We start from the raw sequence: 288,358 nt of genomic DNA, 5'->3' as shown, positions 1-288,358 counted from the left end.
TAGTCCACACTTTAAGCCTTTGCTTGTGTTAAATAGCTGGTGCAGCTTTAAAGGAATAAAAATGTTTACATTTTGAAAGCTTCTGTTTCTGCGTCTCTATATGTGTGTGTGTGTGAGAGAGAGGCAAAGAGCGTGGTTATGTAGGCTTCCCAAGCTGAGTCCCTGCTGAGCCTGAAGAGGCCCACTGTTCTTTAGGCCAAGCCCTGCAGTCCCATTCTCCTCTGCTGTCTGTTAGCCCTCTCTGAGGGCACTTGTATAAACACGGACACATAAAAAGGAAGTATATAAAGAATGTGTTTAACACTGATTATAAAGATTCACCTTTGGAAGTGTATACAGTCACAGTCAAGATATGTTTTTCCTGTCTGCTCACTCACACCCCCACCACCACAGACCCGCCCACCCCTAACCTTCAACCCTCAAGACCCTGCATTCCCAGCATAGTCGACACTGGTGCTTACGGGGCATGTCAAATATTGAATAAAGCTACATGGAGGACCCCATGCAGCCCACTAGTCTATCTGCCTTCAGAACATATATTGTCTGAAAACAGACCTTGACTTTGACCTTCGCCGTGCACCCTCTCCATGTGTCTGTGCAGACCAAACAGTCCAAGAACCCCACAATTTTATGTTTGTAATAATAAGAATAAAATATAATAATATTGTATGCTTATTATACATTATATAATATACCACCAAGCCTTCTAACAGGTTGCAGGACAGTTGTGCAATAGGAGTTGCTCTGCCAAAAGTCAAAAATCACTAAAGAGTTTGTTGGATGTGACAGAGAACATCACTGGCAGAAGCTTTCCTGCCATTAAGAACATCTACTTCCAGGAGTGCTTGCGTGAGCAATAAGGGGCCAAGGATGGCACCCTGAGGAACGCCAGTTTTAACCATCGGTATTTCTCCCTTAGCAGTTTGGATTTTACTTCAAATGTTAAAAATTTAATTTTATCTTGTTTTATTTTGAGAAACGACAGTCCATCATTACTTTAAGAACTGAAGCTCAATTGGTCTGGAAAATTCAAAATCAAAACTTTGAATCTGTCCCCAAGTGCAGTCGCAAAAACCATCAAGTGCTACGATGAAACTGGTTCAAATGAGAACCGCCCCCAGAAAGGAAGACCAAGAGTCACGTCTGCTGCTAAGGATAAATTCATCCAAGCCAGCAGCCTTAGAAATCGCAAGTTAAGGGCTATTTGACGAAGGAGAGTGATGGAGTGCTGCGCCAGATGGCCTGGCCTCCACAGTCACCTGACCTAAACCCAAACAAGATGGTTTGGGATGAGATGGATCGCAGAGTGAAGGCAAAAGGGCCAACAAGTGCTCAGCATCTCTGGGAAGCTCATCGAGAGAATGCCAACAGTGTGCGAAGCAGTAATAAAAGCAAAGGGTGGCTATACTGAAAAATCTAAAATATATTTCCCACTTTTTTGTTTACTACATAATTCCATGTGTTCGTTCATAGTTTTGATGCCTTCAGTGAGAATCCACACTGTTAACAGTCATGAAAATAAAGAAAAACCATTAAATGAGGTGTGTCTAAACGTTTGACTGGTAGTGTACCTGCAAATAACATCACCTTCTGCCTTTATTTGTAAAAATGCTCTGAGGGGTTCTGCACCACGTCGATCCACAGATGCTTTTGCCCACGATTGAAGTCAGAGGATCTGGTGGGGCTGGTTTAAAAACAATGAAGGTGTTATGACTGTTCATACTAAGCTTATTATGAGTGTCTCATTCCATAACAAAGGAGAACGACACGTCCAGCCACAGCAGGGACCTAAGCCGATTTTTCAGTCTAGACACACAGCATGTCAATGAGAGACATGTAGGAATACACACACAGATAATGTATGCAGTACATCTCACTAAAAATGCCTCGTCTCTCTTTGTAAATTGGCTTGCATTTTCTGAAGACACACACATACACACACACACACGCATGCTTAACTTCTGGAACACAATTCTGTGTATATTATGCAATATTTGTGCTCTGCAGATTTGCTGTCTCTGAACATCTGGTCACCACATGAACACCGCTGTATTCATTTCGCTGAAAAGGTTAAGGATTTCACACATACAAGTATCAGGACTTAGGTGATGTTTATGTTCTTTAAAACCAAAAAGGAACATAACAAAATGTGTTGTCAGCTAAGTCCATACCAGAACGATGCACAACACTGGCTTGTTGTGCAAATGTTAAAGTAGAATGAACTTAACCACAGCTGGATGGCGTAGCAGCACTGAGCGATTAGCGCGATATCTCATTTTATCACATCTTGAAATACATGTCTAAAGTACACTCAACGGTCACTTTATGTACCCCTTAAACTACTTCTTAACACTAACATCTAATCAGCCAATCAGATGGCAGCAACTCAGTACTTTTAGGTAAGTAGACATGGTCAAGATGACCTGTTGGCCTGCTGACCTGCTGGCCTTCACACTGAGTATCAGAACACAACTATTTCTTGGCTTTAAAGAGATTGGTCTGAAAAAGAGAAGAAAATCCAGTGAGCAGCAGTTCTCATGTCAGAAGTCAGAGAATGGCCACACAGCTTCAAGCTGATGAGGCCATATTAACTCAAATAATCACTTCTTACAGCCAAGGTATGCAGAAGAGCATGTCTGAATGCACAACACCTTGAAGTTTGAAGCCGATGGGCTACAGCAGCAGAAAGCCACACCTTGATGCCACCCCTGTCAGCTAAGAACAGGAAACGGAGGTTAAAACTCACACAGACTCAACAAACAAGGAAAAAAGATGGGAAAAAATGTCACCTTGTCCAACAATCATTCAGATGGCAGGGTCACAATTTAATATCAACAGCATGAAAGCATGGACCCATCCTGCCTTGTTTCAACAGCTCAGGCTGGTGATGGTGCTGCGATGGTGCTGCAATGGTGCGAGGGTTATTTTCCTGGCAAATTTTCGGCCCCTTAGTATCAATTATGCATTGTTTAAATACCACAGCCTACCTGAATATTATTGCTGACCACGTCCATCCTTTTATGAAAAGTCTATCCATCTTCTGATGGCTGCTTCCAGCAGGATAACAAGCAAGGTCACAAAAATCATATCATGAATCTTGAGTGTGGCAATAAGTTGCCTGCACTCAAAGGGCTTCCACAGTCACCAGATCACAATCCAACAGAGCACCTTTGGAATGTGGTAGAACGGGGAGATCGACATCATAGATGCTACCATGTCAATATGGCCCAACATTTTGGAGGAATGTTTTCAGCAACTGAATCTCTGCCACGAAAAACAAAGGCAGCTCTGAATTGGATCAACCCTCTACTGGCAAAGTGTACCTAATGAAGTGGCCAGAGCATATGCATATAATTGTAACAGCAGCATTTAAAATGTAAATGTCAAGCAACTCCTTGATTCCTGACTGGCTGATTGATGTATGCAAGCTATGAGCAATGTGATGACACTATGAGAATCATCTTATCAAATGTACCTTGGTAAGAGTTTAATTTACTTCCCTGTGGTTTTATTATACTTAGATTTGGGTTTGTATAGCTAACAACCTACAAATGGAAAAATATTCTGATGTTTATTAGAATCAACGTTTAGGCTGTAATACAAACAGTATCTCTATGACTGCAGTGAACTCAAAGAAATTTAGAAAAATCTGTAGATTATCACACTAGTCCTTCTACATGTGGCTCTTCTTGTATTTTCTCATGTGTGCCCTCTTCTGGTTGTCACCTGAAACACATTTCATTTCAGTTAAACTTGCAACACAACACATGTAAAAGGAAAAGAGTTCAGTGTAGATATTCAAACAATTAGTCAGATGGAGATATGCCATGCTTTATCAAAGAACATACAGGTCATCAGAAACAACAAACAAAAAAAAATTAAACAGTGCCCAAGATTAATTCTACAAGTACACAGGACGTACTGTATATAAAAATATCAGACTCTGAATGCATAGGTTAAGTCAAACTGCTTTTTCTAGAACAATAAGCAACCCAACAAATACAACGTTAGTCATCCGCTTCCCACAGAATCAAAGACGACTCCATAAAAACCGACTGCAAACATGCTGCTCTCATTCACCGGGGCGCAAACCGTCCCCACTTTCTCAACTGAGCTCCTGCCTGACACACGTGGCACAACTTCACTTAATAAAGCATTTTAAAATAGTTTGGAACATAAACTAAGCACTCCGTCTACCTCCTTTCACCTTCAAGAAAACCTCTGAAACACCTTCCTCCTCCCCACACATTGCACTTAGCTTCAGCATCACAGCACTCCACCCGCCACTTTGTTGAACTCCTCCGAGACATTAGACTTTTTTTTTGACACGTAAACAACAGGCCTAGCTGGTTTAAAACATACATACAAATTAATTAAAAAATATAAAACATATAAATACAGTAAGAGCTTCAGGTAATACAGTTGAACAGTAAACAGTTACCACTGGGTAAGAAACTGATTGCAGGGCATGAGCGGCGTCCGCCAGCACTGCTTAAAAGAAACGAGCCCCAGCATCGTGAATTAAAGGATTATGTGTCGATGAAAGCAGCATAAACATTACCATCTAACACGACGTGGCTGTGCCTCTTCACCAGTTTAACAATTAGCTTTCCTATTAGTGTTAATCGTCAACTAACATTACTTTGATTTTTTTGTTGTGTATTTAAATTTTTAAAAGGACTTACTAGCACTAGACTGGCCTTGCTGGTAGAACTAAAGCCATACATTTATACTCCTCCTGTCTTTACTAAAAAAAAAAAAATCTAGTCACCATATACGAGTTTAGGTTTGAATTGAAGTGACAGTGCTGTTTGTAATATTATTTTCGCAACAAGGAAGCGCTGAATCATAAAAAACAAACACCGTCAGGTCCTTAGCAATCTCTTGTTTCATTCCTTCCTGGAGTTGAATATCGGTCGAGGATGCCTTCTTTTATGTGGTTAGCATCTTTGCTGGCTAGATTCGTTTTTGGTTTCAATCCTAACACATTTAAACATATGGACAACAACTGAATACATTCGAACTCATGGAAAAACGAAACGGAGAGTCATAAGCAACCTCTGCTGGGACTCGAGCCTCATCAGCCTAAAGCGTTATTCATGGTCTTGCTTTATTAGTATTAGTGTAATTGTAAATTAAATATGAACCCTTCACAGTTGACGATAAGTTTTATAGTGACGAAACATATTAACATACCCTGCAAAGCAAAAGTGATATTTGTTTAAAAAGAAAAAGGAAAAAAAAGGGGGGGTCAGTTTCAAGTGGCTGCAGTTTTATCTCCAACATTTAAGTCTTACGTGAATAAACAAACATAACTAGATCTTCCTTTACCACAGTGTACAACTGAATGGTTTCACTATGCAGGGAAACGAGTACTCCTGCTCAAACGTGTCCATCCTTGTGGGAAAGAGATTAAAGCGTCATCTCTGCTATCGTCTAATACAAGTAAAATTAGTCCAGCGATACTTCAAATGTCACCTGTTGTGAGATTAAATCCACCTTGAGAATTAGGCCAAGAGCAGATACACTGCAGGAAAAAAAAAAAAAACCACACAGTTTTTTGCCTACAGCATATATGAAAGTGTGTACTAGAGCCAGTACGTGTGATATCACTCAACAGGTCACGTCCACTGTGCTGCGCCTGGTCCTGTTCTGTTGACTTGATTATCTTATCAGTTAGAGTTATGCAAATCCTTCCTGTTGCCCTCTGCTCGCTGTCTTCTCAGACCACAGCCTGAACCAGTATAGAAACGTGTCCATATAAGGCTATTGCAGAATCCCGTTCAAGTCCAGCCCATAAGGAAGACAAGCCAGTGTCCTCCTCTGTTGTCCAACTGGAGCCTTGGCACAAAGTGCAGTGGGAGGAGAGAAAAGAGCTAAAGAGATGAGAGAGGTGCCCGAATACTTCTGCACGTCATTCAGGGCACCATGCATCAGTAATCGCTTAGAACTGGTTTGGGTACACAAAAGCAGCGTGAGGGTCAGAGGAGGACAGGAGGCAAACAATAAGCTACAGTCTGGGGGGAAAAAAAAGATTCCCAGTTAGTTAAACTGGCAAAACACCAAAGCTGAACAAAACTGTAACGAGGGACCTGGGCAGGCAACTAGTTATGGTTGCTTGAGGGTAGCTACAGAAGCCCATTGTAAGCAGGGGGACTTCCAGCTTTTTGGGAGCTCTAGTAGGTGAGTCGGGAGGCCTTCATGTTGTAGCAGGGTCTGTCTGTTAGGCCCCCAGACCCAGAGAAGAGGGACAGGCCTTCTGCTTTCTCCAACACGACCTCCAGCTCCTGAAAGTCCTGCAACCGAGCCACATCCTTGTCCTGGTCAGGAGACAGATAGTCGCATTTGAAATCGTCAACAAACACTACAGTTTCAACAAGTTCAAGTTAAACCTTTTTTTCATGGACATCCATAAAGTAGAGAGGACGTGGATATGACCAAAGAAAATGGAATCACTGAATGATTTCACTCTAAACTAACACAGCAGCACAGAACTGTGTGTGTTGTTACTGAGAGCATACGTCCTTACTGAAATCTACCACCCACTGCACGTACCCCCCCCCTCAATTATTTAAAAATATGAAGGTTTAACCAATCAAGAGACACAGACCTGAAATAGCTTACTTATGCCTTCAATAATTTTACGTAACTGATGTTTAGCTGCCTCGTGTAAAGCCCAAAGCTTCTTGTCTTTTTATGTCAGTGGAGTTCAGTTTGGGTCACCCTGGGGTTGGACTACAATACAGAGCCACTTTCAGCTACTTTGAGTTTTCACAGACTAAACAATGAATGGAAAGAGAAAACAAAATGAACCACTTGTTGCAGCGCTAGATGCTGCAGCTTTGTCTTTTGATATTCATTCTAATTTGATCAGGCAGTCATCATTTGGACATAAGAGAACATACAACAGTGTACCGAGGGGGGTGGGAAGGTTTCAATGGAAAGTTCAAGTGGCTCACAAACTACAGATTAAGAGATTTAGAGAGTGTCACATGCATGAGTCAGACAGAGGAAAGCAGTGAGACTGAAAAGCTGAATTGTTTTGAATATATTCCTAACCTAACAGGACAGGTTGCATTGCTGCGCTAGGCAGATACTAAGCATGCATTATATACGACACGTCAGCCTGAGAGTGGCTTTGGTGCATTTTCATTAGGTGTGTATTTAGCACGAAATTACACAGTAGCAGAAGATGTCACACAGTCCTTGTAACAAAGGATATGGCAACCTATAATATTCACAACAACCTTTTGTTTAAAAGGTTTAAAGTTTCATAGAGTGAGGCCAATTTCTAACCACACAGACAGCAGACTAAATATACTCCACTTTGTCCCCTCCACTGAATTTGTTTGTAATACTATCCGTCTCATGCCCTCCTTTAAATGAGACCAAGAAATAATAATAATGAAGAGGAAAAAAAGCCTTTAAATGGCTGAAATGGTCTTTCCACATCTAAGATAGTATGACAGAGAAAATCGGTCGCTTGTTCTCCATTGTGTGGACATGACACTGTACAATAACATCATCAGCCTACACAGAGTAAGCAGGCTTTTGTGTCCGTACCTTTCTCAGCATGGTGTTGGGCAGCTTGCGGATCTTCTCCACGTGCTCGGCGCTGATATCCAACTCACGGCAACAGACTCGTAGAAGGGAACGATAGGTGAGCTCCTGGCGGTCCAGCTCCACCTCAATGAAGTCGTTCTCCCGTGCATTGGGGTTCTGGATACGCACCTTCAGTACCAACTCTAGAGAGCGAGAACAACAGCAATACATCTTTACATTAACCACCAAAGTGTCACACAGGCACCAGGTGCATCTTGTCATTTTGGCTGTAAAATCATAAAATAATTATTTTCTTTCAGGAACCATTTGAACTTTCTCTACAGCTCAAAGTGGTTGAGAAGTTTTGGTAATCTCAAGCACACATGGTAACATGTAACCTGTGGAAACGCAAATATATGATTTTTCTGTCTGTGCTCAGACAGCAGCACCTTATGAATGCTTTGTACTACTATGAGAGACTGAATATTCTTTCTGAACAGTTCATTTACTGATCATTTAAAAAGTGAAAAGAAAGGGTCTGTTTAGTTTTTATGAAAGCACATTTATAAAGAAAGCATGCTGGTTATATTTTGTCATAAAGACCAGTTTCTGGTTTGACAGGTTGACGACATCATGCAGACAATTTAAGTTGTTATATCTGTGATATTATTAGTAACTCAGCTGCAAATATCCATATTGCCATGCCACATGAAAGTTTTACTGTCAAAACATTCACCGACAAAGTGTCAAAGAGCCTGGTTCTTTCTTACCCCTGCTACGCCTGACACCAGAAGGTGTTTAGCAGTGTGCAGTAATTTAATGGGGCTCTGCTAGCTGCCAGGAAAACTCAAGGCAAAGGAGGAAGTTACTACTCTCAGCTAAGAAATCCTTACAGCATGCAGTTTCTAGAAAATAATCCATGCTGTTGGTTTTATATTTCTATTTGCATAAACATTAATCAAACAAGATGTATAAAAAGTAAACCGCACGTCATGTTTATTAGAAAAATGTGCTGATACTTGTGGTGCTGTACCTCGAAGCTTCAGAGTAAACCAGGGGAGCTGTTTCTTCCCACTTAATGTGTTTGAAATTGAGATAAACATTTCCTGTTATTTTAATCTTTAATTCTCAGTAAACCCACCTTGTACATTGACAGGGAAGGTGCTGGTGAAAAAGAAAGGCTGGAAGGCTGGCATGGCACCACCAGCCTGGCCGTAACTCAGCTGCTGCGGGATGGACTGCTGTCTGCTCACAGTTGGGTTTGTGCTTGCCACTGGGGCTTGGACCTGGCTCCCACCGTTGCTAGCCAAGCTGGGACTGGGTGAGGCCAGTGGAGGCGAACACACGGTGCCGTTGTGCACCACTGTGTGCGGGTAATCGGCGTGGTTGACGAGGTGAGGCTCGACTGATAGGTCCATGGGCACCGTGCAGTTAACGACAGCGTGACTGTGGGAAGCAGCCGTGCTGGGTGAGACACCGTTCTGCTCGTTCACAGGGATGAACTCCCCAGTCTGGGCTTGGCTGTGGTTGATGGTGGGATTTGAGGAAGGAGCGGAGGCATCAAAGACGAGGCTCTGTGATTTCCGAGGAGGCTCGTGCGTTGGCGAAAGAGATGCCGAATCACTCTGCGTGTCTTCAGCGTGCTCTCCAGAACCGTTTTGTGTAAGGTGAATCACCTCTGACTTCTTGTCCATCTTGGAATACATAAAGGGCGGGTTAGACAGGTAGTTGGGGACGATTGGCAACTCGGGCTCCTTCACTTCAGGCACTTCCTCCACCTCAACTGTTGCAATAATGATCACAAAAGAGGGGGCATTATTTCCTGGAAACAGACTCGAAAAAATAGCAAAGATTGCCGCAGATGTGTCAACACAAATGCCCAGTGTTATAACTGATTATAGATACACACTTCACTCACTCAATCGCACTTACACATTCATGCAGTACTTTTATCTATGCCTAAGCACTTCCTAACATTCATACACTGATGGATGCCCAAGGAAGCTTCAGCATGCAGATCAGAGGAGCCGGTATCGATCCACTGATGCTACAACTGGTGGACAACCCGCTCTACGGCCTGAGCCGTAACCAGCCCAGTTACACCGATGTGACACAGGGAGCAGCAGAGTGAGAAATGCTGACTTTACCTCCTAACAGTCTTTTGATCTCCGGCTTGGATGTCAGTTGTGACGCTAACTCATCCTTTGCTGTGAGGATGTCTTTGTCTGCTCCGCAACTGAGTAAGTAGGACACTATGTGCTTGTGATTCCTCTTGCATGCCCAGTGTAAGCACGTCCTGCAGGGATTATTGGAGAAACAAGACAATTTAGTGTTGTACAAAAAGAAAAGGAAAAATAATAACAGAAATATACTGTATCACTCAAGTGGTACCACCTCTCATTAAGCTGACTATAGTGTGTGGCACTGGCATACAAAATGGAAACATATAAATAATGTATATATTACTTTAAAACTTAACCAAAATCTCGATATGACTCTATTTGGTTCTTTATGGGTGCAAAGTAACTGATGATGGGCGCATGCGTGAAAATGTAATAATCAAAGGTGGGTTTGTGTTTCCGAACTCAATAACCAGGCTACAGCAAAGAGAAAAAGCTTGTGGTTGAAGCAGCCACTTTACTCAATACTTTGCTTGTTTGCTGGTTTTAAAGTAAAGCTAAAAGTGGCAGCGCTGGCTGATTAACAAGCCCTGCTTGGCGTAATAGGATAACGCTGAGCAGTGTTTTTAATCCCTGTAGCTCTGCTCTACAATGACTGCACTCAACTCCTGGCCGGCTGCAGTCGCGACCGAACAAATACTACTATAAATCGGTGAAAACACTTACCATCCGTTGATTTCGTTTTGTGAGTTGACATTAACCCCACTCTCCACTAACGCCCGCACTTCATCGATATCCCCGATGGCAGACGCCTCTCTCAGCTGCTCCTGTAGCTCTTTATCCAGCGAATTTGTGGACATTTTTGGTTCACACGGCTAGCGACGTGCGCTCATAGGACACGCAAAGGCCACGCGAATTATGTTGCCAATACTAATTAGCTAAATATACTGGTAACCGCTAGCATTAGCTACCAGGCTAACCTTACCTACTGGCTAGCTCGACGAGGTGCTAGCTTATGGCAGCAAATCGCTTTGGTTATTTCAACTACGTGTTGACCGTCTCTGGCGTTCACACGTCAAGTCGTGTCCCCGCCGCGTGTTTCTGCTGTTAGTTCGCGTTACAGTGGCACCACATGCACTCGCTATAAACTCATTCAATCAAGCAGTAGTGTCAGAGCTCCGTCAATGCACTGCCAAAAACACCGCCGCCTCGTCGGGGGGGCATCTTTAGATGTGACAACAGTGAGCACAAATGTTAGTTCCCCTCCGAGGAATCGCGTAGCCCGTGCGATTCCCCACGTAAATTGTGTGATACTGCCGTTGGCTGTCATGAATAAGGAAATAACTGGGAGATAAAAGTTCAAAGTACTTCAACTGTTTTTTACTCACACGTGTTGCAGGCAAGCTGGAATAAACCTCCCTACACTTATAATCGCTACTCCAGAAAAACCTAAACAGCTGTTGATTATTTGTCCCAAGCACACCTGTTACTTTTGTTTTTATATCCATTTTAATAAAGTTATAAATACTGGTTTTAAACTTGAAGTACATTTTTAAGCTGAATTTCCTCAGTATGCCACTAGAGGGGAGCAAACACCCACGATACTACACTAACTTGAACTTTGGTGTAAGATACACCAGGGATACTACAGCTGCAAGGCAGCAATTTTAAAGAATCACAGTTTCAGACTTTATGAGTGGCGAGGGGAATTGCAAGAAGACGAGAGGAACGAAGATAAGGAGTCTTAGTGGTAAAGTGAGGGAGTACAACTAAGTATTCAAAGGAAGAGGTTAACAAAGAAAAAGTAGACAAGAGTACTGGGAGGCTGGGTGTACAGCAAAGAGAAGTGGCAAAGGCTAATAGTGGATTGTATGTAAGGCTCTGGACACTAAGAACAGAGAACAGGAGTTGTATAAACTGGTTATGGTAAGAGATCAATGTGGAAAAGATGCATAGCAGTTTAGGGTGATTAAGGTTAGAGGTGGAAATGCACAAATGAGTGAAAAAAGTACGTTGAGAAGAGCGGAGGGCCGATCAAGAGGATTTCAGAATATTATTTAGTTTTCAGTGATATTAACTTTCTTAGCAGAAAACTAATATATGATATTTGAAATTATATTTGACAACAGCATAATAAAACTGTGAATTCTGTTTTGGCTCTGCCAGCCCAATAGTTTTAGTGGCCCCCATATGACTACCGTATAAAACATTTTTGGGAGGCACCACTGGATGTAAGAAGATGCAATGCTTGCTCTGAGTGTTGCTGTAAAGGTGCATAGAAACTCAGAGGGAGTTGAAATGAGTTACTAGATGGTAGTAAAACCTGTTATGATGTATGGCTAAATGAAAGGAGAGGAGACAAAGTTACAGTTCATAGATGGTGGACTGAAAGAGGACATGCAGAGGGTTGGTGTGACAGAGGAAAACTAAAACACATTGGGGACAATAACAGGAAATCTATGTGGACTTGCTTTAATAAATATTTGGTCAGCACTGAAGTCACAAAAGTATACATTTATTAATCATTTCTGGCAGTAATCGGATCTGGCAAAATCTGCATCACTGAGATAGATTTTGATGATGCCATAGCACTGCATCTGTGAAATATGCAGTCAGAAAGCTTCACGTGTGTTTGTTGTTATCAACATTCACTGAGTTTGAAGTTTTTAGTGTGACCGATGGGAACTGAGTAAAAGCAACAAGTAAACATTATATATTACAGTATCAAATAAAGAGCCAATGCCAGTGGAAAATAACATTAGTTCATCTCTGAATGTCCTTGTGTGATATCCTCTGATGAGCCTTTTCATACACCACCACAATCTGGCTATTCAATGCAGCATTTGTCTTCAAGAACCTTAAAGAAGTCCAAACGCTTTTCTTTCCAAGCTCATCAGACTAATCTGAACTTGCTTCCGTTGTAAACTTTCAAAATAAAACAAAGCACAAACATACGCAGTGCCGCAACATCTATTTCTGATCAAAATACAAATAGAAATTGCATATTTTGTCCGTTTTTGATCAATGGTAAAAGTTTGCAGCACTATACGGAGAACTGAATCCTGGACACGATGGTCAGACTAGTACTTCCGGTTCAGAGGCCGCGGGAGCAGCTCCTGGGCTGGTTGTACTCGGACTGCGAGCGGGCGTTGTTGTTACAAGGTCTGCCATTTTGATTAGAAGCACTTCGCGCAGCAGATGGTGTGAGTTAGGCCTTCTGGATATTATTGTAGTACTTTAAATTAAGGCTACATTCCCGCAGAAAAATGCTTTCTGCCGCCCAGTTACTCGACGAGTTGATGGGTCGAGATAGAAACTTGGCCCCTGACGAGAAGCGATCCAACGTACGGTGGGACGACGAGAGCGTAAGTTAGCATTCTAGCTACCATTAGCTTAGCTAGTTTTAAAACCTATTAACCGTGAGGTGTCCAAAATACGCGTGCATGGCGTGCGCGGTGAGTATCGGCTAGTTTAAGCAGTATGGCCTCCAAATTAAAATTTCTCGATTCACGCACAGAATCGATGGCGAAAAGCGGGCGGTTTGAGTCAGTGGTGCTTGAACACGCGTGTTAGCGAGATTAGCATCACGATTTGGTCATTCTTAAAAGGTTTCATAGGGCTCACTTCAGTTTTAGCAACTTGTTTTCTGGGTATAGTTGGGCTAATAGTTTAACTGTGTTAATACAAATGATTTCGATGTGCTAATGTGTGAAAGGACCTGCACATTACGTTCTCTAAAGGTTATGCTCTGCTTTATTGCATAAACTGGCATTGCGATGTCTGAAGACTTAATACGGTTACATACATGCTGCTTTGTATGTAATTCGGCATTAATATTTAATATTAATAATAAATACTGTTTTCCATGCTGTTGTGTTTTTGTTTCACTTGCAGTGTTGTGGGTATTTTTTGTGTTCTTAGTTCAAGCAGAAATTGATTAGGTAAATTTGTACGACTACCACATTCATTTGCTTATAGTTGGTCTAACTAACATGCTGTCACTTAATCCAATGTGATCTACTATGGAGGCACAATTTACATAAAACTGTTTGATATGTTTTCTTTTATTCAGGTCTGTCGGTACTATTTGTGTGGCTTCTGCCCTGCTGAGTTATTCACAAACACTCGCTCTGACTTGGGTAAGTTGGGAACTTTGTATTCCCAAAATGTATTATAAACTGGACAAAGCCCTTGAGATTTGACAATAATATGTTTATTGTTTTGGGTTCCCAGGTCCATGTGAGAAAATCCATGATGAAAATCTTCGAAAAATGTAAGTTCTTATTGTGGCTTTTTTTCTTTTTCTTTCCTTTTTTTTTGGCTTGATATTTTACACATAATTAACCAATTCTGTGTCGTTATATCCAGGTATGAGAAAAGCTCTCGCTTCATGAAGGAGGGTTATGAGCGAGATTTCTTGCGCTATCTGCAGTCACTACTGGCGGAAGTGGAGCGGCGGATCCGCAGAGGGCATGCCCGGCTTGCACTTTCCCAGGCTCAGCAGAATGCAGGGGTTCGTGCTTTTATTTGAGAACATCATTCTCAAACTCCTCTGTGCATCTTCATGTTTTCTCGGACCACAGTGCAAGATATGAATCTAAAAGAAAATAACATTACCTGTATGTTTCTGCTTAGGATGTATTGAACTTAGTTGTACTCATGTATTCATTCTGCAGGGCCCTGGTCCATCAGGAAAGAATGAGGAGAAAGTCCAGGTTCTAACAGAGAAGATCGAAGACCTGGTTGTGCAGGTTTGCCCGAAATCTTTAAATTAGTAGTGTTTGAGGAAAAACTGAAAGATTTGAACGCGGGTTCTTGCATCAGGATATCTGATGGTCTCCTACAAGTTCTTCTTCTAATGCCTTGCCACAGTGGAACACCTGCCTTCCTCTGACCTTATTACTAGCATCCTCCCCTGTCACGCTAACTCTCTGCATGTCCTCCTCCTTTACATCCATAAGTCTTCCTTCCTGGTTTCTCCCAATGAATATTTCAATATCTTTAACTCTGCCTCCTTGAGCTCTAAACTGAGTTTAACTCATACATCATAGCAGGTGCGACTACCATCTGATAATCCTACCCCTTCACTGTAGCTGCTATCATTCTGTTACAAATCACCCCTGACACTCATTCCTACCCACACCTCTCTGTCCACACTCATGTCTTCACCTCTCTTGTGCGGTCTGCATTACTTCGGCTGGTTGATCACATATATTTAAACTCCTCTACTTTAACTACCTCTGCTACTCTGCAGCTTCACTGTTCCACCAAAATTTGTGAATTTAGAAGGTATGTGGACTGCATGGCTAACTGTACATGCATTTGAAAAGACTACATTGGAGTCTGATAAAGGCTGTCCTGTCAAGAGGTTCACTGCAACCCACACTTGTGCAGTTTCTCCTTAAAATAATTGAATAACAAACAAATGTAATTTGTGAAAGGAGATTTTGAACCCTTTGGGAAAATAAGGAAAGGTGTTGCTCTTCACACTGATCTAAGTGTAAGCTGACTTCAGACTTGAAATCATTCAAATAGGATCAGCTACCTGTTGTGACCACAGCTGTTTTTGTGCATGTACTCTAGACTGTATGACACTTCAGATGCTTTTTCCTGACTGTATTACAGATCACACTATTTAAAATAAAACCACCTAAATTCTTATATGCACTCCATAAATCAAGTCGTGACATTGTAACATGGCTTTTTTCTTTTTGTCAGATTGAGGAACTGGGCTCTGAGGGCCGAGTGGAGGAGGCCCAGGGAATGATGAAACTGGTGGAGCAGCTGAAGGAGGAGAGGGAACTACTCAGCTCCACCCCCTCGGTGAGTCAGTTTACCCTGGGCTAATCAGCCTACAAACACAGCTTAAGATAGCATAACATGCACATCACCTACTATTAGACAGGAAACATAAGTTTAATTCCATTTCAAATACAAAAAATGAGTTTAAACTTAGCTGGTGAGCTAAAAGTTATTTTTTACTGTAGCTGTATTTCTTATTAATACTCTCAAAGTAAAATCTGTGCGAGCTGGGCAGGCAGCTATGATGGAAATCAGAAATGTGTTCCTTATTCTTTGACTTGATGTCTAATCACAAATTTATGCCCTTTCAATCCAGACCATCGAGAGCTTTGCCGCCCAGGAGAAACAGATGGAAGTGTGTGAGGTGTGTGGGGCCTTCCTCATTGTGGGCGATGCACAGTCCCGAGTGGACGACCACTTGATGGGGAAGCAGCACATGGGCTACGCCAAGATCAAATCCACTGTAGAGGAGCTCAAGGTGACAGGATTGTGTCATTCTTGTATCTTGAACTTTTTACAAACTTGAGCTGCTTGAGAGAGTGTTTCAATTAGACCATGCTTGGTGTTACTGTTTAAAAATGTCTGCAAGTGTTAGAAATTATATAATGTGTAATGTTTTTGTATTCTCAGGAAAAACTGCGCCGTCGCTCTGAAGACCCTCAGGGTGAAAACCCAGCACTCAAAAGAGAACGAGAAGAGCGGGAACGGGAGAGGGAGGAAAGGGAGAAAAAGCGCAAAGAGGGGGAAGAGAAGGAGAAGGAGCGCGAAAAAGAGCGAGAGAAGGAGAGGGAACGAGAGAGAGAGCGAGAGCGTGAAAGGGAGAGAGACAGAGAAAGAGAGAGGGAGAGAGAACGGGACAGAGAAAGAGACAGAGAGAGGGACAGGGAGAGAGACAGAGAGAGGGATAGGAGGGCACGTCGAAGCCACTCCGGCAGCCGCCATTCCAGTCGGGCATCGGACAGGAAACGGAGTAGATCCCGCGATCGCCGGAGGTCCAGGAGCAGAGACAAGGACAGGGACAGGGAACGCAAACGCAGCAGGTACGACTGACCAGACTGAGCGTTGCTCTTGGACTTACAGTCATGGAAATGTCACACACAAAGCAGAATCCAATGAAATGTTACAATTTAAAACATGCGAGAAGACATATTTGTAATTCTGAATGATTATTTTCTCAAACGTCATTTTAACCACAGCACTTTTTCTCCCCTTTTCTGTAGGAGCCGGGACAGAGAGAGGAGACGCAGCCGTGAACGCTCCGACAGGAAACGCCGCTCCCGAAGTCGTGACAGGAGGAGATCGCGTAGCTCAGAGCGCAAATCTCACCGCCACCGCAGCCGTAGCCGCAGCAAGGACCGGGACAGGGATCGGGAAAAGGAGAGAGACAGAGAGCGGTCATCAAAAGACAAAGGTACGGTCTGATTATTTTTGTGTTTGTTGCTTCCTCATCGTCCGCTGTCCTTCCAAACAATATATATTGAATACCATCCCTCCATTTATCTGTGCACTTCTACTTATCTAGTTCAGGGTTAAAATGGGGGGCTGGAGCCTGTTTCATACGGTGAAAGGCAGGGCCCACTATGGACAGGTCTATATCAGGAATGCCTTGAGGGAATTTCTTCAACACTGGCAAAAGCATTTTTTTATGTATCCAGGTAAAAGTCTCATTGAGATGGAGAAAAAAATCCTAGTGAGACTTTTGGCTGCTCTCAATGAGTCACAATGAGTAGCTCCACATATTTGATTTGGCAGATTTTTATGTTAGTTGTCTTACACCCGAAAGAAGTTTGTGTGTCCTCCAGGGATCAAACCCCAGATTTTCTCCTTGTTAGGTGAATGTGTAAACCACTACACAACTTATTTAAAAAATGTATCAATATGAATTAAAAAGAAAACTATTGTAGTTTGAAATTATGTTACATAAAGCACTTCACACAAAACACATGTTATTTATCTTTTAGACTACATGAGCAGTAATTCTACAGTCTCCCTCTTTTGTCTGTTTAGGACAGTATTCCATAAATGAGAAGTAGGATTACTAATATAATCAGGCACAGATAATTTTGTTAATACCAATAAAGGGCAGTTTGTTTGGTGCTTACCCAGACAACCTGCTCACACAATCAAACTGTTCCCATAAGAAGTTCTGCAGCAGTGTGTGCCCATAACAAATGAAAGAGGTGAACCAGAGCTCGACACAATCCCACTGAACATTTGTGCATCAACAAACAACTGTTGAACTCTTTAATAAGACAGTTTTTACTGAGCTTGCTCATATATTTCTTGTTAATATGTGCAATGTTTTCTTTTGTTTTTTTCCCCTTCAGACCGTAAGGGTACAGAGGAGAGGAGCAGCTCTAAGAAAGACAAGCACTCTGACGGAGATGCAGCCGCCATCAAGGCTTCTTCAGAACCGGAACCGATGCAGACGGAGGCGGCTGCCTTCTCCCCTCTGCTAAACGGCCAGCAAGAGCTCCTCCATTCTGAAGGTGACACTCAGTCCAATTAAAACTGATCTGATAGGACCTCAGATCAGGCTCAGGTAAGTGCGTCCTCCTCCTCACACCTCCCCTGGCTCTCAACCCAACCCCCTCCACCCTCCCCTCTCACGTCCCCTCCCCTACCCACCTCTCCCATCTCCCTTTACCCACCCTCTCACCCCTGCTCTCCCACCCTGTTTATGTTCAGTTCAATGCCTATGATTTTGTCTTATGTACTATATGCAAATATCTTTATCCTGTTTTTGAATAGTGCATCATAAGTATGCACTGAAGATGAAGGACTAGGCCCGATGAATGAGAAGAAGGTAGAAATCATTCACACAAAGCCAAGAGGGAAAGGCCAGTGTAGTCCTGAGCAAACATGCCCAGAGGTACCCCTCGTTTTGTATCGGTTTTTGATCCTTATAGATGTATATTTGTCTTTGTGGACAAAATGGCAGAAAAAGTTAACCCATCCAGTCAAGATTTCCTGCCTGTATTTACTTGTTTCTTTTATTTATTTACTTTTATATTTATCTTTTTTTATTTTTAACTTTGAAGTAGCAAAATGTAATAATTGCTATTTGTTGCTGTAATAATCCATATAGGGAGGAAAACCAGTCACTGTGTGTGTACATGTTTCCATTTAAAAACCTTGGAGTTTTCTCCTGCTCATATGTAAACGCACAGGTGAACAAACAGCCTTCGTCAGAGTTTTTTTTTTTTTTTGTCACAAAGAAGCTATTTATTTTGCCATATTTATAACTCAATTGCCATGGATTTGTTGTCCAGCGTACTGTGCCTGATGATGCCATGCCAGTGTGTGTTTGGGGGGTGTTAAAGCACCGGGGGCCTAACGTAACCTAACTAACTGGAGGGTAGGGTTTATCGAATGAATTGCAGCTGACTTCCATACCTCACACAGCGTTGGTGTTGTGAGCGAGACCACATGAGAAAAGGGCAAATTAAAAATCATGGATACTCTCTGACTCTCAAACTGTGCAGGTACTCACCCCAGGTACTCCTTTCTCTACCCACATCCATTTCTGAATGCTGTTGCCTGTCAGAAAAAAAAAAAAAAAAAAAAGCAAATTGTGTACTTCTCCAGAACACGAACTTGAAAGCTTGATTGTGTCACATATATTTTTAATTGTGCCTTCTTTGTTTTCCTATTTGTTAACTTTCAAACATGTTTGGGGAGAATGTGCGATAGGATTGTCAGAGACACACAGATGCACAGACAGCCTGCCTCATATTCCTTTGCCAAATTGGAAACCATTGCTGATGTGTGCTTTTCTACGGTGCTTTGGCTGTTTTAAAAATTTAATTTGCTCAGGTGTTTGTAATTTTACACTTAAAAAAGAACATATCAAGTGCATTTTCTCTTTGGCAAAGCAGATATTGTAGTTTTGACACTAAGTTCAGGTTTAGACTTGAGGCAGCTCTTGAAGAGCTTCTTTAAATTGCAAACTTGTGCAACATGTACAGAAAACAAAGTAATCTCAGGGAATTTTGGCCAAATGCAGTCAAGACTTCAAGTGTCTGTTGTGCTAGTAAATGGATAGCTTTGTGCATTATTAGCAGTGTCTCTTGAGGGAAATTTGACTAGTAAATGATTTTGTAAATTGTTGTTTGAGTGGCAGCAGTCGTTGCTACAAGCGGATGTTGTGGGACCCTGGCTAACATTGCATTTTGTGGACGTTTCTTTATGCTCAACAGGGGAAGCTGGAATATCTGGTTGAGGAAGAAGTTGAAGAGTGCACCCATCCCTACCCTGAACCTGATACTTCGCTGCTTAAAAACAAGGTGAACCACAAATGTGTAATGGCTTATTTAAAGAAAAATGAAAATAAATTAAAACACGTAAAATTGAGGAGAGAGGACAGAATGCATCGATTTTTCTTGTTCCATCACCTGTCCATCTTTTGGCTGGATAAGGATAGTTGTGGTTCATCTGTTTATCTGATTTTACTGGTCAAGATGTCAGCCAGACATCACTTAACAAACCAAACTTAGAGAAACTCTTTATGGATTTTTGTTTTTTATTTTGAAACTCTTTCCACATCCTCCGTGTTTCTTGGCATTTAGTGAAAATAAAATAAAATGAACAGTGCTTGTGGTTTGTATTGATTTGTCAGGTTCTACTTCACTTCCTGACCTTTTTTTTTTTTTTTTAAAGTCAATTGAAGCGTATGTACAGTGTTAGACCTTTTGAGACGAGCAGTGTCTTTTTTTCTCCTCTACTTTAGAGCTCATTTTGATCGCTCTTGTCCCAAAACTGTAAAATACTCTGATTTAATTTTGATCAATTTTGGAGATTTAAGATTTGTTTCTTTTTTTGCCCTGCTTTTATTGTCCATGTTGTACCATGATGAATAAAAAGTAAAATCTTGTCAAGATTGTTTTGGGTGTTTTGTTTTTTGTCACCTTCCCCACCCCGGTCATTGAGACTGTCTTGTCTGTAAGAGGTAGAGGCTCATCTCTAGTGGCACCTTGTTGGGTGTGTGGGGGAAAAAAAACATGAATTTGGACATGGAAATAATGAAGTGATGATTTTATTTTCTTTGCTTTAATTCTTTGTTCTGTTATGAAAATATGTAGCATTAAAAAAAACTTATTTTCTTGCCTAAAAATACGGATTTTGGTTTATCTGGCAACTTACCTTCGTAATCTCAACAGTGGGCGCCAATGTGGAGATATATATACACAAAAACTAGTCCCGATTTACTGGCAGAGGTAAAAACAGACAAATGAACGGTATGCGAGCAGATGTGCTTTCACCACCAGTGCTGCAGTCCCATTAGCATGTTTGATCTGCAGAAATTCCTAAATATTTCTTCTCTGACAGTTTTCCTAGTGAATTGTACCATCTGTCAGATACAGTCAATGTGAATATTTGATCAACATCCAATGTGTGATTTAAGGCTTCCCTTAATTACTTTGATCAGTTTGTGTGAATTCAATAGGCTGGTAAATGTTTTATTATCAAAGTAAATAACTTTTAATTTGATTAATTTGCATAAGCATTAAAATCAGCTGTTTTCCAGTTTGCATGGGTTTAGATGGTCCATAGAAAACGGAGTGGGCTGCATATGGTTATACCTACTGGGTTTCAGAGCTGAGCTTAATATTTGTTATATTTTTAATATGCTTCATAACCAGGGGTGCACATAAGTGGTCCGCAGGTGCGCATGCGCTGTCAAAATAAAAGACGCGCACCAGATAAGAAGTTGCAACGCGCGTTTGCGTACGTATAAAAGGCACTGTTTTAGTCCGCTAGAGTGGGATTTTCACGGCATATTCTGCACCACATCTCTGCGTTCATCATTTGTTTGAAGCCAGCTCACCTGCAACCACTTTTCCGAGAATACGCGCTTCTTTTGCGGTTCGGACTCCTGACATTTCTTTGGAGGTGGAGGAACACCAAAGTAATTGCTTAAAGGAGCTTCTTCGACATCTTTAAGAGTTCTAAACAAATGTCTGTCCTCCTCCAGAAAATCTTACGTACGCAAACGCACGTTGCAACTTCTTATCTGGTGCGCGTCTTTTATTTTGACAACGTATGCGCACCTGCGGACCACTTACGTGCACCCCTGTTCATAACTTAAAAAAGCAACTAAAGTCCTGTAATGCAAAGTTAAAGTACCAAATAATCAAACCCTGCAGACTATGCATGTGTTAATTATAAACCTAAAATATTTTTTCTTTGTGTATATTTTTTATTCTTTTTAAAAAAAATCGTTTATAGTTCCTTTGACAGTGAAATTTGTCCTGCTCTGATCTACAAGAGAACAAAACTTTTACAACTTTGTTTAGGCAAGTACACTATGTTGCCAAAATTGCGAAATTCATTCACTCACCTATCCAAAACATTGAATTCGGCTGTTCCAATCACCTCAATGGCCACACGTAGGCATGAAGGTGCTGCAAATATTCCTGAGAATGTGTCCAAAAGAACGCCTTGGTAATGAATTGGAGACTTAGAACCAGGACGTCTCATCCAACATCAGTGGCTGACCTCACAAATGTGCTTCTGGAAGAATGGTCAAAAATTCCCATAAACACCCTCGTGAAAAACCTTCCCAAAAGAGTTGAGGCTGTTGTAGCTGTAAGGGGTGGGCCGACATCATATTAAACCCTGTGGATTAAGACTGGGATGTCACTCAAGTTCATAAGCTTGTGAAGGCAGAACTCTCAGAAAATGAGTAGCTTTATTTCAAAATAACGATAAAATATTAATAAACAATTGAATGTGATTTTGTTGGTTGTTTAAGCGGCACTAGCCACTTTTTAAATGCTTCCTTGAGAAAACCGATTCCTGCAGATTCCTGTCTGTGTAAAATCAAACCTGTAAAATGTATTCTGTGCATTTCTAAGAATCATCTTTGTATCATATTTTCACCTTGCTCAGCAGTAAACTGCATATGTTGTGCAAGGTCCAGTAAGTCTATCTATACACGCATTAAAATCAAAAATTGTCCCTCCAGATAGCTTTGAGTTCATCATCTTTTCTAATCAATAGTGAACAGACAGCAGAGACATTCTGATACTGCCAACTCAGCAAGCAACGCAGATGCTGGCCAGAAGCCACCTGCCTGGAACGACCAAAGTGAAAAAAATGTTGATTTATTAGCAACTGCAAAAGCCTCTTGCTCACTTTTGCATGTCACAGAGATCTGTGATTTGCCCCCTTCTCAATAATGCACATAGCCATATATTAGTTGCTAGGACACCAACACAAATCTATGCACATTGTATTTACCGGAGCTCATGATGTCATGCAGAAAAAAAGATTTCACTCATTCCCCCATGCACGTCCATGTCGCTCACAGTGTCCACAGATCAGGCGTGTTTTGCATGGAACTGACCTTTCCAAACCAGGTGCCTGTAGAGAGAGTGGCAGGGGTTTGTCACAGTTCATTTGAGTCTAATTCCTGTCTACGGGTCACCTAAGTCGCCGAACAGCCGGGGGGGTTGTATTACCCATACCCTGCAGATTCACCACAGTCTGGACTCGAAATGGATTAAAATGGTTGTTATCCCATCTGCTGTTACAAAAGCACAACATGCTACTGATTAGCAACATATCAAAACAAAGACAATGGTCTTAAGCAAGCTTACCCTCGTATTAGAAGTGATGGTAATGAGGCTTGATGAAAAAATTTTCCTGTGATTGATTAAATGCCTAAAACTCAGTTCATCAAAATTACATATTTGGATTTTTTTTGCCCCCTCCAAAATGAAAATTATTCATTCAAATGGCTTAGATGTAACCCTACATCACTGCCTCATTTAGTATGTGCAGGACTATCAATATGCAAATTAGTCGCAGCCTTTCCTTCCCTTTCCTTGCAGCCTGACCCCTCTCTGACTGTCTTTTTGAGTACCAATGTCTCATATGTTCTCGTGCTACACTGAGAGAGAGGAAAACCCAGTTCTTGCTTTGCATATTAGGAGAGAGTTAGTGCAGGGGAGCGAAAAAAGTTACAGGACAGAAAGTAGTAGTAGTTAAACAAGTTCATGCAATTAGTTCCAGAGGTTTTTATGTATTAAAACCCTGGCCGTCTGGATCATAGTTCATGAGCGCATAATTGGTACGCACTGCTGTTTTAGCTCAAAAACACACACAAAACTTATGGAGATGCTAACAAAGGTAAACACTTGATTTTGTAGACGCATAGGTGGTCTTTGGCTACAGGTTGCAGATGTGAACTTTATCTGTCATAAAGTGACCAGTTTAAATTAGCAAGAGAGCGATCAATAAGCGGATCCGTATTTATTTAACCTGATTATTTCTGTTGTTTGAGGGTTTCAAATGGCCTCTATTAGAGTTCAATATGTGTTTGAAAGGTCATAAGCAAATTATAAGTCAATTACACATGACCATGCTTGATTGTTCACCTGAACCGGCTCCAGCTGTGACCTCTGATTCTGTCGGTCTCGTGTGACTGCTCAGCTTCACTGCATGTTGCTGCCTGAGCCTTCTGGCCCTGGAATGACTCACCTGTCCCTGAACACCAACAAGGCAGGTGGGCTTCATGTGGTCTGTTGACTTCTGGGACTAATACTGGAATATAAAACAATGACCCGTGAATGGGAGGACATACTTAGGAGAAGCACAGAGCTTCACATAAGGGAGCGACCAATAAGCATTGTTTATTTTTCTGTACATGCAACTTTGAAAGTTATTTTATAGATTATTATAGTGAAGCAATAGGCCTTTGCCACGCTGAACAGCAGGAGGCAGTATTTAGCTTTTTTTCTGAATGGCTTAAACTGCAAAATGTGTGAGGAAGTTGCCTCACAGCATTGCAGATACAGTATTATATATCAGACATGTTGTGTCTATTATTGCATCCCAGTTCATGCAGGAGCGGGGAGGAACACCGAGAACAGTAACTTCTTTGAAACAGTGTCACACTGAGACAACGCTGCCGTCCCACACTCTGCAACACAATCTGCACGTCATTAGCAAAGCAGTATTTCCCCAGGGTAAGAGTTAGAGCAAAAAACAGGCGAGGGAAGCAACAACAGGAAGATAGTGAGCTGAAGAGACAGGGGAAATGGAAAAAGTGATAGAGCAGGAAACAAGGAGCGAGTCAGCCTGGTGTGATGTTAAATAACCTGGTTTAAAAAAAGAATAATGGAGATAGATTGTCTTCCCTTTTCCCTACTTTTACTCTCTTTCACATAGACAGCCGGTCGATCCGAAGTGAAGGTCGAGGGGGAAAGCAGCACATAGATTATGCAGCAGAGCAGGCAATTCATCAGCGCTGTTGGCATGCTGTCTGATTAATAATCGAAACTGCAACACGCGCTCGCAGCTTATGTCAGCTGTCAGTCATGTCCTTAAGGCATCTGTCATTTGTGCTGAACTAATGCTAACTGCATACTTCTTGCACAACTGTGGCACCACTAATCCAAGAGGAGTTCAGCAACACTCTGAAGGTATACAGATATTTTTTTTACACGTGCCAAGTTTAGATTTGTCTTGCACAGCAGCTTTTAACAGAACAACAACCCCGTGTGGTTTTTCATACCCAGATCAACAATCAGTATTTCCTTGCTATTAAACCCAGTGTCCAGTTGCTGTGTGTCCTCTGTAGCAGTGTCAGACAGAGGTGGGCGGAACGATCCCAGTATTGATAATATTGATACCAATGCTGATATTGCTATCAGATCAATACTAGCACGATAAGTTCAGTATTTAGCCCATTGAATTGTGTGAAAAAAATATACCTCAAGCACACACTATAAAAAATGTCTGAACCTTTTTGTGTTTACTGTCATGTGTAGTTTATTTATGCTACAGTGCATTTAAACAACACAAGCTGACCCAAAGTCCTTCAGTGACAGGCATGTTTGCATTCTCAGGACTCCTAACAACCCACTTTCAAAATAAGTAAAGTAAAATTTAGTGGTCATTAAAATACTTCCAGATTCATCTCATTAATCACGACACACTGCTTTCCCCTACATACACATTTATATCAGTCCTGTATTTGTTCAGTATCGGATCACTACCAAAATTTGCAATATTGCACAGAACTAGTGTGACATTTCTCAGCTGCCTGGTTCTCCTTAAGACGGAGAATACTATACATATACGCCACATGCTTGTATGAAGATGGCTTTTGAATGTGATGCACAGGAAAGATGTAGTTTTTCGGAAAAACTGCCTTGCCTTAAAACAAAAAAACATCTCCAGGAGCTCAACCTTGGCTCCTGCCTCAAGCAGTCTTGTCTTAAACAAGGAAGACTTTTCTTTAACAAGAAGCATAATTGTTATGCCAGCATGGATCCACACGGTCTGTCTTCTGGTTTGCACTCTGCACGGTAAAGGTTAGGTAAGCCTGAAAACTGCTGCAGATTTGAGTGCTTGCTTCTCTAACACAGTGTTATCAGTATCACAGATTACACTGCCGTTCTTTTTTAATTGTATGGGAACTTGTTTTTCTGTGTTTGTTTCAAATGTCTGTGTAAGAATCCTGTGGGGGATTTTTTTCTGCACAGTGTAAAATGTGAAATTTCATTAACAGCAATGGAATTGGAGTGGATCATGGATTAGTTTTTGCACTGCACTCCATCTCTCTCGTCTTCTTCCCTCAGCAGATGGCTCCACCACAGGAATGGGCTCAGAATCGACAAGTAAGAGCCCAGCAGCTTTCTTTTTGTCTTTCTTTCTATCTCTTCCCTCGTGCTCTCTCTATCTTTTTTTTTTTTTTCCTTTTTAGTCCTGCAGTGTTTGCATTTCTAGCCATAGATGAGCCAGAGCCAGGGTGGAAGCCAGAGAGAGTTTTCAGTCCTTCCACCAGAGCATCAAAGTCCTTCTGAAGACAAGCCTGTCACCTTTCCTCTTTCCTCATCTGAAAGCTGTACAGGTAATGATACAAAGAAAAGGGAATAAGTAGGAAGAAATGTTCCTGCTAAGCATAACAAAAACAGAAACAAATTGCTAATATATTACAGAGGAACTTTAAAGTCAGAAAGAGAAAAAGCGAAACTGTCAGGATGTGCAAAAGCAACAAAAGCTTTACTTTCAGATTTGGTTTAAAGGTAAATTGCTGCATCTGATATGCTGGTAGGATCACCGCGTTCTCATGAAGAACACATTCACTGACACATGTGGAAATTCAGGGCAAGATCAAATCATCCCCTGGTGTAACCTTGTCTCCATGGCAACGGCTCAAGTGACCTTGCCTAATTTGTACCATAACAACCGACAGTTGCAGAAATATGCACCAGGTGAAATGAAGATAACTCTGCACACGGAGCTACCTGCCTCAGTGTCTCCTCGCACGGCTAGAGGGGCAGATAAACCCGGAGGAGAGCTGAAGCCGAACAAATAACAATTACCAGCAAAGTCTGTCTGACTAATGCAAAACAATGAAAAGGGCAGCGCTGGAAGAAATTGTTATTTTCATTCATGTGAAGCCACAGATGACAAAGGTGAACAAACAAATGCATGTTTGTTTCTGCGTACTCGAGACGGGTGACTTTTTTAGCACTTTGATGAGCTGCAGCATCATTAGAAGACCATTAGCGTCCCCTGTGTTTAGTTATTGATCTCAGGCTGTGGTACCCAAAGCTTTCTCATTACATGCTGAATCCATGATGCTCTTATTCTAATCTTTGTCAGTCACTAGTGATCATTGTACTCAAGGTTTATTGGCTTTTACCCACTCATTACTAGTTGATTGCCATTCATTGTGTTTTCATCAGTACGGATGCAGCATTGATCCAAGTCTTATGTGTCACATACCTCAATAGGATTTGGGTGCTTTTATTGTTTAAAAAAAGGTAATTATTGGAGACATTTATAACCTGTTGTCTTGCTTCAAGACTTCTTGTCCACCCCCTCTCAATCACATCACGCTTTACTCAATAACTCTTGAGCTATCTCTTCCTAATCTGGGTGGTGTCATGTGGAAAAGAGTTTTCACAGTACTTTGAACATTAACAAACGCTTGAACGAACGCTTGTAGAACCACCTGTAGTAGCACTAACTTGAAGCAATTATTTTCTGTGTGACTTTATCAGACTCTTATATCATCATGGAGGAATTTTTTCCAACTCTTCTTTACCAAATTGTATCAGTTCATCGAGGTTTTGGGAATATGTTTAACCACACCTGTCAAAAGGTCCAACCACTGCATTTCACTCAGATTGTCTCTGCCATTGCAACAGCTTGATTCTTTTCTCTTTCAGCCATTCTGAAAAAGGAAAGGGATCAGTTGGGAATCATTGTCCTGTTGCATGACCCAATTTTGGCCAAGCTTTAGCTCTCAGGCATAGGTATACAGAGCTGTTCGTAGCTGAATCAGGTGTCCAGGACCTGTTACTGCAAAACAACCCAAAATCATTACCTTTCCCTTAGTTGGTGTGAGGTGTTTGTGCTGCTTTGGTTTTCACCAAATATGGTGCTGTGTATTATGGCCAAACATCCTTGGTTTCATCTTTCCAAAGGTTTGCTGTGGAAGTCTTGTAGTTTGTTCAGGTTCAGCTTTGCAAACATAAGACTTGCTGTAATGTTCTTGTTAGAGAGACAAAGCTTTCTTCTGGCAATACTTCCAAATGACTCATACTTGTTCAGTCTAATTGTGCTGTCATGAACTTTAACATTTAACTCGCTAACTGAGCACTGTAGAGTCTGTGATGTAGCGCTTGGGTTTCTGTGAGCAATGCATGGTCTGACCTTGAGGTGAATTTGTGGAGATGTCCACTCCAGGGACAATTCTGGCATTGTGTCACATTTATAGAGATGCTCACACTTGCTCATGATCAATTATTGAGTTAATTAGATGCAACTGGCTGCTACTTACTCTCTTAATTGCTATGGAAGCAGTAAGGGTGTACTTCGTGTTTCACAGGGCTAAGTGCATTCCTGGGAAAAGTTTTTTTTTTTTTTACATAACTGGAGACTTAAGTAGGGTCTTGGCAAATATTTTGGTAAGAGAACTGTAACGTGTATAATAAAGCACAGCATTTAGTGCCAACTGTGTATCTCAATCCATCCATCCATGCCCGTAACACCTCACCCAGGGGGCACCCAGGAGGCATCCTTATCAGATGCCTGAACCAATGCGGAGGAGCAGCGGCTCTACTCTGAGCCCTCCCGAATGGCCGAACTTCTCACCCTATCTCTAACGGTGCGTTCACACCGAACGCGATAGACGCGACCAAAAAGCGCCAGATGCCCCTAGCTGGTCGCGTCCACATTTGCACCTCGACGCGCGTCCAATGCAAACTGGTCGAACTTTAAAATATGCAATTTTCACACGTGCGAAACGGAAATGTGGAAGGAAGTAGTGCCAGACGGTATGTTTGCAAGATGGCAGCTGTCGATCTAGCATTTGAAGAGAGAGTCTCCCTTCTCTATTTACTGTGGAGAGCAGAGCAGGCTTCCTCGTCAACGTCCTCACCGTACCTGGGTCCATCAGCTCCTCCAGAAGCGTGAGCAATTTGGTGAGTTTCACCACTTGCTCCATCAGCTCCTCCAGAATGACGGCCGCTTTCAGCGGTACCACCGTCTTTCCCTCGCCCAGTTTGAGGAGCTGCTGTCCCGCGTCAGTCCAAGCATCGCCCGCCTAGACACCAACTACAGGCGCTCAATCCCACTTGCAGAGCGCCTGTCCGTCTGCCTGCGGTTGGTAAAAGTGTTTAATACGGTAGTCCTTTATTGATACCTGTGCTAATATATGCTCATTTGAAGTCCCAGTGACTTCCCCACAACAGCTCTTTTAAGAGCCACCCACAAACCTCTAAAGAGCGTTCCTGCCTTTTTAAAATTTTCTCAATAAATAGAGCTTGCCTCCAAAATAAACTAACCTCCCTTTATTCTCTTAAATAATTGGTCTTCACTATGTTCCTATATAGTAGTATGTTTTTTCATTAGTATAATATGAAATAAATTCTACATGTGTCAAGTTGTGTCCCAATATTTGCTGTGTAGTAGAACTGACATTAGTGATTACAAAAATCCATCCATCCATCCATCTTCATCCGCTTTATCCAAGGCCGGGTCGCGGGGGCAGCAGCCTAAGCAGAGAAGCCCAGACCTCCCTCTCCCCAGCCACCTCCTCCAGCTTATCCGGGGGAATACCAAGGCGTTCCTAGGCCAGCCGAGAGATATAATCTCTCCAGCGTGTCCTGGGTCTGCCCCGCGGCCTCCTCCCGGTGGGACATGCCCGGAACACCTCACCCAGGAGGCATCCTTGTCAGATGCCCGAACCACCTCAACTGGCTCCTTTCGATGTGGAGGAGCAGCGGCTCTACTCTGAGCCCCTCCCGGATGGCCGAACTTCTCACCCTATCTCTAAGGGAGAGGCCAGCCACCCTTCGGAGGAAGCTCATTTCTGCCTCTTGTATCCGCGATCTCGTTCTTTCGGTCACTACCCACAGCTCGTGGCCATAGGTGAGGGTCGGGACGTAGATCGACCGGTAAATTGAGAGCTTCGCTTTTACACTCAGCTCCCTCTTCACCACGACGGACCGGTGCAGCGTCCGCATCACTGCAGCCGCAGCACCAATCCGTCTGTCGATCTCCGGCTCCCTTCTCCCATCACTCGCGAACAAGACCCCGAGATACTTGAACTCCTCCACTTGGGACAGGAACTCATCCTGACCCGGAGTGGGCACTCCACCCTTTTCCGGCTGAGAACCATGGCCTCAGATTTGGAGGTGCTGATCCTCATTCCTGCTGCTTCACACTCGGCTGCGAACTGCTCCAGTGCGAGTTGGAGGCCTTCACCTGATGAAGCCAACAGAACCACATCATCCGCAAAAAGCAGAGATGAGATTCTGAGGCCACCGAAGTGAAAGCCCTCCGCCACTTGGCTGCGCCTAGAAATCCTGTCCATAAAAATTATGAACAGAACCGGTGACAAAGGGCAGCCCTGGCGGAGCCCATCACCCACCGGAAACGAGTCCGACTTATTGCCGGCAATGCGAACCAAATTCTTGCAACGGTTGTATAGGGATCGAATGGTCCGTAGCAATGGGCCAGACACCCCATACTCCTGCAACACCTCCCACAGGACACCCCGAGGGACACGGTCGAATGCCTTCTCCAAGTCCACAAAACACATGTAGACTGGTTGGGCAAACTCCCATGCACCCTCAAGTATCCTTGAGAGGATAAAGAGCTGGTCCAGTGTTCCGCGACCAGGACGAAAACCGCATTGTTCCTCCTGTATCCGAGGTTCGACTAACGGACGAACTCTCCTTTCCAGCACCCTGGCATAGACTTTCCCAGGGAGGCTGAGGAGTGTGATCCCCCTGTAGTTGGAACACACCCTCCGGTCTCCCTTCTTAAAGATGGGGACCACCACCCCGGTCTGCCAGTCCAGGGGTACTGCCCCTGATCTCCACGCAACATTGTAGAGGCGTGTCAACCAGGACAGCCCTACAACATCCAGAGCCTTCAGGAACTCGGGGCGGACCTCATCAACACCAGGGGCTCTGCCACCAAGGAGTTGTTTAACTGCCTCAGTGACCTCGCCCCCGGAAATTGGCGGGTCATTCCCCTCATCCCCAGACTCTGCTTCCTCCTCGGAAGACGTGTCAGTGGGATTAAGGAGGTCCTCGAAGTATTCCTTCCACCGCCTGACAATTTTCTCAGTCGACGTCAGTAGCGCTCCGCCAGCACTATACACAGTGCAGGTAGAGCACCGCTTTCCCCTCCTGAGACGCCTGACGGTTTGCCAGAATCTCTTCGAGGCAGTCCGAAAGTCTTTTTCTATGGCCTCTCCGAACTCCTCCCACACCCGAGTTTTTGCTTCAGCCACTGCCCGAGCCGCATTCCGCTTGGCCCGCTTGGTGGATTACAAAAATTTATTTGAAATAATATTAAAATTCTCGGTAGAGAAAGCAGCTGGTGTCGTACAGCTCCAGGTGGTTGGCTACAGCGTTGATGAGCCTTTCCTAATTATTGAATGAAGAATGAATGGCTTTTGCTGGACCTGCCCCTTTGAACTAGGTCAGAGCATCACGTCACCAGGCTCCTGATTGGTTGTGGCGGGGCGACTTGAAGGTGGAGTTCAGATTTTTCAAACTTGAGCGGTAGATGCGATACGCGCGAATGCACAAAATGCACCACACAAACTGTCGCGCGTATTTTTATTTGCGCTTCAAACGCGTCAGTCGCGCTACGTGCTTGCATGACTGACACGTTTTCACGACACAAATCTGCTTCTGAATTTTCGCTGGACCCCCAGTCGCGCTTCATCGAACTCCTCCATTGACTTTACATGTAAACCTGACGCTCTGGTCGCGTCTATCGCGTTCGGTATGTACGCACCGTAAGGGAGAGGCCAGCCACCCTTCGGAGGAAGCTGGTTTTTGCCGCTTATATCTGTGATCTCGTTCTTTCGGTTGCTACCCAAAGCTCGTGACCATAGGTGTGGGTAGGGACGTAGATCGACCGGTAAATTGAGAGCTTCTCTTTTACACAGTCCGTCACCACGACGGACTGGTACAGCGTCTGCATCACTGCAGCCTCAGCACCAATCTATCTGTCAATCTCCCGCGCCCTCCTCCTGTCGCTCGTGAACAAGACCCCGAAATACTTATACTCCTCCACTTATCAGTATTAGCTGGTAATCTCACACTGCAAATGTGTGAGGTTACCAGCTAATACTGTCTTGTACAAATATCGTCAGTTTAGGGCGCAAAATAAAACAATATGGTCACATATAATTGAAGTGCATCATTATATACAGTCTGTTATTCAGCATCATTAAGAGAGAATTGTTCTTGCAGTTACTATAAGGTTTATAGATTTTAGGTTGGTGATGTTGTGACTGATCAGAGGACTGTATATAAAAATACACATAAAGGCAAGAAAACAGGAAGTGTAGCTGAGTTTGCATTTTCAGAGTGACAAATACTAGTTTTAGAATTAACAGCACTAAACACACAATAATAGGATGTATTTTAATTTGTGTTCATATAAGGCTAAACTCCTGAGAGGTCATTTCATTTTATTATTGCAACACGTGCTTTGGCCATAACTGCGTTTTTGTTGTCCTGTTGATTAAGCACAGACTCTAGTGTGGTCTCTTCCATTTTCTCCTCTCCGGGAAACTGCTGATGGTACAGTTTTCTAACCCATCTTCTCTCCTTCACAGCACACTTTTCCGTCCCATGAATTATGCATCTGATTAATTAGGCTCGTCATTACAGTATATGGTCAACTGGAAACTCCCCTTTGTTCTAGTTCAAACATGAAATGGACATTTTTTTTTCTTCCCGTATTTCCTACCATCATTGTCGGCCGTGTCTGTGTTATGGATGAGAGGGAGGGCCCTGGGTATTTGTTGTATCCCCCGGGATGCTGCATGGCATTGCGCAGGGGGAATACAATAAAATAGCAAGATAACAAGATAAAAGCCTCATGTTGGACTTCAAAGCGGAACAGCTGCTTGAATAGAAGCAGACTGAAAAACTGTCTGCGCCTTGGTGATTTCAAAGAACAAGTCCACACTGATGGAAGGCTTGAAGAGGACACACGGGATGCTGTGTACAAACACACAGGTGTACACGTGACGGTGTGAATATTTAATCACTGCGCCGCACCTCAGAATGCTCCTCAAATCGCACTGTACTCGATTTGAAGCAACCAGCCTTTCTTTGCTGCTGTCTTTTGGACTCTCCTGCTTATGCTCACTGGAACGATCAAGTTAAGCCACATTAATCCAAGCTTCATCGAACTCCACTTCTTTATGACATACAATGTCACATGAATGTTTAGCTCTAAGTAACCAGAAGGCATAAACCTCCCTCCAAACAACAACAAATAAAAAGATTCTTGCTAGATGCCAAATTCCTCAGCTCAAGGTGCCTCATCATTTATTGATCGGTGCTGTGCTCGTGAAGGTGGGCTCTCCCGGCTCCTTGGAGACAGTTAAACAGACACATGAATCCTTTTGCTCATGACAGGAGGGAGGGGATATTCAGGCACTTTTCTGTGCAAAAGCTTGCATTTTCTCAAATATATGCACACGCTCACACATTTTACAAGCTTTTAATGCAGTGGGCTTGCACCATGAAGTAATAGGAGGTGTTAGTGGGTGGTTCTGCATTGTGAATCCTGTGGCCTTTCATCGATCCAGGACTTCAATAGCTGTGTATTGATTGTCCCTCTATTCCTTGTACAAAAATCAGTCATATACAGTACCCGTTCACTGATGCGCTGTGGTCAGCATTGCCCAGCCGTGAGATTATACTGACGAGTCGGGGATGGGCAAAAATTAAAAAGCTGCAGTTCTAACTGCATCTCATGACAGTAGCTTTTGCAAGGTTTTAAGATTTAAGTGTCAAAATGAAGCGGCAAGGTGTGTGTATGTGCCTGGGTCTGTTATCAGCCTTACTACTGCTCTGCTACAAATACTGTCAGATGGCATTACTCTGATGTACAGTATTTGTGTGCACCTGTGCGTCTCAGCATGGGTGTTTACGCCTGCATTTATGTGTGTGTGAGTGTGCCTCCGACCATTTTCCTGTAATCATCTTGTGTGCTTTTGCGATGAGTAATGAAGCGCTGGCTGTCTGGCGGATGCTGTTTAATCATGCAAATCAGCACCACGCTCATTCCCTGCAAGGATCTTTCAGCCAGTGCTGGACAGTGAGCAAGGCCGACCTCCTCCTTGCTGATTTACTCTGCCTTCTTTCCGCTGCCCCTGTGAATGACACCATAGCACTAATGGAAAGGTTGACGGGGAAGGAGGGAGCTGTAAAGAAGGACAAGGAAGGTGTGGGGACGAGGGTGAAGGATAGAAAGAATGGAACAGAGTAAAAAAAAATAGCAGCAGGGGGAAGGAAGAAAGAAATCTGTGCTTACTCTGAGTCCAAGACACAGTCTGGTTTTCAGCTGAAATTCTCATCCTTGTTATCCTTGCATTTCTTCTAGCATACCACACACTCAGCTGCTGGCAAACTTGTTGTCTTACTCTTCCATTTATTCCGTTCACGAATGCACGGATTAGCATGATGCATGACCACACATTAAAAAGGAAATTTTGTGATTTGTGATGTTAAAGGACACTAACATGAAAATGCAAACAGGAGAATGATGTTTATCCAGCGCTGTTAAGGCGTGGCTGATGAGAACTGGATGACTTCTGTCTTTGTCTGTGCATATATGTGGGTAAGTCACTTGTTTCCAAATATGTGGTTGTGGTGCGTTTTGGGAGATGACGTCAATGAGTACTGACATTTGCACTGATGTGCACTGAAATGGAAAATTCAGTGCGGACTGACAAACACCTGACTCTCACCTCAAAACGTTGAGCAGGTCCACTATAATTCTACACAGGAGCATATACCAGCATTTGTATTTGTAATGGCAGATATATATATAGGCTAGGTCTCATAGTTCAGTAGCTTCCTCTGGATGTGTTCGACAACACAAATTAAGAGTTAAAGTAAAAGATTTTGACGTTTAAGGACTCTTTGGGCAACTGAACCATTATCAACCAGAAATAAGTACAAATTCATTTTTAATGATATGCTACATGTAGACCTATTACATGGCTTTGAGATGTTGTGAGTCATGATATTCTGCTTGGTGATTGGTTAACGTTTTTCTTTTAGGTTCAGTTGCTTCTCACTGGTTACATCTCAGACCTGAAGCCAATTGTAAAAACTGAGCACATAAAACGTAGTCTGACTCAAAGGCTCAAATTCAGTCCATTTCTGTACTTAATGTTTAGACATGGACACTTTCTAATTGACTTTTCCCACTTAGTCAAATTGGACTTCCATAGGATTATCACAACAGTTCTGTTCCTGCTAAGAACATAAGAAGCTGTGAGTGTGTTAAAAGCAAATCAACAGCCTCCAAAGCTAAACGTTCAAGCCACTGCAGAAGTGCCAAGAACTTGATGGTGCCTCTAAAAGCGAGTTAATCATCACAGATTTCCAGCTTTACAGCAGAAATAAACACAATTTTATAAAAACAAAAAACTTTAGTAACTTCAGTGGTGATTCTAGAGTCTCGTGGGGCTCTAGACAAAAACTCACAGGGGGGCCTCCCTACTGTTCAACACCATTCTGCTATAAATACTCTGACAGCACCAACAGCAGTCCTATAACAGGTAAAACATTAATTTTGGCAGAGATTGTGTTTATTTCAATAACAATGCCTGACAACAAATTGTCTGGTTATAAACTACTAGCCTCTGTGATCTTTCAGCCTGGTGGCTTTGCTAACAAGTCTACTGCTGGTGTATCAACTCTGGGATAACTTGTCTGGCCCCCCCAAGCTTTTGTCTGCCTTTCCTTGGGTGGCAAGTGGCAGCTCTGTGTAACTGTAGCTAATTTTCCCCTTCATTTCAATAAGGAGGGATCATTTAGAAGAAGTGAACATGATTTATTGAGATGCAGAATTCAATTAATGAGCTATTTACCAATTAGACTCTGATGAACCATCATAGCAGAAGCAAGTCCAAGCAATGATAGGAATTAGGACAGGACTGCTGGTGGAGGAGGTGAAGATGGGGGTCTGACTGACCAGGGTGAGATAGAGATGGGGAGGAGGTGGGTGTCTGAAAGGCAGAATGACAAAGGAGCGCTGAGATTTAAAGCAGCCAGAAGTAAGGCTGATTGGTTCGGAGAGGGCAAGCAAGAAAGTGATTGGATTAGAGTTATGATGTCAGGACTGATTTTGACAGCGTGGGAAAGTGAACACAATTAAAAGAATAGACTAACAACCTCAGCAAAGAATAGAAATGACTTACTGCATTTTTCCTATTTTATACTTACACATAAGCATCTTGTCAGTGTACCCACTTAAATGTGATCAAGGATTAAAGATGTGGCTTTTTTAAACATTATGTGTGCCACCAACATTGGCAGCTACATTGGGTTTCTGCCAGACCTTACATCAGCAAATTTGTAGCTGAGCTCAGGAGGTAGAGCAGGTCATCTACTAATCAGCTACTAATCGGAAGGTTGGCGGTTTGATCCCTGGCTGCCCCTTGGTCAAGTTGCTCTCTGATGTGTTTCATTGATCTGATTCATATGGAGTGTGAATGTTACACAGCAAGCACTTAGTAGTTTAATCTGTGTAAATGGAAAATCCTCAAGTGACTATGACAGCCACAGTTCAGCCAGCAAAAAAACAAACTCTATGACAGGTTTTATGCTTCACCTAGAGTACACTATATCCCCTCTGTTACTACAACACACAGCTTTGTGAAAATAATGAGATCACACGTCCCAGGTGAGTGCTGGACTGCTGGAAAGCCTGTGTGGGCTTGGGAAGCGGGAGATCATTATTAAGCTGTTTGTTGCTGTCAGGAATCAAAAAAGGGTCATACTCGGTAGCAAACACAATTCAAGGTGATGCAGCCATTACAAAGGTATGGATACAAGCATGTTTGCTTCTTGTTCTGGTCTAGAAGAAGTGCATACTTTATCAAAACATTTATTGCTGTGTAAATGGATCCATGCATTTGCACAACAGGAAATGTGTGGTGACACATAATGAATCGCAACGCAGCACTTCCCGTTTGTTTACATGATGCATTAAACTTTCTAGGCAACGGCACCTAATAATCTCAGCTTTATGCATGCCAGAATTACCCCTCCAGCATACAGCGGCAAAGAGAGTGGACATCCGCTTTACTGTTTTTTAGCTGGCTGAATACCATATGTGCAGGAGAGTGAACATCTGCCACGAAACAGGAAGGATACATACAGATGAACAACAGATCTGCAAGTGGATGCATCCCCCTGAGAGAGCAGAGCAGGGTCATTGCTGCACAATTCCAGTTCCAGCAAAGAAACCAAAGAAAATAGCTCATAGTGCCACTTGAGACTGTGGAAGTAATGAAATACCAAATTATTTTACCCAATGTGGCATGCCGGAACAAGAGTGAGCCCATCTGGAAGTCCAAATTAGATTTTAGTTGGATTGTAATAAATTTAAATCAAAGTAAAGCAGGTTTAACTTTTCTTTTCATGACAACAACAAATTTGTGACTGCAGTATTTGTCAGAAAGAGGAAAAAAATACAAGTTTTTCTTATCAAGTCCTTGAAAAATCACCTCCTTTATATTTAGATTATATTTAGAGCACCAACTCAAGAAAGAAGGGCACAAGTCCAGATGAACTGGAAACACTGTACTCAAGGGATTCTGGCCCCTTTCCTTTTGTTTTCCCCACCGTATGCTCTCCATTGACTTTTTAATCCCATTCATCAATCTATGTGGTATTTCCTTTGGTTTTTTTTCAGGTGTCTAACACAATACTACTGTTTGTCTTCTGAACAGAGTCGTGTATATGAACACTGTGATGAACAAGAAAGCCAATCCAACAGTGTGACCATTAAAGGAAAAGACAGAAAGCTCCCCCCGGGTTCATGTTCCATCACTGATCTTAGTGTCCCCATATCAGTCATTTAATAAATTCATCTCCTTGAAGCATGCCTGCATCACATCCTTCCTCTTATCTGCCCATTAGTATCTGCCCTCACCTCATCTCCCTTTCCGCCACATTACCATCAAAGGGACAGACATCAAAAGTGCCACATAGCGACCCATTTGAATGCACTTGCTGCTTTGCTCATGCTCGTAAGACTAAATACCTCGGCATGCATGTGCACATCTTTTAATGACTTGTAGCCTGTAGTAGATAAAGCTGATAAAATGTGGCTGAGTGGACTTTAAAGATGAAGATGGAAAAATTAAAAACATTTAGGTAAAAGGTGAAAGTTTCAAACTGATTTTTCATGTAAAAGAGCTGTTTAACCAATGAAAACATTTGTCCCGTCTCCAACTGTTTCACATTTGATTTCAGGTCCACTCTGTAATTGCTGGTAAGGTAGCAGAGCAGTGTCGCACTCAGTTGTTGTTAGAGGCTGCGTCTAAAGACTTGAAGCTAAGCCACAGTTTTTGGACCATTTAGTAGAGTTAATGTTTAACAAGTGAGGTCACCAGCCACTAAGCTAAAAGCGATTATGTGCTAACTTTATTGACACGTGCTAAAGCTGTTAACTAGCTCAAAGTGCCAATGGCACACTGGTACAATACAAAGCTGCTTAAAAAAGTTCAGTTTTCAGTTTCAGGGAAAATTATTGCCTACTTGTATTGTAGCTCCTTGTAATTATGATTAACATTTTATATGAGGGTAGATGACCATGGATGAATTCTTCTACCTTAAGTGTGCTGTAAGGATGAGTGTTCTAGGACTAACTAATATAGTTTCATGATGCTTAAAGATAAGATTATAATTTAGTGAATGTTTGCATTTCATGGTTATACAGATAATTTTATAATTGGAACCTAACTAACTGCCCTAAATCTGTGTAATATTTATGGCTAACCTTTAGCAAAATAGTCGGCAACAATAATAGAAGCATTCTCAACACATATCAGGACCAAAAGAAAGTGGTACTTGATTATTTATTTAAAATGTTAAAATTATAATTTACTGACAAGACACAGACTGATATGTTGGGATGGTTGGTGAGTAGCCTGCTAATGTTACAGTTACATTATATTTGCACTAGCATTTAATGTTAGCTGATGCAAACATTTTAGCCTGTGGAATCAAGTTGATTTCAGAATGGCAGGGCTAGCTCTCTTAAAATGTTAACATGTATTTTAGGATTTCAACTGACACAGCAAATAATTTGGATGTTGCTACTGTGAAGTGAAACATACTCAACTTGAATTCTTCAAGCTGATCTGGACGTCGATCTTTTAAGTCCTTCGTTTAATTACTAATCTTCTGCGTGTAGTTTTTGGTGCCCCATTCATAGTTTCTCCTGTGCTTGTGGGTTTCCTTCATCATCCTCTCTCCCTTCAGCATGTAAGGATAGACTAGAACCCTGTTTTAGTTCCAGAAGAATGACCGCCTTAACACCAAGACTCACTGAACATGTTGTAAAAAAAAAGACGAAACAACACTTGTTGTGTCACTTAACCTCCTAAGACCCGAACTCTTTCATGGCATGCATTTTTAATTTCTCTTTGCCATTTGGGCTGATTGGGACTTGATGAATGTAAAAACAAAGAATTACCAGATTTTTTTTTTTTACTTAAGTTTTGTTTCTGAGAAAAATGAGATCCATATAAGTGGACACTCGTTTTAAATTTCGATAGAACATGGTTCTATAGAATTTCATGGTTTGATCCAGGAGTTGAGGCTGTGTCATGACCACTTTTGTACATGTTTCAGGATGTCAGCAGGGCAGTTTGAGCTCTTGCTGGCAGAGTTGGAAACACATCTGAGGAGGCAGGGAAATAATTTCAGGGCATTGTCTAGCTGTGTATCTGAGGATGAATAGCATTACTTTACTATTTATATATCCAGTACTGGTGTGGGTTTTGAGCTACAAGCACACTTGTAGCTGCCTGATTGGTCAGTTTATTCAGATCCGAAAAATCGAGCTGCAAATTTGTTGAGTGAAATTATGTTGTCGATGTGAACAGCTGCATTCAAAATGGGGGAGCCTGAGAAATATGTTTAACAAAGAACTGTGTGTAAAGGCCTTCAGTACATATGCTGCCCACCGTACCACGGAAATCCTTACTGGAAACCCGTAGCAGATAGATGGGAAGCCGTAGCCTGTGTGAAGCCTGAGTGTGTCAAGTGTAGGACAACCACTAAACACCTGCCTCAGATCATCCATTTGGTCTGAACCAAAGTGATGCTTTATTCTCACTCTGTGCTTTGCATCATAGTGTGTAATGCATTGTGGCTAGATTAAATCTATTGGTTTATAAGCACCAGAGCAGATTTTCTGTGCTGTAGTCATTGCTCCTGCTCATACTCCTCTAGAAAATCATTTCCCAATCAGCTTCCAGTGAAAGACAAATGAAAAACTCTCCAGCACTTGTTCTAGGTTCATGTGAAGCTGGTGTGAGCCTTTTAGAGTCCAATCATATAGATGTCATCAAGAGGTACTCTATTGTTTAGATAAAACTCCCTCTGTTGTTGAGTTGGCTGGATGGTAACACAAAAACAGGGTTTTCTGACTAAACAGACTGTTACTTTCACAAATATCCACTGATTTGTCTCACTCATATTAGCCACAGATAAACATTGAAATATATTCTTCTTGCAAAGAACTAGATTTGGATTTTGTTTTCCATCACTTACATTGGAAGCACACTAGGAACAGATTTCAGCCAATCTGGACAGAAGGATTGATTACAGCAAGCAATAGCTGTTCAGCATTCACATGGCACCTAATTTTTTATTTTATTTTATTTATTTATTTAATTTTTCCTAGATATTGAAAATGTGATATTTATTGGGTGCAAAACAAAACTTTTGATGGCAATCGCCAGAAAAACAGAGATGCCATTTATTAGATACAAGGTTTAAAGTATACATGTCTGAAGTCAATGACAGGGACATGTCAAGTATAATGAATAGATTGATTATTATGGCACAGCCATATTATATATATGTATAGCATGTTTTCTTTGATCCTATTAGTCTTTTTTTCTCACTATTTCTTGCTCTTTGTCACCTCCCTGCTCGTTACTCTTGTGTCTGTTTCACATTTTATGTTTTTTCCTCCACAACCTTCCTCCCTCTCCCTGCCTCTTCTATACCCCCTTTCTTTGCCCTCTTTCCCTGCTTTAGTGAATGCAGACATGGCAGATGCAATTCCAATACGGATACATCCTGTGCATGAAGTGTTGGCTTCAGTTTCACTTCCTGAGCTCCTGTGGATATACAACATATGTTCAAAAGCTAAATCTGGCCGTTTTTTAAAAAGTCACCAGTCAAGTGGCTGTATAGCAGTGTGACACACTCAGTTTTACTTTGCCACACGGATGCTTTTCTGAATGTTTTTGGCACGTTGTCGTCAGTGCTTTCTTTATTTTGCTTCGACCTCGTTCATCTTTTCACCTGGCTTTGTCTGCAGCGCAGTCTTTCAGTCTCCATCTGTCTCTTTCGCTCCTTCCTTGCCTCTTACTCACCCACCAAACTAGCTCTGTCTGTCAGTGATATTGTCCTTGTGTAGATTCAGTCACAGCCAGGACAAAAGGCAGCATTTGCTACAAAAAAGGCCAAGGTGGCTTCTTGATCTGGCCTTCAACAAAATGCAGGACCATTTGACAATCAACATGTTTGCAGCAAAGATGATGAAGCGTCTCTTTCTTACCCACATGTGCACTCGCACACATCAGCCTCTTAGGTAAACAGGACAGACAGGCTCTCCAGTGGAGAAGAAGTGCTTTTCCCAGTGTGGGCCTACATGCTTAGCAGAGTGAATAATTGCAGTGATAAAAATGAGGAGATGGAGAAGGGAGATAAAAAAAAAAACTCGTAGGATTCAACCTGGCGAGGCAAAATTCATAGAGATTAAAGAAGTAAAAGGTATGGGCAGAAATTTGTGCCATCAGAAACTGAATTTGAATAAGTTAAATTTGAATTTGAATTACTCGGATTGAATCTGAATTGTAACTTGAATGAAAGCTTTTGAAAACTGAATTTGAATTAGTTTAATTTGAAATTGAATTTATGGTTTGAAAATGAATTGATTTGCTTTGAAACTGCATTTTATCCTTTAAAAATTTAGCTCTCGAATAATTTCAGATTCACTTCTCACCATTCAGTTTCAGTTGTACAATTCAATTTCAGTTCCAAAATTCAGTTTTTTGGGACTTACATCCGGTTCCGGTTCAAGCGCAGATTAATAGAACTACAGACTGATAGCGTTACTGACGGAATCTACAGCGTCTTGAGCTGAATTAAGACTTCAGAAGTCATTCGTCATGTCGAATGACCAGCGGATAAACTCTCAGGTTGGTAATAAATGTATTACATGTATAAGAACAAGCGTCATGTTAACAAATGATAGCCGTACAGTAACCTTTATGCTTATTGTAGCTGCTAGCTAAAAACGCTAATTTAGCCTAGTTTGCCCTGGATTCAGCTTTGACAAACAAATATGATCGACTGTTTCTAGTAGAATTCCAAAGTTGTCATCTTGTACCCTGTCAGAGCCCTGTATGCTTGCAGAGACCCCTAGAGTAAGGAAACATGCAAAACGCTGTCCAAACCTTTGTATTTTAGCTTTATTTATGTCTTACACAGCATCCCAACTCTTTAGCTAACTTAATAACTTTAGCTAAAGTGAATAGTTAGTCTTATTCATTAGTGGAGCGTTACTGGATCACCTCTTTGAAGTAATATAATATGATATACAACTATCACTGAAACAGCAAACTTTGTAAATAAACAACACTTCTCATTCTCTAAACGTTTGGCCACAGCTGTAGATTACACTATCAGTGCTTGTTCACTCTTGACAATAATTACATTTCTAAATTCTCTTTGTGCATTTACAGGTAAACAATATCTAATATTTTATCTAAATGACTGCTTTGTCTTTGAAAAGGTGAAGAGCCTGAGGCCGGTGACACTCCAGTTCTACTCTAAGTACATCCTTACGGTGGCTCACAGGACAAGGCGACATTCCTGTCCTGCCAGAAGAGAAGAGAAACTTCAGAGTCTTCATGAAGTTCAACCAAAACCTGTCATATTCCATATGACAGGGGTCTCAAACTCCATTCCTCGAAGGCCGGTGTCATGCAACTTTTCCATGCCCTCGAGGACTGGAGTTTGAGACCCCTGCCGTATGGTGTTCATGCAGTTTTCTACCCCACAGTTACAGCATGTCTGACTGCCTGTTCAGCATATGCAAAAATATATGAGTTTAAGCATGTGATGACTAAGGCCTTCCATTATGGTGTTTGTCATCACATGTCACAGACATCTGGATGATCATTTGGAATAAACAAAAAAACTAAAAACTTGTTACTTCATCTTTTATCTTTATTATTATTTTTCTTATTTTACATTTTTCATTGTTAGGCATTGGGTTTATTTGTAGTAGTCCTTTCCAGCTTCTTTCCCTCTTCCATGTTACTGTGTCAGCTTGTCAGCATCTATTTGGGGTTGGGAGTGGAACAGGAAGTAAGGAACAGAAAGTGCCATTTAAACCAGGAGAGGTTCTTATATTTCAGAAGAAGGGATTAATTCAAAAGAAATGACCTCAATGCCATATTTTATTTAGGAACCCTAGAGAGCACTTTGCAAAATAACACATTATTATAATTTCACCCTCAGATGAGCCAAGCTACGACTGTCAGGGAAGGTGATGTAGGTACAGAGCATGTGAGAGTGGTTAAGTTAATGTCTCTTGTCTAGATGAAGGCACAGGAGGGATCAATGGCACGGCGTAGAGATTCAGTATCTTCAGTCTTCAGTGGACACTCCATTTCTGGCACAAAACACCTGTAAAAGATGGTCGATTTAGGAGGTGACCCGACAACTTCAGCCTGTCAAACATAGCAATGGAGCAGTATGTTTAAAAAAAAAAAATTAATTAAGCATGCACTCAGTACCCTAAGAATTATTATGATAGTTAAACACAGTGATAGTTGTATATCATATTATATTACTTCAAACAGAGGTGATCCAGTAAAGCTGCACTAATGAATAAGACTAACTATTCACTTTAGCTAAAGTTATTAAGTTCGCTAAAGAGTTGGGATGCTGTGTAAGACATAAATAAAGCTCAAATACAAAGGTTTGGACAGCGTTTTGCATGTTTCCCTACTGTAGGGGTCTCTGCAAGCATACAGGGCTCTGACAGGGTACAAGATGACAACTTTGGAATTCTACTAGAAACAGTCGATCATATTTGTTTGTCAAAGCTGAATCCAGGGCAAACTAGGCTAAATTAGCGTTTTTAGCTAGCAGCTACAATAAGCATAAAGGTTACTGTACGGCTATCATTTGTTAACATGACGCTTGTTCTTATACATGTAATACATTTATTACCAACCTGAGAGTTTATCCGCTGGTCATTCGACATGACGAATGACTTCTGAAGTCTTAATTCAGCTCAAGACGCTGTAGATTCCGTCAGTAACGCTATCAGTCTGTAGTTCTATTAATCTGCGCTTGAACCGGAACCGGATGTAAGTCCCAAAAAACTGAATTTTGGAACTGAAATTGAATTGTACAACTGAAACTGAATGGTGAGAAGTGAATCTGAAATTATTCGAGAGCTAAATTTTTAAAGGATAAAATGCAGTTTCAAAGCAAATCAATTCATTTTCAAACCATAAATTCAATTTCAAATTAAACTAATTCAAATTCAGTTTTCAAAAGCTTTCATTCAAGTTACAATTCAGATTCAATCCGAGTAATTCAAATTCAAATTTAACTTATTCAAATTCAGTTTCTGATGGCACAGATTTCTGCCCATAAAAAGGCAGTAAACGAGATAAAACACCACTTCCAAGCACAACCACGACGCATGACAACGTGATATTGCTTCTAAACAGCGCGCTGATTCTGGCGTGTTAGTTTTAACGTGTCTGTGCATTTCCAGATTTTCCAGAAGTTTTACACATTACATGATACGAAAAATAATTGAAATCCAGCCTTGAGAGGTTTTATGGGTATAATAGGAAAAGGTATCATAATTGAGAAACATTTGAAAAGGAAGCACTGAGTAGCATAGAGCAGATGAACTGTAAAAGCGAAGCAAAAGACCAAAAGAAAGAAGGAACATTTCTACATTAATAGTAATTCCTTCACTAGGCTTTATCCTTTCAGAAATGAGAATTTAACATGGACACCTGGTCCAGTCTTATTATATATGAGGGCAACAATAAGTTCACATTTCTGAACTGCAGTTCTGATTGTAATTAAATGAATACGCATGATGAAGACTATATTGCATTCCGCATAAATGCATCCAAACTTAAGGTGTTTGAAATTCATGAGCGTCTTCATAGTTTGCCCTTCACTGCAACCTTGTGTCACGCGTTATGCAAATTCACGTGTGTCTGAGTTCAAGCTGATGTTCTGCCCCGTACTTTCACTCTCAGTGGGCTCATAGCGCTGCATGCATGAGAGCGTACAGCTGAAAGCTCTTAACACCAAGGCCCAGGTGTAAAAAAAAAAAATAATGAAGCTTTTCAAAATGCAACAGCCATCGAACTGAAACGTCATTAAATGCACCTCTGGCATGTTTCAGTAATACTGGCTCAGTATTGCTTCACTTTAACTTGAGACAGAAGGTGGGCTCATGCATATTGATTTAAGTATATTCAGTGCATAAAAACACAGTTCAGTCGTACATGTTTACAGCACCAGAGGATGCTGAGATAAGTAAAATGTCAACAAAGCTAAAACCAAGAGGTCCCAGTTTGTAGCCCGACTTTGAAACAACTTTCATGTGCGATTGCTTTGAAGTGCATAATGATTACCAAGGTTGCCATAATTAAAGGTTCAACTAAATATGAAATAAATACAATGCATGAATAAAAAATAAAACAAAAAAAACGATTGCTGCCTTTGCTGCTCAGGATGCTGTCTGATGTGGAGGACTTCGACTTTTTTTATTCACCAGTTATTAATTTAATTAATCTTTTAATCAATCTTTATATGTTTTTCTGTATATTTTTCTTCTGATGCTTTAGCTTTGTTAACAACCATAAAGACTAAAGGTAATGTTTTCGCTTGCATACAGTCATCTGTAGAGTAGGTAAGCAGTGTCAGTGAAAAGATATAGGACATTTTAGAAATGTAAAAGATGAAGGTCACACTTCCAAAGTATTTTCAATCATTTTCACACTACAGCAAAAGAACTTGGCTTATTTTTTTTCCATGAAAAACTTGATTTGGACAAATGAATTACAGGTTTTGGGCAAGTTAAAATCATTTACAGATTATCTAATGTTTTTCTGAATGTTTTGGGAAATGCATCTTCAGAACTGAGAAATGTGCCAAAGCAACTGAGAAAAACAACGACTGCACTTTATTGCAAATTTAAGCTTTAATGAGCGTTCTTAAGAAAGAAAGAATAAGACTGCACTCAGACATCCTGTGAAACAAAGTCTCCGAAAGGTCACGGTGATTTCAGCTTTTCCATTTACTCATGAAACCACTACCCAGAAATGTTCATCTAAAATTATAGCTTGTATTTCCAATCTTTTGGCCCGTCCAAAAGAAATCTCCTTTTGGATGCTGTTTAAAGGCAATATGTGAATGGCTCAAAACTGATATCATGAGCTTTGCTACAGGTGAAAGTAAAGAGATGGAAAATAGTCTGTGTTTATCGAAAATTAATCTCATTTGCTGTCATAAGAAAGACACCAAATCACTTCTAATGCATAAAATTGTGGAAACAAATGGCAAAGGCAATAACATATTCTTAGACATAAAAAATTATATTTAAATTTTGTTGATCTACAGAAAAGAGAAACAAAATTGAATAACAAGCTCTATATGAAGAAGGCCTATGAATAAATACATTTGCCCATTTTATAATCATCTTAGTCTTTGAAGAGCTGGATTTGTTTATAGCTCAAAAACCTTTAAGGAAGGCTGTGAGAATTAATAATTTACCCTTGACTTTTGCAAACACTTGGAGCTTTCATTTTGCTCTCAAATCAAACTGATATTTGTAAAAGAGTGAGGGCATATCATGAAACCGTTCCTGCAAGCGGCATCACACGGTGGATAACCTCCAAAAAGAGCCCAAGACTGTTTTTGTCTCAGCAAACATTTTGATGCCGTCAGGGGACAAGTCCTTGTGTGGTTGCGTACAAGCAAGACAGTCAATATGCAGCTTAGCCACGCTGTCAATATATCAGTGCACTCTGTAAGTGTGAGTTTCGATGGTAACGACTGCAAATGAACAAGGCTGCCTGGTGCATTTTGAGTCAAATGACAAAGTTACCCGTGTGTGGGAGATTGATTGCAAGAGATTGGATAAGATTCACATATGCCTTTCCTGCTTTTGCTGTAATTTGTCAACAGACGCTGTCACTGCGTTACCGAAGAGACTATTTTGCAGCACTGTGAAGCACAAAGAAAAGTAATGCAACACAGCTGACACATGCAAAAGCTACATTAGATACAGTCTTTTAATGTTGCCTTGCAAGCGAAAGAAATTGGTGACCCATCAAACTACGCTGCAAATCACAGTACAGCTCAGCTTGCAAAATTATTCCTGGGAGTGGCACATTTTACATTTTAAATGTTTTATTTTCTTGCACATTTTTTTGTCATTCTAAACTGCTTTCTCATGTCTCTATGCACTTTAACCAGCACTATGTAGAACCACTGATGGAACCCAGTCTGCTTTCTTTAGAGGTAGACCTATACAAAATCGCACATCTCCGGTTTTCACATTTAAATACGGCTGTGTTGCCCCACGCTGTGTGTGCCATTTGATGCCGCAGCTACAGACATTCTGAGAGCAGTGGGAAGAAACCAGAAGAGCAAAAAGTCGTCCAACCACTCGACTCAACAATGAGCTGAAACTTACTACATAATTCTGAGTGGGTTTACAGAAGTGGAGACAGATCATCTGGGGCAAATGGAGCAAAGTAAAAGCAGCTGGCTTCAGAAAAAAATAATGCTCTTAGAAATCCCAATTAATATGTGAGAAAAGAAAATAATACTTTACAGCAGTGTTAGTGCTGTGCAGTGTGCCTTCTTGTGTGCAACCCCACACTCAGATTTCCACCTGAATTAGGAAAATGGGAAAGGCATTAGGCCAATGATCAGATATGCAATGCAGTGAAATCAGTCTGTATGCAGAGCATATGCACACAAGGAAGAGCATCAGTTATTCTGGATCAGCTGTAAGCGAATGGTTTTCAGTTTTTCTTGTTTTGCAGGTGAAATAAAGGTCAGCATCATTTGTTTACCTTCCTGAAGCTCTGTATCACTTAGCATTATATGCACCAGGAAAAAAACGTTTTCTCAGAAAACCACGGTTTTCCCACTATCTTCAATAAGTTTAATATAAAGGGAAACAGAGTTCTATATTATGACAAAGCAGAGATGTGATAGTTGGGGTTTTAAATCTGGCTGTTGCAAACAGAGCTACAATATGAGAGAACTGTCGGCATGTCGAATAAATCTTTCAAAGCTGTCACTGAGCATTGTTACAGTATTATTTTTCACTATTATCTTACAAAACACCAGGCCAGGTGTTGAGGAAACCAGTCAATCATCCATCACAATGAAAGCAAAGCAAGGCTAAAACTAGCAATGTCAGCGCTGCTCCCAATCTCCTAGTTTCAGCTGTCACAGCTTCTCTTTCTCGGCTAATGGCTTTAAGTTGCAGAGAAAAAGTGAAAGAAACAGGGAGAAAAGAGTGAGCGGGGAGAATTGGTGTCTGTGAAGGGATAAGATTCAGGCATTAGCAGTGACAAGTCAGCTACCTTGCAGGCTCCTGTTGGGTGGAACCATAGGCTGCATTTAAACATAGCTGCTGGGATGTCACCCACTGGTTTGTGAAGCCCAATTTGAAGGCTCTGTCATTGGATTTTGGAGCCAGAAATGACCTTGCTAATATAAGGTTTGAAAAACCGTGCTAATTAGTGCTAAATAAAAATAAAAATAGAACACTAGATTTTCTTACACTTAACTGCACAGAAAACCATATCAGGTAAAATCAAAATCCATATTACATTTTCCAAATTATCCAAAAGACACCACAAGCATGGCTGACGAGCCCCTTTTACTGGTTCAAATTAGCAGACGTAAAGCCTCATGAACAGCTCCTAGAGATTTCTCACGCGATGTCATGGGCACATTAAAAGTTCTCTACCATATTGGACATGATGCAACCACAAGGGAAGAACCGGCCAAATTTAACCAGCTAGCTGATCAGTGATTTCTGGAGGGGGCGGGTTGATTTGGACGCTAGCAGTTTGTCGTGGCCACCTGTTGTTTCTGCACAAGACAGCCGACATGTCTGCAAAAACTTTCCAACTACTTGCTGAGCTGTAGTAAAAATGGTGAGGCAAGCATAGACCTTCAAAGTAAAAGCGGTGCTGTATCCAGCACATTTCAAATAGCACAACTTTTACTTCAAAGGTGAGTGGTCTCTGTTTCCAGTTTCTCTAGTGCTCGGAGAGTAGTTTCCAGGTCTCTGTAGACAAGTCAGCATGTTCCATGTAATCGTCGAATAGCAGCAGTAATCTGTTTGTAAGTAAAGCAACTGAAGGACAATTTTTAAAAACTGGTTGGGGAATACACATTTTCCCCTAGCAACCATTGGTTGCCAAGAGGAGTCTGGCCAGTCTCTGGGCCTTGACTTTAATAATCAACCTCCAGCAACCAGTTGCCAACAAGTTGGGGAATCCATATTTTTGCCTCCCAGCCAGTGGTTGCCAGATGGTTGCAGACTCTCTAGGCCCATGTGACTGAGGTCTTATTAACTTCAAATGGCAGATGAGTTGACATAGCCTGGTTAGCAGTCACATATCTGTAAAACCTCAACAGGCTACAATGCTTTTAGTCCCAGTGGGCAAACTCCAAACTTTAAAAAATGTATAAAAGGGGTAAATTAGCTATAGAAATCAAACCATTTTTGTAAACACATTAAATTCAGCTGTAAATGTGGGCATTTACAGCCCCTTTAAGCAAGCCTTCAGTTTTTGGCAAAACCCTCCAGTTACTAAGGGTGTGGAGAAAATGGAAAGGCCTGACACACGCAAGCACTGATGCAAATTATGTAAAAGTTCATAAAGGCCAGAGAGCTGCCTATTTGAATTAGAGCAGATAGGGAAAAGCGTGGCTACTGTGCCTGTTTAATTCATCCTCTGAAGTCACAGAGAGACGAGCTGGGAAAGAGAAGACAGAGAAAAGAGTGGGCACAAACAACAAAGAGACACTCAAATGAGACAAAGGAAACCTAAGAACCAGTTTAGATTTCTGAAAGTTTAAATATTGTCTGGAGATTGATAGCTTTTTTCTTCTGATCTTACACATTCAGCTCATTTTACTGCCACTTTATTCATCGTTTTATTGTGCCACCTTCACAACCTGCCTTTATCTGACTTTCTCCCTCGAGCCTGTGATGCAATCAATGGGTTTGGACAACTCCCATGGGCAGTTAGCCTTGACAGCTGACAGGGGCTGGTTTCAATGCCTGCCCCTGATGTGTGTGCGCACACGCCTGCATGTGCGTGTGTCAGGAAAGACTCAGGTGTGGACTGAGAGTAAAGGATTCAGTGGCTGATGTGATTAGAGAGATGAAAAAAGAGAGAAGTAAGGGAAGTGGACTTCATTTTTACAGTAATAATCCCATACAGCTGCATCAGGAAATGGAATGGCATTCATTTATCATCATTTGTGGAACCTTCAAACGGAAGAAAAATTTCTCTGCAACATTTTCTGTCTTTTTTTTTTCAGGTAGAAATGCCCACACTGCTCTCTAACCCATCAGCTTGACTTCTCTCACGACAGCAGCTTGTGGTCTATGTTAGTCCCCTAAAAACAGGCAGTTAGGTCATCTCCTCGCACATCAAAAACATTCTGCTGGCTTACGTGACTCATTAAGTGACAGAGCATTAAAAACACATCCTAATTGACTTGCTTTCTTTTTTGGAATGAAAGGCTTCACACTTCCCTCCTAGGGTAAAAGCAAAAAAAAATAAATCTGCAGTTTGAAAACAAGTTGGATGTTGTCAGAAGTCTGTTGTTCCTCCCTTTCTTCCTCCCTCCTGCCCAGAGAAAAACTCAGTAATGAGACACATCTTTGTGGATCTTGTTTATCACTTTGACAAAACTTGGGGGTAAAGATTCCTTTGACGACACACCGTTTCTCTCGATTTTTCTGACTACCTTCTGACCGAACGTCTTTGGCAGACAAATTATAGAAAGATGAGAAAAGATTTTTTTCCCCTCTTTTTTGAAAAGAGCCCCTCACAACCCACTTTAATACATTTCATCCAAGACACTGAAAACAGCTCGATTGAGGTGTTTGGAGCATTTTTTTTCTCATCAGACATACTGTAAATAAAACAAGAGCGAGCTTTGACAGTCTGAAAATCTCCCTTCCCCACAGTGTTCTCATGCTGCACAGAAGCACAGTGAAGTAAAGCAGCAGGTTTCTAGGCGAGGTGAACATTTTGTCTTTCATTTTTGTTTTTTTTAACCAAACGAGGCCTGATGTGTCAGGGGACTTGTGCGCTGCCATGGGAAATAATCAATCAAATAAGCACACAAGTCCCCCAAAGGCATGGATATTGACCTTTGGAGTTAATGTTGCAAGAGGCTACTTGCACTCATCGGGCGTTGGAAGGAAGCCAGACAAAAAGCTACAAAAATTCCAGATGACAGGACCTGGAGATAACCGAAGCAATGACACTACCACTTGCACACTTACACTTGCATCCACACATAGTCTTGGAGACTCGTGCACTTTTGCCACTCGCCACACAAACACACACACACCTCCACTCTCCTGCGGTGACATTTGAAGGACAGGGGCCTGGAGGGAGAACAGGTTTTGAGAGGTTAGATGAGGTGGAGGGGCTGGCTGGTTGAGGGTGTGAGGTAAACAACACCTCTGAGTTCAGCGTGCATGCTTAATGTGCTCTCTCGCGCTGACGGCTCCGCTGGGCAAGACTGCCGATGACAAGCTGTCTGGAGAAGTCTCCTACTCCTGCACCATCTCACTACCTCGGTCTCTCGCGCTGTCTGTTAGCTTTACTCTGTCCAGCTGTCCATGTCGGGTGCGGACAGCTTTTGGTGCAGTCTCGTTGGCTTTGTCTTCCCTGCCTGACACAATCCAACCTCTTTCCTCCTGGCTGTCATACCACAAGCTTAATAATTTAAATGTGGAAAAAAACAAAACAAAACACAGGCATAAAAATGAAGACTGGATGTGTGTGATTTTTTACATAAAATGTAATATTTTATCATTTTATAGTTTGTGTTGGAGGAGAAACATTTTTTTTTTGTGACTGATTCTCCAGTGGTCTCATAGCAGCAGTCATAAACATCCGGGGCATTCCCTTCACCTTTGTACAGTTTTATGAAATGCATACTAACGATATATTCATGGTCACTGGCAGCAATGCACACATGCAGATCAAAATACAAAGATATGTACAAACGTGAAGTGTACACTCTTAAGGTGTGTTCAGACTGAAGGTGAAGCAAATTTTTAAGAGACGGACACGACTGCATACAATAGAGAGTGTACAGGTGGACGCGGGCTTGATCAAGGCAGCGTGGACTGGAGCAAAATACACGTTAGGAAAGATGTGTGCTTTTGCTGAACCTTTGTACTCATAAATATAAAAGGAGACAAGGGGGGGTCTTGAACATCAGTCTAAGTGAGAGCTGTAGCACACACACAGTGCATGAAGGCACACTCTGCTGACGCACAAATTTGGCGCACTGTTCTGCTTGTTGTATCTAACGTCCGACGCCTGTAGTGTGTGAGCGCACAGTGCACAAAACACTCAAGCCGTCAAACTTGTGCGAATAAAGCAAGGCGAGAATTTGCTTCGCTTTCTGTCTGAGCACAGCTTTACAGCTATCTTTAAAATTTAAACTAGTGGTTTTTACCCCCCGACCTGAGTTCGTTAACCTCATTTACTCTTGTTATCCAATTGGAGCCCATCTCTCTAGCAACTGGTTTTGGAGAGGGCAGAGGTGCTATCCGACCAGTTGGAAGTTTAGACGTGCAGAAGCAAAAACAGACAAAAATGAGCACTGTTGTAATCCGAGGAGATAAAAATCACATTGACATCATTTACTCAGGGCATACACATAGAACATTTATTGCTGTGTAGTCAGGCTTTAACCTTTGATGCCATATTCACTGACACAAGGATTTGTCTCAGAAAGATAAGAGGATATATCTTTGATGCTAAAACAGCCCTTGGTTGCTTTGTGTTTTTTCCCTCTTCGACCTTTAACCCCGCCAGGTATCCTCACTGACAAACAGGACATTTCAGGAAAAAGGCAAACACTTTACCTGAAGTCACAAACGCACATGCACACACAGTCCCTCACACAGACACACGCGCACACGCAAATGCCTCACTCGTTAATACCCAACACCATGTGCTAAAACATAGTCATCAAAGTGATTTTGCATGATAAAAAAGGTCAAACCCTCAGATTTTCTCACATCACCTCATTCCTCTTGAGAAATGGAAAAATAAAAAGGTAATGATCGAAACGCCAGGGATAAAACAGTCTACCTCTTAGAAATCAGGCTTAAAGATGAGCGTCTCCTTTTTGGATGGAGCAGTTAATCGAGTGGTGGAAGCCAAAAAGATGCCAAGTCTCGTTCCGCTGTTACAGTTTCAGCTCTTCGCGTCAAACCACCGTGCGTGAAAAGGTTGCTACAACATACTGTATGTGTGAAAAGATGGGAGGGTGAGTGCATCACGGTGTCGTTTCAAGAATAAGCATACTGTATTGCAATCCCAGAATCATGCTTAAGGAACACTAATGTGCCCGTAATCGATATGTTATGGTGTAACGCTCAAATTAAAGCTTTCATAGAGATGGTGTATGCTGTTTGTGTGTGTTTTTTTTGTTTTTTTAGCATAGGAGACTAAAAGCAAACAAATTTCCCTTTTGTGCAGGGAATGTCCGTGAGCTAGACAGTCCCCATGTGGTGAGTGAGTATGGCTGTTCCCACCTCTGGTTGTCCTCTGAGACTCCAACATCTAGAAAAATCAAATCGCGAGGAACCAGCGTTCCCAAAGAGAAATGTGCTGGAGGGAACAATCACTTCAGCGCACAGAGTTTGTTTGAAATTTTTTGCTTCGTTGTTTTATACACTGTCCACACCTTAGAAAAATGTTAGAAAACTTGGAAGCCACTGGCAGACCAAAAAAAGTCCTAGACAACAAAGTCAAAGACACTGCATGGGTTAAATTAAATCGGGACAAATTAACGGCAACACTTGCACGTGCCTATTCTCTTTTCTACAAAAATAGTGGAATAGAAATCACATGGTTATCACCCAACATTGACATCTCAATACACTTCTGTATATAGTTAAAAATCTTGGTTAAATGCAATCCCATCATGCAGTCAAGGACCCTTGCAACACTTTTGTGTGTGTGGTTCTTTTTTTTTTTGTCCATTCGCTTTAAATCCTTAAAGATAGTGAGAGGAAGTGGGGTCAAAAAAGGTGTGTGCTTGAAGTCTCACTTGAGCGAGGGAGCTGCAAACCACATTTTCCAGTGCGGGCGTAGCTGGCCCGCTCACACGACGCCGTTTCTCCTGGCCGCGTCTGTGAAGCTCCATCCAACCTAGCTCTCCGTTTTATACTATATTTCTTCATGTTCACGAGTGAGAGATGCTGGCAAGAGAAAGGAAAATAACCAATTTCACGAATCACTCCATGCACAGTTATACCTCCACAGTCTGTTAATTTATTTCCATTTCCCGGTGCCACTGAAGACCAAGCTGACAGACGTGCGAAACTTTTCCTCAGTTGATACCTCTCCCCCTGGTTTCAAAAACACAGAGGTGCGGTGCAGCGGTGAGAATGATTTAATTCATTGCCTTAGATACCTGAGGCGGTGCTCCCTCACACACACTCACACACACACAAACGTGAGCACACATTCCTGAACTTTCCTCCACCCTTCATATTTTACTCTGATCTCAGCAGAAGCTCCTGTGCCAGAGTGAGTAAGACCTGTTGTTTCCGTCTGCCAGAACAGATGGACGTTAGATCCGCTTTCTGCTTTTCCAGCCAAACAAATGACCTGCCTTCTCCTTGCCCCAGTCTTCCTTCCGCCTTCATATATTCCGCCATCACAAAGCCTCCGCCCGCGTACTTGCCACACTGCCTAGGAGACATAGGCGAATCAAAACACCCTCTGTTGACATGGATCGCTATTTCTTGTTTGGTTACTTCTGTTTTTGCATTTTTAATCTCAGTGAACCCGAGCCATCGTGGAGATAGGAAATTACAGTCGAGCAACATCAAGACTCTTTGTTGTATCTTTGAGTTCAAACCCTTTTGTATCTCCTTCTGGGTTTGCTGTGTGATCAGAAGCTTCCATGGCCTCCCATACTGGTGCAGCCTCCAAGTTGGTAGAAGCTCTTGGACCTTGAAAAGGCCACTTCCACACCAACAGACCATAACCAAAACCACTCCCATAGACAGCACAAAATAGGACATGGGCTTGTCACGAATGTATAGAAATGGGTTAAGGGGGCAAGATGAGGGTTTGGTTTTGAAATCGTGTGTCATCAGACCTTTCTCTCACTGATGAGGCAGAGAGAGCGAGAGGGATAGCAATGGGTTCAGATCCAAGGAATGGAGAGACAAACAAAAAGGAAACATCGGGTTTCATCTGTTTTTTCGACAAGGCCCTACTGTTGTTTGGCTTGAGCTCTTCCCCTTTAGTCCTTGATCTCCATCTCCTATTTCCCCTCTTCCTTCTCCTCTTCTTGTATCAACCCCCGTCCAGGGGTTGGCCAAGAAGCCTTGGGGGTCCATAAGCTCCAGACCCATAATCTCCCTACGACCCTCCCTGCTCCGGGAAGACAGCAGCATCCCCCCTTGGTCCAGGCTGCCTGTGCTGTTGCACTTCTTTACTGCTCCTCCTGGGTACACCAGGGAGCTGGGTGATAGCAGTGATGTCAGCGACAAGCTGCTAAGTGCCTCTGACAAGTGTTCACTGTTGCCTGCTTGGCTGGAGCCACAACCGCCAATAGATGATCCAATCCCTATGCCCAGGTCCTCATCTGAAGGGTCGATCGAGTCATCGCGGGTGTACCCAGGGCTGGTGCTGCCACGCCCGCTGCTCTGGCTCCGCTGGTGACCCCTGGTGGCCAGAAGGGTTAAACCCGACGATGGGCTCGGTCTTGGTCTCAGGGTCTGGACTGGGGAAGATATGGAGGTGGTGTCCTCAGGCAGAGGGAGAGGACACATAAGCGGCAATGGAGCTGATGACAGTGGAAAGTCTAAGTTCTGAGGTGGGGACACACTGAAGCTCAGTCCTTCTTCCAAGGTGGTCTGAAGGCTGCCTTCAGAGCTGCCTGTAGCGAGGGACGAATCACTGTGGGAGGGGTACTGAAGGAGATAAGAGACAGAGTGGAGAGAGATAATGAGCTCATCAATCCAACTCTCTTTTTCATTAAGACTTGTAACAGTACTGATTACAAGGCTGCCTTTATCATATTTACTTGATCATCATTTGTTAGTTAGCAATTACTGAAATACATTTCAACAGAACCTCGCAACTGTCTTTTTATGTTTCTACGTCAAACATCATCTAACTTACCGTAATCTATCTATTTGGTCCCTCGTCCCCTCTTACCTGTGTGCAGAGCTTCTTTCTATGAGCTCCAGGGGAGCGGAACGAAGCCCACGAGGCTCTGGAGGCTCGGGAGGCCAGCCTAAGGCCTCTTGACAAACGTAGGCTTCTACTGCGGGGAGGTACTGGGATGGCTGCTTAAGAGACCAGCAGAGGACATTACTAGTCAGTTCTTCCAACCAGATTTTATTTTAGGGTTAAGGATGTATTAAAAAGACAGATTTTATATATAGAAGATGGTGACGTATTAATCTGTAGTCTGGGCCTGAATACACCCAATATGATGCCATCTGATGTAAAAACTAACTGTACATGTGCATGTATAGAGCTAATCCTACTGCAGAGGTCAGTTTCTTCTTTAGACTCCCCCCTCGTCACCTCTTATAGGCACATTTTGAGACTTACTGTACGTGGACTTCTGTTGTTTAACCAAAGATTACAGCATTTCATTTACACATATACACACACAGAGCAACAAGCAATTCACACTATTGTGCTTATGTGTTTGGTGTGCTGTGGATTTACTCACCTGGGCTGCACTGAGGTGAACACACACGCGGTTCGTGTGTTTGCATTTCCATCTCCTGCAGTACGATCTCCATCTCAATGCCCGTGCTGAGGGCTCTGCATGGCTGGCTCTGCACCACAGTCTGAATCTGGTGACCTCCTCCTTCGACCTCCTCAGAGCTGGGTGAGTCACTGCTGCACTTTACCTATGAGACAGAAGATTTACAAATATCCAGAACAGTGGATGCATTTTCCTACATATATAAATTAGACATATGGGCTCATTTTGTGATGCAAACTACTGTGACCTGTTTTGGAAAAGCTTATATGATTAAGATGATTAGATGATCATTAAGTTAGCATAAAATTTGCTTTAAACTCTCATTTCATCTCCAAGGCAATAATTAATCCAGAATTCATGTGATGTATTTTAAATTGATGGTTCCTGGTTGAGGCCAAGCATGACTGGAAATAATAAAAAAAAAACCCAGCCCCTAAGGTGCTGGGGAGATATTAAACATGGCCTCTGAGTCACATCATTCTCTTTGGCTTTTCATTGCAGTGCAATTCAAAGTGTGAGCATGAGCTCTTAATTGTTATGTTAATCCTATATTTCGTGACTTTAAATGTTTAGGTTTAAAAATCCCGAGCGTCCGCAAAAAGGCCGCGATGGCTTGAAGTAAGAAGCAGGAGGCGGATGAAGGTGAGAGTTCAAAAATAAGCTGGTACACGCGTGAGAGTGGGCGTGCAGGAATGCTTTTGTGCTTTCATTAGTGTACTGTACCTCTGAGTCATTCAACCCGAGCCCCTGAACAGCCCCATTTCAGGTGATACAAATCTCAAATAGCCTTATCAAGCAATCGCTTCTACCCCTGCACACACATCTCTTCAGATACCACCACCATAATTACTACTAGCCCTAACCCTAATGTTAAACAAGCTTTTAAGTAAAAATGGTGTGCTTTATATTGTAAGGGCTTGCTTTGGGTGCTCCGGCAGAGAGGCGACTTCCCTCAGTGTGACTGTGTAAAACGGATTTATTTATTTATTTGACACCAGATTTCTTTTAATCAAACAGCGCTGGGCAAATTAAAACCCTAACCTTACGTCCTTTGTCACCTTCTCTCTTTCCCTCTTCCACTTTCTTTTCTCATCTCCTTCCCTCTCCTCTAATGAGCACTGGTTCACAGCCATGCTTGGTGATGGCAGGCTTATCTAGCTCTCCAGAACCAAGGAGCATTACCCCATTACAGAGGAGGATATCTAGGATGGACGGATGATAAGGGATGGAGATAGTGAGGCTAGAGGGAGGTACAGAGCAGGTGTGCAATTACCAGAGGGGGAGCACTGTGAAAGGAGAAGCATAAAAGATAAAGTCTAAAGCAAGCGGTGGGTGGGTTCAAGAAAGGCAGGCATAGAGAGCCACCACGAATTGTGATTGAGGAGAGTTTGGTGGAAAGATTTATTCACGAGAAGGACTGTAGAGGATAGAGACTGTCGAATCTCCAAAGACAAGATAGTTACCCTGATACATGAAAAGAAAGTGATAAAGGCATCTTTGGAACCTAAAGGTTTATATCTGCAAATCGCAAGAGAGCCTAAAGCGCAGCCATGAAAATGATTTTATGAGGGTCATTTGTTTTGTGCTTCCTGGAAGTAATAATAAAGAAATCTGCTGCGGGGTTGGAACAAAGTGCTGGTAAACTGCGGTATTTGCGTCAAATATAGAGCAATTGGTGGAACGTATGGGCTCTTATCCAATGACCTAGCCTCTGGGGACAATGACTGTTGATTTTGGGGCTTCTGATGCCTGCGTATAACAAATACCAGGTCCATGACGTCCTGCTCCATGTGTTGGTGATTGCTTACCACCCAACTATCAGTGGAGAGAAATATAAAAACACATAATAAAAAGCTAACTTGTCAATCATCTTTTGTCAGCCTGCTTTGTCAGCCAAAGTCTGATTGGTCGATACTAGCCTGACACAGTTTTCCTGTACTAAGTGTTGCATCTTGTTGAATTTGTGGTGCAGTCTGTACAGTAACCATCCTCTCTTTCTATTCGTCTTACTCACATGAAACTGACTTAAAATTCTGTCTAGAGATGACAACCAAGTGTGCAGCACGGCAAAATGATAATAGTACTAATATCCTCCTAGTGACATTTAAGCAGGCGCTTACTCTGTGCACCTTTGCAACTCAGAGCTGTGTAAAGATGGCTCAATGTTGTAAATCAGAGCTAGTGTACAAAACCTTAGTGCCCCTAAAATGACAGGATTACTAGAGCTACCTATCATTAAAAAAACCCTAAACGTTCATACGCTGACTTTTAGATTGGCCTAGCTGAAAATGAGCCTTCTTATGGACACACTGTAAAGCTGTAAAATCCCCATTTAGAGTGAAAATCTTAATGCTGTCTTCCCCGTTCACTCTGCTTATACCCACCTCGCCCTCTTGCGCCAGCAGGTGGTAGGCAGTATGCTCATCTAGGCTGAGGTCATCCGGCAGGGCAGGGGATGAGGACTTGTCCGAGAGTTGCTCTGACTTCAGGGAAGCCTGTTCAATCTCTGCCATTCTGATCTGCTGGAAAGAATGTACTTCATATATCCATGCTTTTAAAGGCATAGGGAATAGGACCAGCAACTGTTTCAGACTTTCTACTTCATAAAACATGGTCTCATCAGTGCTCAGTAAAATTTTACGTGTTTAGATCAAGGTTCATAGCAACCAGCCACGACTTCAGTGGCTTACATTTTGGCGGATATAGAAATGAAACTTTTAAAGGTTTAGTTTATTTTGATATCTATCTATATTATTTATATCTTGCATGATTTTTTGTTTTATTTGTTGTTAAAAGGCCAACATGAGCTACACAGACGAGTTCGATAAAACCTCCACCAAGCTGGTTCACCAGATGCTGACAATTCAAAGTTGCCAAAATGCCGTGGCGCCTGTCTGTAAAGAGAGGCAGGATGAGAGATTTCAAGAGAGCAGTGACATTACTTCATCATCATCAAGTGAACAATTGTTTTTCAGTGGCATGAATATATACGCAAATAAAGAGGCTGGATGGGAAGCTGGATGAGGCGGGTGTCCATGCAACGTTTTCGTGTACGTGTCTGCGCCATCTTCATGTATATGCAAAAGAGAGTGAAGATGTTTATTTTTCCTATCAAGCGTGGTGATGTTAACAAAAAAGAAAACATTACCAAGCACACTGTTGTCACTCAGATGTGACAACAGTGTTACTTTCTCTTTTCTCTGCTCCAACACTGGCTCCAGCTAGGTTCATTTCATCACAGCTGCGGGTAACGCGGCCCATATAGCTGCTGAATTGCTTTTAAATTATCAGCCTCACGTGAGCTTCGAGCCTCCCTGCTGGCACTTTTCTCTGCTCTTGTAGTACTTTTCTTTTTGTGCACCGGTTTCAGAGCACAGTGCAAACCGTGAGCTGGAGTGGAACCTCAGTGCTGTGGAGATGCAGTGCTCGGGCAGCGTTTCTTTAAGGAAACAGAACAATAAATAGCCAGAGCAGGGGGAATTAAAAGGGGTGCTTAAAAAGGGCCAAGTGGAATCCAATGAAGTGAGAGTTTCATAGAGGAACGAAAGATTCATGGCTAATATGAGGCAGTAAATTACCATTGCCCATGCCCCTGAGGAGAGAGTGAGCAAGAAAGTGAGAGAGAGAGATAAAGAGATGGGATGAGGCAAAGGCGAGGAATCAAGACAGAAGCACAGCAACTCATTAATTTGAAAGAACACTTTCTGTTTTGCCTCCATATATTACTCCTCACTTATGTGAGAGCACCACATCTGTGACTTTCTGTGCGCCTTAGAGGTGGGCTGTAAATAGCTTCGGAAAAAAGGTCCCTGTGAGTCAACTGGTTTATTTATCGACAGGTAAAGGAAACAGGAGCTTTTCTTTTGCTGTATTCTTGGCTGGGCCTCCAGAGATAACGAAAAAGCACAATAGGTACAGGAAGAGTTGCTACACCGCTGCTTCCAAGGTAACTGCAAAAATGTCGAAGGCTTCACTAAAGAGATAGGGGACTCGGGCAAGGACCAATTGGAAGTGTCCACTGCAGCCTTAGAGCAGTGAAGGAAGGTATTGTTCTATTCAGCACTGCCATGAGAGACGATTGCTGACTGCAGAGGAAATAAGCACAATTAATATCTGCATGAGTCTTAACAGTCAGAATATCATATCATAAGAGCACCAGCAGGTGCTCGTGCTCTTTTATCTTGCTGAACTATGACAACAAATGATCATTTACCAGAGTCTATGAACTTTATCATCATGATACAGTGATCACTTACAGTGGCTTGCAAAAGTATTCGGCCCCCTTGAACTTTTCCACATTTTGTCACATTACAGCCACAAACCTGAATCAATTTTATTGGAATTCCACGTGAAAGACCAATACAAAGTGGTGTACACGTGAGAAGTGGAACGAAAATCATACATGATTCCAAACGTTTTTTACAAATAAATAACAGCAAAGTGGGGTGTGCGTAATTATTCAGCCCCCTGAGTCAATACTTTGTAGAACCACCTTTTGCTGAAATTACAGCTGCCAGTCTTTTAGGGTATGTCTCTACCAGCTTTGCACATCTAGAGACTGAAATCCTTGCCCATTCTTCTCTGCAAAACAGCTCCAGCTCAGTCAGATTAGATGAACAGCGTTTGTGAACAGCAGTTTTCAGATCTTGCCACAGATTCTCGATTGGATTTAGATCTGGACTTTGACTGGGCCATTCTAACACAAACCATTCCATTGTTGCCCTGGCTTTATGTTTAGGGTGGTTGTCCTACTGGAAGGTGAACCTCCGCCCCAGTCTCAAGTCTTTTGCAGACTCCAAGAGGTTTTCTTCCAAGATTGCCCTGTATTTGGCTCCATCCATCTTCCCATCAACTCTGACCAGCTTCCCTGTCCCTGCTGAAGAGAAGCACCCCCAGAGCATGATGCTGCCACCATCATATTTGACAGTGGGGATGGTGTGTTCAGAGTGATGTGCAGTGTTAGTTTTCCGCCACACATAGCGTTTTGCATTTTGGCCAAAAAGTTCCATTTTGGTCTCATCTGACCAGAGCACCTTCTTCCACATGTTTGCTGTGTCCCCCACATGGCTTGTGGCAAACTGCAAATGGGACTTCTTATGGTTTTCTGTTAACAATGGCTTTCTTCTTGCCACTCTTCCATAAAGGCTAACTTTGTGCAGTGCACAACTAATAGTTGTCCTATGGACAGATTCCCCCACCTGAGCTGTAGATCTCTGCAGCTCGTCCAGAGTCACCATGGGCCTCTTGGCTGCATTTCTGATCAGCGCTCTCCTTGTTCGGCCTGTGAGTTTAGGTGGACGGCCTTGTCTTGGTAGGTTTACAGTTGTGCCATACTCCTTCCATTTCTGAATGATGGCTTGAACAGTGCTCCGTGGGATGTTCAAGACTTGGGAAATCTTTTTGTAGCCTAAGCCTGCTTTAAATTTCTCAATAACTTTATCCCTGACCTGTCTGGTGTGTTCTTTGGATTTCATGGTGTTGTTGCTCCCAATATTCTCTTAGACAACCTCTGAGGCCGTCACAGAGCAGCTGTATTTGTACTGACATTAGATTACACACAGGTGCACTCTATTTAGTCATTAGCACTCATCAGGCAAAGTCTATGGGCAACTGACTGCACTCAGACCAAAGGGGGCTGAATAATTACGCACATCCCACTTTGCTGTTATTTATTTGTAAAAAATGTTTGGAATCATGTATGATTTTCGTTCCACTTCTCACGTGTACACCGCTTTGTATTGGTCTTTCACGTGGAATTCCAATAAAATTGATTCATTTTTGTGGCTGTAATGTGAGAAAATGTGGAAAAATTCAAGGGGGCCGAATACTTTTGCAAGCCACTGTAACTTCACGCAAACTGCAGCAAGCAGAAAGAAAGGCTTTTCCATTAATTCTCCTTTTGTCACCACTGTCACCTGTTTCAACAGACTATGCCCATGATGCTGAGATCAGAGCTCTATGGCAGCCATGGCATCAGGTGCCAAACTCCTCTTCTTCCTAAATTATACTCCCTACATATATAGTCTTATAACTAATTACTGAAGGACTGTCTCATACTGAAAAATGAGTTTGTGGTATTATACATGGTACTGCATAATGATTAAGAATCTATGCATATATAAGGTGCGATCAGAAGTTTTAGTGACTGCCCCTGATAAGCAAAACCTCAACATGGTCTCCGTGTGCACCTCTGGACAACTAACGGATCTTCTGCTATTTTGAACTGCTCCTTGGAAGTTCTGCTCTCTTGCATTTAATCCTCCTCAGTCCTCTTTAGTTCTGGGTAATCATGCAGGACGAATTAGCTGATTTTGTTGGAGCAAGTTAGATTTTTGCATTTTAATAAACTGATCTGACCAATTAGACAACTGCATTTGGCAATAAATGCACTCATAGTAAAATAGTAAATAGTAAAATAATACTGTTTCACCTCAGGCACACACCCAGATGCCACTCTGGGTCAATTTAAGCACTGTGGATCAATCGGCTCTCCGAAATTATTTCTCTACCTCCTCAGATGTGATGATGCAGATATGCAAGCACAAGTGGTCACAGTACGTATACGGTACTGTAAAAAAGAAAATGAGTGTACCAGAGGTCCACTGAGTCTTTCAGAAGCCCATAAGGTTTCTGCTTTTGATGGGTAAGGTCACAAAATCTTTTAATTGCACCTTGAAATGTTTATGATAAGTTTTCCACAAAACTGTACACCATTGTTCCTTAATGGTCATTTCTGACCATAGGAACAGCTGATATCTTAAAATCAGTATCGCTATTATCCTTTCACTTTATAAACAGAGTGTTTTGCTTATTTAAATGAGATGCATTTAATATTACCATTAAGAGTAGTTTAGTTTCAACTTTAAATTGCCTGTTAGAGCAACATTTTCCAGTGGTTTGATTAGTTGCAAAAGTAAATTCAGTGAAAATTATGTTGAGGAGCTTTCATATAGTCTTGAGCAGTGGCCTCTTATACTTGCAGCCAAATTAATAGCGAAGGCCTCCTCTGCTCCACTGAACTGTTCCCTGCAAACCAAAACTGCAGTCACTCTCATGCTGTGGATCGTCCCTCGTGTTTATTAGTTCCTTGATGAATATTTCCAATGTCACACACACTGCACCCAGGTGTCCCGCTGTGTCTTACTGTCTGCTCAAACACAGTAAATCTGCACAGAACTCTCAGCAGCAAAAGACTCATCTGTGTACTCACCCATACTAGCTCTCTCTCTGTCACGCACACGCACGCACACGAAAACACCCAATTTGCAAGTCTGATGTTTAAAGAATGTGGCAAATTAAAGGAGATCAGCACCGGATCAGAGAGAGTAAATCTGAGCTAGACAAAGGGATTGCCAGAGGAGAGCAGGTACCGAAGGAAAAAGGGGAAGCGTATAACGGAGCGAGGAAAGATTGATGGTTTGACAGCATCTGCAGACAGGCAGAAAGCAGGGCTGACAGATGAGGAGGTGTAGAGCCCAGTTATTGCTTCTTCCGAGATGACCTGCTGCACTTTGTCATTGTGATAGACAACACCGACACAGGACAGTATGTTGTGGGGGTGTGTGGTTTATGCAGGATCTCCTGTTTACAAAACGCCCCTAAAATATAAAAACAGGTAAAACAGGCTGTTGGTGCGTGCCTGCATGCATACATCAACAAGAATGGCTGCCTGCGTGCCATGCATTCAGTGGGCCTCATTGAGTCACATTACTGCACATATGGAAAGTCGCTTTAATCTTATACTCCTGGGCTTTTTTAGAGGCTTTAACTCTCTGTTATACTGTAACATAACAGCACATAGAGCAGTTGACACACTTTATGAAGCTTGGACTCAGACAGCACTTTCCATTCAGACTGCTTGGTGTGATTAATGGACCCCTGTGTGTATCCACGAAAGTACGTGCAACCTCCCTACATCCCTGCAACTTAGCCAAGACGCCAGTGTTGTGTGTGCGTGTGAATGTGTGAGTATTCAGGGAATCCTGTGTTTTACAAAGTAATTGTATGATTTACCAACTTTTTGTTTTTGATCCAGCCTAAAATTAGATTTACTAGAGTACACAATCCCACACGTGCACCAGTCAGTGAAACCACAAACTGAAGGTTAGCAAATGTTGTTAGCTTTATATTTATACACATTTGCACAGCTACAAAGAAAAGTAGATGTTTTCAGGAATTAAATTTCTACCTCTACATTTATTTGGCGCTAGGGTGCCAATTTTTGTTTCTCCCTTCCAACACCTGGAGGCATTTTTATAAAGCATCTGGAAGCTAGGATTACATGTCTCAGGATGATGTTTGGTTTTCCCTTCAGAGTGCTGGTGTAAAAGTGTTTTATTTGTGGACGGGCTTTTCTCTAACAGGAATGAGAATAGCTATAATCTGGCATGCCCAGCGTACAAGTTTTTTCCACTCTGTGGAAATCAGCATTTTAAAATGTGAAATCAAGAAACTGCACCTTTAACAGCATTATCTCTCATTCCTTCGATTGCATTTTTACACTGTCAGAGCTGGTCTGCTGAACACAATAACGAAAGAAGACTTGGTTAGCCTGGTTTTGCTAAAACAAAGTAGAAGGCTTCATATAACTCTGGATATTTCCCTGTTGATTTATATTTCACTCTGTGCTTTCTCACAGAATGCAGCTGCCGACCCAGAGAACTGCAGAAACCGTGAACGAGGAGATTCGCCCGCGACTATCTTGAAGGGAAAGTAAAATGTTTTCCCAGAAAGTCAGTAGATTTGTTGTTGGGTTCACTGTGAAATAGCATTGCTAATGGGGTCATTAAAGTGTCCAAACCTTGCTAAATTGGCAACGCAGGGGTAGCTTATTTACAGCCTTAATGTGATGTGGAACTTTTTTCAATACTAGTGAATTATTCAGAGTGATTAATAGGAGAGATCCTCGGATGTTTGTCCTGTAAGCCTGAGCCTATCACAAACAATTGTGTTGACTGAATTCCGAAACACGTTACGCCAAATAAATATTTGACTGAAAAATTAATACATATGTTAAATTCTGCTTGCAAATGTGACCACATCAGAGATTATTTCACCCTCCCCTGGGTCCCGTGTGTGTGCTGTGGACATGCTTGTATTCATGTGTGTTTAGGGTGGTACCTCTTGCGGGTGGCCCTTGCAGTCTTTGCAGATGAGCTGAGGAGAGGAGTAGTGGTGGAAGACAGAACCGGAGAGGTTGTCGATCATCAGCATCTCCCCCTCTAAGGTATCCTTGATCAGGAGAGATACACTGTCCAACCACTGGCTCTCCTGGAACACATACGCACACGCGCACGCGCACACACACAACACGCACGCACACATACACGGACACATACGCAGGGGACGCGGGGGGGCGGCAGACCAGAATGCACGCAGGCGCAAACATGTGCACATGCGGACATGCGAGGACAAAGAAACACGCAGGGAAATGCATACACCATCGAAAGGGTTATAAAAGTGCCCATGTGCACACGCTGGTATGCTTTTGCAGTTTTCTCATACTCTGTGCTCACACGCAAACACACACTCATGTCATTCATGTGCATATTCACCCCCAAGACAGTACATTTCACACTCCATACGCCATCTTTCTGACATTCCTGGACTGAAATAAGAAATAAATAAATCTCTCATACACTGTCAGATATTATGTACAACTAAATGAGATTTTGTTGGCCTTTAGGGCTAAACACTTGTTCTTTTTTGGGAAGGAAAAAACCAAACAACAACAAAAAAAAGCTCCTCAATAATATAACTCCAAACCCTCATTAGCCAAGTAACACATAATTTTACTATCAAAGCCTTGAGCAGTGAGAGCGGTGCAATTACATTTGATATATCACCTCAATTAGGCTGTTCAATACCTTGTTGAAACAATTTAAGATTTAAGCATTTGCTTTGTGAGTTGGATATTATTAGGTTTAAAGCAATTTAGACTGAATCACTCAGGGCTTTTTTTTTTTCCCTGTGACTTAAATGATCCCTCCTTGCTTGAATCTCATCTGCCAGATTGGTTTCTGGGAAAACCAATCTGGCAGAAACAGGAAACTACTGACAAAAAAAAAAAAAAAGGGTGGAGGGGGGACTACTTTAAAAATGATGTCTGTGACTCGCAGCGGTGCTCTGTATTTCACAATGAATTGGATGCGTTGTGCCCGTAGCACATTCTTAACAGCCAAAATAACCGTATTACATCAGCAGATCTATCCGAAAAGATGCTGTGAAACAGGGTCACTCCTCTTCAATCCCCACGCAAGCCTACTTTCATAACACGTTTCTACAACGCCGCACATGCCTATACTTAGGCCTCTTATGCAAACACACATTTCTGACTCATGTGGTTATATTACAATCACTCATGGTTCATGTTTTGAAAGTGAGTGGGCTCGCGATTCAAAAGACAGGTTACTGTACTCCCAGCGATATAAATACACCTTAATCATGCTGGGTTTTGAAACAGAGCTGCAGTGCCGCATTTTGGCACAAAGACAAACTGACTACATCCAGCTCGGTGTATGCACGTATAAAAAAAACCATACTCTTCTCTGTCTCTCTCAGAGAGGCCCTGAGATAGTCCATTCTGTGTAGGTTGAGAGCTTAATATAAAAATAATGTTTGATTGACTGTGGTGGCCTAGGTGGTGGCCTCCATTAATAACTGTATTAGTGGACAACAATAGGGCTCGTCTGCAGGGAATGGAAGTTGAGAGAGGGGGAGAGGAGAGAGCTGAAATTAATTACTGCCTCTATCTGACTGTCACTGGCTCGGCTATTATCTGTCCTCTCTTATGCCCGTACTCTCTCTCTCTCTCTCACCGTGCATGTGTCAACTTCCTCTAGTGGCTCCTTTAGTCCCTGTGCAATGCATTACTGGTGTTTCACTATTCTCTAAAAAAAGCACTTTCTTAGTGTTTAATATAGCACATTATAGATTGCATTAGTTGCACCAAGAATCTCCAAGTTCAACCGAGCTGTCTGCTCTGTATAGGACGTAAATATCAGTTTGTAGATGAATACAAAAGATGAACGCCGTAGCTCTAATTCTAAAAATACCAGACTGTGCAAAAATCTTGAGCCATCCTTCATCTGTTTATATTTCACCTCTATTCTTTAACACAGAGTGGACTCATTTGTTTAGGTAGTCTTCAGAAATAGTTCTCCAGGCTTCTTGAAAGACATTCAGAGCTCTTCTTTGGATGTGACTGCCTATTGTTCTGGTTTCTGTCAAGATGATCCCACATCTGGAATCTGGAGAGGCCAATCCAGGCCTAATAGTGTTCCACTGTGTGTTTTTCCTCTATGTTTTTCTGTGTGTTTGGGATCATTGTCATGTGCTCAATCAGATGCTTTCCAGGTGGTATTACATGCTGGATCAAATCCAATGGTAGTTTTTGTGTTCATAATTGAAAATTTCAACACCACTGGATGAAATATAGCAGCAAACTATGACAGAGCCTCCTCCGTACTTTACAGAACATGTATCTGGCTGCAGATGTTCACTGTTGTACCCCACTCTTTGGATCTGACAATTAAAAAATCAAATTTGGATTCTTAATCCACAAGTCATTAGTTCTGATGTAACTGGAATACCTCAGCCTTTTCTCCCTGTTTCCCTTCCTTAAGAATAGCTTTTTGAAAGCCATTACTGATGAGACTTCAGTAAACAGCAGATGGATCAGCTAAAATACGAGATGTATATCTTAGGTCCTGTATCAGGTATTTGCTGGATTTTCCCCCCTATTTCTTAAGGGCAGGACTTTCAGATACTGATCATCTGCTGCTGTAGAAGTTTTTCTTTTTTTACTCAAGCCAGTTCTTCTTTATTCTTCACTTGTCTGGTTTGCACACCATGTTGAAATAGTCCATTTACTATTTACTATGTTAATTACTTTGTTGGTGCAAAAATACTATTTTATGACTGTTAAACTGTGTTATCTTTGGCAACTAAAGAAATGGGAAAAAATTATGTGAGAAAAATTTAAAATGAGCTCTTTGTCTGTTGTATGTAGACACAACACTGCTTCATCTGCTTGAGTTAGGTGTCTTTTTTATGTTTGAATGATTCACATGTACATACAAAAAAGAAACAAAAAAGAAAAACATACCTCTGAAAATGGTGAGGTACAAAGACTCGACTTGGCATGTCTCAAGATTTTTGATTAGTACTGTAGCAGTATTACTAGCAGTAATATTACAGCAATTTATGTGACAATGTTTGCACATACACACACACTCATCCTGGTACGAACAATCACACGCTCAAACCCCAGGACCCGTGCTCTGAAGATATTACATCGCACTGCCAGATCCCTCACTGCATCGCTTGTGAGAAAGAGAAGCAGAGAGAAAAAGACAGAGAGAGACAGGATGCTGCCAGTTTATTCTCCCTGGTCTGCATTAAGTTCCTTCGTCAGCCAACGCTGAACTAAAAATGGCTCCGTGCAGCCAAGTTTAGCTCTACAAAGGTGAAATTCCTCATGGCAGCCGGTGAGTCATCTTTATGTGTGTGTTTCTGCGTGGAAATCTCAGACTATCATTAGCGATTTCATAATGAAAGCGTGTGTCTCTGCTGACTGCGAGGAGAAATGAGGGACCCCTCCACTCGTTCTCACACAAACACACACACACACATTAGATGTAGGCAGTGAAATTATGATTTCCAAAGCGTAACCTGTGCACATATGTATGCAAGCTCACATAGTCTCAAATGAGCATTGAAAGGTTAATAAAGCTTAAATGAAAAAAAGCTTCAGTGAATAAGTGATTAACATTTTTCACCTCTCCTCGCTGACTGCATTGGCTACAGAGAAGAAGGCGAAAAACCTTCATACACAAAATCTACATGATATCACTTTAGTTGTTTAGCTTGATTTTGGAAAATGCCTTTAATTTCTCCCTAATGGTTTAACACTTGTATTACTCAGCTTATTCAAACAATTGGCTTTGTGCAACACTGCCGCTAAGTCATCGCTTAGCGTCTCTTTCTTCTTCTCCTTTTATCTGTTTGTGTAAATGTTTAACCTTCCAGGCCCTCGCTTCCTTCTCTCAAAATCTCTTAAAGAAAAAGAACAAAAGTTCTAACAACTTATACAAAGAGATCGACTGATTGAGTGCACTCAAGCAATGCGGACTGTCAGTAAATTTTTACTAAAAAAGAAATCAAGCAATGATTCTCTCCTCTCTCTCTGACATCAGAACCATTTAAACAGAAATTACTGACATTGTTTATCACTTTTGTATTCTTGCAGCTTGCTCGTCAAATATGTAATTTTCCCTGCATGAACTAATCCATTGACACCGTGTAAAGAGAAGCAAACTGACAGACAGCCAGAGAGACAGAAATATCGCAGTAATAATACATAATAAGTCCGTTCATGTGCACTGTCTGCTTGTAGTCTGAGCTGTACCTGTGTATTTTTATTTACCTGCGTAATTCCCACATACTCAGCCATGAGGAAGCCTCCATCAAAAAATGATAGCAGCTCTTACAGTGGAATATATAAAGCGTGCATACAATAACAACTCTGTTTCTAAAAAGAAACATTTAAGACTTTTGTGCAATCGAAAATGGCACAAAGAAAACAAAAAACATGTTGAAACTGAGATTTTTTTTCAAAGGCGCTCATTTTAAATTTAATGTAAGCAACATGTTGCATTTTCATGTCTTCCTTCATATAGGATTTCACCAGTTTACAACCTCTTTGTCATATTCTTTGTTTCATAATAAGAATTTTTCAATGGCCTGTTTACCATTAATGCTGCCTTCACATATTTTTAGTTACCTGTGTGTTACGCCCCTCTGCAGCCCCTAATCTCTTTGCAGTGGAAGTGCAAGAGTGTTCAGCTGTTGCTAATTGACCACACCTAGTCAGGTGTGGATAAAGGAGGCAGAATCATGTTTACATGCTTTTTCTTTGCATGGGGTTTTAACTACAGTTTTACAGTGAGAAACTAGGTTTACCAGCAGTGCCTTTCAGCATTTCTTTGGGCCAAAATGTTTTGTTGTTGAGCTGACAGGGTGGTGATAGCAACTCAGATAATCAACAGGCTACAAAGCTGACAAATTGGCACCAACTGTGTCATTATGGACTAAAATCTCTGAGGAAATTTTCCAACACCTTATTGAATTGATGTCACGAAGAATTAAGGCAGTTCTGAAGGCAAAAAGGAGAGTCTGATCAGGTACTAGTAAAGTGTAACTACTAACCAGGCCAGTGAAAGTAGGTTGTCTTTTTTACCCAGTTTCACCATTTGATATATTTTCTTTGTACCAGATTCAATTAAATTCAAGTTTTAAAAGATTTACAAACTATTAAATGTGTTTATTATTTTCCTTTTACACAGCATCTAAAAAGAAGGTTGTACTTCATCTGTGTCAGACTTTCTGACGTTTGTATGTATTCCATGACAGAGTGGTCACTGCAGAAAGGAGCAAATATTTGGGCATCTTCTCTTTATCGCTATGAGAGATGTAGAACTATCAGAGTACTGCTGCAGATTGACAACATCAGCAAGTCTCCTTATGAGGCTCGACACTGATGCTAAAAAAACTAATGGTCATAGATATCTCATCCTTACTTTCAGGCACAAACACACATGCATGCTTATTCAATCAAACACACAAAAATGCCTTTCACACTCCCACCAAACAAAAAGATCTACTTTCTTTGCTCTCTCTTTCCCTCTCTCTCTCTCTCTCTCTCTCTCTCTCTCTCTCTCTCTCACACACACACACACACACACACACACACACACACACACACACACGCAGACAGACTCACTTGTGCTGGTGAGTACATAGTCTGGCTGGAGTCACTGGAGTTATATGGTCCCTGGTGCGCAGCAGTGACTGCATGTCGCAGCTTTCTCACTCCGTCTCCTCTCTCTCCTCGGGCACGTCCTCTGTCTCTTGCCCCCGCTGTGCCTCCAGGCCCCGATCCAGCAATGACTAGTCCTTTATCCACCCCCCACCCCCGCAACCGGGGGCGCCCATGCAACAGAGGGTGCCCTGGGCCAGCTCCAGCTCAATTTCTGCATCCATCTCCGCCTCCTCTTGGGCCTCCTTGTTGGAGTCGTCCAGGTGCTTCATCAGCACGGCCACCACCACATTGATGAGCACGAACTGGGCGGTGAGCACGAAGGAGACAAAATACATGGGCGAGATAAACTGAAGGCTTGGATTGCAGGCATAGTCCACATCAGTGCCGTGGTCTGGTGGGCACTCCCGCAATGTATCCTGGTCAGACAGAGGATGAGGAGAGAGGTCGGTCAAGGGTAGTTTTGGGTGAAAGGGAGCAAAACAGATAAGATATCACTAATGTCACTCTTTGGGCGGTGGGTAAGAGCTTCTTCTTGAATATCTGGAAAGTGGCGGAGATGATGAGAAGTCTCGAGTCAAAATTTCATGTATTGATGCGAGCTCAGCCCTGAAGCAACTTAATCATTCACAACAAAAAGTAATTTTTGGTAGAATTATCTTTCTCATGCTAACAAGGCTCTTTGTATTCATGCCTGCTTGTATTATCTTCATACACTTACTTCTATGCAAAATAACAAGGGGACGATATTTTTTCTTTTGTCTTTTGAAAAGTTATTAGTGGTTTTCCAGTCTGGTTAACACGCGCACAGCGGAGTTCAGGCAGAGAAGAACCAAAGTGACAAGTGTTTTCTGGAGGAAGTACACATATCTCACCCAGGCTGTGACCACACATAACAATTTTAGCCCTCTGAGCTGAAGCTGGTCTTTTCTGTCTAATTTGCTTTGACATTTACAGACCCTGTGCCCCTTCACAAAGCTCCCATCATTTCTGCATCCTTTTCCATCTTCTTTGCTTAAATATTTCCATTTTCTCGTCATCCGAGCCTCCGTTTTCAAACGCACTCTCTCCCTGTTTTGCATTTTTGCTGTAATCCCACACCCACAGCCCCTCACCCCCTAGAGAGGAGAAAGCATAATAACTGGTCAGTTCTCTTAACCCCTTTCCTTTCCTCTCATCTTCCCTCTTATTACAGTCGGCTAGTGCCTCCTTTTTCTCCCCGCTGCACTCTCCCTCATTATTTCCTCTTCTCTATCGTCACTGCATGACTAATTACCGCTTTCCTTTCCACTAAAGCAGAGCAGGTCTAACCTCTCTCACAGCCCAGGTAGCAAGTTGATGGATAAAATGACTAAGATTTACTCTGAGGGGCACCATCTGTGGCCCGCTGTCCTGCTTCATGGCCCGCTACCATCCATACTGCCTGCATCAAGTGTGTGCCTAATGGTCCACACCCGACACGCGCCAGCATAATCTCTGATTCCCGCGCAGCCTCGGCGCATGGAGGAGATGTGATTATTCCTGGTGGAAGTGGATGTGATTTCAGAGGAAATTGGTGGGTTTTTTTTACATGTGCACGAGGCAGTCATCCCCCTCCATCAGTAGGGAAATGTGTGCTTCCTGTGCTGAGCTAACACATTTCCTTTTCATTGCTATCATTAGAGAGAAGGCCAGGATGGTGACAGTTTACTATTAAAGAGTCTATTTTTTTAATAGTGTTTTCTCTTAATTACACTTAAAAACATACTTGCATGTTACCCTGTGTAGCATCAGACTGAAGCCTTCACATGCACTCAATCTAGTTAATAAGACTGACTCAAATATGTCTTGATACTATTGGTTCGTACCTTCATGATGCCATTCCAGTTGTCACCCGTTGAGACTTGAAACAATGTAAGAAAGGCCATGCCAAAGTTTTCAAAGGTAGCGTGACGACTCATACCCTCACATGGGTAATCTTCATTGCAAACTGAGAATAAGAGCGAGAAGGGTGAAGAGAAGAAGTTAAAAAAGGGGTGAGAGGAAAATGGATTCCAAAGGGGACTGTTATTTCAACAACCAACACTGTACGTCCTAAAAACTACAGCATGCAAACAAAATCTCTCCAAGTAAGTCCATCCTGAATAGATACTGTCTGTTATTGAATCGATAGCAGTGTGACCAAACACTATCTGATTCTGAGAGCACAAAATATTTAGCTGATATCTCAAGGCGGTCTTTAGGATGCTATATGAACTCACCTAGTTCTCCAAAAAGCTCTACTCCTAAGGCGGCGTAGATGAAAAACAGCAGCATGAAGAGCAGGCCCAGGTTACCCACCTACAACGGGCACACACAGAAGGAAAAACGTAATATTGTGCGTTTGTGATAAATTCATAAAGAGTATTTGAATATCTGCAGGAATGAAGCACTTTGTAGATGGCATTATGGTCGGGTCAGTGTCTAATGCACAAGTTACAGTCCTTTTAGTGAAAAACAAAAGCGATTTCTAAACACTAATATATGCGCATATTCAATAACTAAATGCCTTCACCAGACACTTTATGAAGTACAATTGTTTAACTGACTGTTATTGCAAATATCTAATCAGCCAATAACATGCAGATTTTGAATGTGGCATGATTGGCCTGACAGACTGAGTATTTTGAAAAACTGCTGATCTAGAGGGATTTTCCGCACACAGCCATCTCTAGTGTGGCCGAAAAAAGAGAAAATAACGAGAGAGCTGCAGTTCACTGGGTACAAAAGCCTTGTTGATGTCAGAGGTCAGAGGAGATCAGGCACACAGGCAACGGTAACTCAAATAACAACTCGTTATAACCAAGTTACGCAGAAGAGCATCTGCAAATGCACAGCATGTTAAACTTTGAAGTAGATGGGCAACAGCAATAGAAGAGCACACTGGTTCCACTCCCGTCAGCTAAGAACAGAAAACTGAGGCTACAGTTTACATGAAAATTGTCGTTGAAGCCACACATGAAGAATTAAGGCAGTTCTACTACTTGCAAAGTGTAACTAATAAAGTGGCCCATGAGTATTTTTCTTATGACTAGAAATAAATCGATCACTGCTTCGTCTGCATCCATAAAATGTGTTATTGCTAAGTAAAACATAAATTGATGATAATATAGTACGTGTATTATCACACATTATGTCAATTCTAATGATTTTTGTTCCTGCTTTTGAAAAGGTTTCATATAGTACAATTTCATTTTTGCAAGATTTCCAGTATCTATAGTGCTTTAGAAGAAAACTAATTTTCATTATATTTTAGCATTAAACAAATCACTGAGTGATGGATATGCATGAACCTCATCCAATAGTCCAACTTGTTCTGCCATGCTCCTCTCACCCTGCTTGGTTCTGTAAACAGACTTTCACACGACTAAAGCCACAATGCTTCTGTGAATTTTTCAGCTTGGGCTTTTGGGACTTGGCCTGGATCCATGCCACAAAACAGCCTTCTGTTGCCTCACCCTAATAGTCATGATGTTGTATGGTTAAAAAATTTCTAATCCTATTAAACAGATACAAAAGCTAGCCTCCTATTCTCTGCTTTAATGCTCTGCAAGCAGCACTGTTCCACTGAGAATGAGGGAATACTCGATGCACAGAGATTTTTCAAGGAAACTGTACTTGAGATTTGCTGCCAGTTCAGCTGAAGAACACTGCACCAACACTACGGCGGCTAGGGCAGAATTTGTTCAGAGGAAATTACACATCAGCTGTTGTGCAAGTGAAGTTTATAAAGAAAATTACATTGTGGTGCTTTGCCAGGCTTTTTTTTGGCTCTGTTTGAGGCAGGGTCTATAATGATGCCGTGCTGAAGAGGAAAATAATAGTGAAAAAGAGAACTTTGATAGTAATGTCTGGTTTAGTCGGAGAGCTCTCAGTAAATGGAAGCCAAGTCAGACATTTCTGATTTAGTTTAGCTGTCAATGAATTCCAGACAAGGACTTTTCCAGCAAAGAAAAACAAATCTAGTGGAACACATTAAAAGTAGCTCCACATGCTCAGGGTTTAAATATGCTCAGGGTTTATCTTTGTTACTATATCTCATGAAAATGATTTCAAAAAGTGTTAAAAATGCCAGTGACATACCATATAATACCTGATGTACTTTATCTGCTAAGCCAACAGCATTAATTAAAAGAGATTTAAAATGTAGTGAAAAGTAAAAGGAAAAAAAAGCAGAAGAAGGAGTTAGTTCAGGTATGCCACAAAGTCAAACTCAGCTTCAATCCAAAGGAGCTGCTCTCACAGCCAGCTCACACCAGCTGATGGATCAGCTGATAACATCCTACACAGCCAATTGATAAATCTATGATGAGGCCTGTGATTTGTTAAGTTGCTTTAGCCTGGTCACATTTGCTGTCCATTGCAAGCTCCTGCGCCGCCTCCAAACCCCAGCTCCACTTTTCACACTGTTTTTGGCTATTGCTGACTATCAGGTGCAGCTTACCACCCATCAGGGACAACTGTAGCATCAGAGAACCATGCATATCCTACGCAATCCTACCAAATCTTCACATGAACTCTTTACACTCCTGCCCTCTGGAAAGAGGCTCTGAATGGGGTGAAGACACCTTGTCCGACCAACAATCATAAGCCCATGTATTTAGTTCTCTTACAAAGACTTGTCTCCAAAAAACAAACTTTTCGCCAAGCGGTAGAGAAACTTTGAAAAGTACAACAGAAAATTGAAACAGAGAAAATTTTGAAATATGTTGGTTTCAGGATAAGGCAAGGCTTTTAATTTGAAGGCGACCTTTGCCCTTTTGTAGTTTGCATCACACCTTTTCAAGTTTCACTACAGCCTGCAGGGTAAAATGAGGAGTGTTTGTAGACAAGTGGTGTCTTGCATGCAATCTACTGGCGACAGCAGCAACTTGCTAGTGACCAAAGCATCACCAAAGGTTTTTGGTGCAGCGGCCTCTTTGCAAATTTCACTCACTTTTAATTTCACTTGCAATCACTTGCCAACAAGTTAGGGAAACAGCCTTTTTTCCCTAGCCCCTTAGACGTGTCTCACATGTAATATAAATTATACTACAGTTAAGTCCTCGCAACTTCCTTTGGACTGAAAATAATGGCAGTAAATGCATCATAACGGGGAACATATCTACACAATTTGCATCTCTTTGTGTGTTACTCTTCCTAAATTGCTTAGCCAATCAATAATGCTAGTCTAGTATTAAGGCTAATAATATGTTTGGTGAAAATTATTGACTTTAATCTGTACTTATAAAATAACACGGACTACTTTTTGCAAAGATGAGAAAGATGAAGCTATCTTTTATTGTTTTAATGATTTAATTTGGCAGCAAACGCACACATTAACTGCTCATTTTCAAAACTTGATTGTATTCTTAAGGGAAAGTGGCTTTCTAAATGATTTCTACAGTTTCCACAGGCATTTCTGGAGTTTTGTCAGCCATTTCCAGACAAAAAAATAAATACACATCTGGCTGGGCTTTAGCGCTAACATGGCATAAACTGTTAGTGACAAGTTGCAGCCGTTTTGCATCAGTTAAGGAGGAAAGATTAACAGAGAACGCTTGCGGGTAAATGACTTTGTCTTACTGCCTATTTGTAAAGACAAGCCATGAAAATGCATTTCTTAACATGTCGCTGAGCTATTAAGCTTACACACCCTTTCAGTGTATGGATCCCTCATTACATCTCCATGTCTTGTCATGACCTATTAACTGCAGAAACCGACTGTGTAACTTGTGGAGTGCTGAAATGATGTTTTATCTCATAAATTATTATTGTAGCAGCCATCTGTCGCCGTGTGCCACGGTAGCGTAATTCATATTCTATGCCCTCCCATGGCATTATCAAGCATTTGCCTCTTCAGCTGAGTCCTTAAGCCTTTGTTGAAATGTCAATAATCTCTTCAATATCCTATGTGATGCGCTGAAAAAAAGCTGGCAGCTAGCCATTTCATTTTCACTGTGAAATATAGCGTAGTATCACCTGAGGTTAAATCTCTCACCAGGTATAATGCAGTCACTCTCACTGTTTCAATACCTCACACGCACACACAGACACACACATGTGCGCACACACATACACAGACCTCCTGGAACTGTTTAATTAGCCCTAGTTTTAATTACCTCCCCTGTTGCCCTTGGGATAGAGTGAAGGGCTCAGTGTTAATGAGAGCGGGATCAATAGAAAAGAAAGACAAGGAATCTGTTCTCCCTCACCTCTGCCTGCCCTCCTTTCAACACGCCACCTGTTTCTCTGTGCTTGCTTCATCTTAGTTTTGATGGTCAATGGATCAAACTGTCTGCATGTGTGTATATATTTATATATATATGTGTGTGTGTGTGTGTGTGTCCTACATAAGGCACTACACATCTTTATTTCATTCATTTATTTTTGGAGAACCTGTTGGTCTGGACCATTTGTTCTGAAAACTTTTTCTGTCATGCCCCACTTTTCAAAGCTGAAAAATGATCCATGGCCCACACCCCATTATTTTATCATTAACAATTAAAATGATCCGTGATGAATTTGAAGAGACTCAAGGTTAGAACAATAGCATCTGCAAACTAACTGTTTATTTTCCTCCCATCCATAAATCATGTTAATTTAACTTAGCTTCACTCTGTACATTTCCCCTGGTGCTCCCCAACACACCTGCAGTAGCTCCACGCCCCTCCAGTGGTGCCTGCCCCACAGTTTGAGAACCACTGTTTAAAACACAATGACTAAAAGGAGACATAGGCCTGCAAATTTTGTGGGTATTTATTTTTTCCTATAAGGTACAAAGAAAAGATAATGCTTACCAAATTTATAATACGATAAAAAAGGGATAGTTGAATAATAGAACATCCATCTGTTGAATATTAAATAAAGAAGTAAAAAAAAAGATGTAAAAAGGCAAAATTAACCCACTACAAAATACGGCCTGTACCCTGAAAAGTACAGCATATTTACGACGTCAGACGAGAAACATTATGTCCTTGTTTCCTGTAAAATCCTGACTTTTTATGCTCCTTATTCTAGTGTTCCTGTAAGTACCTTTAAGTACTTGTAGTTAAATACAATTACACTGTAATTTCAAATAAAATATATCAAAATTCCATTTTATTTGAGGGGAATTATGACCTTACTGTGGATCATATTATAAAGTTACCGAAATGTGAGAGTGGCATTTATCTTCTCATTTAATTTTCCAGAATTCTGAAATTATTGCTTCATTTTTTGCTGGAAAAATTCTGACGGTTTTGATGAAGTTAAAAAGGAATGCTCCAAAAAACGACACCAGCATACACCAAGAACATTAACCAATAAATGTTGAGACACTGGAGGAAATTGCACGCAAACAGAAACATCACACATATTTTCTAAAACACGTTTGGTGTGCTGTTTCACACTTCATGTTCTAATGAGTACAGTTATTCTGGAAAAAACAAACAGAAACAGACAGGCAGCTGAATATTAGGTGCCCTGGAACAGTGAGAGACGGCCCGGGCGCTGTTTGACTCTGTGGACAATTCAACACTAAATGAACTACAGACTAGTTTACAAGCTGTTTCTAACACACTGCGGTCTCAGTGGGAATCTGGGTACTCTCCGTGGTGCTGAAAGTGAAAACAAGGCAAAAACCTGCCTGTGCGTATATGTACGTAGACACATATGTGTGTTCCAGGCTCCCAGTGTGTGTGGTAAATGAGTCATCCATTAGAGTTGCCTACAGGCCAACAAAGAAAGAGAAGAGGGGCTAGTACCCCTCTTGGCTATTGACTGAGACCGGCCAACTTTCTCTTGGGGGACTGTGGAGTGTGTGTGTGTGTGTGTGTGTGTGTGTGTGTGAGAGAGCAGAGAAAGAGAAAGACTAAGTGTTTTTTACCTGAGGCAGGGCTTGGACTACTGTATCCAACAGGGCTCTCATTCCTGTTGCCATTTTCAGCAGCTTCAGCACTGAGAGAGACAGAGAGAGGGTGGGAATTTAGAAGGAAGTCCCTCAGGTTCAATTACATGCTACATGTACATAGAATGGGAAACAGTGATCTGTGGAAACATCAGTTCTTGATTTTGCCTTGTAAAACAAACGCACTCATGTCAAGCTTTTTCCTGCATATTAACAAAGGAAAATCACCAGGAGTGTGGTAACAACATTTCTACTAGTATTTCCTTTAAAGTTGGGTTTAATTTAATCAAGCTTAAATACATTTTTGTTTGTTAAATCTCCAAAAATCCATAAACTTCTGTTAACATAAGTAAGAAATCCTTTTTATACGACATAATATTAGAGCCACATTAAGAAAAAAAAAGATTTTTATCTTTTTTTCATTAATATTGTTCATTTGGGGAATAAAGAGAAAGTTTCAAGATTAAATTCAAGATAAATTAGTGAAACACCTTAATCAGCTGTCTTGAAATACAACACATTCCCTCTGTACTGCACGAGGGCGTAACCATCGATATCCTTGCATTGGTCCACTGCCAGCTTTTTCCTTTGTGTGGGTTTTTCTTCTGACCAGTTGTAGCTTTCTGCACCATCTCATCCTCTGTCCTAATACTTATCACCAAACTGTGTTCATGTGCTAAAATGGAAATCATTTCTGAAGTACAATTTCACTAACTCATCTAGACAAAGCATTGTGCAGAGGGTAGAGCTGCCGGGTCAGTTGTTTGCCTTGAAATAACAACTTTAATCTCCACATTTGGACTTTTTTTCCTTAAAATTTTGAGTTTAATGTTAAAATTTTGACCCCTCTCAAACCAATGTGTGAAAAATATAACTGTAAAACAAACAAACAAAAATACATGTGATTATTTGTCAAAGCATATTTACCTCTTGCTATCCTCAGTACTCTCATGATCCTGATGATGGTGGGGTTGATGGGCAGAGCAGCACTGATCTCAATCTCTTCCAGCGTGATGCCCATCACTGACAGGAGCACTATGGCCAGATCCAACTGGTTCCACCTAGTACAAGTTCACATGTTCACTCTCATGTGGTGTTGTAAAAAAAAAAGCATGGCACTAAACTCGAAATATAGAGCGACTACAAAACACAGACGCTCTGGTTCACTGGGGGAGTAAATAAGTCACACTTGTTAAAAATCCATGCTGCAGATTCAAATAGGCTGTTCACCAAGTTCTGAGCTTTTTTCTTTAAGGAGGCATCTACACATTAATCTCCTTTGAGATTTACACATTGCTGACAGTGATGCTACAGTTCCTCAGACCCAAGAGTCCTTAAAGACATCATGTGCGACAAGGCATCTTGTCAGACAATTTAATTTTAAGGCTTGAGGACAGATGGGAAACAGATGGTGCCAACAATTTGAGGAAAACCATTGCCAGCGCCACATCTGACTTAAAGGTGCAGCACGCCGTTCTAATCCAATACACTTTTTGTCAAATTCAGCTAATATTTCCTCTGGGTCTGCTCGTTGTTGTTGGCGCTGTGTGTGTGTGCACTAAAAAAGTGTTTGCACACAGCCCTGGTTCTGCAAATTGGGAAAAAAGTAAATCCCACGGATCAAACCACACAGCAAAACAACAAATCTATGAATTTAGTGAGTAGACATTTGGGAGCAGGTTTTTTTTTAGAATGTCTCCCTTAAATTTAAAGGCATTTTATTTATTCTGATTAAACTACAGCACATTTGCAAGGCTTCCAACTTTTCAAGTCCAAAAACAGCCCTCGCGCTTCCAACAGACTGTCCAACCAAATGTGGGCAACAACTGATTGAATGGTGACTCATCTGTAATGTTTAGGTTCAGGACTGTGTGAGTGTTTATGAGAGACAGTAAATACAATGGAAGATCACAGCGAGGCACCCAGCATGGTGAAACATTTAGACTGGAAATCTGGAAAACAAGACGGCAACAAGTTGTGAAAAGGTTTAATTAAAGTTGCGCTTTGCTTTTCTGTTATCGACACTGTTATGCTCAGATTTCTCTAATGAAGCACACGCACCAACTACCCGTGTCTTCAACTGTAAGACGTTGTCATGTGCCGTGTGTTTTACCTGCTACTCCACTGACCCAGTTCTAAAGCTGGCCCGAGAGTCACCCCAGCGTATACAGTAAATCACACTATGCACAATGACTGCTCGCGGCTGTTGCTGACGCTACATAAAAAGAGACAAATTGCCAGCTGATCATCGCGTGATAAATTCTCTCTATATTCGCCCATCTCTTTCTCATTTCATCACTCATTTGTCCCCTGTCTTTGATCACTGCAGCTTCCATCTTTTATATATTATCTGTCTTTTTTCTGCATCTCTCTCTCCGTCTTCCACCTTATCTCTTTTACAAACCATTTTTTTTGCTATTCTTTTCCCGCTGTCTGCTCTCTCTTCGGTAACTAAAATAGGTCAATGACATTAAACTACCATCAGTATAATATGAGCTCCCAAATCTGGTTCTGCCTAAATTAGTCACTGCATAGCTCTCAAAAGAATAGGACATCAGTGTCATCGTTGTGCAGTAACAGATGAGGCTGTAAATAGAGAAGCGCTGAGGTGATTTTCCTATAAAAGTCAAACAAAGGTGAGTACAGTAAGATGGAGAGATTTACAGTGTATTCATTTCACATCCACACAATTGACAGACACATTTCATTTGGTGGTGAGATTGTTCTTTTACAGCTTCATATTTTTATGGATTATACCACATTAGCTTTACTTGGTTCATAGTTTAAAATGATCCCTTTTTATCTTACATTTAGTCTTTCTCCTGCCCTCAGTTCATTCTTTCCTTGTTATTTTAGCTTCTCCCCCTTTAAGGACCACTCAACTGATTGGCTGCCATTTGCGAACAGAAGATCATATTAAATATGAGCATTCATGAGCAACTGTATTTAAATTTAATCTCCAGTATTTTACCTGCAGTACTGGTAGTGTCCCAGTGTGTTGCTGTGTGTTTGAAATCATGTCATGTTGCCAGTCAGATGCTTTCTAAATGGTATTGCATGGTGGTTTAAAATCACACAGTACTTTTTTGTGTTCATAATTTCATGAATTTTGATGAGATTCTTCAGGACTACTCGTTCAAATGCAGCTCCAATCCCTGACAGAGCCTCCATCGTGTTTTAGAGATGGCTGTAGACACTCTCTGTTGTACCTCTCCTCTCCTGACCTCCAAAAACCAAACCAAAAATGTCACATTTGGATTCATCACTCCATCAGACCTGTTACAACTGAATTCCAGTCCAATTCTTGTGTAATCTGCCATAACTCAGCCTTTTGTCCCTGTTTCCCTTCCCAAAGAAGGCTTCCTGATCGCCAGGCTTCCACTGAGAGCATTTCTGATGAACCTTCAGTGAACAGTAGATGGATTGACTGAAGGGCTAGATGCATCTCTTGTGTCCTGTGTCAAGTCTTTAGTGGTCTTCTCCCCTATTTCTTTGTCTTGAAATTCATGACTTTCAGACACAGTTCATCTGCTGCTGATAGTGTTTTTAAGGCTTAACACTTCTTCCTTTGTCAGTTTCCTTAAATTTTTTAAGGATACACTGCACACTACGCCAAAATATGCCACAAAATACGTCCTTTTTTAGTCAATAGCTCTTTGTGAATCACCCTGGTGGTGCAAAACTACAAGTTCATTTCAGCCAAATTGTGTTGTCTTTTTTCATTTTTGTAAATTCATCTAAAGAAATGGGAGCAGATTACGTGCTCATGTGATAGGCTTCTATAGCCCTAAAGATACCATCTAGAATCAGTTCTTTGCTATACATGAGGGGTGGCTCAAGACATTTGCATAGTACTGTTATTATTATATTATTATGCACGTTAAAATAAGCCTTTTAACTGTAAGCAATTTAAGGTTTATATTTGCACAGTATAGCTTGATGGAATAAAGGCATGACAGAGGGCTTTAGTGGCCATAACAGTAGGAAAAACAAACCTCTTTATTATTTAAAGCTTTCTTAACTTCCAGCTAAGCAGACTGAGGTACTATGCTCTTTGTACTACTTAAGACATTATAGACAGAACCCACAATGTGTGCAAAGCGTCATATTTGTAGTGCTTATATTTTAGTAGACTTAACAACAGAACGTTTTAACGCCAGCCCAAATATTTCAGCACATTCATAATCCTAGATGCCGTCAAAGCTGCTATTCCACTTATAATGATCAAAGCAAACGGCAGATTTATTTAGCCATTACACTTTGAACCAAATAACTGTTTATTGTAGCACTATTTATATTATATGTTAACTTGAGAGACTATAGCATGTGACTAGAGCCCTGATAGTCGTCTTAATGTTTTTATTTTCTTTTGCTTTTTTCTTTTTATCATCATATATGTGATAAGTGGCTTAGCTGAACAGACAGTGACACAGGATGACATTGTAATTTTTGACTGATATAAATGTCACCATCTAATCCAAAGGCTGCTTAAGGTTAGACACTGCAGGGCCATAAGAAAAGCTGTCTGTCATTCAGAAACAGCATAATCTATCTCTGGACAGCAGATTTAGCAAATCCACAGTGGAAGGATGTGATCTGCTGTGCTGCCAAGCTTTTTTGTATTCAAACACGCTGCTACAAATAAGCACTATTACACTTAGACAGGAAAATGGTTTCAAGCAGTATCACGCCTTAATCACAAAAAGTAGAAACAGGCACTGTACCTGTCTTTGAAGAAGCGACGGACGCCGAAGGCAATGAGTTTGAGCACTGCTTCCAGCACAAACATGGAGGTGAAGAAGTAGTTGCAGTATTTCAGGGCAAGATCCAAAGACTGCAAAGAGAGAGTAGAAAAGGGCCACGTGTGTGTGCGTGTGTATAAATAATGGGGTAGAGTGAATTATCAGTTGCATCAGCAAATTGGAATTTTTCCAACTGTGTGTATCGTAAAATCAAACAAGCCAGAGGCCAAAAGAGAGCATGCTCCATTCACGGCACTAGAAACACACCACGCATTACGTCCTCTAAAGATATAAAATAGTATTTAAATATTCCAAATGCAAACATGCTTTATTTATTTTTTTACACCCAATCCAGCTTCCAGTCACTGAAGAGGCTATTTTCTCCCTTTATAAACAGAGCTGTGTTTTCTAACAAGTGGGAGGCTCCCAAATGTCAGGACCAACAGCTGACAAACACAGCCGAGACCTGTGATATTTATCTGATGCTCGGTCAGTTTGAGAAAGCTCACTCCATTTTAAAGGTCAAATGGGCATCTTATCTCAAGGATAATCACTTTTCTCTCCCTTACAAAAGCGCTGTCAGGCTTTTAAACCTCCATGTGCCACACAGATACTGTACCGGTAACAGCACTCTGACAGCAGCCCCTTGTCAAATCAGCAGTGCAATCACAGCTCCTTTGTACGGACTCCAGATACTCACAATACAGGCTATGGAGCCTGGAATACAGTTTTCTGATGCTTTGACTAGTCAGTGGAATTTAAGATGCTGCTGTTTGGAGAAGGGAAGAAGAGCGTGAGGCTGAAAGCTGTGGCATGATGCAGAAAAGAAATTAGGAAGATATGACAGGCATTAATACTCAGCATAAAAAGCCTGCATACGTTCTTTCTAGTAAGATGCAGCTTGCAGCAATTTCTGTATTTCTGCTTATATGAAAAGCACACGTAAGCTGAAATCACCCGACTTGCATGACAGCTATTAAATTAAATTAGCTATATGCACAACCAGCGTGCACTTTTCCACACACAAGTAAACTTCTGCTTACATGAGGTTGATTGTAGTGCTCTAAGGACATGGTGATAACGTTGATGCAGATGATGAAGGTGATGATGAGGTCCAGGTAGTGGTTTGTGCACAGTGTGTGGATCATCAGGCGCATGTTGCCATAGCTGGCATAGTAGGGCAGCTTCTGAGCCTCTGTTAAAGAAAAAATAAAAAGGGGGGTAAAGATGCTACAATAATAGAGAGATAACATAGAAAACCCCCAAAATCATGTGACCCCACTATGAAAAAGCCTAGTCAAGCTTTTTTTTTTTGTTTCTTGGACATTATTAGAGTAGATTTGTGGGAATGAAGTTTCAAAATGCAACCCTAGATCCAAAGCAGTTGGGAGGCTGTGAAAAACATAAATAAAATCTGAATTAAATGATTAATAAAGACATTATTTTATTCTTAACAGAACACAAAAGACCATTTTAAATTTGATGGCAGTGACACATCTGCACTCTGTAGCATCCACCCCGTGTTTAACAATGTTTAAAAGCTTGGTTCTGGCTACTATCTGGCTATTATTCTAGTCTATATTTTTGTTTCATAATACAACAAATTTCCAGATGCACAAGCTGCCAGTTCCATAGACACTAATCAACCCCATACCATCATAGGCTTCTGACCTGAGCCAGCTCCCTCTCCTCTTTAGTTCAGCGGATGTGGCATCCATGTTATCCAAAAAGATTTAAAACTTTCAGTTCATCTGACCACAGAACAATTTTCCACTTTACCTCAGGCCATTTTAAATGAGCTTTGGCCCAAAGGAAACGACGACACTTCACATATGGCTTCCTCTTTACACAATGAGCTTTTTAACCATTTGTGGATGGCACAGAGAACTGTTCACAGACTGGGATTTATATAAGAGTTCCTGAACCTATCCAGTCATTTTCATGTCAAAATAATGCCTGTTTTTAATGCAGTGCTGCCTGAGGGCCTGAGGATCGCAGGTATCCACTATTGATTTTCAGCCTCATCCCTTGCGCACAGAGATTTCTCCAGATTTTTGATGATATTATGAACTGTACTGTATATCAGCAGTCCCCAACCTTTTTTGCGCCACGGACTGGTTTATGCCTGACAATATTTTCACGGACCGGCCTTTAAGGTGTTGCGGATAAATACATCAAAATAAAACTAGTACCGGTACGGAAAAAAAGAAGATGTATTCATAACACACGTGAAAAGACCCAGGAAAACCGAGTTAACGATAAAACCGATAAAACCCCTGAAAACCATACATTTCACACCTGAGCCTCAACTCTCGCAGCCCGGTACCAAACGACTCACGGACCGATACCGGTCCGAGGCCCGGGGGTTGGGGACCGCTGCTGTATATAATGATATATTCCATAACTTTATATTGAGAAGCATTATTCTGAAACCATTCCATAAATTGTAGATACAGTTTTTTTTGCATATTGAATACTCAATAACTCTTCCTCTCTAATATGGTCTTTTATATCCAGTCCAGTCCTGCTGTCAGTTCACCTGTTTAGCTGTAAAATGCTCCTGCAGCTCGCAGGCCCCGCTAGTTCAGAGACTTATCCCCATGAACGAAGCAAGAGCATCAGAGCTCAGTCCATTCAACTTGCAAGGGAAGCCGGTCGGATCAGGATCTTGGAGCTGCGAGCTCCTCGCCTGATCCCAGACAAACATTCCTTACTAAATAAGAAACCCAGAATCTTACATAGAATGTGCCTGCAGTTAAAGGCAAGGTTTAAACACAACAGTGACAACTTTTAACACAATCACTCCAACAGTTTCTTTTGAGCACAACTTACTTTTCAAGTAACTGGTTGTCCCAACTTTTTTGAGACATGTTGCTACCATTAATTCATAATGAACTAATGTTTTTCATGAATTAGTAAAACGTCTGAGTTTAAACAGGTGTTTTCTGTGTTTTATTTTAAATAAAATATGAATTCATAAGATTTGCAAATCACTCTGTTTTTATTTATGTCTTACACAGCTCCTCAACTGTTAGAGGAATCAGGTGTGTCATTTCTAATATAATCTATTGTTCTGCAGTTTATATCTGCCCGGCCTTGGTGTAGGCTCTCACGTCATCCAGCGCCTGAAACAAAGTGATTTAGCGATGCACCTTTTCAGGTCACCCTCACTTTAAGCTCTCTTTGATTTAAGTTACAGAACTGGTTATGTAATCACACGTTCCTTAAAAAGCATAATTTAAGTGGCTTGATCGCTGTAAAATCAGAAAAAAGAGGAATTGGAGCAATGTTAGAAAACATAATACTTGCCGTTTATGTTTTTATTATCAATCTGCCTCAATTTCCATCTCTCTGTTTTTATAGCACAAATTTTCATCAGTGATGATCTCAGCTTAGGAAAATGGGTCTCGCAATGTGTCATAATAACAATAGAGCTAAAATGAGATAATAAAGTTCTTCTTTTCAAGCCCTTTGTGCATTGTATTACTCTGTCTTGTTATTTTATGGTAATTGTCATAGTTTTCCATTTGATTTTACCCATTTTTGCTTTCTAAATGTCTGCCTGCTTCTGACTTCCCTTTCAATCCCTGCTCTTTCCCCTTCAACCACTTTTGCATTCTGCCTTTTTAAAAATCCTCTTCTAGCTTTTAGCCTTTTTATTCTCGATCTCCATTTCCTGTCTAACTTCCGTCTTACTCCTCCTCTTTTTCTCCATGCGCCGCTGACGTTTCTCCTCACGCCTCTTGGCTTCCTCCACCTCCTGGTGTTGACGGCACTTGTGGAAGTTCTCCACCACCACGCCAACAAACATGTTGAGGACAAAAAAGCTCACGATGAGAAGGAAGGAGATGAAATACAGCAACATCCACGGGTTGTTGTTGGTTATCGGCTGAGGTTGCAGATGTGGAAGTATTATGTTGTGATGGGAAAAGAGACAAAAAGAGAGTTGCTGAGATTAAAAAAAATAAAAGGTTGTTTCCTCAAAAAATCATAAAAGCTCATATTCAGGTACCTGCTGGTCCACACCCACAGCGTCCAAACCGTGGTACATGATATTGACCCAGCCGTCTTTGGAGGCGAGTACAAACAGAGACATCAGAGCCTAGACAATACAGGGATGTGAACAAAAACACTGTTATCCTTACCTCACCCTGACAACTACACACTTTTCTATTGTGTACTGTAAAACATGTAAGTGCAGGGACCACACGTGGTACTCACCTGTCCCAGGTTGTCAAAGTTGTACTTATGGTGGACCCACTTATAGTTGGCTTGCAGACAGTCAGACTTGTTGGTGATGTTTTTGACATCAGGACCCAAGCAGTAAAAGAACTTGCCTTTAAAGAGCTGTCAGTTCAAGGACAAAGAAACCAAGATTTGGAGCTCTCTACTTATATATAAAACAGAGAAATACACCTTAGAGAGATTGGACCTCTCCAAGGGGCTTAAAGCGTAAAATAATAAGCTGATAAAACCTCGCACCAGCTGAAAATGTTGTGCAGTGAGGGAAGAAGTAGTAGTTGAAGACAACTGTTCCTACCTGGACCCCGAGGATACCAAAGATGATGAAGAATGCGCAGCAGATGAGCACAATGTTGCCAATGGGTTTGAGGGAGGTGATGAGAGTTTCCACCACCAGTTTCAGGCCTGGGGCTCTGCTAATCACTCTGAAGAAAGGAGAGGGATAAATGGATGAAGAAAAACATACATCAACTGAAGGCTCTGATGCATCGTTCAAGTCCTGTGTGAGGTCTTTTTTAAACCACAATACTGTCAGATACAAGCACTGAACCGTTCTTGCAATTCATTTTTGTCCTGTGCATCAAGACCTCTACACCTACATGAACTTTCTTTTCAAAATGACGGGAACTGAAATCTGATTTTTTTTTAAAAAGCTTGATTTTGAGAAACTATTTGTTTAAAGTATGTTTTAGTGTTTAGACATGTTTCCTTCATCTTTACCTCAAATCCACACAAACATGGAAACAATATCGCTACATCGCAGCGTTGTGTGATCAAACAAGACCCGATGTCCTCTTCAACTGACAGAAGATCAAAACACTGCAGAAAACATATCTGTGGGACAAAATACTCCTACACTGGATTTAGGATCCATCTGTCAGAGCATTACTAATTAGCAATTTTCAGTTAAAACATTAACGAACAACATTTTCACAGCTTTGTAAAAACTGTATGCACAGCAAAGATTGACAGGAAACATGATGATGATCATGCCTGACTTTCAGGAGATCAGGAAAAAAAGATACGATAAAAACATAATGATAATAAAAAGAAAAAAATGCACGGCTTGGTGCCAACCTGAGAGGACGCAGTGTCCTGAGCAGCCTGAGCACTCTGAGCACACCCAGGATCTTGGCCCCTCCCGCCATGGACACGACAATGTCAATCAAAGACACAAAAACCAGGAAACCATCCAGAATGTTCCAGCTGCTCCGCAGATAAGCCTGTTCCCCCATATACAGACCCATGGAAACCACCTGGAGATGAGAAAGCAGACATGAAGCGCCACATTACAAACTGGCAATATCCACCAGTCTAGTGCATAACACCCAAAAGACCAATGCCCTTATTACTGACTTGTGAATAAATATTAGTGTACATCATATTAGCATATGATGGGATTTTACATGTCTGTGAGTTTAAATGTTACGCGTGGTTATTGTACAGGCACTGTATAACACATAATCACAGATGGATGCTGTTTTGGTAAGCAGCAGTGGGAGCATTATGTCTGCTTCGGCAAAAAATCTGCAACTGACATTTGAAGCCGTTTGCTGAGTGTTTGCTAAAGCTTCAGAGGGACCGTGGGGGTTAGTGTGCAAACATCAAGATGGCTGAAAGATCAGTGCCTGGCACACGTCTTAGCTCTGAATGCCAAAATGTTAACAGCCTTCAATAATAAAAGTGTAAATGAATTTATAACGAGTGTGCTATAGAGTTCGCTATCTAATTATGCAATAGGACTGATATTTACTCTGTGAACAGTTTCTGTGTGAATTTATATCTTTGAAATCTTTCAAAATTAATGAATATATTATGTAATAATGCATCTGAAGAAACCTCAGACATGCTGACCAACCCTGCGGTGTTGTTCATTCATGTAGCTGCATTTTGTATCCATCGTTAAAGTACATGGTGGAGTCCTATAGGGAGATTAATGTTACACAAACAAACACACACCGGCACACAATGTGTAAGCCACACAAACGTCCAGACAGACAGAGACATGAAGGGAGACATGTACGGCTCAGCCAGGGGGCTGACAAGGCTGTAGCTCCTCGACGTGCGGTGGTTGGTTAATAATTGATTGTGGGAGTGCATAATTGATGGCCCACTTGTGCCAGAGCCTTTCTAAGAGAATACAGACTCTGTGGTGGAGGGAGGAAGAGAAAATTAAAGAGGGAAAGAATGGGGAAACAAAAATATTTGAGAGTCGGGGAAAAAAAAAATAGGTGAGAACAGAAGGAGTCTCAGGAAGTGGAAAAAAACAGACTTAAAAAAAGGACCACTTAATATAGAAGTGGACTGGAGGAGGGACAGAGTGTGGGGGAGTGCTGAAGATGGACTGCTTCCATAGGAGTAGACTAGTCCCTAATTAATGACATTGCTTAATTGCTCTATTCTCCATAGGAACGAGGGAATTACTGAGAAAGGAGGGAGGAGAAGAGGATGGGCCGTGGGTCACTAAGGCAAAGGCAATTCAGAGCGAGAGACAACCCTGAACACATGGGAGGAAACACACAGAAACGACGCCTCTGCGCCGCCTGCATTGGCAGTAATAGAGAGACAGGTTGTAAAACGTTACCTTGAGTGTCATCTCGCCCACAAAGATGGCAGTAAAGATGTAGTTGGAGATGGTAAGAAACACTCTTTCCTGGACAGAAATAGGAGCGGGGGGAGAGAGCGGGAGAGAGGGTTGACAGTCAGAAAGTGAAGATGGGCCAATTAGGAGTAGTAAAAACAGCACTTACTGCACCTTATAGATCATAAAAGTGAATTCATCCTCAGAGAATACAAACAGCTACCGCACAGAAACTGCAGAAAGGAGCTGGAGTTTCAAACACACGCGTGCAAACAAACATTTTAGATAGATTTACCAAGCTGCCCTGTAGTATCTTGGGCCTTTCCAGAGCCACTGTGATGCAGTTGGAGAAGATAAAGGCCAGTACTACGTAGTCAAACAGCTTATGAGCAATGATAGATTGGCATATCTGTCTGAACCTGGAAGAAGAGAGCAGGGAAGAAGAGAAAAAACAAAACAGTTAAACTGAAGGGAACAATGAAAGGCCTCAGTCTGCCCAGACGCACTTTTAAAACCCCTTCCATCCAATCGGAATGAGAGCCAAGTTCCCTGAATGTGCATGGGAGCTCCCTAACATCTTGGTGAGTAAATAGCTTCATTCAGCCCCTGTTTACATCTCTCCTAATTCAAAACAAATTACATTAACAACACTCTCAGAAGCACCAGACTCCTGAGTACAGTTCTCTGCAGGGGGAACAGAATAGAGAGATAAGAGAGAAACAAACGGAGTAAGAGAGAGAATTGTGTGTGTGTGTGTGTGTGTGTGTGTGGTGGGGAGGGGGGCAGAAAGAGATGGGACGTATAAATACTGAATATGCATTTCAAAAACTTAGCATGTGACGCTGTGCACTGCCAAAAAGCAATTAAACGTCTCCGCTGCAGTGTTTATAAGGGATGGATGAAAAGAAATGGAATGAATATGAAAATGAATTGACTACGAGAGAGAGCGAGATCGACTTTATTCCAAACTGTTCGGGGACACACATGGACACGTTTAAATGGCTTTTATTAAAATACTCAACTGTGCCTAGTCAAACCCTTCCTCTCAGATTGTAACATGGCATCACTACAAGTTAATGCATAATTTAACGAACTGCCTACAGTATTAAATTTATGCCTCCCCTCTTGCTCTCTGACTAAAGGGGAGGGTTCAGAGGAGATCGCTTTGCTATTTGTAAGGTGGCGATCAGTGCTCTAATGCAGAGGTTCTGTCGCAGGAACTTGAAACTGTCCTTCACATTGATGAGCTGTGAAACAGAACTGGGCAATCCGTTCGTACGTTTGGAAGACTTGAGCACAGCGTCGGTAAAGGCTTCGGATAAAGGCGAGGCTTACTTGTTCTGCGGGGAGAAAAGGAAGACGGACCAGTCTTCTCTGGTCTCACACCAGTCTGGTCTGTACGCTTCTAACATCTTCTGGATGCGGAAGCACAAGCTCTGCAACAAACACGCATATCAGTGCAGATCATGGCACACACACACATGCACACGCACACACAGAACGGCAGAGCGAAACCGTCTGTTTAGATTCCATAATTAAATTATTTACCAAAGTGAAACACTTCTATGGCAACAGCTCGGAGCATCTTCCAACATTACCATCTGTATAGCTCTTTCCCCCGCTGTCTAAATAGTCCTTTCTAATTAACCTTGTTTCCCTCATACACAGACTTGTTTATAATGAAAACAATGAGGCTCCCATGAGGCCCAGGTGATAGGGAGTGCGGGCTTTGCACAAAATAGTTGGAAATCCTACACAAGAGAGCGGGAGATTATTGCACGTGTAAAGCCTTATACTTGAACATAAAAGCTAATGGTTTGGTTGTTGTGTATTACAAACCTAGATTGCGTTTCTTTGTTCTCTCTAAATGCTCTTACATAGTGCGTCTTAGAGCTGCTTATCTGCATCTGCGGAATATTTCCTCATGCATCTGTGTCTAATTTCCTTGACCGCACATGCACACAATAGTAGCCTACATAGTCGATGTCATCATCCAGGTCCTCTCGGTCCTTGCTCCGTGCGTTAACCTGGGGGAAGACCTCAGCCATCAGGTGGCTCTGGGGATTGGACCCTCCGGCCTGCTCGGTTGGATGTCTAGGCGGGGGCTGGAGGAGCTGTGACAGTGGAGTCTTCCCGTTACAGTCTTGGTGAAGCCCTCCGAAGTTGCCACCGCTGCTGATTATCATCCCTCCAGAGAGGCTCTTCTTTCTGTGGTTGGCATTAAGAGTCATGGAGGGAAGGGGGTGCTGCAGAGGGTGAGTTTGTCCAGGCACCTGGAGCAGGTGTGGCAGCTCTAGCGATAGAGCTCTCCGGTCTCTCCTGGGTCCAAAAGAACCTGGGAGCATGGGATGTGGAAGGTGGAGGGAGTGGGGAGTGACGGCAGGTGGGGAGAGAAGAGACTCCTCCTCGTCCGGCTGGATATGATGCAGGTGGTGGTGTGGGGATGAGGAGGCACGGGGACCTCGGATTCGCAGGCTTCCTCCGACCACCCCTCCTAGACCTCCCAAGCCGTAGCCATAGAAGGGCCTTGAGGAAGTCGGGGTGAAGGCAGGACTAGCAGAGGGGGATGAGGAGGAGCATGGCCAGCCTCCTAGGCTGTTCCAGCTAGAGCGGCGAGTCAACAAGGCATGGTGCTGGGGAGGCAGAGGACGGCCCCAGTTGTGGTAACCTCGACCTGGATACTGAGAGAGAAAGACTGATATGATATCTGGAAGTATTATAATATCAGTGCAACTCTTATAATGCATTATTATAATAATTTGCTATTCATTACAGTTCCGTTTAATTACGCTAGCTGTAGCTCAGGAGGTAGAACAGGTCATCTGCTAATAGGACGGTTGGCGGTTCAGTCATTGGACTTAATATCCTAAATATCCTTGGATAAAAATACTGACCCCAAGTTGCTCTCAGAGGCATTCATCTAAGTATGAATGTGTGTGAATTTTAAATAGAAACGTGCTTAGACAGAAAATGTATGAATGGGTGAATGAGGCAAGTGCTTTGAGTGCTCAGGTAGGGCAGAAAAACGCTGAATAAGAACCAGCACATACATTTTCAGCGTAAAACCTTGAAATATGATGAAAATCTATGTTTGTGACTCTACTGTTAATACTGCTGTTAAATTATACCGACCAATTAAATTTTATGTCATAAGAGCTAACGATGTAGCAGCTATGCTCTTTGTTTGCTTTTTTTTCAGCTTCTTTATGTACAGTCCCATCAACTTACCACAGCCCTCTGCTCCAGGTTGGCTCTGCCAAGAGAAATGACACTATTCTTCCTGGAGCTGAGAGCAAAGGTCAACCTCTCTCCTGGAAACAAACCGGCAGGCAATGGGGACATGTCCAGGTGCCCGTTAGGAGTCAGGGTACATATCTTTGGGTCTGCAGGAAAGAAGAAGAAGGAGGAGGAGGAGAGGGAAAAAGAAAATACACAGTGCTAAATGGTGGGAAGAAGAGAAATAAGACAGATGAGTGAGAAGGAAAACTAAAAGACTAAATAAGCCCTTCCCTCCTTTTGTTTGCCTTGTCTTTGTTGATGCCATGAAAGCACAAAACTCCACACTCTCCATCACTGTACGCAATAAATGTCTTAAAACAATGTTACAGTCAGCTCCAGGAGGAAGAGGAAGATTTCATTTACACTAAATTGCCTTACAGGACCAGGGAGGAACTTGTAATAGCGAAACAGAGAGATATCTCAGAGTGCTTGTCCATTCTCAAACGTGTCTTTTGATGGAATAGGTCTCAGCAAACATTGCCATTCCAAATGTGTTTCCCTTCCATGTACCCTGACATTTATGGGCAAGATTTGAGGTCGGGAGAATTGTGATCAGACGCCATCAGAGGACTCGCTAATGCGCTGCTAAATGCTGCTCGCCGCTGCAGGATGGTGGTTCTTGGTGAGTTCGCTTTTGTTACGCCGGGGGACATGTGGGGAGAGAAGTGGATAGAGGCATGGCATCAGTCATGCATTATTTAAAGTTTGCTCTGCTTACATTCCAGACTGGGAAAAGGGGAAAAAAAAGGTGCTTAGGTATGTTTGTTGTGGAACTCATACCAAGTTTTTGATGCCCGAGGCACAACAAATCACCTGACGCCACAGAGCTTGAATATGACGGTGCCCCTCAAGCAAACAGATTTAAGTGTTGCAGAGTTGATGCTGGATAATAACGAGAATTTTTCAAAAACTGTTATATTTGCAAATCTGTAAGTATTGGGGAGAAATGGCAATAAAATTCTAGAGATGAGAAAAAAATTTGTCTGTAAACAAAAATATGCAGTGAAGCTGTGGGAGGTAGCATTCACCTGATAGGTGCAGGGAGTCTTTCTGTTTGTCACTGTCATCGAAATTGCAGGAAGACCTGTCATCGTCTGAGTAGGAGCGATTTGCATCACCCTGTTTTTGGGGACAGTGAGAGAAAATAAATGGGCGAATCAGAGAGAGAGAAGAAACAAACAACGAAGCAAAGAGCGTGTAAAAAAAAGAAAGAAAGAAAAGAAATAATGAGCAATTACAAGCTAACAATTACAAGCTTACACATTCCTAATTTTCAGTTCTTTCTTTATTACCCAATTATCTAAGACACATTTCCTCCCAGGGCTGTTGGTTAGCGCTCACTTGTCAGATCTAGCTCTGAAACACTGATGTTTACTTCTCCGCTCTAACTGTGACACGAGTCAGTGATTGCAGTTTGTGGACGTTTAGCATTCCTACATGGGTGAAAACCCTGCAGTTCACGTTAACTTATGTGGATGTGGATTGTGTTAGATGACCTCACTCTTATAAAATCTGCATTTTTAGGGGTGCAGAGGACTTTTTCTACATGATAAAGAAAGTAAATGAAAGAGATCTGTCAGCATGACTCTTTGGCCTTAAAAGTAAATGTGCAAAATACAGAACTCCATAACTTAACTACTTTTGGGGAGTATGAATAGCCATGGGGGAGGTCTTTATAAGCAGGAAAAGCTGTAAAACCTGCAAAATTACAGTTAAAAGTTCCAAGTTTGTGCCCTCCTTCACATTTTCTAAAGCCATCTAGTGGTCCAGATGGGCCGACTCTGGCCCCCAGGCCTTATGTTTGACACCCCTGGCTTAAAGTGACAGCTTGTTTCTGTTATTCTCAAAGGCCAATGTTTGTATAATTATTTCATATTCGTCCCGTTGTCTCAAACCTTTCAGTGAGGACTATTTTATCTGGAATTTGGCTCAATTAAAATACGCGTGAGCACCGACAATTAGAGATAAAGAAAGCGGTTACATTACATTCATTATGCAGCAAATTAATGATGTATTTCCTACTGTTGTGTGGACATTGCTATTAAAGTAATCCACTGGGTCCTTAGTTCCTCAGACACAGGAAGTGCGTACACACTCTTGTGTTCACTTGTGCAGCCAACAACAGAAGATTTGCTATGCTTTGGTTGGAGGTCAAACAGAAGAAGTAGCTTCAGCAAGAATGAATAATAATAATAATAAAAAAATAGCTGGCTGTTTAACCAAGGTAGCTCCTTATTCTTTGTTTGAGCCACTGTGAAGGCTGCAAAAGTTGGCGAACAGATCTAAAAAACACTAAAAGACAGCCTAAAAACACATGATGAATCCCAAAAAGCAAAAAGCCAGTTATTTTCTATTGATTTGGCTAATCTGCTTGGTCATTTTCTCTCGTCTCCATGCTGCCTACTCCCCTAAATCCAGGTGTCTTACCTCTGCTTGAAAACCCTCAACCAAGATGGCCACGAGCAAATTGAAGAGCACGTAGTTTCCAAACGTCATAAGAGCTACAAAGTAGAGAGCGGCGCAGGGAGAGGTGGACGCCATGCCATTGTACAGCACCATATTCCAGTCCTCCTGGGTGAGAATCTGCAGCAAACATATTCACAGAGTGAAACAGGGGACACACAAAAACACGCACAGACACTCACCTACACAAAAACGTGTACGTGCAGTCATAAGCGCACCTATTAATGCCGCGTTTGTGTGTCTGAACTATTCTTACCTGAAAAACGGTGACAATAGCCCAAAGCAAAGAGTCAAAGTTCTTCCTGTCAGGCACAGTGTCCCCCGCTTCTGTCTTCAAGCTAAACTTACAGCCAAATATGTGCATCCCCAAGATGCTGCAACACAAACAAGGGTTTTGTCCTGTAATTACTTATTTCAGTCACAAATCCTATCGCAGAGTGAGAATGCAATTATCTTGTTAAACTGGATGTTGTAACAAGAATATGAAATCCAGACAATGCCATTAATATAAGTGCTGTTTAGAGGAATTATGAAGACATTTGATTTTAAGGTTAAAGTCTCTGTAGCTCTGTGATTTAACTGGTCACTAATGGCTATAGTAATTAGAAGTATGGGCCAAATGCCAGTGGCTCAGGATATCATTAGCTGACTAAAAGCTCAGATGTCATCTGTTCTCACACTCATGCTTCACTAGAGAGATAAAGAAGCTGGCTGGCAGGTATGCATACACACAAACGTAGGATTGGGTAACAATCAGTATACAAGCATAACATCATTATGCAGCAGCATGTAACTCATCTATCAATGTCAAAGTGACTGGTGCCAGTTATGATAAATTCTCCTGTTAACACATCATTTTTCAATTATTTTAAAGTCATCAGCAGGTACATCATAATATTTTCTTAGGTGTAATATGAAGGTAGAATGAATGTTTAAGTGATCCATATACCTGAGTAAGTAATTAAATTAAGTATTAGTGTAATTCACCCTTTCTGTGGCTGAGATTTTACAGTTGACCTACTGGAATGATTGGTACCAGGAAAGCGTTGCTAACGGTAATTTACAGGCAATTTGAAAACTGTCCAAATTTAAATTAAACCATCTTATTAATATGCTGCACTGGAACTTGGATATGACAACTTAATACAATACAGTTTACCTTTGTCACTGTTCTTTGGCCAGAGACCTATCTGTCTGGTGTAATAGAGACTCAAATGTTTAGAGGAATAATTCTCATTACCTTTGTGGCAGAAGAAAAGTTGGAAAGGGACACAAGGTCCAAAAAGAATAACCTTGATGTAGCTGAAACATGTGTAGGCGCAAATGCTGCGGAACTGCATTGTTATAAATTAACCCTAGAAAGACTGATGCATGAAATAATTGCCAGAAAATTAACTTAAAAAAAAAAACTGGAGTGTTGATTGAACCTTCTGACACATTTAAAAAACATATAAAAGTTTAAATTTGTATCACTTTTGCAACATCTGGGATTTTTGAGCAGTTTACAGTGTTGCTTAAAAGTGTAGTGTATAATTTATTTATTTAGATTTTTCAGGAAATAAGAAATAAATCCTGCTGATGATGCAGCAGTCTCAAAAATTCAGGTATAATGATGCACTTGGCATTCGAGGGTCAATACTATTGTTTTGTACAAACTGTGTTCCAGTCTTTATTTAGAGCTGCCTGCACCAACAAGTGCTTTTATGTTAATCTCCTACTATTCCAAGAGGGCTTTTATTTCAAACTGTCAACCCAATGATTTGTTTTATGCTATCAAACTATCCTGTGTACTGCGGTACTCTCCTGCACTCGTCTTTTTTCTCTTCTCTTCCCCCTCACTCACTAATAGCAGATCACTGCCCCTCCCTGAGCTTTCTTCCTGTCAGAAGGGAGATTTCTTTTCTTCCCACTCTCGCCAAGTGCTTGCTCACAGGGGATCATCTAATGATTGGGATTTTCTTTCTAATATTATGGGGTCTTTACCTTACAATGGGAGCACCTTGAGGCAACTGTTTTTATATATATATATAACTGAATTGAATTAACTGTCAAAAGCAATGTTTTCATAGGACAGTGTGTAGTTCTGTGAAAACCTGTGTACACACAATGATTCAGTAACTTGTAGAACAACCATTAGCAGCAATAACTTAAAATAAATAAGTAAAACTTGAAAAAAAAATCATTTTTAGTGTGACTTCATCAGTATCTCACTCCTTTTTTGAATGTTGCTCAGTTCATTGAGAGTTGTGGGCATTTGTTTATGCACAGCTCTCTTAAGGCCTTGCCAGTAAGTTTGAGGTCTGGACTTTGATTGGGCCACTGTAACTCCTTGATTCTTTTCCACAATCTTGCAGATTTGCTTCTTGTCCTGATGCTTGAATTTTGGCCAAGCTCTAGATGTGAGACAACTATAGATGTGAACACTGCAAGGAGCCCAGGTCCTGTGTCTACAAAATAATCCCAAATCATCACCCCTCCACTCCCGTGCCTGATGGTTGGTGTGAGGTGTTTGTGCTGCTATGCTGTGTTTGATTATTTCCAACCTTTGGTTTCTCCCCTTTGTTCCAAAGGACATTGTTCCAGAAGTTTTGCGGTTTGTTCAAATGCAGCTTCCGAGTATGGCTTCCCAACAAGCCATACAGGTTCAGTCTTTTTCTAATTGTACTGTCATGAACTTTTACAGTTTTGCTGAGCATTGCACGGCCTGACCTTGGGGTAAATATCGTGGGAAGACTGTGTGTTTGTGTTAACACACATCTGAATGCTCCAGATCTGCAAACTGCCAAAGCTCCTGTTTGCATAAAGGTGCTCACACTGATGGCGCATCAATCATGTGCATTTGATTAGTACTTAGCTTTCCACAGAACGTTTCACAGAATCCTATGAAAACTTCCTTTTTCACATGGTTGTATATGGACACATATTTTATATTCATACACACAGAAGCATTGAAACATTTATGCACACATCACACCCTCTGTATTCCACATGTTCCTTTTATCACCTTGTTAACTGCTGTTCTCCAAGCCACACTATACATACATACATGCTCAAGAGTTACCTGAAGATGAAGATAAACAGCATAAGCAGCATGCAGAAGGTGGCCACATTGTCCATCGTCTTCATCAGAACCACAAGCTGCCGCCTCAGCGCAGGCATGAATCTCACCAGCTTAATGACCCTCAAAAGCCTGAATGTCCTCAGCACCGACAGACCACCGTCTGCCTGGCCAATGATCTCACACACACTGGGGCGAGTGCACATGTGTTTAAAAAGCAGGGGTAAAATGAGGATGGCAAAGATGTGGTGAAATTTGTAAAAATGTATGTGGTCATTTCAAAAGAAATATGGGGAAAGGAAGACCAAAATTAATAAGAGTCAAGAGAAATGAGGGGAAATAGATAAGAAAAGATTAGATAAGAGGCTAAGTTAGTCTTTAAAAAACAACATTTAATATTACACACATCAAGGCAGAAAATTCTCATTCTGTAAGCATACATAATCCATACTAGGGTGATAAGGAACATACAGTATTCTCAATCAGCCACGCATATCACACACCTGATGATGACGATGATGCCATCAAAGATGTTATACGGGTTCCTCAAGTATTCAAAGAAGCCAAAGGCAGTGAGCTTCAGGATCATCTCCAGCGTGAACATGCTGGTGAAGACGATGTTACAGATCTCCAGGACATTGGTCAGCTCCTCAGGCTTGGTGGAAACATCAAAACAAAATCAGAAGGGTGAGCTTTGGAGGTGGATATACACCGCTTCCTCTTTTGTTGCACCATAAACCTTAAAAAAGCTGGACCCAACATTGGAGTCACTGATTTCTCATGCTATTTGAGGGCTGTTACAAAAAATGTACCATTATTTTTTACCCTAAATTTCAACTCTGGAATACTACATGATGTGCACAAGCACCAGTGCCTCATCAGTGGAAATAAGGTCAGACTGACACAAACCAATGACGAGAAGTGAAGAGGTTACAGGAGCTCAAGCACTGCAAGTATTTGAAGTTAAAAACAGAGCAGTGCCAAATACACACAAAGAGATAAAAACAGTTAATATTAAACCAGTGCTTTTCAATCACAGCTGCTGTAACAATAGATACAGGAGCCGCTGCCAAACAAAACAAGTGCGCTCGTATTACTTTTCTCTGCTTGCTCTGAAAAAGCTGCCAGTCAAACTGTCAGTCACTTGAAGAGAGAATTTACCCTTACCTGGCACATAAGATTAACACATACATCTTATCTGAGAGAGGCAACAGTCAGAGATCAAGAGAAGAGGCAGAAAAGTGGGAAAACAAACAGTTTCCTGGCACAGCTGTTTATGTGAAATTGTAAAGGAAAACTCACATCAGGGGGAAAATAAACAGGAAATGAGAAAAGGGATGGAGAGTGTGCATTGCCTGTGTAGCACACGGTGTCAAACACTGGCTGAATAGGACAGCCTGTTATCTGGAATTGCCAAAGCGCATCATACATATATGAACACGCCACACATATTGCACACATACACACACGCCCACATGCACGTACACCCCCGCGCGCCAGTCAATTCCGAGTTTATTTCCATTTCTATGCGCAGACTGGCTTTATGCAAGTATGCTTTGTGTGTGAGTGGATGTGTGTTATGCGCGATATGGATCAGATGCTTTCTCCGATACCCCCTGTGAATTTTAGTTTCAAAAGCCAGTGGAGAAATAGCCAGCTCGCCCTGCCAAAGTTAGCAAACCATGTCAGGGAAACACACGCTCTCTCAGCCCTCCCCTCCCCTAATCCGCTTTGTCTCCCAGTCTATCTCTACAACACCCCTAGTTCTCCACGCCTTTTTCTTTCTCTTTTCTGAGTCTCATTATCAGGCAGACATCTCTTCCCAATCAATATCCTCCTGTCGATCAGAGGGAAAATGAGGGAGGGAGAGGGAGGAAAACCAAAAAAAAAAAAAATGGAATCATTGTTTGAAAGTAGATGATGACATGACGGGTGAGGAGGGGAGAAAGATTTTTCGTCAGAGATGAAGAAGAAAGAGCAAAAAAGACCTGCAAAAAGATTTGTTAGTTTCATAGCTTGAAGGTGGCTGTTATGATGGTACAATCTAAAATTCGAAGAAACATGTAAAAAAAAAAGGCTGCAGATCAGCAATAGTATGATATGGATAAATGAACATAGATGGAAACACCCCGCCAAAAACAAGTTGCATCCCTTAGCAGCTGCTCTAACCTTGACCTACGCCCATAACTCCCTCACGAGTCTTAAGTGCAAACACAGGATATGAGATTTATTGCTATTGACAGAACCATCACGGCCCTTGACACCACAGTTTAACTCAGACAAAATACCATCATCACTCCCTCCCTGTTGCTTTCTCCTCCTCCTTCCTTCTCCCCCTTCTTCTTGCCCCATTACCTTTCATTCCCTAGCAACGTTTCTCCTCATACTCTCATACCTTTGATCTCCCATGTTACTTTTTCGCCTGTTCCTGCCCTGCATATGTCCCCTGAAAATCTGTCCCATGAGACAAGTGTCCTCTCTTGTTACTCGCCTGAAATGTGCCCTCAGTCAGCATGACTGTTTCATGAATATGAATGAATGCCCTCAAGTGTGACTGCGTATGTGTGGTTTCTTTTGAAAACTAATGAATTAGTAATAATTATTAGTCAAACTTAAATATATGAGCACAAAAATCGTCCGCTGTCACATGTGACACCTATCCAGAAGGATTAATTTGAAATCAGACTGTAAATACAAACCTTTAACCTAAGCCACTGTGGTGCTGTGGTACAGCAGCTGTGTGGTTAGTCATGTTTTGGGCTTCAGAGTTCGTGTTTAAGAAGAAAACACTGAAGTTAAGACTTCTGCACCGCAAAGCCAGCGCACACACCTGTGCAAGTGCTCCTGTCAGTCTTGCAGAGGGAGAAAGACTCAAAAGACAAGGCAGACGAGGCGTCTGCGAGTGTGTGCATGCAAACGCGTGTGGGTCCCTGCATACGTGCCCGCTCTGAAGTGCGTGCACTCACACGCGTGCACAGAATTGCACGGGGAATAGAGCTGAAAACTGCTGTGTAACCGGCATCTGCCTCACACTTCCTCTCTCGCTTGTCTCCTCCTCTTCTTTTCCCCCGCACAACCCTCGTTTATTTTTAGAGTCTTCAGAGATGAGGGAGAGAAAGAGAGAGAGAGAGAGCGCAACTACCCTGTACGCTGTCAAAGAGTGCGTGGGCGGATGAGAGAGGGAGAAGCGGGGAGACGGAGGATGAAACTGAGGGAGGTAAAAAAGAGTAGGTGAGTAGATGAGACGCTCGGGGTAAGGCGGGAAGGATGGAAGGAAGGGAGACAGCAAGGAACAAAGGAACAAGTGGGGGAAAGTGCAAAGGAAAGGTGCACAGAGGGATTTGTGGGGAGAATAAGGGGAGAGAGGTGGAAGTAAAATTAGCAAGGGAGGGAGCATGAAAGACAGACAGAAAACAGAATGGGAGAGAGAATGGAGCAAAAGGAAAAAAAGCTGTCTTATGTAACAGCTTGTGAGTCCATGTGTTTCTGTTGGTGCATGCACAAGAATATAAAAAGATATTTTGTTTATGCGCCTGCACATGGTTTGCAAAAAAAAAAAAAGGATCTGCATTGTGTGTTTGCGTGTGCAACTATTTGTGTTCATGTGTGCGTGCGTATTCTTGGCAGGCTTCTCTCACTCTCGCTTTCAGACACCTGCCTTGTCTGCCTCTGAGGAGGCTTGGCCCATGTTAAAAGCCAGCTCGGTTATGTCTACCGCTAGGCTAAATGTTTACACCTCGATCATGAAACTGTTAGGCACTGATGCTCCTCCAGTCCCGCACTCGTCGCCCTGAATGTCATCTGCCGTAACGCTGTTTCTTTCTGCTGATTTGCTGGGGTGGGAGAAATGATTACGGTAACACACTGTATTGATACTGTCACTCTCAAACCCTCTAGGCAACGCTCCAAAACAGTCACTCTCTTTGGCTTTTGGAATCGGTTCAGAAATAAGTAATGGCGAGGTTCATAATAAAAAGAGAGACCTTAAAACAGAAGATGGGTAAAAATCTAAAACAAACAAACAAAAACCTCTCACCACTCAGTGTGGATTTTTTTCATGACCTGATATGAACTGACGTGAAAGGTGGAAGTGCCGCATGAACTTGAATGAGGTGAAGATGAGGGAGGTCTCTTAATCGAAGCTGATCTTACCTGGTTGTGATGCTCGATGCCCATACTGATGGTGTTAATGAGAATAGCAATCATAATGCCCCTGCTGAAGTACTTGCTCTCCACAATGCCCCAAAGCTTCCTCCTCATACCGTTCCAGAGGTCCTTACAATGTCCAAAGCACGTCCTTTTCCGCTTCCTCTCTCCATCTCCCCTCTCCTCCAAGTGGTTCTCCTCTTTGCTCGTCTCCTTAACCGCATCCTCTTCATTTTCCTCGCCATTGGCGGAATCTCCCACAGCCCTCACCCCCTCCTTCAACGATAACGCACATATAGGGCAGTCCTCGGGATTTTGAGGGACGGACAGACTGATGGAATTGGCTAGTGGCTGAGAGTCGTGGTCTTGCTTGTTTTGGTGGGGGCAGTGGAACGCTACAGAAACAGCAGAAACAGAGTGACAGGGGAAATAAAAGATGTGGATACAGTCTCAAATACAGAACTTTTTTGGGTTTTTTTAACCAAGTATACAAAAGATTTAGAATATTTTTAAAAAATGACCCAAGATCAGGTATGCACTAGCAGGACTGTGAGATTTATTATCTAAGAAATGCACGATCCAATCGGGCCGTCATCATGTTTTGAAAAACCTCAAATTCAGCTCTTGCTCTTATGTAATTGTACATCTTATCTGAAATAGAACTGCCAAATGTTACATAAATAAGAATATTCTCATTGTTATTTTCTGAAACCCTCCTACTCACATCTCGGATGCCTCAAATGATGCCGTTCTCCGTTCACATTGCCTCCACCCCGCCTGTTACCCCTGCCTCCACCAGCCGGCGGGGGCTTGCCCCTCAGCGTGTAATAGAGAGCTGCCGATCTCCTCTTAGCCTTGCGGAGGACATGGCAGACCAGCTGGAAGATCTCTTCGTAGCAGTCTCCAGGCTCAGCCATGCTGGCCAAGGTGGAGGAGGACAGGCACTGCGCCCTTTGCTCCTGCATCAGCTGGTGCTCCCGCTGTTTGGTCTCTGAGAACTGGGTGGCGATAACCACTAGGCACAGGTTGATCATGAAGAATGAACCGATCTGGAGAAGCAGAGGCAAAAAAGTTGACCCCGTGAGATTAAACCCAGTGCGACGGAAGGCAAACTCCTGCAGGCATGTCAAAGTTTATTGTTTTGTTGTAAAAGCGCATAAATCAAGGTTTGACAAAATTAACTAAAACAAAAAAGCACGGATACGCCGCCTTATTTGAATAATCAGCCCATGGCTAAAGCAGATGTTGCTCATTTAGGAAACATGAAAAATGTGGTCTTTCTTCAGTGGTAAATACACACTTGCCTATTCTAATACTGTGCTCTGTTCCCCCTTTAGAAATGGTAGCACACATGCTAAAGGTCTCTGAAGGCTGGCTTCCCACCAAACCGAGACTGATTGGAGCAGACAGACAGAGCCAACACATGCCCAAAGCACAGTTCAGCGTCTGGCAATCTCTCTTTCTCTCCTTCTCTTTTTATTCTCTGACTCGACTTAATGCTCCCTCCCCTTCGTGCACTCAACATTAATTTTTACTTTTCTCACGCCTTTGCCTGACAAGCATTCCCTAGCCACTCTCTCTCACTGCTTTCTTTTTTTTAGACTGTTTTTCACAAAAGAAGTTTGATTTTCTTATCATGAGTTAAAGTAAGGTTTGGCAGCAGAGAGGAGATGAGGTTCACTGTGAACGCTACGTGCTGACTGACCCTTTTAGTGGCAGTAATGGGAATCACTATGGGACTGCTGAAACTGCCTTTATTGGTGTGCTCTGAGCAGGTTACAGACCAATGAATAGATCAATACTGGCTAATGGTGAACAACTAAAAAAAACAGACTGCTGGATGGATAGAGCAGCTTTTAACAGTGTTTCAGTTTTGTGCATCAAATCTGAACATGTATCTCTCTGCTTCAGTGATATAAATACATGTTCAGTACATACATAGACATACTGCACATACACATCTATAAGACCAAAGCATTTTGAGATGTCATGCTTAATAAGTCATTCACAGATATAAAATCCAAACCTAATGACATTCCACTTTTAGACTTTCATCCAAAGTGATCAAAGATGCAAAGGAAAGGTGAAGGAGAGAGCGAGGAAGCCGGAGGGAATGAAATAAAGCGGCTCCAGAGATATTTACAAAGAGAGAAAGAGAGAGGAAACATAGATGGGAGGTGTGTTTGTAGAGAGGAGGAGAGATACCCATCTGTGGCCTGTGGGTCAAAGGAGGTCTGCAGGTGTGTGGGGCTTTGATTTCCCTCCAGGTTTGCATCTGCGTGCATGTGTCTATTCTGTGATTCTGATCAGTAGACAGCTTTACGCATAATGAGCGAGGGCAGCCCAATATCACGCATTCACACCATCACTGCATTATGCATGCATGCAAGCACACACACACACACACACACACACATACACACTCAAACACATACATATTCACATAGACAAAAGCATGTGTGATCACACACACGTCATCGCTTAGATGAGCTTAGCTTATAACAGATTGCATATGCAGTTGTAGGCAGAAGTTTGCACACACTCATCCTGGGCATGAATGTCATGATAATTTGGGGCTTTTAATGATTTCTTTGAAATGCTCTTTTTTGCAGAATGGAAGAACTTTAAAAAACTAATTGGGTGCACAAGTTTGAATTTATTTTTGATTTTTTCTAATCCACATGGGGTCCTCGATACCTTGACTTCATGCTTTTGGTAGTAATCAAGAAGAGTCTGGCATAGTTAAGGTTGGATATTAGACCACTCTTCTTGGCAGGATTGATAGGGTTCATTTGAACTGGTTGGTTTACTGGTACGAACCCATCTTATAAGCAAAGTGGACAAATTTTCATTACTGTTGAGGTCGGAGCTTTGGGAAGAGCATTTCAGAAGCTCTTTTGTTTTCCTTCTTTATCCATCTGTTTTAATGCATTTATGTGATCATTGTCCTGTTGGAACATCCGGTGTGTACACACCTGGGTACAAATTTTAATTGTGTAGCTGTGGATTTAAGGTTAAGTTAAAAAGACTGAAGGTAATCCACTAATCCACTTCGTGCAATGTATCAGTACCACTGACAGCTAAACATGATGTTACCACCACCATGCTAGACAGTTGGTACAGTCTTCTTAGGTTTGAAAACTTCACCATACTTCTCCAAACTTGTCACTGTGGCTAAATCTTTGCCTCATCTTATGATAAAACTGCAATTTGGCTTGTCTATTCGGGTAGCTGAAATGTCAGTCAAGCTAGAAGATGTTGATTTCGGAGCAAGGCCTTTGTTCTTGGTCAGCACCCTCTCAGTCCATAGAGGGTGCGGACAAAAAGTCGCTTCACTGTTGACAGTAATGCTGGTGTTATAGCAGTTTCTAGTTCATGGCAGGTTTGAGCCTTGGTGGGTTGCTCCTGAATATCTTAACCTATTTTGTCTCATCAGAGGGTGACAGGTTTGGTCTTATTCCAGACTTTGTGAAAGTGGTGACACATCTAAGTAACTTGTACTTATTGAAAAATGTTTGAACAGATGATCTTGGACTCTGCTGTTGTTTGGAAATGACTCAAAGAGACTTTCCCAGCTTGTGTTCGTCTACAGTTCTTATACTCAATTAGTTCTTTGGGCTTTCCCATTGTTCAGTTATTGTTCAATGGGTTAGAGAAAAGAAAACAGAAAAAACAAAACCTACCATTGTAGTCAGTCGTGATCACTATGCGATGTTAACAAGCCTTGGCCTTGAAAGGATAAAAGACACTGAAGAACCTTCAGCAAAATTTATTAAAAGATTTAAGTTATTGTATGCAATTACAACTGTATGCGCTCCTATGCTGGAGTCATCACATATATTTTGGTATTACTTTTTTCATATACACACAGGTAACTGCCTAATAAATGCCCTCTTGGTTGTGCTTAGATCTTATACACTTACTCCCGTTTACCCTCACAGTTCACTCTGATATCGCTACTTTGGGTTCCACACTTGACAGTATATCAAGTTCCAAACAGACAAAGATGAGACTGTGTTTGACACTGTGGAGGTTAAACTTCTTTTTGTCTCTCAGTTTTGTACCCCAAACCACACACTTACATGACTGATTAACAGGCTTTCAAGTGCGGGGTACTCCACTTCATAATGACACAACAGACGGAGAGAAGGGGTGGATGAGGGAGTGAGAGTTTGATGAGTAAAAGACAGTAAATGGAGGGACTACAAAGGAAAAGAATAAAAGCATTCAAGGTGACCCTGACTGTGTGTAGAGCACAATAAGGGCCCATTGAAGTGTGTGGCTGAAAACTTCTCATGGTGTCAGCAATGCTTCCACGGCATCACTTAAAAACGTTGGGTGGCTGCCAAACAGACTGGAGCTTTGCAAGGAAGCTCAAAAGGAGCAACGCATTTGCGTCAGTTAGTTACACCAAAACTATGTGGGCATTTGCACCACAAAGGGAGCAGTCTGTCTAGAGCAGTTAGGCGATATGCAATCTCTTAATCTCTGTAGCTCTCATACTGAACCTGAAAACAAATGAGCTTGTTTTGTTTGGTCAGTTCTTAGTGCCAGATTGCAGCAGTTTGGGCATGAAATCTGACTGCAAATCAGTGCGATGATGTAATCATCTGTTGGCCCTTAATGTAATTGGAACAAGAGGGGTACGTGATATGAGACTCTAAACAGTGGGTTAGTACAAACCAGGAAAAAGCGATTATGCTGTAATGTGACACCACGTCCATATCTTGCAAAAAGGTGATTCTTGCACTGACAAGTCTGAGGTCTCATCTGCCACAGAGTGGATGGACTGTCAGCAATCACATCAGCAATAACAAAGAATTGGACGCAGGTTTAAAATTCAAATACCCCCAAAACATTTCCCTTCCCTCTGATTATACAACTTTATACATGTATAGCAAGTGTTCTACGATCTTTCTCATGGTAACATTTTTTAACGATTGAAACTGCTCTTCTACTCAGGCCTGGCACTCAAAGTGCTTACTATAAGCATCAATATCCCATTCACACACACGTTCACACATTCACACTCCAGTGACTACATCAGGTTTAACTCAGGTTTCGGCATCTTGCCCAAAGAAACAGGTCAGAAGAGCCAGGGATTGAACCATCAACCTTCCAGTTAGCAGAAGACTTCCATTACTTTTAGAAAGTATCAGCACTACAAAGCTTCTCACCTCCTTTCTTCTGCCATGTTATCTTCCTGATCTTATTTTGTCTTTTTTTTAATGTTCACCTGCTGGTAGGAAAGTGTAAAATCTGTGACTTCTGTGGCACTGTCTATTGTACTGACACAGTGGGAATGAACAGAGTTTACAGGCAGTCAAAAGCATGTGAATGCAGCAAAAATAATCCAACCCTTATTGCGTTGCTGACACTGCATGTCCCATATAACTTTTGCACAGAGCATGCACATGATAACCTTTCCCTTTCGGCACATGATTTTTTGTGTGTTTTTCAGCAGTCCATCAACCTGTACTTGTTTTTTTACTTGCATTTTTCTACTTCGGATTAAATCAGTTCAATTAATCACTCAGAAAGGGTGTTTACTGACATATAAATGTAGCAATATACTCACACTAGGAGGCAATAGTATGTGTTTTTCTATAGTTTTTCCAAACATTTATAATAATTAAACATGTGATAAACTGGAATGTTAGTGGAAAGTACTTACAATGATGAGTAAGATGAAGTAGATGAAGTTGTAGAAGGAGTGGGCATCCATTACATAATACATTATCTCAACCCAGCCCTCTAGAGTGATCACCTAGGAGGAAAGATTTGACTCAAAGTTAACATTTGCAATTTGAGCTCCACGGTTTGCTTAGCATTATATAATTTTTTAAAAAGACTTACTTTGCCAAATATTTATCTACTAGTGAAGGACAGTTTTTTTATCACCTTGAAACTCCTCTACATAAATAAATACATATATAAAATCAGCCAATTTTATTAAAAAAAATAACATGGAGTAATGAAAAAGTAAGTAATAAGAAAAATGAGGAAAATAGAAAAGTAAATGCTTCTTCGGTGCAAAAAAAGAATGCAGATATCTAATTAAAAACAAATAAATGAACAAAAGAACACTAAATCATCAGCACCAAATAACCACAGTCCAAAAAGAAGGTTATTATTACTACTCATTACACTTAGCACACAAACCTACCTGGAAAATTACAATCCAGGCGTAGACAATGTTGTCAAAGTTGATGGCACCTTTGTGGGGGTTAGTATTCCCAGTGTGGCACCGAGTGTAATATTGGTTCCAGTTTATGCATAGCCCTATTGCTTCACCAGCACCACTGCTGTTAGCCAGAGGCTCAGGACTAAGGCCCAGCGCCTGTCTGTGGAGAGCGTCCTCCTTATCCAGGCAGCATATGCGTCCTCCTTCGCGCCTCGCTGGCACGTCAGTACATGACATTATGCCATTATCGGAAGCCAGGGAGCAGATGAAGGGACGTTCATCATCTTCCTCTGGCCGGTAGTATGGCGCAGGCAGGGTCATACCTGACGGGCTGGAGGAGGAACAAATAATAACGAAGGTAAGATGTTTATGGTATTTTATCCAAATACATAAAATCGTACATAAACTTAAATGAAGTATTTCACTTACTTCATTTAAGGAGCACTGCACCAAGAGGTGAGCAGGGTGATATGAGTGATGACTTAAGGCAAGCATGCTATCACAGGAAATACTCCCTTGCTTTCCTTCTCTCTACTGCACACAGTCATAAATATATACACACACTTTCCCCCCCTCTCATATTTTCGTACATGGCTGTGTCTTTTGACTAATTTCTTTCCAGTTCAGACAAAAAAAGCTTACAACCTTGGATGATTGGATTAATAAGAGCTTTAGGTGATATGTACAGTATATCTATAGAGGCCATACCTGGCAAAGACCTAGCAGACAGGGCTTGAAGCTGCTGCAGTAGACCAAAGCTGTGCTGACAGGTGTGGTAGGGAGGGTTAGAACATGTGTTGCCAGGATATTACAAAAAAAAAATGATGTTAGGAATTATATAATATACTTTTTTTGTGCTTAATTTTGGAGAAGTGTGTGAAAAATTGCCCTTTTGCCTTTAGTTTTCCAGCAGAAGTGGTTATTAACTGTTTGTTAGCTGCTACTGGATTTCACTGGCATGAATACAGAAACCAGATAATGACAATTAACTTTGTTTGCTTTTTATTTATTGGTTTTGCAGTTTGAGTAGTCACTAAATCCTTACAGCAGTATCTGTGTTTTCTGTTTTTATTGCGATTTCTCCTGTTTGGTGGAGGAGGGGTGGCTGATGTGGCTAAAATAAAAAGGATACAAAAGATGATTCACAGTATTAGCATATGTTTTTCACTCAACAAACTCAAGACAAAGCACGATACACAAATAGTTTTAAAATTATATAATAGTTTATATAAGGTGAGCATCCTTACTTTATATTACAGAAATAAAATGACAAAGCTGTTTTTCTCCATAACAGAAAACAGCGATCATCTTCAATTCAGTTCTGCTGTTGTTTGAGAAACCATGGAGGATGCACTTTAACAATTCTCTGCTGAACTATCAACACAAACATTTCTGAGGGCTAAATATTTTCTGACTATATGTTTAAAGACTTGAGATGCAAAAGCCTGTAAATATCACCTCCATCAGAAATGAGATGATGATATATATAAAAAAAGCTCTCAGTGCATTTTGCTTCATACCCTGCAAAATTAGACACAGCACCTTTTCCAAGACATTCTTTTTGCCACTTGCCTATTCACTACAGTACATCTACCAATCACAGCACTGTTAATCAGAAGGTACAAATCACATCATGAGATAATTAAACAGGCGAAGTGGCATTTATCAGTTTTGGAGACTGTGATCATAATATTTGCCACCTTCAGGTGCTATTTTGCATCTTTACTTACTTGAAATGACATCAGTAAGTTATTTAATTTTGTTTCCACATTTTTATTCTTTTTTATTGACACAGCATATCATTTTATATCCATCCTACATTTGTCTTTATTTATTGTGAGCACAGTGCAGTTAAAAAAGTGTGAATTTACTTAAACCTTACATGCTGTTTGGATCTAATTTGACATATTTTGGCATTTGACAGCAGTAAAAATTCTGTTTGCCTGAACTTTAATAATTTTTTTTAAATATAGTGACTGAAAATGCATCAAACTGTTTAGAGGTGCTCAAAATTTCAGAACAGTAACGTTGTTCAAGGTGGTTTTAGGAAATCTTGAAACTGTGAGACTGTACAAGCCATGATGATGTGTATATGTTATGGGACAGTAGTGACACAGTTCAAGGGGGATATTGACACTGTCACAAGAAGTGTCTGTGTTATCACCACATTCACTCAGGTTCCCACAGAAACAGGCGCCTGGTGGTCTCTGAACGATCCTGATGGTATCTTGAAACAGCGAAACAGCAAATCTTCTTTCACATACTATATGACAATGGCACCGCTGCTCTCTGAAACCCATTATATCCTACGGTTTAAACTGCATCGTTTGCTGCTGCGTAGCAAATAGCAGCACAAGTAGTGCCATCCGGGGAGCACTCACATGTGCAGCGACCGTGGCGCGCTGTGACATATATTCTCACAACCAACAGAAATGAACAACGAGAGAGAAATTTACACATAAATATAGTAAAGAAAAAAAGACCATGAACAGGTGCAAAAATGTCACAGTACAGCTATAGCGCAGCAGTCAAATTTCAAGGCCATTCACTTAACTTAGTGGTCAGGTGCCTTTTTATGTGAATGAGCCACATCGAGGCGACTATATATGAGAGATCACAGGTTCTACGCGTGATGACGAACTAACATTCATTCATAAGCTCGCACTCTTATCTTGGCCAAGGATACTTTGACATGCAGACGATATTTAATGGCTTTAATGGTTATATATGGTTATTTAAAACAAATCAATTTTTTTTCCCTTTTTTGATATTTTCATTAAAAAAAAAAAAATCTAGGCTTCATATCGTGGGTGAAACAGGAAATTGCCATTGTGTGAGTAGTAGAGTTTTCTTCCTGCTTTCTGAAGCATTAAGTAAGTATTAAGCATTCATTGATTATGCGCTATATGTGCTTCCAATGCAGACCTGCAGTTCAAAATCTGGTATAGACAGTTTTTATGAAGGAGTTTCTGGAACTTGTTCAAAATTAACCTGACTGATAAGGTGAAGACATGAAATTTGACTGTTATATAATAATTAAACAGCATTTTTGAAGTTAAGACAGTTGATTCAGTGACTATTTTACTGAACCTGAACATGGGAGCTTTGAAAAAAGGGTTATTGAAAACAAAACATGCCAAAACGATCCTTTTTAATTTGTAAATATTCATTTTGTTTCCATAAAAAAACAGAAATAACATAATTTCAGTAATATTCCTCTGCCACTACACTCTTATGGAGACAGCACAAAACTGAGTGTGTTTGCAGATATTACAGCAAGTTGTACAAATATCATTAAAAAAAAAGAATCCTGAGTTTTCCTTTATTTTATACTGAAATAAGATCCAAATACCTTAGCAGGCTACAAGGGTAGCATTAACCTTATTCCAAGGCTCTCTGGATAAATAATTGGTCTGGTCTTGACAAAGCAAAAATAACAAGTGAGGTTTGCTATTTGAAGCAGAGACAGCTCTGCACTGTTGCCCTGACTACCTTGCTAAAAACACGGACCTCATTTGACCGGGGCTGTGATAGGTGGAGATAATCATGCATCACTTTCTCAGATGCTCAGATGTTTTTAGAAATAGGATTTTAATGAGTGCCAAGAAGTCATGGAAGGGGAGCTCTGAAATGAATGTGTCCACTTACTGTTTGCTGTATGAATAGTAGCTTGTATTGTTGTCACCTTGTGTGTGTGTGTCATCACGGCAAAATGTGGTACTGAAGGCACCTATTGAAGTAGGAGCCACCTAAAAAAGCAGTACTTTGGTGGGTGTTTATATCTGCTTGTCTGTGTTTGCCAACATGACAGAATCACAACTATGCAGCCATCAAACTTTGCATATGTAGGAGTTAAAAAAGGGTTTTGGCAACAATGTAGTACTGATTACTTCGTACTTGTTGGCTGAAATGTCATCATGTTGACAGGCATTGCAGCTTATGTAATCCTATCTCTGTGTTCTTATTTAGAGAGCAAGATTGCTGCTCTTTCATTTTGTATTGATTAAGATTACTTTTGGATGTCCTGATAGAACCAGCTGTATAATTAGTAGTCCGAGACAGAGGCAACAAAAAAGACAATTAGACTGCGTGGCAAGTATCTGCTCATGCATGTACAATTATTACACATGTAAACTACATGCGCCATTACCCACTGGAAAGCGACTCTAATGAGTAGGAGAGTGTTATCTTTGGTTTCTGTCAGACTTAATGGTATTATTTCAAAATTGTGACTCTATTCAACTGTCACCATCTGAAGCACCTGATCATTTCCTAACATTTTTATCATACTTCTTAGGAAAGAGCAATGGCAAGTCTTCCCGATTGTCTTAATTTAAATAAAATCTTGGCTGTCATTGCAGTTTAGCGTGAATGTAGTTATTTTGAAAACGAGTGCCAAAGAAAGAGGAAAAATAACTTGTTCATTTCAATCAAGTGACTAAAAGCAGAAAACCAGGGAATGCACCTGAAAGGGAGTGGATAATCATCCAGTTTAAAATTTAGGTAAGTTTAAAAAGCATTAACCCACTCAGGTTTTATTGCAGTTGCATGGGTTTTGACTTGGCTGTGGAGTAGTTGAGGGCAGGGTGTGGACGCTCATGCAAAGATGTGGGTCTGAGAAGGATAAAAATAGTCCCTTTCCATCAGCAGATCAATTACTGAACAAACACATTCACTGTCTCCCGACCTATAGCGTTTACTCGCTGCTCCGTCTATATGCGTCACTTCAGTTTCCCTTTTTGCTTCTCTCATTTTACTCTTCTAACAGGAAAAGGTTAGCTAAACGCCAGCTGCATGCAATGCAGTCACAGTTGTTTTCTCACATGCAACCAGAGCATGCTATATGCACTGAGTAAAACCCAGCCATACAACCTTTCATTGTCATTTTTCTGCCAGTAATTTATCTGCTTTATTTTTCAGGAATATTATTGGCATTTCTATAAATTCACCGGGTGGTTAAACAATGTGGAAAACATCTGTTAATTATAAGGAAATATGGAAAATTCCTTCCTTTCAAAATCATGCTGTATTTTTCCTGATTTCTTTTCCATGTTAACAAGCTCTTTATGCTGTTTATTTCTTGTTTTTATGGTTTCTCTTTCTCAGTCTTTTGTATTTTCCCTCTGCCCTTCCTATAATCCTTTCTTCTCCCTTTAACAATCCCCTATTCCCAATCCTCTCTCATCCTGCTCTTTCCTCTTTAATTCTCTTGTCCTTGCCCGCTATCCTGCAGTCAATAGCAAGACAGATACTACTGACATATATGGCGGCCGAATATCTCCTTTTAACCCCACCACAAACCACACACATGTGCACACGGCACACGCATGATCAATAGAAACAGTGGCCTTCCCACTGAGAGTCGCTTACAAAACATGCACTGATTGGGTGGCACAACAAAGTTTTAACTTATGCGCTGACACAGTGGCTTACAGTACCGGTAGAGTTAATACTCCACAACTGGGCGGAAAGGGACTTACAACAGAGGACATAGAGGAAAGAATGGAAAGAGTTTGTCAAAATAATTCAAATAGGTGTGTTGCTAACTGGATAAATACTTGAAAGCAAGAAAAGGAAGAAAAAGACACAGAGCCGCTGTCAGAGTAGTGAGGCATGAATGAAGTGTGTTGCCCCCCTGCTGGTGACTTGGCATTGCACAGCGTGGCACACGAAAACCTAGCATCACACTGAGAACACACCTGCCAATGCAGCGCGAGGTGGCGGGAAGGCTAAAGAGTAGCAGGAAAGAGTGACAGTTTACAGAAACTGAATTAAGTGCAACTGTGGGATACTGTGGTCATAAAAAATGTGGCAGACAAAGCCTAATCAGGTGAGGAGGTTTATACTACTTGCATGTGCGAAAAATCGTCTTGTCTCTCTGTGGCCATATGGCACAATATATCTGCTGTAGTTTGGAATCTTGGAGGCAATGACATCGTTTTTATTAAAAACACCAGAAGATAATGGAATTTAATCAAGAAGGTGAGCAGGCTGATACGGGCTGAAATGCAAACACGTGCCGAGATTGTATGAATAAAGCAAAACAAATCACAAAGAAATGTAGAAATCAAAAGAGAAAAGGAGCAAAACAGTAAACTGAATGCTGCACTTGACTGCCCACTTCATTATAACCTCTCAAAGAATTAATATCAGACCTTTATTTAGCATAATAGTCCTTAAGCGCTAACACACTAAGACCTTTCTAATTAAACACTCAAGCACTCTGATCAACCTGAATAATATGTTAATACACCACTCTAAAAAAAATATGCAAAATAATAGTTTGGTTTAAAAATAAGCAACACTCTGACTGCTAAAAATCTGCTGTTGCATAATCAGCAAATGTGTGGGAGTCAAGTGTGTACTGGCAAGTACAGCCATGGTAAAAGAAAATACACCCAATTCCAAAGTATTACATATCAGGAAATAATGAAAAATTATCTAGTTCTTACCAGATCTTAAATTTAGGCAAATGCGACATGAGATGAACATTAACATACTTATTTAACAAAGCAGAAGCAGAGTGTGAAAAATGATGTACAACCCAATATTAAAGTTTGTAGAACAACCTTGAGCAGCAATAACTCAAAGTATTTTTTTTCTTTATGACTTTATCACTCTGTCACATTGTTGTCGAATATTTTCAGGCTCATTTTTCTTTACCATGTTTTGATTCATTGACGCTTGACTGGTCCATTGCAACAACTTGATCCTTTTCTCTTTCAGCCATTCTGTCGGAGAGCTGCTGCTATGATCGGGATCATTGTCATTTTTGCGTTACTCAATTTCAGCCAAGCTTTAGCTGTCAGACAGACACATTTGACCCTAGAATACTTTACTTGCTTAATGTCATGAGTAGGGATGCACCGATCCCGATACTGGTATCGGGTATCGGTGCCGATACTGTAAAATGTGTGCGTACTCGTACTCGTAAAAGTTAACCGATACCATGAACCGATACTAATGTAGCCCGGATGGGAATTTGGTAGTAGATACTCATAATTCCCATGGACTTAAACGCCACATAAGGTGTTCACAGTTCACAGAAGAGAACGGCATGGAGAGATGCACGAGGTTAGCTGAACCAAAGTGAGAGACTCGGCTAGTTTTACTGAGGTTAACTAGCACAAAAGACTGTGTGACTAGAAAGCTAACCGTGTGAGAGCTTCGCAACAGAGAGTGGGTGAAGTGACTTTTTGTTTCAACGGTCGCACCACCGTGGAAAACTGTGTTTCCAGCCATGACCGCCGAGGCTAAAGGCTAGCCCGGACTGCTTGGCTGCGCCACGGAGGCAGCTGCTATGGACTGTCGGAGAGCTGGACAGTGACTGGCTAACGCGCTGTAGCAGAGACAGCATCGGGTCCGCAGGGAGTGGATTTAGTGTGGGACTGGTGAACGGCGACCTACCGAGCAACGGAACTGTAAGTCAGACTTTTGTGCTCTTACTGGGGAGAAGAGGATTTTTCTCCATCGTCCGGCGTGAGCAGCAAACAGGCCTGCAACAAGTGTGAATGTGAGTGTGTGTGGGGCCCATGTGTGAATATTGTATGTGTAGTGGATTTATATAACGTGTTTTGGAGTGTATATTAGTGAGTCACTTACCAAAAGGTGATAACATAAGTTGGGTTGTTTAATATAATTTGAAAGGGAATTATTTCATTTATACAGTGTATTTCATTTGGTTAAGGAATTGGAATATCATTTGAGTTTAAAAAAGGGATGTGTTGTACAGTATCTGTCTCTGCCCTTACGTTCAGTAAACGTTTCGTTTGTGTTAAAGAGTTGTCTGGGGTCGTTTCTTTACTACTGGTTAAGTTTAACTTGTGTGTGGCAGAAGTATCGGTTTTTGTACTCGGTATCGGCAAGTACTCAGATCCAAGTATCGGTATCGGATCGGTTTGAAAAAATTGGTATCGTTGCATCCCTAGTCATGAGGTGTCTGTATTGATATAATTTAATCAAACATGGTGCCGTGTGTATATGTTATGGCCAAACATCTCCACTTTAATCTTGTCTTATCAAACTTCTGCTTTTATAGAGTTCACAGTTGTTGATGATCAGTTAATCAAGTGAGACATGCCACTGGTAAATACTGTGCCATCATAACAAGAGACAATACAAAGAGACTCCATCTGGTATACATGACTTATCCCTTTAAGACCGACTGTAGAACCAAGTCCACCAGAGCTTATATTTATATTTTTAGGTGCTGTAGTGCCATTTTTGGGAGTATTTCAAGTTGCTATACATCAGTACAACCATTATGTCCCGAATTATAATAATATGTATGCATTAAGTCCATAGTAACTACATAAATTGCAAAAAAAGTGCAATAAACTATAAAAAATTGAAAATCGTTTTTGTTTTGGGTTTTTTTTACACATATTTCTAGTTAGAGAAATTTCAGAGGTATATCCCTCAAAACTGTTAATGCAAAAACGTTGCACAAAATAGTTTCTAACCACAGGAAATTCAATTTGAGTGTCTTCATAATTTTGTTGTTGAGATACACCAATTTTTATGTACTGCAGGACATGCAAATTTGCAAAAAAACAGCATGTGCATCAAAATAAACAATTTCCAACAGTGTAATTTGAGTTCTAAGCATCCCAGAAACTATACAGAAAGGCATAAACTCAGACATTAATTTTAAAAACACCAGCATATCTTTGTAAATGCCCTATAGGAAAAAACTACATTTTCCGTGAAAGTGACGTCACTTCCGGTTTCGGCCAGGTAATAGCGGACATCAGATAGATCGTGCTGACGTCAACGTAGGAAGTGTTATGAACAGCTGATCAGATCGGCAAAGCGTGTTTCTGGAATATTATGTTTTTGTTGCTGCAAATGCTTCTGTCGCAATTTGCAAACCGTGACCGAGGACAAGCTGAATGGATAAGATGTAAGTACAACTCCTCCGGTTTCATATGCAAAAAAATTATTGTGCTAGTTTATGTGGTTGCAATTCTACTGGGCTTTAAAAATAATTATGCAAAACAGAGTGTGCCCGCTCCGACCGGCCATAAAGGGTTATATATTGTATACCTTAGAACACACATCAGAAGTGTGTACCTAATACGCTGATGCCAGCATAAAAGAGGAAACCAAGAAAATGAAATCAAACACTGCTGATCACTGGTAAATGTCACTCACACAGCCATGGACACAGTGGGAGGTGCTGTCACACAGGGTCATGAATATTGAGGCGTGCAGCTGGGACCTAATCACCTTCTCAGCAGCAAAGTGGCACAACTACTGTTAGAGTTGCTTCCTAACTTGAAAGCAAAATGAAAAATGGAAAAGACACACTGTAGGAAAGATTTATGATAATGTATATAGTAAATTGAAATATTCATTTATCTTGTGTGAAAGCCATGAAATTGGGATTAATTTACTAGTATGTGTGAAATGGATTTTTCACAAGCATGGCTTGAAAGTAGAAAGCAATGCGGTTTGATGCTGGGCCAAATCACTGTCATATCTGTCAATAAGCAGTCCGGTTTCTTGACACTATACACACACGAACGTAAACACATGGAGATGCACAGTTTAACTCACACAGTGAAGTTTTCCTCAGGGTAGCAACGGTTTCTCAGGAGCCCCGCCCACAGCTGCACCCCGATGATCCCGAAGATGAAGAAGACGAAGAAGCACAGCAACAGCACATTGCCCAGCATGGGTAGAGTGTCTAGCAGCAGGTTCACCAGGATACGCATACCTATGTAAAGCAGGAGATGAATTAAGCAGTAACAGATTATCACAGTCTTGCAGCACTGGTTAAAAAGGCATTTTATTCTTCGTATGGACGGTAGTTTGCATTGATAATCATCTGAAATGATAAAGAAAAGATACCCTTTGTCATTTCTAAGGGTTTACATATCACAACATAAAAATAACGTTCGAAAATTATTCAAATCCAAACTCAGATAAATAACTGTGCATAACATACTGGAGCAGGTCATTTTTTAGTTAACCAAAACTAAACCAAAGTCCAGAAGGAGTGTGTGAAAACTGTACATCCCATCTTTAAATATCTCATGAAAGTAATGTTTTTCTGTGTGAGTTTTTTACAACGTTGCTTCCGCTGATTGAGGTTACCGGCACAGATGCAGCTTTGCAAACCTAAGCTGTGCCGTATTTCTTTTTAGAGAGAAGAAGCTTTCTTCTGCCAGCCCTTCCAAGCAAGCCATACTGGCTTTTCCTAATTATACTGTTGTGAACTTTAACATTTAACATGCCAACTTTGACCTGCAGAGTCTGAGATGTACGATTTTAGCAAATTCCCTGAGCATTGCATGACCTTGGGGCGAGACCATTTGACCATTTTTCTCTAAGATCATTGCTGATCTTTCCTCCTTTGCTTTCACACACCTAAATCCTCCAAACTAAACTGCCAAAACTTCTACTTCTATTGAGATGCTCACACTCATAATCAGTTAATCAAATGCATTTGATTAGCAGCATCTGGCTTAATTATTCTTTTAATGGTAAGTGTTTTTCACACACCACTTCTGCATTTTGGCATTAATGCATGTTTTTTTTTTTTAACTAAATAATGATATGTTGCAATATGCATGCACTGTCATCCATCTGAGGTTATATTTTTTTCTAATGTTATTTTTATTATGTTAATATATGCAAAACTTCATAATTTAATTGGAGATTCCATATCGGAATTTCCGGAGCGAGACCACGACTCCAAACACGTTCCTTCCAGTTCTTATCTATATATGTTCCCCCAGTTCAACAAGCTTTTCATTCTCGTTTATGTGCCCCACCCAGCTTTCCCTTTTGAATTATTTAACTCCTTCACTTCTGTTTAGTACATGTGGATCTGTCAGGCCCGGGAGCCGCTGCTGCTTTCAGAACCATTTCCTGAAAGATCAAGAGCTTGAAAGGTTGCATATCAGTGACACAGCAGTGTAATCAGGCTACGCGAGGTCTTATTCATGATTAGACAAAACCTAATTGCAGAAATACAAGCGCGTCTCCTGTCGAACGATGATGACCTCATTCCCCATGGATTGGCCTGTCCTGCTGTGATGACACATTGAGACTGTGATTAGCGAAACATAATGACAGCTGATTGGACTAACGAGAGGGAGAGGTGAGACCCACTGATGAGATCACAGTGATCCCGCACTGACACCTGAGAGTGGTTTGCCTGTGTGTTGGTGTTACTACGAGCGTGACTGCCTGTGTGTATGTCTCTACTTATCTGATGGCGGGTGCATTAGTGTTTTTCGGTGGCATAGCGGGATTCGTGAATAACAACTCTGCAGTAGGTTAATGTGTCACAACAGTTGCATCTAAACTGCCAACAGACTGAATGACAGGAGAGAAGCTGAGAGAGATGATGACGATAGCTTTACACAAAGACGCAAGCACCTGTAGCTTACTGATGACACAAACACAGAAAGATGCAAACACAAATGTTGGCACTGAAAACAAAATGTTGTCTTTAAAAATCTTTGTAAATGTCCCCATTTCCATAAGTTGTAATCATTATTATCACGATTTTTCAGAGCTTTATTACAGAGAACTAAGAAAAAGATGCAGGGATGTGTTGAAAATACACATGAAAATGCAGTGTACAGGCAAAAACACAGTTTGTACAATTCTAATGAGCTTGAAAGTCAATATTTGGTGTGACCACCTTTAATCTTCAACATAGCCTTGAACTTTCTTTAGAAAGCTTTCTTGTAATTTCTTTAAGTAGCATTCATGAATAGTTCTCCAGGTTTCTTGAAGGCTGTTCTGTTCTTAGTGATCATGATCCCATAGTGCTTCAATAATGTTGAGGTCCAGGCTCTGGGGAGGCCAATTGACAATAAATGAAATTGAAGCCATTGCTAATCAGATGTTTTCCAGATGGTACTGTATTTTCACGACCATAAGGCGCACATAAAAGTCTTAGATTTTCTTTAAAAAGTGTGGCGCGCCCTATAGTGCAGTGCGCCCTGTGTGTGTTGTTGTTGTAAGGAGGATGTAATAGAGAACACCATGAGAACGCTAAAGGGGGAAGTGTGGGCATTGATTGTATATAAAAGAACAGGTATGTCCGTTATGCAGAACATCGTTGTTTTAACAACCCTGAAAATGGCAAAGAGACACGCTTATGAAGCACAGTTTAAACTGAAGGCCATCAGCGACACGGAAGAACATGGAAATCGAGCAGCCGCAAGAGAATTTAAGATTAATGAATCGATGGTTCGCAAGTGGAGGAAGCTGGAAAACGAGCTCCGACAGGTCAAGAAGACGCAGCTGAGTTTCCGCAGACATAAGGCGAGGTGGCTCGAGTTGGAGGAAAGACTCAAGCAGTGGATCATCGAGCAAAGAACGAGTGGGAGAAGCGTTTCAACGGTCACCATTCGACTAAAAGCAGTAACGCTAGCAGAAGAAATGAAAATTGAACATTTCCAAGGAGGTCCGTCTTGGTGCTTTCGTTTCATGAAACGGTGCCATTTTTCCATCCGGACCAGGACTATGGTAGCGCAGCAACTTCCAGCGGATTATAATGAAAAACTGGCCATCTTCCGCTCCTACTGCAGCAAACACATCGCCGACAAACACATCCAGCCCAGCCACATCACTAACATGGACGAGGTGCCGCTCACTTTCGACATCCCGGTGAGTGCGATACGCACAACAGGGCACGAAAAGTCTTCTTTTACTGTTGTGCTTGGCTGCCATGCTAATGGACAGAAACTGCCGCCTATGGTGATTTTTAAGAGAAAGACTTTGCCTAAAGAGAAGTTTCCAGCAGGAGTCATCATTAAGGCAAATGAAAAGGGCTGGATGGATGAGGAAATGATGAAAGAGTGGCTGAGGGAGGTGTATGTAAGGAGACCAGGTGGTTTTTTCCACGCATCACCATCGCTGTTGATCTGTGACTCTATGCGTGCCCATCTCACAGCCGATGTGAAAAAACAAGTGAAGCAAATGAACTGTGAGCTTGCTGTCATTCCGGGAGGCCTGACAAAGGAACTCCAACCGCTGGACATCGGTGTGAACCGGCCGTTCAAAGTAAGGCTGCGAGCGGCGTGGGAGCGATGGATGACCGATGGAGACCACAGTTTCACTAAGAGTGGAAGGCAGCGCCGGGCGAGTTACGCCACAATTTGCGAATGGATTGTAGATGCTTGGGCTAACATGTCTGCTGGCACTGTTGTTCGAGCTTTCGCAAAAGCCGGCATCATTTCCGAGGAGCCGCACGGCACGGAAAGTGACTCTGACAGTGAAGAAAGTGAACCTGGCATGTTTGATGGAGATTTAGCACAGCTGTTCAATTCAGAAACAGAGGATGAGGACTTCGATGGGTTTGATTGATGACGATTACCGGTAATAAAAATGTGAATACCAAACTCAGTTTTGCTCCCGCTCTATTTTTAAATACGCATACTTGTATGCTTGTATGTGTTGTTGTTGTAAGGCGGACGTAGTAGAGGACACCATGAGAACGTTAAAGGGGGAAGTGTGGGCGTAGATTGTATATAAAACCCGCGCCCTATAATCAGGTGCGCCTTATGTGTGTGTTAAATACAGTAATGGCACACATAACTGAGCCTTTTATTACGGTGCGTCTTATAGTCGTGAAAATACGGTAGTTAAAAAGAGCCCCCACCATCTTTTACAGAAGTCTGCAGACACTCACCCTCCGTACATATTGAAATTCAGATTCATCACTCCAGAAGTCCTGCTGCCATTTATGTTCAATCCAGTTCTTCTGTAATTTGCCACACATTAGCCTTTTCTTCCTGTTTTTCTTCCTTAAGAATGGCTTCTTGACAGCCATCCATCCACTGAGACCATTTCTTATGGGGCTTATCCAAATCAGCTGTAGGGCATCAGTCAGGTCCATGTCAGGACTTTGCTGGATTGATTTCCTCTAATTCTCAAGTACACAAGCTTTTAGGGCTGACACTTTTTCTTTTGTCTTCCACATCTTTTTTCAAGGACACACTGTACACCATGCAGACATAGGCCAATGAGTAAAAAATGAAGCTACTGTCAAAAAAAAAAAACGATGAAAGACCTTCAGAAAACCTGGAGAACTATTGTGAAAGGCCAAGACAGTCTGGATCCTTGAAAAGAAAATATAAAGAAACGAGGGGTTGCTCAAAACTTTTGCACACTACTATATTTGATATTTGTTTGGTCGTCACGCATGGGCTACCAATTGGTGGAATGTGCTTCATTGATTTGAAGTCTAATGTGAAATGTCTCTAATCTTTCTAGGAACAGAAAGTGCATTTTCTATCTAAAGAGCACAGATGAAAGAATTTTTCTTGAATGCACATCTGTTTTCCTCCCCTGGCTAATTTGTCTCATCAACTGGTATTAAATGGAAAGTAGTAGTGTTGCTAGCGTATATGTGTCTCTGGTGGTGGCTGGAGGCGAGTCTAAATGTATTTGTTCCCCCGGGTCCTCGTCATTAGGCCACTTTTCCATTAGGCCTAATTGGGTGAAGAGAGGGAGAGATGGATGGAAGGCAGAACAAGAACGAGAACGAGACAGGGCCTGAGGGGGTGTTAAAAAAAGTGAGCGTTAAAGAAGAAGAAAAAAAGCAAATAGAAAAGAAAGAAAATATTCATGCAAACTAAGAAATGCAGAATGGAAGAAACACAAACAAAAGTAACTAGAGAGAAAAGAAAAAGTCTTTTTCCAAGCCTCTCTATATATTTACTCCTTCCCTCTTTTTTTCTACCTGCCTCTATCTCTGTCCCCTCATGGCGACTCTGCCGGTTTTCCAGCTCCTGCTGTTCCCAAATAAAGATGGATGCCTCCCTTTGCGCCACAGAGGAAACACATTTAGAGCTACCTGCCTGTGCTATTCATTCAAGACCATGAGACTTCTCTTCTCTTCTCTTCCATTTCCATACTGTCTGTTGTGTTTTTTCTCTGCTGCCATTCGATCTGACACTCCCTCTATCTCGCACCAATTTCATCAAAAAAAGTATAACACAAAAGCACACATTCTTACACACACATACACAACACACACAGGACTATTATCTGCCATTTTGTTACAAATTGATATGTGTGAGGGGTCAGGATGTGCTCATGCTCCCTGTGTACCTGTGGGCAAAGTAGCGATCCCAACAAAACAAGTAACAAATAGCTTTATCCCCATGCTTCCTCTCCTCTAATGGGGTCACAAATAGGGGACAGAATCAAGTTACTGCTTGCTCATTATGTGCAACTTACTGATAACCAGATAAATAACAATAGTATCCATTTCCAGCACACAGACAACTAAAGTATGAAAAAGTACAAACAAGAGAAATGAAGAGTGTGGTCATGCATGCATGCATAGCTACATATGCATTCATCTGCTGCATATCAGTAAAGCAATGCAGCAAGAGATTCATGATATGGCGCATAATCATCTCCTTAAAGGCATATTTGTTACAATCTGTGCATTTATCCATGGAACAACATATGCAGTCTGCTGCATATATCTTCTAACCATACTGCTGGAAGCATGATAAAGTGAGCATCTTCATGTTCTTTCTGCTGCTGAGTGTAAGATATTCTGCTTAGCCAGTTCTTCATTTGTGGCCCCACCTGTAAGACTGCTTCTCATCAGACCGTGTAGGGGAACTAATATTAATTCAAATGGGTACATAATAAATAACAGGAGAAGTGAATATATTAACAAGAAAGAGCAAAACAGATATTTGACATGCTGTCTCATGGTTATCATATAAGCCTCTGGCTCTGCAAAGCCACGTATCGACTATTTTCCATGCAAGCCCGAAGAACCACTGCTCACCTCTTTCTATCCTCTGTCTGCATCTTTCTTCCCCAGCTATTATGTCACAATTATCATCTAGCTCTGAAATGTCCATTCTTAACTGTAATGGCATGAAGTTCAAAGTTCAAACTGAGTGTCACAACAGGGAAGAAAGGTCATTGTAGTGAGTTTGAACATCATGTAGATGCCACATGGGGTGGTCTTAGTATTTGAAAAGCTGGTGATCTACTGGGATTTTCCCGCATAGTCGTCTTGATGGTTTGCAGAGAATGTTTCAAAAAGGAGAAAAGAGAAAATATTCAGTGAGCAGCAGTTCTCTTGGGTAAAATGCCTTGTGGATGTCAGAGGTTAGAGGTGATTCGAGCTGACAGGAGGGCAACAGTAGCTCAAATAACCATTCATTACAAACCAAGCCAGAGCATCTGTGAATACACAGGATATTGGACATTGAAGCAGTTGGGCTACAGCAGCAGAAGACCACAACAGGTGACACTCCTGTCAGCTAAGATCAGGAGACGGAGGCTACATTTCACATGAGCTCATCAAAACTGGACAATAGAAGATTGGAAAAATCCTGCCTGGTCTGATGAGTCTCGATGTGTGCTTTGACATCCGGATGATAGGGTCAGAATTTGGTGTAAACAACATGAAAGCCTGGATCCATCCTGCCTTGTATCAAAGCTTCAGGCTGCTGCTGGTGGTGTCATGGTGTTGAAGATATTTTCCAGGCATACTTTGGGCCCCTGAGCCTTCCTGAGTACTGCTGACTACATCCATCCCTTTATGTTCAGATTGTACTATATCTGTTTCCAGTGAAGAACATGCCATAAAGCTTAAATCATCTCAAAGTTACTGCACGCAAATGGCCTCCACAGTTCCCAGATCTCAGTCTTAGAGCGCACTTTCAAAACATATAGGCTAATAAAACTAATAGTAATAGCTACTACAGTAAAGTTAGAAATGAATCTGGTTCTCTTGATGAGTACTGAACACAAGTGCCTGACTACTTCAGTTCATTTTTATGACCTTTAAGGAATGATTTCCTATAATATCTTTTTTTTTTCTTAAATACATAAAAATATACATAACCCAAAATTAGCATTAGCTTGACCAATCACTCAAGTGCTGGAACAAAGTGATTGGACTGGTCTGAAATTGGCCCAGGCAGGCTAATTGCTCGCTTGCAATGATTAGGAGATGTCTGTCAGGGCTGCAGAACAAAGAAATCAATTGGAGTTAAAAAGTTTGGCCAAGCGCTGAGTTTTTGATGAGAGAAACAGGGTTATGGTCACACGCCGATCAGTGAAGCAGCATTAATGGACGGTTTGTAAATCTGATAAAGCCGTGACTCACGGTTTGAACTGCCTGCATGATTAAGCATACGATAAATGTTTAATGATGCCCACAGGGAACAGGTGGCATGCGAATGCAGGAAAAAAGCAAAATATGTAATACATATACATGAATTTCCATGTTGATGCATTTGGACTCTATGTGAACTGACAGAAATACAGATCTACAAAGAGAAACTACAAGCAAAAGTATACCTCAAAGGCCACATGGAGACATGAAACATTAAACAGCAAAGAATTTGCCCAGAAACAAACACACACAAAATGTTAATGACGATCTCACTTGGCACTCTGTTAATGGCTTTGAGCGGCCGAAGAACCCTCACTGTCCGAATGGCTGACAGGTTGATGTTCTGCAGGTCCAGCGAGTACTCTACCATCCTGAATATACAGACAAAGAAGCAAAAATGAAAATAGAGATCAGTTAATCATTTAATCATGAACTGTCACTGCCTTGATCGGTCACTGGTTCAGCCTAGGAGAAAAACATTAACATAGCCCCAGCTTCAACACAGATCCATGATTCAAAGCCACTGGTCTTTCTTTGATCTAGTCTCACTGGTGCCCTCCCTTAGCTCCATGAATCTCAGCTGTATGGGAAATTTACTGCACGTGGAGGTGCAACCCTCCAGAGAAAACGCGGGGTTGGGGTGGGAGTGCGGGGTATAAAGTGACAAAGCATCAAAAAGGGAGAATAACATGAAAGAGAGGTGAGGAAGAAGAAAAGAGCAGGGAAAAAAAGGGATTCATTCTATTCTAAGTGTTGCCTGCAGGATGTTGCGGCTCAGTCAGTGCCTGGCATCTGTTAGCAAGTCATTTCCACAGCATGGCTAAGCTGTTTGTGCCCCCAAACCCAAACCACTTTCATAGGAGAACGGTCACGGTATGAAAGCACTGTGTACGTCTGAATGTGCCATACACTACTACACGACTGTAATCACACAGAGTGAAGTGAATGTATGAAATTTACAGTATATGTGTAATAAATGACAGAATAAATACCACGGTGTGCATGTATATGCGAACAAACTGTGTGGATTGTGTAATACTTACGTGTGTTTGTCCAAGAGCGTGGGCAAAATTAATGTGCCTGGGGCTACGACAGTGTCGGGACAGCGTGATACCAACAACAGCGCATCCAACACAAGCTAATAACACCCAAAGCACATCCGCTGGCTTTGTAAAAAACAAGCCAAGCTCACTGTCTCTCACATAGATAGACTTATGAACCGTGTCATTTCCAATAATGTGAAACTTTATTGATCCCAAAGGGAAGCTCTCTCCATTTGCCCTTCAACAACAAGCACAGAGTCATCAGCCGAGGAGCACCCCAGCTCTCACTTAAGTAGGATTACTTGTTGTACAAGGGGTTTAACTGCTGCGCAACCTACAGGGAGTCAACTCTAACCACTAGCAATTTATTCATATGATTGTGAAATATTTAAAAACTAGGGTTGCAATTTTAGGTGAAATGCTTACTCGTGTTTTGTTTTAAACTTACTCCTGGAGTTGTGGGTTTTTTGTAGTTTTTGAGTCTTATACTGTAGCTGGACGAGACCATCATTGCAAGGGAGAATTTTCTCAGTCGAAAACAGGCCACAATGCCAAACCACAGAGAAGAGTGGAACAGTTTTAGGGGTGGGGCTAGTAGCCTTTCTACTAGTTTTAATGCAAAAAAGGATTTGATATGGGCTGCTGGGAGCCTGAACAAAGGGCTAAAATGCCAAAAGCTAGCTTTAAAGCAATTAAAAAACACATGTCCCTCTCTTAGTTAGCTCAAGGACAAATACTAAATGTAAATGCGTTGATTGTATAGCTTATAGGCTGAGCGATACACTATTAGACAGACACAGCCTACCCAAAACACATATAATTGCTTAGATAAGTGCAGATATTGCAGCTTTGTTAGCGATCCAATTACATCCTGATCACACACAGAGCAACAAAGAAATTAAAAACGAGAACAGAAGATCATTAATGTGCTCGCATGTGTGTGGGTCTTTAGACATGTACGTCTTTGTGTGTGTGTGTGCATGCATTGTGTATGCATTCTATCTATAGAAGTGTCTCTTTCTGTGCACATCAATCAGGCCGATGTGTTTGGGAGGGTAATTAGTGGACTGCCGCAAGCAACCTTTTTATTATTGCTTTTCTGCTCGTGATACCTTCATCTCATTCATGCTTTTATGTAACCACACTGTGTGCGTGTGTCTGTGTGAATGTGCCTTTCTATATCAGTGTAAAATGTAAAATGTAGAGCTTCAGCGGAAACCTAGGGTGGGCCTAGTGTCAGAGATCAGGCGCACTTTTAGTATAAAGGATGATGAAACACTAGAAACAATCTAGATGTCAAATATGTCGTGACTTGAAAGCAAAGTTAGCAATTAGCCACAATCATAAAACACAAAAGTTTAAGTTCTGCATTGGGAAATATGCGTTTTGGCATCATTTATATATGAAACACAAAAAGAGATTGCTCAGCTGTGATGATCTCCTCGTAAAATAATGAAAACTGAACAACAGCTGCAGCGCTTTCTTGTTTTTGTCTCGTGTAATTGTGAATTTCAGCTGAGCTTCATAAAGGTTGTTAAGCCAATTTCTTACTATAAATATCCTAATAGATTTATCTTTATAGTGTCATCCAAGGTGACAAAGCTTTTTCGACCTAGTCTCTCATTTTCATGAAAAGGTCCTAAAGGATCAAACCTATTCTGTAACTCATCATGTTACAGGCTGTAAAGTGATGAGTGGGCTCTACTGATGACCTCCGAGTCTTGGCATAGCACATCTTACTTGCATAAGCAGAAACACAGAGGTCAGAAACCTGAAATGTAGACCACAATGTCACCACCTTATGGCATAAACATTGACTATCTGTCTTAAACATAGCAATCTTCCCCTTTAAAGGGAGCCCTCAGAGCCAAAGTGCCATTATAAACTATTGAAGTGCAGTTTCCTTTTCAGCGTTGGTGCAAACATAGAGTAAATGTTTCCACAAGTTACAGCTGAGTCTCTTTAATAATCCTTTCTGGATGAGGAAAACCTGTCTCATCATGTGTTTTGTAGGTTCTTAGTCATGCAATTCATGGTAGTCTTGAGAGCTTGAAAATGTTTCAGCGCTCATCCCAGAGCCTTCTTCAAGAGTCTCCCAGGTAATAAATCCTTAATGGGGGTTCTTCATTTTGGAGGTCCTTCAGGTGATTCTGGGTCTTTAACCCACTATTGATCATACGAGTCATCACATGAACCACAGTGCATCATCCAGTTGCTTTCTTTTTTAGTTTTCAAGACTGGTCTCATCATAATTGGCATCAGCTTCAGTCAAGATTAAGGTTGCCAAAAACTGATACTCAGATATTAATCAATATTAAAACTAATACTGAATGAAAATACACATTTGCAACCATATTGATGCAAACAGTGCGATCAGAGCTCGTACCCTCACTAACAGCTGAAGTAGTTAACGTTATAAACATTAACTACTTCAACACTACTTATAACTACTTATAACACTGGAACAACACTTTAGGAGGAATACAAAGAGGTCAGTGAAGCTCCCGCTTCAACAACATTGAAATATCGAACAGTTATAAATGTTAACTCAGCCAGCAAACGCATTAACAGTAGCCGTTTAACTATTAGCAATTACCGATAGCCACATTTGCCATCTGTTTTCGTTAATGTAGCGATTAGCAGGCTGTTAGAAAAAAGATGAATAATTATTGCCGGCTGAACGGGTCATGGATCGAATATTGAGCCGTGGCAGAGCGGATTATGGACACATGGTGAACTGCCTGTAAACAGCAGCAGGGAACTAGAGTTAAACTGAGCAGAGAGTCCAGAGTGTGGAGAACTAATCTGAGCAAATAAAGAGTGAAATTCGGAGTAGAGCAGCCGAATCAGTTTGAAATTTTTGTATTGTGAAAATACAAGAGCACCTAAAGAGCTGTGCCTAGTCAAGGCACAGCTCTTTAGCATACTCCATATACTAGCATCATTCATTTTTCCACGATTTCTTTGACCTGTTAAATTTTTCAGCTTTTTCCTTGGCATCCATTCATCTGTCCATCCATTTTCTTCCACTTATCCAATTCAGAGTCACGGGGGAGGGGCTGGAACCTGTTACAGCTGTCATGCAGTGAAAGAGGAGGTACACCCTGGACAGGTTGCCAGGATGTTGGCATCCTTGGTATACATTTGAAAAAGATACAGAAGTCAAAGAAGTCACTGCAGATTCCACACAAAGTGGGAAAGAAATTAATGTCAGTGCAGTGGAAATGAAAAAAACAAAGAAACATTATTTTCTGTGTGGTGGTGTTAAAGACAGAAAGGGAAACCCACTCTGGACAAAAGAAAGGAGTGTATGGGGGCCGAAGGGTGGATGTTCATCTGAGCATGTCAAGAAGAAAGAAGGAGCAGCAAGGTGAGTCAAAAAGAGACAAAAAAGAGGTGCTGCCTGCAGGTAACAGGCATGGAGCTCGTAGCAGAATGTTGACTGTGATTTGGCCCAGAAAAGCTGGCACTGCCCTCTGCAATTAGCCTAGACGCTAATCTACTGGGTGCTGCCAAGAGGCAAACGAAGACCGAGGTGTTCGCACAAGTGCATACACAAACACAGGCGCACACACGCAGATTAAACACAGCAAAGGCATAAGCTGACAGACTGTAATCTGTGTGGGTAATTCTGTGCCATAAACGCGCACATAGACTCGCGCGAGCTGTGTTTGAGCATCCGCTGAGGATAAACTGATTCAGCTCAAATGAAGATGAATGTCCCTGCACCGACCCTGGAAAGTCTGTAGCTTTATCGTTGTTTGTGCGCCATTATACCAGCCACTCCTCCCATCCATCTCCCTCTCCTTCACATAGTCGTCACTTCGGAGGACATTACATTTCCTTATGCTCATTTTCTGGAGACTTTTTAAACCAAGTCTACATACTAAAAAGCTTTATGTATTTATGGTATGAGGGCTTCATTTTTTCCCCCTCAGAATAGAGTTGAATCCCCCAGATGTGAGCATCTCCTCACCCCCGCACACCCCCCAGGACCAAAACAAACACAAACACACCACACACGCATACAGAGGGACTTTATCACCTGTCAGTCTGAGCCTCGCATTTCACTTGGGTTAAAGCAGGTGTTTGAGCAGGTGTGTTTACTTTGGTTTTGTGCACATGCATCCATCTAGCACATCTGCCTTGTATTTTTCTCACGCATTAAAAGCATGTGTGATGAAAACTTTGCAAGAACAAGTTAAACCTGTAATATATGAATATATGACCACAGACATGCATGTTGTTGCCGACATGTAAGTGTTAAATGTTCTTAAATTGATTTGCTGTCTTTTTATAACTGTGCCAAGCTACATTTTTGATCAATATCTGGTGAAGACCCAATACTTTACTGTGTAGTATCTCGGTCTGTGATATTGTAGTGTCTGTGGCAGAATATCAGGGACTCTTAATACCATAAGTTTGATTTAACTATTTATGTTTTTTTAAATTCTTTGAAATTAACATGTAAGTGCTGATGGCTTAACAAGAGCTGATGTCTCACTCTGCTGGAGCTGCTGAAAAATACAGAAACATTTGAAACGGCCGCACAATCAGAGCAAACTGGATGGCTGTGATTGCATAGCGGTTTTGCCGCTTCGTTCACGCCACACAGTGACTTTTTCTGGCCGAGCGTTGTGTCAAAGCCTGTTTTCCAAGCAGTTTTTAAAGACACATTAACAACAGCAAAGCTTTTCAGTGGCCTGCCATCAAGTTTAGTCAGTGGCAGGTAAAAGTGCAAAGCTGCTACCTGAAGGTTTTCTACACCGACCTTTGCTTGTTTCAGAACACAAGAGTCACTCAGAGCTGTGCCACATCCTCTGTTACAGTTTTGTGTGTAAAGCAATAAAACATTTATTTGTAAAATGCCTCCATAGTTTTGTTTCACAGTTTTATTTGTTTCTATACCATTTTGACTCTGGTCCGCACAGGGTCACGCCACAAATTTAAACTGGTTCTAATTTCATAATTTTAACATAAATTAATGCATAAAACTATATGACCTCCATGCAAAATAATAGCCGTTTAATTGTCATCCTTCTGTTAAATATACATGTGTGTCACATTTAATTAATCTTCCCTCTTGGTTTTTTAAGATGCTTAGAAAACAAATATTATTTCTAAGTAAATAGTAGTAGAGACTAGACCCGAGTAATAGAGACAGATTGCAATAATTAAAGCTGGGTAACAGCAAGCCAGTCAGCCAAAAAGTCATTCAAATTAAATGGCAAAATAGGCTGTTGATCTTTGCTCTTCAAAATAACACTTGTGTTTTCTGGATCTGCCGTCCAATAAATAGCATAATGACAGCATAATTTATTAATGTCTACATAACCCATTATAAAAAAATATTATATATACTTTAAATCTAATCTTGTGGATTAGATTTAAAGATTTAAATTTGTATGTGCTAAAAGTCTTTGCCACTTACGCTCTAACATTTTGTCTATTGCGAAATTGTCTGCAGAAATTGCTGATGGGGGTGTTTTTGCTGGTTTTAATGGTTTGTCACTCAAGAGCTTTTATGATAATGTTTTTACCTTTTAAAGTTAATCACAGAAAGTAAAAAAGACTCGAGATTTTTAACATTGTTCTCATTTTTTGTTTTATGTCTTCTCAAATCCTTGTCAGATGAACTAAACAACACTTTCATTAACATCACCTCTCATATTCATATTCTACTTTATTCATGTACTACTTTGTTGGCTAAATGCCCTCTTTTATCCTACAGCCCACTATTTCAGTTCTTTTAATCACTGTTTGGTACATTTAGTGATCTATTTAAATTGCTATCAAAACTTTTAGCTAGTAATTTCCATCTGTCAAACATAACTTTACCTTTTTTTCCAGTAGACACTGTTTAGCTAACAATTACATTAGCTGTTTACAATTTTGGGGAAACCACTTAGGGAAGTCACAAGGACGAGTGATGAAATGTTTTCCTACTAAAAATACTACATTAAGATGAACAGAATAAACTTTTTGGGAATTATGTTAGCTTACATTAGCTAAATAACAATGGATTGCATTTACATAGTGCTTTTCGAGACCCTCAAAGCGCTTTACAATTCCACTATTCATTCACTCTCACATTCACACACTGGTGGAGGTAAGCTACAGTTGTAGCCACAGCTGCCCTGGGGCAGACTGACAGAAGCGAGGCTGCCATATCGCGCCATCGGCCCCTCTGGCCAACACCTGTAGGCGGTAGGTGAAGTGTCTTGCCCAAGGACACAACGACCGAGACAGACAGAGCAGGGGATCGAACCGGCAACCTTCCGGTTACAAGATGAGCTTCCCAACCCCCTGAACCACAGTCACCCCCAAATGCTATCAGATGACATTTCGCCATATGTCATCTGACATTTTGCCATATGTCATCTGATAGCATTTATCTAACTATTAGCCATACTTTTAATGTGTATTTTTATCACTTTGACAATCATGTATCTACTTTAGTTATACAGAGATTGCTGTCTATTTGTACTAACATTAGTTTAACATCTTTATCCATACACCTTTTGGCTGCTGTATGCAGAGTATGCAGAGTTCCTCTTTTTATGAATCATTGGTATACTGTATATTGTCTAGTGCAGTATTAAAATGGTTAATTTTATGCCTTTATTTTTTAAAGAATATTTTAGACTGTTTATCCTTATTTTCTGACAGGACAGTAGACAGGGAGCCTTTCAACATATGGGTTACCTGCTCAGACCAGTCATCGATATTAGAAGCCTACTGTATGAATGAATGCTTGCATAATGATTTTTGCTTACCCTGCCATGACTATGAAGAAGTCCAGTCTGTTCCAGGTGTCGCCCAGGTAACAGCGACGGCCAAAGATCCCCAGAGCCACCATCTTTACCACCATCTCCAAGGCGAAGAAGATGTAGATGAATGCATCAAAGGCCTATGAGCAACGGGAGGGAGATAAACACAAAGGAAAATGAGCTGAAGATAGAAAAAAATAAAAGCTTTTATATATTTTACTTGAAACACATGGGCCAGACATCTGTTTTATCTGGTGTGTTCGAGAGATTAGTAGGCTCAAGCTGTTGATAAAGCTCCCTCTTCATTTTTTTCAACTTTGATTTTCAGTATTGGAAGAACAGTCATTCTCTAATAGAAAAATTATCTGAACTTTAAAAGGTGGTTGCTTGTAATTGTTAATGGTGCGATTTGGGAAAAAATCACTGATAGTACTATGAAAACTGAAAGATTAAAACGAAATGGTACACGTGCCCTGAAGCAAGCTTCAAGCAATTCCTTAGTTCAGCCCTGTATCTATTCAAACACTTTAAACCAATGCATGACCTTTTATTATCAACAGCAATTTTAACACTCTAAATACGCCACAGCTGATGTCAAATGAGTTTGTTTCCTAACACACCAATCACTCACAAACAAACTAATATTCAAGACTGATGTGTTCTGATCTATTTGTGTGTGTGTGTGTCTGTACTACCATGTGGCTGCTGATGAAGCAGAGTTTGCTGGACTGTAAAAAGGCTTAAGAGCTAAATGTGTGTATGCACTGCGAACATAGTCCGTACTACCATAATAGAGCATCACACAAAACACACAGTGCTTTGTTTGAACCTGCCTACTCTATAATACTTAAATCACAAAAGAAGTAGGAAGTGATCAGGAATAAGAAAGAGGAAGATCCAGGTCAAACCTCAGAGAAAACAAAGATGAAGAGCGAAAACATGGTGAGAGATAACCAGAACGATACAGACAGATAAGAGCACATTTCTGCCATGTCCTGATTACATTATTATACACAGATCGCTAGCTAAACCACCTATTGTATTTTGGTAACAATCTTTCCCACTGCCTTGCCGAAGGCTCTATGACTGTGCTTCCTGCCAAGTCACATATTCCTACACTATATAACTCAAGCTGCTACATCTTCACATGGAGATTACAGGACCAAGACCAAGAAATTCAAATGAAGTCATGCCTGCTAATTAAAAATCCCTGAATATAATTTGACTTAGTTCAAAAACTGTGAGGAAAAACACAAAAATTTGGTGGAACGATTAAACAACTCTGTAGTCACTAAATATGAGAGCAATGAGCAGACAAATAGAATTATAAATGGTGTAAAGATACATTAAAGATACAGTACCTGACGACTTTCAGCAACCAAGACATTTTATATAGAAATAACAGGATAGTTTACCAAAGGAAACTCTAAGATTATTACATTCCCCAAGTTTTGGGAAGACATAAAATGGATTCAGTGGTAGAAACAACATTCTTTTCCACTCAGTAATGATGAACAATTGCAAGATGGTGTTTGCAGCTATAGACCAAATAGAATGAGACAAATGGTGTGTGAAATTTTGAGGATTTATTCATGCTGCAGCACTGGCAGCCTGGGATGTTGTTTTTGTCTCCATCTAGAAATAGCAAGAGTCAAGAGATTGGATTCAGAAACAGTAATCTATTCTCTGGTTGGGCATTGTCTGTATTGTTTGTTATTCTCAAAGATCAAAATCTGTAAAAGCAGGGACAGAGGTGAGCTGGTACAAATTTATGCACTGAAAATTTATAAATCTCTGCTTTTGGGTACGCAAGGATGGTTTTGTGTGTAAATATACGGGCACGACTTTGCCTTGTAATGCATCGGAAACCAACATGTGTGTTCCATCGCTGCTCATTCAAACACATACAGAGAGATAGACACACCAGCTCATATACAGCTAGTATACAGAGCTGGCAGCTTTCAATGGGAAAGATGAGAAAATCAGGCTCACATGCTGTTTAAATGATGTTTTGATAAATAATGCAGCCTGCACGCTTCACATGTAATCCGACATTGGCTGCACCAGTTGAATCCCTGTCGTGCTCTGCTCTGAGTGAAAGGGGAATGAATTCATCATCGTTATTTGTCACTATCGCCAGCTTCCTCTTCAGTCAACCTATCAGGTTTCATCATCAACATGATTTGTATAGAGGTTGAGATTGTCTTGTGATGGGCCCTTTCATGATTTGAAATAGGAGCTGGTGTGGAAGCTACTTTATATGCTGTCATTGTACCACTTATTTGGCAAGAGGAAAGGACATGGTAAGTAGGTCGTAAGGATTGTGATGTTGGACCATTTAAAAATAAAATTATGTTGTGTGTGTGTCTTACTCTACTTGTGACTGACAAAATTAATCAGTGTATAAAACCAAAGGCACCACAGGGACAAATACTCACTTAACAAAATAGGGCAGGAAAGGGAATACCAGACACAGTCTGTGATTTATAAAGTGTACGTGTGTTTTCTGAACATCTGAAGCGCTACTGAAAACTATAACAGGTGCAGAGTTGAAGATATAATGAATCGAAATCCATGTACCATCCAAATCAATTGATGAAAAGAAAATAACTTTTTTCATGAGAAATAATTGCAAATACAGACCAGAGTTCTTGGATTTGATTTTAAACACTGACTGAAGCTTGTGAGTTGGAGTCCTTTGACTTGTGTTGCTTAAGAGGAAATATCTATTAAACAGTTATAAAGAGTTTTTACTAGTGCTGTCAGCGTTAATCTTGCTAAAATGATGTTAACGCCATAACCGCAAAACGCGGCAAACCTCCGTTAGCTAGTTAACGTGGATAACCCCGTGCAGGGTGCTGAACGGCGCTAACGCGTTAACGAGCTAACCGTGCTAATGTGTTGACACCGTGCAGTCTTCGCACGGGGGAGCCGCGTTGACTCGCTAATGGAGGTTTGCTGCGTTAATGCGGTTTTGGCGTTAACGTCATTTTAACGAGATTAACGCTGACAGCACTAGTTTTTACTTCTTTTTTTTTTACCTGCCTAACCCGGTCGTGTTTATTCGTATTATTTTAGGGGCATACATTTTTTCAAGATTATCACCCTACATCCAACTGCCAAGTATCCTATGATTTTAGAATCTGAAACAAACTCTTAACTGAAGCAATACCTGCCAGACAACAATTTTAAAACTCAATAGATTTGTTCATAGAACCAAAACTACAGCTATTTTGACAACAAATTATGTTCTTAATGACTCAGACAGGATGCAGGATTGTGGTGCTTTGTTCATTTGAATCTGTTGGCCAGTTGCTTTATGGTCAATCAGTGATACTAGTTTAGGCAACAGGGTGGATTAGGAGCTATGTTTTAGATAGAACACAGCATGTTTATACAGCTGGATGTAAGCCTAGTTTGTAAAGGAGTCCTCTAAGGCTCAGTTTTAGACCCCGTTTCATTAGCTCATTATGGACTTCAGGAGAGAGAAAAGAGACACCCATGCCCCCATCTACATAAATGGCACAGCTGTTGAACGGGTCTCCAGTTTCAAGTTCTTGGGGACCCACCTCTCTTAGAATCTGTCCTGGTCAACTAAGACCTCCAGCCTGGTGAAGAACTGAAGAACCACGTGTCTACTGACATACTGGGTAACTTCTACCACTGTGTGATAGAGAGCATCCTGACCAACTGTGTCACAGCCTGGTATGGGAATTGCTCTGCTGCTGACCACAAAGCACTGCAGCGGGTGGTGAAAACCGCCCAACGCATCACAGGGACTCCCTTTCCTGCCATTGAGGGTGTCCACAAGAAGAGATGTCTACGCCGAGCACACATCATTATCAGGGACACCTCTCATCCTGCCAATAAACTGTTCCAGCTCCTCCCCTCCGGAAGACGCTACGGGACACCACAGACTAAAACCAGCAGGTTTAGGAACAGCTTCTTCCCCACAGCTGTCACCCGACATAGCACATCTGTATATCTGCCCGTGTGTAGTGTATAGCAATATAGAACATCTGCTATACAGATCATCTGTATATCCGTATATCTGTACATATGTATACAATAGTACATATGTACATTTGTCTCTACTTCATCTGTATATTTGCTCTCTACTTAACTGATCTTTATATAAACTGCTCTTTTTGCACTAACTCTTTGCACTTCTGATTAGATGCAAACTCTATTTCCTTACCCTGTATTTATACATGTGTGTAATGGCTACAAAGTTGAATCCTAATCCTAATTCTAATTTGCAGTTTCATATTATTAATAACTTTGGGAACAGTATGTTTAAAGCTAAAGTACACTTTTTATGCAGATGACACCATATATTACCTAGTAGGCTCTCCTCTGAGCCAGGCTGTTAAGAAGCTTCAAACTGCTGTTCAGCAACTGCAGACATCATTGAATGGTGTAAAGCAGGTTGTTAATGCTAACAAAACCAAATATCAGATCATGTTGTAACCTAGGCAGAAACTTTTGAAAGAATTCAAAGAGTATTGTTCTGCATATGTTTGGGTATGGATGGATGATAGACTTTCATTTAGCGTTGAAACTGAGCACTTAGTGAAAAAGCTGAAGGCTCGACTGGGTTGTTATTGTCAAAGTACAGTCCGTCTTAATTTATCAGTTAGGGAATCAAGCGTACATACTGCATTCTTAAATGTTTTTAATAATTGTTATAAAATGTACATGCTCTACATTTCTTTATCTTTACTCTATCACAGTGCTTCACATTTCATATCAAATTAGTTGTCCAGTACACTTCACTTCACTGTGCACTTTATAATCTGGATTCTTGGCTTTATTAAGCCTTAGGAGGTAAATGCACTGGTATATTTTGATGTACAAACCAATAGTGGGTAAATGCTCTTGTTATCTGTGTAAACAGCCAACACCTTCAAACAGCTTGTATGATTTGCACTCTTTTAGATGGCGCCTTTGTGGGGATCCCTGGATTTTGTTTCTGAGGTTGGTATTTTGCACCTTGGTCATGGAATAACCTTCAGTGCACATTAAAGCTGAATGCTTTTGTCTCTCCAGGAGAGTTCAGAGCTTTTATGAAGGCTTCTGTAACCGAAGAGTGCAATTACTATTCAGAAGATGTTATATTTGGTTTTATAATTTATAATTTTTTAATGGCTTGCCTTCTTGGCCAGGTCTCCCTCAAAAAAAAAAAAAAAAATAATCTTGGAGGGCAGAAAGGAGATGGAAGAAGCCAAATCATCAGGTACATTATCAAGAAATGAAATGAAAGAATTGAATGATTTAATGGTTGATTTCAATGAATGGGTTAAGACTGCAAAGGGCACTTATTTCTCTACTTCAGTACTAATAAGCATAGCCTGAGAGCTGTTTTTTAACACAGCAGACTGCCTTTTTAAATCCTGTAATTTCTCCAGTTTCTGAGCTTTTTAAAGGAAGAAAATTGGCATCAAATCCAAAACAGTAGCTTCAGATTCTTTTATTGATGTCCAGTAACTTAGTCATAATTTTATCTTCTTCTATGCCAGTCTCTTTGGATGAGCTTTTAAGTACTGTGTCACAACTGAAACACTCATCAAGCAGAAATGATACCTCCAAAATGTCTGTGTGAAGTCTTGGATATCACTGCCCCTTGGTTGCTTTCAGTAATTAACAGCTCTCTGTCCTCTGGCTGTATCCCAGTATATTTAAATACAGCCTGTAGGCAACCACTCATCAAACAAATCTGGCCTCACTCTTTCTGATTACAAGTACAGCTCAGTGTCAGAGTTACCTTTTATACGAAAACTTTTAGAGAAGACTGTCTGGCTAAAACTTCTTGAAGGATTACATCAGAACATTTTTGAAGTCCTGACATTGTGCTTATTAAGGTGACAAACTTATGTCTTAGGAACTGCTGATACTGATGGATATTCTGTTCTTGTGCTACTTGATTTAGGTGCAACATTTGATACCGTAGACCAGTGGTGTGAAGTTCCAGTCCTCTAGGGCCGATGTCCTGAAACGTTTAAATGTATCCCTGCTGCAACACACTTGAATAATGGCAAAACTCTATAGAACTTGACTGCATGCTGAGGTGGCAACCCCTAACTCTAGTCAAGTACATTTATATAAATGTAAGTAAATGTAAGTGTTTAGAAAAACTTCTAAAAGTACTTTTATTGCACCATGTTCATTCACCCATGAGGTGCTGTAACATGAATCAAATGGCTAAATTGCTACCTCAGCATGGAGTCACGTTCTATAGTGTCTTGCTAATGACCTACTAATTTTATTCAGGTGTGCTGCAGCAGGGATACATGTAAAGGTTTCAGGACACTGGCCATCGAGGACTGGAGTTTGACACCTGTGCTGTAGACCATCGAGAGGCTGCAGCACTGGGTTGGAGCTCCGCAATGGTTTTGTTTCCATCGGTGACCAAAGCTCTCCTTATGCAGAACTAAACTGTGGAGTCCTTCCAGGGTCTATACTGGGACCTTTCCTACTTTGATTAAATATGGTACCTTTGGGCCTTATTATACATTAAATAACATTTCATGTATAAATATTTCTTTTCACTCTCCCTGTAAAATCCTCATTTTCAAGCTTAAACACTGTCTAACTGATATTAAGTAATACATGTGTGCAATTAAAAAAAAATAACTCAATTATTGCTTTGGACATGCTGCATCAAAGCATCAAGTACTTCCTTTGTCCTTGGCCTGTCAATATGAAATCAGCTACCAGAATCCTGGGCATGCTATTTGACTCTAATCTCACCTTTCAGAAACATAAACAAGGTCACCCAGTCCTCACACTACCAAGAAAAAGAAGCACACAGGGAGAGGACAGAATACATACTATGGGAGAGAGAAAACATATAATCAAAACATCTCATTTTTAAGTTTTACTCATTTGCCTCTCAGTGGTTTAGTCAACTGTTACCATCTCCTAGCCCACTTTGCAAAGATGAAGTTAAAACAAAACATAAATAAGACATTGTTGTATTCAGTACTCAGTAAAAGACCATTAACCAGACACATCATCGAGTTGTGTTGTCCTTCAGTTCTCCACGAACTGGAGTCACACATCATTCTAATTCTAATTAATTTTAGAATGAATAATTACAGAGGCATGGTATTTGAGACCTGATATCTTTTCATAGCATAGAGTTATTATTGGATATTGACTCCGGACCACATTATACCAAGCCTTTCAACCTCTGAGGTCAAGGGCATTTTCTTATTATATATCACAATTTAACCCCTACAGATGTCCAAATCGATTTTTATACTGTTTGTGGCCCTCTTTTATTTTTCCTCCAGGAAGTAAGGCAGGCTTGCTGTATTCTCAGAGACTCAGAGAAGTATGTGAGGGCCACTCTTAACTATCTAAGCCCTGTCAGCAAAATCCCTCCTGTTACCATTAGCAACCACCAGAATAGGACCCCTCACACTACCTGGGGAGAAAATATGCTTGTTAGAGAGACAAAAGATGCAGAGAGAGAGAAGGAGTTTGTAGGAAGGGGGAATGGGAACATAGGGAGGGGTAAAGATGACATCAGGGTGGAGGATGAGAACAGGAAAAGTGGAGAGCGAAGCAGAAAGATGTGTTGCACAGCCTCAAAACAATACTAAATAAATATTTATTTTAAATCTCTGCACAATGAAGGGAAAATCCGATGAGATAAATAAACCTATTACAGTTTGGTCTGGAGGGCTTTATTTGATGTCATAATCCACCCTAATGTGCTGTAGGCAAGTGAGATATGGTGAAACAACAAGCCAAAACATAAGAACAGACAAACAAGCGACAGAAAGCTCATGTGCAGGTTACTGTAGAAAGATTTTCAGTGTCAGTGGCCATTAAAAAATCGGCAAGCGAAAGCACGCGAGGCAGAATCAGGTTGTCCTTGTCGCACCTGAAATTGAGCCTGCCAAATTTACTTCAGTGCAAAGCAATTACAATCCCAGAGGAACACAGTGAGTCTTCAGCCAGCTGGCAAATCACCCATCACTCATCAGTAACACATCACACAGCGCAACATGGCTTACAAAAACAATGGGAACCTATTTGAAAAGCACACAGTACTGAATCTGTGATCTGACGTCAACCTGTGAGTAACTTGTTTGTTAGTGATGATCGAGCACAGCATCAGGGAAGTACATGAGCAAAAAAATCAGATTTTGCCTAGTAACATGCACTGCACTGTATTTTTATCAGTTATGGGGCCTACATGTGACCTTCTGTAGTCAGCTTATAAATAAGTCAATATAGAACAATGTTTCTCACTTAAACCATATACCCAGTGACAAAGCTGTCAAAGGGATCCTCACTTCTCACCTTTGGTGTCAAGATGGCTACTTTCCAGATAAAAACTAATCCTCCCAATTCGAGGGAGAGGCCATGCTGTGACACAGTAATCACTTTAACAGCCTGGTCACAGAACCACATGATGACCCTTTAGATAATATTGGTGTGGATGGAAAAAGAAAGATGGCACAAAGGAAAGAAAACATTTTAGCATTCTTTCTAACAGAGACTGAAATTTAATTTCCAAGAACAAAAAAATCAGAAATCAAACAAATATTAATGTTGTTCTTTTTCTCTCTTTTTTTTTTTACGTCAGCACAAACTTACCCTTTCCATGTTTGGATCATCTGCCTCCGTCTCACTCCTCTGTCACACTGTCCATTAATCTTTTCTGTGGTCTTTCCCTTTTCCTCCTGCCTGTCAGCTCCATCTCCAACATCCTTTTTCCGATATATCAGCTATCCCACCTCTGCACATCCAACCCATCTCAGCCTTGCCTCTCTAACATTGTCTCCAAACTGCTCGACCCGAGCTTCAACTCTCATAAGTATAAAAACCAAGCTTATTTCTCTTTGAACAGGAAATTCTTACTTTGTTACAGAGTTGTTACATACTTTTCAAACTATATCTTCATATGGAGACAAGGGGTTTAACCTCACAGTACAACACAATAACATCAACATTGCTTAACAAAGTATAAAACACTGCTGGGCTATGTTATAAGGAGCAAAAGAGCCAAAGTCTAATGTTCCTATAAGAGGGTGTAGAGTCTAAACAGGATCAGCTCAGTGTCCAAACAGCAAAGCAACACTAGCACATCCTTACATTGATAAACATGTCTACTCATGGGTTAGATGATTCATCCCATAATAAGCCATCACTGAAAACCAATTTTAGAGGTTTTTCCTTTGGTACCAGTGAAAGATCTTTTTCTGTCTTAGTCCATTTTTACCTTGCTCAGCTTTTATACTTGCATGCCTGCTTTTTTTTTTCTTATTTACCTTATGTTTAAATTTTATTTTGCTATGTTTTATTACATTGTAATGTTGCTACTGTTCTGTGCTAGTGTAAGATAACATTTAGGGTCTTAAAAGCACCTATAAATAAAATGTATTATTATTATCATCATTATTATCATTATTATTATTATTATTCTCTAGGACAGCTTCAACAAGCATTTCACTTTCACACTCTACTGAATCAAAACTCTGTTTCTTTTGCCACCTGTTATTTCTTTTAGTGTGCACTGTTTATTAGAGTATAGTAATATTATTGTGACTCAATTCTTTTGCTGTTTTTGTGTATTTTCTGCTTAATAATTCTGATTAACAACATATTTTTCCAAACTAAGCTAATTTCCCTACTTGAGCATGTACAATTTAAACAGCTGGCACTTTTCTCCCCATATGTATTCTTGAATTCTTGAACTGACAAATTCACATGTGGCTCCACAGCACTATTTTTAAACAAACTGAATCCCATTTCCCTGCTCAGAGAGTAGGAGAAAATACAAACATTACAGAAGGGAAAAAAAATCAACAAAAAAACCTGTCTGTAGTGTGCATGAATCACAGCTTGAGGAATAGCAACAGGAAGCGATACATGAACTGCTTTGAATTTGTCGCAGATAATTGAAAATTTAGTCCCATCTCATCCTCAGTGCACACACATGTGCACACATAAACACAGCAGGCCAGCTTACCTGTAGTATCTGGCAGCGGTCCGAGGTGCAATCGATGTTCTCACAGGGCTGGTACATGCCCAGTGTCACACAGTTGAGCAGGATCACCATGATGCTAATCCTCTCGAACCACGTATTAACAAGACTGGGGTTAAGGAGCATTGCAGCTGAGGAGAAATACACACCTATACACACACTTAGGCCTTAATGGATGTTTCAAACAGGGCTGCCGGTATTAAAGAAATTTTAAAAAAGGAAAAGAAGAGACAAATATACGACACGCATCAGTTTCTCAAAACGAATGTGTTTAAAGAACCCTTAAACACCACAAAGAAATAATAACTTCATTGCAGTTGTTCCTTATTGCTGAATCATTTGCATTATTCAGCATGATTATTGGAAAAGTATTGTCAGTCATCTATCTCAGCCTGTCATCTTGAAATTACACTGTAACACAGTCCTGCACTATTTTCACTTTTCTGTGAACATATAACGTAATACAGTATGCATGTTTACCATTATTCAGCAAGGTATGCATAAAAACTAGGAAATAAATAATCACATAAACATTTTTTTTCACAGGTTACTGACTCACTCACAGCAGCTGACTCATTCACTGCATATATGCAACACATCAGAAGTGAAGGCATCGTTCCGTTGGGGTAATTTATCAATGAAAATGAAGATAAAAATACATTTTTCCAGCCAAGCTACTGTTGCAGTTTGATTGTATGAGTCTTAAGATGTATGACAGAGTGAATATGTTTATTATTGCCTGAGTCTGCCAAGGCACAGGACACCTTTTTTTATATATATATTGAAAATGATGACTCACACAACAGTATCTAAAAAAACAACTTCAAAACAGTGCCAATACAATTACGACGGTAAATTACTGTTTTGCAAGTAAAGATAGTAATGTGTTTCCAGTGCCGCCTGGCAGCACGCTATTTAACCTCAGTCTCCCTCTATATTGTTTCCTGTTTCTTCTCATTTTAAAAAGCCAGTTTTTCACCCTGCGGGGTGCTTCGCACTGCTGGTCTCACCTGCTTTTCCAGACAGCGTGCACATACAGTAAGAGGACAAACCATCTTTACACATTAATATAATTACTTCATGCATGTGACGAATAAAAATGAGCTCCACACAGTATGCATATGTTAGGTGGGGGGGGGGTATGTACTGTATGTGTGTTTTAATCACTGTAATGCAATTTTAAAAGTCTTTCCCAGCCTTTCACTTCTTCTAATATCTTAAGCCGTCAGCTTATGTTCCTTTAGTTGTGTTGCTCGATCCTCTTAAGTCTTTATTTTCTGTCGTCTCTTCTGTATTTGTTCCCTTCACAAAATGAGCTTAAAATCTTTTGTTCTTATAAACCTTTATGCTGACTGAACTTACTTTCTTTGGTACTAAGATGCAACAGCGTGTCTGTGTGTGGTATTGCTAGAGCCCAGTTACCCATGTATCGGAAGTCTGGACCGGATCTCTTTTTAAAGGGTCAGAATTTCTGGTCTTATGAATAATAGGCTATGCAGAAACTTACTTGGACTGAGACTCGCTTAGCTCTGCCTACGTCTGGATGCCAACCTCAGTATCCTCTGCTGATGCAACTAACTAGCAACTCTAATAGTCCAATCAGCAGCCACGCCTCTCCTCCTTATGATCACTGCTCTTGTTAAAATGGCTAGGTTGTACTTTCAAAGCCAGGAAAATAGGCCCCAGGAATCTGTTTTATGGGCTAGAACAACCTGTAAAAACCATTAAAATCTGTAATACTCACACACAAGTTTTGCCTTTACTGTTAAACAAAGACTCAAGAAGGGAGGGTCCACAAGTTTAGACTTTAAATGCAGGAGCTTTTATTTAAGCAATTTAGCAGCTCAGTCAGATAATGTGAATCATAAAGTTAAATCACTTAAATCATTATTCTTACCTAACTAATCAACTCTGTGCTGGATGAGGGTTTCTAATACCACTCTTGAGAAGAGCGGGACAGAGAAGAGGAAGTACACCCTTGCCAATAATGCAATTCTCTCCCAGCCGGACTTGACAAAGTCCAAATATGGAAGCAGTGACTCAGTATAGTCCACCAACTTCCTCAGGGCATCAATCCAACACAGCAAAATGAGCAGAGAAAAGAGAGAATTGTAAATCCAATTTTTAGATCCCAGTTGCTTGGTCATGGTTAATCCTCCGGTACTCCTTATTTTAAAATCTGCAAAACTTGTCTTTTAGATAAGCCATCTTCTCATGGTGAGGTCCAGAGAACCCGCACATTTATTTTTTAATTACACGGAACATCACTTTTTATCAAATTTATGCTTCCTCTCTCCACTTCTGCTGCGATCACTCTTGACATGAGTCCAGAGGTGCCACGTTTACTTCTTATTTTTTCCCACGCACAGAAAGTCCTCCTGTTAGTGACATCATTGCACTTCTCAGCACAGTGATTATACTTTAACCAACTCACAACCGCTGACTGCGGCTGCTGCAGCATACTCGTAAATGTTTTGTTCACAGTGAAGACGTCCCCTTCAGGAACTCACGTTAGCTTCCTTCCATATTCATTATTTTCGTTATTCCACTTGTTTCATCATGTACATGAGTCGATGAAGCTGCTTCCTAGACCGACAACAGCCAGTGAGAGCCGGTGAGGCATGCAAAATACCGTGACAAGTGACTGGAAACTGGACTGAACATATATGAGAGTTTAATGAGACACACCAGAGCTGAGGGAGTGACCCAGTTGAGCGAGCGAATGAGTGGAAAAGATGTTACTAAGATTTCATGCTTGATGATTTAGACTGGCAACAAGAAAAATGTAGCTTTTATGTAAACAACATAACTACTAGCTCAGCGCAGCAATTTCCATTGGGGTCGGTTGGTGGGGAGGGGGGGTGCAAATGAAAAAACACAAACTCAGCAGTACAGAAGATTGCTTACATAACCAGAGAAAGGAATGAATGGGAATCAAAGGTAATACCAGTTTTAATTGGATTGAGGCGAGCAGCTAACTACAAACAGGTTTTGCAGCAGACTTGCATGTGTGAAGAAGGGTTATGTTTTGGTGATAATGCTAAGAAGGAGCACTGACTATCAGGGCTCACACCTTTAAAAGTGCCAGAAGGAATGCAGTGCTTTTTGTGTGACTAAAGGCAAAAATAATAAATGATTGTAGCTGTTTTTTTTCTTTTCTTTTTCATCAGAAGGTTTATGACTTCATGAGCATAGACGCTCCAGCTCAGCACCTGATGTAGAGTATTATTCAAAGTCTTGTGTCATACCTCATTTCTTATGTTTTGGCCCTAATGAGCTAAGCTTTTGTGTAACTTCAACAATAGTTCTCCAGGCTTTCTGAAGTTCTTTCAAAGTTTTCCTTTGGACATTGGCTGCTTTTTCACTTATTTTCAATGATATATATATAATGTATTTAGTTTTTCTTTGTTTGTTTAGTAAATTAACACTAACTTATGAATTCTTCAAGCACAAAAAAGGGATGCACCAGTGTGTCTACGGGTAATAGACAAATGAGCAAATTGTATCTTTAGGCACTTTGTTAGTAGTAGCCTGTCATAAACAGAACTTGTTTTCATTTCTTTAGCTAAAGTGATAACAAACGAAAAAAATAACAGTTTGGCGGGCATTAAATGGTATCTTTCTTTTCTTTTCTTTGTTGCATCAAAAAGGTGATTCCCAAAGAGCTAATGAGACAAATATTTGCTGGTGATCGGTGTGTCCCTAAACATTTTGAGGAAAATGGACAAGCAGGGTTCAAAAGAAGAAATGCCAGGCTATCTACAGGAGATGAAAAGTCAAACAAAGACTTTAAACAGGATCTGAGACATGCATTCAATTCAATTCAATTCAATTCAACTTTATTTATATAGCGCCAAATCACAACAACAGTCGCCCCAAGGCACTTTATATTGTAAGGTAGACCCTACAATAATGCATACAGAGAAAAACCCAACAATCATATGACCCCCTATGAGCAAGCACTTTGGCGACAGTGGGAAGGAAAAACTCCCGTTTAACAGGAAGAAACCTCTGGCAGAACCAGGCTCAGGGAGGGGCGGGGCCATCTGCCGTGACCGGACATGCGTCTGTCTCTTCAATAGGTCCAGCTACTGTTGGCCAAATTATCATCAGAGATGAAAAGGGAAACAGGGAGGAAAGGCTGAGAAATGCCAAAGTACACAAAAAAATGGCATGAAATGTAGTGGAAACAGGCCTAATGGAGTGATAACCCAAATTTGAAATTCTTGGTTCAAGTCGTCATCAGTATAGATGGAGGAGGTCAGGAGAGAGGTACAACAGTGAGTGTCTACAGCCATCTGTAAACACAGAGGCTGTCATTGTCTGGGGAAGCAATGCATTTCAGACAGCGTTGTTGGAGATCTTGTCAAAGAATTGTTGGAATTATGAATGCAGAAATGTATCATCAGATTTAACCCACTATTAGATATCATCTGGAAAGCAATGGATTCATTTGTCAGCACGACAATGACCCCAAACACACTGCAAATGCAGTAAAATCATACGTGGATGTAAGAACGCACAATGGATCACTATCAGTCATGGACTGACCTCAGTATTACTGAAGTAGTGTGGGGTCATCTTGATAGAGAACAAAAAAAGGAGCCACCATCCAAAGAAGAGCTTTGAAACTACTAAGAAATTACATGAAAGCTTCTCTAAGAGAGTTCACACTGTGTTAAAGAATATCAAATGCTGACTTTGAATTTCCCGTCACAAAGGTGTGACACTACACTACTTAGATCATCCGATAAACTCTGTTATCCCTATTGGATGATCTGTGGAGAAAACAGAGGGGATGATCTTTTCTGATAATGTGTGGGCCTCTGGACACAATGGGGACAATTTGTGTTCAAAAGCAAATACACAATAGATTTACTGCTGTGATAAGTTGTTCACAGAAAAGCATTAAGAATAACTTCTGTAACATGCTTTTCTGTGGGAAACCTGTCATTGAACCTACCACGTACAGAAGCGAACCTCATTTTTAATCAAATGCATCACAAACCAAACCTACAAATGGAAAAATAACGCGATACATAAGAATTTATAGTGCTTGCGAAATTGCGAATGTACTTTAAAGAAACTCTTAACTGCATTTGCACACACGCGGTGTAAACATGCACACACTTCTTTATTTCCAGGGAATATGTGGTTGGAAACATGTTTGTTATTCTACATCCACTATCCATTAATCTGAATCTCTCTCTCCATCCTACTTGCGCCGCTCCACTGTTTCAGCTATCGCTTAGGCACTTCTCTCTTGGGTAACAACGAAATATGGAGAAATAATATCAGAACAATGTGTTCAGAAAAGCATTTTTAAAAAGTCAGTCTGCCTTCTCTACATTGTTTCCCCATCTATGCACCAATTTCTTCTTTGAAATAAGTATCTTGTCCCCTTTGGGTTACAATTTTTTTCTCCCTTTGTGTTCTGTAACTCTTCATTCTCAATATCATTTCCATTTTCCCAGCTGTCACTTCTTCCCATCTTCTATTTTTGTTCTCTACTTTTTATTTTCATTCCTACCAAATGATGGACAATTGCGCCCTACTAGCAAAAAAGCAAAAAAAAGAAACGTCAAACAAATGCAAACACTCTGGGACATATTACACCTCGGCAGGCAATGAAAAATCAATCAGGCCTCTGCGTGTAAAAATGTGCGCGCACACATGAGGATGTGTGTTTACGTGTTTGTGTATCGCTCCCATAGCACCACTAAAGAACGTGCCCCGAGGTTCTGTGTTAGCAAAGTGAGAGCCAAGAACAGAGGCATGGTATGAACTTGCAGAGAGAAAAGAAGTGAGGCAGACAAAAGAAGACGAAAGCATGTTTGGACTGTAAACAAAACCAAGACAGGGGAAGATGGACAGAAGCTATGCCAACGCACCGTGTCTCCACCTATGTGCTGAGCCGTCTCAAACAATCGCTTCACGGTGCACAGTCTAGACATCTACAACATACTCCTTCATTACATGCAAAACAACTCCCTCACACCCCGTGGACACCTCACCTCCAACCCATGAAAGCCAGCAGTATCAGCAACATCTGCACTGACATGTGCAGTGACTCAGCGTTGGTTTGATTTCACTTTCTTTGTCATAGTGACCCTGAACCTTTCTCTCCCCAGGGAGCGAAGCAGCAGGCGGCTGACTCACGCCCAGCTGATTCCAGAGCGCTAGCTGTTGCGTGGTCATGTCACTCCTTAATCATGTAGGGCGGGTGCTAAAAGAGGCTGACATCAAGGATGCTTTGAGGAGAAAAGAAGGGAGGCATGCTGTTATTGAACTTCAGCATTTAATTTGATTGTTCTTTTAAAGCTGTTACATGTGCAGCATTAACTCAAAATGTAACCCACGCAGAGACGGTCTGCGTGTGACTGAGGATGTTCTGTCTCTGTCTTTTTCTCCCTTTAGCATCTTCTTCTCCCCTCGCTGTACGTCTAATCTTCTTAGGATGCGGGCAGGGCCTCCTCTATGTCTTTATTCTCTTCTCATCTTCTCCCTTCTCCTCTTTTCCACGTCTCTACCTATTTTTATGCCTGTCCCTCTGCGTCAATACGCATTTCGTCAGACATTTGCCCTCCTCTTTCATCCTATTTTTTTCTTCTATTCAGGGCTTTCCGCCTTTATCGAGCTCTCGGTCTTCGTTTTTGACAAAACACTTCAGGATCCTCACTTTTGTCTCCCTGATTCTTTTTCTGTCTGTCTTCGTAATAGAATCCAGCAACAAAATGACACTTGCGCCACATTTCCACTACTTTTGAAAGTAGGAAACCATCTTAAGAAAAAAAAAAACAAAACATTTGATTCATAAAAATGTAAAAATGGTGAGCTCTGATGCAAAAAATCTGTACATTTCTTACTTACTTTTGGACTCCCTGCTGACTGCAGCATCTGAACATTTTACAGGTGCAGCCTTGAAGCTGAGATTAATTATAATGTGCAAAATATTTAACCTGTCAACAGGTCTGCTACTTAGAATTCTTCAAGGACTTATTCCCTGCACAAATCTGTTTTACAATTTCAAAACATTTGTGTCTGTATGACAAAAGTTTAAGGCTACCAATGACTTTTCTATACGAGTGGTTATGCACTTGCTCAGAGGACTGAAAGATAATTTCCATAAAATACTTCATTCTTTGTAATCTTCATGAACACTGTGAAGAAAGCATGTTCTGACATGCAAGAATACCAAGTTATAAAGAAATACACCAGAGGCTGTAAACTAACTGAGCTTAAAAAGAGCTTTTACTAACTGAAGGTAAAAACCATGAAGACTGGTGGGGGGGGGGGGGCGGACAGTCAGAAGTGTTTTAGGACCCGATGCATTTACCTTTCTTTCAAACCATCAGATAAATTATAAACATTTTCATGCATAAATTTAACCTCCTCTCACTTCTTTACATCGTGCTTCCAAGGGCCATTTTCTTGTGATTTTTCAAAGTGGTCTTGAGCAATACTTCACAGGGCTTTCTGAAAGTTTTTTTAACTTTAATATTTATTTATTTAATATTGTTTTGGACACTGGCTTCTGTTTTACTCATTTTCAGTCCAGTCCTTGTACCTCACCATTTTCAGAAGAATGTTTTCTCTTGTTTGTTAAGCTACGCAGGACTTACCTGTGACAACATAGCAAAAAAACTTAAAAAAAAAAAAAATTGTTTTAGCGACTTTGTAACTAAACTGTTCCAAAACACATAATTTGTTCATATTTCTGTAGTTGAATCATAAAAAATGACAAAAACAACAGACTAAAAGGTATCATAGCATTTTTAGATCAACATGATGATTCCAAAAAGTTATTAACCCCAAACTTATATCATATCTCAACTGGACATAAAAACTATCTACAGCAGCAGGTGAACTGAAAGTCAGGTTTTGATTCATCCACCATGCAATCACATCCGGAAAGCATAAAGCTGGCAATGGCTTCATTTTCATTTATCATCTATTGGCCTCACCAGAGCCCAGACCTCAACATTATTAAAGGACTGTGGTGTCATCTTGACAGAGAACAGAACAAAAGGCAAAGAACATCCAAAGAAGAGCTCAAGAAGCCTGGAGAACTATTCCTAAGGAGACTACTTAAAGAAATGACTAGAAAGTTCAGAGAGAGGCTGTGTTGCACAAAAAAAGCTGGTCATAGCAGATACTGACAACAACTGTGTTAGAATTGTACAAAGTCCGTTTCTGCCTTACGTATGCTTACACAGTTCAATAAATTGCTGCAGCTATTTCCCGCTGTTCTAGCAAACTATACGCTTAAAATGAATCAGTTTGTGTTAAAATCCCTGAGATTTAGTCTTACATATGTGCTGTGATGCCTTAGAACTGCACATGAAATATGAATTCTAAGCTTAATGCTTTTATTTCATTTTTTTATTTCATTTTCCTGTGCAGTGTAATGTGAGAACGAGCAGGAAAAAAGTGGCCTGTGTGATGACAATTTGGCTTCCTATTTGTGTAAATAATTCAGCAACCAAATTCTATTTCTGTGTGGTTCTTATCTCTTTTTATAAAAGTAGCACATCTCTCCCACACTGTGTGTGTGTAAGGGCTTGCAGGACTTTACATAATCAATAGAAAATGTAGGACTCCATTAAATAAGTGCACCAGATAAACTAAATCTATTACTAAAGTGTCTCTATGTTACAATGCAACGCACTTTGAGAAGACTGTTGTTGTAAACTGTTGCTGTAAGTTGTGTGTTTGTGTTCATGCAAACTGTGGGACTTATGACTGAAATGAATCGGTCACTTTTTGTCAGATTTCCCCTCCTTTTGCCTGCATATGCGCATGCATGCATGTGTGTTTGTGGATGTTCTATTGAGGACAAAGTGAATCGTAGCAATAGCCCGATTCTTACTGAAGGCAGTGAAGCTTGTCTCTGTGAGAACAAAGCATGTTAAGTCATATACCGTTACAAACATGCAGTGCATCCTTACATTTAAAGTGTAGTCCAGTAAACCAGGACTTCTTTACGAAAACTCGTAGTCATACGCACGTCTTCCTCTCAGCATGTCTGTGACAACAACTATCCCATCTACTGGACTGTGTTTTGAAATAATTTGCCTTCAGAAAAACCGTAGCTGTAACGTGTGTCACAACTTCATCTACTGTCTGTGAAACAGTGCATAGAGGGCTTCAGCTGCTGGAGGAAGAATCCATCAGTACGGATGAATGACGCCTGGGTCAACTAATGTTCAAACCAATAGAAGTGAATCTGCCCAGTGTCCTTGCCATCCGACAGTCACACTTTTTGTTTTGACTGCATAACTGCTGTATTATGCCCTTGCTTTTCTCCCTGTCGACCCCTCTCTTGGTATCCCTCTCCGTGATGTGTGAGTGAGGCAAACTGCCAGTGAGCTCCCCACCTACCTCGTTTAGCTCTCATCCCTCTTTTTATCCCACATAATTTCCTAGTGCCTTGTGGGAAAATTGATCAATGAGCCTATCTATGTGTCTGTCTGGGTGGTTTGCAAAGCTGGTTTTCTCTGTCCTGCCCTCTGGCAGCTTGGCCTCGTTTCTGCTTGCTTGTTGGTCCAAAAAGCCTCTCTGTCCATCCTTCTCTAGTATCTGCCAACTCTGATCTTTGTGCCTTAAGTTTCCTGCTGAGCCCTTGCTGTCCTTGAGTAGTCAACTGCTAAAAAACTGAGACACAAGAAACTTCTAGCCCTTCTCCTGTGCATAATGGGGGTGGAGGGGCTAAAAGCAATCCAGCTGAAAGAGCATGCACACATTGGCACACCTAGAGTAACAAAGTAAACCACCTTCTTAAAAGATTCAAGCAAACTCCAGTATATGCTCTGTAAGTGCTGCAATGCTTGTCTCAGCAAATGTAACTTTCACTTTCGCACTCCTAGAGAAAGTTTGCATATGAAAATACACTCATGCTCCTGTATGCTCTCTCTCTGCCCCTCCCATTCAAAGCGCCATTTGAAATTTGAGGGATTATATTTTTGCATATTTCACCCGCACCAAAATCCCTCTTTGCTCAATAACAATGCCAGCAGCCTTTAAGATAAGGCCTTCCTCATAATACAAAAGGCTTTTTGAAAAAGTGTCTGTCGAGCAATGAATAGGATGGGGGCTAAAATGTCCAAGCACAGATTCGTCTGTGGAAAAAATATGTATAACGCTGCAAAAAATTTGTTACAACTTGAGTATCTTGTAGTGCGGTTAAATAGGGATCAGTTAAGAGAGCAAAGGATGAGGTTAAGGTCATTTGAGACTGCCAAATGAAAGCAAGCGTGCTACAGTATAAAGTGCAAATTTTAAAGGTAGCTGTCTAATGGCTACGCGTTTTTCCACTGTCATTTTCACACTAAGGTCAAAAATAGCCATCGCACAGGAGGAGGAGAGTGTATAAAACACTACACAGGACTATTGATGTAAAAATCCACGGCTTTAAATAAATACAGTAAAAAAGCTTTAATCAAATTAAACCTGTTTTTCTTCTTATTATTATTAAATTCTGCCTTTATCAGCTGGTGTTTGCATTTTATTAAATTGCCCATGTTTTGAAAACATTTTTCTATGATTAAATTTAGTGAGTTTCACCTCTCATTCAAGGACATAGCAGATTAGCATATCATTTACTGTATATTGTATAAAGTCAGAAATAAGCATTGCTAGCTGCTCTTTTAACACTCTGTAAGCATAAAGTCCATGACAGGCTTTCACAAAATTCCATGTCAGTCAATCTCAGCAATTTGGAGACATGTAGACTGTGTTTTTGTTCATTTTAGAGGTATAATTGGACACCACAGTCAAATGTACTCTAACAGAAATATGTAAAGAGGTTTTGTGCAGTTGCTGAAGCCATGCTTTATTGCAGGAGTGTCTCAGTGGAAATTGAAAAGAAGAAAAAAAGAAACTAAAAATTCGTCCGAAGAAAGCAAACCTCCGGGTCTCAATTTAAATGTGCAGTAGTGCTGCCTATAGTGTTTGTCTCGCAAATGAGAAACGCTCGGCCGTTTCTGCTTGTGCCAGCGTGCTCTTGAAAGGCTTTTTGACATAAAAAAGTAATTATAAAACAGCAACATAAGGCAGTGGACTCATTACAGCAGCCGAGCAACTGCACTCTCATTTGATAATTGCACTCATGATTTGTTTATTACTTGTAAAATTGCCACATAATATGCTATGCGCTCTCCAGGAGTGTCGGAAGATACAATCCCATGCACAGGCTCGCACACGCCCGCAGAGAGAGACAAAGACAGAAAGGAAACAGAAAGACAGACGAACAGCACCGACCACACAGCCCGACATGGCAGGCTGAGACCCAGAGCACCTCTCAAGACAAGCCTATGGTGTGTAACCAAGGCAACGGGAGCAGACAGGTTGCCTCCAGCCACAGAGACAACACGAACCCAACTCGTCAATATTGGTGTTTGTGTGCCTGTGTTTTAATATATTTCTAGACCAGTAATTGTAAAACGTGCAGTGAGCCAGACGAGCTGTTTAGGATTCGCATCCGTTGGTGATAAATGTGATCTGGCCTTCAAATCACATTGAAAATGTAAACTATAAAAGATGGATGACGTCACCCAGTGTTTTGTGAAGTCCGGTCATGAACGAGGGTGTGTATCTAACTGGGAAACTGAGGGCGTCCAATGCTCAAGTCACCTGTATTTCATAAAGTAGCCACGCCCTAAAACATACACTGCTTTATCGTCCATTTTACTTTAATTGGTATCATAATTTTAAAAAATGAACATCATGAGGAATTAAATAAGGCAGCAATTGAGTCGATAAACTCATTAGCAAAATGTCGACTGGGGTCATAAATCAAAGTTGGAAGTAGGGTCATTTTCTCATAGAATTACATACAGTCATGCTTCTTTATTCCAACCACAATCCAACCACCCCTACAGGCCATCAGAAAGCCCTTCCACACTGGTTTCACATTTCAGACCTGGAAGCTATGTTCGGCTTTTACATAATAGAGAAACACAATATACTTTTGGATGAAAAACACAATTAGAATCTTTCATCTGTTTAATAAATGCACAAAAACATTCATAGCACTGATGGGAGAAAAAAAAGAAAAAGTGATCTAATAACTGGTTGCAGTTCCTTTGGGAGCGATAATCTCAAACGCTCTCTCTCTCTCTCGCTGTCTCTTTTGCTCTCTCAGACCTGCGCAGTGTTAAGGAGGAATTTTGGATGTGTGGTGTAAACAGCTCTCTTGAGGTCATTCCATAGTACATCTATTGGTTTAAGGTCTAGACTCTAACTGCCTCTGTCCAAAATGCTCCAATCATTCCTCTAAGCTTTTAACTGTAACTCTGGGACTCTTTGACTTTACCTCACTGAGCAGTCACCATAAACCCTTAGAAGAGTCTAAATAACTAGCACGCGCATTCAGTCCTAAGATTTTTCTCTCAAATGGGGTTCACTTACTTTTTCTTGAATCACTGATTTTATAATTGTGTACAAGTTATACGCAATATCTGCATTTACAGGAAGAGGTTTATTGCATTTTCTACCCATATTTGAGCATTTGAAAGCCCACGGTGTGAGTGTGTCTTTGGGTGTGCGACTGTGTATGTGTCTCTCTCCTCATATCAGCTCTGCACAGCAGGTGCCTTGCTCCAGTACATTGCTGCCGCCAGTGAAGCTGAATGTATTGCAGATACCATGGGAAATATAAGCCAATACTTTCTCTGCCTGTGTGTGTGTGTGTCTGTTTGTGTGTGTGTATTAGAAAGAGAAAGAAACGGCATGACTCAGTGAGATGAAGAGGAGGAAAGTGAAAGACAGACAGAGGGGAGGCCAATATAAACTGACAGTATAAAGGCAAGTCAGGGGTGAAAAAGATGTTGGTAATAGAAGCAAGCAAAGATATTTTAGAAGAGACATGCATGAGGAGAAAAAGAGAAGCTAGGAAACAGATAAAGAGGAGAGAATTTGGGAGGTCAGTGGATAGCAGTGTATGCAGTGTACTCACAAACCATTAGTTTGGATTCGACACAGGGTCAGAGCATTGGAAGAAGGAGCGAAAGAGAAGGAGGAAAAAAAGATGCGATGACAGGACTATGCTGCTGACATCTACAGGGACTAGTCAGACTCTGATGTGACAAGCGACCATCCTCACCAACCCTCAACCTCCCTCCAGCCATCTGTCTTTCTCTCTGCCTGTAATGTATTCTGTTGTCACGACTAAAAAGTTTGCCTTTTTTGTTTTTAAAGTAAAGATGACAATGACATGATATATATTCCCATCAAGAAATGCAGTTGAGGGTCTCAGAATGGTATTTGAACATCTTTAGTCATTCATAGCAACTCTGACTGGTCACATGTGGTGATGCCATCTGCTCCGTGATCTCTCCACCATCCTCCCACCTCGTTATGGCCGCTGTGGCCGAGTTTCATAGCAGTGCTGGACATTGTCTTGTAATCTCGCTTCGAGAATCGTGGCACTTAGAAATAGTGCTTGCAGCTGATGAATTTGCAACACAGATTCTTGCTGTACAACAAACGTGCAGTGCTGCCTCTGTTGATCCATTATCCTTCATGCATGTGTTTCTCTAGCTTTGACTAATCTGGCCTCAGTGTGCTGAAGATTTGCAACGCTAAAGTTTACAGATGTACTCAGAGTCTTTGTACCAGTTCAGGGACAAATGCTTCAGAGTCTACACTGAAAGTCTAAACTCACAGGCCTGTCCCCCGTCCTTAAGACCTACAACAACATTATATGATAGCATATTTACCAGTCACTGATAAATACTATGTATCACGATCAAGGACGCCAAGTAAAAACCCACCTTTGGAGATAAGAAACTCCATCAAGGACTTTTGCAGTTATTGTAGAGATTAGCACCGTGTTTGTCATTTACCAAACAATGTTTGTAAAAAGGTGTCCATGATTTCATGAGCAAACACCATAAATCCCAGGTGGTTTTGTTGACAGTGGAAGATTCAGTGATAAAGTTGTGAAATAGTCACGTAAACGTTACATATGTACTTTTGAAGAGACATAATCAAAAACACAAAATTTGTGTAAGAAGAACGAAAGAAAGCAAGTCCTAAGCTTATTAAAACCATAAAGGCACAATTTTTAAACACATACAGTGCTTAATACATTTATTAGACCACCACCCAATGTAAGGTTTATGCTACAGCTCTCCAAAATTAGCAATATCAGTAATTATCAAATTCATTAACAGTTAATCTACCAGTATGTGCATTTTCAGCAAATAATTAAAATAATTATTTTAACTTTCCAAATTTATTGTTTTACAAAACAGTAGAAAAAATAGTAAAGCAAAATATTATTATTAATTACAAAACCAAATTACAGTTACTTACCTGCATTCCTCGCATTACTTAAAGGATAATAAAGAAAATAGTTTTAGTGATTAATTTCTGACTTCTCAGAGCAGTCCAGTGTGCCCACTGATATTTGGGTATAAAATTGTGACTTCCTTTATAGTTGTATTATCTATAGATATATTTATTATAGATAGATTTAGATATTATTTTGTTTTTAAAAATGTTTTTGGCGGTTTTCTAAAATAAATCTGCTTTCTTTTTTTAATGACAGGTGGTCTATTAAATTTGTTACGCACTGTGTGCGATTGTCATCTGTGTAACAATCTGTGTTGCAAGGCTGAGGCCTTCTATTACGTACTCGTCCTTTTTGCAACGAGAGACAAACAGAAAAGCGCAGCGTGAGCTTAACAATAACTCTGAGGGAGTCTTTCTGGGAAGCTCGTAGCATACAACTCTCCTCGGGGGCCATGTAATGTGACAAGAGCCACTGTGTAAATCTGTCCATATGGTCTCATAATCTCTGCTCTAAGATTTAGAAACTGTGATTATTTTTAATGTTCTATGTTGTTTTCAGAGACCGCCTGAGGCAAATGGTCAATTTAATTTAAGATGGACCCACCTGACCAGAACCGACACATTGTAACTCAGTTGGATAGAATGACACTGCTACCTGATAAAAGAAAAAAAATGTTATGTATTAAACATACAGTCAGCAAGAAACACACAACGTTGTGAAATGAACAAGCCAATTCCTTGGGAGAATATGTTTTGTGAAGGTTTTCCTCTGACTAGCAGACAAACAACACACTCATCACTCTCTGAACTGACAGAGGGAAGTGAGGATAACAAAGATCAGAAGGAGAAGATGGGGATGAAGAGGATCGGGCTGAGAAAGGAACTCTAAGCCCTCATCTCTCTCATCTCTTCATCCATATTTCAACAGGGGTCTAATGGGCTGACATGATCCCTTGTTATAAACAGAAGGAGAAAAAAAGCACTGAGGGCTCAGTAAGAGAAGGAAGCAGGAAAGAGTGGCTCAGCCTTGGCAAGTGCTGAAATGACAGATCCAGTGTGAACTGAATTGCTACCATGTATTTACATTTTCTATTCCTGTGTATATTTTGAGTTTTTTATTTAAGATAATTTCCCTTATATCTCTGAGGATGAAGTCTATATTTTGTTTTCAATGAGCAGCAACCCCCAAAGGTGATGAGAAAGAAAAATGGAATATGTTCGGATCATCTTTTTCAGGCAGGAAATGTTGACTAAACAATGGAAAATGAATGTATCGATACAAGCAACACTGTATAGCGTACAGCGTGAACAATCCCTCTCATTATTACACAAAAGTTAATTGCTTGCTCTTTAAACCACAGGGGTATGGGCTGAACTTTCTGTCTTTGCGCTCTTGCAATCGATTTCCTCGTGATTGGTTAGGCTCCCTGAATATATGCCTCTAATTGCAGGCATGGAGACCGGATCCCCGAGCTTCACAGGTGCTTCATGAAAGGAGAACAAACAATCTGAGAGTAGCACGGTTGATGATTGAGGTGACACAGAGCGGGAGTAGGTGGGAGTGAGACAAAGCGAGAGAGACATCATCAACACTGGGGTCCGTCTATTTGTGATGTTAATTTCTCAGCAGTGAGGTGAACGTTTCCCTGCCTTTTTGTTTACGTTACACCCATAAGACAACAAGACACCACTTGTACATTTTTTAATGATAGTGAGTAACAATGTGGCTCCGCAGGATTTTTTTTAATAGTTTTTGTTTGTGTGTTTTTATTCAGTTATCACATATTAGATATTAAAAGTCCACAGACCAAGTGGTTAAAGCAGAATCAGTGAAAAAGAAAAATAACACGTGCAACATCATTCACGGTATCCCTCGAAAACGTCTTTGCAGAATATTCTTTTAAAACCAGCAACAAATTACACATTTTGAACTTTGAAGATAAGTTAACAACATGACAAAGAAGAAATGAAAACTGAAGATCAGGTAGGGATAGAGTGGAAACACCTGGGGAACAACTAAACTGAATCCACTAATGAACTAAGGAAGGGAAAGCAGAACATAACACACACAAGGAACTATCAAAATAAAACAGGAAACACAAACACAGAGATGGAGACCCAGACTCAAGACAACTAGAAAGAAAGAAAAGGCCAAACAAACACAGAGACATGACTGAGCTGAGGGAGCGACCGACATAGAAGCACTATAATCAAACCCAGAAGCACAAGAGAATAAAATACACAGAAACTAAAAGAACTATTTTGTAATTTCAAAGAAATAAAACAACTCCAGAATCAAACTCAAAATACTGGATCAACGACCATGACATCAGTTTTAATACTATACACAGAATAAAACTAAACTACTTCAAAGTGGAGTAACTGTCGGCTGGTGGGATTTTTTTTATATTTGGTTAAAAAATCGTTCGACTTTACCACAACGTCAGTTTAAAGCACCTGACAAATGTCGCCTGTCTCTTAATCTTATGCCCTAGGTCACGGTTTCCTTCCACATATAGTTTTGCAAAAATGGCATAAAAAGCACTTGCAGCAACAAAAACATAATATTCCAGAAACAAGCTTTGCCGATCCGATCAGCTGTTCATAACACTTCAGTGCGAACTATCCATAGCTGGACTGGCCATCGGGCATACCGGGCTATTTGCCCGGTGGGCCGCTGGCGATTTTTTGTTTTTATGGGCCGATGGATTTTTTTTTAATTTTTTTTTAATTTTTTTTTAGGAAGGGTATATATATAATGAAAGGTGTTGGATTGGCCAATTGGTCATGATCGACTCTGGGCTGGACCAATTACAGCCGAGGAGGCCGGATGCACCCTCCCCCTTGTTTAGCAATCTTATACGAACTAAAGAAAATGGAGAACAAAAAAAGGAAAGGAGGTGTTTATGAAAATATCACTAAATCTGCCATTTATTAATTTTAATATTAATTAATGATCATGTCTCACCTCTAGTGTTCTTGGTCTTAATTTAAGGTTTCTACCATGCGTTGTAGATAGTTCAGGAGGTTAACTCGACCAAGCAGTCTTTTTGTTTCCGCTATGTACTGTTTAAAATCCAGAATAGGGAGGATGGTGTAGGTTTAAGTTTATTAGATTGATACATATATACCAACAAGGCAGTGTACATCAAAGCAGTTGTTTTCATGCAAAGGTTTTATGGTTTTTCCTATAGCGATTGACAGATGACGTGACTTTCGCGCATTGCATGCTGGGAACTCGTGGCAAAACAATCCAAGTACCGCATCAAATGCAAGCATTTGCAGCACCGCAAAACGTTCATTCTCCGGTTCCAATACCTTCTTGGTTTTTCTTTGCCGCACAAAAAAGGAATGTACAAAACTAAGGAGAATAATGCCGGACCGTACAAAGACAGACTCGACGAAAAGGCAAAGAAAAGATACGAGGAAAAAATCAAAGGAGTGAGAGGGTCAGACCCTTACGAGCACACAGAGTGGACAAAAGACGTTAGCGTGCTGCCCAACTTTTCCCACGCTCAGATTTATAATTATACGGTTCTTGGAGTGAGTGCATACACTCATGAAGTTTAGTAACTTCAGGTCACTGCAACAAGCCCAGGTACAGTTTACCTACGGATGGGTACAGGACCTTGAAATGCACTGTGTAGAACGAAAGACCATCGTACAAACAAAGGTAAGTTTACCACTCTCACAAATCATCTTCATAAATACACATTCGTTAACCGTTTATTAATATAACCTTTGAGCACAACGGTAATTAATTAGTAGTGGAAATAATTTCTGGTATGCATTACAGAAATGTAGCAGTGACAATAATATTGTATGTTGTAATCACACTGGACAATTAGTGATACAAAACAACTGTTTTATCCTGTGAATAAAAGTATATGTTTTTGTCAATGTACCGTGGTAATAACAGAAGCGAAACGCAATATTGTGTCAGGACAATTCACTATTTATGCACAATAAATAAAGAAGCATAGCGCGACAATTTCTGTTCAGCGCCAGACTTGCTTGTAACCTATATCATCAATTATGTTAAGAAAAATGACGTATTAACTACTACAAAACACTGACCTTTGTGGGAATGCTTGGAGCAGACTAACATGTTAGCTGGAGTGTTCTGAGACTTTATATTTGGTATATCCAGACCATCCGTCGGCTCTTACTTCGGAAACATGGCTTAAAAAATTTCTCTTCCAACGATGTAATCCGATAAAAAAAAACCCGATCTCTTTACCCGTCGGCTTCCCGTGGCTGTCATGCGACCGGCTATTTCAGTTAATAATACAACAGCTTCTTGCCATTTTTTGGGTTTCTTTTTATCGCTGTGTAACTGAGTTCAATTGAAAGCCTGCGTGCGCTAGTACCTCTTGCCACAAGTTCCCAGAATCCTGTGCGGTTTTACCCCTGAATGACGTCACATTTTCAATCTCTATCCTGGTGGGCCGGTCTCTAGTCAAAATGCCCGGGCCGATTTTTTGTCCCAGTCCAGCCCTGGAACTATCGCATGTCTGCCATTACCTGCCCGAAACAGGAAGTGACGTCATTTTCGCGGAAAATGTAGTTTTTTACCTTCAGTGCCTTATAAGCCTATACTGGTGTTTTTAAAAGTCATGTTTGACTTTATGCTTTTCTGTGTTGTTTCTGGGATGCTTAGAACTCAAACTGCACTGCTGGAAATAGTTTAATTTGATGCAACTGCTGGTTTGTTTTTTTTTGCAAATCTGCATTATAATATTTATTTTCGTTTTTCCTGCAGTATATATAAAAAGAGGTGTAACTCAAAAATAAAACTTATGAAGACAAAATAAATTTCCTGTTGTTGGAAACTATTTTGTGCAACTTTGGCTACGTTCACACTGCAGGTCTTAATGCTCAATTCCGATTTTTTGATCAAATCCAATTTTTTTGTCTGCTTGTTCACACTACAAATAAAATGCGACAGCAAACGCGCTCTAGTGTGAACGCTCAAAGCGGCCCACATGCGCAAAGGATGATGTCACACACAACGCGCTCTGTTTAGACCCAGACCAAACAGTATTGTTTGACTGATGGCCCTTAATATAAAGACTTCAGACTTTACGTTTCCCAATTTTTGCTTTAAGTTATTTTGTTATTTACATAATAATGTAAATAACCTAATAATGATCCTTATTGCTGTTTTAGAGAGGAGCAGTGCTTCAAAGGATAGCTGCAGATTTCTGTCAGAATCTGCAGATTATACAGTACAAATAAAATGTTCACGTTGTCTTCCCAACAGTTTCACTAACATCTACACTGGATGGCCAGGAAGCGCTCGCGATGTCTTCTCGGGCGCTTCTCCGGCGCTGATAATTGGCGTCTGTCTTGTGTCGGTGACGTAAAAGACGGATTTAATGCGACATGACCGTTCAAACAGCAGTCGCTTTCTAAAACATCGGATATGTATCGGATTCAGTACCACATACGAAAGTGACCCAGATCGGATTTGAAAATATCGGATTTGTGCCGTTCACACTGTCATACCATGATCGGATATGGGTCGCATAGGGTCAAAAAAATCGGATTTGATGCGCTTTCGCCTGCAGTGTGAACGTAGCCTTTGTTGTATTTACAGTTTAAAGGGATAAACCTCTTAATTTTCTCTAACTAGAAATATATGTATAGAAAAACCAAATACGATTTTCAATTTTTTTATAGTTTATTGCACTTTTTTGCAATTTATGTAGTTACTATGCACTAAATGCATACATATTATTAAAATTTGGGGTATAACGGTTGTATTGATATATAGCAACTTGAAATGCTCCCAAAAATGGCACTACAGCATGTAAAAACATAAAGATAAGCTCTGGCGGACTTGGTTCTATGGTAGGTCTTAAAGGGTTAAGTTCATGGTGCAAACAGACAGACAGAATTCTACATGTACATGAATGTAAAATAACGTAAAAGTGTTTATTTAAAAAAATGAGATCATAAGTCTGTTTATGTGAAGGTGTTTTGGGGCCATCCGTTCACAACAATGTACGAAAAAAAGAGTTTCTGCTGGTAAAAAAACAAAATACAAAGATACACATAATTCCTTCTTTCCAACAACATGATCTATATTTCCCACTTTGTAAGAGACAGTTTGAAGCACTGACTTTTCTAAATGGAAACAACTTTAACACCCATCTGTGGTTCAGTTTCTGATGTCGCACTGGGACCAGTTTTGAAGAGGGTGATGACGTCGGCGCTTCAACCGCCGTTGCTGGGATACCAGTCTTCGGTCTGCCCAAGTTATACAGATTGCTGGTGAGTTTAATAATGCAAACTGTGTCCAGTGATGTTGGAGGAATTTATTCATACTTCCTGGCAGTGTTCTTACTGGCATGAGAAATGTTAGCGATGTGCAAACACGCCTTGTCAAAACCACATTTTGGAGCCAAACGTGAATAATTTACCTAAAATAAAGTTTTAACAGCCGGTTGTATTCCTTGTACATGCGCGGTAATGAGGGATTTCAGAATGAAAGGCTCTACAATCTTATATTCATGTTTCCTCTAGGCTAAGACAACACTTGTGAATACTGCATTCTGTTGTAGAGTCCCGCGCAGGAAAGCTGTGTGGATTTTACTGATTACTTGTTGTAAACCATTGCAAGCTACTGTGAACCCGAGCCGATGCCAAAATAAAGAAATGCAACTGTTGCCTAAATTGTAGGCAACAGCTCGTGCTCCTTATACAGTCTCTGCACAAGCCACCAGACACTACAGTTGTTACTGAATACAGGGCTGACTGACTGGTCTAAAACTCTTCAATCCAGCAAGTACAAGATGGTACCATGTTCATCCACATTTTTTTGTTAGTTTCATTTGTGTTTTGTTTTTCAAGAAATGCCCATAGTGACCATTGCGCTTAGGGGTGTGTTGAATTTGTGCACTGTGCATCGGTTTTGCAGACTTTGTTGGATACTGTGCTTAATCATTGTTAAAGGCGACTATAGCCACTATAGAGTGCTCTTGCCAAATTTAAATTGAACATTAAACACTAAATTGAGATCGACAGAGTAGGAAAATGCACAAACACACACACACAGATGGACACAAACACATGGCACATGATTTCCATTTTCCCTGTCCTTGTTTTCTTTGACCTTGTGCTGCTTGTCATGCCTCCTATTCTTTCTCTAAAGTTATGGAAGCACTTACTTGTGACCCTTTTGTACTGCATTTGCTTTATAAAGTGTTTGCTGCCTGGCTGATGAGGAATACAGAAACTTTCTATAGGTTTTTTCTGCCTGTTTTAAGCCTGAAGGCACAATTACAGAAGCTCACACATTCAAGGCTACCTGTATAAACTGAAAGCAACTGCAGGACAGTGATTGTGTGTAGACTTTATTGTTATACTAAAGAATCCTTTCAGTTAATATAATCATTTTGTACAAACACATCTTTTAATGCCTGTTACTAGCAACTAATCTATGTTCTTAAAGCTTAAACTTGCCTTTTGGTATTAAATTTTTTTACTTCTTGAAATTTCTTCATCTTCTTTCAAGGACATTTAGCAGCTTACACAGACCACCATAAAGCAGAAACTTCTATTATATTCTTCTCACTTGGTTCAGTTCAGGAAATTCTGATTGCTTGTGTTGCAGTGGTGTTTACGACTAACAGTGCAGGTCCAGCGGTTAGTTTGCAGGGCACGCTGAACTCTTTATGTCTTGTTAAGTGCCCTGACCTGCCTGTGCAATTTGTTTGCAAGTTAACTTTGTTGAGAACTTTAATGTTTTGTGTGAAGGGTTCAAAGGGAGAACAAAGTACTCCAAAAGCTCTAAGAAACATATTCTCCCTGTCTACTACAGTTTGACTCTTTTTTTTGTGCATATCAGACTACTACAATATTAATTCACAAGTGCTGCAAGACTAAAATGAAATAAAAGGAGAGACTCAATAATGCATAACAGGCTCTTCTGTATCCCTACCTTCAACTGTACAAAACTGGGACACTGAAATTAGGAGGAAGCCTGATTGGCTAAACAAGATCTTAGCTTACTTTTTTAACTGATAAAGAAAGTTTTGGCCATGCCGCACTTCGCTGGAACAAGACTGTCTTTATTTCCAGTGTGTGTGAGTGTCAGCACAGTGGTAAAGCCAATGTTCCTGTCTTTATTAATTACCACCTGACACGCAAACACACGTTTACCACACACACACACTTGTCTGCACATACGACTCCACAAAAAACACATGCAATTACACTTTTATTCAAACATGCACCTGTCTCCAGTCACATCCTCTCCTTTACTTTAGCAGTAACACACATTCCAACATATGCACGCACACACACGCGCATATACATATAAAAGCAACAGGAAGCTAGTAATTTGTCCCCACATCCTCTCTGCACTTCTACTTACTCATGCTTGGTTTAGGCCAGAAAGGGCATTGAAGAAGCAGATGAAGCAGAATGAGGAGTCAGACTGTTGGTTTCACTGGTTGGCAAGGCTAACAAAACACACACAATACATGGTGACACTGCATGACGTATTAGATTTATAAGACTATAAAACCCTAAGTTTGCATTGTTTAGAAATGGCATTACTTACTCTACTGTAAGGTGCCTTTAATTCTTCTAACTACCATTTGTTATATATCCAGGTTCCTCTGCCACGCTGACCCTTATTCTCATTTTATCGCCATCATTATAAGAGTCGAATTGCCATTCCCTCATGTTAATGGTCCTGATAATCAGCCTTCTCGTGAAGGGCACGATGTGAGCACAGCTTTCAAGCAAAAAGAAAAACAGTAGGGTAGGGCACTGATGATGAATTTATTTAGCAAACATAAAGACTGAACATTACCCAATGATGCGATAACACTATCTTTTCACTGGCAGTGTTTGAGCAAGTGTTTAAAGCCGGCAGGGAATGCAAGAAGCTCACCTGCTTCTCAGCCATCAAGGTGCCCTTGTCCAAGACATGTAAACCTCAAAAGGCTCCAGCAGTGCTGTTCAGTAGTTATCACTACAAGAGTGTGTTTGTACCAGGCGGCTCCCTAGTGCGAGGATGCAGCTGTCACGTTCTGAAAAAGCTGATGTCTGTGTGTAAAAGTTTTTAAAACAACACAAATAAGCCAACATCTATATTAATCATTAAATGGCTAAACAACAACGACAACAAAATTACACGTCTGGGATGATGATTCCACCCGTGTCTCTAATACCCTGTCTTACTAGAGAAAGATGAAATAAGTTAAGGAATTGTAGTGAAAATAACAGGGTTCCTCTTTTATCTCATTTTCCAACTTCAAAACTGGCAAAAATTGCAAAAAAAAGAAAAGAAAAGAAAAGCCCATTGAAGTGGTGACACAAAAATGAAAGAACAAAAGAACGTCCTCGTCTTCTTTCATCATTCCATTTGTTTAATAGAAGCAATTTCAGTCATGGTATTGCATTATCTATTTTTCTCTCCCCTCTCTCTTTTCCTCTCTCAGGCACTTTAAACCTTCTCTGGCTGTGCTGGGGCTAACTACTCCCTCAAGGCAATGTCAGACTTTATGAGGGAAGTTGAGATACAGTCTGTATATGTGCATCACATACGGATATATCACATATACAGTATCTGAGACATTCACATAATACTATTTCCTACTGTAGTGCAAGATGTCCACTTATATAAGGGCTGCCCGGACATTTAAAGTCATCACTGAGGACCAAATTTCAAATGCTGTTGTCAAATTATTTACATTCCATAACTTTAAACTGTGCTGCAGAATATCTAACACTGTAAAGCAGGCTACGTTACATTACATTAGCTCACAGGTTAGCTAAAACACAGCCAAGGTCAGACATTGCAGCTCAGCTGGTTCCGGTGATATTAATCGGCCCTGGCAGTGACTGCACCCTGTGGGATCGCATCTCTCTCTGCAGGTTGGCGAGCTCAGGTACGGGCAAGCGAACCGCACACACCAAAACACACAGGCACACATGTACAGTCTCACATGCAAACACACACACACATATTACCCTCACACGTGTGCACACACACTTTAACACAAGGACAGAGGAATAGGTGTGCAGTAACTCGAAGGCATAAACTCGTACCTGCTCATATGTGCTTTAACTTCAACACACTGGGACGGAGAAAGAGTGAGAAGATGAAATATAGAAAACCATCTAATTGAAAAAATCTCTCTTAGCTTCCACAGATTTATGTTTTTTTGATTTATTTTGTTTCAAAGTTAGTAATTGACAAATGCACTCTTTGGTAATTTAACTCCTGGGTGCCATGTCTAACCACAATCTGCCTACTGAGGCATGACTGCTACCAAAGGAAATTACACAGCACAGCATTGTTCCCGCTGTCCAAGTCTACCAGATTCTGCTGTCTGCTGATTGACTTGCTGACAGCTCCTTGACTGATCTCTGTCGGTCCGTCTCACTCTTACTTTGCCTCTTTCTGTCACACCCTCTTGCATCTGCTTGACTCTTCTTTGGCTTAAGTAACTCTAACTCAAAGAGAGAGGGGAAAAGAGGATGGAAACACAGTGACAGCAAAGTATCCAGAGGGAGAGAAAGAGAGAAGAGAAATCACGTGCTTTGTAGGAGTTACACATCAGGCACACTTCTGTCTTCTTCCCTCCTTCAGCTGCTTTGGATTTCATTTGCATTGTGCTTTGTTGGTGGGCCTTGAAGAATAACACCAGGCCTATTGACTACCTGAACTCATTTGCACTCTGGGTTTCTTATGGGCATAAGGAGAACAGATGTTAATGCAAAGAGATAAAAAAAGTCACTGTGATCAATATGAATTCTATTGACTCAGCGAGATTACATCTAGAGGCTTTTCTGGGTTACACTGCGATAGGATAGTAACAATTAACCCAGCATGGTGAAAGGCCGTCTAATTCCCACTACCTTAAGTTACTTCTCAACTTCTTTTTCACTTAAAATACATTTTCTTTAATGATCATGGCATATGATGGGCTTCTTGGTGGGCTGATCTGTACCAAACTTTGAATGAACATCATCACACATACAGTGATTACTAAAACCTGTATGTTTTTATAAAAAATCCCAATTATTACATTCATTTCATCACCCACCTGCGAATCTAATGTCGCTTTTTCTGTTTGCGTTTGTTTCATGTGTCACATTCAACTAACATCACCCGTACGTAACTTAACGGCAAAATATGTATCAGTGAGGGAATTTTGTTTGACTCGCCGCTAAATATGGAATGAAGACTAGTAATCCTAATTAAATATTAATACTCAGCATTACTTTTCTTGATCTTAGATGTACTGTGTTTGTTTAAAGGATCTCTAATTTACCTATCACTGTGTACACAAATCAGATAATGACAATACATCTGGGTGCACTGACATTAATACATATCATGGTAATCCTGAGTACTTAAGTAGAAGCCACTTGGACTAAATATCATCCAGGAGGCTTCCTCAGTTCTGACTGACTGTTTCTTGATCAAACAATTATGTTTATTTGTGTTACATAATTTTCCAGTATGTCCACATTGGCTCTTTAAAAAAAAGAAAAACACAAAACAATGTTTTACAGTGCTGTTATGTAACAACACCTGATCCCTGTTTATGTCGGGGGGAAAGGGCAAACAGGTTTTCACGTTTGAAGGGTGGGGCTTCTCACATTGTTCAGTAAAGTGCAAACTGTCTCAAGGCCAGACACAACTATTCATTGCTGTCACTATGCATCCCTCAGACCCAAAGTGAGGCTCAAGCTGAGTGTCTGCCAAATGCAACAAAGCAGCCAAATCCTTGTTTTCAGCTAGAAGCACAAGCAGACATGAACATCTTGTACAGAAGCATCATACGCAGTATGAAGAAGAAGGCTGACACCATAACTTTACTGTCACCTTTGTGGTAAGGCCTTCCTTATCAGGATGTGTCTTTATACCGATCTGCGGGTATATGTTGTTAACTGGCTGTTACTTGGAAATGCATCGCTGACGTCTTTACTAAGGTAACATTAATGTGACAGCTAGTGTAACACATTACTTTCTACAGGAAGTAATGTGGAAGACACTTTGTATTGGTCTTTACTCAGCTGATTAAGGGTTTCTCTGTGTGTGTGTATATGTATATATATATATATATATATAGATATATATATATATATATATATATAGACAAAATAAGCAGACATATATCTGCATAACAGTTTTATATTAATTGTTACATGCAGCGAGAGAAAAATAATAATAAAACAGGGTGAGGGATGAGGAGCGTGAGTGAGTGAATGCATAAGTGAAACAGATGGAGTGGAAACAAATGTATTGTGATAACATCATTTAAACAGTGCTTGGCTCTCTGAAGGCCCTGGCTGCCTTTACGCACTCTCTCTCTCACACTCGTTTGACTGGGAAAGCAGCCAAAAGGATGGGCCAACAGGACACACTCTCTCTTTCTCGCTCTCTTTCGTTCTCTCTCACCCCCCCCATCCCTCCTGCTATTCTCTCCCTTCCCAGCCAAGATACTAAATTGTACAGAATTATGCTGTCAGGTCTCATTTGTGAGAGAAATAGCGCACTGGGTATTACCTGAAGACAGCAGTCTGTTTAGGGAGTTCTGATGAATCATCTTTTTTTTTTCCCATAGTGTGTAGTTTTAGTTAAAGGACAAAGATAATGTGCCTGCATCGCATCACAAATAATGGATATAAGTTAGTATCAGCACATCTGTGTGTGCACAATAGAAATACGTACCCTCAACTTCTAACTACCGAGCCTGTAGAGGTTTTAAGTGGGCAGCAATAGTATCAGCATTGCAGTCACTGTAGGGATTAGTCCAATGCACCAAACTGTGGGTGAGAATCCAAATAGATATTGCACCAAAAAATTCTGCTGGCTTACAATGTATTACTTATAAATTTCTTTTTCTACCAGTCGTATAGTTTGCAGTTCCTAATTTGTGCGTCTCGCTGCCAGTTCCTTTTCTGGCTGTCATAAACGGCTATGTGGCAGGTTAGGCAGGACCCAGGTGCAGCACTCAGAGACAAAGAGCAGTAACTACAAAGCAGCTTTATTGTCGTACTTAAAACAAAACTCTAACCAGGAAGAAACTAGGTACTAGGAAATGGAAACTACAAAACATGGAAACATGGAACTTGCAGAAAATATAAAACCACACAGTGTGAGCGGACGATACAGCAAGGAGCAGAGGGAGACTGAGGACATAAATACGCAGACAGTAAGGAGGGAGGGACGGTGGGAACACAGCTGAAACTAATCGAGACAGGTGAAGCAAAACTGAACACAACGCAAGGAGAGCAAGAGACTATCAAAATAAGACAGGAAGTGAGATAACAGTGGCGACTAGCACTAAGACACATGTGCTTGAGACTGGTAACAGGGAGAAACAGACATGGGGACATGACCAAGTGCGGAGAGAGAAAAGGAACACCAAATACGGAGACAAGAGATAAACAAACATCACGACAAGGCTGACTAAAAAACTCTAAAATAAGAACTGAAGGTAAGCCATAGCATACTTTATAAATGATGTAAATATAACCATGAAAGTAGAAGTTCAGAAACATAGAAACACTGGGTCAAACACCCAGTACCATGACAATGGCCTGAGGAAAGTGTAAAAGAACACATGAAGTTCTGCATAGAGTCAGCAGACAAAGATGACTTTCACAGAGTGAGTCCAACACGTGAAAAGATTCACACTAATGTCCCACAGTTTCCCCTGTTTCCCTAAAGACGTGCTTTCTGGTGTAAAAAAGGCGCAGACAGAATCACCCGCTGGCTTCTCACATGAACTGCTTCACTGGTTTTCTTTTGTTTTTCTTTCTGATGTCACAGCTATCATTGTGTGACAGGCGACTCGACATTTCTTTTTCTCTTTTCTGCTCCCCATTATTTTTTCTTCTCCTTAGCACATCCCCACATTAGGCTGCCCCCCACCTCACTTACTGCATTACCTCTCTGCATCGTTCCTATTTCATTCTTTCTCCCTGCCCTCCTCTCCCCTCCCCTCCCCTCCCCTTCTCCTACTGAACAGTTTGTCCCTCTCTGAGCTGATATCACTTGAGCTTGTTGCAGTAATGTCAGTGACTCAAGCGCTGATTCAGTTACATGACAGTCCACAGAGTTTTAGAAGAAACTTACCAACTCAGCTGCTTGGAGAGAACATCAAAAGCCGTGTGCATATTTGTGTGTGTGTGTGTGTCTGTAAGTTTAAAGCTGGTCTTTAATGAACTAAGCCCCAAGGCTCATTTGAGCAGCAGATACCAGCAGTCAACTAATGTCCAAACATCTGGGTGGTCTCACACACACACACACACACACACACACACACACACACACACACATAGACACGCACTAGGGCTGAGCTTTTATCATTGGCCAAAGGAAAGGTTTTAGTATCCACCCTGACAGATGCCACCAACTCAGTGACACACACACCGTAGCCAGTGAAGGATTTGTGCTGTGTATGATCCATATATGTGTAAAATATATATCTGACAGCTTGGATTATGTGCATCTATCAGCGTAATACAAACGGCAGGGCGAGCTGCGTGTGTTTGTGTGCACGTATGCGCGGGACAGTGACAAAGCAAGTTTATTTCAGCAGGTCCCCTATGGTCACTAACACTTTCCTCTCTCTTTCTCCCCTTCTGTTAACTCTCACTGATATCCATAGTTGCACTTTCTTGCGTTCATTTTTTTCACTGTTAACCAGCACCCATTTTTCTACCTTCCCTTTGCTTCTCCTCTTTCCCAGAGCTGACAGAGCAATAAAGGGAAAACGCCCAGGAGAGAGTAAGGGTCACTGAACAGAAGTTAGAGAAATGTCAGGGGCAAGTGTTGCAAGCGTTCATTACGGCTTTATAATCTGTCCACTGGGTTGAGGTGTTCAGATACAATCGCCTGCTCACCTGGGCGTGAAGTGAGTTTATGTCACTAATCTGAAATCTCTTTATAAAAGTCCTACATCAGCCTATATGAAAAAGTGGAGGAAATAAAGACGAGGTTAAGTCTTTAAAAGTTAATAAAGACTTGTGCTTTCCAGGCATTTTCTCACTGCAGTACATGTTCAGTTCAGTTCAGTTTAATTTATATAGCACCAAATCACAGCAACTGTTGCCTCAATGCACTCTAAACTCTAACATACTACAAAGACCCTAAAATATTAGAGACAAAATCCAACAATCACATGACCCCCTATGATCAACAACTTGGTGACAGTAGGAAGGAAAAACTCCCTTTCAGCAGGAAGAAACCTGTAATAGGATGTGACTGTTATCAGTTTGTGAAAGTTCTTCCTACAGATATAGATCAACAGTAAGTGGTATTACTGGAAAAGGGAGGTGATTCTGAACCACATCAACAAAGTGTCAGACAATGTTAGAGATGTAGCCCTGCTGAGACTCATAGTTTCCAGTGTTTTCCTGACTCCTCTCACATTAACATCAGCAATAAAATTGTGCACTGGGAGCTTCCTGGCATGGATCTCCATAACTGAGCAACTCCTGCTGATGTAATGTGTAGTGTGTTAGTCGGCCAGTGCTTTTGTCCATGTCATGTAACACCTAACATCAGAATGAAAAGCCACAGATGCTTTATTTAAAAATGACATTTTTATGCCAAGATCAATCAAAAAGTTCTGCTGCACCTATAACAATCAAAACATGTAACATGTAACACAGAGATCAGTACAATCATCAGTGGTTCCACAGACAAAAGGGAAAAAAAATATACAAAATAAGTATACCGATGTACAAGCAATGAAGAGTAAAAAATGAAAAGAGCTAAAATGTATGTTTTTCAATATCAGTGTAGCCTAACTCATCAGACTACATCAGTTTCTCGGGCCTATAAATAGAGGTAGTAATATCCAGACAAAACAAAACATTTGCAGCCTGAAGTAAGTGCCTCCAGCTGAAAAACACCTCAGTTCATTCAATGAGAGCAGGAGGGAGCTGCAAATTTGAACACTCTTTCTTTTAACTCAGTGGTAAACAGAAGTAAGTGTTGTGACAATCAACTAATAAGATGAGGGGCAAAGCAAGAATAACCTTATAATTAAGCTGTTTTCTTGCCTCAAAGGACATACAAGGCAGGTAAATATGTCAACATGTAGGCACACAGGAACATCCTGAGCCATCTAAGGATAATTTGGAGCAAATGCAGTAATTTGATGCTACTGTGCCGGCGGAGGCAACCAACATAACTATTGCTCACCACCTGCTTCTTCTCTAAAATCAAACTGAAGCGTGGTCAGTGCATTCTGGGAAATCCCAGAATGCATTGCAAATGGTAAAAACGAGGAAACCTTTCAGAGGACATCGTCCAAATTCAAATCAGGCGCAATGTTTGCTTAAACCCAATATTGGAGATCATTGACTACACTTCATGTGTTCACAGTTAGTACTGGTATAACCATAAAGCAATTGAGTAGTTACACTGTTACAATACAGGCATGATTGTGTAAAATACAAAATTACAGCATGCAATGGCAGATAAATATCAATATATATTTATAATATATATAATATCAATAAGTGTTTTTCGAGATAGATTTAAATGAACTAAATAGGCAGGTTTTAAGATAGCAGCAGTCCCTGTTAGGTTTGAAGAAAAAATGATGTTTAGGGACAGAAAAGAAGAACTGTGTCTCTTCCTGTTACTTAGACCTTTTTTTTTCCTTTTTTTGTCCTGATCTCAGTGTTACTCTGCCCGCCTTCCAGCTCTGTCTCTCCCCCTTTCACCACAGAAGATGTCTGAAGCTGCAGTCACCAGAGCAATTACAGACTTCATGTTCCTCCTCACTGTCAAGAGGAGGGAAGGACACACACACACATATATATATATACACAGCACACGTGTTGTGTGCACACACACCCGGCGATCTCTGTCGTCCTCTGTACTGACAGGCACTGGGCAAAAGTTCACTCTGCCACTGTGCTAACTATCTCCTCTTCTCTTCCTCTCCCTTTCCCCCCTTCGCACTCCTTCTCATGCCCTGCCTTTTCAAGAAAAGTGCTAACTAGCAATCTCTCACTCCTTCCCTTTCTCTCTTTGTCCGCCTCTCTAAGGGCTATCATCCTTCTCTTTGGTCTCCATCTTTTCTCTTTCTCTTTTATCTCTCTTCTTGAGAAGTTACAGGCTTGTCCTTCATTCAGTGTCACGCTTTTGTGCCTCTGACTAACTTCCTATCCCTCCCTTTGAATCTACACAATAATTACCCCTTCTCATCCATTACCTTCATCTTTCTCTCCCCTCCCTTTGTCCTTACTTTTTAATCTTTCTCATAGCATTGGTATCTTCTTCATTTTTCATGCACACATGCGTTTGAAGTAATCTGTATGCATTTACACTGCTTACGGCCGGCTCTAATGTGATAGGAAATCAAGGAAATGGTGCACTTATGTACACTGAAGCTGTCTTTGCCTGCATCTCCAGTGCGGCTTTTCCCCATTAAAAAAATTGTCAGCCTCAACCAAATTAACTGAAAAGAGCAGGATTTCTGAAAGCAGGATGTTGAGCACCAAGGGAATTTCACAATAAGCTTCTTTGTCGCCTCATATTACATCGACCCCCTTGACTTGTTCATCTTAGAATTTGCTCCACCTATTAGGCCGTCTGGAAGCAATGATGTGTTCTAATATCAGAGTCTCTTGAAGAAATGAAATTCCACCATCTGTCAACCCTATGAAACTTTCTTTGATCTCTCCCAGGTGAATGCCGGCTTTTGCAGAAAAAAACCCCCTTCTGCCCTCTTTTTATCAGGGGAAATGAGAGACCTCAAAATCTTCACATCCATTGTGGTCTTGTGGACAGTTGGATGTCATTCATCCACTGCGAATTGCCATGAGAGCACGTCACATGATAGCCAGGGGAAGGTGAATCTCTGCTTTATGCTCACAACATGCTTGGTTTTGTGAGCACTGATGCACTGAATGTCAATCACCCAGCGAACCTCCAGTTAGGGGAAACTCGGTTCAAAGACCTCAAGGTTTTAAGGCTGCTGCAAGCTTTCCACGACTTAACCTCCAACAAGTAAGCTTGTGATGGACTCATCTGAGCTTGGCATAATGGTAATCCATGAATTTGTTACAGGAAACCTCATATAGCTCCAACACAAAGACACATATTCTACTGAAAGGCTCTAAAAAGGACATGTGATCTGCTGGTCTCCTTGATATTATAATGAGTCTTCTTGGTCTGCTAATGTGCTCATAAGTATTCATTACCAAAGGGTAGACCTCAAAGCATGCACAGCAAGCAGGCAAATGGTTCAATACTGAAACATACTGCAGATCAATCAAAAAGCAGAATATTCATAAACACCCCTTAGTGAGTCATGCTATCTTCACATTTTACACAAACATATAAACGTGAACTAGAAGCGTATTTATAATAGCAGTTTGTTCTCCTTTATAAAACATTATGGTCTTTGAGACAGCCTCAGTATCTCTCCTTTAAAGTTAATGGCAGAGCAGCAAGGTAGCATAATTTCCTGAAGTTTAGTGTTCTGTCTATAAAAGTTTAGTACATCAGCTTGTGAACTACCACAACTTACTTAGAGTCTTCCTCCACATACACACTACATACGCTGTAATTCTTTCTATGGTCTAACTTGCTTAAGTATGCAACAATAGTTTGCCACTCATTGTTTTTACAACATTAGCCATAGGCAAAGTACAGCAGAATTTATTCTGAAAAGACAAAGTTGATTCTACAAAGTAAGGACAGACTGTGAGCTGTCACATTTGATTTATTAGCAATTCAGTCTGCTGGCACTTTTTCCTCCCACTGTAGCAAGACAAGAATATTTTGAGTTGAATAATTATTGCTTTGCTTATCTGTAGCTGCCTTTACAGCTGCCTCTGGTAATAACCATAGCATTAATATACAAACTAATAACATGTAAGCTTTTGTTGTTTTTGTTCAAATCCTTCCATTTCAAGAATGATGCAACACACAGTCGCCCCTGTGCTGCAAAGAAGAAGAAGAAGAAGAAAAACAGAAGCACAAGTCAGAGTGCTTATAACACACTTTACTGTAAGACTTGATCTTGGACTCTTGAGATGGCACTGACTCATCACTAATCTGTTTTCACATTACAGATTCTAGCATCATTTTAAGGACAATTTGAATTTGCTTTCCAGAATGTTTAATTTATTAAAAGTATGTGCACGCCAGCATTTTTTTTGGCCACATCGTGCATGTGAGTGAAAATCCAGTGCACGAGCATTTAAAATTATTCCTACTGTTATGATGTCCGTGCTGTGCAGAGCGAGTACCCAGAGAATTGAAAATTAGCATTTATGTCGAGCAGAGGTTAGCTTTGGCTGTGATATTATTCTTTTTATGTAGAAAACAGTTTCCAAAAAAGGGTGGACATTATATAACTGAAAGTGTAATTGAATGATTTGAAAAGCTTTGAAGCCCAATGTTGAAAATTTATCAAAATTCGAAATCGATACAAGAAAAGGGGCCGTGTTATACACTGCACTGCAAACTGAGACGCAAAGTCAAACTGTTTCCATCTTTCCTGTTGTTGTCTGTTTCTGTGTTAGCCTGATGACCTGTCCAGGGTGTTACCCCTGCAACCCTGATAAGGATAAGAATGGATGGATTGTTTTTTAAATGATTAGAATCTTTTTTAATACACAACAGATCTGGCAGGCGAGCCAGTGTAGCCCCTGCTGTGGAGCCGTGCTTTTATGAAAAGATAAATTACCCTGAAAAACAATGAGATGTACAACATGACAAGAAGTTGACAGTTATTTAATATTTTTATCCTCAGAAATGTACTGTCCTGTGTAGAGTGACACATGGGCAAGCAGTACATGCACTCCATTGCATCATTTAGCTTGTCTTGTGCGTCTTGAACAAAGGCAGGGGGCGTAGACAAGCAGCAGAACTCACACTGAACTCCAATATGCAAGAGACATGTTGTTATCACATGTCACAGATGGAACTGAAGTGTCCGGTTCTCCCCTGACTGCCAGCAAAAGGGCTGTTCAGTCACACCTGGTCAAGCTACTCGGCCATGCTCACTGTAACCCTCAATCATGGACCTGTATTTCTGAGAAAACCTGCATTTGAAATGTTCAAATCTGAGGAGATTTTTACTGAGGTCGTAAGCAAGGCCAGACTCTCTGCAGTGAAGAATGAGTCATGCAATTTATGTAGCACTTTGTGGATAATAGATGAGAAATAGCAAACTACAAAGCACTCACTTGGATAAAATGTACCCTGCAGTTAGTGGTGATGGAGCCATTAAATGACTTATTAAATTCTCTCAAAAGTCCCAGTTTGTGTAAAGCAATGCTTCTGAGTTGAGCTGACGGTGGGAAATAAAAGAAAGAAAAAGAAAGAAAGACACGATTCTTTGATAAGTCAAAAAATTAGGCAGCGAGAGCGTGAGGATGACAGGTGCAAAACAAAATGAGGGGAAAAATAAATTTGTCCATGTATTTGTGCATATGTGTGTGCGATTGTGAGTGTGTGATAGGTTTTTCCTTTTTGACATTTATCTCCGTGGTTTATCTAAAGCAATCTGCCCTGCTGTTCCTGAGTTCAGACAAATAGGCACTGCTGTCTAAAGGATTGCTGTAATATACAGCATATAGCATAGCAGAGAGCCAAAGCAGTAGGTGGATAATGTCAGCCAGCCATTTCAATGTAATTCTCTTCTTAAGAAAGTGACTTTGCACCAACCCATAACCCAATTATGGCTACAGTTGAAAAACCACTGTACACATAATCCATAATTCAACACAGTGAACTGTAATAACACACACACACACACACACACACACACACTGACACTAATGCATTTTTGTACAACACGTGTTGGACTTCTATCCTGAACAACATAACTGCGGTGAGTTCTTGGACAATAGTGAGCAGTACAAAGTGTGTGATGTTGTACATCTGTACTGTATACTGCATATCTATCACAGAATGAGTGTGTGTATGAATGGATGGATGTAAAGAGTCTTGAATGGCTAATAGGACTAGAGAAACGTCATATGAATGCCAGAACTCAGAAGTCATGCAGAAGGAAAATTCACTTGTTGAGGACACCTTAGGCTGACATTGTTAAACAGGGGACGAGGTTCACACATCACTCTTTATAAATAGCAATCCTCTCAAATGTTAATAGTCAATAAGCATAAGCCACTGGCGGAGTGGTTTCTGATTTACTGTTTCCATGATGGACTCAAAGTGTCCTTGAGACACTTTAACATGTCTCAAGGACACTTTAACATGTGGACTGAAGGAGCCGGGGATCAATCTACTCAAAACAAGGTGTTATTTGACCGGTCATCTACACAATGTAGCATCACACGTCCTGTTTTAGCATTTCTCTTTATCTTTAAACATAAAAAAAAAACATGAACTTTGAGCTACCTCCCACCAAGCACATGCTCAGCGCAAGCTAACTACTATGAAAGAATAATGCATTTAAAAGAGGTCACAAAGAGAGCGTATGCACTGAGGCTTGGTACTATAGTAGTCATTAGAGTCACTTTAAATCCTTCATCTCTTCTTCACTGTTCTTCTCATCTCTCTCTCAGACAGCACATGCACTAATGGAGTTTGGACTAGACCTGAGGGACAAGAAAGAAAAGGAGGAGGGGGGAAACAAGAAGTGTGAAAGACTGATGTAAGAGTGGGGATCATAAGAATTAGTATTGGTATGTGTGTTAACATTAGCACTGGGATTTATTTTGGAAGCGTAAGCATTAGCATTCTAATAAGTTGTATTTATTTTAAGAGAAGTTAGTCTCATTAATGTTTGCACCTCATTTAAAAAAAGGAGACTTTCCCCGAGGTAAAAGGACAACAGTTCATACTCTACTTGAAGCAGAGACTCATTAAAATAAGCGAAATACTTGCATTATTGCACAAGATGAAGGCACAAATGGTAATCTGGGAAGCGACAACATCTTAAGCAAGAGGGAAGGCGATGCATGCAAGTAAAAGAGCGGCTGATTTTGTGAGTTGTAACGAAAGAAAAGGCAAAAAGGAAGAAGTGACAGAAAACAGACAGGAGACCAAGCGTAAGATAAAAGAAAGACAGCGTGTCGCTGTGAATTAAAGACAGACTTGATGTTCTTTAATAAAACATCTGTCAAAACAAGTGGAACGAGCGTTCAACATCTACACATACAACCATCCGTCAAGTGGCACACCTCACAGGAAGTGTCACTGCAAAAGAAAAGGCATAAATCTGCTGTGTGGCCCCGCAGCAGCTCCTCCACACAGAACAATCGAAAAGTAGAAGGACGGAGAGAAAAAGTTCAGAGGAAGAAAAAGAATGGGAGAACCGAAGAGAGTAAACAGGAGAAGGTGAGGTGAGAGAGAGTAGGTGATGTGTCCCAGGTGTGTGCTCTATCCTCAGCTGTAGTTAAGAGCGAAGCACGGCAACGCCTCAGCCATCCGTCACCATGGAGATAACAAGCTGTCAGGGCAGAGAGGATCATGGGCCACAGAGGCCGGTCACTCTACTTGAACACCACAGGAGCCAATCAGAGGATAAAGAAAGAGGGTGAGATAATGCGAAGAGAATGATAGCTCACTGGCACCGTGCTATGTGATGGAAACGGGAACAGAGAGAGAAACCAAAGCAAGTTATTGATAGAAGGTCTCAGAGGACTGACGAGAGGCTCCCAAATGAGCATGGTTAGACAGCGCTAATTAAAACTGCAACTAATTGTAATGATATTTGGATAAATAAGGGAAAAAAAGCCCAAATCTATGTAGCAATCAACACGCTGCTTATAAGCAACTCATACCATCATCCAGTGCAGGGCCGGGCATTTCTTTTCTGAAACTATGTACATTGCAAGTAATTGGTCTGCATTTCCTCTTAGTGCTAAACAATGTTAACAGTGATACCCAGTTTGCAATTATAACTGCAAATTAGCAGAGTCAAACAAGCAAAGGTCATTAATTTAACAGGAGAAATTATTTCTATTGAGCAAGAGTGCTATTAAATATCTATTGTTGCATTTTTACTACACACACACACACACACATATATATATATATATATATATATATATATATATATATATATATATATATATATAACTAGAATATCCAAAAGCAAAAATCCTTAAACTCCACAGACGGATTTGGTACCCTAAAAAAAAGCTGTTACAATCACAGCAATAACACAATAGGCGCATAAAAGAGTGATGTCTCTCCGAGCAGGTCGGATTACACTGAATGGCGTTAATTGCACTATTTCTGGCATAATTGGTATGAGTGTCCTGACGTGTTCTCATCTTGATCTTCAGAATAAATTACTGATGACATGTAATGCTTCCTACATAGCCAAGGCACAGTGCAGCAGACTGGATGGAAATTATAATAAAACTCTACACTGACTGTGAAATATTTGCTCATGTGAATTCATTTTTCGCGTCATTCTGACATCTTGCTGCACTTTCTGCTGCTGACTGTTTGCTCTACCTTTTCCTGATCTGTTTGATTGCATGGTTAAAAACGTCTTCCTCGTGTGTGCTTTGGTCTTTCATCATCAAAGAGAACTCACTTGAAGTTTCACATGGTAACCCGTGAAAATCTGCTAAAACAAAATCTAAACAAAGTGCAGCCAAATCCACACGGCAGCCATCGAAGGCCAAGTCAAAGTGGGAAGACGTATCAGGACAACATCCATAAGGAGACAGTTACAAACATGACAAAGTCAAATGAAATCCCGAGCAACAAGATGACAATTCAATAAAAACAGAATATATATTTAGGCACAGCTAGATTTATAGACATTATCATCCTTTTGTTCTCAGCTTAACACTCTGAGGTGTTGAGCATATAACTCCTGATGGTTTTGCTGTTAAATTGATTTTCTTTCAGGAAGGAAGAGGGTGATGATTTCACAAATTTAAATGTGATGCAGTGGAGCTACGACTGCTGCCTAGATGGTCAATATGCCACTGCTTGTATCTGTCAGTGTGTGAAAGCCCATGGCTGTGGAGTCTCAGGTTTCTATGCAGTCCTGTGAAAAACTAAGTAAAGCTTTACTTCTTCTCTGAGAATAAAAAGTGTAGGTAACACCCAGGTGCTGCTAATGAAATGCATTCGATTAAAGAGTTTCAGCAATTTGTCTGTAGCATTACAGTGTGTGTTAACACAAAGTCAAGGAGGAAAGAGATCAGCAATGATTTTAAAGAAGCAACTATCCCTGCTATCTAAAGCTAACAGGACAATGATCCCAAGCAAAGCAGCAAATCTCTTAGAATGACTGAAAAAGAAACGAATCAAGGTGCTGCAGTGATCGAAATCAAAGCCCAGACCTCAGCCCGACTGAAATGCTGCGATAAGAGCTGTTCACAAATGAAACCTCAATGAGTTGAAGCAACACTATGAAGAAGAGTGGGACAAAATTCCTCCACCTCATCATACAGAACTTAGAACGTCATATAGCAAATGATCAGTTTAACTTGTTGGTGATAAAGGTGGTTCTACCAGCCACTAAATCATAGGGTATACTTAGTATTCTTGCACAATGCTTCGGCATTTGTGTTTACTAAATAATGATATGGTGTAATATGTCATGTGTTGTTGTTCATCTGAGGTAGTGTTATTTTTTTACATGACATATAATGCTTGGATGCAATCAGTCTCGACAGGTTTGAAATAACAGCTGCAGGAATGTATCTCTGAGTCAGTATAAAGCGACATAGCACAGCGGAGGCCCTATTATTGAAAATAAGAAAAAAAATGTCAAACTAATTATACAAGTTGGAAACTGGAAAAAAATTGCCTGCAGGGCAGATGTTATACAATGTACAAGTCAGCGAGAACGGACACAACACATATACTGTAGCTGTGCAAATACGTGTTACGAGGAGTGAGTGGAGGAGCAAAGTGGAGGAGAGTGATGGCAGAGGTGGCGTAAGAGCAGTGACAAGGAAAAAGATCAGCAAAGAGGGAGAAAGACAGAGAGAAAGGGAGAGAGAGATCCGCGATGAAGAAAGAAAAGAGAAAATTAGGAGAGACAAACTGGCAGCTAAACTTTATAGTAAGAAATTTAAATTCCTCTCATAATGATTTCAAATGTCAGTATTAACATATTCGAAAATTGGGAAAGAGATAAGATTAGTAAAATGATTTTGAAAACAATCAAGAACAACAAGGAGGGAGAGGAAGTGTGTGGTGCGCAATATAGAGGTGCTCCAGGTACTCTGCTGCAGGCGAGTGTGGGAGAGCATCACTGTATGTATGTGTGCGGCACAATGTACTGTAAGTGTGTGCGCATGTGTCACCAAAGGCCTCTCACAGCTACTGAGCGGTGGACAGAGTTATTGATTGGCAAAGAGTTGGTGAAACAACCATTTATTGCCCCCTTCACTCACATCTAGACAAAATTTACTTCAGACACACTACACTGAGCAAAAGCAAAACACTGTTTGATGAAGTGAAATGGGGCTTAACTTATAATCCTATCACAGTGGCAGTTTTTTTCAATGTCTTTGAAACAAACAGAAATGCCCTGGGCTCATATGTAGTCGACACACAGGCGATCCAACACACCTCTCTATATACAGCACCGACTACTTCAGCGCGATCAATACACACATTCAAACGGGTACAAATCATTGTTCCAGTGCACCAAACATCAAACTTCTGCTCCAGCTGAAGTCCCACACACACTGCAGATACATGCACATCCTCTTATTCCTACACAAGAAAGGCACTAGGCATGTGCTTGCATAGCCATCCCACACACACACAAACACACACACATAAACAGAGCCACTCACTCAGATATATGCTTTAGGAAGCTTTAATCCATACTAACCTGGTTGCAGTAAAGGCAAAAGTAACCCACCATGGCAACTGGAGTGTGTGTTTATGTGTCTTCTAGTCCCTCAAGCTGAATCAGCCAGAAGAAAATCACCTCAACTACAGCAATAACTGCCATTACCTGCGCTCCCAGACACACTGTTTTAACATGCTTACAGTCTGAGCCACTATAGGTGTCAAGCACCACAATCAGCAATTGGTTGCATGTTTATGCAGTGCACGTGTACCCCGGTGTTGGGACCAGCTGTGTGTAGCAGAGCACAGCCATTAGCAAGCAAGCACTGTAAAATCCTTCTGATTTTTTTTCTTCCTTAAACATCAAACACAGACTCTGACAGGCAAACAGAAATTCTCGCTGTCCAGTTTTGTCTGTCTGACTGCCTACACTTTCCCTCTGTCGTTCTGATTTTCTGGCTGCACATTTGTTTGCCTGTAATACAGACATTTTACTGTATGGTTTAAGTTCACCCTCACCAGCCTGCTGCACATGCATGGGCAGTGAAGTCTGAATATTACAGGGCATTTAACAGGCTTTTTCCTCAAATTCTGACTACATTTCATGATTAATCAAAATCAGTTTGTCACTGCGGTATGCCAGGGTCATGTCTATCCAGTCATTCAGAAAATCTCAGTAAATCAAACTCGTCTGAATAACAACTTTAAAAAACATTATTACTAAAAGGCAGGCCAACTGAAATGCATGAATATATGTATAAATGCATAGAAAACTTCATTTCTAAAATTCTACTCAGCCTTTTATTGTAATTGTGGATAGAAACTAAAGTTCTGGGGGGAAACTCTGATTATATCAAACATAATTCAAGCAAAATAAAGCATAGTCCAGGAGAAAGAGAGGGATCCATTCAACAGGAGCTCTCCGTCAACTTTAAGAAGCCAAAATAATCACAGGCAAACATCCTTCCAATGTTCCATCAAAGTATAGTTTAATAAAGAAAAATGGAGTTGAATATTATATCTCAGAGGAAAATAGACTCAACATATAGATTATTTGGTTGTGTTAGTTTCCGTTTGCGAGGAACACTCAAAAGATGATTAAAAACAGTGTAAAGAAAACTAGCTCGTCAGCAGATTACCCCTAATTAGGTGTTTGTGGAGAGCTGCTCTGAAAAAATGCAATATGTGCTCAACAATGTGCTATAAAACATTTAAAGTAATTAATATCTTTAAAATAATACTATTGGCTTACAGCTGGGAGCAAAAGGTGTTCTGAAAAAGCAACGTTCCCCACAAAAGTTCCTCTGCTTCTTACACATGACAATGATAAATCATCACTACTCAACTGAGCAAAACAGCAGGCCTTGCACTGTGACTGGTGACAGTAAATTGTGCTATAATCTATTCCACCTACACGTGCACACACACACACACACACACGTGCACACACACACACACACACGTGCACACACACACACACACACACACACCAAAGTGCAGATTAAATTGTCCTAGCAGTGCAAAGCTGATTGTCCAAAAACAGACTTACTTTGAGACGATTCTGACGAAATCCACAAGATAAAGCAGTGAGGGTTGATTGGTTGGGGTAAAGGGGTCAGTGTCAAGATGGATGAAGATGTGTCAAACAAACATGAAGGAGAGACTTGAGAGAGCACAAAGAACTCAAACTATGAGCCTGCTGAAGGGGGATGATGAACGGGCAGAAAAATGCTGCAGCTGAACAGGCACATAGAAAAAGGTGAAGGGTTGACAAAGACTGAAAGCTGCGTGAAAAATGAGGTAAACTAAGATGGGGCTGATTTAAAGAGAAAATGCATGACTACAAATGCACTTGGCTATGACTGATGATTAAATGTAGCTCGATGAAGATTACAGGTTATCTTTAACTTGATCCATTCCATCAGTGAACCAAAGGATATGGGCTGGAGACCATACGGATGCACCAGTTGCGAGGACAGGTGGTCTGCTTGAGGCAGAAGAAGACCACGGGCGCTAGCTCTGGGAAGGGCACCACGAGAGTGCTCAGGTCACTGCCGATACTGACATCGTCACCTGGGCCCATTTCCTCAATGATGTCATCAGCCTGCGCCGAGCTGTATTCCTCATTCTGCCCTGGCCCTGCTGAGGAAATGCTCCCCAGCGGCACAGGACACTCCTCGCTCGTCATGGCAAGCCAGCTGGGATCTGAAACACAGAAGAAATTGACACATGGATTACAGGAACAAAATGACTTTGATAAGGTAAAAATGTGAAATGTTAAACTTGTTAATATTGTACATGTTAACTGAATTATTCAGTGGAAGAGAGCTTGAAAGGAGAGTCCTGGGGATACACATACTCTCCCACAGACCATCATAGCATCAACTCACAGACATTTAATGATTGTTTTACCCCCAAAGGCCCATTACTCTCCGGCTGTCTCTACCGCCAATGAAACCAAATGCTCTTATCATAAACTCACTTGTCTACGTAAGACGATGCATTCCTTAATGATAACAATCACCCCTCGCTGTCCAACACACACACGGCAGGGTACAACAGCGACGCGTAAGTCAATGTCAACATTCATTGCACATTTACTGATGATTCATTTAGCTCCATCACAGCGTTGTGGGAAAGGAAATGCCTTTCCATCACCTACCACTTAACTCATGAAGGAAATCACATTTATCTGTGGGTATAGTGCACACAAAAGAACACACACACAGACACACAACAGTGCAATTCTACACAAGCCTGCGTATTTAAGCATTTTTACACATTGCACAATAATACATGAGGCTGGCTTTCAGAGTGCTGACTGCTGTCGTGAGTTACTCCTGGCTAGGAAGTGTTTGCGTTTGATTGGGTATTCAAAGCCAAAGGAGGGATAATATTAGAAGTAAAAAGCGCAAAGAAAGACAGAATGACAGAAACGTTGTTCTTTTGGCTCCATCCATTGGCCGGTAGCAGCCGGAGCCTAAGTGAATGCATGATAACATGCCGGACTTAGTAGTGCTCTTGCTTTTAACTGGCAGCCAAAGGAGGCAGCCAGCAAGAGGCAAGGAGCCAAGAGAAGGCTGGACATGTGCAGAGCTGGACATATGCACAGTCTTTCACACATGCCCACTCACACTGTCTCTCCCTCTCTCACACACACACACATGGACACGATCTCATTGTTGAAAGGTTTTTAAACTGGTTTCGGATATAAAAGCAAAGAGGTGGAAGTGACAGAAACTGAAAAGCAACCAGAGGAAGCAACATTTGTGTGGTGTGGGCAGGTTTTTGTTTTATTGCTACTTTAAAAATGTATGATCACGTTTGCGTGTAGTATCACCAATGCGAAATTTACCTCACGTTCAAGCTACAAACACGAGCAGATAACTACGAGCATGTATACGTGGGCGTGATTTCCGTCATTTCCATGCATGCATGGATCAGTAAATGTGTTTGTTTGCCCTAAATCCTATAGAGGGATTAAGAGCCAGTGGGAGAAAAGACTTTGTTTTTATAGGGTAATGATATTAAGGGCTATTCATTACAAGGAGAGAAAATAGGACAGCGGTGATTTAGGAGCTGGTATATCTGACAGCTCCGGAGATAATCCTCGGAAGATGTTAAACCAGGTAGAGAAAGTGAAAAAGGGAAAAGTCACCAACCACATGCAGAATGTTTGCATGTCTCTATATCTGTTTACTGCGCATGCTGTCTCTCTAACTGGACTCTAACTTGTCTGTTTTAAATAAGCTTTACCATGGCAACAGCTGCTTCCTGTGGCGGAAGGAAGTTTATTCTTACTCTGTTGTGTTTTATTTCCCATGACAAAGCTTCTTAGGGAGACCCTGCAGCTATTACCGGCGAGTACAATTAAGTAGGAGACAGCTTTGCAGAAACGGTTGGAAGGAGAGTGTTCGTGTGTGTGTGTGTGTGTGTGTGTGGTAACGACAGTGAAAAAAAAAATCACAAAATTGTTTTATCTAACTTCTCTGCACCATAATATCACTCCTACTCATTTGCTGTGATTCTCTCTTTCAAAACACCCCTCCATGCTGGGCAAGCTTCCTCTGTGTTGTTGTGTTTTTTTGTGCATAATGATGATGATTGATGAATGTGTGTGACACGGAGATGCTGAGAGAGACGGAGCGACGGAGCGAGAGAGACCACGCACAAGGCCCTGACTGATGTTTCGCACTGACACATCCACACAGAGACACATTCACACGTTCTCAACATACACGCTCTCGCACATTAACACCCTTAATTGGGGTAGCGGATATACAGTCACCCATTTAGCCGCACTATGAGCTAAAGGCTGTGATGAGCCATGGAAAAACTTGCTTTCCCCCTCCCACACACACTCACTGCGACAGTCTGAGACAGACACAGGAAGAGGCTGGATGGAAAATAACAGTAAAAAAAAAACATACTGTGGATTGTTTAGGCAACACACTCTTCAGTGCAGTGGTTTCAAACGGCCAGTTTGAATGTAGAAAGCTGTGAAAGGTTGTGTTTTTATTTCTTGCTTAGATTTTTTTTTTTTTTTAAAACTGATGTAAAATACCCCAGGCATGGAAGTAAAGTCTAAAACTCTCAGTGACTCACTGAGTAAGCTCAAAAAGGATGGATGAAGATGAAGAATTTGAAGCTTAAAATAACAACAGTTTGTTGTCTGAATTCTCCATTATACTTGGAAGGTAACTTTGGTTAAGGATTTTTCATACGTGATGTGTAACCAGTAATTCAGCCTGTTTTTGCAACTGAAATCCATCTATATGACATTTGAATCCTGCTGTGCGACCTTTGCCCGTCTCCAGGCCTTTGAATCTGTTCACCAAGTTAACTGACTCATCTTGAACTGTGACATGAAAGAGCTGTTTTTCAATTAAAACACACACACACACATACAGAGCGGCAATTGCGATTAGCATCATTGTGAATTTGTGCACCACAACAGGGATATTATGCTAGCCAATACCCCTTCTAGGCAGCCCCGGAGGCATGGCTGCTGAACGACAAATAGAGTATACATGCAGTTTTTACCACTATTAAAAGCCCAGCAAAAAGTATGTTGGTACCTGTGCATGCTGTCGAGTGACATTAGATTTGGGAAAATGTGTGATTGTTTAGGAGAGTCAAATGGTTAACAATGGACACAGTGGTCTTGGGGTGTTTTCACCCCTGCGGTTGATTTAAATTGAAACCTGGTTCATTTTTGCCGGTGTGAACATCGTAATCACACAGAGACCCTTTGGAGGAGGTGATCTCAGTAAGGCTCCAAATGAACTACAGAACAGTTTGTTTATGGTGTGATCTCAAGCTGAACCATCTACCTCTCCCGTAGCCACTTATGCTTTGCATTCTCAATGCAGGAAGATACTATACATGTGCAATGGTCTGCACGTATCTGTGAAATCACTATAAATTCTCTGTGTTCTCCAGTAGTGAATAACACAGCACCTTCTTCCTGTATTTACTTTTGTTGCTCCCGCCCCAGATACATCTGGCCAATGACTGGACTGACTCATTTACAAACTCATCAACTGATTCAGACCAGAGGAAATGGACTGTAGGTGTAAAAACACTAAGACTAAAGATGGAAATGCAGTATATTATAAAATTATAAATTGTTATTTCTGTATGAAATTAGCTCAGTGTTACTTGATGAACCTACTTTAGCTTGTATGACAACAGTAGATGAAAATATATCTATTACTATACTGTAGCTTATCTGCATCCTGCTCTCAGAGGACAGCAGTCTAAACAGTGCTGCTGAGATTTCCCTCTCCCCAGCCACCGCCTCTGGCTGTCTTGGGGGGGATACAGAGGTGTTACCAACCTAGTCGAGAGAAATACTCTCTCCTGCGTGACTTGGGTCTGCTTCAGGGTCTGCTCCGGGATGGACACGCTCGAAACACTTCACCTATGAGTCGTCCAAAATGCATCGTAGACATCTCAAGTCGCTTTTTTGATACAGAGGAGCTGCAAGCCTTTAGGGCCCTCCTGAACGAATAAAGCTCCTCACTCTGTCTCTGCAGGTGAGCTCAGACATCCTGGTGACTCTGCTTGTATCTACAATCTTATTCTTTCGGTCACCACCTACAGCTCGTGGGCATAGGTGAGGATAAACCAGAAAACTGACAGCTTCTCCTTACGGCTCAGATCTTTACTTCCCCTACTTGTAAACTCATAAATTTGTTGAGTACATTTACAGAATTTTTCATTTTTGAAGAAAAGTTATGTTTTCACACAACAGCAACAATAATTACGCCATTTGGAGGTAAAAGGTGAGGCACTGCGTCCCTTTGTGTAATGATTATTGCCAGCTGTGTTGCTGTGGAAGACAATCCAAATCAGGAGATCTGGAAAAGAACTGATAGCATATCTGACACATTGTGGCTCATAATCCTCAGTTTCCACAGGGGAAAGTTATTAAAAATTGGCTCCCTGTAATGTTGCATTATGAGTTTCAGAAGTTATAAAGGCTGGTTTGGAAAGTTACCGTGGATTTTTTTTTTTTAAACCAAAAATACAGCCGAGTTAGAGTTGTGCGTGATGTGTGCTATATCTATATTTGTGGGTATGCAACCAATCTGGGTCCGACAAAGCCCTCTCAGACAGCAGCCTGAGTGTCACACTTGCTTAAAGAAGCACCCCATTTCAACTGCGCTTAAATTCTCTCACTGTGTCATGGTGAGGTGACACAATATTATCAGCTGAGAACACACGCACACACACAAGTGTACACATAGTCATGTGTGACTGGGCTGAAAAATGAGAACATCGAGCATTGAAAACACAAAGCAGATCCCTGATGATCGGTACTGTCCCAGAGGTGTGTGTGTGTGAAACATAATGCACCATTGGTCCATTGCAACACAGACAGTGGCTAATGCTATTAGAATCACTGCAGGGCAAGTATCCCTTGAGAAGACAACTTAGCTTGCACAAGGACCATACACACACCCTCACAACAGACAGAATCACACGCACACACACACACACTCCTTGTCGCTTCAGTTAAGGCTGCGCTTCATTCAGTGACCTGAGACAAACCAGCTTTGACACATATTGCTGAGTGATCAAAACAACACATTATTTCGTTACTGAGACTATCAATATAGCCAATGAGAGAGTATAATATATTTATAAACCAGTCACTGACAGGGGAGCCAGCAGTGAATATGATGGCTGGCTTTTTGACAGCACCATAAAATTGCCTTCTAAAATGTGATAAATGTGACTCTCATATAATGGAGAGGAACATAATTCCCACTCTCCATTTTTACCTCGCCAAGTAAACCCTAATATGTCTACTTCAGGACCATTGTAACATTTAAATATGTCAGCACAAATGGACTTTGGAGTATGATCAAACAACTTTATTGCACACTCCAGACTGGTTTTGACAAACTTGAAAGGACAGCTTAAAGTAATCTCTGCCTTGCCGTTTAAGGTCAACATTCAGTATAAATTTTGCCTCTCTGAACCATTGTTTTATTTTACACCAGCTAGGCTCCATGCTTTCACCTTCCATCCATCCATTTTCTTTGACTTATCCAATTCTTTGACTTGCGGATAACTCGAGCCTTTCCCAGCTGTCACAGGGTGAGAGATGGGGTACACAGAACTACAAAATAGGTCCAAACAAGTTAGGTATGCTGATAACTCTGTGGCTGTGGATATAAAAGAAAAAAAACACTTCTTCCAAAAATCTTCTTTTGTTTTTGTGCACAAAAAAACAGTATAGCAGACTAACAATGATGATTACAGTAAGTCATAAAATTGAAATAAAGAATATCCAGGAAGATTTTAAGGGTGAAACCAAAAGAACTCATAGTTAGGTCCATATACTTTTAGACACTGATTTTTTTTTTCCATTTTTTATCACAATATCAACACAAATTTAACTGACAGTCACAGGACAAATACGTGCTTAAAGTGCAGGCTCTCAGCTTTAATTTGAGGGGTTGAACACAAACACTACATCAACCGTTGAGGAGTATCAACCATTTTTACACACAGTGGCTTATTTTCAAGTGCTTAAATGTAATTGTATGGTCAAAAGCCATTTAATGGACAGATTTGAACTATTAGTTGGCTTTGTCTTATTAAATTAGGCAGGTTAAGAGTGATTCCAGGTGTGGCATTTGCATTTGGAAGCTGTTGCTATGAGCCCACATGTTTAAAAGCTCTGAGTGAAGTGAAACAGGCCATCCTTAGCCTGCAAAATTATTAGGGGTGGCCAGAAAAATGTGTGATGCGTTCTGAGTAATGGTGAGATTGGCACAATGACAAGGCCTGGATATACACAAGCAAGAGTAGTGGATGCTTTTAAGATGCTTTCCATGGTAAAGAACCAACCTCCAGAAAATCCAGCCAAGTACAGAATGTTCTAGAGAGGTGTGGAGATTTCTTCTTCTCATTATCTACTATACAGAGAAGGCTTCATGAGAGAAATACACAGGGTTCACCTCAAGGTGCAAGTCATTTATCATCCCTAAGAACTGGAAGGCCAGATTAGACATTGCCAGAAAAACCATCCAACACAGCCAAATCGGTTAGGGAATGTTATTCTATGGAGAAATTAATCTAAGATCAAACTGTATGAAAATTTTGTGGGGAAAAAATTATGGAGAACCCTTAGAATTGCTTTTAATTTGAACCACAGAACATCATCTGTAAAACAAGGTGGAGGCATCATAATGCATGGATATGTGTGGCTTTCAACGCCACTAGATCACTAGTGTTCACTGGTGTTTACTGGCAATATGAAGGAGAGAAGAAGAAGCCTGATGAGTTCTGAAGTGTGCAGAGATTCACTGTCTGCTCTGATTCAGCGAAATGCAGCAAGTTGACTGGACAACACTTCACAGTACAGATGGGCAATGAAACAAAACCTTGACAGCGGTCCAGGAGATTTTGAGATTTTCAAGGTAAAAGTCTGGAATATTCTGCAATGGTCAAGAGAAGTGCCAGTGAAATAGTTCAGCTACATTCGTAGAAAATAGGACACAGTCTGAATGTGATTAATTAAGTCTTTCACCATTAAGGCAATATTTTTGTTCAGCAGTTTAAGCCCATGTTTATTATAGAAATGCAACTTCACAGCCAAAAAAAAAAAAAGACAAAGAAAAAAAAATGTGCTAGTGCCCAAAATTACACAGATCTATTTATTCTAAGAAAGTAAACTAGGCAGAGAACACATTGCATGTGATTGTGTTATGTGGATGCATGCAGGGATTTCAGTAAATCATGAAACTCTTTGGTTTGTTAGACTTTAATTACAGTTAGTATCTGGCAACATCAGTGACTCAGACATCAGAGCGTTGCGTCAATCGTATGTTGAGTTTGAATTCAAACTTTTATTAAATTGATTTTTAGGAGATTGAAAAATATAACTGAACCTCAAAAAAAAAAAAAAAAAAAAAGTAAACTCTAAGACTCAAGGCAAGTCCTCCAAATCCACTATTAAATTGTACAATCCTTCTTATCTCCTTTGCTTATGGTGGATCAAAGATGGGAAAGAAGAGTATGTGAACAACTGCTGTAAACCTCCAAATCAGAAACACCATCATGTACAGAAGAACCTATTTTTCCCTTTAGAATAGTCCTTTAAGAAACAGCTCAAAGGTTATTTCAGTTCAAGAAATATATCAAAATGCCAAGCAAGAAATAGGTTTTTAAATATCACTTTCATGGACAAGAGTCACAAAGAAAGATGAAAAACATAAACAAAAAAACTAAAGCAGACGCAAAAACTAAAAGAATAAGAGCCATACAAAAATGTTGTTAAAAATATGACAATATGTAATGACAGGTAAGAAGGTTTTTTGGTACACGACTGAGTGCACTGAATTATTTTTTCCAAACTTTTAGTAGCCTTATTACATCAGTCGAAGTACATCGTATGTATCCAGTCATGGCTGACAAGTAGTTTGACTCCTTTAGCCCCTCACAACCTGACTCTACGTTACTTTAACCAGTGTGTTTCTTAACTCCAAGATGATGTGAGTTTCATGATGTCCCTTCCTGGAAGCAGCCATCATAAGATGGGCACATTTTGACATAAGAATGGACATGGTCAGCAGCAATACTCAGGGGGCTGTTTCATTTAAACCACAGGTGTTGAACTCCAGGCCTCGAGGGCCGGTGTCCTGCAGGTTTTAGATGTGTCCAACACAGCTGATTCAAATGGCTAAATTACCTCCTCAACATGTCTTGAAGTTCTCCAGAGGCCTGGTAATGAACTAATCATTTGATTCAAGTGTGTTGACCCAGGGTGATATCTAAAACCTGCAGGACACCGGACCTCGAGGCCTGGAGTTCGACACTCCTGATTTAAACCATTCATATGTGGTACTAAGGGGACCCAAAGTCCCCTTAGTAGTTCCAGCAACATTAGACCACCATCAGCAGCCTGAACTGGTGATACAAGAAAGGATGGGTGCATGCTTTCATGTTCTTTACACCAAATCCTGAATGTTGCAGTTGCCCTCGTAGAACTGCTGCTCACTGGTTTTGGTAAATCCTTGATAAACCCTAGAGATGGCAGTGTGGGAAAATCCCAGTATATCAGCCTTTTCTGCCTGTCTGCCTGTCTAGCACCAACAACCATGTAACGTTCAAATTCACTTAGATCGCCCTTCTTCTCATGTCCAGTTTTAAATTCAGCAGCTCATCTGAACCACATGTTCATATCTAAATGCACTGACTTGACTAGCTGGATAAAAGAAGTGGCTGTTTAATTTATTCAGTCTTAAATGTAGTTTGCAGACCTTCTAACAACACTGCTGAGATGCCAATGGGCCTCACCTGCTCTTATTGGCTAGCTGATGAGGTAAATTGAGGGAGGTAGAAGATAGAAAAGGTTAATCTACATAAAGACATAAACAGCAGTGTGTTCTTCATATAAGGGACTCAATCCCTATGCAGGTCACACCACTGTTGTATGGTATATTTCACATACAGTGCTCTCTGCTTCTACCAAATTGGGTAGTTTGATTTTTTGATTCCATTTTTTTTTTTTTTTTTACCTTGAAATGAGTAAAAATATCCACAACTACTGCAGTGAAATGGGCTGTCCCCTGCAGCCACAGCCAGGCACTTAAAGGTATTTCAGTTAGTAAGTGACATATGGGTGTCAAACCATCTTCTGCTTTCAGCAGCATTATCCTGACTCTGCAGCATTGCCAGAATGGCCCACACATTTGTTATGGATCACAGACCAGCCAGGTGGGCAGATTCACCCCTAATAACCATATGCTGTGCAAAAGTGGCACTTTATTTGGTCCATTTAAAAGAAATACTTCAGTGTTTACAGATTAGTTCAGGTAACAAATAAAAACTCAACAACAGTGTAAATACACAGTACAAATAAGCATTGAAAAGATCGCATTATCAATGAAGCGTAAAGATGAACAGAGTGCATTATTACAGCAGAGCCAGAATCAGATGCATTCTGTTTGGCTGTTGTCTCATTAGCTTATTTTATGTTCTGCATTGAGTGAAATGTTTCTAACTGACTGACACCCAAAATAAATTCACTTCATATGAAATGGTCTGCAGCTGCTTGTGGAACACAAGTAATTACAAGCAATCTCTGCCCAGTGCAAATGATGACGAACTGGAGCAAAGAAATGAGTCAGAAAAGTCAAACATCAGAGAAGAAGAACTTGCGAGGGACTTGGGGTTCAGTTGCATTGTCCATTTTTGTCTTGTTATAGCAGAAAGTAAAAATCCCGCTAAAACATGCTTGTTTTTTCTGCAGGAACTGGCAGCTTTTCTCTCAACTATGGTTTTTAGTTTCCACAGCAATTAACTTTTTGATCTAAGGAACGGATGAAAGATTGCCTTTGATTCTCCTTTAATCTAGCTTCTTCCTTTTGGAATTTTAAATTTCCAGTTTCCAATTGAGTGTCTTAATCCGCATCCTCTCCCTCCCCTTTTCCCCTCCTCTCGTCTTCTTATCCACTTCTCTGCCTTTTTCTCTTGCTCTCATTCTCCGTGTTCTTCTACCCCCCACCTCTTTCTTTACTTCTGTCTCCAACTGTGTCTCTCTCATTCTATGATGAAGAGGATACTGAGCCCCCTGTCAGAAATCATCTTAAGAGAGTGGCTGCCAGTGGATTACACTGAATCAGTGGCCCAATCAGTTTAATCTGTTTTAACAGCATTAGCTCTGGCAGCCAAGACTATTGCTGTGTATAGACTGTATTGAGTGCATCTTTCAGTCCTTAAGTCATCCTGAGTTCCCTGCTGTATTAAATCCTTGCCAACACCACGACAAGCTAACGCTAACAACACCTTGCAGTGTGAAAGGGCTCAAGATATTAGCATTAGCATCATGTTAACAGCTTTTAGACTATAGGGAAAGTTAAAGTTCAAGAGCAATGACAGTGGCAGGAGTTTAGACAGGCAGGGAAATGAATGAGAGAGAAGCAAAGAAAGAATGGAACAATAGAAACTGGATTATGGCTTGCTGCACAGAGCACAGAGAGGAGACGTCAACCGAAGACCTGAAATAGTTCTGTTAAGCAGAAGTTTAAAATGTCAAATCAAATTTGCTGTTTGATTTAGGCTTTGCTTTTCAATTTAGTTTTAGCTTTAGTTCAATTTAATGGAAATTGCATATTTCTGCATGTCTTTTCTCATATCCCTTGTGGCCATAGCTCATTTGTCTTTTCTTTTACTCTCCAATTCACAAACAAAGCTGCCCTTTAACGCACAAGCACTGTTGTTTCAATTGGGTTTGGGTCCACATGCAGCTCTCTTGTTCACAAAGGCAGTTTCACATCCCAAACTTTATGTATGTCCCACACAAACGATGAATATAACTTCAATTTATTTATTTATATAACAAATAAACAAGTGTCTGTGACTGTAAAATGCATCCATGCGATGCACTTGTTAGCACTGATCCCTCGGCAGCCTCTCATCTATAAAAATGGTCACTTTTGGCTCCAAAAAAAAGGAAAAGAAAAAAAACCCCAAACTGTTAAAGTCAAGGCTTTAAAGTGGGACTGCACACAAAGAATGGGTGGTGTCATGACGCTTTCATCCATCTTTTCATATCCCATCTGTCTGTGTGTAAGATAAAAGCAGAGGACTGCAGAGGACAGAAAACAGAACTAACACAGTGACTGATCCACATAAGAAAAGCTCCTATCACGGCCCAGCTTATCAGCGCATTTATTATAAATTCTTATATGTGTGTGTGTGTGTGTGTGTGTGTGTAAAGTAAAGTAAAGTAAAGGGCTTTAGCCTCTGTGCATTGTGGAAAAGTTTTTTGTGCACACTCTCTTGTGTGTTATTGGCTGATTTATTACAGTCTCCTCCACTTTCCCAACACAAATCCATACAGGCGAGGGAGAGGAGGTCCAATAATGCTGCCAATGATTTACTATTAGAGCTCTTGCTGTCATTCTTTCACCCTGATAAATGACACACGTTTCCCTCCGGCTGCCTGTGTGTGAGGCAGGGAGAGCTCACACTCATAGGCGTGCCAGATAAAGCAAACGGTCAATCGTATTTGCTGGCATGTGAGTGCGTCTACTCGTAGCCTGGTAGCGTCAGTGGCTGTTTGTGTGTGCTTCAAACCAGATCATACAGTGGTCTGGGTTTTTGCAGGGTACACTAACAGCGGCAGGGGGACTGAAGACGATCAATTCACATTAGGGGCAGACTGCCGGACAGCTGCAGGTGCACATATAATATGCGTGCAGTTTGTCAGTGTGAACGTGTGTTTGTGCATATTTTACTGTGTGTGTTTGAGATGCTGCCTTATATCAGATAATGGGCTTTGTCCTCTATTCCTCTCGCCTTTGCCATCCACACGAACGCACCATCACGCACAGCAAAACTAGGTAGTAAGTAACGGTAATGAGGACAGTGGAGGCTATCATTGTCACAGGTGTTTCTTAATTGGCCAAAGAACTATGATCTTTCTAATTTAAAACACAGGAGAGGATTTGAGGCCGTGTTTTGTGTTTTAGCGTCACTGTGACGCCTTCATCCTCCCTCACCTGAGATCTGACTTAAAAGTTACTTGTTAACCAGCACGCCTGCATGAAATCTGCAGCGCTGTCTGCAAGGTGCTGAAAATCCATTCTGCGCTGTTTTGTTGTGTGCTATTTAAAGTTGCCTAAAAGCTTCAGTGCCTTAAGATCAAAGCAATGAAGTCAAATTCTGTTTAATGTGGGCTTTCTACAAGGGGGAAAACAAGGAGGGGAGGAGAGGAACAGACTTTTGGGGGAAGAGGAAGTGATGGAGGAGGAGAAATAACGACAGATCCATTCCTCTTTTTCTCCTCTGCAGGGCAAAAAGCGTCGAGTTGAACATCTGTCAGCACTCCTTATCTCTTCTCCCCTTGTCTCCTCACTGTCTCTTCCTCTCCTTTTAGAAATCTCTTTCCCGTTGCTTTTATGCCCTGACAGGAAACTGCCATCCAAAGTTTAAGAACTCAGGGAGAACTGGCACAAGGTGACGTGCGCGTGCACGGGCGCGTGTTTCTGTACAACTTTGTGTCGGTGTGAGAGAGAGCGAACGAGACAAAGAGACGGCAGACTTAAGCCCCAATATCAACCCCGAGGAGAAATGATCTCAATTTTCATGTTTCCTCCCTCACCAATGAAACATATGTCTATCCCCGAGTACAGTGCGTGCATTTCTGCATGCATTTGTGTTTGTGTTTACAGCTCAACGTGAAGCCAGAGAAGGGGACGTGTAGAGCAAATACAACACGAGCACAGAATAAGCAGCAAGAGGCAGAAAAGATGGGTGAAAGCAAGAGACGGTGAAAACTGGATTTACAGACAAAGAGGAGGGGTAGGGAAAAGATTGAATCAGGCAAGAACATAAACACACAAGAGAGAGGATTGCGTGCACAGAAAATGGGAGCTATGAGGGGAGGGGGAGAAAAAAATGGAGATGACAGAAAAAAAGTTGCACGGCCGGGCGAAAAACGCAGAGGTGAGGTGACTTGGGCGAGTGAGACGGAAGGGACAGAAACAAAGAAAGACAACATAGTAAGAGGGAAGGCTGTAAGCAGGGGTGACAGGAAGAAGGTAGAGGATGAGAGGAGATGAGAGCACTGAGGACTGTGGGGAGGAGGAGGAGGAGGGGGGAGGACACACAGGGCTGGAGAAAGGAAAAGAGAACGAGAACTGAAGTGTTTCGGAGAATTTGTTGCTGTGTCTTGTGCAGAAGGGAAAGCATATTAAACTGCACACACACGGACACGCACAAAGAAACATGCAGCACTTTAAAGGGAATGATATAGGGGTGTGTAATGCTGATGCGTGTTCTTATCTGTCCATTTCTCCTCCCTTTTTTCTTCTTTTTTTGCTCTTCACACCTCGTCCGAAAAAAACCTTAGAGCTCGAATAAAGCCAAGCAGCTTCCTAATTACCTCATTTGCATAAACATGCACACTGTGTGAGAGGGGAGGAAGTGGGAGAGGATGGAAGAGCTTCACCTGGAGACAAAAAAAAGAAAAAGCCTGAGTGAGGGATGGAGATGACACTGTGGAAACAGGAAAAGTGATTGGGACAAAAGTGTGGCACTTGCTGACGGAGCGAAAACTCTCAAAACTTGTCTTACCCCTCGTCCTCTCTCGTGATTTTCTACTCTCTCACCCAGTTCTCATCATCTCACCCTCTTCTTCCCGTTTTAGAACTGGCTGAGGGGTACTCATTCTCTACTGCCTGACTCCCTCTTTTCCTTTTTCTGCTTCCTTTGCCATACTGTAGGTATCGCCTCTCCAGCATTAGTCTCCTCCTCTCCCGCGTCACGTCCCTTTGCTTTCCTCCTCCACTTTCAGCGCTGTCTTCACCATCATTTCCTTCCCATCTCTCACTACTCCTCTCATTCTCACCCTCTCTTTCCCTTCCTCTCCTCCCTTTTTTTCCTCTCCCCTCACAGAGTGCTGTGTCAGGTCTTTTCACCCTCAGCAGTGTGAAATGAGATTTGAATATGGCTCTCGGAGCATTTGTGGCTTGCCTAAACCCCCTCCCCCTCCCCCACCCCCATCCCCATGCACGTACATAACAAAAAAGCAAAGCCCACTCGTAATGGTAAAGAATTGTGACGCCACTTGAGTGCACGTCAAGGGAAAGGGGCGAGCCGAGGGATGATTTCAGGAAGCTGGAGGAGACAGGGAGGATAGGAAGGTGAGGACTGAGCAGAGCAGGAAAAGAGAGGCGGGAGCCGCGAAGAGCAGAGAAAAGCCGAATTGGCCACTGTAGAGCCATGAATATAAAGAGGGGATCAGCAAAAGAGAAAAAACTGTGAAATGGATGAAAATGAAACACAGATAGGGGATCAAGTGGAGTAAAAAAACAAAAAACAAAAAAAACGAAACTGGGCAGAATAGAGAGAGGGAGAGAGACTTTCATTTAAATGCTCTAACCTTCTTGTTCGCCCATGTCTTTGCATTTTGAGTGGAGACCCTCCACCGAGAGCGCGAGAGAGGGAATTGAATGAAGAAGAGAGCCAAACTGAGCTGAGCGTAAAACGGCCATGAAGTGTCAAGTGCTGGCCTCCTCTCCAGAGCAAAACCAGGGAGAGATAAGCAGGTCCCAGCATGTGTTTTGTATTTGACTTCACATCAGTGCTGGTGAGGTGGCCAATTTTTTTCTATAAAATAAAGACGGCACCTTAAACCCTAAACTGACAGAACAAAAGAAGTCAAGACCTCCTAATTTCACAATCGTGAAATTGCGAACATGCATAGAAGATTTCTGTTCACGCATTCATGGAAACGGCTTTTACATTGGCACCGAAGAATCCAGCTGACCTGGAGAGAGATGAGGAATTCTCTCTGGCCAAGCTTCATTTTAATTACATCACATTTGGTTCTTCCAGTGGACATCCATCCATCCATTCGCTTCCGCTTATCCTTTTCAGGGTCGCGGGGGGCGCTGGAGCCTATCCCAGCTGTCATAGGGCGAGAGGCAGGGTACACCCTGGACAGGTCGCCAGTCTGTCGCAGGGCCAACACACAGCGACAGACAACCATTCACACTCACATTCACTCGCACATTCACACCTAGTGACAATTTCGATTATCCAATTAACCTATCCCCACAAGCTGCATGTCTTTGGACGGTGGGAGGAAGCCGGAGTACCCGGAGGGAACCCACACAAACACGGGGAGAACATGCAAACTCCACACAGAAAGACCCCGGCCTGATGGTGGAATTGAACTCAGGACCTTCTTGCTGTGCGGCAACAGTGCTAACCACCGTGCCACCGTGCTGCCCGCTCTTCCAGTGGACACATAATATAAACTTTAGTTTTTAGCAGAAAACAGAGTTACACATGAGGTCTTAGTTGGTGCTGCTGCTGTGCTGCCTCTGCCACATTAATATTAAACAACTAACTGGCCTGTTGGATTTTTTTTTATACTGACTCAGGCATGGTGATACAAACACGTGGGCTTGTTGTTTGCAGAAAACCTCTCATGCCCAAATAATTCTTATACATAAAACCCAAGGTTGCTTTAGTCATACAGTTCTGCAGTTGAGGTTGAAGCTGTTCATTATGTTAAAAAAGAGGGTTTAATTCTACTCTTACATTTAATTCTACAATACATTTGCATCTAATGTATTACCCCAGACTTTTGAACTTAACTTCATTAAATCTGTATTAAGACTTTTCCAAACAAGAAAATCATTTTAACCTGCTCCCACTTCCACAAGTTTTACTATTCAATTTTAAATACACTGAAAAATTAACAATACTCCATTATGACTCCTTTAGGGTCCTGTTATGCTTCAGTTAGTTATGAAAAACCTTAACTGAGAAGAATAGGTTTTAAAATATGGTTCAGACAGTTTGAGCACAGTGCTGTCATAACTCAAATACACATTATCACTATGACACGTTTTCTCTCAGTGGCCCGTAGCAGCTTATTTACAAAAAAAAAAACACAAATTAAATTACAAATTACACTTGAGTGCATGGATCACAAACTTGCATTGTGAGTCTAATTTTTGTTGTTTTAAAAACTTTTTTTTTGGTCTTCTTGACTTTACCAACCCAAATGACCCATGGAGAGGAAAAAAAATGTTGTGTCTAAAAAAACTGACTTATCTTTTAAATCAAGAAGTGAATGGTGATTTTTCATTTTCATGACTAAATCCCAGGTTTAGCTAATGTAAATGTTGTTATCAAAACCAATTTTGAGTCCAAAATGAGGACACACGCCTTCCTCTGTTAAGCATCTTTATCTCTGTTAAGATGATCCCACACTGCTCTAATAATGTTGGGATCATTGTCATAGTGAAAAATGAAGCCATTCCCAATCAGACATTTTCCAGGTTGTTTTAAAAATTTCCTTTGGTTCTTGGATCATTTGTACATTTGCCAACATGCTAAATAAATTGTTTACCTAAATGTTTTCTGGTGGAACATCCTGGTTGTGCTTGGCTAGTCTCTAAGTAGCTGTTACAAGGTTGACTATTTTGGTGGTGTCAGTTTGGCGTTAAAGCAGCACACCAAAAGTAGGGCAGACTCGTCCGTCCCATGTGCACCTTAATCGCTATTAAACACTCGTATTGACGCGCACTAAATGACTGATATTTCCTCGCCATCTCATTATTGTAGTGTTCTTACTCAGTTTTGCTTCCCTTCTATGAATTTCTACCTCTCACCTCATTATACTTCACCCCTGTCTCTGCTGTCATTTTCTTTCATTAAAGCCCATTTTCATATCTTCCTGCTTAACGTTGCTTTTCAATTACAAATCTAGTGAGCAGTGCATTTTGATGGGATCAGCTCTCAGTGGGTGGCTAACTGATTTTCTTTCTTTAGGTCGTTCGGTCTCAGGCAGTACTTAAATATTGCCTAATTAATTGTGATTAATGCTTTTGATAATGACTGAATCATAAAATAACAGTTTTCTCAGTTTTCTTTTACACCATCTCAGGGATGACCATTTCTCCAAGATAGTGTGGCTTTTTGAGGACATTCACGTAATCTTTAACCAAGACCGGTAATGGGAAAGATAAAAAAGGCAACATTTAAATTGACCAATTTTAAAAAAAAAAAAGGTGATGACAAAACGCACTGTAAACTGGCTGTGGTTTTATATCTGTGGTTTTAAAAGCAGGAATAATTTGAAAAAATAAAGATTTGGTTTTATAAAAAAGAATGTGTACATTTAAGTTTTAATGCTAAGTGAAGCCAAACTATAGGTTAGCAGCAGCTAACCCTGTAAACTTAATTTAATTGCTTGAATACTTCAGTAAAAGTTCTCCAGATAAATAGTAGCATCACGTTGCACTTTGTCAACCTCCTGCCAGTGCATGTATTTGTCTGTACCCCTGTGTAATTAGCTTTCTATTCAGGATCACACGACTCTACCATATATCTTTGATAATACAGAACAAAACATCACCATCTCTTCCTGTAGACAAAAGTTATATCATCCCGCTAATTGGCTAAAGCAGATAAAATGCTAATCCCACTAAATCCACACTCTTGTTTTTTTCTTTTTGTCTCTCACAGAGTTAGGTAGCAGGAAGCTATAGCCTTCTAGAAAGATACTGAAGGTCAAACTGTGAGAGAGCAAGAGTAAGAGCAACAGAACAGAGAGAAGCTGAAGAAAGAGATAAATGATGAAGTATCACAGGGACTAAGGGAAGAAAAGAATTTGAAGCACTATGTGAAATCAGAGGACAAAGAATTACTGTAGATAAAAGAAATAAAAAGAGAGGGTGAAAAGTCCAAAGAAGGGCTGATGCCTCACAGCTTCAGGGACAAAAATGTCACGTTTGAGGCTTAAAAACACACTGAGGTGGGGCAATGTCACTCGATGTCACTAACACTTGCAGTGTGAGTGAAGAGTTTCATCCCTCTCATTCTTTGTTCAGTTTTATCCTCAGATGTAGATTGAGAAGTTACAAACTTTATGTAGTTACCAATTAGCTAGTAGAAACATCACAAATTTGTTGAGCTTTTTTTGTGTTGTGGTATGCTTCAGATTATGAGCCATGCCTTATCTTTCACTTCCTGTCCTTGTGTTCAAATATATATACATATTTTTTTGGTTATAAAGAAATGTGGAGAATCCTTTAGATGTTTTCAGACAAACTCTAATCTTTCCTTTGCATTCTGGAGTGTAACCTTGTTGTAAACCCTCTTTATTTTCATTCATGAAGGCCTCTCTTCAGAGGTTAAAGTGGGATTTAGCAAAACTTCACAGAGATAAGACACAACAATTTGTATTGTGAGCTCTAGTAGATTTCTCTTTGTCTACCTTTGGTGATCAGTTTACTGCTGTTTACAAATTTATCAAACTGAATATGACAAGATATAAGAATATCTTGCATGAACTGCCATGGCTAATTTCCCATTTAAAATATTTAAAACCAGTACAAAAGATAGACTTCATTGAGTAAATCTAAACAGCATCACTACTTTACATTTAATTTAATTTCTGCTTTCCTTGATGCAACCTAACACTGACCATGAACACCACAGTCTGCTCTTCACCAGTCCAACAGTAGCTACAGCACTGCAGTAAGGCAAGGCAAGGCAAGTTTATTTATATAGCACAATTCAACAACAAGGTGATTCAAAGTGCTTTACAGAGACATTAAAAACAAAAACAAATAAAAAGCATGATTTAAATTTGATTAAAACAAGCAAGCAAACAAACAAACTAACAAAACAGTATATAAAATCAAATATCAAAACAGTAGATAAAATCAGAACAGTAGATAAAATCAGTAGTTAAAAAGTAGGTTTTGAAATTTAAACTTAAGTGTGGATTTGGTGCTTTACTCAAATGCAGCTGAGAACAGGTGAGTCTTCAACCTGGATTTAAATAAACTGAGTGTTTCAGCTGATCTGAGGTTTTCTGGGAGTTTGTTCCAGATATAAGGAGCATAAAAGCTGAATGCAGCTTCTCCGTGTCTGGTTCTGACTCTGGGGACTGATAAAAGACCAGATCCAGATGACCTGAGGGATCTGGAAGGTTCATACTGGGTCAGGAGGTCACTGATGTATTTTGGTCCTAAACCATTCAGAGCTTTATAGACCAGCATTAGAACTTTAAAGTCTATCCTCTGACGGACCGGCAGCCAGTGTAAAGACCTCAGAGCTGGACTGATGTGGTCCACTTTTTTGGTCTTAGTGAGGACTCGAGCAGCAGAGTTCTGAATGAGCTGTAGTTGTCTGACTGATTTTTTAGGTAGACCTGTAAAGATGCTGTTACAGTAATCAAGCCTACTAAAGATGAATGCATGGACTAGTTTTTCCAGGTCCTGTTGAGACATCAGATCTTTTATCCTTGAAATATTCTTGAGGTGATAGTAAGCTGATGTTGTTATTGTCTTAATGTGTTTTTCTAAGTTTAGGTCTGCATCCATCACTACACCCAAATTTCTTGCCTGGTTTGTGGTTTTTAGGTGTATAGATTGAAGTTCTCTGGTGACCTGTAATCGTTTTTCTTTGGCACCAAAGACTATTACTTCACTTTTGTTTTTGTTTAGCTGGAGAAAATTGTGGCACAACCAGTCATTAATTTCCTCAGTGCATTTACCAAGAGCCTGTACAGGGCCTCGGTCTCCTGGTGACATTGTGATATATATTTGTGTGTCATCTGCGTAGCTATGATAGTTTATTTTGTTGTTCTTTATAATCTCAGTAGCTAAACTTTACTACGCTTCTGCAAACTAAACCCTTTGGCCTGCACTATACTGCCCAGTATTTTCATGAAAAATACAAATAACATAATTTTATCATAATTGAATTAGTTTTTCAAGATATTTCACATATAACTTAGTAAACATAACCTCATCAACACATCCTGTACAGAGCCAATATCATTGTAAACAAGTTAGCTTTATATTTTGGGCTGTAGGATGTCATTATTCATTTCTTTTTCTCCATGGTATCAAATGGACCAACTCCAGGCTGTAGCATGCTAAAAAATGACTTATTCAACAACATTATGCATTAACCTGCCACTCGCATTTAATTGCTCAAAAACTGAAGCCAAAATGAACAATCTGAAATAGTTTTAACCCCTGCCTCTCTTCGTTATAGACCTTGACGATGGTACATCCATCCCCCTTTTGTGAAGGAGTTTTCCTAACCATGGAAAGGATTCTGTGATTATTCACTTTAGTTTCCTTCTGTTTGCTTTCAGGCCTTTATTACTATTATTGCTTAAGAATGAACTGGATTGTTAATCTGGCCACTCCTAAAGTTTACGCTATCTCTCTCTCATAATGGGGAACCTTGTTTCAAAAATTAATAATTGTAATTAATAAACAGTTCATTTATGCAGTACTTTTATTAAACCACTTGAGTTAAAGCTTAAAGTTAGCACTTCAGTCACATCCTGATTGCTACATTTAAATTTAATCCTTGGCTCCAATAGTATACTGTAACAAACTTTTACAGTTTGTTGCATTAATAAGAAGGGCTCTTATAGAGCTCATCTCAAGGCCAATCCGCAGTGTTAAAGGGTCCAAAGCAGTATAAAAATTTTATGTGTTCATTATCCTTTTCCCATTTTCCACCAAGTTCATGTTTGTGTTTGCTGACAGATAGGCAAGCAGACAAATGGAACTGAAAAGCCAAGGATTGGTGCAGAAAAAAAATCATAGCATATATTATAAATATTTAAAGAAAAACAAAAGTTGTTTTGAGAATATTTGAAATCCTCTGACGGTGACCTGTTGCGCTCTGTTGTCAAAGTGATCCAGTTTTTCAACTTGGAGAATTTAGATTTCAACATTAAGTGTCAGAGAAAGCAGAGAAGAGCCAGCAGCAGAGGGAAAAGTGACAAGAACACAGCAAAAGACAGTCAACTAGAAAGGAGAGTTTAAAGAAATCAAGAAATGGGCAGACAGCAGAAAAGCCAACAGAAGCATTGGAGAATAAAGAAAGAAAAGGTAAAGAGAAAAGCCGAGATATTGTGACAGCAGGCAGAGAGGCCGTTCTACGCTGTCAAGCACTGGTTCCCTTGGGAGTGGTTAAATGCATTAGGCCTGTCCACTGGGAAGCAGTGAAGTGATTAGCTGCACTTCAGCTTAAGGATGGAAACTAGTGAAGATTAGGAGCATACAGCCACACAGGTACACACAAATACTTAATAACACAGATACACGTGTGCTGGAAGCTTGGACTGTGATGCTATTAAATCACCAAAGCTATCTAACAGTGAGAATTAAATGTACAAAAATCTAAACACAAGCTTACAAACAAAGGTGTATTTTACAATGCATTGACTGTATAAAAGGAAATGGATAACATGAACTGCACTGTTTTTTGGAATGATCAGGAAAATGTCCAAGAAGATTCAACCAATGGCATTTGACTAGTAAAATACAAACAGGCATGGGAGGATGACACATCAAGGCATTGGAGATCAAAAGTTTTCTGGGGCTAATCACCACTTCAACCTGTTCAACTCTGGATGACTCAGATTAGTCATGCCAACAGTAGGAGTTATTTAAAGCATTGAAAGAGTGTGGAGGTACATTATGTGCAGCTGGCTAGAAAAGATCAATACAAATATCAATATCAAGAACAATGTAATAAAGCAAGGAAAGGTAAAAGAACCGGGTCCTCAGAAATGCAGCATTATTATGAACACATAGGTTTTAATTTGCTAAAAGCATCATGAATTGATGGATTTTTTTATTTGCTACCGTCACGAAAAAGTGCAGTAAAGACAAAACAGTAATTTAAATCTATACTTTATGATGTAATCTTGGGGGAGTCAATTAGCTGTTATAGACAGGTATTTGTACAGAGCTTTTCTAGCATTTTTGACCACTTGAAGCATTTTACGCTACAAGCCGCCTATTCACACAAGCATTCACACCATGCTATCCATCACACAAGAATACACACACCCACACACCAATGTCGGAGGCTATTTTGCCCATTTCTGTTGTGGTGGGCCATCAGTTGATATACCGTGAATCAGCTGAGCCTTCCAAGCGATAAAAGCTTTTTATGTGCTCCCTTACATCCACACTGCATCACCCTTCTTTGCTTTTAACACATCTAGAGTACACATGACACACATCCACGTGCGTGTGCGCTGCTAATATTTTCCAACTTCCACACCTGACGCTGTGTTTACTGGTTTTTGTCCTAAGCAGTTATCTTGTATGGACTTCCCTGTTGTCACATTAATTTAGCATTTTTTTTGATACCCTTGACCGCAAGGTTTAAATAATGAGGTCAGCAAGCAAACAGCTTCAGTTTGTTTGTTTCTGTAACTTCTGACTCTGTATGATGTCACTAAGAATAGATATTGTTATTTCAGGTACACAAGCCCTGAATGTGAGCACAGCAGTACCACCCGCCTGCTGTTCAAGTTCAGACTTCTGGGGTAGCAAATCATAAGAAAGATGTCTAAAAGAGAGGGTGGCCTTAAAGAGAGATGCAGTGTTGGTGGTTTTACTTAAAAAGTAATGTAATGCAAATTACTTGTTTTTTTTCTTGCAGTACATTAATGAATTATTTGCCAGAGAAAGTAATTTGTTACACAACTTGTTTCATAACTTTTACATTACACTGTAAAGTGACATGAAATGCATTGTCACATAACTACCAGTTATAAACCTTAGGCTACAGTTCCACCCACCAACACAAATCCTAATAATGACACACAAATGATCTTTCTTTTAGTTTTTATGTGTAAACACAAACTGTGTGTTTACACATAAAAACAACACAAAGCGATGTTGAAAACCAGCCCAAAGACTTTAACACAATTCTGGATTTTGGGCTAACTTCGCATTAGCATGCTATCTGTACACATGTTTTCAAACCCCCAGTTCTGCGTTCGCGGTATAACGTAGCTGTTTCAGTCATGGACACAGTTTGCACTTTACCATCACACTCTTGTGCCTATCTTGTCCTTTTGTGCATGAACTGAAATGAGCTAACTGTATTAATCAGCTGTGCTTCTGAAGAAAAAACTGGTTTGGCTTGTGACAAACTCCCAACTTGAGTAGGGTGAATCCCGCCTCTCACCCTGATATCTTGGATATGGATGGATAGACGAGAAAGCTCCACCAAGGCCCAGTACAAGGTACAAATACAAATTTGAAGCAGGAAATTAAATTACTGAAACGGTTCCTAAACTTTTCCTATACTTGAATGAGGAACTCATCACAGGGGAAATATGGGAAGGACTCGGAGTAGAGCCACTACTTATTCACATTGAAAGGAATCGACTGAGGTAGTTTGGGTATCTGAACATGATGCCTCTTGGGCAGCTCCTAGGTGTTTGGGGGCATGCGTTGGGGCACAACCAGGATACAATGGAGAGATTATAACTCTTGGTTGGCTTGGGAATGTCTTGGTGTTCCCTGGAAAAGCTGGAGGAGGTGACGGGGGAGAGGGAGGTCTGGGTATTTCTGCTTAGACTGCTGTAACTGCAAACTGGACATAGATAAGCTGCATAAAATAGATGTATGGATTCTCCTGTACTTAAAAACTAGTGAGTAGCTTGTTTCCAGGATCCGCAACCCCTTTCACCCAAGTTAGTTCTGGTTCTTGAGCCAGTACCATTCAGGATCTTTCAGTATCATTCAGGAAACCAACCCATGTTTCCATATATAGGCAAACCTATACAATTAAGGATGTGTCATCAGCTAAGGATATCTAATATCCTGATTTTCTTACCTGCAGAAGATAACACACCTAAAAATGTTGTCACATTTGCACCAGAAAACTTGCTACTCTACCGCTTTATTTTTTCATCAAACTGCCACAAACAGTTTAAAGTTAGTGGAAGTTAATGGAAAAAGTATCAGAAATCTTGCCTTGGCTCCTCTATGGATTTAGGCTGTCCTCAGTAGCTTTGATATCAGGGCTCTGTGAGGAGAATGTTATCTCCAGCATTATTTGTCAATCTGTGCTGAATCTGAGCCTTTATCAACATGACTGTATGTCCGAGATCATGCTGCAGCATGACGTGGGACCATCCCTGATGTTACTGTGACAAAAATGTAAGGACCTAAAATGCCAAATCCTTTGCAAAGCACTGCAGTTCATTTGTTATTGATGTTCTGCATATGTCTTATGAACTACTCAGGGCCTGTGGCGGTCTGGGGTTTGTGGGCGTGTGTTTTGAATGCCCTGTAAGTAATCCATGAGTGTCTGTAGGCAAAACAGCATCCAAAATTCAATTGCCCCTGACTTGGCAGAGAAAATGGTTGAGCAATGACCTTACATAAATGTCAGAGTAAATGAATTCAGTTTAATTTTACATAACATTGAAACCTCCCAGAAGACCAAATTCATTATGCAGCCTATTTGTCCAAGAGCCCATACTAGCTAAGAGGACTATACACACACTGTGTCAGCGATGTTGTGATATCTTGCTTTCATGACAGATTGTAAGTTCTCTGACCTCATTGTTCTGAGCCTGTGATGACCGCAGTAGACATTGTGTTAATCGGTCTGAGTACTAAAACAAACTTAAAGAAATTTTGGCATCATCTCCTTCTAAGAAAAAAATGACTCCTATAAACTCTTTCCTGGCACATGCTGGCAGTAATGGCTCCAGTATCCGCTCATCTGATTGATTCCTGGGCCACTGGAGTGTTCAAATAACCTCTACCTAAATTAGAAGACAAACATGCACAAGTACAAGTTTAGTGTATCTTACATACAAGCTGTCAAAGAAAATCTCTGCATATAAACACACACACACACTCACACATATAATCCACGATGACTATGTCAAATCATCCACAAAGATCTAGGCTGAAATACCCTTTGAATTTTCCTAAAGGCACACATCAGTCCTCTATAGGTCACGTTGCTCTTTGACATATTAAATGTCAGCAACACGTGCCCAGGAAGACGGACACGCGATGACACATGCTAAATGGGAATATCTAGCGCCCACTTCTGGGGCCTCTCATGTTGTCAAAATTAATTCTTCACTATTCTGTTAAGATGATGCAAAGGCTATTTTCAGTTTCTGGTCTGTGTTAACATGACTGCTTCACATAATTTCTGCAGATATGTCAGCAGTGCGGTCATGAAGCAAAACTGGTCCAGTCACACCTCAAAGCCAGTCTGTCGTCTTCACATCTGGTGATTAGGAAACAGAGTGAACTCATTTCCATGTTCGTAAAAGTGTTTCAGGTGACATTAGCTTTGCTACATAGTGCATTATCATTTGAACCTGGCAAATTGATGATGATGTGTTGGTACACAACAGTACTTAGAATTTAAACAATGGTTAATCAGTGGTTAAAAAAACAACTTGCCCACATTAAATGAGGTCAGAAATGCCACGGACATTAGTTAAACGAGTTAGTGTATTAATCAGATATAACAATGGGGATAACATGTAATTAGTTCCTGATTACAAATCTGCACTTTTTTTAATGTATGTAATGTATTTATTGGTTAATCATTATTCAAGTCATCAGTTTGCATTTAAATCATCACCTCACAAGGAGCTATGTCCCACATTATAAAGGGTGAAGCAGACATGCAAGCAAGCAGAGTGCACATACAAAAACACCACTGCTGAGCACCACAAGATGCTGCCTGTTTTCAAAAGGAAATATTCACCTGCTGATCTTAAAAGGCCTCCCCTCATTTCAGTAGGCCTCATTTCTCTCACCTTCACATCTGCATCTCCCCATCCACGTGTCATTTGTGATGTCTTTCTCTGTCTCACAATCTCTTCCATCTTTTTCTGCCTCCCTTTGTCTTTTGCTTGGCACTCTCAGCGTGATAGCTGTTTTGCATCTCGGTAGGCTTTTCAGAGCAGCACACTGACGACATTAATAATACTGCCAGTGATTGCTTATTCAGAAGAGAATGAGCATTCGGGAAAAAAATGAAAAATTGATATGATTTCTCCATCTCTCTGTGCTTCCCTCTCTCACTTGTGTTTGGAGTTAAAGTTAGAGCCACCTCCTACTGAACCATCCTACTGCAGCATCCTGCAGTACCACATTTTTCTCCTGTCTCTGTTTGTTATAGGCTTCTTTTTATCCCATTATTTTCTTTGTCTTCTGCTGCTCACAGGCCTGCTACTAGTGCAGCATCATCCTCTAAATATTAATTATATATATTCCACATCTTCTTGTTTGAATGTAAGCATGCTGAATACAAATTGACTGACACAGTGCTGTAAATGTAGATTCAGTATGCTTGAGTCAAAATCTAAGGCAACCAACATTTGCAAAATCTTATTTTGTGATGCCTTTTAAAAAAAAACAAAATCAAAAATAAATGGAGCTTTCATAAACACACAGACAATGTACCCCATGCCAAAATTGGTGTAGCTCTGGGCGGAGGAGTTTAAACTTTAATTTGACTGTCTTTTAAATTAATTCTGATGCTCTGTCAGGCAGATTTAGTTTTTCTATCTGAACCCTTCATGCTCATGTCCCTTGATCGATTGTACAATTTTAAAGGCGTACTGATGACAACTTAACAAAAGGGATAACTCCTTGGCAAGTCGAGTTCTTGCTCAAATATGCCTTCTAACAAGAGCAAGGTAGAGAAAAGCGCTGAATGTTAAGAGTTTTTAACAGCAGAGATAAAGACATGGGAAAATTGATGTAGAGAGTAAACATTCTCTGCCCTCTATACCGCATAATGGCCATCGACAGCCGCTCTGCAGTTCCCCTTAACATCTGTGGATGGTCAGCAAGTTTCTGATACTGTTCGTGTATAAAAACATTTTTGTACACATTGTATTTTAATGTGTGAGGTTAATGTGTTTGAATAACATCAATAAAAGAATACAAAAAGTGATTTACACTATAGTGCCAAAAGTATTCATTCACCCATCCATATCATTGAATTCAGGCTTTGCAATCACTTCCATGGTCAGAGGTGAATAAAATCAAGCACCTAGGCATGCAGACTGCTTCTACAATCATTTGTGAAAGAATGGGTCGCTCTCATGGGATCAGTAAATTCCAGTGTGGTACCAGATGCTAAGTCCAATTGTGAAATTTTCTTGCTAGTAAATATTCCACAGTCAACTGTTAGTGGTATTACAGCGATGTGAAAGTGATTGGGAACAACAGCAACTCAGCTACAAAGTAACAGGCTACGTGAAATCACAGAGTGCAGTCAGCAGATGCTGACACGCATAGATGCAACTTCCTGAAGAGTCAGCTGCTACAGACGTCAAAACATCACATCACCTCCAGATTACCCCAAAAACAGCGTGTAGAGCTTCATGGAATGAGTTTCCCAGCTGCATCTGAGCCTTACATCACCAAGCGCAATGCAAAATGTCGGATGCAGTGGTGTAAAACATGCCATCACTGGACTCCAGAGCAGTGGTGATCTGTTTTCTGGAGTGACGAATCACGCTTCTTCTTAATGCTTCAGCATACCAAAACATTTTGGACAATTTCATGCTACCAACTTTGTGGGAGAAGTTTGGGAATGCCCCCTTCCTGTTCCAACATGTCTGCACACCAGTGCACAAAGCAAGCTTCATAAAAACATGGATGAGTGAAAGTGATGCGGAAGAACTTGACTGGCCTGCACAGAGTCCTGACCTTAACTCAACAGAACATCTTTAGGATGGATTAGAGTCTTTCTCATCCAACATCATTATCAGACTTCACAAATGCCCTTCACAGTAAAAAGTCAGAAATTCCTTTAAACAACTTCCTAAACCTTTTGGAAAGCCTTCCCAGAAGAGGTGAAGCTGTGATAGCTGCAAAGGGCTGGCTGACATCATATTAAACTCTAAGAATTAAGAACTGGATGTCACTCAACTTCATATTAATGTGAAGGTAGATGAGCAAATACTTTTGGCAATATAGTCTATGTCAGTTAACTATTTTGTGATATTTTACATTGTTACCTCTGAATCACCTCAAATGCTCTGACTGGTGTTCATTTGTAGTAAGTCTAGAGTGTCAGTCCACTGTTCAGCTTCCAAAATACCTGGTGTGAAGCGTCCACGTCTATTTACTCTTGAGGAGGCTGTAAAACTTTGTGAGAGGAGTCTGATACGGGTCAGTGAGTCAATGAAGCTCTCTTCTCACCTGTGACAGCAATACTGAGGTGAGTTGTTGAAGATATTCTGAACTTTTCTGTTTGTAAGGTCTGCTGTTTTCTCTGCTGTTAGCCTGTATTACTAGAAATTTCTCTGAAGTGGATCTAATGTCCGCCTTGGGCAATTAGCGAATAAACTTTCATACCATTTGAAAATGTAATCATATCCCAACCGCAGCTCAGGAGATGAAGCTTGAGGTGAGGAGGAAGAGGGTATTGTATGTCTGAGGGAGGGAAGAGGGTGGAGAAATAAATAATGAGAAAGAGATGATAAAAATATAGTGTAAATGTACAAATCTTAAACTGTCACAGATAATTTTAAATAGCTATTTCATCTAAATATTTACACACCAACTTATAACTGACCCTTTTCAGTTATGTTAAGCTAAACATAGGCGTTTAAAGTGTTCATCAAGGATCTTTCTCAGGAATCTTGAAGTGTCAAAGACTGCATCTCCTGTAATGACCACTTCAGAATGAGTCCTCATAAACTTCTGTCTTAAAATTCCCAACATCAGAGATAAAACTGATGTAATTACAACCTGGCACCAACGCCTCCACCAATTAGCGTCACAGAGCTAGACCTCCTGATCGTGCTTGTTGTGTCGATTCCTTTTGGAGCATTCTTAATAGGATTGTTCCACAAATAATGGTGTGCTATGCAGTTAATACAGTACTGACGCATAGCTTTACATGGCCTCAGTAAAATATAAAACACTATAAGTTAAAGAAGAACCCACAGACATTTTCAAGGCCTAGATGTTTTTTGGGCTTAACAACTCAACAGAAGAGACTTCACTGGCAAGTCAAGGTCTTGCTCGGATACGTCTTTAAATAAGAGCAGGACACAGAGAAGTGTTTAACATTAACATTTTTCACAGCAGAGATAAGAACCTGGGAAAATTGATGTAGACAGTAAACATTTTATAACAGAGAGAATGCTAAATGAAAGACGGTACTGAGTTATAGAATTTAGTGGAACAGACGCTAGATGTGTGATGATGTCAGGACTTTGGTTTTCTATGTAAGGAGATAAAAGGACTACAGTGAAAGATCAAGATAAAGCCTTGGCTCAATATATTATATAAGATGTGGAATAAATATTGTAGAATAATAAAACTGTTTGGAAGAAGGACCGCACTGGAATTTTATTTCAGCACTACTAGAATCCACAAGCAAACCACACACAATCCTGTGAATCCCTCACTGCAGCTAAAGCCCGAAGCAACAGTGTACCGTCTAATATCTCCTCCCTCATTTGGGTGCATTTGTCATGATCCTTATTCTCATAATCTTCTTCGTGCTTTTTCCTCTTCTTCTGAAGTTTTCCCTCTCTTTGTGCTATCTTTCCTATCCTCATCTCCTCTGCAGTTATTCCTAACAAGCAGTGCAGACTAAAAGGCGGTGGGGGTGAGTTCATATCATTCACAAAATACTGTTTTCTGCGAGGCTAACAGGGCTAAAAATACTAATGTTTCTCTGCTCCATCTCATTACTCAGTGGGTCTCCAGATGGAACCACACACACACACACACACACACACACACACACACACATACACACACATACACTATGTCAAAGACCACTCCAGATGAGTGTCAGTGCTCCCTGAAGAATGTAGGGTTTATTAAGTATAACGTGACATTACTTGTGTTTTTTCTAAGTTGGTAAATGAGTCACATCTGATTATGCTGATCTGCTTCAAGGCCACTTATGTGTCTGTTTGTGCGGGTATATATGAGAGTACATCTGCTCCCATTCTAGCCTGAGACATTTTCAAAACACAAAACACTGGGTGGCTGAGAAACATCTGATGAGCGTTAGCCACCACAGCCCGTAGGGGTACATAACACCTGAATAAGTATGTGTTTGTTGCGTCATCCTTATTTTTTCATTAAATTTGTCTCCCTATCTGTTCAAATGATTGATGTTAAATATAACTATAATAACAGCAACATTAATGCTTGTTCACTCACTATTTACTCATTTGGTAAGTAGCAGAATTTCATTCTACTAAAACAAAGAACATGTACAGTGCCTTGCACTTATAATACACCAATCACCCACAACATTAAAAGCACTAACAGGTGATGTTAATAACAGTAGTAATCTGATTACAAAGCAATGCTCTACTGGAAAACTTCTAAACTGACTTTCATGTGGTAGTTACATTTTTAAGGATATGACCGCTCGGCTAAATATCATTTTGAATCAAACACATCCATATGGCAGCGGCCTCCCCTGATAGGAAAAAAATGTGCTCAGGAATGGCTTGAAGATTCCCTAGATTCCAATCCAATCAAGCATCCACAGGATGCACAAGAATAAATCTAATCCACCGAGGCCTGCACCCAGGATCCCAGTGCCAGACAACACCGGGCACCTCCAGAGGATCCATGTCCATGCTCTGACAGATCAAAGCTGTTATGGTGGCACAAGGGGGGCCTACACAATACAAGGCAGGTGGTTTCATTGTTGTAGCTGAAAGGTGTTTACAAGTCCAGAAGTGAATATTGGAAATTTTCCATGCAGATGTAACCAGATGCTTTCTACTGTATATCAGTAGAAAGCATCTGGCATTATTAGGCTTCCACAGAAGCCATCCTTACCTTTTGCTTTTGGTGAGATTTCTCAAGGTTTGATTCGGTTTTTAGAAACCTGTGACTGTCTCAGCCAGTTGAGGACATTTCATATTGCTTGGCTTTTGTCTGTCCTGCTTAATGATGAAATGTATTTATCTGCTCTCTGATGCTTCTTTTTGCCGTCAGTAAATGCAAGTGCTGTAGTCCAACATAAAGAGCTATAAAAAAATGTCCATCCCGTGAGGTGAGGTGTTTGGTTTACATGCTGTTCTGTTTGTCTCTCTACATTTTATTCTTTCAACAATTTTGAAAGGATTCCTAAAGCATGGTGGAGTTTGTATTGTTGTTTGGTGCTGCGTTTCAGCCTGTGGTGTTGGGGATCTTGTTGAAATAAATACAATTATGAGCACAGAAAACAAAAAAAAAAAGGTTTTGAGCCACCATGCAATACCATCTGGAAAGCATGTGATCGAATTTTCAGCATCAATTATCCCAAGCACGCTGCCAATGCAGTAAAAGTATACATGGATAGAAAAGCACACAGTGGAACTCTGTCAGTCAGGGATTGGCCTCCCCAGAGCCCAGACCCCGACTTTATTAGAGCAGTGTGGGATCATCTTGACAGAGAACAGAGCAAAAGGCAGCCAACATCAGAGAAGAACTTTGAATATCTTTAAAAACCCTGGAGAACTATTCCTGAATTTCCTTAAAGAAATGACAAGAAAGTTTTCTAAGAGCATTCAGACTGCGTTGAAGAAATAATTTGTACACGAGACTTTCAAGCTTGTTTGAACTGTACAGACTCTGCCTCATATACTGTTTTTCCATGTTCCATGTTTGCACATGTTATTCAGTATTTTCCTAGAGGTGTCTCCAGATTTTGAATAGCACCGACTGACACAAAAGCTGGGACAGACTACAGAACAACTAGAATGGAAGACAATGAAATAAAATATGTCTGTGTGTCTGTATGAGCTGTTCCGCTTGTCCAAAAGATGGACAAGCGGAAAAGAAAACATAAAATAAATGAATAAACAGATAGACAAATTACATTGTATTACATATGCATACAGAGTTAACATAACAGCAATCAAAAGCTACTAGGATTAGAAAAGTCGTCTTGAAAGTTTACGGTACAAGCACTAGAATGACACATGATAACATTACAAGCTCTAATGTCACCTAAGAAGTTCACCCAGGTCAATAATATTTAATGTTCAATAAATGTGAACATTTTGATGGTATTTTTAGTCATTTAGACTGGTGTATGCAGCTTTTAGTCACCCCAAAACCCTTAGTAGGATGCTTGCTTTTTAGGGAGTAAGCTGTCTGGCGACTTTGATATTTAGTTTAGTCGAGAGGATAGAAACATTGACCTGGTCTGACTTCCCAACTCCTGAAGGTCCCTGAGAGCTCCAGGTTCACATTACTCACAGACTGTCAGATCAAAATAAGAGTGAAAGAAAATAAATAAAAACACAGGAACACACCTACACACACAAAGAAAAAATAAGTCTGCATACCAAAATCATGAAATGAAAACGAAAAGAGAAAAATGAAAACTGGAATTTATATGCACTAAAAAACATCACAAAAAATGCTACAAATGTATCATCAGTAGTACACTATTAATAAAAATCAAAAATTAAAGTCATCAGCTACAGCTTCCTCTCATAGTTTGTGTATGCTAAGCTATAATAAATTAGCTCTAAGTGTGAATATGAGCTTGAGTAGTTTTCTGTCTTCCTGTGTAAGCCTCTTGTCCAGTGACAGCTACACTTCAGTACCCCCTTAAAACTGAATTGGACATGTGATAAATGAATGGATGGATGGATCACGGGGAAAAACCACAACAACAAAAAAACTCTCCACTTGCTTCTCCACTCAATGAAAGCCAAACAGGTTAACAAACAGTTTTTAAACTGAGGGATTTTTTTTTCATGGATTAACATGAAAACTCTTTAGCTAATTCGCAGATTATTTGTGAGCCGCTGCAATTATTTCTTAAAAGAGCTCCAATTTTTTTTCTTGCAGAGGACGCTAAATGTGAGAAAGCATTTTTTCATATAGACTCATCATTTTGCGTGTGCACTTGTACATCTTCAATCAGCCATGTATAGATCCCCACTGCTGGGTGCACAAGTACATGTGTGCGTGTCTGTGTGACAACAGTGAGAGTGCCCCAGGATGCTAGATGGCTCTCCAGGGATGAGAAGTGTCGTCAAAAATAGAGAGCTTTCATGGTCTAGTTCACTGCTTGTGTCTGCATTCACAACAGTTTAAACTGCAATACTTAATTGCTCGCTCCAGTTTTTACTAATCAGAATAACTTAGAAATATGGCATGATGCAGTCTCCATTATTAGGACGCTGTAATGGGACCTCTTATTTAGAACTTAATGAGCAATTCCCAGTTAAAGCTATCTATCTATCTATCTATCTATCTATCTATCTATCTATCTATCTATCTATCTATCTATCTATCTATCTATCTATCTATCTATCTATCTATCTATCTATCTATCTATCTATCTATCTATCTATCTATCTATCTATCTACTTATGTGGCCATCCCCTTTCTTCTGTCAGTGTGTGTGTGTGTGTGTGTGTGTGTGTGTGAGAGAGAGAGAGAGAGAGAGAGAGAGAGAGAGTGACAGATGGTCTCTGGTCATAGTCCCAGTGGAGTATACACTCTACAGATGCTGCAGCCAAGCAAGGTGTCAGTGGTAGTTTGCTTTCTTGCGCTGTCATTTCCACAGTATATCATATGTGTTACGTAATAATCTTTGTTCTAAATGACCTTTAATAGTCACTTACACTCAGCTGTGCCTTGCCAAGCAGATGGTTTTAGTAAGAAAATATTAAACTCAAATTGAAAACAGGGTTTCAAGAAGCAAACACAAAAACTGTTCCTGTTAATCGGTTTAATAAATGCACTTTGTGGTGAAGAAATCCCAGGAGAGTAAATCTTTAGTAAAAGTTTAGATAATTCAAAGGTTAAAAATTAAATGTTTCTTTTCCAGTGCCCTCCAGAACTGGAAGTCTACAAAGCCCAAATTATAGGAGCTTTACGAGTAACTGAAGGGCATGATCCATGGTCTAATAAAACAGTGTCTTCAAAAATCCATCCTCGAGCATACATTTTGTGCAATAACTGCTTACGCCACCTCCCATCATTCTCCATGTATAGTGAACGCGCAGTTGATCAACTACAGTAATTTCACCAAAATGCCTCGCTGGATTCTAGTGCACCAGAGCTTTTAACCCTGAAGAAAGCCCAGGGCTGACATGTCAGTGTCAATCAGTATCATGCTATGCAGGGAACAGAATGTGGATTTTGATGCATTCATCCTTTTATTTATTTTTTTTGTAACTGTCTTTGCTCATACCTTTGGGAATGCGCCGGGCATACACGCAGACATTTCGACACACACTCACCTCCATCCAGCCCATCCATCCGTGAACACCGAATACGCAGCTTAACTCTGCTGTGCAACAAGAATGCAACACTGAGAATCTCTCGTCTTACCATCAATCTCTGGCAGAACAGAGGCTTCCTTAATAGAATTCATAAAGCAAAGAAGGGATTGATTGGTAAATGAGGCGTGTGAGGGGGGCTACCGTAGAAATTAATTATTAGAGCGGCACCGTCCCAGCTTGTGATCAACAAGCTTGGACCTGTGGAGCCTTCTCCGTGAGAGTGTGTGTGTCCTTGTGTCTGTGTGTGTTTCCAATTAAAGGCAGTGAAATTGAGAGACTTGGCCTGTAGGAATCTAATTACCAGAATCCTTGGGGGGAAAGAGGACAGAGTGCCTTCTATGTGTCAGCACATCTTGCAAGTCTGTGAGTGCGTATTTGGAGATGATGTATGCTTTTATTCATTTATGCAGGTGTAAAAATTCATTAAAACATTTCTACATCAATGATTGTGTGTTTATTAGACTTAGTGTGTCTGCATGCTTTAGCTTACGATGCACAAGTCCCTGAGCTGAGTATATACTACCAAACTATATAGTTATGTGTGCTTGTGCGCAGTAGTTCAGCCAGAGATGATGCATCAAGGCAGTCAAAAGAACCACAGCTTCATTACAATCAACAACCACCACAGCTCCATATGTCTGTCAGCACCCGCTCTGGCTCTAAGAATACACAGCGAGCATTAGTGGGAAAGATCAGATCAGGTAGAGCTGGAGAGAGAGCTTGATAGATAGCACGAAGGGAGCCAAAACAAAGCAGAAAGGCAAACAATTCAGCCCTGCAATGTCATATTTTTGTCTTTTGCCATTTCTAAGCCTTGGAGAAAAAAGAACTTTTGACTGTACAAAAACATGTGAGCTGTTTTACAGACTCCTGCTTGCTTAACAACCATTTACCCTTAACATTTTTGTCCTAATATTTAATGAAACAAATTTCTATAGGTTCATTTTTATTAGTAGTCTTGTTTTGTGGATGAACAGAAAATTAGCAAAAAAAATTGAATGACGCTACATATGTGTTTGTCAGTGATAATATTTTTCAACCTTCAGAAAATAAAAATTGTAAAAAAGGAACAGGCTACAGTTCTCCTGGTTAAGTTCACATCTTGTCTGCCCTCTGTGAGGTAGGAGAAGTTTTCCTAATAGTGAAAGCAGCCTGAGCTCCAGGCTCAAATGGGATACTGTACAAGCTTTACAAGTACTGCCCCTATGTCCTGAAAATGCTTTTTAACCTCATGAGAGCTACAGGTAAAAAACCTCTGATCCATTCCTACTTTCTTTCCAAAGTCTCCTCCAGTAGTTTGGCAGTGGCCATACCTGTTCTCTCTGTAGCACTGGCAGCATATCTTGTCCTGATACTAGACACTATTCTGCATTAGATATAGAGGCTTGACAAAGTTCCAAGGAAACTAGCAGAGTTGGCTTTGAGGCCAAAGCACAAGCACAAGATTGTTCAATAATGCCAGACTTCCATCCAGTTTATTGGGGTCTGAAAAAAGTTTTTTAAGCCCAGTGTCTAAAAGCTACAGAAGGATTCTTCTCACAGAGAAAGAAGAGGGTGCGAGTAACCTTAGGAAAAGTTTCAGTTCCCAGGGAGATCACTGGAGCATCACTCTGGCCTGACATTGTGATTTCATGAGTGCCAATGTCAGGTCAGGGTGATGCTGCTGCCATGGCAGCAAGATTGTATTGGTAGTTAAGCCGACTGTCCCATGAGGGTTTAAAGGCTGCCCGTGAGCAGAAAAGAAGTATGTTAACCTGTCTGCTGAGCGGAGAGGTGTGTACAACATGGAGGTGGGGTGCTAAGGATTCATTACCTCGTCAGCCTCCTAAATTATCTGCCTCACGAGTGTTAATGGAGCAGAGCACTGAGATGTTAAGAAGGAGCTTGCTGGGGAGGGTAAAAAATTCAACTATGGGTTTTGGCTGAGGAGGAAGAGTAGTTGGGAATCGAACAACACCTAGGGACAAAATATCAGTGGTGAGTCGTTCACAGCTGAAAAGCCAAATGGGCTTCAAAGGAGTGCTTGGTCTGGCCTCCTTTAGATATAGAGTAGTACACTAAGGTACGTATATTACAAACTGCAGAAACACAAAAAACAAACCATTTTGTCCTAAAATTGAGTTCTGTGGAATTGGATAGGAAAATCAACCCCTGGAGGACCTGTTAAAAAAGTAACATCGTCGAATCCAAACACACAACTGGTTTTGTTTTTGTGACTGCCAATAAAGCTCGCACACTGGCATTTAGTGAAATTCCACCACTGACAGAAGCAAAAGGATAAAAGCAGAGACATACAGGAGAGTCCTGTGTGTACAGAAAACACAAAGGCATCAAACCTCTTTGGTCAGCATTTTAGCATTCAGCAGGACAACAAGCCTAAACAAATCTACAGAGGACTCAAAGAGCCTTTCCAATCTAAAGAGATGCAGTTTGACTTCTCAAAGATATGAATGGAGTTACAAGTTATAAATAAATACTCAGGTTTACTCTCTCACAACATGACACCGCTAACATTGTGCTGTTTGGTTAGCTGTAATGCCAAGAACATAAATACCAAGAACAGCTGAGGCTTATGAAAAAGAAAAATCATTATTTTTTGTATTTTCTGTTTTTACAAAGAAATCAAATTATCCCACATTTGATTAATCATGAGAGGGAACATCAATAATTGAGACTCACTGTGGTTAAAATCAGAGGAGTCACAATCAGGAGGACGCTGGATATGCAAGTGTGTGCAACAACCATAAAAATAAACAAATGTTTAAAAACCGTTGTAGTGGACCAGCCAACGCACAGATGGTGATCCCTGGAGCCAAACTGCAATGACTTTACCAGAAGAAGCTAAATAAAATATGATAGTTGTTTCAGAACTTTTTCCCATTCATTTTCCCAAACTACATATTAATCTATTTACCTCCTCTGTCTCATCCTAGAGATAAGACAAAGCTAATTATTAGCAGACAAAATCACAAGCTTCATTCTAGTAGTATGATCACAGCAGTTACTCATGTCTCCCAAATGCTCCATCACGCCATTATGATCCTTGACTAATGTACTGTAACATGCCAGTGACATTTAGGAACTGGATTCACAAGATGGATGATATCATTTCTTGGCAAACTGACTATATGTACAATTTGATAAACTGTTAATCGCCAGATGCTTCCACTGTGATTGGAGGCTGAGGGCATCAGAAGAATTTTAAAAAATGGATTCACTACAATACAGCCAGCATACAAAATAAGCGGCTCTGGAAATTTCTGTTGAAAGATGTGGCTCAACAGAGCTAAAGTTCAATTGAATGGTTGTGTGCCTGTGTACTTGTCGTTCTTTGACAAACTGTAGCAGCTGTGATTTAGGCGCAGGGGCCCCCACCCACAAACGCACACGCGTGCACACACAAACAGAGTGCACGATCAATCAAATCTATCAACAAATAGACAGAGCGAGGGCTGACATTTACAACCCTGCAGCTTGCAATTTTTTGTATATGTTTGTATTTCTGTGTGTGTGTGTGTGTGTGTGTGTGTGTGTGTGTATTCTATGCCTGTGTGCAGAAAGAGGCCACAGCCTGCAACTTTAATATGAGGAAGATAGAAAGTATCCACATAGGTAATAAAATATGAGCAGTGCGTCATTATAGCATTTTTGACAGGCTACTTTTATCAATAAGGGTACAAATCCAATTCAGAAAAAAGTGGGACGCTGTGTAAAAGAAAACGTTGTTAAAGTGAGTGGTGCTAAAAAGAAATGACTGGAGGAACTAATGAGGTTAACTGGCTACAGGCCAATAACATGACTGTGTATAAAAAATGGACTTCTTAGATAGGCAGAGGTTCTCAGAAGTAAAGATGGGCAGTTTCACCAATCTGCAAAAATTGCATGTGGAACAGTTTCAGAATCATTTTCACTCAGTGTGAAAATGTGAAGACCTTTAATGTCTCATCATTTACAGTAAAAAATTACATTAAAAGATTCAGAGAATCTGGCAAAATCTGTCCTCAAGGGACAAGGCCAAAAATCAGCACTGCGTGCCTGTGACCTCCAGTAAAAACAGGAATGATTGTGACATAGAAATCACTGCCTGGGCTCAGGAACACTCCGGAAATCATTGTCTGTGAACACATTTCATTGTGCTATCCACAAATGCAGGTTAAAGCTCTATTATGCAAAGAAGAAGCCATATGTGAACACTGCTGTCTTCTCTGAGCCAAAGCTTGTTCAAATTGGACTGAGACAAAGTGGGAAACTGTTCTGTGGTGAGAAGAACTGAAATTTGAGATTCCTTTTGGAAATCATGAATGCAGCGTTCTCCGAACTAAAGAGGAGAGGCAATAACTGTTTTTTTTTATCAGTATTCAATTTTAAAAGTATGCATCTATGAGGGTGTTTTAGCTGCCTATGGAATTGGCAGCTTTCACATCTAGAAAGGCACGATCATGTTTGCCTTGCAAGAAAAACACATACTGCCCTTATTACAACAGCATGGCTGTTTTCCATGCTCCATTGTCAATAAAATATGGGTTTATGAGATCTAGGAATCGTTGCATTCTCCCATTATTTACATTTCACACAGTTTCCCAACATTATTAGAAGTCGGTTTGCATAAATAAGTCTCCCTGAGTTGTTTATGCTGATGAAGGCAAACATGTCCCCTATTGGTTGGCATTGGACACAGTTTGAAGCCTGATGTTACAGTTTATGGTCTTCCCCATTCTTTTCTGATTGTAGCCAGGACCTTTCAAAAACAGACAGTGAATGTCCTTTCGTGCTTCAAAGACACGCCTGGCTACTTTAAAGTGTAAACACAAGCTTACTTAAAACACCAACCAGTCCACACACGGATTAAGGTAATTAAATACAGACATTACACTTGCAAGCGTCCTCTGAAGATGTTGTTAGTCTACCTTTTTAAGATGAAAGCATTGCATAAACTTTCAAGTTTTAATGGAACAATCATTTCCAAATGCACATTCTGGATTTTTAAGATCATAATAAATGAGCAAAAAAGAAAAAAAGATGTCTTAGTATTCCTAGAAATGACTTTATGCTTTTTGAGAGGGTGTCAGTGGGAGTTAGGATCTGGATATTTCAGTTAGCTGATTGGTTTTAGCCGTAAGCTATGGCAGTAGCTGCGGGGTTGAATGCAATAATGGCAGCAGCTAATAATAAAGACAACTGGAGAATTTGTAGTGATGATGAGAATGATGATGATCAACATGACATTATTATAGTACTGTTTTTAATCATGATGACAAACTGTAATTGGGTTAGAGGGGAAAAGAGAATGTGTCGCTCGCATCCCTTTCAATATAACTCTCAGTGATTTAGTGATGCAACGATGAGATAGAGTGGTGGCAAGGCGCGAGGCTGGGTGAGATGATCGCTCAGCCAAGAGCGCGAGCGGGGTGAGAGCGCAGTAGCATTCAGCTACAAGCATGTTTGCTTTGTGCTTCTCTTCACTTAGATACCTTTCTCATCTGCAAAGACACATACACACAGTACACAAAGAGACACAAACACACAAGCCCACTGGCAACAGCTAGTGTTAATCTCTTTAATTTATAAGTAACTGATGGGGACTGCTAGAGAAAGCGAGATAATGGAGTGAAGTCTGTGTGTCTGTGTGAGTAAAGCTGTCCACACATCTGCAGCATGGCTGATCAAGAAAGATCAAATATGATTCCCCCGTGCTCATCTTACTTCAAAATGTGGGATTAATCAGATATGCTAACATAAAATTCAGGTAATATTTATTCAGAAATCATGAAATTCTTTAATGTCAAACTTTTAAAACATCTAAATAAAACACTGCCACTTTGTGGCAAAGCAGAAAACCCAAATGGAACATTTTGCTTTGGCAGGACCATTTTCTGTTTCCTTTCAGGTCTAAAATATAGCATATGAGAAGAAGAGGCAGAAAGTGACAGACAGCCATTTTTGCTGAGATGCTGTAACAGTCTTCCTGATTGTAGTCTTTCAAACTGCAGTTAAATCTAAACTGCTCACTCAAAGTGGCTGCTGTTTTAACAGACTAGTCTGGATGACTGAGTGAATCAAGGTGTGTCCTGTTTCAGGCATCACAGCGCAAAAGCAGCATTGTGCAGTAGCTGCCCCACCCTACAGCTCAGTGCACTGCAGCTTAAGAAAAGATGTCAAACAGTATGTTAGTAAAATATTTCACAATAAGTGCATTTTGTCAGATTATTTGAATTGGATAAGAATAAAGTCAATAAAGTCAAACTGCTCTGTAACATATCTAATCAGCCAGTCAGATTGATGTAACAGTGCATTTACACATGTAGACGTGGTCAAGACGATCTGCTGAAGTTCAAATTGAGCATCAGAATGGAAAAAAGGTGGTTTGAGTGACTGTGAATGTGGCATGATTGTTAGTGCTAGTCTAGTATTTCAGACACTGGTAATCTTTTTTTTTCTTCTTTCTTTCTTCCTTTTTTCTTCTCTTTTTCTTCTTCTTCTTTTATTTCTTGTTCTTTTTTCTTGTCCTCTTCTTCTTCCTTATCTTTTTCTCTTCTTCTTTCTCTGTTCTCTTCTTTTTCTTCTACTTTTTTTTTCTTTCCTTTCTACTCACATAAAAAAATAAACTAAACAAATGAAAGTGAAATGAGTTAATTTTAATCTTTGATTTGAATATTGACCTAAATGACAGTTTCCTCATAACTTCTCTTGATAGATTCCTCATAACTTTTCTGGTTTGAAGAGAGCCATCTCTTTAAGAGATTAAGTATGTGTCATTGTGCATTTTTTTAAATAAAGTTTCCTTGTTTGTTGTTTTTGTTTTACTGTTTAACTTTTCCTCATTTTTCTTTTTTGGTTTGTTGGGGTTTCACCTGTTTCTAGTTAGTTCCTCTTCCTCTACAGTTTGTCAGTGTTCAGTTACTATCGTGAATCATTACATGTGTAATAAGGTGTATTGCCTATTGCATGAATAATTTCTTTGTTAGTTTGTTAGCTCTTTGAGATTATCTGCATTTCTGCAAAAACAAAACAACAAAATTTGCATGATCGCTTACCATCAAGTGTATCCATTAGGTAGATTTCTTTGATGACTAGATGGGTGCCAGTAGTGCACTCAGCCACTTTTCACTACCCACTTTTCACCCCAGGTCCTTGCCTTTTAAATGGAAATATTGTGGTAGCTGAAGCAAGTAGTTCATGAGAGAACCCACTATCAGCCAAGAGCTGAAGCTGTTTTTCACAGAGAAGATAGTTTTAAATGTCGGTAAAACCTGTCCTTATAAAAATGAAATAAGTAAAAATAAAAAAGATGCTTCTTATTATGTGTATCATTCTTTCAAAAACAGACGACTATTTGCCTTCTTTAAAAGTAAATTGGGTATTTTAAAAGTTAAGTTGTGTCTGCATGGAGTATCACAAATGTACTGAATGTACTTCTATGTATGTACTTCTTCTAAGAGATTTTGAACACTGCATTTCCAAATGTCCTAGTTTTATTTTGTATCCTTACATTACAAAATTCTACAAAAAACTAAGACTACAAGGGGAAACAGTTATAGGCCCCCAATGCTAATATTCAAAAGTCTGCAGTCTTTTCTTGTAATTCTCAAAAAGTCTCACACATGTCTCCTGAGAAATCTCACCCGTCTTTGGCAAATCTCTCAAGCTTCTCCCTATTTGATTTTCTTCTGGCGCTGGCCTTGGTCTTCAGTTCAGTCCACAGTTTTTCAATGCAATTCAAGTCTAGGCTTTGTTCAGGCTAGTCAGGCCATTGCCTTTGGTTTTCTGGAGGTAGTTCATAACTAGGAACAACTTATCTGTTAGAAGTCAAGGTAATGAACAAGACCCAACTTTGCTGTTGATGCTTGAGGTTTTCTTTCAAAGTCTTTGCATCCTCAAGATTCCTTGAACCTTGATGAGATTCCCAGTTCCAGACAAACTGTAGCGTCCCTACAGCATTATACTTCCATCACTGTGTTTCGATGTGGGGATGACATTCTTTGGGTGGTATGCCTCTCCCTCCTTTTTGCAAACGTAAGGAGCATTGCTAGTTTCAGCTCATCTGTCCAAAGGACACTGGTAATCTTTTGCAATTTTCCCACACAAACCAAAGAATGATCCAAAAAAGAGAAGCAGTTCCCTGGATAAAGACGTCAAAGGAGAATGGGTAAACTGCTTCCAGCTAATAAGAAGGAAACAATAACTCAACCAACAGAAGAGCATCTGTGAATGCACAACACATCCACAACCACAGTCAACAAATCAGTAGCAACTGTGTGATCCTGTCACGTCAGTATGGACCACAGTCTCTGAGGAATATTTCCAGCACCTTGTTGAATCTGTGGCACCAGAGCAGGTCTAAAGGCAAATGAGAAGTCCACCCTGGTATTGTCAAGGTGTAGCAAATAAAGTGGTGGGTTTGTGTATGTACCAGTTGATTTTTCAAAACTTCCACCAAGTAACTCAACTTAAATCAAAAATCACGCAGCAACGCGTCACTTTTTCTGTCCTCTTGAATGTTGCTGCTCATGAAGTTCTCAAAACCATCCGTGCGAGTGAATTGCTAATCTTTGATATTAAAATTAACTTTTTACAACCTAAAATCCAATTATTAGAAATGTATGAGGATTTTGTAATGCTATCTGTAGCTGTACATACATTTCTAGAAATAACACCAAACCTACAGCTTATTATTTGCTATCTCGCTAAATGTGGATGAGCCACAGTGTGAGTACTATTGTTGTGTCGACCAAGCTCCTAAGTCATTTACCGCCATGTAAAAATTACTATAATGTGAGACAATTGTTGCTGTCGATCACATTATATGAAGGATCTCGTTTCAGGTAACAGGTGAGTCATTTCAGAAGTCTTTTCTCAGATAACGTTTGAGGGGGAAAAAAGACATAATTTGCCTGATGATAACAATTTCCCCGAAGCTAAATTATTGAAGCCTACAACAGTATTACTCTACGCATACCTCACAAATGCTAAATGAGCCATTAATCATGCAAGCAACCATGCAAAACATCATAAGACATTAACGCTACGGAACTGCCACTCAGGCTCTGAAAAGGTCACAAATCGTCATGGCGGGGGCGCTGTTTGTTCACATCACTGAACAGTGAGCAGAGTGGAGCCGAATGGCGGGATGTGGTGTCCGTCAAAATGACTTAGTGACGGTAGAGTGGGCCTGAGACGGCCTTCCTTAGTGGTGTCAGACCTGACAGGTGACAAAACTGCTGAGGAAGAGACATGCCAAGGGACCGCATGTGTACAACAGAGACAGCAAGAAGCAATAGGTCTGTGCAGGAGCATCAATGTGTGTAAGAGAGAATATGCTGATAAAGTAGGCAAAATTAGTTGGAAGTGAAAAGTGCTGCTGACAACAAAGGTGTACTTAGGCGGTGACGGGCATATAAACTGTACAAAACATGTATGCTGTAGCAATAACAAAGCATAATATATTCAAAGGATTTTAGCTTTATTAATTTCATCATATTCTGGGACTGTTTTGATGGGAATGCTAAGCGCCATTAAGGTCAGACTGCATTTCTAAGGTTCCAAATTTAAGGTTCCAGTGCAGAGAAGCAAATAAGTAGAAACTGGAGTAAGTGTGAAATTTTGTGTCAGGGTAGTGTAGCTGATCATTAATGGTGAGAGCAGGTGGGAGGTTGGATGTTTCTGGGGCAACTGAACACACTGAGGTGCCTTCTGAGAGTATTGTGGTCCAAATTCAACAAAACACCTGTGAAGTGATAGAATATTCCCTCTAAAGCGCATTCCTTTCTTCTAAAAGCAAAGTTTTAAGGAGACACACTTTAAAGAGTAAGGCTTGTGCTGTGTGAAGTACTTTAACAGGAAGAAACATGACAGCAAAGGAAATTCTTGACAGGATATTGTGTGCATGCTGAGACTGATTTTAACCACAATAACCAGTCTAAATGAGTGAGAGTTACCCTGAATATAAAAAGCCCTTTCTTTACATGAGTTGTTTTGGGGAAAGAGGCTTATTTGCCTTCTTGTTCTTCAAGAAAAAAGGAGAAATACCACAGTCACACGTGTGCAGTAAATATAAAGTAGCAGCAAGTTAGCTTAGCTCGGGATAAAGACTGAAAATGGCTTGCCTTGCTCTGTCGATTTAATGCTTAAAGCTCATTAATTAACACGGCATATTGAGTTTGCTTAATCCATATAACACTGAAGTGTATAAACGGTTGTGGAGGTTGTAGTTTTGAGGAGGGGGTGTGGGGGAGGATCTGGTGTGTTAGTTGTTCCCATGCCTGGTTATGTGGGATTATCACATCCTACTAATAACCAATAGTACATTTAGAGTTATGAAAACGCTGACGCCAAAGACAAACAAGAGAAATGATTCAACTAAAAGAAGCAGCTTGTTTCTGAGATTATCAATTAATAAAAAAAGTAAATGATAATTCGCAAAAGTGAATAAATTGAAAATTTTGGCTTTTTTTTTCAGAATAATGTTCAAACGTATGTTGGACCACGAGATAACTGTTTGGGGATTAAAATATGTCAGCTGTTGGAGCAGTAATATAAGCAACTGTCTAGTGTTTAAACAAAAACAAAACAAGTCCAGGTGATGTGCTGCAAGCACATTAGCTGTTTTTTTACGGACATATATTAGCATTACCATAAATGGCAAAATTCAAGGTGGCTACAAAATAAAGAAAAAACATCTCGTTCAAAACAGTACATAGTACTCCATTTTTACCAATTTTTACTGTTTTTTTTAGTGCACCTAACAAGAAAAATGGAAAGGCATAATCATGTCATAATACCTGCCACGACAAACATATAATTTCAAAACACATAAACACCCAGTTACCATAAATCCTCACCTTCCCGTGCTGCGCGACATACAATCATGTATAATTGGGATGTTATGTGATGGGGCGACTGCTGCTTGTCACGAGAGATTAGCTGCAGACGAGCGTGCGTATATGTGAGCGTGTATCCATTGTTGCACCTGAGCACAGTGAGCGAAAGCACCTGGATTATAATGTAAGGACACACTATGTGAAGGCAGTCACACAAATGAAAGTCTGTCTATAAGCAAACAAGTGCAAACACAGATGCTCACACTGTGTTTTCTCTTCTGGTTTCAGATTTAAAACCACACACAAATAAGTATGTTCAGTTAAAATGATCAGTTAAAAGTATTATATTTCTTAACCCTTTCAACCCTGGTTGCTCCGATATCGAGACCAGACTTTACTATGCATTTTAAAAAGACGCTTTCAATGAAGAAGCTGCCAAAACTGAGTTTAGAACCAGTGTAGATCATCATCATTAACATCTGTGTTTAAAGCTGGGAATTTTTAGAGATTTTCAGATGTCACCATGGCTTGACGATAAGGGGAAAAGATCCACCCAAACAGTAAGCTCAGTAAAGAAGACCAGAACCTTATGGCTACCTTCAAGGTCGATAATAAAAAGCCAAAGTTAAAGTAGGTTAGTTTGTTTGAAACAACATCAGAATCAGATAATACCCAGAACGCCATACATATATTAACAAGTTCCTCCTGCAAACACTGAACCTCTAAAGACTTCCTTTTATAGATTAATATGTTTTTTTCCTGGGGGCACTGAGCAGATGCTGCACATGTGTAAGCAACTACAAGCATTTACACACACGTACTCATCATATAGTAAACTAACACAACAATCAAAAAGCTCTAAGAACAGGTCCTTCTCATCACCGGTGATGAAATGGACATTTGATCTCACACTTAGGGCCATATTCTCATTCATTCTTTTCAGCTACTTATAGATATTTCAGTGGAAGTCATGTTGTGTCCAATTACACAAGTGCCAGTGCGATTGAAGCTGGATCTCCTCCAGTGTGTCAAAATGTTGATCCTTCAAGTTCATTTTCATTTTTGGGAAGTGGACAAAGTTTTAGGGCAAATCTAACAAGCGGGCCTGCGGTAAGTGAAGACTGTGTTGGTATGGCTACAAAAGCACACTGACAAACACAGTATAGATGATTTCGTCTGAATGTTTTCTCTCAGACACCTCAGATCATTACAAAAGAACCTGTTGAAAGTCTCAGAGTGGCAGAAACGCAACCTTCATGCTTTCAAGCTGTGCACTCTTCAACTGAAATGAGCTTACCCACGACTGGAGACCTAGCTGTCAATGGCAGTGATGAGCCTTCACATAAACGCCTAGTGAAGTTCATGTTTGCGCTACGCTCAATTCAGTTCAGTTAAATTTTATTCATACAGCACCAAATCTCAACAGCAGTCAGCTCAAGGCAGTTTATATTGTAAGGTAAAGATCCTACAATAATATTTTCTGATACTTTCTGAGGCTTGGATGATGTCAGGAAAGATTCATATAGGTTACATTCTTCTGATATTGAAAATATAAAATAGATGGATCTAATTTCTACTGCAAGGTAGCTAATACTTTTGCAAACCTTTACCTATTAGCACAGTGTGCTTTTGGCTCTTGATCAACACGCTCAGCATTAGCAAACCACAAATCTGCATTCTGTTATCATTTACTGTCCAGCTTTACCATTTTATAGCCACTGTGTCTTTTTTTTTTGCATTTTCCATTTTGATTACTTCCAGTGTTTGCATTTGGATCCTTGTCTGTAACTGCTGCTCTTTGCAAATGTATTTTAAGGCATACACTGTATACAGTATCATCATTTCCAAAACTGTGCCCCATGCCTCATTAAATAGTGTCATAGTTTTAAACGACTTAAGAAATTATGCCTCATTATTCATTTGAAAACCCCGACACCCATTGTTTTACTCAATTTATCGTTATGAACTGCCATTTATGGGCAGATAAGGACATGACTAATTGTGATTTAGTGCCAGCAGTGAAAGAAAACTCCCTCCTTGCAAAGTGTTTTCGCTATTTTGTTGACCGGTCTTCATCTTTGATCTCTCATGTTTACGGTTCTTTGCATGAAATCTGGCTGCAAATACACAAACACACGCCTCTGGTTACAATCTCGTTCGGTACGACACAATAGCAGAGCCTGTGGGTGAGCGTGCATGAGTCAACAGCCTTGCCTGCCGGTGGCATTCACAGTGACTCACATTTCCAGGAAGAGAGAGACACACACAGAGAAAGAGATAGGTGGGCCTGAAGTCAAGCCCATCTGATTTATAATACTCATTACTCAAGCAAACTGCTTAAAGGTCTCTAAATATTATTTTAAAGCATTACTGGCACTTTATTTTTTTTCGAGTTCAGATTCGGCTAAATTCTCAGAAAAGAAATGAGGCAAATAAAGAACTTTTTAAATGATAAAAGACTTTTAAATGGTTTGTCCAGAAAATCTCAGAACTTCTCTTCTGTCATTTTTTGTGTGTTTTTTTGTCGTGTGTCTTGTCTGTGTCTTATCCTCTCTGCAGGTGTTCATCCCTCCACCCATTGCATATCTTCTTTGTTCTCAATCGTTGAATATCGACACTCACAGCTACCAACCCTCTTCGCTGCTCACTCGCCATCTCTCCCTCCCTCCCCCACTCTTCCTCTCACTTGTTCTGGCCTTCACGGGAGGCTCTCAGGGCACAGTATGTGGCTGCCCTCACCACACAGTTGTCGAGCATAAACCGATCGTTTCACCTAACCTAATAATACCAGCACTCACTGCAGACACACTTGTATCTAGCTCGCTGTCTTTCACTCCATATTCCCTCTAACCCTTTGTCATTTTCATCCTCTCAATCTCTCCTTCACTTTCCTGCATCTCTTAATATTTCCCCTGATCTTTACACCTCCTGTTCCATCTCTCCCTTTTCTTAAAGTCCTTTATTCTTTCACTTTTTTAGTCTTTCATTTACTTTTTTTCCATTCACGTCATTCTTTCAGATGTACATGCATTTTTTTTTTTGCTCATCATTCCGCCTCATTTTCTATACACACACCTATTCTCTCGATTTGAGCTACCCCCTGTTACTTTCAGGCTATTGTGAGCTGCTGCTACAAAGGAATGATAAATGCACCCTCTCTCCCTCCTATGGTGAACCACAATGTTGGCTCTCATGCAGGCCAGGCCTGACGTCCATTTGCGCGAGTGTGTGTATATATGTGTCTATGTGTGTCTGTTAGTGTGTGCATGCACTTTTACGTATAAATGCATGTTTATGGACATCCAAAAAATAGACATGCGAAGCAGTAGTTACTGCCTTTGTCCAGACCCTACAACATCAGGCAAGAAAGATTTACAGAGGTGAACCAATGAACAGACTTCTTCACAATCATGCCAGTTGAGCTACATCATCATATGTAGCTCAGTGTGTGTACAGTACTTCCAGAATATGACATATGGCAGGTAATTAGCTCACTAATACTAGGAAATGTGGATTTCTATGAGATTTGATCAATCATAGGAGATTAAAACTGAACCCCAACAAATATATTACTGAAATGATATTATTAACTGATATATGGAGTACTGTGCAAAAGTCTTAAAACATATATGGAACACCTTAAATAAGGAAAAAACAAAGTTTGAATATCTCAAATGAGCTTGAAAACGCATAATTTAGTATGACCACCTTTGTTCTTTAACAGAGCCTGAACTCTCTTTGGGAAGCTTTCTCTCCAATTCTTTAAGTCGTCTTCTTTGTGTTGGTTGCCGTTTGTTCTGTTCTCTGTCAAGGTGATCATACACTGCTTGAAAAATGTTGAGATCCGGGCTCTGGAGAGCCTAATCCATAACTTATATAGTGTTCCACTGTGTGTTTTTCTATCCAGGTATCGTTTTACTGCACTGGCAAATTGTTCGGGATCATTGTCATGCTGATAAATGAAGCTGCTGTCAATCAGATACTTTGCATATATTATTGTATGGTGGTTTAAAATCTGTTTTTTTTTCTGTGTACATGATTCAATCAATTCTGACAAGATCTCCAACACCACAGCACCAATTCATGATAGCGCCTCCACCATGTTTAACAGATGCTCGCTGTTGTGGTTCTCTCCTGAGTTCTTCTGTACATACTGATGACAATTTGAATTAGAAATTTTACATTTTGATTCATCATTCCATAAGACCTGTTGCCACAGAGTTTGCCATTCCACTTTTTTGGCTAATAATCATTTGGGAATCATCATGTTGGTCCAATCACGCTATTTCACACCTGTCAAACTGTGTTATTGTTGGGATTTTCCTTATATTCAACTAAAGAAATTGGGACAAATAATGTGCTTTTACAACAGGCTGTGTACACATGGGTTCATCCCTTGACTTAGGTGCCTTTTTTATCCATAGGTTACTGTTAAGTGGCTTAACAAGCAAAAGAAAAAGAAACATCCCCCCGAAAATGGTCAGGTAAAAGTATCTTGAAAGCCCTTCAGAAAGCTTTGAGAATTATCGATCAAGGTCACTTTATAAACTACAAGAAAGTATCGCTGCTCTAAAGCTCTATATAGAAATGAGTGGCACTCAAGACTGTGTGCACACTACTCTATCTATATTGTATTTTTGTTTGATATTAACCATTATACTATTCCCAGAACATAATGAAGAGAAATGTGCAGATGGAGTAATTTAGAAATTGTGTTAGTAGAAAACTAGTCCGAGGAATACATCAGGAGAACGATAATAAATAAGGACCCCAGAATTTTCATTTTTTTCAATATAACTCTAAGATATATAGAACTGCACAACAAAAAAAATAATTTAGCGAACACTTGATCATCACAGCATAACACAAACACAGATAAACTTCAGATTTATCAGTCTAACCAGTAGGCAGCATAAACCATTGTGAATCCAGTTCACCTGCTTTGGTTCAAGTGAAAGTTGAGACAGGTGCACTATAAAGGCAACAACAAGACAACCCTCAAAGCAGGAGATGGCATTAAAGGGTGTGGCCACGACCCGTGCTCTCTCCTTATAAATCATAACTATTTTTTTTTCCAGTTTTCCTTTTTGCTAGTGTCCTTGTCACTACTTGCAGCTTGCACAGGTAGTCTAGCTCCTCCAGAATGGCACATCCATATGGGCCATTAACAAGAAGGTTTGCTGTCTCTCCAAGCACAGTGTAGAGGAGATAACAGCAGATATGAGGAGAGCAGGACAGGACTGTAGAAGGGCATCAACCCAGCAGCAGGACTGGTATCTGCTTCTTATGCAAGGAACAGGAGGAACACTGCATGATATATTAAAAATATCCAATATACAGTGTACAGCCAGTACTTCAAGGCTTGATTTTTGCTTCCTTAAAATTTTTATTGACACAAGCCAAAATCACATTAACTGTTAGGCTCTAATTAAAATTTGCCATGTTGAAATCATGAGCAATTTTGTGGTTTGTCTGTATGTTTTGTTTGTTTGTTTCTTTACAGCACTGAATATTTCCATCCATCTCAGACACAAGACGCAGCCAGGCTCCTCTGAAACAGCCTGAGGTTAGACACCACTGTAAACGCTAACATCAATAGAAGGTGAGTGGAAGTACAGTTAAGCTATGAATGAACAAGATTTGCTGGTGGTCTGTTTCTCAAATCTAAGTTCATGTAAAAAAAATTGCATGTTGCCTCGTGTTTGGCAGCTTCATGGCATTTCATTGCTGTAAGGCCTCAAGTGCAACCTGAGCATTAGCAGCAAAATCTGCCAGTAGCAGCATGGATCACTACACTACACAACACGCCTATTCCTCTTTAAAAGGTAGCAGTAGAAGGCTACGTCTATGTATGTAATTCATGTATTTGTTTTTGCATTGTAGACTTTTACATTACATGGTGGTGAGTGGAAGACTGCCCACTGTTTAAACTGCAAAGGTTTATGGCAAAAAAATTTCCACCAAACAAAAAGGTGAGATAGGTTTAAAAGGCCGATCACCCCAGTCAGGCTGCAGCCTCTGTGATCAGATCGGTTTTCATTAGAGTCTGTCCATTATGCCTGGAGACATAATACACAAGGCCCTAAGCAACTTTATGTGCTACCATGCAGGGTAAAAAAAATCGAAATCACATGTCCACAATTTTGTCAAGAAGGATCCTAAAAATAGAGAAAATTCCATTTTGGCTTTTATATACATTAAAAGTGTACGCACAATATACTTTTGTTTAAATGCAAATGAAAAGAAAGCAGAAAATCTAGTTGCAGTGATGATTATCTACACCTAGTCATTCTTAATTCACTCTTTTCCCCTCTTTTAGAGAAGAGGAGATGGTCTTATTTCGAGCCACGTTGTTTCGATAAATATTTCACATTGCAGAAATCCTGAATAATTACAAAAAAAAATAAAATAAGATATATTTATAGAAAATAGCACATCACTTGTCGGATTTCAGGGGCTACAGGTCTAAAGAACATTCAATACCTTTGCCTCATCTGAGCGCTTGGCTTCAGCTTGTTTTAACAACGTGTAACATCACAGCTCATGACTGTGCCCACAGCAACATGCGAGAAACACCTGAAGTGGAAACAGGCCAAACTTACCTTGACTGACATTAAAAAAGGTGTGTCCAGGGTTTACTGAACAAAACAGCAGAGGTTTCGTCTTCTTTCATCCACCTGGCCGGTGAACACCATGGAGAATCAGTATCCACCAGCCATTTATGGAATCGCAGCATACGGAGGCATTTCGGCGAGAAAAGGCGAGAACGTCGCTGCGGTGCTGCGATGCAAAGCCCGGTTCCCCGACGGAAAAAAAATTGGTTTGCGCGTCGAAGCCTTGGCGACTCTGTGTGGTGCGCGCCGGTCACCGCCGGGCTCACATTTCCAGAAAGCAGAGAACAAAATCAAGTAAGAATTTAAACGTTGCTCTCTCACATCAGCCAACTTTTATTTCGAGGCAACTAAAAGATCGCTTCCAGCCTGTGAACGTCCAGCATGATCAATATTTCGGCTTCCAGTTTAAGCTGTATGCGCAAAGGAATTTGGGAACACTTTTTTTTAACATGGTCACGTTGACTGAGCACACTGCAAAAAAATCCTACGAAGCCGAAGAGAGAAAACGTCAGACCCAGTGTTGGTTAATAGCGTGCACATCCTCTCCCTTTTCATAGTTCCCACAAAATATTGTCATGAAGAAAAAACGCACATCTTCACAGACGATTCCGCAAATTTCAATGAGCAACTTGTTATCTTAGGACCTCGTATCCAAAAGGCGTGCCTTTTTTTTCTTTTTGTGTTTCTCCCCCTAAGAGAACCAACTGCAACAGTTAATTCCCTGCAGGGTAGACCACAAACATTTCTATTACAGCATCGTCTTCACTTCACCGTGCGTCCAGACCTCCCTCCCGGTGGAATAGGCGATGGAGGGGCGCATCTGTCAAGCCCGGATTTCCGTGCAGCCAAAATATCTCACAAAGGTTCACCCAAGGATCGCCCCGGACAGACAAACGTCTTAAAATCTTACCTAGTTTGGACGGCTATATGCTCAGGGAAGGAAAAAGTAAAGCTTTTTCAGAGAATCCCACACTCCACGGGCAGATTAATTCGTCTCTGGCGCGTCAAAACCTTTCTCGTGGGTGAGTTCTCAGCAAGAGAGAGAGAGAGAGCGCGCAGGAGAGAGAGAGAGAGACATCGGAGCGAGAGAGAGAGAGAGAGAGAGGGAGACGTAGGGCATGATCTATAAGGTACACACTCCCTTTTTTTCAGTCCTCACATGGAAAGTGCTTGTTATTGTTACGGCTTGTCCACAACCCACTCAATCGACTGAGGCTAACCACATTTAATTAATGTGGGGGGGGTGGCTTCCAATATTTGACGAGGCATACCTCATAACCAGTTCACACCAGCACCGTGAGCTGACACACCGGAGTAATGTAGCAGTAAGTAGCAGCGCGCACACGAGCGCACACGCGAGTCCGACGCGCACACAGCGGTGGATTATCAGGTTGAGGGTTTCGTGTCTTCATGAGATCGGACAAGCGAGCGCACCATCGCAGCGTGAACGCGAAAGACTCGCCCGTGAGCAACTTTGGAGATATCACGAGGGGACAGACAACGTGGTGCACGCGGGGAAGTGCACCGTGGATCGCGTGGGCAAGCGGGTTGCGACTGGGCATGTGATGAGGCATACTGTATGTTGTGTTAGCTCCGTGCACAGGCAGAGAGTAGAGTTAACTTTTGGTCCCAGAAGAGATGAAAGAGAAGAGAGACGAGAAGTCGCCTGGAGTGTGCTTAATGCAGATGAAAAATCAGCTGGGAAGAAAATATCATTTTTGAAGTTAGGGAAGGGCATGACTAGAGCCACGCGCCCACACGCTCATTCACACACATGCACACAGACACTCTGTTTAGTAGCTGTTATTCTCTAGTGTCTTCATTTATATTCTTTCAGCACCATGGACAGCTAACAAGCCAACGTTACCTTCTCAGGGCTGTCCAATGTGCTGAAAACTTTTCACTTGGAAGGACTCACATTAATATAGGCCATTGCTCTCCTTTTCCCTCCATTTGACCTCCTCCGCTGAGGGGTCAGAGCACTCGGTCAACCTTCTCATAAGCTCTTGAGATACTTCCTTGCACTGGGTTTATTTCTTGGCTTTTACCTCCTTTAACCTCTCTGTCTAATCATATTCAAGTCGACAACTCTCCAGTTATTACAGCTTTGTCCAAAATAGAGCGGTTTTCATTAAAACTTCACAGCAGAGGTCGAAACTTTGCTTCTACTTTACATTATCCATCAATACAGCAGTCGGTGGGAAGGGTGCTTTTTCCTTTGAGCAGGCAACAAAGCAATAATAATGGAGGGTTTACTAAATCTGAGCATAACGTATGTGGTCTATAGGGTAAAAATGCATTTTACTGTTTGTTAGTCATTAATAATAATACTGACCTGTGCAGTATGGAGAATAAGGTTGCAGAGAATTCAAATCACTTAAACATGACTACAGCCCTTCACCTGCCAGGTCAGTCACACTGACAGCTAGCTGAACCACATGAGTTAGTTTTAGATCCTCTCTACATGTATTGACCACAAAATACTTATTATAGCACTTTAATACCTCATGAAGGAAAAAAAGCCAGAGACATGAAAATTGCATGTTTTGCCATTGTGAGTTTATGACTAATTCAAGCCACCATGGGCAAAAATACCCCCACTTGGCAGCTTGAGGTAAAGTGCGTTATTCATAAGTTGTGAATAATTGAGGTTTAGGGAGCACAGTGGGAACTTAGTGGGGATATTTGCTGACTGTGTGCATTGTCTGAGTTGGCACTTACGAGGAAATACAATTCTTGGGGTGGGCAATTAGTACTGTAGGTAGAACGAAGAAAACGATATTGGGTATAATGTGTGCTTTTAATGATAAAATACAAGCTCCAAACCTCCTCCTATTTTGAAAAGTAGTAAAAGAAGATTTATCACCAAAGTGGTGTTGCTACTGCTGGATTTTTTTTCCTTTTTCTTTCTCTCTTTTTTAAAATTATGTATTTATTTATTTTTAGACAAGCTACTTTGGCATCACAAGTGTTACAACATTCATAAGGCAGTATCAGTTACTGAAGAGGGTGGGAATATCTGAAAACAACAGGACTCGCATTGCATCACATCAGAACACATCATGTCGCCAGTGTCACACCACATCTGATCACATCTGGTCTCTTCATGTCACACTGCATGGCATCAGCGCAGTGCAATCAAGCAGTGACATCATGATTCCTCTGGTGTATATTTTTTTTTATTTTTAATTTATTCAGGGCTGTTGTAGTGCAGGATTTGCACTCAAACTATCAGCCTCGCATGATTTTAATATTGAAAGCAGTGCTGAGTAACACTGCTTTCACAGAGCTTGCTGATTCATACCTAAACGTGCCTCCCGACTGAGCAGAAGACTGATTTCAATAAACACGTTGGAGTCGGGATGAAGCTATTTCACTACTGACATTTACTGGGAGATGTTGTCAAACCTTCCTGGGTTTGTTTTTGGTGTTTATCACATGTCAAAGAATGGAGTGGTTTAAAAATCAGCGAGAAACAGCTGTTTCCTGGCCATTAAGCGAACCTGATAATTAGGCTTAATGAGAAAGTTTCCCTTAAAAAAGTTTCTTTGGCCCAATGGTGATTACAAGTGGAAAGCCACAAAACAGTGGATTTCTCAGTATTAACATAAAATGATCCGCTTGACTTTGTTTTCAGAATCAATGTTATTTCGACCAAAAATGCCTGAAAGATCATGTGAAATTTTGCTCAAATCTGGGATGTCACTTTGGATGACTGCACTGATAGTGGCTGGTTTCCATAGATATGCCAGTTGTACACAACCTCCAGGGCTGCTGGGAAGAGATAGGCTACATCCCAAGGTGCGCGTGTGTGTGCAGGCGTGCATGTGTGTGTGTGTTAGCAGTTGTGTTTAAGTGTAAAAGTGTGACTTCTCACGCTCACTGGGCAGAGATAAGGGGGAGTCCTGAAGGTGCCTGGAGCTTGGAGGAATCTGGGGAAAGTGATTAGTGCCACAGGCACATAGTAGACACCCTCTATCTAGATACTGTTAAAAACAGCTGTGACCATCCAGGTAGCCACACTAAAACACCATATGAGTGTCGTATGAAGCCAGAAAGAGACACTGCATTAATTTGTGTAATCCTATATGACATAAAAGAGTTGTCCCAGCTCTCATTCTCATCCTCTGTAATGTCTTAAATGTCTCATTTAGAGCACTTGTTGTGTGTCTGTCAGTTTTGTATGCCTCTCTGACAGGATCTTGTTTTATACACACATATGCCCACAAAGCTGAAACTTGAACTGTTTCCCCTGTGTTCTTATAAAACATTCAGAGTGCCAGTTCACTGGACATGTGTTCACCTTTGAACGGATAAGCGCCCTCGTGTGTGTGTGTGTGTCTTCACATCAATCATGTCTAGGCCATACTGAGGTGTCCTCGCGGTCGAGTCATGTTACTCCTTCTTGCGGTGCCACTGGAGAAAAGCGACTGTCAGGGAGGAACCGAGGCTAAGGAGAGCGGGAGAACAAAGCGGGTTTGCTGACAGGAAAAATAAAGAATTAAGGAATCTTGGGCTCATGGGTGTGAAGAGCAAAGATTAAAGACGATTGGAAGATTAGAGGAGGAATACAAAAGATGAGAGGAGACTAGAGGTGAGATAAGTCGAGAAAAAGGAAGAAGTATTCACATTTACCAGGTCTGGGTTGTCAAATCTACACGCAGCCACAACAAAAGCAATTTACACATCAGCTCTACTTCCATTAAACCCCAACTGTGATGTTTTGCCCAGTGGACTAGATTGTTTGTTTAGCTGTGTGGTGTCAGTTTTATGCTTTGGCATTGATTTTCTTTCAAACAAATATTATAAAATTTGTTTAAAAAAAGAGCAATGTTTTTAATTTCAGAAATGTAATTGATTCCCATCAGAATTCGTTTAGTATGAATGCGGCTTTATAATCTTTTTAAGCGCTTAAGGGGCGATCGTGGCTCAAGAGTTGGGAGTTCGCCTTGTAATCAGAAGGTTGCCGGTTCGAGCCCCGGCTCGGACAGTCTCGGTCGTTGTGTCCTTGGGCAAGACACTTCACCCCGTTGCCTACTGGTGGTGGTCAGAGGGCCCGGTGGCGCCAGTGTTCGGCAGCCTCGGTCCTTAGGGACTATTAAAGCGCTATATAAATACAGGCCATTTACCATTTAAGCAATAACAGCAGCCAAACATTCAAGAACACATTGTGCTTTGTGTAAATTGTAATAGTTAATTACACTATTATATCAAATTTTGTATTTTGGTTTTTAGTGAACAAACTGATGCATCCACACACATGTTCAGTGCTTTGAATTACTTTTCTATGAACTTATTGCTACTTTTGCTTTTATTATAGAAAACTCTAATTGACCTCACAAAAAAATTCATATATTTCCAGCTGTGACTGCCTCTTTTGAATCTTATTAGCCCATTCGGTTGCTGTTCATATCATCAGTAAACAGTCTCCTCTACCTAGGCCCAGCAGGCATTCATCACCTTATTCGATCTTGGTTAGTTTGCTTTGCTGAATGGAAAGGCTGGATGGAGGGATTCCATAAGGACAAAAGGATGCAGGAGTGGTGGGTTAAAGACGGCCCTTCTGGCTTTCCATCATGACACGGGAGTTTGATTCTTGCCTTTTGAGTGTTTGTTTTTGACTTGATTTTGAACTTTCTTTTTACTCATTGTGTACTTTTGTTTTCGCATGCTATCATATGATTTCACAAAGCTCTAATTAGGAAGTGATCAGAGTTTGGGTACAAATGCACCCTTCCACATATTAATTGATTACAAAACTGTCTTCTCGGTTACCACAAATCTATTACTTAGCACTGGATATACAGTATAACACGCCTTCTACATAATGTATCACAGTGTAAGCGAAGATAGTGCAATACTTTGGGGATGATGGGAAAGCATAGTTTATGTGTCAGGGTCTGGGGCAGGCTGGCGAGTGTTTTCCATTTGTATTCCTCAAACACAGGACTACGTAAAGTGCAATGTGCAAAAATTGCAAAAAAACCCAAGACAAGACAGTGCAACACTTGACAGAACAGGACGATACAGACACAAGACAGTGCAATGGAAATGTGCAAAATACTGAGTATTGTGCGAAAATTACTGCACGGCACTATGAACTTCAGCTAAGCACAGTGGTCTGCTTGGGAGTTCTTGCAGACACCAGGGTCTTGAAGTTTGGAACCATCCAGCAGGAAGAAGGCTGGGAAAACTTAACATCATGTGTCTGAATTACCCGAATTATACAGCATGCATCTGAGTTTGTATCGAGACTACAGGAGGAAAAACATTTCTCTGAAACAGGTTTCCATCCAAGTAGGCACGTTAGGTGATTGCTTTTACAATCACTGAGTTGTAGCTAGGCAATGTGTCAAACACAGCTTAGAGTTGTTATGTTTTCCTCCCGCAGCTCTATAGCTGTATTGGAGATATTGAGGGAGTGAGGAAAAGAGGTACAGAAAACAGCCTAACACCTTGTTGGGAGTTTTGAAAACGCAGCCTATTTTGCTCTGCCTCGAACGGTGAGCTGAACCCAGCAGGCAGCAAAGAGTTTGCAGCATCCTGTGTGAAAGCAACACAAACAGCAATCCAATGGACCAAGTATAGCTGCTGTTACTCTGTGGCTGGTGTCAATTTCACCTTGTGAGTCTGTCTGTGTTTTTGTGTGCTATGATGCCATTATATTCCTGGAGACACCTGCAGTGGGAACCTCTTGAAAGGATTTTTTTTGTACCTTGGTTGAGTGTTTACATGTATTTTTACAGTGGACAGACCATTTTCTATGTAATAGCGAAATATAGTTTGCAGGTGTGCGGTACAGATCTAAATCAAGAACAGGTTTGAAGATGGGTTTTGTCTGAAATGTGAGTAATGAGTAAACTGCAACTGAATTATGAATTCTCCTGCAGTTTGCGGGACTGCCTCACATTTTGTAAGCTGTGACATAGCTCTAATTCCCAAATTAATCTTTTATAACTATAATATTTTCAAAGATGGATGTGATCTAAGAGCTCTAGTTTTTAGACATTTACAGGTATGCACAGAGAGAAGTTTCTTACTTCTGCTATCCCTAGCCACTTCTGGAAAAAATCCATCTACCAACCGTCAAGATGACTTCAGCAGAATTCACACCAGTTAGACCAGATTTCAAGTCTATTTACAGCATCTCACTTCCCCTCATGCACTATCATGCACACACATAGAGAGACACACACACTCAACTATTCACATTAAAATCGCGGACATATGCCTTCAACTACAGTCTCATTTCGCAGTCTCCTCCTAACCTACCCAGAATCCCCTGGAGGGATTTAGTAAATAGAAAGCTAGTTTGTACTTTCCATTAGAGCCTAATTCTATTACGCAGCCAGCTCCTATCGATCCAAACATTCACGGAGACATGCAAGAAAAGTAGCAAGTGGAGCCCAGTGGAGGCGACTGTGGTTTGAGAATGGAGATGGGAAGAGGTGGGAGTGAGGGGGTGCTTTTAGTGCAGGGATAAAAATAAGAAATAAAAAGATAAGGACAGGGGTGATTGAAAAAAAGAAGGCAAGGGTAGAGATCCATCTGTAGCCACCTGTAAACAATGAACTGGTGCCATGCTCATATTAACAGTCATGATATCTGTATACAGGCTGAGGAATTTGCTTTGATGTGTTTCACCTGCAGATAGGCAGACATGGAAATGCTGGCCAAAGTTCTTAAAACTGTCTTTGTGATAGATTCCACTACAGAAGGTGCACAGGATCACTCACACAAGCTGAAGGCAGCCCTTCTGCGATTTCTTGCATTTAACATTTCCCAACATTATACAATATACATATATATTTGTGTTGGTGTGAGTGTAAAGAATAATTCACATGATGCAAAAACACTGATTGCTGAAATATTTTGTCACAGGTCTGATGTGCCAGTGAGGAGCACCTACCTTGCTTGTACCAGGTTAGACCCCTTTGGCTGCAGAACTGCCATAATTCTTTATGGCATAGATTCAACAAGATGCTGGAAACAGTCCTCAGAAACTTTGGTCTGGAGCTGCAACAATTTATTGGCTGCATATCTGTTCCACCACATCCCAAAGGCACTCCATTGGACAGAGATCTGTTCACTGTGGAGGCCATTTGATTGCATGTTCGAAAAATGTTCAAAACACTAATTTGAGATGATCTCTGTGACATGGCATGCTATCTCACTGGAAGCAGCCATTAGAAGATGGGTACACTGTGACCATAAAGTGATAGACATGGTCATTTTTTCAGTCTTCTGTGGTCCAATTTTGGTGAGGCCATGCAAACTTTAGGCTTGGTTTCCTGTTTTCAGCTGACATGGGTGGCAGTGTAAGATTGGACATGTTATGCATTCAGATTGCACCTTCATTGTAACTAGTGCTAATCTGAGTTACCATTTCCTTTAGACAATTCTCAGGTTGTGTGGGAAAATCCCAGTTTTTAAAATCATCAGACGAGCCCATCTGGCACCAACAACCATGCCACTTTCAAAGTCACTTAAATCACCTTTCTTTCCTATTCTGATTCTCAGTTTGAACTTCAGCAGATTATCTTGGTCATGCTTGCATACCTAAATGGATTGAGTTGCTGCCATGTGATTCCCAGTGAATATATTTTGCTATGATGACTCAAAGACAAACTCATAAAATCCAGAAAATACCAGCCGTGCTATCACAGCTGGTAATAACGGCTAACATATGGAAAGTACGTCACATACTCTACAATATCTTTGGTGCCATTATTTGAAGATAATGCAACATATGCTGCAACACACCGCAAGTGCTTTCTCCTGTAGGAATTTATACAAGCTGCACAGACAAAGCGAATATATTATTATGTGTTGTGTGAGTGTTCTGATGCTCTGATATTATTCATAAACACAGACATACACAGAGTACATATTATTTGAATAATAAACCACATGGAAAATGCATCACACATAACACAGCATTGCACTGACCTGTGCAGTGAAACACACATGGACAAGTCTACACACCTGTGTACTGAACTGTGAGGTGACCACAGCTAGACTGGTGAGCAAGAGTCAGACAGATATAAAAAGACATATCTGTAGAAGCTTGGGGAGTATGTGCTGTACTGTTTAGAGATTGTAGTTTGTTAGCGTGTGTGATCTGTGACCCAGGCAGCACTCGGAAATCAGAGATGTGGTCACACCTGACTCACCCTGCCTGAAGGGGTGAGTGTGAGTAAACCTGGAGAATTAGGGAGAGAGATTATGAGAAACATTTCTTCAGAGACGAAGAAGACGGCAAGTGAGAGAGAAAAAAGGCAATGGTGGCAAAAGGCACTGGAGCGGATAAAGGAAGAGATGAATTCAGAGAGGGGTGTGAAGGACCCAAGGTGATATGGGGATCAGGCAAGGTACAGAAGTAGGCAAGAACGAAATAGATATATGAACAGATATCTGTTTGGCCAAAAATCAACAAGATACGAAAATAAAACACAAACGTCGGTGCTACTCTGACCTATAAAAAGATTTTTGTTAGCTGTGCATGTTCATTCAGTCAGAAGTGAAACACAGACAGATCCTAACTAAATTTAAACTCAGTCACCATAAAGCAGCCAATGAAAAAGCATGTAAAACAACCCAATCCAAAGATATCCAAAGAGTTCTTAAGTATATAGTCATAATATGATAGAAGTTAGAGGAAAACCTTGAAATCTTCAGAAAAATGGAAAACAGTCTTCTAACAGCATGTTTCACAGGATCACAGGGGACCTAGTTCACACTGCTGACTATATAAAAGATGGATATCTGTCAAAGCTGCTATGCCACCAGTTACGGTGAACCTGTTAAGATTTTTTCTTTATTAAACTAGGCATGGCAAGATTTAAATCCCCTCTTCATAGTCAAGGAATTCCTTGCTAACATGCTAAATGAGTTACTAAAAACCCATTCACATTACACTCTAAGGCCTCTACTAAGCTTAATAAGAGGAAAGTTATCTGTTAAGATGATAAGTCACAGAAGCTCATTTACTTGCTAATGCTAGTTCTGTTTCTACACAATGGGTGCAGATGATAACTGATCTCAGAGCAGTGAAAGCAGAGCCAGTGACAGTTTGCCTAGCAGGTTGGTCTCCCATCAGTCTTTTATTAAAGACCAGAGGTGCATAATGTGCCTGCACAAACAGTCACAAAACAAGCTGTTTGTACCACAGCTCACCAAGTGCAAACCACGAAATGTACTACAGATTTCAGTGGGTGAGTCAAGCAGAATTAAGCCAGTTTTCAGTGACAACTGTGGCCGAAGGTGGTAGTAATATATTGGATGAATGCAAATTGGTGAGAAGCTTTATTCCATGCTGATGCGAGAGCAGAGATCACTTTCATTTTGGTTTTAATGGTTGTCTATTTTTAGATTTCAGTGGACAAGCAGTGCTTGCCTTGCTTTCCCTGGCACTACTAAACGGATATATAATTGAATGTCCCTCTGTGAATCACTACCTTATTGTGATGGAGGGGTATGTGTGTCCCAGGGATCCAGGGGCTATGTTGGGACTTTTGACCACTGGTATCGCAAATTGGTTCTGTGTGAGGGACCAGTGATTCAGAAGACCCCTATGAGTAGAAAATCAAGGGAACAGTTGACCCTGCCCAAGATAGGGTTACCGGGGCCCTGCCCTGGAGCCAGGCCCGGGGAGGGTGCCCGAGGTCGAGCATCTGGTGGCCGGGCCATGGGCCTGGCTGGGCACAGCCCAAAAAAGGGACATGGGCCCCCTCCTCCTGCAGACCCACCATCCACAGGACGCACCGTAGAGTCGGGTGCATTGTGTGCCGGAAGCGGAGGCCCTGGCTCTGGATGTTGTAGGGCTGTCTTAGTCTCTGCAATGTTGCGTGGAGATCACGGGCAGTACCTCTGGATTGGCAGACCGGAGTGGTGGTTCCCATCTTTAAGAAGGGGGACTGGAGGGTGTGTTCCAACTACAGAAGCATCACACTCCTCAGCCTACCTGGGAAAGTCTATGCCAGGGTGCTGGAAATGAGGGTCGGTCCGTTAGTCGAACCTCGGATACAGGAGGAACAATGCAGTTTTCTTCCGGGTCGTGGAACACTGGACCAGCTCTTTCTTCTCTCAAGGATACTTGAGGGTGCATAGGACTTTGCCCAACCAGTCTACATGTATTTTGTGGACTTGGCGAAGGCATTCAACCGTGTCCCTCGGAGTGTCCTGTGGGAGATGCTTTGATAGTATGGGGTGTCTGGCCCATTGCTATGGGCCATTTGATCCTTATACAACCGTTGCAAGAGCTCGGTCTGCATAGCCGGCAATAAGTTGGACTTGCTCTCGGTGGGTGATGGACTCCGCCAGGACTGCCCTTTGTAACGGTTCTGTTCGTAATTTTTATGGACAGAATTTCTAGGCGTAGCCAAGTGGCGGAAGGCTTTCACTTGAGTGTCTCAGAATCTCATCTCTGCTTTTCTCGGATGATGTGGTTCTGTTGGCTTCATCGGGTGATGGCATCCAGTTCGCACTGAAATATTTCGCAGCCGAGTGTGAAGCGATGGAAATGAGAATCAGCACCTACTTATCTGAGGCCATGGTCCTCAGCCGGAAAAGGGTGGCATGCCCACTCTGGGTCAGGGACGAGTTCCTGACCCAAGTGGAGGAGTTTAAGAATCTTAGGGTTTTGTTCACAAGTGATGGGAGAAGTGAGTGGGAGATTGAAAGATGGATTGGTGCTGCAGTTGCAGTGATACGGACACTGTACCGGTCCATCGTAGTGAAGAGGGTAAAAACGAAGCTATCAATTTACCAGTCAATCTATGTCCCTACCCTCACCTCTGGTCACGAGCTGTGGGTAGTGACCGAAAGAACACGTTCGCCAAGAGAATGGGAGTAGCTTTTAAATCAAAACAACTAAGAGACAAAATGAAAGACTGTACAAGATGCACAAGAAAAAGCATGTCAGCAGTGAACTGCACAGACAGATGGGGGGGGGAAGCATTGTAAACTCTTACTGTATGTTTAAAAGGTTCAGTAAGAAAGCTAACAAGAGTGCAATCTGTATTAACACTATAATAGAGCTCATGACTCCATATGCTTATTTTATCACTGACACACACCCACAATCACAGTGTCTTTCTTGTCATCTCCCTCAGTGTAGTTTTGTCACTTAGAACAATGTTTAATTTGACAGCTCTGCTCTCACAATGTCTACAAAAAAAGTTTTTGATGCATGCTCTTTTATTTTTGAGTTGTTGAAATGAGAAGAACCCCCATTTCCTCGCATAAAGAGTATAGTGTCCTTAAGGACACATTTTAAACATGAATCATAAAACTCCCACAAACGAGCCACTGTTTATTTGATTTTAAGGGGACATGAAAATTTGTGCTGGATTTTGACAGCATCCAATAAGCACTCAGTAGAGCTAGTCCTCTCCTTAACATTTATAGTTACCTGATCCACAACTTCCTACCTTACATTACTTTACAATTCCTACATTACAATTTACTACTGTAGCATAAGGAGGCAGCCATGTTTAAAATATTTTACTATTATGGCTGTACTTTCCAAGTTTATTGCCACATTAAGTGCTGATTCTCTTTCTTTGCTTGAATGTTGTACTGTAAGGAAGGCATGACTTTTAAATACATGTTATGTTTCCGGCTGCCGAAAAGCAATACATTTAAAATTTTGCTATTTAGGATTCACATTTACTCAAAGTGCAAAGCAAAAATAAGTGAATACATCAAGTTCAGAAAGGGGAAACTTACAGATAACTATAAGTGCTATGGAAAGTGTTGCATTAGAAATGTTAATCAGCAGAGTTAAAAGGTCAGATGTAAAATATTCCATAAAGCATGCAGGCTTTAACTGTATTTACAGTATAAGCCTGCAGTGATTTGGCTGAGCAGGCAGGTCGATGCGTTCTGCCATACAGCCTCAAGGTCTGATTACTGTGGGCTTACAGCAGATTGGCAGGGTGTCCCTATGCATACCACATGAGAGTGGGAGCAAACGCTTACCTTCAGCTTAAACTCTTAATTTCAAGAGTTTGAAACTGTAGTATGACAAACGGACTCTTCATTTGTCATAACCTAGACGAAACTCATAGTGTGTTATAGCAAAGGCTCACATACTATGCTGAGTTACACACAGACTCACTGATAGAAATTAACACTTGACTTCGATAATGTGACAATCTTTTGGTTCACATAAAAGTTTCTTAATGTCACCAAATTGAGAAGCGTAGAACGTATCATACTCAGTCTGATATTTATAGATAGACAGACATCTTATATGGTACACATCTGAGAATCAAGCTGTGCTTCAGGGTCACAACCCAGCTCAGGTTTTATCAGTCCCAGTGCACAACCAAAGAATATCAGTGTCAGTCATATCACTCTGAATGTCACACCAAAGGTGGGGAGCTTGGATATGTCTTTTGTTCAAGGGGCAGTTTGCTTTTGAACTGGAAATCAAAGGGGGCTCTATTAACAACACAATAATATTACTGCCCATTATTGTCTGAACATGATTACTGCAGATTCACACAGTGGAAAAAGTGAAAAATATGAAAGAACAACATGATTCAAAAATCACAACAGTTGGCCCAAACACCACCACGGTTTCTGGCAGAATCTTTCTCACTCACTGCAAAGCATGGCCAGTTTTACAGTCAGCTCAATTACTGTGTGAAGTAATCGTGAACAATGGACTTGTTCTCAGTGTTTCTGTTAATGAAGATCAATTCATATGCAGAGTTGCACAACAGACCGTTCTTGGACACCAATAAGTAACAAAAGCTACATATGAGACAATTTCTTCAGTATAATATCCAACGATTGGTTCTCCTTTTCAAAAGTGAGGCTAAGTTAATTTTCTAATTAACAAAATTCTACTTTTTTTTCTTTCTGAGACCAAATTCTTTATAAATTTCTAAAGGTTATCCATTATGAACCATTGCATTATATCCCATAAAAAACTGTTTTTAAAATCATTAATGAAAAAAAACAGTCTATCAATATCAATGTTACACTTACAATTTAATATCTTGGTGTATTAATGGCTGGGATAGCTAGGATATTGCAGACCTTTGTTGGCTTTTTTGTTGTTGTTGTTGTATTATCACATTGTGTTTCATCTGCGTGCCTAGTGTTCAGTGATGTTGCAGCAAAAAATTACATACCTGCCCAGTGTCAGATAAATCGTTCTCTTCTTCCTCTTTAAACTCGCTTTTCGTCACCTTTTACACATGGCTGTGCAGCATCAATGCACATGGACCATTATACATTCAAGAGATGCTTAAACTCATATTTATTTTTCATTTTTGCAGAGCATGATTCCAGGACCGCAGTCAGCTCAGGGCAGGCCCACGCACATCTCAATGTGTGGCTGATAGCTTCAGTGCAGAAATCTGGAGTCATGCTGGCACTAAATATAGACAAAGGTTTTATGTAAGCTGAGGTGAATCATTCTATTCCACACATTTCAGCACATTTACTCACACACACTGGAAAAGTGACATGGCACAGGTGAAGGAAATGAATGTGTTAAACATGCACGGTACCCGTTACATGAAATGGATTTAGTGACTTGACAACACTGCATATGCTGTCTGCCAGCTGAAATCGCACGCATTTACAGAAATGAGTATGTGAGAGTGTGTTTGTGTGCATTTGTAGCTGTGTGTGTTTTCCTCTGGGGCCTACTATGAGCAAGGTAATTTAAATGTGTTAATCAAAGCTCTAACATGATTGATTGGATGTGTTGAAGGCATTTTTGTCCTTCCCACAAGCATCCCAGTGTTTTTTTTGTTTTTTGTAAGAATGGAGATAATGGATCAGTGTAATGGAACAACACACACCCCATCAAACATTTCTGAGGAACAGACATTCAGATTGGCATGACAGGTCACCTGATAGTAGTCGCTATCCCTATTTGCAGGTCAAGTTGGTCCTGTTTCAAGCTGAGCTAAAATGATCTAAGTGGATGCAGAACAAACCCAAAAATAAGAGCGTCACATATTTTCAAAATGTGGGGTGAGCTCTACTGATAGAGTGCAGAGTCACTGGAGGTAAAAAAAAATAAATAAATAAAAATAAATGATGTTATTGTACAGACCTTTTTAAGGTAAAATTCAGCTTCAATCCCTTCTGTTCTGAATGAATGAAAAAGGAATAAATAAATAAATAAAAGAACAGCTTCTGGGGCGTGAACTTTTTATGGCTTCTCAATTGGAGCACGTCAGAGAAAGCTTAAGAACCGCTGGAGTAAATCAGTGTCACAGCCCTTGCATATTGATCTCATCCGCCACAAAATAATGAAGAAGAGAGGTGTTGAAATAAGTTTCTAATTAAGAGATAGCTCTTCAGAAGGTGAAGAAAGTGCAAAGATAAGAGGTGAGGAGCACTGAACAGCAAGAGGGACTGAACTGTGGTCATCGTCAAATACAAACTTGCTCCTCTAGTCATCAACCTTTGACACCACCATGTGTTTTCAGAGCTGTGTTTACCTCATGCACTCACATACAGCATCTGCAAAGACATGTTAGTAATGAAATCTAACAAAGAATAAAGCATCATCCAACATGATCCCATCAGCCTTTTGTCTTAGAGGATCAGAGCATGGGAACCTGTCCTTAGACGTCAGCTCTGTTCTTTGCTTCCTCTTGTCTGTCTATCCCTTCTTAAGTCAGCTTCACACATATTGCCCTGTGTTACATCAGGTTAGATTATTATAAGGCTCACAAGCTCACACAAAAGCACACTCTCAATAGAGCTTCTACTGATTATTTTTTTTAATCATATTCTGATTTTTACAGCATCTGAAGCAAATTTTGTTTGGCAGCAGGCATTTTGCAATCTGGTCAGATCATATGAATAGTGCTTAACATGCCAGTCTCTTCTCTCACTTTCAAGCACAGCACATCATGGAAACTCTTTCAGTTGCCTTAACTACAGTACATGTACAGTTTACACCACAGCATTTCAATACTGGGGTTTGGATAGTAAGGAATCAGATATCTGATGTGTGACAACCAAGGACAGGATTTTGTGTCTAACTATACTAAAAATTTCACAAAAATAACTCACTGCCAAAGAAGCATACATTTTGTTGGCAGAGAGTAACCTGAACCATTTCCCCTACCATCTACACTCTTTACTATAGCAATGGTGACATCTACTGGTTAATATTTGCATTTCTTTAAACAAAACAGGAACATTTTACTGGGAAAAAAAAAGGAAATTCTGTGCTCTGTAGATTGTTAATTAGACTGAGTCTTTCCAGGCATCTATTTTGAAGGAACATTTGCAAGTTAAGGCAAGTTTTTCTTGCTAGGGAGCACCTGCAAGAAACAGCTCTACACTCCACTTCACTATGAGCAAATGACAGAAAAAAAGATGAATGTGATAACTTAGGTTATGGCTTCAAAAAGGTCATAATCAACTTTCATGGAGGGTTTATTTATAGCCTAATGGTGTTCCGATTCTGACGTGAAAAATAAGAAAGGGAAAAAAATCTAATTTTTAGACTGTTGTACAGGTGCCACATATTTTTATACATTGATGCTGTCAAAGTCAAAGTTGACCTGTATTTATTGTGATGGATTTTTGATCCACTAATGTGGGTCAAATAAAGGAAACTGGTGGTTCAAAGCATCTTGAAGCTGTGGAACTGTAGGTGCCATGTCTGTGTGTATTTTTCATTGAACAGTGGTGACAGAGTACAAGGGGGATCTTGACACTGTCACGAAAACTGCATTCACAAGGGGTCACCCCAGCGGGTAGCGCTGCATGCTTGATTTTGGCAGATCTTTATGCCAGGTGCCAAATGAACGGCCAAAGAGGTCATGAAGAGGTCAGAGGATACTCTGACATAGACACGAGATGTGAAGCTGCACATATGAGCAGCTGCAATGAAACATAATTATCTAAAACTAATCTAATTAAAAGTGATTTATTCTGAGCCAACTGCATTTAAAACATAGATTACACAAGAGACGGGAGGGTTCATAAGATTATAAAATCACCTGAGCTGCAACTCAGTGAATGTGAGAAACACGCACAAATCCCACAGGCACACGGTTTTCTAACAATGTTTTGAATGCACAGACTAGTTTGCAATAAACCTTTTTTAAAATGTAACATTTAATGTGGTTAATAATAATAATTAAAAAAAAAAACAGTTCCTTTTATCGTCTGTGGGAGGTATGAGTCTGACACCTCAATGTCAAGCAGCATTTATGAAATCTATACAACTCCTACTGTACTCTCATTATCCTGTCATTCTGGACATCCTGAGCTTTTATCTGATGCAACATTGTAGAGTTTGCACATGTGGACCCTTTTTCACAATGATGGCAACTGCAGCTTCCAAATTTATGGATATGACAGAGGTTAAGTGATAAGATATTATGAGTCTATTGATAAAAATAAAATTGTTTCTTCAATTCGAGAGTGTTAACTTTTATTAAGTAGGATTTTATGAATATGGAGTAATTGTACCCTCTCCAAAACAAAGGAGAAAGGATTTTACTCAGAGGACAGGGAGTTATTCTTATTATTGTCAGGGGATGAGGTGGACGAAGGCCAGAGCACGACCAGAAAGGTGAAAGTTCAGGGTGAATAAATATAAGCTTTTGGGGAGCATGAGCACGGACCGTGTGATGTACCCACCGTCCATAATATTTGTAGTATTGTGTTTTGTCTTAGGTTTTTAGGCATTACAACATATATGCAGAAATAAGAACCTTTTCAACTTAATTTACAAACACTGACACACACACACAGACACAAACACACACCAGCTGTCTGATTTTGCCCTGTTGATTTATATAATTAATAATGGATATGATAAAGGTGCATTAAAATGTACATCTCATCTTTATAATTCAGTTCTGACCATACTGAAATTGGGTTGAAATCGTTTTTCACTGAGAAAAATGACAAACGCTGCCCAGAGTCTCCAAACTGATGGTTGTCTGATTACATCCAGAAGAAAATAGGCAGCCCAGTTTTCAGAAACTAGAGCGAGGTGCTCATCTCTGAAGGAAGCATCAAAACCGAAGACAACTGAAAAACACTTCTCAGCATGTCTGTGGCTAGAGCATGGTTTACTGGTTGCTAGTTATAGCCAAGATTAGGAAGTCCGTCAAAGTAAAAAATGATCTTGATGTCTCTGATAATGGGAAAACAATGAACCCTTCTGGTAATTGAAAATTCTCTTAACAAGAATGTCAAAAGGTTACGTCATTGTGCTGCGGTCATGCAGCTGAGTAACCAAATCCTTCAACTTCAGAGCTCCAGCTTACGCACTACTTCTTACCCATAATGGACTTCGTCATCATTTTCCCCCTTCAACTGGTATTTCCTCCTCTGAGCTTTCACCGTCTTGCTCTAATCCAGACCTTCCCAAAGTGTGGGGCCCGCCCCTTGGGGGGGGGGATGAAAAGGGAAAAAAACAAAACAAAAAAAGGCTTGGACACTGCTAGCACGGTGCACCCACAGAAACGCAAAGCAGGAGATGAAGCATCGCTGAATATGTTTCCAAACCAACTTCATTCTAAGCCAAAGACTAGAAAATATGGTGAAGCATATCTTCCCTTTGGTTTCACCTGCGCAAGTGCCAAGGTAGGTCTCCCCTGCATAATTGCTTTTCCCTGCATCGGGCTCTTCAAATCACGGGCAAACAGTATCCCACATTCTTAATTTTTAGTTCACAAACACTTGTTGTAAGGACTAACTTCTGCTGACATTTTGGACATGTTAGCTCTTTATACAGTAAAGTTACAGTGGGATACAAATAATATCAGGCTGATCCTGCCACGATTTGTTCCCCCTGTCTAAATCACGGACAAACAGTATCCCACAGTTGTTTATGTTTTTAAACCCATTTTGCACAGAGAGGCATTTTTTGACAAATGTATTGATAGCAATGTTGAATATTATTAGGACCTACACAGGAAAAAAAACAACACCACGTAAAATAATCACACCGTGATGCCTCTGCCTTTCTAAATGGAGAGACAGTAACTGCTTGTGTAAATATAAGCGTGTAAAACCTGAAGATAGTCAGATTAACAGTAACAATATTTCGTCTCTATCTGCCATTCTGCAATTCATCTCATGTAAACAATAACGTGAGGTGAAAAAAGGCACATACCTTTGACGTTGTGTGACGAACTCTGTATTCCTCGTCCACACGTAAACGCAAAAAAGGAGTTTTAAACAAATCTCCGTTTTCGGTGATTCGAAACGCCGTTTACGTGTGGATGAAACAGCGGCGTTTTCAAAAATACCCGTGTAGGTGTGGACGTAGTGTAAAAGAGTTAGTAGTTTATTTTATTACTACCTGTAATTTATTGCAGATTACTTGTATTTGCTTAATTGTTTACTAAATGTTTGAGGTGTGAAATAAATCGGAATGGAGCAAAAAATGGGTGTGGTTGGAGGATTTGCGTGTGCGCGTGCACGCGCGGGGTGGGGGGGGGCGCGAACATTTTTCTTGTAAAACAAGGGGGGCCTAGCCAAAAAAGTTTGGGAACCACTGCTCTAATCTCTGAACCTACTTCACCTCATCTCCTGACAGTACTGTGACTCCTCTTCCAGAATTCTAAGCTCCGTCTCACTCAGTATGGGTGGCATGACCTAACAGCCCAGGTTTAGGTGAGTAGGTGTACAGAATGGAGTTAAATAAAGAAAAAAAATCCACACAAAATGGAAACAGTACCATTACATCAAATCATTCTGTGATCAAATGACACGTGATGTTCACTGCAAGGAAGAGAAAAGAAAAAAGAAAAGAAAATGGCAATTTAAAAAAAGTTTATATTTTAATTAACAACAATACTTAAATTATCTCTAAAAAGATAAAGAGTGTTTGATATTGTGTTGATGTTTTTCATCAGTTTATTAATGTGAGACTAGTTATACATTGTAAACTGATGTGTAGTTCATACTTTGGTACAGACACTAAATACAGCCCATATGTGAAGGTTAAATTACAGACCCCAGCAGTGACTGTGTTTCACCTATGAAGTAATTTCACTGGGAAAGTGTTACAAGGATAAAGAGTCAACAGAGTCGTGTTTCTTTCATCGCAGAAAACGCTTTATTGATGCTGTTACAGGTAAGAATCAAAATATAGCAAATAACTAAGAAAGAAGCATTTAAAGGCACATTAAAGAAAAACCTGATCACACTGTACTGTATGTGATTCTTGCAAGCAAAACATTACAAAAAGGTTATGATTCTTTAGGAGTCCATCTGTTTGGATTTGCTCTCAACAAACTCAATTTCTGAAGAAGCTGAAGGCCTAGAGCAACATTATCACCTGCTGCTAGACAAAGCGAAAAAGAAAACAAAAAATTTCAATCCAGCAATTCAAGCGAGGTAAGAGATTTACTTGATCTCAATGCTTTGAATGCGAGCACCCTCGTGAAAACTCATGAACGAGTATTCCTGTGCACCGAGGCGGTTGGGGAAACAAAATGTTGAGCCATCTGGTAAAGTCACCTCAAACTCTGAAGGAGTGAATTTGATGACAATCTAAAAGGCATGAGAGACAGAGGACTTATATTATAGCTTGTAACAATAGATAGACAGATTGACAGATAGATAGATAGATAGATAGATAGATACCTTGAAGTCCTTTCCCAGGCTGAAAGGAAAGCGTTTCTCCCGTTGCTCCTGACACCACGTGCCTGCCTCAAAAGTGTTGCAAACAATGATGTTTATGTCTCCCTTGGTGTTAAAACGAGGGTTGAGATGAAGTGCAATTCTGTCCTCGCTGGGGCCAATATTCACTGCAAACCTGCAATGAACAGACACACAAAGCTACACGCTTAAAACACTTATTAATTATTACTATACTAGGTAAAACATAATGAGAAGAACAACAAGAATTAAACACAGAAACATGTTTCATAGCTGTACTTTTAAAGTTTCAGCTTCCTTAAAGAGACAGTTCACAGAAAATTCAAATTTAGACATTTTTCATCTGGTTAGCATTTTTCTGTGAAATCTGACAGCTGCATCTCCCAAATGTATAACAAGAATTAATTTTGTTGCATTTTGGTTGAAACTACAATTACTGAAAACTAAAAAGTTCCAAAGAGAGTTTTGATTTTATCCTTTTTATTTTTTTCAATTTTACTATGATTCACTAATTTACAAAATCATGATACAGTTTGCCCTTACTCTAGTACTTACTCTTTGCAATCAGGTTTAACAACTCCAACAACAGTCAGGGTTTGTCCAACCTTGAAGGTCATGTTCTTTATTGACATAACCTGTGAAGAAAAATTAGTAGTTTATATTAGATTAGCCTTTAGTGTTTCCCTCGGGATAAATATATCGTGGACAAACGAGAGAAACATGTTCTGTAAGATAACGCACACATACAAACACAAAAGTTGGGCAGGTTGATGATATGGTGATGTTTTCTGTCTGATGCTACAATAATATTTGGATCTAATAAAAAAAATCTAGAAAGTAGTATTACTAGACAATAATGCGCTGTATTAAGAGACAACTTACCTGTTACTGTTGATGAGAATACAAAGCAACAGTTAAGAAGTGATTAATGCACTTACACTATGTGGTAAATAGCAAAGGTCATCAAATAATCCAAAAGGTCAGGACTCCCAAATTTTCAATCAAAAGTTAATTAAACACAAAACAAAACAAAAAAAAGCAGATTCAGTTACATCAGCCTGGTATAGACTAAGTTTGCACCAGCTCTCAGTTCCATGTTTAAACTGTGGTTTAAGACTCTCCATCAGTCATAGGACTTGGAGAGAAGCAAAAGTAATGTAAGTTAAATATTGCTGCCAAAATTGTACTTACAGTCTCCATCCTGACAGATGTAGTAGGTCAAGCTGTAAAGCTGAGAAGAAATCAGAGTGATGTGTGGTCCTGTCTCTCTGCACTCCAGCAGAAGACCACAGTATATAGAAGGTAGGCGGTGCCTTCCACCTGAATGACACTTCAAACAGCCAGTATAACTGTGTTACACTCCCACCAGCTGACTTGTATATGGAATATAGACCATAAAAATGTTAGTAGTTAACAAATACTGTTCATGTTGGTGAAGACTGGCTGAATGCTAAGCAAAAATATTGTGAGAAAAATAAAACATCTAAATATGCTTTTTATTAATCGTAAACGACATGTCACAACCATATTCACTTCATGACACTTCAGCAAATCTGTCACTGGCAAGTTTTTGAATTCTGGATGTAAATGGCCTGCATTTGTATAGCGCTTTACTCAGTCCCTAAGGACCCCAAAGCGCTTTACACTACATGCAATGTACAGTCAGAGACATTTAATTAATAATCATAAATTCACTATTTTTATGAATCATAAAATAATTGTCATTTGTGTATGAAATCAACACAAAGTGGACCGTAACAGTGAGTTGCTTTGAGGAATACTACACTACTACTAAACGTTTACACTGCAGCTTACCCCTGTTTCACATAGAATTCGAGTACTCTGTTCTGGCTTCTACATTATTACTTAATTTAATTTCAACCTTTAATGTGATTTAAATAATTGTAACCCTTTCCAAAAAGTGTTACAAATATTTGGGGTTTGGGGAAAAAAGCCCAATTAATACAAAGTATTTGTTGTGTTCTGTTTAGTTTTAATCCAAAGAGGAAAGAATGCAATGCAGCCTTTGTTCAGCTCTTATACCGGGAAAGCGAGAACTCATAACAGAAATGACACAGGGAAAATGTTAGCATGTTTATCTTGCTGTCTAACAGATAATGTTTGTGCATATGTCTTCTCACCTGCCTAATTTATCAATCTAAAGAGGAAAGAATTCAATGCAGCCTTTGCTCAGCTCTGATACAGGGAAAGAGAGAAGGTGTGACAGAAATGACACAAGGAAATATAACATGTGTTTATCTTTATCTCTAACAGATAATGTTTGTGCATATGTCATCTCATTTACCATATCTGCACTGCTTCCCCAATTACATTTTCCCCATATCCAAAAAAGTCCAAGTGATACAAGCTCCTTATTATATCCTGCCTATAGTATCAAACTAAAGGGGAAAGAATCCAACACAGCATTTGTTCAGCTCTAAAATAGGGAAATGCTAGCAAGTGTTTATCTTTCTATCTAGCAGATAACTGACATGCCTATGTATGTCCATGCAGACAGGAAGATCTTTAGAGCGGATTTAAAATTGTCATTTGATGGCTTAGACCAGAGGTGTTGAACTCCAGGCCTCGAGGGCCGGTGTCCTGCAGGTTTTAGATATCACCCTGGGTCAACACACCTCAATAAAATGATTAGTTCGTTACCAGGCTTCTGGGGAACCTAGAGACATGTTGAGGAGGTATTTTAGCCATTTAAATCAGCTGTGTTGGATCAAGGACACATCCAAAACCTGCAGGACACCGGCCCTCGAGGCCTGGAGTTCGACAGCTGTGGCTTCGACCATCAAATGTCAAACTCCATCCCTCGAGGGCCCGTGCCCTGAAACCTTTGAATGTGTCGCTGATGCCACACACCTGAATAAAATTATTAGGTTATTAACAAGACTCTATTAAACTTGATTGCATGCTGATTTGGCAACCCCTTACCCTACTCAAGTAAATGTAAATAAATGTAAGTACATGTGCGTTTTTGAAAAGAAATTACTGAAAATGTACTGAATGGCTGAATCAGCACCTCAGGATTCTGTGCTTCGAGGATTCTAATAGTTAGTATGACTCGGGGGTGTTGACTCATTTAAACTAACATAATCATCCTGTTATAACCAGGTTTCTGTAAGGCAGAGTAAATCAATTTGTTTATCAGTTATTAATTTGTGTACTAACAAGGACTTACATACCTAATGACCTAATGACCTAATGTTTAATAAATCAGATTTGACTCTTTTACTCTTCGGTGCAGATGTGGATACAGTATTCTTCTTTCTTTGTAATTGAAATTTTTTTAAGTTATTTTTTGCAGATTTTTAGATTATTTTTGTTTGTTTGAGAGCAGACACAGTCTCTAAGGGGATGGGGTTTTGGGGGGGTAGCAGAAGGAGAAAAGCTATATAGAGGTATTTAAGACTGCAACTATGCTTCCTGGTCCCAAATCTGGACAGTTACGTTTGGATGGATTTAATAAATTTGGCCAGATTTTTAGAAATGAGAGCTGCTCCATCCAAAGTGAAATGGATGCCGTCTCTCCTAACAAGCTTAGGTTTCCCCCAGAAAGTTTCCCAATTATCTATAAAGCCCACATCGTTTTTTGGACACCACTCAGACAGAGAGCAAATTAAAAAGAACGTGCTGCTAAGCATGTCACTCCTGGTCCAACTTGGGAATGGACAAGAGAAAACTACAGATTCTAGCATTGTTTTGGCAAAGTTACACACCAATTCAATATTAATTTTAGATTTATGTTACTGGTTGTCCTTACTGCCAATGTGAATTATAATTTTAGTCAATTTTGCATTTACCCTTAACCAGTGGGGAAAATGGTCAGTCACATGAACAGTTTGGTAGTGTACTGGGGGCTTCTGTTTAAGTATATTTCCTCCTCACCATCATTCAGCCAGCCTGTGTTCCTGGCTGCTTGGGACAATCTGCCGGGGAAGAGTTAATGGGCCCTACACTACCTTTAGCTGCACCAGCTACAGGGGCCTAGCTAGCTATGGGGTTTTTAAGGGTGCAAAGCCAAGTCTCCAGTTCAGTGATCCTGGTATCCAGAGCAGCAAATATGCTACATTTATTATAAGTATCAATTCTGCTAAAGGAAGTCGAGGAGTAACTAAACCCTGACACACTGAGCAGGAAAGTGCAGGAGGAACAAGTAAAGAGGCCATGCTACTAGTGAGTCAGTTACGAGCTAAGCTAAGCTAGCAAATCCCTAAAGACACAGTGAGGTGAGGAAATATTGTGAATATAATTAGCGGGAGAATCAACAAAGAATGTGCTTTGGATAAAGTGAAGATGTGTGATGTTAATTAAATGCAACTGTGAAGTTTCTATCTTTCATGCCGAGGAAAACCCAGTGTTTGCAGAGAATGCTACTTGTCTGACTGCATCGTGCCGGGAGGGATTATGGTGTGGGGTTACTTTTCATGAGTTGAGCTCAGCCCCTTAGTCTCAGTGAAAAGAACTCTAGCATTTCCAGATCAGTTTATCCCTTGAAGGGATTTAAATTGTCTTGATATAAGAATTCATAAAACATAAAACATATAGACATATAGTCACACAGTTTCCAGTCCTATTGTGGAGCCTGTCAATTACTGAAGGCTGTTTATATTGTGATGACTCTGTCTGCCTGACTGCCTGTGTTTGAAAATATAGTGCAACTTTTGTTATTCATCTATAAAACTGACCGTAGATACCAGCAAAATTTGGGGATTGCACTCTCACACTATTTTGCTCCATTTTGTGAGATTTTTAGTTGGACTTGGAGCGACCTACAGATAGTTTATAGTAGCCTATCGCATCGCCAACCCTGCTGACCTATTCCCCTCTGAGGGACTCATCTAACGATTGTAATCATACGAATGACCCCCTCACTGTATTGGTCCACTGTTATAGTCGCTGCATATTCACTGCATATTCCCAGTGACTTAAATGCTGCCGTAAAATGGACATAAAAACACATGATTATTCATGTCCTTCTCGTTAATATTCAGTAGTGCTGGTAGTATTCATTTTTCATTTTCAAATGCAGACAAATGTTACAGATGTGTTGTTGTTGATGAGGTGGTGTAGCAGTGTTAGTCATCGTAAGGTCAGACCATGATTTCTGTTCACAAAGTTAATTCATGTTGAATTGATATTGATAATTATCAATGGTAGTTATGATGACGTTTTTATGATACAACAGTGAGGACAGTGTTTAATAGCTGGTTTAAATAAAACATCCCACTATGCACAATTGCACAATGTTCATCCAATTTTCACATTTTAATTATAAATATCATTGTCTCCTTTTTGTGTTCATTTCTTACATAAAACTGTGCATGATATTGTGAAGATATTTTTCTCCAAAAAACAATACACTCTCCCTACTCTTTTACTTCATCTATTAATGTATTAATTTAGGATTAATTATTCATTTAATAATATCAAGTAGAATAGATATATATTGTAATTTGATCTGTAGTACAAACCTTGATACATACTGTGAGTCAAAGCTGACCCTCGTGTTATGAAAAATGACCCATAATAAGAATTAAATTACAGACCACAGCAGTGACAGTTTCACCTATGAAGTAATTTCACAGGGGAAGGCCCAGAGGCATCATAAAACATTTCATGTTAGTGTAACAAGAATAAGGAGTCACCAGAGTCATGTTTTTTCATAAAAGAATGTTTTAATTAATGTTGCTGCAATAAAGAAAGAACAGTTGAAATGTCTTGGGAATTCAAACAAATACTTTAGTACTTTAAGACACCTTACAGAAAACCTTGATCACACTTTATTAGATTTTTGCAAGCTGCTAACTCCAAACAGAAAAAACACTTTGGCTACTTTAAAACTGCGTATGGCATCTTTAGTTATCTGTGCCAAGAACCCATGAAAATATTTATCTTACATCCCATCTTTACATCCAAAACTGTTTGGATCAGGCTCTCAACAAACTAAATTTCTTTAAGATAAAAAATGAAATTAGTGATGAGATTACAGGTTGGCACGGTCACCATCCACTTTTGGGGACATATTACCTACTGATAGACAAGCAGAAAAATAAAACAAGCAATGCAAATTGACAATGTGGATTTACTTGATCTCAATGCTTCTAATGCGAGCATCTCGACCAAACCCAATGACAGAGTACTTCCTTGCACCCATGCGGTTGGGGAAACAGAATGTTGAGCCATTTGGTAAAGTCACCACAAACTCTGAAGGTGTGAATTTAATGGCGATCTAAAAAGGCATTTTGAGTGAGAGAAACAGAGAGACAAATTATAGATTGATTGTAATACACACACACACACACACACACACATATATATATATGAAAATATACACACACACTCTCATACCTTGAACTCCTTTCCCGCGCAGAAAGGAAAGCAATCCTCATGTTGCTCCTTACACCAATTGCCTGCCTCCAAAGAATTGCAGACGATTTTATTTGTCTGTCCCTTTGCATCAAAGCGAGGGTTGAAATGAAATGCAATTCTGTCCACGCTGGGGCCAATATCCAGCGTGAACCTGCAATGTACAGACACACAAATATTTATTACATCTTATATTCCTTTTAGGATGCGTAGGAAGGACATAGGGCTGAAATAAACTGATATACAGATATAACATTCTCAACACACATTTGCAAATGATTTTGCTACAATAGAGTTAAGGGACCGTTCACCCCATAATCAAATTCTTAGGGCAATTTTAAAACAGAAATAAGCACAGGAAGTTTAAAACATCATGTAACTTAAATAAATCGCTAATGAAATTCTCATATTGTATTAAACACAAAAATGATATGTTTCATAGCTGTACTTTAAGCTTCAGCTGTCTTAAGGATAGTTCACACCAAAATCAAATGTACACATTTATCTTATGACCTTAGGATCAAGTTATACTTTTTGTGCCAGCTGGACAGAATAAAAATATATGAGAGATATGTGCAAGAATTTTTGGAATAGAAAATACAGTAACTGTTATCTTTTATGCATTAAAATATTTGATTTTATTTCCCAACTTTACTATCATAGAATGATGTGTAAAAACATAATACAGTCTTTAATCAGTACTTACTCTTTGGGATCAGGTTTGATCACGCCAACGAGAGTCAGGGTTTGTCCAACCTTGAAAGTCATGTTCTTTATTGTCATCCACTGTGCAGAAAACGAAGAAACATTTGGTGGTGCAGCATTGGCCAGTGTTGTTTTCTAACTGAGACTGCAGTAATAATTGGCCCTAATAAAGGTCAGTAGTATTACTAAACAACAATGCATTGTATGACCCATATTCAATAATGCCCAATAATGTGAATATTTTGACTATCAAAGATCATCAAAACATCCAAAAGCTCAATAAAACTAAAAGCAAACGTCTGATTCGGTTGAATCCGTGGTGGAATTATAGTTTAAGAGTGTCCTTATTGGTCATGCAACACAAAGAGAAAATAGTCATATTACTTACTTCCACCATCTTGGCAGATGTACAAGGTTAAGTACAGGTGAGAAAAAATGAGTGCTGCAGGGTTTTGTCTCTCTGCACCCCAGAAAGCTGCATTATATAGAGTTTGGGAGGAGCCTTCAACCTGAGTGATATGTGAAACAGCCAATAGGACTGTGCCAGTGCTAAACACCCACTACCTTACTCATAGTCAAATTATAGACCATAAATAACTAATTTAGAAGTTAAAAAATATTTGAATATGTTGGTGGTTGGTATTGGTGGTCACCATCACACTGTTACACTGTAACCTGTAATTGTTCTTTGGACTTTCCCATTGTTTGAAACGCCTCCAAAAGACTGTCTGCACTTGAATGAACCTACAATTCTCCTTCTTAGATCTTCACTGACTTTTTCTGGGGGGACTTTTCTATTGTTCTGAGGGGTTAAAATGGGACTTGACAAAAATGACAGTAATTTCTATTCAGAGCTCCAGGAAATTTTCTTTGTATAACGGTTGTGATTAGCTGACCTGTGTTGTTGCTGCTTTGATGTTTACTGCTCTTTAATGATTTGCACAACTAAATTCAACAAGGTGTAAGCAGATGTTTCCTAATGCACAATTTCCATTAACTGCTGTTTATGTTGTCTTTATCATATAGAGTATACAGTTGGTATAAAAAATGAATGCAGCGAATGAGTCAAAGCATCACCAACATAAGTTCTAATTTACCTGAGCTACACGTGATGTAATAATGACCATGAACGCACCGTCACTGTGCACCAGTACAACACACACACACACACACACACACACACACACACACACACAAATTATACAAGGCCCAAGGTACAAGAGGCCAGAATGCAATTCAGCCTTTGCTCAGCTACTGTGAAAGAGAAACGGTGTGACAGAAATCATAGGGAAATGTTAGCATGTGCTTATCTTACTGTCTAATAGGTAACTTTTATGCATATGTCTTCTCATCTTCTGTCACTGTACTCCCTTTATAATATCCAACAAAAGCTAAATGATACAAGGTCTTTATTTTAATTTGCTGGGTTTATCAACCCAATGAGGTCAGAATGCAGTTCAGTTTTTGGTCAGTTCTGATACTGGGAACAGTAGCAGAAATGAAATAGGGAAATGGCAGCATGTGCTTATCTTGCAAACAGATAACTTTCATGTGTATGCATGCCTATGCAGATGAGAAGAAAAAGAAGTAATTATCGTACACATATGCTGTATGGTGAATATTTTGACCTTAAAAGATCAAATATTCAATATTAAAATAATAAATGTTTAAAAGTGAATACAGACATCTGTTTTAATTAAAGCACAGTTCAGTTATAGACAAAGCTTGCACCAGCTATCAGTGTTTAAAGTTATGTATTAAGAATGTCTATGAAACACAGACAGGTAAAAGTAATATTTATAGTAATACAGAGCAAGAAAAATGAACTTGACAAAACCATGGGGCAGCTAAAAACAGGAAGGTTTCTGGAACTGATTTAAAATAATCATTTGTTGGACAGTATACCGAGTATAAAGGATGACATGAAGTCTTGAAGCCTTGAGATGACAATTCCCATTGTTACCATCTTGTTTGTTTTACTTAAAATGGTTAGAGGGGAAAGGAATTTGAGGGGAATTTACATTAAGCAAAGTTCATCTGAGCACCCACTGTCCTCCAGTGATAACACTAAGGTACTTCAATACTCCACATTCTGCAAAAACCTTTCACTACTTCTTCCAATAAAGAAAAAGAGACAACTGTTATTACACTGTTATAACAAAATGTGATACAGAAAATAATCACATAAGACTCGCCTGAGTTTGTTGTAAAAGTGGCAATTTGTTCACATGTCATTCAAAAAGCAATCAACATAACTAAGTAAATAAATATCCCACTCTTCTTGGGTAAATGCAGGAATATCAGTCTGTTCGGGGCTATTTCACCAGTAATGATTACCTAGTAGCTTCAAAAGTAGAAGTCAACAACATTGCTCAGCATTTCTTAATAAATAGCAGTAATCAACTCACCTGATATTTAAAATATTTAGGATAGGACAGGGAGAAAAAATGAAAGAAAGAGAGGGAGAGAAAGAAAGAAAATAGAGGGGAGAAGAGATGGTGAGAAAGGGGGAAAGAGAAAAAAAAAGAAAGAAAAAGAAAGAAAAACAAACAAAACACCTGGATCACCTGTATAGGGATAAGAAAAAGCAGACGAGAAAACAAACAAAACAGAGCAACATAATAAATACAACACCATCACAATAAACTAGCTAACAATAGATAACAGTAGATACTAAATATTACATGTTATTGTGCAGCATGCAAGATCGACAGCGCACAATGTGCTTTGAGGTAGCAGCCAAGAAAGGTGTAGTTTGTGTCTGTGAACACCAGTGTGTACACCTGTGTGGATAAGCACGCTTGTATTCAAAAGGTTTCTCCATGTAACAATCTGCTAGGGAGTGTGGGGAGCCATAGCCCCGTCCCCCAGGGCATGAAGCAGGTATGGAGGAGATCCAGGCCCCAGACATCCAGAGGCCCCAGAATACGAGGACCCAAGGAGGACCACCGGGGGGTAACCGTGCCACCCTCCTGGGAAGAGCTGAGGAGAGCCCCAGACGAGAGGTCACCCAGCAGCCACGGAGCAGAGGCCAGAGGGGGTTGCAGTGACGTGCCCGCGGGCTCTGCCAGCAGCCAGCTGTGCCAGAGAGGACCGGGCCTCAGGCCCAGAGGCCAGTGGCCAGTGGCCTGAGGGCACCTCACCCCCCGGAAGGGGCCCAGCCGGGCCACAGGTGCCAGGCCCCGCCAATCGGCCACCAGGAGTGAGCCGGTACATACATGAGCGCCCAGCCCCAGACACCAAGAACCACCAACACACAAACGTCTGAGGGCATCAGCCACTGGGAGGGAGTGTGGTGAGGGGAGACAGGCCTCCATACCTTGGAGAACATTTAAAATATTTAAGTTTCCTTTTCAAAGGTTTAAAGGTTCAAAACATTTAAAATTTATTTCTCAGAAACAAAATCTGGTGTAAACCAAAAAAAGTTTACTTAAAAAAAAGAAAATATTTCAAAAAGAATAGTTGAATCCCATTTATTATGTATATGTACCACCAGCAGCTGGAGTCATTTTATTAAAAGCTGTGTTTCCACATTCTGAGACTACAGTGAAGTAAACTGCAAAGATGCCATCAAAATGACATCAAACCATATTTTGTGTTTTTTTATTCCAAGTGTTAATTGATATTGCATTAATATTTATAATTATCAATCGTAGTTGAGGGAAGTATAAGAATTACAGCGATGAGGTGAGTGTTTAATGGTTGTAGTGGTTATTAATGGTTATATCCCGACAGTCCCACAATGTTCCTGCCGTTTTCACATTCATTAAAATGAATGACTGTTTCATTTCGTGTCTGTTTTGTGTTAATTTCTTATATAAATCTGTGCATGATGTTGTGTAGATATTGTTCTCCGAAAATAAATCCTAATAAATAACAATAATTCCAAAATCCTGCTCTGAAAAACATTAATTAAGGATTAACAGTTCATGTATAGACTAGTAGATAGACTAGTTATATGTGATAAATTAATCTATAGTACAAACACTTCTCATAAAGTGGACCCAAAACTGTGAAGGTATGAAATATGACTGAATATGAAATATATGAAAGGTCAAATCACAGAGCGGGGCAGTGCCTGTGTTTCACTGGGAAAGGATGAAAGACACTGTAAAACAAGTATAAGGAGTCACCAGAGTCATGTTTTTTTCATAGAAGAACATGCTTTTATTGATGTTTTTGCAGGAAAGAATTGAAAAGTAAAAAGTCTTGGAAAATACAAATAGTGAAGCATTTAAAGGCACATTAAAGGAAACTTGATGATAGTTTACTGTATATGATTCTTGCAAGCAAAAAACTACAAATCCAAACCAAAAAATCCCTTGGACTACTTTAAAACTGCACAGTTCCATAACAGGATGTTATAGGTTATAGGTGGATGTCGTTTTACTTGATCTCAATGCTTCTGATGACAACATCCCCATGAAAGCCCATAACAGAGTATTTCTCTGCACCCATGCGATTGGGGAAATGGAACGTTGAGCCATTTGGTAAAGTCACCACAAACTCTGAACAAGTGAACTGAATGGAGATCTAAAAAGGCATTTTGAGTGAGAGAAACAGAGACAAAGGATGTGAACACTGTAATATAGCTCAGAAAAAGGTCAAATAATGACATTTTTAAGGTTATCAAAGATACCGTGACACACATTTTTATGGACAAACACACTGTCACACCTTGAATTCCTTTCCCGGGCTGAAAGGAAAGCTTTTCTCACGTTGTTCCTGACGCCAACTGCCTCCATCAAAAGAGTTGCAGACAATTATATTTATGTCTTTGCTGTCATCAAAACGAGGGTTGAAATGAAGTGCAATTCTGTCCTCGCTCTCACCAATATCCACAGCAAACCTGCAATGAGAGAAAGCAATTACATATTACATTATATTTAGGATCGGAAAATATGGGGCTAAAATGGATTGACATAGAGATACAAAATTATCGACACAGATTTGCAAATAATTTTGCTACAATAATTGCCCCAAGATAGTAAATCTTAATAAAATGGAGACAGAGTGTAGTTACCTACCTTTAAGGGAAAGTTCACCCCCAAATAAAAATTCTGATATTTGCATATTTCATATCAGTTACCTTAACCTCCTAAGACCCAAACTCTTTCATGGCATCCATTTTTAATTTCTCTTTTCTATTTGGGCTGATTGGGACCTGATGAATGAATAAATGAATTTTTTACCTGATTTTTGTTTCTGAGAAAAATGAGATCCACATAAGAGGACATTCGTTTTAAATTCGATAGAACAGTGGCAGTATAATGTCCTCGTAAGTGGATATCAGGCCCTTGTAGAGCAAAATTTAATATTTTGGTCTGGACAACCCAAAATGTGATGTCCACATATGTGGATGTCAGATCCTAGGAGGTTAAAGAGATACTTTACACACCAAAATCAAATTTACTAATTTTTCCTCTTACCTGGAGATTTAGTTTTCATTTTGGTTTCATTTTAACATTTGGAGACATCTGAAACTTTTCTCTGTATAATAAGATGTACATTTGTGGAATTTTGATTGAAAGTACAATTACTCTTTTTACTCCAAAAAGTCCCCAAAAGCTTTTCATTATAAATGTATTTTAGTTTTCAACTTTACTATGACTCACTCACTAATTTAAAAAATCCTAATACAGCTTATCCTTAATCAGTATTTACCTTTTGGGATCAGATTTGATGACTCCAACAACAGTCAGGGTTTGTCCGACCTTGAAGGTCATGTTCTTTATTATCATATCCTGTGCCGATAAAGAAAGGGACTTTTGGTGATACTGCACTGGACAGTGCTGTTTACTGGCTGAAGCTGAAATAATAAATGACTCCAAAAAGAGTTAATAGCATTACAAAATAATAATGCACTCAACCCATAATCAATAATGCCCTGCATCAACTGTCTGTAGCTGAGAAGATAAAATAACAATTAAGAAATGATTAATGCACACATATGCTCTGCGATGAATATTTCAATAATAAAGGCCATCAAATAAATCCAAAATGTCAGAATTATTATTATTTTTTTTAAATTTAGTTTAAGCATAACTCTGCTGATTTAGTTACATCAGCCTGGTAAAGAATAAGCTTGTACCATCTGCTTAAGACTGTATATATTTGCTTACCTTCATCATCTTGGCATATGTAGTAGGTTAAGTACAGCTGAGAAGAAGTGAGAGTTCTGCAGGGACTTGTCTCTCTGCACCCAGGAAGACTGCATTATATAGAGTGTGGGAGGAGCCTTAAATCTGAATGACATTTCAAACAGGCAATATTACTTTGAAATTGCCTAAGACCCACTGTTTGACTCGTTGTCAAATTATAGACCGTTAACAACTACTTGTAGATGTTGGTGGAGATCAGTTGTTAACATCACACTGTTACATTGTAACCTGTATTTGTTCTTTGGACTTTCCCATTGTTTGAAATGTCTATAAGAGACCTTCTCAAATTGAACAAGTCAGTGTGGATCACATAAAATCCCAAATAAATTCAAACTTGTGCATCCCATTCTTATTTAGAACGACATTAAAGATGCATGGGTACAATAATTCCACCATGGAAGAAGAATAGTTCAAAGAAATTGACTCAAATTACCATGACATCCATGCCCATGATGACTGTAGAGAAACATTTTTAAACTACAAGTGAACTCTTTATGAAACATTTTATAAAGTTTAAAATGGTTTAAATTAATTATAATTTAATTATAGTATGTTTGGTAAACGAGATATGGCTCCTTTGTTACTGAAATTCTTTTTTTTAAGTTGACATTCATTCTATAAATGTTTTAAACTTAGTGCCTATAAGTCAACTTTATATAGAACATTTAACCCAATTTCAGTTAACCCATAAGAAATCAACAAGATTTTGATTTTAGCAAACTTACTGTATGTCATTTACACTTTTCCAAACATATTTGCCCCTGTATCCAAAAAAGCTCAAACAATACTGGATCTTTATTCCGGCTAGTTTATCAATCCAAACAGGCCAGAAAGCAATTCAGCCTTTGCTCAGCTGTGATACTGGGAAAGAGAGAAGGTGTGACAGAAATGACACAGGGAAATGTTAGCATTTACTTCTTTCCCTTTCTAAGAGATTACTTTTATACATATATCTTTGTATCTACAGTCACTCCTTTCCAAACACATTTACCCCGTATTCAAAAAAATTCAAAATGATCTGACAGGTCTGTGTTGTATTCTGCCTAGTTTATCAATTCAAAGAGGACAGAATGCAACGCAGAAATGACACAGGGAAATGTTCTTACTATCTTACTGTCTAATAGGTAACCTTTATGCATATGTCTCCTTGTCTAGTCACTAAGTCCTTTCCAAACAGGTTTAGTGCTTTATTTAAAAAAAAGCCAACATGTTCTGAAAGGTCTTTATTGTGTTCTGCTGAGAAGGTGTGACAGAAATTACAGGGGAATGTTAGCATGTGTTTATCTCGCTGTCAAAAAGATAACTTTCATATAACTTTCATGTCTATGCATGGCTATGCAGATGAGAAGACAAAATAAGAGTTAAGAAGTCAGCAACCAAGGTTAGTTTTGTAGTTTTCATTCGTTTTTATTTTTATTTAGTTTCAACTTGAGATTTCTAATTCTGTTTTCTAGTTTGAATTAGTTTTTAACATTAGTTTTCCAGTTTAGTTTAGTTTTTACTTTTTGAAAATGCTTTGCTTTAGTTATAGTTTAAGTCTTTTTTGTAATACAAGTTGCATACGACGGGAAAGGCTGAAAAAAAGAATTCAAAAAAGTTATGTGTAACAAAATCTTGTAATATCACAAATCAGGTCATCTTTTTTTTTATGTATTGATTTAGGGAAGATGAACAACCATCCATAACGGGCAACTGTAAACAATATCTGGCAGAGTAATCTTGGAATTAAGGAAAATTCAGTAAGCACAGTGAACATAATTACAGCAGCACCTGCAAGCTACGCAAAGGGTTAGCTTCCTTGCCTCTTTTATTAGTTAGTTAGTTAGTTTTATTATCCATTTCTGCTTTGCTACATCCATCTTAACCCCCATGAGAGTATTGACTCTCGGCTTGACTGCTTGCAGAAGTCGAGTCGAGTTGCATAAAGTCTATGGTGACCGTCTATAGAAAGAGAAACATGTTTGATACGTTTTTTTATTAACTTACACACAAATAGCATTCTCTGCCAACAGGCTCACAAAACATGACTATGTAGAACCAAATAACAGACCAGAACCAAAGAAGCAATGTGTACAAGCAGGTGACAAAGACAAGTTTGTGAAGTATTTGTACAACACATGCCTCCGCAACAGCTTCAGTGTTTCCTGGAATTGATGCGGAAACACTAACAGAGCTATTATCTATCTGTTATGTCAGTGAAATTTCCCCCAGATAGTCTTGGTTGAGATCTGGTGACTGTGAAAGCCATGGTATATGATTCACATCATTTTCATAATCAACTATTCATTGACCCCCCTTCAAATACTTAGTCACAGGCCAAAGATAATCTCTCATAGCAACTTTGCACTGATACGACTCTTCCCTTTGACAAGTGGACCCTAACATGGGAGCAAAGTACAACAATGGGGGTGTCCAAATTCACAGGCTGCATCCTCCTGAGGACCCGGCTTTCGAGGCCTACGTGGGCCGGGTCCTCCGAAGGCCGGGTAGGCCAGAAGTGATCAGCTGTGAAACTGGTCTAGCCTTCAGTTTTGCGTCACCAGCTGTCTCGGTGGAGTTTAATAAACTCAGCCGTCTCCTCCTTCCTATCTAAAATATAACAGGACACTGGCGTAAATTTTCGATCATCTCACACTTCTGTTTAATCCTTTTTCTGTTTGACGTTTATTCAGCTGTGTGAAAAACTATAACTTTAATATCAGCCAAATCGATTTACTCACAAACAAATAAAACACTGAAAAAAGCCAAACAATAACATTTTTAAGCTATCTGAGTGACTTAGATATCATGTTTAACCTGAGTAGCAAAAAGACCGTAGAGGGGTTGAAAATGATGTGCCAGGAGTTTGCTGTTCTCGCCCCAGCTAACCATCGAGCTGGTGAGTAACAGACGTCTCTGAAAACGTCGGAGCACTTTTGCAAATATGTGATATCTCAATAAGCCGAGCAGATATTTGAAGTTTACACAGCTACATTCTCGCCTGAAAATATCTGAAAAGTTTATTTTGTGACCCAGAAAGAGCAACAAGAGTAATATTAAAACTAAGTAGCTGCCGCCATTGTTGGAAACTGGAATTGGCTGGGCTGCGCTATGAATTTTGGGATATGGTGGGCCACGAAGGACACACCCAACCCATCCTTCAAATCTGGGGAAAAGGAGGACGCATTTGTCGGCTGCATTTGGAAGAGCCTACGAATTTCGACGGCCTTCGTTGCGTCGCTGTGACATAATCGGCCTACAAATGCGGCCTCAGGAGGATGCAGCCTATGAATTTGGACACCCCCTAATGTCTCTCTGTGTAGGAGGTCAAGAGTTCAGGGTATGCCTTTAATTTCTTGCCTGTCTGTAAATGACAGTGGTATGAATAATCCTTCGCATTTTACCATTATAAAAGTAAAACAATTACATTGTCTCATCGGTGCAACCTAAAAGACTCCTATTATAGCTAGTCTTTGCACATCATAATAACACAGAAGAAAAGAAAGAAATTCATTCTCAATTTCTGTCCATTTCAGGTTATTTTCCAAACTGTTTTGGTTCAAAAGAGCAAAAGAAAAATCCTCATCAATGTTGGAGTAAAATCTAGATGCTTTTATTGTACATACGCTGATAATTGTTGCTCTCGTGTCATTGTAAACCAGTAAAAAGAAATAAATAACACATTGGGATCATGCTGAAGATCACAGACAGCAGCTGAGCCATCAGGTGGGATAAAGGAGCTGGAAACATCAGCTGATAAAGAAAAAAGACAACAGACTGAATGAAAAACAGAAGTCTCCTTCATTGCACATTTTTGACCAATCAGAAATCCCCTTCTTTCACTCTAGACTTTTGACCAATCACCGATCAGGACGAATTGCACTACCGTATGGTCCATCCCCCTACCCAGATCCTGACCGGGGCATAGTGTTATTATTATTATTATTATGGTTACAATATCAGCAGTGCCAACATGACCAATTATATTTGCGAGAACAGGCCAGACATGCTTATACGAGAGAGGATTAGGGCCACTGGGGGGGAAAAAAAGTGGGCACGTTTTGTTTTTCCTCTTTTCCAGAATTCTGAGAAAACAGTCAGACTTCTGAGAAAAAATAATTTTGAGGAAAAAGTCAGAATTCTGACTGTTTTTCTCAGAATTCTGACTTTTTTCCTCCATAATCTCACTGCCAGCTTAGCCTCCTCATGTTTTTTGTTTTTAACTATCCCTTTTGATGACTAATTTATATAAATTGTACATTATTAAAACTGTTGACCATCCAGCTGTGCCACTTTCACTGAAGTCCGTTCATTTTATTTCCCTAAAATGATTACAGCTTTTGGGGAAAACCTATTTATTTACTTTAGGAATAAAATGATACACAAAACATGTCATATGGAGCTAACTGGTAACTCATTACTGCTCACAAGACATGTTTACCAAAAAAAATGACAAGTGACAAAAAGTCAAAAAGTGACAGCGACCAAAATGAATCCTCTAGAGTAACAAAAGGTTTCTGATTTGCTTTACCTTCTCAAACAAGTGAACCACTTCAGGTAAAACCTTTTTTGTGCCAGTTTGTTTGAGGAGAAATGAGCTCAGTCAAAAGATGACAAAAAATGAAATAAGAGAAAAACATATAAACACAAAGGTGTGCCAGCTACTTACAAGCAGGCCCAGAAAGCAAAACAATATCCTTTGCATCCTGAAAATAAATACAGGCACATTAGCAGGCAATCCAATTCGTTGCCCTGCTCCTACAAGTCCTTGTTTCAGTTTTTACCTGAACTATTCGCTCCTTGTTGTGCGTCTTCACATCTCAAGTTGCAAAGTTTACCCAAGTTTTCTTCCCTGTTGTGCGCTCACAGCCGCTTACTAAAGTACAAGACTAACCCTGGCAGCAGCAGCAGACTCCCGACAGCATGCAGGAAGGATGCAGAGGCAGCAGCACAGAGGCGTGGATGTTATTGCAGTCGGCAGAGTGAGCCTATAAAAGTATGGTTCGGGGACCCCCGGAGGCCTTACAGCTTTTCTGAGCGGTCTCTTTAAATGTTAGGCTTCCACTCATCAGCAAATGTGAATCTAGCAGTCCAAGTTAACTGGACTGGACAATCTTTGGTTGTCAAAATTTGTTGTGAGGATAAGAAAAAACTTTATATACATAACTGCTGCTGTTAGAGCTGAAACTAGGAGACGGGCTGCTTTGTAATTACTGTAAAGGGAGTGTAGTGCAGGGACATCTTAAAAAAATTATGAGCTGACAATAAATAAATAAATAAAATCCTATAAATTCACACATTTCTCTGTTCCAAATTATAGCACCAACCAAGCCTGTGTCATTATTTGGTCAATAGCAGCTTAAAGCTCCCCCATTCCCAAAGTCAGGAGCACTGTGGCTAACTTCTTTCTGAAAATCAGAAAATCTCATGAGGCACTTAGGATGATCTTAAATCATTACTCCAAACAAAATCTATCAGAAAGTGATGCATTTACTTGAAAATGTTATTAAAACCCATAAACATCACAGGCTGTTGCTAATGCTACCTGGTTATATCCAAAGAGGTAAGACAAATGTGTGGCCTACCTGCTATATCACAAACTAGCCAACTTCTATGTTTCAATTAACTTTTCATATAAATGAATACATTCATTTACAAATATGTACCAGTACATACTTGTGAGTAATTTCAAACTGGATTTCTGTTGTACCAGCAACCCACACTTTGGGCATCTGCACCAATCGTAGAAGCATGACTGAGGAGAACACTAATCGACCTATGTAGTTCAGACCTTGGGAAGTAGGCTACTTATTTGCTCATGAGGCTGTCTCTAAAGCATGATCTCACTTGAAACTTGTAAATTTACTATGAGTGTACTGTGTGTTTACAGATATTGTGCGTGTGGGTTCATGATGTGGTTTAAGACAGGTTGCTTATCCTTGAAGCAACCTGTCAAAGTTGGCCTCTCGCCTGCACTTGCACACATTCTTGCAGACACACACATAAAAAAAACACATATTTGTATTTTTTCCCACTATTTACATAATTGGCTGTGATCAGAGAATTAGCAAAGTTGATAGTTGATCAACTACAGAGCATCTCCTACTCAGTGCAAACATGCTGGGGGGGTACAGTTCTGCAGCGCTATATACATATGGGCAGTATTAACATAGGGAAAAAGATATAACACCCAGCACGCCCCTGCGGGCGGTTTATCCTTCAAGCTCGGGTCCTCTACCAGAGGCCTGGGAGCTTGAGGGTCCTGCGCAGTATCTTAGCTGTTCCCAGGACTGCGCTCTTCTGGACAGAGATCTCCGATGTTGTTCCCGGGATCTGCTGGAGCCACTCGCCTAGCTTGGGAGTCACCGCACCTAGTGCTCCGATTACCACGGGGACCACCGTTACCTTCACCCTCCACATCCTCTCGAGCTCTTCTCTGAGCCCTTGGTATTTCTCCAGCTTCTCGTGTTCCTTCTTCCTGATATTGCTGTCATTCGGAACCGCTACATCGATCACTACAGCCGTCTTCTTCTGTTTGTCTACCACCACTATGTCCGGTTGGTTAGCCACCACCATTTTGTCCGTCTGCATCTGGAAGTCCCACAGGATCTTAGCTCGGTCATTCTCCATCACCCTTGGGGGCATCTCCCATTTTGACCTCGGGACTTCCAGGTTATACTCGGCACAGATGTTCCTGTACACTATGCCGGCCACTTGGTTATGGCGTTCCATGTATGCCTTGCCTGCTAGCATCTTGCACCCTGCTGTTATGTGCTGGATTGTCTCTGGGGCATCTTTACACAGCCTGCACCTGGGGTCTTGCCTGGTGTGATAGACCCCAGCCTCTATGGATCTTGTGCTCAGAGCTTGTTCTTGTGCTGCCATGATTAGTGCCTCTGTGCTGTCTTTCAGTCCAGCTTTGTCCAGCCACTGGTAGGATTTCTGGATATCAGCCACCTCCTCTATCTGCCGGTGGTACATATATATATATATATATATAAAATGTACAAATATACAAGCCGGTTTTAAAAAAAAGTAATATGTAATAAATAGCGTTGTGTATATACAGTTGGGTTATTGCACATAGAATTGGTATTGCACAGTGGTGGTCCATAGAGGAAGTGGGATCTAAGCACTCACTGCCCTCCAGTGGTCACAGTGAAGTACTACAACAGTACACATTCTCCAACGACGAATCAGCATTGATGCAAGAAAAAACTGAGGCAGCTGTTATGACACAGTGACAAAAGGAAAATCATGAGCACTGATGCAGGTGTGAAGGTCTCTAAGGATGCTTACTCTGAGTGTTGGAGATGTATAGCTTTTAATCGCCAGTTTTTTCACACTGGAAGAAATGAAGCTTATGCGCAAGTTTACTAACATCTTTACTCTTGTCCATTCATTTTGTTGCCAGCTTCTGCTCTGTCATGAACAAACATGTAAACCAAATTTTTCATGATTTGCTGAGGTAACCCCCTAAGGTCCAAAATATAAATGGCCATTTTTGACTGCTTTTGATTTTACATTTTATTTCACCTTCTAATTGTTTCATTTTATTTTTTTCCTTGCCTTGCTTGGTGTCATTCTTTTCAGCTCAACCTCACGTGTGTGAATGTAGTTGTTTTTTCATTAGCACAACTGATCTGTAATCACACAAAAAACATAAAATCCTAGTAGTAGTTTTTTTTTTTCACGTGTCGAGTAAATTACTTTTATAACTTGAAATGCAAATACGAAGTAAACATATACAACTATTTATCTAAAAATGCAGCCAATACACCTGCCCTTTTTTTTTAAATTTTGCACAACTATTTAAAAATATTAAAACGAGAGAACAATCAGGTGCCACAATAAGATGCCCCACAAATTATTTGTGCCAGTAAAAAAAAATTTGTTTGTCTGCCACAAGACAGAGGAGAACACCACAGACCAAGACCCTGCAGGCCTGACAACAGGAGGTGTATCACTCCTCTTTTCCACCCAGAGACAGCGTTTACATTGCAGTCTGCCCTTGTGACATTTATTAGTGCCCTCACTGACACGCAAAACAAAACAATGACTACACAACGGACTAACTACACAAGACAACACAACACACTAACTATACACTCCACGCTAAACGTCACAAATCTCCCACATCTCAAAACTTGCTCTCTCTCCCTCGCTCGCTCTGTCTCGCTGCCATCACTCCCAAAACTTTCCCCTCTTCCTAAACAACCAAATCCCACATGTTGACTTTTTTTTTAATTGCTCGACATGGTACGTTTTTCATCCAGTAGCAAAGAGGTTGCTTTTCTTTTCTTTCTTTACTGTTTTTGCACTGTCCTTAGAAAATGCTTTAAAAAAGCAAGAAAAAAAACACCCCAAAAAAGTGACGATAGTATTTAGAAAAAAGCATGGCTTATACATATATATATATATTTAGTGGCCTGTCATTAAAATTTAAAAACTGGTGTATACTTTCAAGTCCAAACTTTCAACACGGCGTGAAACAGAGACTCAGCGCGGCTGCAGCTTGTTGCTATGTCAGCTTAAATCAGTCATGTGATTTGGAGGTGCAGCGTGTCTGTGGACCCCAGAGGGTTAATAACACTCACCTTCATTCCATTTCCAGAGTGTAACAACCAACCACCTGTGTGAAATCTGAAATTCCCATGGTGCCGTTCAAAATATGGTCTGGCACAATCATAGGCATCGGTTGCTACTGACAACAAGAAATAAAGCCGTTCTGCACTATGGGCTGAACCATTTGGTAATGGTGGAGGAAATATATTCAGTTTAGGAATTTATATTCACTGTTAACTGTAACAATGTTCAAAGTATTAATGCTATGTTATTTTAATAAACAACACTGTCATATGCAAAACTAGGGTGGCAAGAGATCATCTTAGGGTGGCACATGCCACCTCATACCACCCTTCTAGATCCGCCCCTGACCTTTTGCTGTGTTTCAGACCAAAAGTCCAAAATAATTATTGCAATTATTCATTTTAAATTATTAAAATTAGCTATTAAAATCGTCTTCCATTACATACACAGTAGTTCAGGAGTGCTAAAGGCTAATTACAGCATAATAGCCTATCAGATTACCAGCCATGCTGCTCTACTCAGAGGTGCTGATCAAAGTTGTAATTATATGAACGACCCCCTCACTGGTATTGGTCCACTATACCAGTGAGGGGGTATAGTGGACGCTACTGGTGAAAACACACGGTTATCAACTCCCACCTTGTTAATATTCAGTGGGTGTGAAGAAGGTTTATAATACGGCAGTGAGGACAGTGTTTATTTGTTGTAGTGGTTATACATGGCTATATAATAAATCCCAACATTTGCACAATGTTCTCCTTATTTTCAGTTTCACATAAAAATATAAATCTGTGGATGTTTTGTGTTTATGCCTTATGTAAAACCACGCATGGTGTTGCGTCAATGTTTTTCTTCAAAAATAGGTGTTGTAAAATCAAACTAGACCCAGACCCTACTGTGACACATGAAATATTGGCTATATGTAAGGGTTAAATTACAGAGCCCGGCACTGGCTGTGTATCACCTATAAAGTAATTTCACAGGGAAAGGATGAAAGGTGTTGCAGAACAAATATAAGAAGTCACCAGAGTCATTTTTTTTTTCATAAAAGAAAATTCTTTAATTGATGTTTTTGCAGGTAAGAATTAAAAAGTGGAATGTCTTGTGGAGCATTTCGAGACACATTAAAGAAACCTGACCACACTGTACTGTATATGAATCCTGCAAGCAAAAAACTGCAAACAGAAAAATAACTTTCTTTAACTGCTTTAAAACTACTCATGGTAGAGTTCCAGAAAAGGGTGTTCAGGTTTAGAGCTAAAGATTATAATTTGTAAGGCTCCTTTTTTATGACTATAGCTGTTTGGACCGCTCTCTCAACAAACTCATATCCTGTAAACTATGACAATCTGTGATAAAGGTTAAAGGTTAACAAGGAAGCTGAAGACCTAGGACTTTATATTACCTGCTGCTAGACAAACAAAAAAAGAACATTTTTCACATCCAGGTATGAGAAATGAGAAACGATGGCGCTTTACTTGATGTCAATGGTTTGAATGCGAGCATCCCCATCAAAGTTTAGGGCCGAGTATTTCTCTGCACCGACGCGGTTGGGGAAACGGAATGTTGAGCCATCTTGTAAAGTCACCACAAACTCTGAAGGAGTGAATTCAATGGAGATCTAAAAGGTATTATCAGTGAGAGAGACAGACAGACAAAGGAATCAAATATTGTAATAGATGTGATGTATAACGATCAAGGTCTCACAGATGAGTGTGCAGTATCAAATAATGAAGTTATCAAAGATGCAGTGGCACTTATTTTCCACCAGAGGTCACTCTCAGAGAGAGGCACTATACAGACTAAAGAGGAAGCTAATAGACTACATATGACCCATGCAAGGCTAAACTATACACACACATTCTCACACCTTGAACTCCTGTCCCAGGGAGAAAGGAAAACTTTGCTCGCGTTGCTCCTGACACCAACTGCCTCCCTCGAAAGAGTTGCAGACAATTATATTTGAGTCTCCATGGGCACTGAAACGAGGGTTGAGATGAAATGCAATTGTGTCCTCGCCGGGGCCGATATTCACAGCAAAACTGCAATGTACAGACATGTGACAAACCTCATTTACTTTAAATAAGTAGCTCAGTCTAATCCTAATGGGGAATTTGAAACAGAAATAAGCATAGTAAGTAAAATATAAGGGGAAGAAGAACAACAATCAAGCATGTTTCACGGCTTAAAACCGCATTTACCTTAGATTACTGACTCACTTAATGTCTCATAGTCAATTTCAAATAGAAGTAACTAAGTCAAGTTCAGGAAGATAAATGACATGTTCCATAGCTTTATATCTGATGGTTCAGCTACTTTAAAGAGACAGCTAACACAGACAAAATCTAATTTACTCATTTTTTTAGCCAATAACATTAGCTATCAGTTTTTGCACTAAATGATAAATACAGCGATAACGACACCCTGTCAAGAATTTATTTTGTTGAATATTGATTGAAGATTTTTCTAACTTTACTGTGATTCATTCATTTACAAAATCATGACACAGCTCGTCCTTAATCAATACTTACTCTCCAGCCTCAGGTTTGGTGACTCCAACAACAGTCATGGTTTGTCCAACCTTGAAGGACATGTTCTTTACAAACACACCCTGTTCAAAAAAGAAGGCAAGTTTGGTGATACAGTGTATTATTGTCTAGTAATACTACTGACTTTTATTAGATCCAATTATTATTACAGCTTCAGGCAAAAAACAGCACTGGCTATAGTCTCGGCCAATTCTCCAGTCCTCACTTTATCCCTAGAAATTGCAGAACATGTGTTTTCAGTTATATCCCCATTGACTGGCTGGTCAAATATTCCAGCTCTTTCTTGTCCTGAGGTTGCCAGGGACATTTTTCTGTATGCCGATTTTGGCAGAGACTGAATGTTGAAAAATGATGAGGGACAACTGTTAAACTGAGTCAAATTTTCCTCAGTGCAATACTAGATACCGGGAGTGGAAAAACACTAAGCTTAGCAGAAATTCAGTTCCTGCTGTACATGTGGCAGGAAAATACTGGTTTGTGTAACAATTAGGAAATTGTAATTGTTCTAATGGGGAATTTGAAACAGAAAAAGGGAAGGGGAAGAAGAGCAACAATCAAGCACGTTTCACGGCTTAAAACCGCATTTACCTTAGATTACTGACTCAATTAAATTCTCATAGTCAATTTCAAATAGAAGTAACTTTAGCTTTATTTCTGAAGGTTCAGCTACTTTGAAGAGACAGCTTACACAGATATAATTTACCACTAAAGTCAAATTGTACAAGTGCACAAGTCCTTAAAAGAGTAATCTAAAGATGTAGGTTATCAGATAAGTCTGTTAGACTCTCCACCTAAATTCCTAATGCAACTTTTATAGATTTTATTTTTTTTATTCATTTGTATTTCTTCACTGCCTGCCTCCATTTCAAGGGACAAGATCAGAAACCCAGACTACTTGTGTGGGTTTTAAACGCTGCAGTTGTTAGAGAAACATCCTAGATACAGTCAACAAGAAACCAAACACTTACTAAAAATAACCATGAATACTTGATCATATTAGATCATGCTAACAATTTTAGATTCGCTTGTGAAGAGACCAAACTTTCCCACTGAACATGACTATGAAGACTTAGTATCTATATTTTGTTGATTAAATAATTTAGATTTCTAGGTTGACAAACTGTCAGGTTGCAATACCTTAGAGCAGTGGTGTCCAACTCCAGGCCTCAAGGGCCGGTGTCCTGCAGATTTTAGATGTGTCCTTGATCCAACACAGCTGATTTAAATTGTTAAATTACTTCCTCAACATGTCTTGAAGTTCTCCAGAGGCCTGGTAATGAACTAATCATTTTATTCCAGTGTATTGACCCAGAGTGATATCTAAAACATGCAGGACACCGGCCATTGAGGCCTGGAGTTGGACATCCCTGCCTTAGAGCAACATTGTTCACCTCAACCTCTTCTTGACAGTGATTCTCAATCCTACAGTTTTCCAAGGACCTCTGCATATTCTGTAACATATGTTCACTGTCAAATTCCAATTAAACCAAATTCTGTTCATCTTAACTTATATGTCACAACCATATCAGAGTTTATTGGTACACAGATAACAGTACTTTCATTTATATCCCTTTTGTAGACACACAAACATGTAATGATCTGCACTTTTCTATAAACAGGCTGAAATCGTGGCACGCCACAGCTCACTGCAAAACATATAATTTATTTAAAGATCAACCAGTGAAAGTAAGGGAGGCATAGTAATGTGAACATTCTTCCTCTGTTAGAAAGTGTGTTTGGCAGCGCAGCTTGCTGTGCTGGACTGGGCTTGTGTCCGAGCTGGCGGTGACGCTGCAGACATTCTGCCTAATGAAGGAATCTGAATAATGTAATGTGTAAGACATGACACTTCACTGAATCTGTCACTGTTGTGATGATGAAATCGAGCTGGCAAGTTATTAAAACAGTAACACGTTACTAGTAATAAAGTCATTATTAAAATAAACTTCACTGAACTGAATGAATAATTGTCATTTCTGTGTGAAATCAACACAAAGTGAAGCTTAACAGTGCCAGAGACATTATTTGAGAGATAATTACACTTCTGCTTAAGGCTTGCACTGTTGTTGACCCCTGTTTGGCTTAGATTTGCAGGATTGTTGGCTCTGTTCTTGTTTCTAGGTTATTACTTTATTTCATTTTATCCCTTAATGTCATTAAAACCATAACACCCCTTTAGCCCAAAAAAGGAAAAACAGACACAAGGTCTTGACTGTATTCTGACTATTTTATCAATTCAGAGATGCTAGAATGCAATGCAGCCTTTGTTCAGCTCTGACACTGGGAAAAAGAGAAGGCGTGACTGAAATGAAAGACTCAAGTGCTATCATGTGTTTATATTACTAAGGCTAACTTTCATGTATAGGCATGACATTGATCTTTTACTATAGATGAGAAAAAGGAAATAACAATTGAGAAGTAAATAATGTAAGCATATGCTCTGTGGTGAATATTTTGACCATAAAAGGTCATCAAAAAATTTGAAACATTAGAACTCCTAACAGGTCAATAAAAACTAAATGCAAACATCCTTTTTAGTTAGTACAGTTTAGCTGATGCAATTACATCAGCCTGGTAAAGATAAAGCTAGGACCAGCTGTCAGTTCAATGCTTAAAATAGGCTTAAGGCCTAAGACTGTCGATATCAGTAAACCAAAGAGTCATATCAAAATCAAAGTAATATAAGTTAACTATTGTTGTCAAATCTTTACTTACATTCATCATCTTGGCAGATGCAGAAGGTTAAGTACAGCTGAGAAGAAATGAAAGTGCTGCAGGGCCTTGCCTCTCTGCACCCCACCAGATGACTCCAGTATATAGAGAGTGGGAGGTGCCTTCAACCTGAGTGACATTTCAAACAGCCAATATAATTGTGCCATTGCTAAACGCCCAAGAGCTGACTCACAGTGAAATTAAAAGCTGTAAATAACTAATTTAGCAGTTAACAAATACTTGCAGATGTTGGTGAAGTGAGGCTAATTAGTGAAAGATCATTTGTTAACACCAAAATGTTACATTTTAACCTGGTGGAGCTGAGCCTGACTGTGAGGGGAACTGCAGACTTGGAGTTAAAAATAGAAGTGTATTTGTTACCAGGGAGACAACTAAATATTTAGCAGAGCCAGCGGTCTTAATGTCCACTTACTGTATATAGCTCAGGGCATACAGTAAGATCAAATGCCGGCATTTGGAATAAATCTGTGGCAAATTCTAGGTAGAGTTGAAATTAAGTGAAATGTTGGAAGTGAGTCAGATCCTCAAAATGATTTGAATGTATGACTCACACTTAGAGCCAGAGTATACTGCCAGCTGCTGAAATACAGAGGACAGCTGCTGTGAGTGCAGCAGGGTGGGTCAGTTCCACACATATCCACTACAATGTATTACAAACTAATGTAATTTAGAGCAATGTCACAGGAACCATTTATCAAGAACTACTTTATTTTACAGTTATCTACTGTTTTTCCCTCTGTAACTACTAATACTAGTCATATTTGCAGTGTAGGGCTGCTCCTTTGCTGATAGAGAAAGAAGTCTTTGATTAAATTGGGCTAATATCTCATCATTTAACAATAAAAACCAAGAGTGGAGTTTCAGAAGGAGTTCTATTGTTATAATATAGGTTCAATTCCAGGCTGAAAAGGTCACTTAAACCTTGAGACCAGTTCCCCTACACTTCACACATTGTAATGGTACACAATAAAAATTACTCCCTGTCCTTTATGACTTCATTCTGGGTCATGTTATTGATTAAACACTTTTTGGCACCCCCACCTCAAAATAATGTTCCGAGTAAAAGTAAAAAGTAAAAAGTACAAAAAGAACGCTTTAAACTAATTTACATAGTCCACACGGTGCAAATGGATAATGATTCAAAGCATATTGCAAAAGCAACCCAACAGTTTATAAAGACAAAGAAAGGAGATATTCTTTAACTGCCAACTCAGTCATCTGATCTCAGCCCTTTAGCGCATACTTTTCAGTTATTAAATAAAAACTGAAGGCAGAAAGATGCGCAAACAAAAAATAAAGACAGCAGCTGCATCAAAGGGTTTCCATCGGTTCTAGCCTTCAGACTGCAAAGGGTTTTTATTCAAGTAATACAAACTATCATCAAAATAACAAAAATGAGAGCTTGATCAGTTAATTCCTAAACAGTTAATGCAATGTGCAGTAAATTAAAACCTGACTGAATGCTAAAATTTCTATAGGAAATAATCTTATCTACTTCTTGAACCATGTGCTCCTGTGACCATGTGTCAGAAAAACACGGTGCTATCTTCAAATGATGCATGATAGGTTCTCACACAGCTTACTGGATGGTCATGGTCTGTGCAGTAGGGGAATTATTTACACTTGTGGTCAAAAGTTTACATACACTCCA

The 288,358-nt window shown here is 40.5% G+C and overlaps 8 protein-coding genes across 14 annotated transcripts; 1 reads left to right on the top strand and 7 right to left on the bottom strand.

Moving 5' to 3' along the window:
* Window positions 1-3,815: 3,815 nt before the first annotated feature.
* On the bottom strand, window positions 3,816-10,980 carry ankrd40 (ankyrin repeat domain 40). Its single transcript, XM_003452840.5, has 5 exons — window positions 10,389-10,980; window positions 9,690-9,838; window positions 8,684-9,325; window positions 7,564-7,745; window positions 3,816-6,320 (listed from the first exon to the last, which is right to left on the bottom strand). Exons 1-5 carry the CDS (start codon window positions 10,520-10,522, stop codon window positions 6,177-6,179), a joined length of 1,251 nt encoding a protein of 416 aa, XP_003452888.1. The 5' UTR covers window positions 10,523-10,980; the 3' UTR covers window positions 3,816-6,176.
* Window positions 10,981-12,763: 1,783 nt separating this feature from the next.
* luc7l3 (LUC7-like 3 pre-mRNA splicing factor) lies at window positions 12,764-20,343 on the top strand. 5 transcript variants are annotated; one of them, XR_003219953.1, is made up of 12 exons: window positions 12,764-13,027; window positions 13,735-13,801; window positions 13,896-13,935; window positions 14,031-14,175; window positions 14,339-14,413; window positions 15,381-15,485; window positions 15,781-15,942; window positions 16,095-16,504; window positions 16,685-16,875; window positions 17,792-18,006; window positions 18,216-18,336; window positions 19,664-20,343. XR_003219953.1 is itself a non-coding variant. In XM_005457699.4 (11 exons), the coding sequence occupies exons 1-10, from the start codon at window positions 12,929-12,931 to the stop codon at window positions 17,971-17,973; spliced, it is 1,476 nt and encodes a 491-aa protein (XP_005457756.1). In that variant the 5' UTR covers window positions 12,764-12,928; the 3' UTR covers window positions 17,974-18,006; window positions 19,664-20,343. The 5 variants fall into 5 exon arrangements, 3 of the variants coding, with proteins under 3 accessions (XP_005457756.1, XP_005457755.1, XP_019213515.1); XR_002061882.2 differs by having other exon boundaries at window positions 17,792-18,336; XM_005457699.4 differs by lacking the exon at window positions 18,216-18,336.
* A 31,078-nt stretch (window positions 20,344-51,421) lies between these two features.
* Window positions 51,422-72,054, bottom strand: LOC109201938 (voltage-dependent T-type calcium channel subunit alpha-1I). The gene is made up of 6 exons (XM_019357969.2): window positions 71,886-72,054; window positions 66,224-66,373; window positions 59,488-59,625; window positions 57,065-57,248; window positions 56,539-56,672; window positions 51,422-56,291 (listed from the first exon to the last, which is right to left on the bottom strand). The coding sequence occupies exons 1-6, from the start codon at window positions 71,901-71,903 to the stop codon at window positions 55,566-55,568; spliced, it is 1,350 nt and encodes a 449-aa protein (XP_019213514.1). The 5' UTR covers window positions 71,904-72,054; the 3' UTR covers window positions 51,422-55,565.
* cacna1ia (calcium voltage-gated channel subunit alpha1 Ia) lies at window positions 72,015-240,123 on the bottom strand. 2 transcript variants are annotated; one of them, XM_019357967.2, is made up of 32 exons: window positions 238,989-240,123; window positions 187,419-187,683; window positions 145,419-145,530; window positions 135,440-135,573; window positions 127,894-127,991; window positions 120,060-120,219; window positions 110,484-110,832; window positions 109,992-110,084; window positions 105,042-105,366; window positions 104,324-104,712; window positions 100,675-100,826; window positions 100,175-100,360; window positions 97,370-97,487; window positions 97,078-97,233; window positions 95,679-95,769; window positions 94,600-94,754; window positions 93,348-94,052; window positions 92,707-92,807; window positions 91,667-91,790; window positions 91,375-91,443; window positions 89,868-90,046; window positions 89,089-89,215; window positions 88,770-88,895; window positions 88,561-88,650; window positions 88,245-88,437; window positions 85,592-85,743; window positions 84,531-84,640; window positions 80,734-80,867; window positions 79,786-79,856; window positions 74,162-74,240; window positions 73,769-73,890; window positions 72,015-72,340 (listed from the first exon to the last, which is right to left on the bottom strand). In XM_019357967.2, the coding sequence occupies exons 2-32, from the start codon at window positions 187,664-187,666 to the stop codon at window positions 72,053-72,055; spliced, it is 5,436 nt and encodes a 1,811-aa protein (XP_019213512.1). In that variant the 5' UTR covers window positions 187,667-187,683; window positions 238,989-240,123; the 3' UTR covers window positions 72,015-72,052. The 2 variants fall into 2 exon arrangements, with proteins under 2 accessions (XP_019213512.1, XP_019213513.1); XM_019357968.2 differs by having other exon boundaries at window positions 239,911-240,123.
* An 18,968-nt stretch (window positions 240,124-259,091) lies between these two features.
* Window positions 259,092-261,132, bottom strand: LOC100696116 (beta-galactoside-binding lectin). Its single transcript, XM_003452837.5, has 4 exons — window positions 260,805-261,132; window positions 260,169-260,248; window positions 259,599-259,770; window positions 259,092-259,505 (listed from the first exon to the last, which is right to left on the bottom strand). The coding sequence occupies exons 1-4, from the start codon at window positions 260,811-260,813 to the stop codon at window positions 259,359-259,361; spliced, it is 408 nt and encodes a 135-aa protein (XP_003452885.1). The 5' UTR covers window positions 260,814-261,132; the 3' UTR covers window positions 259,092-259,358.
* Window positions 261,133-265,314: 4,182 nt separating this feature from the next.
* LOC100695855 (beta-galactoside-binding lectin) lies at window positions 265,315-267,146 on the bottom strand. Its single transcript, XM_003452836.4, has 4 exons — window positions 267,085-267,146; window positions 266,698-266,777; window positions 265,974-266,145; window positions 265,315-265,854 (listed from the first exon to the last, which is right to left on the bottom strand). Exons 1-4 carry the CDS (start codon window positions 267,091-267,093, stop codon window positions 265,708-265,710), a joined length of 408 nt encoding a protein of 135 aa, XP_003452884.1. The 5' UTR covers window positions 267,094-267,146; the 3' UTR covers window positions 265,315-265,707.
* A 3,719-nt stretch (window positions 267,147-270,865) lies between these two features.
* On the bottom strand, window positions 270,866-272,992 carry LOC100710604 (beta-galactoside-binding lectin). Its single transcript, XM_003452806.5, has 4 exons — window positions 272,819-272,992; window positions 272,361-272,440; window positions 271,374-271,545; window positions 270,866-271,229 (listed from the first exon to the last, which is right to left on the bottom strand). Exons 1-4 carry the CDS (start codon window positions 272,825-272,827, stop codon window positions 271,083-271,085), a joined length of 408 nt encoding a protein of 135 aa, XP_003452854.1. The 5' UTR covers window positions 272,828-272,992; the 3' UTR covers window positions 270,866-271,082.
* Window positions 272,993-282,587: 9,595 nt separating this feature from the next.
* On the bottom strand, window positions 282,588-286,825 carry LOC100709730 (beta-galactoside-binding lectin). 2 transcript variants are annotated; one of them, XM_003452802.4, is made up of 4 exons: window positions 286,690-286,825; window positions 283,957-284,036; window positions 283,296-283,467; window positions 282,588-283,046 (listed from the first exon to the last, which is right to left on the bottom strand). In XM_003452802.4, exons 1-4 carry the CDS (start codon window positions 286,696-286,698, stop codon window positions 282,900-282,902), a joined length of 408 nt encoding a protein of 135 aa, XP_003452850.1. In that variant the 5' UTR covers window positions 286,699-286,825; the 3' UTR covers window positions 282,588-282,899. The 2 variants fall into 2 exon arrangements, with proteins under 2 accessions (XP_003452850.1, XP_003452853.1); XM_003452805.4 differs by having other exon boundaries at window positions 283,296-283,404; window positions 286,690-286,815.
* Window positions 286,826-288,358: the final 1,533 nt, after the last annotated feature.

The sequence above is a fragment of the Oreochromis niloticus genome, linkage group LG4 (assembly GCF_001858045.2).
Source record: "Oreochromis niloticus isolate F11D_XX linkage group LG4, O_niloticus_UMD_NMBU, whole genome shotgun sequence".
In the NCBI taxonomy this organism is placed as follows: Eukaryota; Metazoa; Chordata; class Actinopteri; order Cichliformes; family Cichlidae; genus Oreochromis; species Oreochromis niloticus.
This window is presented reverse-complemented; position numbering and strand designations above follow the sequence as displayed.

What these genes read in the sequence shown, in the direction of transcription:
- LOC100709730 (XM_003452802.4), bottom strand. An exon ending in ACCAAACCTGAGGCTGGAGA is followed by an intron (nt 283,468 to 283,956) that starts GTAAGTATTGAT and finishes TGTACATTGCAG; the next exon opens with TTTTGCTGTGAATATCGGCC. An exon ending in CCCTGGGACAGGAGTTCAAG is followed by an intron (nt 283,047 to 283,295) that starts GTGTGAGAATGT and finishes AATACCTTTTAG; the next exon opens with ATCTCCATTGAATTCACTCC.
- LOC100695855 (XM_003452836.4), bottom strand. An exon ending in ATCAAACCTGATCCCAAAGA is followed by an intron (nt 266,146 to 266,697) that starts GTAAGTACTGAT and finishes TGTACATTGCAG; the next exon opens with GTTCACGCTGGATATTGGCC. An exon ending in GCGCGGGAAAGGAGTTCAAG is followed by an intron (nt 265,855 to 265,973) that starts GTATGAGAGTGT and finishes ATGCCTTTTTAG; the next exon opens with ATCGCCATTAAATTCACACC.
- cacna1ia (XM_019357967.2), bottom strand. Translation starts at nt 187,666, where the DNA reads ATGACGAGCGAGGAGTGTCCTGTGCCGCTGGGGAGCATTTCCTCAGCA. An exon ending in GGCATCATCGTCATCATCAG is followed by an intron (nt 100,361 to 100,674) that starts GTGTGTGATATG and finishes CACTCGCCCCAG; the next exon opens with TGTGTGTGAGATCATTGGCC. An exon ending in TGGATGATGACATCGACTAT is followed by an intron (nt 92,808 to 93,347) that starts GTAGGCTACTAT and finishes TGTTTGTTGCAG; the next exon opens with AGCTTGTGCTTCCGCATCCA.
- LOC109201938 (XM_019357969.2), bottom strand. An exon ending in GCAAGGGCCACCCGCAAGAG is followed by an intron (nt 59,626 to 66,223) that starts GTACCACCCTAA and finishes CATTCTTTCCAG; the next exon opens with CAGATCAGAATGGCAGAGAT. An exon ending in TGCTGGCGCAAGAGGGCGAG is followed by an intron (nt 57,249 to 59,487) that starts GTGGGTATAAGC and finishes TCTGTCTCATAG; the next exon opens with GTAAAGTGCAGCAGTGACTC.
- LOC100710604 (XM_003452806.5), bottom strand. An exon ending in ATCAAATCTGATCCCAAAAG is followed by an intron (nt 271,546 to 272,360) that starts GTAAATACTGAT and finishes CTCTCATTGCAG; the next exon opens with GTTTGCTGTGGATATTGGTG. An exon ending in GCCCGGGAAAGGAATTCAAG is followed by an intron (nt 271,230 to 271,373) that starts GTGTGACAGTGT and finishes ATGCCTTTTTAG; the next exon opens with ATCTCCATTCAGTTCACTTG.
- ankrd40 (XM_003452840.5), bottom strand. Translation starts at nt 10,522, where the DNA reads ATGTCCACAAATTCGCTGGATAAAGAGCTACAGGAGCAGCTGAGAGAG. An exon ending in CTTCCCTGTCAATGTACAAG is followed by an intron (nt 7,746 to 8,683) that starts GTGGGTTTACTG and finishes CTCGCTCTCTAG; the next exon opens with AGTTGGTACTGAAGGTGCGT. An exon ending in CCAACACCATGCTGAGAAAG is followed by an intron (nt 6,321 to 7,563) that starts GTACGGACACAA and finishes TCTCCTGACCAG; the next exon opens with GACAAGGATGTGGCTCGGTT.
- luc7l3 (XM_005457699.4), top strand. Translation starts at nt 12,929, where the DNA reads ATGCTTTCTGCCGCCCAGTTACTCGACGAGTTGATGGGTCGAGATAGA. An exon ending in TACGGTGGGACGACGAGAGC is followed by an intron (nt 13,028 to 13,734) that starts GTAAGTTAGCAT and finishes TCTTTTATTCAG; the next exon opens with GTCTGTCGGTACTATTTGTG. An exon ending in AGGCTCAGCAGAATGCAGGG is followed by an intron (nt 14,176 to 14,338) that starts GTTCGTGCTTTT and finishes TTCATTCTGCAG; the next exon opens with GGCCCTGGTCCATCAGGAAA.
- LOC100696116 (XM_003452837.5), bottom strand. An exon ending in GTTAAACCTGATTGCAAAGA is followed by an intron (nt 259,771 to 260,168) that starts GTAAGTACTAGA and finishes TGTTCATTGCAG; the next exon opens with GTTTGCAGTGAATATTGGCC. An exon ending in GCCTGGGAAAGGACTTCAAG is followed by an intron (nt 259,506 to 259,598) that starts GTATCTATCTAT and finishes CATGCCTTTTAG; the next exon opens with ATTGTCATCAAATTCACTCC.